Source organism: Panicum hallii, chromosome 3, assembly GCF_002211085.1.
Source record: "Panicum hallii strain FIL2 chromosome 3, PHallii_v3.1, whole genome shotgun sequence".
Classification (NCBI taxonomy): Eukaryota; Viridiplantae; Streptophyta; class Magnoliopsida; order Poales; family Poaceae; genus Panicum; species Panicum hallii.
The window spans coordinates 14,878,487-15,136,268 of NC_038044.1; the positions used below are offsets into that span (position 1 = coordinate 14,878,487).

The following is a 257,782-nucleotide window of genomic DNA, read 5'->3' on the forward strand; positions in this document are numbered from 1 at the left end:
AGTGTGTCGGCCGGGGGGTTTGATTAGCGTCTAATCCAGATCCCGGCGCCGTGCGTGGTCCGTGGGGCGCAGCAGGGCGGCCGGCACGCGGCACAGGCAGGCGCCAACGGCCGGCCAGACACGCCCCACCTCCTCACGAAAGTTCCACGCTGTGGCAGCGGCCAGCGGGTGCCGGCTTTTGTTCCGTGCCGCCGTGTGACTGTCTGTCTCGCGGCTGTAGTCTGTACTAAATTGCGTACGGAGGGCTGTTAAGACAAACGATCATTGCATGTTAAAGCAAAGCAGAGTGCTCGTGTATGGTACTAGGAGCAGTACTGAATAAACGCATGTGTCTTGCTTGCAACGGCTCTACGGTAAATTAAGTAGCAGTACTAGTCCATTTCGAACGTTTATCCAGCCCAATTAAGTAATGGGCAAAAGAGAACGGACGAGTATGCAGACGAAAGAGATACACGAATCGGTAAATTAAGTCGTTTTGATAAATCTAGATGAATAGATTTTGTTATGCATCTAGATATACGTGGTTATGCATCTAGATTAAGTCGTTCTGATTTTGTTATGCATCTAGATCTATGTTGTATCTGTATACATAGTAAAATTTATATATCTTAATTTGCGAAAACGATCTATAATTTGAAATAGAGAGAGTAGTATTTTGAAAAGATACGGAGAACTCTGCTGTAATAATCCAACATACGTAGAAGATCCCCCTAAACAAAAGGCACTTACGCATCGAAGCACCGTATGATAATTTTGGAGTCTCTATTTTTTTAAAAAAAAAATCCCGTGTCTTTGTTTTGGTTCGGACCGTGTTGAAATTCTTCCACAGATCCGATTCAGGATGCATTCGCTGGACCATCCCTAGCTGTCAACTAGTAGCGCAGTATGGTTGCAGGTCTGAGCTTCCGGTTCATGCACCACCGTGCCACGCCACTGAAGCGCCGCCAACGGAGTTCAACGGTTGAATCAGTCAGATCGGATCGCCTTCTGTAGCTACACCTGTGCAGGTACAGGAGCAACGACGACTACACCAGGCTTCGAGCGGCAACCCCACCAACGCGAACCCCGATGACGACGACAACCCGGACAGCGCTCGCGCCGCGCGCCGAACGAACGAAGCCGCCCGAATTCCACACGCACCTGAGAACACGAGCTCCGCTCTGCTCCCACCTCGCAAACGGACAGGGACAAGGGGCGCGGTGCGGCGCCCGTGCCTGCCCGGTACTCCGCGGGATCAGGGATGGGAACCCGTGGTCCTCCTGACCTCCTCGGCGCGGCAGCAGCGTCGCGTCGCGAGCGTGCGGTGGCGCGGGGCGGCGAGGAGAGGGGGGGGGGGGGGGGGGCGTCGTCGTCACGCGCGCTGGCCCCGCCCGCGGCGCCCACGGGACGCACGTCGCGGCCGGCCGGCGCGTGGCGGTGCGCGAGGCTGTCGGTCCACGCCGCGCGCCTCCCACCGCTTTCAATGCGCTGCTGCTGAGGGCGAGGGCGGGGGGAACGGTTGGTGGTGGTGGTGGCGACGCGATCCAGGCACGGCGGGCGCGGAGCCGGCCCGGCCGATGCCGACACTTGGCCGGCGCGGGCCCCGCACCGCACGCGCCTCGGACGGCCCGTTACCGCTGGCCGCCTGCCGCCGTGCCGTCGTCAGCTGTCCCACTCGGCGGCGCTCTTACTTTTATCGCCCAGCCCCCGGCGGCCGGCGCCACTTTACGTGGTGACTACGGGCTAAGCGGCGGGCGGCTTTATCGGCTTGCGCAGCTGTGCCCAGCCACAGCCACCGGACGTCACGCGCGCCCGCCCCGCCCGCGCGGCGCCGACGATGCGGTTGGAGATACGATCCGGTTGACGACGACGCGAGGGCGAGGCGCGGTGCGGGGGACAGCCAGGAGGTGCCGTGCCGTGACGTGCCGCGCCGAGCGGAAAGGGAGGTGGCGTCCAGTCAGTCCGGCCGGCCAGCGCCCCCCCTCCCCTCCCTCGGCGGGTGGTCCACGTGCCTGTGCGCGCACGCGGGCGGCGAGGGCGAGGGAGAAAGAGAGCGCGCGCGGGGGGTTGGTTGGCTGGTTGCCCCCACGGCTGCGAGAGCCGCGCAGACCGCGGCTCGGGACGCACGGATCGTGATGCGTCCTCGCGCGCGGGCCCACGCCGCCCGTGACGTGCTCCCACATCGTGCCACCCTACGCACCCGCGGTGGGCCACCGAGCGGCGGCTTTGATGCCTTTTGTTTATGGGGATGGGATCACGCCCGTTTTGCGCTGCGGTACCTCGGTCAAGCGATTTTTTGACTGAGCTCCAGGATCTATTTTCACGAGCGCAACAAGCTTGGAGCGTTGGATCTTTGGGGTTCCGAACTCTGAATTTCGTGAGCTGCTGTTTTAACATGTACTCGTGCGTGGCAAGCGGATTTCTACTTTAAAAAAAGTACATCTGAAGTTTAGACTTCAACAATAGGGCTGCATCCAGAATTAGAAGTAAAAGGCTCCATTAGATCGCATAAATGTTCACCATCTACAGGATCAAGTTCCCCCTCACACCTCAATTCAAGCTCCATGACCTTGACCCGCAACAAGACAGAAGCAAGGGGTTTAGAATAGATCAATTGATCGAGGGAAGTGTCTGAGTAATTCTACCTAGCCATATTTGATGGATCAACAACATCACGATCGGAGGACTGTCTTGGATCACTTCGATCATTTGGCTTCAAACTTACATCAGACTATGAGCCATGATGCTACGAGTTGCTTGAGACTAACACGTTAGCCTTCCAGGGCACAAACTTGTATTTACCAATCTATTAAAGCAGCCCCATGTTTACAACTAAGCGATAAAGCATTCTCTTCGGTGTAGTGCAGACTCTATGGGATGACACATAATTGTATATGTACCTAAATACATCTCTACATAAATAGTTCAAAGAGAAACACTTGACAAACATACAAATTAACTTCAGCGTTCTAATGCAAAAGTATTGTGTCTTTGGGGTTGGAGTGACAACTGACAATATCGTTGTTACGAGCAACCGCATTCCTATTTGCTGAAGGAAAGAAGAAAAACACTCAAATTTAGTTAGCCTAGTACGATATCTTTATAAGTTTGTCTAATTGAGCTGGTCGATGTGGGACAAATGGAAACGACAGCATCCATGAACAACCACAAGCAAGTTATTTGACTCATTTCGAAAACAGAGTATACATGGAATTGCTTACCATGATCATTTTTTACCATTGGGTTGGCCAACACGACAAGTTTTCTTATACGACCTTATGGAAATGGTAAAAAGATAACCTTTATGCATACTTTAACAAACCATACTCACTGCATGATCTCAGACGGAAAAACTTGCATTACATGTTTGGAAGAGGAAATTGCTCTCTACCTTTATTGAGATGAGGTTCTTCCGCGCCTAGCCGCCTACTACGAGCGGGCCGCCGCTCATGCACCCACGCCATGGCCGTGAAGCATTTCGTTCTTTTTAAATTGAGGCCGCTCCTCGTCGCTGTGCGCAATTCGCTACTCCTCCGGGGGTGCGGATCGTAAAATCGCCCTGCCGAATTGTAATGCCGCCACGCTAAAGACGAGGCGCGGCGGCGCGGACAGTCAAAGCGCTCCCTGACTGCGCCGAGTTTTATTCCTTCTTGCCGCTCCACCACCCGCTCTCGGCATCGCCTCCCTTTTTAACCCCCTCCTCCCCCCAGCTATAAGTCCCTCCCCTCCCGTCGCCCACCTCAATCCTAGACGCCACCCATCCCTACACACACGCCGCAGGCGCGCGCCTCCCGCACAAAGAAAAGGAACGAGGGCCATGGCGCCGAGAACGTCGGAGAAAACGATGGCACCGGCGGCGGCCCCGGGGCTCGCGCTCGGCGTCGCCGGCGGCGGCCCGCACTTCCGGGGCGTCAGGAAGCGCCCGTGGGGCCGGTACGCGGCGGAGATCCGCGACCCGGCCAAGAAGAGCCGCGTGTGGCTCGGCACGTTCGACACGGCCGAGGAGGCCGCGCGGGCCTACGACGCCGCCGCGCGCGAGTACCGCGGCGCCAAGGCCAAGACCAACTTCCCCTACCCTTCGTCTTCCATGCCCCCGGCCGCCACCGGTGGCAGCCGGAGCGGCGACAGCAGCACCGTCGAGTCCTTCGGCGGCGACGTGCAGGCGCCCATGCAGGCCATGCCGCTGCCGCCGTCGCTTGAGCTGGACCTGTTCCACCGCGCGGCGGCAGCGGGCGCCGGCGCCGGCGCCGGCGTGCGATTCCCGTTCAGCAGCTACCCCGTTACGCACCCCTACTACTACTTCGGCCAGGCCGCGGCCGCCGCGGCGGGGTGCCACATGCAGTTCAAGCTGCCGGCGACGGTGACCGTGGCGGCCGTGGCTCAGAGCGACTCCGACTCGTCGTCGGTCGTGGACCTGTCGCCGCCGCCGGCCGCCGCCGTGTCGGCGAAGAAGGCCTCCGCGTTCGATCTCGACCTGAACTGCCCGCCGCCGGCGGAGGCGGAGGCCTAGCCGCCGGAGTTTAGCTGATGACTGGCACTAGTTTCTTTCTTCCTTCCTTCCTTTCTTTCTTCACCCCGCCCCCCCGTAGAAGAAACTTCGCTGTACGTTTACGCTTAGGCCCTCTCGCTTACCAGAGAGGGAGGACATTTTTGTAAATAGTTTTTCCGCCGGGAACCTAAGCTCTAGCTGATGATAAAAAAGCTGTATTGTCATCCAAGACAGGTCCTCCCGGCGTTGTCATGGACCGGATTTATATTAATTAATTAAGTGTTTTGATAGTCATGAGAAACGGCTCGGAAAATCCCAAACACTTCGGTCCATCTTTTTCTTGTTCTCTCAGAAACTGAGCTCCGTCGAGCTGCAAGCTTCAGCAAGGCCTCCCTTCCATTCATGGGTTGCAAGCCTCGCCTAGTAGGGAGGGCGCTTGCTTGCGATCCATGCAACGTCGCCTTTATTGGTCGGTTAAAGATTATCAAAGCGAGCGGCGAGCCGGCGAGCCGTCTCGCCCGGCGTGGACATCCACCGTCCGGTCTAGGTCACACGTACGTGTCCGTCTCAGAACGACGAGCACGGAGGAGCGCTGCTACCGCTCTACGATCCAAAAAATTAATCCGATCATTGTGCTCCCAACTTTTTACCCCTGGGTGGTTGGCACGGCCAGTGGCCGGAGGCGGCATCGCTGTCGATTTCGCGCGTGTGACACGAGAGGAGGACCCCGCTACAGTCGCCGTGCCGACGGAGAATATCATCTCGCGAAAGCCGTGCCCTTTTCCTTTCAAGTCGTTTTCCTTTCCCCCGGCGCGGGCGGCAGGCGCTGCGAGCGTTATCGATCTGCACAGTGTCCAGCCGCAGACCCAAAAAAAATTATGGAGATCCGCACAGGCTGTTGGCGCTGCGGAGAAGAGATCCAGAGAGGCGTGCTGGTGCTGCGCCGCTGGTACAAGGTGACGCATGTGGATAACGAACGGGTAAACATAGGAGGAGGGTGGGATTATTTTAGTAATCGGATTAATTTAAGCCGGAGCGGCGGCGGCGGCGGCAGCGGCAGCGGCAGCGTGGGTGGGGCGGCTGGATCTTTCGGCCCCGTCGGTGTGCGCGTACGGCGCGATCGTCCTGTGCCTGTGCGGACGTGCGCCGGGCTGCCCCCTTTCCGCTCGTGATCTCGGGAGTAACGTGAGCGTGTGGGCGACCGCCCCAGCGGGCCACGTGTGCGCGGCGCTGCCGGCCACTCACCCCGCTCCCGCGCGCCTCGCCCCTTTGCCGCGGCCGCCTGCCGGCCCGGGGCGGGATCCGCAGCTGCGCAGCGCCGAGTGGGGTCGCGCGGGAGGCGGCCGCCCATTGGCTGGCGCCCGTGGTGCGTGGGCGCGGCCGCGCGCGGAGGGAAGCGGAGGACCTGGCTGGCGTGCGTGGTCCGCGGCGGACAGGCGCGGGGGCGGGGCCGACACGCGCGGTGGGGTGGGGGGCGCGGCGGCATCGGGGCGCAGCGATTCGCGCGCGGGCGGCGGCTGTTTCGCCCTCGCTCTCGGGGGCGGGGCCCGCGCGCTCGGGCCCACCATCGGGAGGAGGGAGGTCGCCGCTTTTCCGTCCCGCCGCCTGGCTGTGCGTGCGTTTTCTATTGCTTTCGCGGCGGCGACCGCTTTCTCGTCGTCGCTGTACGTGTTCGCCGCAGAGGGATCCGTGGAAATCCGCTGGCTGCTGCCGCCACCAACTCGCTGCTCCTCCTGACACCGTCGTCCCGGACGTATACTGCTTGTACACATCCGTTCGAGAGCGGCAGCACAACGAATTCAACTGGTACCGTCTGGTTCCTTTTTTCTTTGTTGCAAATACCACCAAAGCTTGTCTGTCGACTGGGAAAATACCAACACATTCAATATCGTTGTAGAAGGTGCTCGACTTATCTGCTGCAGGCTTGTAGCGACACTTCTCATCTGAAGGTGAGTAATTTTATTTTCCTGAGGGAATCTGAAGTACTAGAAAGAAAGTGAGCAGTGGCCTTGGAATACTAGAGCGCTGGAGCTGGCATGCTGAGGCGTGGGGCCCATCAAACAACTCGAGCGGCCTTGTTTGTATACGGTTACGCTAGAGCCAGCAACACGTGACACGGCACGCCATGCGCACCAAAAAGTTGGAGGTGCCCTACATGGTTATACTGGTCCCATAGCAGGGAGTAGGCCTTAGCCCAATAACTTAGCTGGGCCGTGGATCCCAAGGAGACCAAAGAAAAGCCGGCCAGACATGCGGTCAAAAGTTTTTGCCGCCGCTGCAGGGCAAATTGCCTCTCGCTCTTTACGAACAGTGCCCTGTTGGACCATCCCACGCTGATTACGGTGCCATCCAGCGGTGGTTGCCTTTTTTTCCCGATAAATATCCAGTGGCTGTTTTTAACTTTCCTAGAGAATAGCACGAAGCTCGTTTGTTTACAGTGATGCCAAGGTCCTCATTAGTCAAATAGAAAAGGGTCTTGATCAGGCAAGAAAAAAATAGTACAGTACGTCTGCCCTACGAGTTGACCATCCTTTTTTTTACCGGAGGAGGACATTATATAATGCATTCGGCATAAAAAAAAGGGTGCACTTACATGCAGGAATGATACAAAACGGAAATTATTTTAATCGACCTCGTGGATTTTGCACTAAAATGTAAAATGAAACTCCAGGGCTCCGCCTTGATCGCGCCTTTCGCGGTCGCCGTGTGTTATAGTAAGATGCCCAGGGCATCTACCCCTGGAGGCCACTGGTAAGCCTATCAGCCTACGCCTTGCAAAATGGGTTACTACGCCTACGCTACTGAGTACTGACAGTGGATAGTGCTCTTAGCGTCATCTTTAACTAAACAGGTCCACTCCACGTCCGCGAGACAGCGCGCCGCAGCCGCCCCCTCGCACGAGCACGGGAGCCACCCACCCATGCGCACGCTCTGGTCTTCGCGGTCCCCGCCCTCCGCCTGCCTCGTTCCCACGGCAGCAGGGCGCTGAGCTAAGCAAACTACTACTGCTCCCATTTCCACTTGGTCAGGCGGCTAGGGAAGTAGTAGGCGCCATGACCGTCTGACCGATGCCTTTTCTACGGCCGATGCGGTAGCGTGCACACAACCGCACCGGCACGGCGCCGTCCACTGCGTGAGCGGCGGAGCCTGCGCTACGCAGGACAAGCGGCTACTCCCTTTCCCCTTACCGGTGCCGCTGATTCCTCCGCCCTTGACCCGTCGCATCCGCTTTCGTCACGTCGTCGGTCGTCTGGGCTCTGGCGCGCGGCGCGCCGGTTCATGGCGGCGACGGCGCCGCGCCCCCTGCGCAGGGGATGCGTACTTCAGGAGTAGCTGCCCACGGCAAGGCAAGAAGGCTCCAGGGAGGGGGAAGGGGAGAGAGAGGGGTAGCAGGCTAGCGGCGGCTAGGCTCGCGCAAGCTGATGTCAAGCTATAGCCATCCTCACCCCCCGTGTGGTCGTGTCACGCGGCGCCAGGGGGGCTAGCAGGCTACCAGCTTTCGGCGGACGAATCACCCGGAGAAACTATGCCGCGGTCATGAGCGAGCGCAGACTGCTACCGGTAGGGAAAAAGAAACAACCAGCGTGATACTACCACTACATTTACACGGTACTTGTCCAAATACGAGATACTAATCCACTCTTACGCGGCAAGAAGCATCGTAGGGCGAGGCAACGGCCTGCGGGGTGACCGGCGGATGCGGACCCCATGAGACGAGATGCCCGGATGCCCCGCGCCAGCAGTAGTAGTGGCCGTGGCGCCACCGCCCACCGGCCTAGCGGCGCTGCGCGGTCAAAAAGGCACGCCGACGCGACGCCGTCTTTTCCGCAGCGGCACTGCGGCAGCCACCCCACCCGGCCGCTCCGGACCACGTGTGCGCCGGCCCGACCTGCCCCCATCGCAGCGACACCGCGCCCCGCTGCGGCCTCCCACGTGCGGGTGCGGCCGCGCGCGGCGCGCCCACTGGCGCATCGGTCAGACGGCTTGGCCCGGCTCCGCTCTGCTCCGACGGCCGGCCTTGGCGCCCAGCCGGCTCGACACGTCACACGTGCCGACGCGACGGCCATTTGCCGCGCTGTAGCATTCATCGCGAACGGCTCCGGCCACGGAGCCCGTCGTCTTCCCCATGCGTTTCACCGCTCGCTGCCGAGAGGCGAGAGCGCTCTCCTCTCGGCCCGTGTCCGTGTCCTCCTCTCGCCATAAAGCTTTTGCATGAGTAGGACTGCGGGAGTAGTTTGTTTGCTGTTCCTGTGCCTCCCACTGTGCCTGTGCGCTCCCCGTCCTCGTTCTCGTCCTGGCTTGGCGTCCTGGCCCGGCCAAAGCTCGCGCGGCGCGTGCGGCAGGCGCGCCGCCCCGGCGCGGAATACGGCAAAGCGGCTTTGATCCCTTGGTGAAGGCGACGCTGCCCGGATTCGGGCTACCCCAGCTCTAGCGTCCAGCTGCTGCTAGCCGTACGGTAACATGACATCAGGGACCCCGGCTGCCAGGATCACGTGAGGCAGCGGCGGCGACCTGGCGCCCCACGGCCGGGGCCACGCCGCGGCCGCGCGCACGGCGCCTGCGCTGCGCTGCTGCCTTCGTTTCCTCTCGCCAGCGGCGGGGGCGCGTCAGAGAGAGGGACTGGCGGCCGCAGCGGCCGGCCGGGCGCCCGCGCCTGCGCCTGAGCCCGATACGGCATGGGGAAGTTATGCCCCGCGACCGGACGGCGGCCGGCCGGGCCGATCCGTCCCGCCGCGCGCGCCGCTGCCGCTGCCGAGCGGCCAGTGGTGGTGAGAGCGGCGGGTGGCGCGTACGACGCGTGGGGGCGGGCCGGCCGGCCGTCGTCATCGGACGGGACGGGTCGGGGGGGGAGTTGCCGCCCCGTACGCGGCTGATGGCACCGGCAGGCGCGCCAGGACGGTACCTCCCGCGGCGAGGGTTTCCGCCCCGTCCGCTGTAAAGTAAAGGCCGGCCGTGGTTGCGTGCGGGGCAGGTGGTTGGGGCGGTTTATTCGAGCTGTGTGCGGCTGCGGCGGGGGCGTACGCGCGGATACGGCTCGAAAGCTGTTGAGAGTAACGTGTGTCAAGGATTTATGCGTTACAACGTACAGGTACTGTTGCGGTCGTACTGGCGTACGAAAGGAAAAAAGTAGCGTGAGCGTGGCATGGGATAGAGCTTGAAAACTGTTTCAAAATTGTTGGTACCAAGTCCAGCGCCGTGAAAAAAGTAGCGTGAAATGTTGCTTGGCAAGTTCACGTTTCTACCCCAGTTCAAACTTACATTAGTGGTATGTTCATATTTCAGCCCTAGTTCAAACTTATATTATTGTAGGAGTATAGGACTGACCGGGTCCGTAAAGTTTTGCGATGTCATCCGAAAATATGATTTGGTTAGACCACTCGGAATTTGAACTGATAATTTTTTTTTTGCTTTGCATCGTTTTAAACAGTTTTTCCAATTGGACCTCTAGATAACAGATTTGTAGGTCGTGGCACATTTTGCGTTCTCTCTGTTGGAATATATTTTAGACTTATGGTGCGACAAACCTTGGCGCCATATACATGTAGGGGTTGGGAGGAAAGCAATTAATGTTAGTAGATTATATCTACAATTCTAACATTTACGTACAATTATGTTGAACCAATAATTTTGATACAACAGCGGTTGTACTTTTTTTTTCCTTTTGGTGATGGGTGCAATGTCGTATTCCCTTCATCCTAAAAGAAAGCACAAGATATTAATTTGTATGGAGTGAGATGAGACAATGCACTACGATTAGCCTAATGGATCAAGGGTAAATTAAGACTCCGTTTCATTAGTCATATCCCCAACATTCTTGTACGGTTTCTCAAGTCTTATCCTGTCATTGTTAAATTGATATTTCCACTGAAAATATGCATTAATGGCTTAGTCAATGACCAATAATCTCCTGATTTGCGCTAATCAGACCTTATGCAAATGTGCTTACTGTAAATTTTTCCCATCTCTATTAAGCTGTCCTAAAATATTTGAATCCTTGTTTCTGGGAGTGGAAGAAATGGAGTTTAGCATGCAAATATGAAATGATTATTGATGTGTCTGCGATATTAATGAATAGATCAATGATGCCGAAAGTGAAACTACGGAAAGCTTGAAAGGAAATGAGAATGGAAGTGCTGAGTTTGAGGGATCGCAAGATGTGACGATTCTATTTATTCAATGATCATTTTTTTTGCTACCACTGTTGATCATTCGAAAATGAGAGTCGTGTATGGAAGAAGGTATGTATAGTGTATGTGAATCTGGAAAGCGTATTTCACATGATTCACTGTCGATGTCACATGTACCACAAGACCAGACCAAACCAGTCGCCGCTCCTACCGTACTGCACGCTACCCAGGGTCCGGGGCTGCGTCGCAGGCATGGCATGGCATGGCGTAGCGCTGCACAGCATAGCCACAGCGTAGGCGCCACCGCTCTGCCAAAGCCTCAACCCGCTGAACGGCGCGGCGCCTCTTCCCAACGCGGCGCGGCAGGCCCCGCCCGTCGCTGCCTTGCCTGCTCTCACCCCCCCACCCCAGCAGGAAGGCAGGATGGCAGTCAAGGCCTCGCGCCTTCCCAAGGCCAGGCCACCCCCTCCTCCCTCCTCGGCTCCTCCTGCCGCGGCGCAGGTCTCACCATGCCCGTTCCCGAAAATATTTCTCCCCGCTATCAATGCCCTCTGCCCCCCGAGATTTGGACGCTTCGGCCGCCCGCACCCCCCCGCCGGGCAGCGAGAGAGCTCGGGCTCCGGCGCGCTCGCGGGCCGGGGCCCACCCAGCGGATAGGGCCGTAGTGGCGCCGTCTTCATGGCGCCTCCGGGGGCCCACCACCGCCCCGTCGAGCGGCGCGCGCGTCCTCTCCTCCTACTCCCACCGCAACCGAGCTGCCCCCCGCCACACGACACGCCTCCCCCCACGTGAACCGCGCCCCGCCGAATCGTGCCCCGGCACGTCGCCACCCCTACCCGAGGAGCGCGGCGCGTTCCGCCCCGACCCGCCGCCGCTGGCACGCCGGGACGGGACCGGCCCCACCTGTCACCCGGCGCACGCGCGGGTGCCGGCCGCCGAGGAGGAGCGCGCGTGCGCGGCGCGGACCCCGTTCACGTACACCGCATGAGCAGACGAGCACCCACCGCCCAGCACCGTACGTTCCTAACCGACAGGCCGGTGGGCCCCGCCGCCCAGCGTGCGGGTGCGGCCGCGCGTGCCGCAGGCGGGCTCGCGGTGCGGCGCGGGGTGACAGGACGACCGGACGAGGCTCCTGGTGGCTGGCAGGTGGGCAGCGGCTGCTCGGTGCGGTAGGGCTGGCGTCACACGGCGCCTGCAGGCAGGGGGTGTAGGCTAGATAGAGTAGACGAGACCAGTCGCGGCGCCGGGTGTGGTGGCCCCGCAAGGCGTCAAATCGCGCGGCGGCTGGGGCTGGGCTGATTCAATGACGCCGTGCACCCGGGCGGGGTGCGGTCAGCGACAGCCTCAAAGCCAGCAAGCCCCAGGCCCAGAGACCTACCACCTCCCCGTTTCACGAGGCGCGGCCATTAGTAGGCGCGGCCGCGGCCGGCCAGCAGCCAGCCACCGCGCCCACGGCCACCGCCCGGCAGTATAAGAGTTGCTCCTGCCTTGCCGGTTGCCGCTGCCGAGACGACCAGGCAAAGCGAAGCGAGGGAGCTGCTGCGCGGCCAACCTCGGAGTGGGTAAGAGAGACAGAGAGTGTGTGGGTGCAAGGGACGGTGGCGGTGGGGATGCAGATGGAGTGGGACATGAGAGGAGGAGTGGGAGTCGGGGACGGTGGTGGGGCGAGGGCCGGTGGCCTTGCTGTCGGAGGCGTTGTCGTCGGGGGAGGGGACCAGCACCAGCAGCGCGTGGAGGCGCACTACCGCGGGGTGCGGAAGCGGCCGTGGGGTCGGTACGCGGCGGAGATCCGCGACCCGTGGCGGAAGACGCGCGTGTGGCTCGGCACCTACGACTCGCCCGTGGAGGCCGCCATGGCCTACGACCGCGCCGCCGTCGCGCTGCGGGGCTCCAAGGCGAGGCTCAACTTCGGCGGCGGCTGCGGGCGCGCCCGGGAGAACGCGCCGGTGAACCTCCCGCGCGTGCCGCTGCAGGCGCGCTGCCAGCTGCTCGGCGGCGGGCTCGACATGGGCCGCCCATCCCCCTGGCACGTCGCCTGCTTCCCGCCGTCCATGCTGCACCAGGCCGCGGCGCCTCAGGCGGGGGGCCTCCTCGCAGCGGACTACGCCGCGTCGCAGCCGTCGACGGCGCTGGAGCTCCGAACGGGGCCCAGGGCCCTCCCATTCGACCTCAACGAGCCGCCGTCGAACGGGAGCTAGCAGCAGAGGTCGTGATCTCCACGAACGCGCGTGGAGCTAGCGGTAGAGGTAGATCAGAACTGTATCAAGCGCGGGATCATGGTCATCATGGATCATGGGACGCGGTCGTTAGGAGGGATCGGAGAGGCTAATCAACGAGGAGGGGGAGTGGAGACCAGTGAGTTCGGTCCGGTTGTACATATACCTACTTAAGGAAATCTTGCCTTTCTCGTCCTGTTCTTGTTCGTGTTTTTCTCATCTTTATTTTCCTTGCTCGACGTCTCGTCGGCGGCGGCGCGCTTTCCGCTGGGTCTTTCGCGAAAGAAGGGAGATGCTTTTACTGGTGCCTCGTAGCCTACTTCGTTGCGTTCGGATGCTTTTCTTTTGCATATTTTTTCAAAACTGCAGCTTCATCACATGATGGGAGGTCCAGCCGAACCGCCGGATCACGTCGTAGGGACGGTAGGGTACCTGCTGCTGCTGTGGTTGAACCGTGTCGTGACGTCTTGAATCGTTTAGTTAGTTTCGAGTTTGTTTAGTTTTACGGACTAAACTTTAATTTCTATTTTATCGAATATTTAGTTACTAATGAGAAGTATTAAATATATAATTTAAAGTATGAAATATATATTAATTATAAACTAATTGTACAGATGGAGATTAATTTGCGAGATGAATCTATTAAATATGATGATTTGATAATATGGTGCTACAGTAAACATGTGCTAATAATAGTTTAATTAGGTTTAATAGATTAGTTTTGCGAATTAGCCACCATCTATATAATTAGTTTTATAATTATTTTATATTTAATTTTTATAATTAGCATCCAAAGATTTGATATGACAAGAAGTAACTTTAGCCTTAAAACCAAGCGACCGATAATTAGTTGACAGCTTCTGGTAACATCAGTTGTCTGAATCGGGCGTCTAGGAGTTAACAGTTATGTATGGTCTACTATAGTACTACGGTCAAGCGAAAATGTTGATGTAACGATTGCTCCGGACCAAAATCCAAAAACATGCGCGGAAGGCATGAGCCGGATAGGTCTTACGGAGTCAACAAGTACCATGATCCTCACGAGTTATAACAAACTTGGTGATATTACTGAGATTTTCGTCCACGCCACCAATGGATTCTACATCCGTCCTAAAATATATATTTTAACTTTTAGATTTGATCAAAGTTAAATATTTTCATTTTTAACAAATAATATTCCTAAAAAAAATACTTTTAAATAGAAAAGATTACATGGTATGATAGTTAATATTATTACAAATAAACTAATATTATTTTATGTTGTCAATCGTTATATTTCTTTTTACCATCTAGTCAAAGTTAAAAGAGGTACCTTTTGTTTATAATACCACAAAGTAGCAAATAATACATGTGGTCTGACACATGTAAATGACATGTGGTAGTACAAATGAACAATTTCCATTTGTTTGGGACATGATGAGTTTCAACAGGCACCTTCTAATACATTTTCCAGATATTTTTATTGACAAATACACTGTATTAGATAAACAAAACATTTAAAGACTGTTAATACGAGAAGGCTTTAGTTAAAGTTCCAAAGTTGCTCCACTAGGCCAGAGCACATAAACAATATTAGAAGCAAAACAGGAGAGAGGCTTCATGTTACAATGCTCGAACTCAGGTGTCGAAATTTCAGAAATGTAAGGAGCAAAACTAGCGTGGGAGAAAATGAGCTGTGTGAAAAACACAAATGCTTGACTAGGTTAGCATAGTTATTCCACTCCCAAATCCCCATTCGAACATACGAATACATATATATACATACAGTCACATCTCAGGTGACCAAAATGTCTGGATCATAACTTTACATAGCATTATTATCTCTTAAACTTCGCAAACCGCACGCCAGATCACAATGCCGAAGGAACCTCGGTTCCACGAGGGGCCACTGAAAGGTGCAGCTGGCATAGCACAACACTACACACTACACTACCTCCATGTCGGCAAAGCTCCCAGGGTTGATTGTTATACTCTTGGTGCAATTGTCTGTCTTGTAAATACCAACCAACCTGTCGGCTAGCTCAAACATGTTGTTTCTCAGACTGCAAAATAGAGTTTCAGATATTACATGTGAGTTAGCACTACCGGTAGCGAATCGTGCAAATGTAAGTTCCACTTTGCATCCGTGCCACCTGCCTGTATCAGATACAGCTGAACGTACATGTACCTTTCTAGAAATGGTGTGAAATATTTACAAAAGGAAAAATTGAGAACTGAGCTCGTGGGTAACTACCTTATAATGATGAACTGGGCATCTTTGGTCCTATCTTTCACATAGTGTCCCACAATTGATACATTCTTAAAATCTGTAGGAGACAAATGCATCCATCACTTTGAATGACAGACAGTATTAGTAAAGAGAAGGGTTGCAACACTTACCCAACGCAGCATCAATCTCATCCATAACATATAAGGGAGTAGGTTTATAGTGGTGAAGGGCAAACACCAGAGCCAGCGAACTAAGTGTCTGCAAGACGATAGGCACTTCAAAAACGGTACTACTCCAGACAGACATTGTGTTACAATTTCAAGTAATAGACATGACAAAAATTGGAAGTAAAGAAGTTCGGGATGCTTAGGTACGTAGGTACAAGTGAATGGCGTAATCATCGACACATCCAGTGCTCCATTACATGTCAATTAGTTCTTAAAAGTTGCCAATGGAATGGAAAAAGTGGACACAAAGGATTTACTTTTATACTTGACATTAAATTAAGTACGCATACGGATTAAAATCACATGCAACTAACATGAATAACTGTTGACAAGGCAATTATCAGTGATGGCGAACCAGTCAGCGGATATGGGATGTTTATATCTGGGCATAGCCTTACCTAATGCGTTACATGATAAATAGCTCATTAGATAGTATTGATTTTTCTATAACTAAGTATAAACACTCTGATTTTTTGGTCATGATGTTATTTCAAATATAAAGAATGGTACTGCCATTTTAAGTATTAACAAATCCCAATACAGATGTTAGTAGGCAATATTTGCCTAGAACAATTATGGTTTGCATTATCCTAGAATGGGACTAACTTAAGCAACAAGATCAACATCAATATCACTTTCTAGGCTCTAAAGCAAGAACTACAGTTATTGGCTTGTATCTGGAATTTATACGACAGCGATTCACCATAAGAAAATAGACAGAGATCTGTAAGTAATGTTGGCAATGTTTCTGATATCTTGCAATATACTAACAAATTTCAATTAGAACAACATTCACAGAACTCATTTTTATAAATAATTGGGAAACAAAGTTATGTATCAAGTTGACTCAGTCTGAAATCGCAAAATCATGTGAAAACGGCAACTTGGGACAATAATTTCAGGGTGCAATCCGTGCCCATTCAAAGTTTCAAACTAACAGAACATTCTGACAGAGCTACAAGAATGGAAAATACCTTCTCACCACCAGATAGATTGGCAATATTTTTCCAGCTTTTCTTTGGAGGCCTCACACTGAAAACAACACCTTCTGAGAATGGGTCCAAGGAATCAACAAGTTCCAATTCAGCATCACCTCCAAGAGTAATCATCTGAAACAGAAAGGAGTTGGGAGTTATTTTGACACCATATTGTTGAAAAAAAATTCATTTCAACAAGTGCAGCACCTCCATAAGATAAAACCAATACAGCTAGCACAGCCTTGTCGAAATTGTCTGCTTAAGTCACGAGGCTGTCTTATCCTCTCCCCTTTGCTCACCTCAGTGTAGATTTCTTTTGTTCAGAATTTTTGTTTCAGACATATGGCAAATGAGATTACGAATTCAAGATTCGATTCTTTTCCCACCCCATCCCTTAATATTAAAAACAACGAAAAAGTTATTAGATTTAATTGAAAAGGGCTGAGCAAAGCTTAATCTCATTGCATTACTTTTGTCTGTACCTTCTTGTATGTGCGCGCATAAAGTAAAACAGAGGTGCAGGTGCTACACTATAGGATGCTATAAGTATTCAGTACCTGGTACATCTCCTTCAGTTTCAAAGATATTATGTTGAATCCAGCCATGAACTCATCTAACCTGAAATAATATAGAATGCAGGTAAGCGACACAAATTGGCAAACATAACTAATGAAATTCAAGGGCCCTCAAAGTAAAATTAGGGGGGAAATGCATGCCTTCTCTTCCTCAACCCATCGTACAGCTTTTTAAGATCATCCCGTTCCTGAGTGGTAGCATTTAGCTCATCAACACGTTCACTGTACAAGCGAGCCTTTGTGCGGTACCTGGTTCAGCAAGAAGAAATAATGAAATCATTGGTACAAAAATGTTTTGTCAACAGTATCTCATGCATTCATACTCGGCTATGGAATCCAGGTTTGGGCTCAAGTCTTTAAGCTGAGCTTCCAACAACGCCACCATCTCCATTGCCCTTTTCATGTCACATGTATCACTGAGTTGTTCATCACCTAGAGTCACTTTAAGTTTCTCAGGATCAATAGCATCCTTTTGGATCCTGAAAAGGCAAAAATTAGTACAGAGAACATACAAGTCACAAAGTTACAGAAAACAATAGCATTTGCACATACTGATCCATGTGTTTAGCAAGATTTGTCTGAATGTCATCAAGCCTTTTCCTGAATGCTTTCACCTTCATTTCCCATTCCTTGGCAAGTTTTTTTGTATCTTGCAATTTGTACTCAGCATCAACCTGTTTTATGGCGAAACGGGTAAGGTTGTGGAAAGTAACAATACAGCAGAATTAATTAAGACCTAACACTTGACTGGGTGTAAATTACATACCTCTGAGGCTCTCAGTTCATCCAGTGCTTTCTTTAGTTTGGTGTATTCTTCCTTAGTTTTGTCAAGCTCATCCTTATGGTTGTCTATCATCTAAAAGATGAAAGAAATAAAAAAAATTGTGATCAGAAAGTGCAAACATTCTCAGGGTCCAGCCTAGAGTGCAATACAACTGAACAAATACCTCCTGTGTTTTCTTATACTCTTCCTGAACAACAAAAGCTTTCTTCTCAATTTCTTTGAAAATAGACATCATCTTCTCCTTTTCAGCAAGAAGTTTTTCTGTGTCTATCTTGGAGTCCTCAATGGTCTTGGCTAACTTTTTCACCAATTTCTCACCTGAAGTTATTTTAACTTTGTGTCGGTTGATTTCTGAGCTTGTTTTGTCAAGTTCCTGACATTTGGAAAATGAAACCATAAAAATAGACTACCAAAACAAGGAAACAGATACAAGAAGAAATCCATATGCTTACAGATTGGATGTTGGCTACTTTTGTCTTTTGGTCCTTCAGCACCTGCCCCCCAGCATTTTCAATTTTCTGTTGAAGTTCTGAAGCCTGATATAATTGTGGCAACAAAGTTAAGGTGGGAAAGCAAGATTCCATCAGCAACTTCAGGTAAGTACAAAAATATCAGTAGATAAATTATCGAAGATTTCAAACAGAAAAGTTCTGAACTTGGACAGTTGGTTTCTTTTAGCGTATGATCACACTAAAGAAAGTTAAGGCAAATGACAGGGAAATATGGTCAGGAAGTAGAAATGCTACTTATAAGCTATGTATAGGCACTTGCCTGATCTTTAAGTTTGCTCGAACCCTTTGTGAGTCTATTTAGTTCAACCTGCTCACTAGATATGATGCCATCCAGCTCCTTCATTCTGCGAACCTCATCAGCTATGGGTTGTGAAGCAGCTTTCAGGGAATCTAGTCGCTTTTCGTTGTAAATGTACTGTGCATTCATACTCTCAACCTATTTCAAAAGAGAATATATGCATATAAAATAATCAGACCAAGGCTCCAGATACAACCAACTTTAAGGCAGGCAGAACACTGCTCGTTTGCATACCTCCTTTTTAGCTTTTGCCAGCTCCATTTCAAGACGGGATTTAGCCTCTTCCATGGACCGATAGTGTTTTTTGGCATCATTCATTTTTTCACGCAACAGGTTGAGTTTGTCAACTAGGTTGTTAAGTTCATTTTCAGCTTTTTTAATAGCATCTTCCGAAATGCTTTCTTGGATAGCTGTTCCCATCATGCCACGTTGTGCCTTTTTACCCCCACCACTCATGGTACCAGACTTCTCAAAAACTTCACCAACCAGGGTAACTACCCGACGGAACTCCTTTGGTGCACCATAAGCAATTCGTGAAGCCTGACAAACACAGGTATTTATTATCACTGTTTTAAAAACATTAGCAGCAGAAGCTGCAATCACTGCTTGAAAATAGAATAAGATGCATTTAATAACAATTCCCTTGAATTTATAAGGGAGCCAGATGAATACTTTTGTGAAAGATAGCAGCGCAAATAACAATTACAAGCAGCTATTTGAGGTGAAATAGCAGAATTATAAAAATTCAAGGACCAACCTGATCAATATCGTTTGCAACAACAGTATTCCCCAAGACATGGAAGAAAGCTAACTTCAGCTTCTCATCTTTAACCTTTACCAGATCAAAGAGGCGTGGAACTCCTTCAGGTGTTTTTACTTTCTCTTTAACTTTATGGAGAAGGTGTGTTTGTTTTTCCTGTAAAATATAGGGTTTCAATTACAACAATGAATCAAAATGTTAAAATTTGAATCAAAATAACACATAAACGAAGAAGAAATTGAGTCTTACCAGGATCAAACAAGTTACAGTTTCCTGGCGGTTCCTTCTGCGTAGCAACTCAATACAAGCTTGGGCTGAATTTATTGTTTCGACAACAATATAGTTAAGCCCAGCTGGAGCTGCTGTTGATATGGCCACATCATATTTTGCTGCAGAGCACAGTTGCTAATAAATTAAGACACTGTATAATTGCATAATGACACTATCGGATTATAGGAAATACAATTATCTCCTAGATCTTGGTGGCCGTGATTTTATGAACTCATGATAAAACTAAGCTTGGGACTTAAGTAAGTCCGGATGACATAAGTGTGGGATTACTGCACTAATATCAAGAAACAAGCAAGCACTGGCCTTGGCACTGTAAAAACAAAACACAGATACGTGTGCTTAATTATTTTACCAAAACCGGTGTCATCTAGCATACTGTAGAAGTGTGGATCAAAAAACATACATAACACATTCATCTTGGAGTAAAAGCATTCCACCACTGGGGTCTGTTTGGGTCTGTTTGGATGCAAGGCATTGGGTCAAAAGCCCATATTCCGTCTCATTTTAAACAGGATAAGCAAATTTTACTCACAGATTCGTAAAATGAAGCACAGAGATTGGTCAAAATTGAAAAGCAAGAGATTACATTTTAACATACTATGTATGGAAAGAATTTATAAAAGTTTAATGTCAGAAATTATTATTTATTACAAATTTGCTGATAATAGTTGTCAAACCTATAGATGTCACGCAAAGCACATTATAGGACATCATTTAATTTGTGGGTGGAGACGAGAGAGAGAGTGAGAGTACATCTTACCATCAATTGCACCAAGATCACCTAGCCGGCCATAAATGCCCTGTATTTGATTTGATTCCTTGGCTTGCAAAATTGCTTTAAGAGCAGTGCTTTGATTCTTCTCAGAATCCCTTGTGGTTTTCATCTCTGCAACTTTCTGCCTTGCTGCTTGTTCCATAGGGATCAGTGAATCCTCCTGTTTTTGGCATTCCTGCAGTAAATTTCGCAAGCAATACATACAGGAGACTCAGCATACACCATAAATAAGTGATGACCAAACTTACTGGTTCCAGGGGGAATGAATGGCCCAAATTAAGCTGGAAGTGACTTACCTGTTCAATTTTGCGAGCTTCAGATGCTTCAATGTGGTGTTTCTCTATTTTCTCTTGAAGCTCCACGATGTATGCATCCTTTGTTTTAACTTTCTCTTTAATACTTTCCATCTGGTTTTGAGCATCAGTTAATTCTGCTTGAGCTCCATCATGCTGAAAACAGGCAATAAAATTTAAATGTAGTGGAGCCAAAACTGGAAAATCTTATCTAATTAATGACTCAAGGAAACAAGCTAAAAGGCTAAGTAGACTTGTTTCTGGAACTCTTGGGTGTCAATGTCATGCATAACTCTAAATTTATTTCTTATTGGACTCGACAAGATAAGTCCAGGTTGGAATGTCAAAAATAATTGGGAACCCAATATCTGTGAACTGGCAGCCAAGTGGCTTAACAATAGGTGAATCACATTGAAGGACCTGATAACAGTCATCTTGTTTCCAATTAGAAAAAAGATGGTGCGGGGTGTATAGAAGGCTAACCTTTTGTTTCATCAACTCTTTCTCAGCAGATGCAACATCTAACCTTCCTTTATGCTCAATAATTTGATTTTCCCATGGTTCAAGTTCAGTTCTAACTTGAGTAAGTTCAGCACGGAGTTTCTCAGTTTCCTCTGTAATTACAAAAGGGACAGGATTGGTTATCACACATAATAATTCAATGAGCAGGGAGCCAGGGACAACATAGGCTAACTTCACCTCGAGAGGATTCTTTTATCTGCTCTAACAACTTCTCTTCTTCATTAAGTTGATCCTGCAATTTGGGTATCTTTCCCTCCAGCTGTGGAATGAGATTGGATGATTCCTCCATCTCTTTTGTCGATTCATCACGTTTTGACATATCCTGTATTAAAATGTAGGTGAAACAATAGTCTTTCTTGCTTCAATTACATTAATTACAACTCAAACCATTTGAGTATTACCTTTTGAACTTTGTCCTCCAGCTTCTTGATCTTCTGCTTAAGATGCTTTAAATCTTCCCTGTATTTTACATCTTTCCTCTCAAACTCTTTAAACTGATCCTTGCAGGACTTCATGTTATTCTCAAGGTCCTAAAGACATAAAAGGAACAAATAAAAATAAAGGCACCTTCATGTAGAAAAATAACATGTTTTCTCTAACCTTCGAATACAGGAAATAAATGAACTTCATTCAATCATAGTTCAGGTTACAGAAACTGTAAGTTGAGACAATACCTCTTGCCTTTTGACATGTTTATTATAAATAGACTCCATTTCCTTCACAGTCTGAGAATTCTGCTGAATCTTCTCCCTGGATTATAATATATGATTAGTTTCTTACTCAGAAAAAATGTAATGTAAAAGGAAAAATCACTGTCCATCTGTAACAAATAACCTTTCAGAGGCAAGATTCTTTTCCAGATCTGCCACATTCTCTTGACACTGAGCAACACGTGAGACAGCATCATCACAAGCCAGCTTAGTTGCCTTTTCTCGCCATTTCAAAAGTGAAAGTTCCTTCAGCATGTATGTTTCAGCTTCATTTTTTGCACTCTACAGGAAACTAACTCCATTAGTACTGTTCAACTGTTAAATGACAAAGATAGTGAAACAATAACACTCCGATCAGCACCTCTAAACTGTCTCTTTCCTTCTCAGCCAATTTCAGCATCTGCACTGATGCAGTTCGTTTTTCATTGACCACCTCAACTCTAATAGATTCATAACAAAGTAAGCAATTAAAACATTGAAAAATAGATAGAAATCACTAGTTATGACAAGAAGCATTAATAATCTGTTACAGAACTCACTGCTTGTAAGTTTCTTCAATTTTCTCAACATACTGGTTCGTCCCTATTATGTCTTCAAGATATTCTAGAAAACCTTCATCATGTGGACCTTGAGCTTTTGGTTTCATTAGGGATATTTGCTCAACCTCACCCTGTATAGTGCCCACATCAGAAGTTATGCGATTATAAAAGCAGAAAATGTAATTGGAATTGTGCACAATAAATTCATGCAGGCTTAACAAAGAAGCTATGTGACACAGGTGGAAATGTAAGTGATGAAACCAAATCTCACAGTAATCTCTAAACTACACTTGAAGTGTTTGTGTTATTCATGTGTATACATGTGAAGAACGCACAAAACCTGGAGGATGAGGAAGCGATTATTATCAAGGTCAACTCCCTTGCCCTTCAACAATTTAGTTACTTCAGTAAAATTGCTTGCACGGTCATTTATGTAGTATTTAGAAGTGTTGTCGCGGAAAGCAACTCTTGAGATGATAAAGTCGCTACCATCTACAGCTCTGTAGTTTCCATCATCCTGCTTGTTACAGAGAAACAAAAAAGATTATGTCACTACAAATAAGAAATGCTGAATACTCAACTCAAGCCTCAAACAATACCAGGTCCATGATTTCTTGAAAATGGACAGAAACACCAGCACTATCCAGGTTCTGATGATTGGAAGAATTGTGTATGAGCTCCGAGACCTTGTTTAAGCGCATCTGCAGTTAATGGAATAACTAGTCAGGAATGAAATATGTAACTGGAAGTAGTCTGGAACTAAGGAAATGGATAGGACGATAGGTTAATCCAAGTTATAATAATAGCTACTGATGAATTAGATCACTGCTGAGCAAATATGTGAATTTGCACTATTTATGTAACAGCCAATGAGAAAGCATTGAACATACTTTCTGTAGACAAGGACCCTAAAGTGTCAACTACAAAAACACAGACTACTTTCCAACCAGAGGATTAATACAATTGAAGTATCAATGTGCTGGGTTCTAGAATAATACTTAAGAAGATAATTTTTATCTCATAGAAAATGCCAGGATATCACTGTCAACATTTTGAATTGCTGTGGTAACTTAGATTGGCATGCTCAAATCCACAATTGGATAGGCAACCAACGATATAATTTGTGGACATCGAACAAATAACATAAAATCTGCTAGTGAGATCAACTTCATAAATAATAAATGTAGTGGTAACCATCAAATAAAATAAAAAGTCAACATCAAGCAACAACGCCAACCTGCTTTGCACGCTTCCCAAACACAAAGAGCATCGCATCAATGACATTACTCTTTCCACTGCCATTTGGCCCAACAACAGCTGAGAAGCTCTGCAACCAAGAAAAGAGATTATCTTCAATTGTTTTTGTCTCTAATCACTGTTTAATAAGCAAATTTCAAGGAAAAAAAATGGAATGATGTTGATCCTATTGAACGTGAGCACTAATCCATGATGCTAGCAAACAATTTTTGTATCTGCAAGAGCTACTGCTAGTTTGTGGTTTGACTATACAACTGATTCAATATTGTGTTTTTTTTTCTCGAACACACAGGAGAGCTGTTTATTCATTGCATTAATTGAATAAAGGAGCCTTACAAACACCCACAAACACACCCTAGAAACATTTTACTTACATGTTTGTCTAAAAGAATCAACGACCCGACCCAAAGTCTAGAACTTCTCACCGGGGACCATGATCAGGGACCCAATCATATTATGATTGAAAACCAAAATATTATGTATCCTCAGAAAATTTGGTATTGTTTTAGAGAACCTACATTTAGATCCTGTTTGCTTTTTTTATATGCACTGTTACAGTTTTGTGCAGGGACAGGATACATTGCTTAGTTGAGCGTCGTAGCTTTCAAAAGGTAAAGGCACTACGCAAGTGAAAGCAAAACCATGAGTTGGTCATAACAACTTAAAATAGGTACTTTCTCAGATACAGGATTAATAGTAACAAGATTAAAACTCTCCTCCATCATGTACAGATGCTATTTTAGTTACACGTATTATAAACAATAAAATGTGATTAGTGGTAAAAAATAATACAAGTAAAACAGAGTTTGATAGAATGGCAACACTGTCAACAGTACACTAGGGTTTAGAATTGAAGACACACAGGTAAACCAATCCTAGCTACAGAAATTTCACTGAGATTTCTTGGATTCGCTGGTTGATCACCATTCAGCAACCATAAGCAACTACCATGTTATAATTTATTTGGCAAACAATGACATAAATTGGCACCAGAGCAGGACAGCAAACTGAAGCTATAACAGATAGGGCACAAGTAACGTAGGTCTCCATAGGCACAGATTGGTGTAAATTTATTACGAATTTATTACAGCGATATAAAGTTTGCTCCTATGTTTTCTAAATCTAAAACAAAATATGACGTGGCAGTGAGAGAGAGATACCTTGTGGAAAGGGCCGATGCGCTGTTCTCCGGCGTAGGACTTGAAGTTGCGGAGGACCATCTCCTTGATGAACAGCCGCGGCCTCGCCGCCTTACCCGGCGTCCGCGCCGGCGACTGCGGCGGGGAGGTCTCCATGTCCATGGCCACCTCGCTATTCGAAAATGCAGCAGCGAGCGAGGGACCTCGAGGTTCCCGAGCGCCGCCCGCCGCCGCCGGCCAGAGGCGAGGTCCGAGGTCACCCGCCCAGCTGTCGGCGCCCGCCCCACACTCCGCCGCTCTCCCTCGGCGAGCGTGGAGGCGGAATCGAGGCGGCGAAGAAGAGCGACCGTTGCTCGGGGGATTTTGCGGCGAAAGTTGAAGTGGCTGCGAGGGAGCGCGGATTTGGAGATTTGGGGGAAGTTTGGGAGGGAAATTGAAACGGTGCCAGGATTCCGTCCTCGCGCTGCGGAATTCGTAGGTGTCAGACCCAAAAAAAACGGGAAGATATCAAGTTGGGCTGGGCTTTATGGTTGAAGTTGGGCTGGGCTTTATGATTGAAGTTGGGCTGGTTTTAGCTATGGGCTCATGCGTTTGCTACCGCCCTGTGTGGCCCATGGTGGTTGGTGCTGCATGTGATGGGCTTACGGACCAAAACTTCGTACGGCCTATGGGGTCCTTGCATTCTTGCAAGATGTTTTACAGGATTCCTCCAAAAAAACAGAAGATGTTTTACAAGAGACGGGGGAGGGAAAAAAAAAGGAGTGGATAGCGACTGTGCAGTATACAAGTATTCCGAGCTAGCTGCCATTAGCTACTCACTAAACAAGCCGCACGCGCGTAAGCCACGTGCCACCAAAACAAATGACTGGATGAGCCGGTAGAGAAGTCAGAAGTGCATCCAGCTCGTGAGGAGGAGTGTTTCGCCAATAACACACAGTTAGTTTTATAGATTAAGCAAGCTCCTCCGTCCTATCCAAAGGCCATCCCACAGCTCGTCATTTGTCGCAAAATAATCACTTGTTGATGATACACTCATCTGCTAAGAGCGACTTGTTAGAACCAGAATGTACACTGCATCAATGATAATCAAAAACCAAAGTAGAATTATGCAAGTTTGTCGATAAGAATTCGTTCTAGAACACCCACCGAACCTTTTCCCTTTCTACATGTTGCAACGGTAGAACGATGTAGAAAGGGACTGCGGGATACGAATTAGTTCGTAGCTAGTGTACTAGAAAATAATTTGCAAGGAAACAACAATTCAGTAAGATCGATTACTTTGCAGGATTTAGAACAGAGGTCTTCGCGACATCGATTGGACAAGTAAGTAATAGCATTTGGCATTTGCGTATTTCAACAGTGCCAACTCGGGGAATCTCCACGTGCATCATAGGCGAAAATGTCACAAATGCTGAAAACGGAAACTCTGCACATATCTAGCCAGGGGCATGCTCTGCACGCAAGGATTTTTTTTGAAATACAAATTCGATCAAGTCTAAAAGCTGTGAAAAGGATGAATTCATGTGCAGCTAATTGTTGCGCATGGGAAAAAAAACTGTCTTTGTGCTATTTGCCCCTGATTTTTTTCCTTTTTATATTTTTTAAAATTGGTCCATTTATAACTTGAATTTGTATGAATATACTCTCTCCATTCCAAATTATTAATCGTTTTGGAACAGAGGGAGCGGAACGTAACCTGATTTAATCTTGTAAAAAGTTTAATCATTTTTCCGATGAACCTTTCATTTCTAACATTTCCGCTTCTTCCATGGTTTCCACCTTCCGGGAGTGCTGCTATGCATGCCAGCCACTTCCTATGTACAGTAGCTAGCTAGACGACAATCGAGCATACAATAAACCGTTCAGGTGCTGGATATTTTGCCTAAAAAAGCAAGACACGGTCACACGAAGAAGAGCTCCGGTGCTCTCGTAAAAGAAAGGAAAAAACTGGAAAACCATCTATAATTCTCTCTATATAAGCCTCGCCAAGCTTGTGAGAACAACCCTTCGTGCTCCTTCGGTTAAGCCCACCGTGTGCAGCACCACCAATATAATGGCCTCTGCCAAAGAAAATGTTCCTCTGGCGCCGCAGCCACAGCCTCGGCAAACCAGCAACGCGCGTCCCCCGCCGCCGCAGCGGCCTAAGGTGGCGAACGGCGCCACCGAGCCGGCGGCGGGCGGCGGCGTCCTCAAGTGCACGTGCTTCCGCCTGCCCAGCCGCTCCAAGAAGCAGCCGTCTCCGCCTCCGCCCGCCGTGAAGCCCAGCAGCGGCAGCCGCGGGAGCGCCGTGGCGCCCGATGACGTGCCGGCTGCTGCGTCCCGGTCCCGGTCCCGCGTCACCTTCCGGGCCTCGGCGTCCCTTGCGACGTGGTGGCCGGCGTCGCCGTCCGCCGCGGCCTCTGCCGGCGCCGGCGGGAGCGCCGCTCCGAGGAGGGCGTCGGCGTCGTCGGCACCGCCGCGGAACGCCGCCGGCGTCCCGAGGACGGCGTCGCCGTCCTTCTCGCATTGGCGCCGGTCGCTGTCGCCCCGGGTCATGCCGCACGGCGGGCGCGCGTCCTTCTCCTTCCCCGCGTCGCCGGCGTCCGCGTCGTCCAGCTGCATGAGCACGCCCAAGATACCGCAGGGCTTCCAGCAGCAGGGCTAGGGTGGCTCGTGGCGCTCGGCCGATCTGCAAAAAAAAAACAAAAACAAAAAAACTTATCATCTATTTACCTTTGAAATCAGACAGGATTTGTCTTGCTATCAGTGCATGAAACAAGTAGGAATTTGCTGTCTTAGTTGGTGTCAGGATCGATCGTGAGTTTACTTTTTCTTCTTTTCATATGAAACTCGACCAGTCCATCGTGGGTTCGTGAGTTTTTTGTTTAAGATACCATCATGGGTAGTATTACCTTATTTCCACATATTTTTTTGTTTGACCCGGATCCAGTAGATGCGCGCACGCAGAATGGCCCAATCTATCGACGTGATCTAACATGGCCGCCTGCTCTTCAGTTCCAGTATAAATCTACGAAGATAAGCTGCGCGCACGCACGAACTGCTGTCCCCTCTGCTTCTCACTCGATACCCAGTCAAGAGTCAATGGCGTTGAACATCGCGGAACCGAAAGAATCCGTCTTGTCATGTTTGGTCTATCTGGGCCGATCGTGTATTCGTGTGTCTTCGTGTGTCGCGCGGCTGCGGCGCTTTGCTCTGCTGGTGCGCGAGTGGCCGCTGAGGCAATGCAACCCAGCCCACTAGGGCAGCGATGATGATTTCAACAGAAGCCCAGACCAAAAGGCCTAAGCCCATTAACCTTACTGTAGCATCGCGAGGCCCAAATACGCAAGTGAACGAAATTCTCGAATAGTTGAGAAATCCGTTCCTCTCAAAAAAAAAGTTGAGAAATCCGTTAGCCCAGGCAGGATTATTTACATATATTTATACATCTTTATTTTCATGGTTTGTTGTAGAAAAATTGTTTGGATAAAAAATTACAAATCCATCTATGCTTATATAGCCGTTTCATTTGGTGGAATGTCCCCTACCACCAATTAAATTGGATAATTGATGGCATGCCCTTGTTCTACGCCAATAATCTTAAATAAATTATAACCTTTTAATACAACTCGAATGGAGATTAAATTTATATAAAAGTTGTAGAGATTCATAAGATCAAGAACTTTATAACTAATAACCGTTCGAATATGGAAATATATTCATATGAACTTTGTATCAATTATTTTGATACCAATATGACATCAAACAAAAACCCTGTAAAGCTACGACGTTTTTTTTTTATCTTCCCCCAACTTCTATATAAAAACTTTTCTTCGCACGAGGTACTTATGACCTTTTGAACCCTGCCGCTTGACACTGCCTAACACAAACAAGCAGACAAAACACGTTTACTAGCCCGCCAAGTGGCTGAAACCCGCGGACAGGGACGATAACCCACCCAACCACCTATCAAGTTATCAGGCCATCACGGCCCCACAACCGCAGCTCCTCTCCACCAACCCAGCACGACCTGCCAGGCTGCCAGATGGAAACGCCAATAGACAGCTCGGCGCCCCACCCAAAAGTCCAAAGCACCACAAGCCACGCAGTCACCTCCATCTTCCTCGAACGCGCCGGCGCGCCTCGTCTCACCGCGCCGCCTTGCCCAGCCGCCGGCGACGGCGACGCGCCCCGCCTCCGGATCCGGAAAGGGAGCGATGGGGGAGAAGCGCGCGGTGCTGGTGGGGATCAACTACCCCGGCACCAAGGCGGAGCTCAAGGGCTGCCACAACGACGTCGCCCGCATGCACCGCTGCCTCGTCGAGCGCTTCGGCTTCGACGAGTCCGGCATCCGCGTCCTCGTCGACGACGGCTCCGGGCCGCAGCCCACGGGGGCCAACATCCGGCGGGAGCTCCAGCGCCTCGTCGGGGACGCGGGGCCCGGGGACCTGCTCTTCTTCCACTACAGCGGGCACGGCACGCGGCTGCCCGCCGAGACCGGGGAGGACGACGACACCGGGTACGACGAGTGCATCGTGCCCTGCGACATGAACCTTATCACAGGTGAACTTTACTTGCGTGTCTTGTGCCTTCTGCTGCCATCAATTATGGGTAGGAACAATCGAGAAGTGGGGATCAAAGGGTAGGTGGGATCTGACTATTATCAGATTCTTACGTTTGAGTATGACTTAGCAAGCTAGCATTTTGGTAATGCCAGTACATGGTTGGATTGGTTCCGTGTGACTACTTCGTCAGAAGTGGATACTTCCTCTGGTCATATTTATATGACGTTTCAGACATCAAGTTTAGCTTGAATTTGTTGTCTGAAAATCAGTGGAGGTAGTATAGTATAGGTAGCAGTAGCACAAAACATTTCAGATGTCTACTCATATTCCCGTACCCAGGATTTGGATGTTTGAAACACGAGGTTCTTGGATTCTGTAGTCAACCCATGTGGTTATGGTTAATTTATCAGAGCAATCCTGCATTGTAAATTACCAGGCCGATAATGCATTCCTCAATGGCTGAAACCATCTCTTCAAGCGGCAATTCGACCACCGTGAGAACGACGAAGTCAAATGTTAGCTAGTGACCATTTGATGGCTGTGGAATATTTCAGGGTAGAACAAAAATCCTTTTAAGACCTGTCAGAAATACCGTGCCTGATTATAACGTTCTGGGTGCCCCATTCATGGAGGTATAGTAGTAACTAATCCACTTTTATGCACTGCAGACCAAGATTTCACGGAGCTTGTGCGAAAAGTCCCCGAGGGATGTCTATTCACCATAGTATCTGATTCGTGCCACAGCGGTGGACTGCTTGACAAGACCAAGGAGCAGATTGGGCACAGCACCAAGCAGAACCAGACCGAGCGGTCTGATTCCGGCAGCGGCGGCTTCCGTTCATTCCTCAAAGGGGCTGTCCGGGACGTGTTCGAGTCCCAGGGAATCCACCTGCCCCGCCGTAGCCACCGGCAGAGCGATGACGGAGACGATGGTGACGAGGAGCCCCGCTACCTCGACACAGCAGATGCCCATGTCAAGAACCGGTCTCTGCCTCTCTCGACATTGATCGAGATACTCAAGGAGAAGACCGGGAAGGACGACATCGACGTGGGCTCGCTCCGGCTGACGCTCTTTGACCTCTTCGGGGACGACGCCAGCCCCAAGATCAAGAAGTTCATGAAGGTCATGCTGAACAAGCTCCAGCACGGCGGCGTTGTGGGCTTCGTGGGCGCCCTGGCGCAGGAGCTCCTGAAAGCGAAGCTGGACGGGAAGCAGGAGCAGCTGGAGCCGGCCATGGAACAGGAGGTGCACAGCGAGGAGGAGGTGTACGCGGGGACGACGGCCAGGGTGCCGAGCAACGGCGTCCTGATCAGCGGGTGCCAGACCGACCAGACCTCCGCCGACGCGACCACGTCCAAGGGCTCCTACGGCGCGCTCAGCAACGCCATCCAGACCATCCTCGCGGAGCACGGGGCGGTGACCAACATGGAGCTCGTGACGAAAGCTCGCAAGATGCTGTCGAGGCAAGGGTACACCCAGCAGCCTGGCCTTTACTGCAGCGACGAGCACGCCAGTGTGGCTTTCATATGCTGAAAGCATTTGGTTATGTCGTGATCAATCTTTGTACACTGTCACTGTCTGTGGACTATGGAGTGTTGTGGGTCGGTGGCTACGCTATTGAGATCTGGAAATAAAGTGTTTCTGCACGAGATAACATGGTTATAGGACGCATTTTGTTGCCGGCCGCAACCTGCCACGCCGCAGGTGCGGCGGCGCCACAATCTGTGGCGTGAAAATTTGCCGCCACAATTGTGGTGAAAAAAAGGCCGGAACAATGTGGCGCCAAAATCAAAGTAGCAACCAAGCAACCTTTTCTGCAGGGCCGCCTAACTTGCGGCTTGGCGGAGTCTGGCGGGGAACCAATCACGCCTATAGTTAACCATTATCGGCACACTTGGTTTAAGTCTTCTCAGAAACACTAGCTCTACTCTCCTTTTAGAGACTATGGCTATGATTGGTTAGGTGGATAGAATGTATCCTGGCCCTGGTAGTGCAAGGCCCCCGTTAGCCTGGATAGCGGAGTACATCAGGCTGTGTTTGGTTGGACGCACAACCACTTTTGGCCTGCTGAAGATTGTGTTTGGTTGGTTGCATTGGATTTGGGACTGCATAGTGTAATGCAGGCTTGGCTTGTTTGGTTGGACTTGGCTGGCGGTCGGCCCACCGGTTGCAGATAATTGTAGATCTGGGAACCTGTCATCTCTTGATCAATAAACTCAATAAACTCAAACAGATCCCTTACTACCTTGTTCAAGTGAACATCCGTAAAACCCTTGTCCGTTTTCACTCCCTCACCAACCAAGTCAGTGAAGCAGCGCATCACAAAACCAGATATAGCACTGGTCCAGTTCACCCTGCCTTGGGGACCAGCATTGCCTTGTGCAACCGCAACCACCTCTTCGGCATCACCAGCCACTTGAGCAGCCCCAAGATCTGCCATTTCCTACTTTCTCCAATTCCCATCACCACATACAGATTAGCAACCAAATAAGACATACAAACCACATACAAAGCTCTAGACATTTGGAACAAAACATTCAATCGTGTCACAACATACAGAAAATTAACCAAATGAGATATCACCAACCATTTAGCCACGGTGAATTAAGATCCATACATTACATCATGACCAGCAAAGCTACTAATGTTCACAAATAGAAAGGAAAGGTACTGAATGAGTTCAAACATAAACAACAAAGGTCCCTAATTCTAGCACATCCCTATTCTGCCACATCTGCTCAACCCGTGTCCCTTTTGGCTGCCCAGGCACCATTGTCCATTACTATATCATTAGGAATAGCCTCATTAGAAGGGTTTGTGGGCCAATCTTCTTCTGGTGGGATGTGTTCATTATGGCCATGCCTTATTATCCAGTTGTGCAGGATACAACAGCCAAGGACCAACTTCATCCGAGTCTTGTATGGATGGAAGGGCTGTATGGTTGGAAGGCCTTGTTGTACAAAATCTTGAACCTATTTTTCAGTGTACCAAAGGCCCTCTGAAAGGATCGATGGATCAAGAGGGGGGGTGAATTGGGCCTTTTTCAATTTTTCAATTTCTAAAATAAGGTAAAGCAACCTTAACCTACGCAAAGCTAGAAAGGCACCAATTCACCAACCGGGTAACTAAAACTATCTACGCGAGCTAGGAAGATAAAAAGAGGTAACGCCTAATAAGGTAGAGCAAAGTAATGATCCCTAAATTAAGCACATGAATAAATTGCATGAAAGATAATGCTTGAATAAGTAAAGGGGACAAGAGACAACCGGATTTTTCCCGTGGTATCGATGTGTTGGCACACACCCCTAATCCACGTTGTGACACTCACAAAGAGTATTGTCACCTCCCAAGTCACCAAGACGAGGGCGCTCACTAAGAGTCTCCGTTCACCATCCCGGTGTGGTGGAGATCAAGCCACGTACAATCTTCTTCTCCGGGCTCCCACAATCCTTGGCAAGCTCCGCGAGAATCACCTCGATCACCAAAATCGCCTAGGTGATGCTAATCACCAAGAGTAACAAGCTAAGGCCCTCACTTGAGCAAGAACCGATCACCAAGAACGGATGCACACAAGCTTTTCTCTACTCAAGTGCTTAATCTTGCTTCTTGAATGATTGAATGAACAAGTATGTGAAATGATGAAGCTCAAGGTGGCTCTTGACTATAGTATGAGTGTTTGGATGTTGCCTGGTGTCAAGAGTAGTAAAATGACCCATTGGAGGGGTATATATAGGCAGCTCACACGAATAGAGCCGTTGGAGAAAAAAGCTGCCAGAAAACTGCGTAGCGCCGGTTAATCCGACGTACCTCCAATAGTCATCGTCGGTTTAACCGGTGAATGTAAACTACCCCTTCTGAAAACTAGCCGTTACAGCTTGGGCAGATTAACCGACGCATCATCGGTTTAACCGGTGAGTGTAGTTGTCCACTGATCAACTGAAAAACTAAGTCTCTGGACAACTGCACCGACGTCCAATTTCAAATATCGTCGGTTTAACCGGTGTATTGATTTGTCCAGACTCTGCTGACCTCGTTTAACCGACGTATAGAAAAGTTGAGGCGTCGGTTAAACCGGTGTTAAGGATTTTTCCTGATTTTGCCTTTTCTGATTTGAGTCTTGAATAAAATCCAAATATTCTTGAGATATAGATTGAGAACCACTAATTTGAGCTTCTAGAAACCTGAGTGACCATTGTGTGCATCCATTTTCAAATGACCATGTCCATGCTCAAGTTACTTAGCCTAAACCCCTCTTAATAGTGCGATCACTACAAAACTATAAAACCTATACTAACCTAAGTGTCCTTCTCAATCTTATGACACTTAGGACTAGAAAGATCCTTAGTCTTGTCATATTATTGAGTTGAAAGCCGAGATCGCCTTTCTGAATAATGAAAATTAGGGGCATCTTTGACATATGACCAAATGAGCGATAATGATCTATAAAGCTGCACAAACTCATTAGTCACAATAATGGTTGTCATTAATTACCGAAACATACCTTGAGGGCCTAGATGCTTACACCCTCTCAACTGTTACCCTCAGTGAGGAATGCCTTAGATTGAACAGTTCCCTTGCATTCTGAGACCTCCTGACACCGTACTCCCTTACGACCCCTATATGACAGAAGAAATCCTAGCCTCACAGCATAGCCTACATCTACCAGGTAGAATTTCCCTACCATATAGGATAAATTGGAATCATAATTGATCATTAACCTAAACTATCTAAGGAATATTTTTGGTGCCTATTACCTTGAGGTACTTTCAGACCCATCCTTTGAAGTGCATCAGCTAAGATTAGAGCATCATGAGCGGTTCCATCCCAACCAGCTAGGATATAGGTGAACCTTAAATCAAAATCCACAGCTGCCAGAACATTCTGGGTTGTTGTGTGCTTTCTTCCTAGAAGGGCAGCATCTCTGGATTTAACTGGCACTCTTGCTAGCACATGGGTCCCATCAATTGCATCCACACAATCCTACATTAGAGCCATGGCATAAATTATTTGAAGCATATACTATTATGGACAGTTATGCTCATGTTCAAACCTTAGAAATAGGGGTTCCATCTACGACTGTTCTGGATTCTGGTGTACAAGTACAACGGTGGAGAGTGGCAGAATCATCTCAGATCTAAGTTCTCCTAGAACTTCTTGGAAATACCTACTTATTATTTCAACGGACCTTAAAAATGGAACTTGCATGCACCTAAACCTTTGATTGTGGCCTACAAATCGAAGGAATATTGCAACCTGTTCTTCTACAATGTAGTGGAAACTATCTTTGAACGGGCCATGATTGTAGAACAGATCACAAAGCTAGAAGAAGCGGGCCTTTTCATGCTAAGCTGAATAACATACTGGGTGTCATTGGAATTGTAAATGAAGCTTAGATTTTTCTGTCTCTGCTCATCTCTAGAAAGCAAGGACCATAAAAAATTAGAGGTCTAGCAGTCAACTGGCGCCTAAACCTAACCATCATCCATGCACTAATGATAGAAACTAGAGTTTGCCCCCCTGAGAATCAATTGGCGGTGCCTACTGGCAACATCATCCATAGCTATTACAAACATAAAATTTCTTGTATTAGATGGCAGTGCAAAAACCAGTACTACAATAGAAAAAAATGGCAACCATCAACAACATGAACAACTACTAAGGTGTGCAGAATACAAGCTGGGTGATGATGCAACAAGCAGTGGAACACAAGATCTACACCTAAGGCTAACAAATCTACAACATTAAAAGAGAGATCTACGATATTGGGTACCAGATCTAATCGAAAACACACACTAGCAATACAGCATAAAACGGGCGCAACAATCAAAGGGCTACAAGCAAGACAACACAAACGACACAAACCGCCAGCTACAACATTAGAACACAGAGAATGGGGGTGGGAGGGAGCATGAGATGCAACACAAACAACGAGGAAGGCAGAGCGGTTCCTCGAAGCCCTACCGTGGCCACTAATTTACAGTCTCCAAGAAATCATGCATTTGCTCCATTTCTAAGGGAGTGTTTGGATCCAGAGGGCTAAACTTTAGCTCGTCATATTAAAGAGAATTCTATCATTTAGAAGTATTAAATAAAGTCTAACTATAAAACTAGTTGCAGAACCTCTAGACTAATTCACGAGGCGAATCTAATAAGATATATTAATCCATAATTTGCGGATGGTTACTGTAGTATCATTGTTATAAACTATGGATTAATTAGATTCATTAAATTAGTCTCGTGAATTATACCTACATGTGCAAAATATTTTATAAATATATTTTATTTAAACTTCTAAATGATAATATTCTCTTTAATGTGATGGGGCCTCGCCTCCGGAGCTAAATGGAACCTAACATACAACATTTAATGGAGGGAGTACAAAATGTCGAAGACCTTATGTCTGAAAGCCGATGCATTGGAGTTGGAGGCTTCCTCCATAAATGACACATGTTTAGCTCGTTGTATCATAGGAGTATAATTTTGTCCTTCCGCTAGACCAACTATTTTTTTGCTCCTACTCGTGCTCTGCATGCAACCTTTGCTAGCCCACCGACATTCGAGATCATTCTGCAACAGCGTCATCAGCGAATTAAAAAATGCCGGGGGCAATGAATGCAACGCGCGCCTCGCACTCGGAGCTCCACCAACCCTCGCAACGAGCTGCCAGATCGGCACCGAGGAAACGGCAATGGACAAGACAACCCGTCGCGCCACCGACCCGATCGAGTGCCATTCCGGCTGCTCCACCAGCCCACCAGACGAGGCCACCACCATAACAGCCAGCGCCACCTGCGGGCAAGCAGCGCAGACGAGACGATGGGGCAGGCGGCCATGGGGCGGAAGCGCGCGGTGCTGGTGGGCATCAACTACGTCGGCAGGCCCGACGAGCTCAAGGGCTGCCTCAACGACGTGGCCCGCATGCGCCGCTGCCTCGTCGACCGCTTCGGCTTCGACGGCGCGGACATCCGCGTGCTCGCCGACGCCGACCCGTCCACGCCGCCGCCCACGGGGGCCAACATCCGGCTGGAGCTCGAGCGGCTGGTGGCGGGCGCGCGCGCCGGGGACACGCTTTTCTTCCACTACAGCGGCCACGGCCTGCAGCTGCCCGCCGAGACCGGGGAGGACGACGACACCGGGTACGACGAGTGCATCGTGCCATGCGACGGCAACCTCATCAAAGGTCCGGCTCTCACTCTGATGATGTGCCTTTATTTGTTGTTAGCGTTGTCCGAACTCATTAGCTGGGAATCAAACGGTGGTTGATACACCTTTTGCATCTGATAGCACTGTGGTCAATGTAGGATTAGATTCAACAGGTTTCAGACCAATACGTCGGCCATGGGCTCTTGAAAATGGAGACTCAAAGCCCAAAATTTTATCATAAAAAGCCTTTGGATTGTTGACATTTCATATACAGCATTTGGGATTTAGTATGATTTTGAACCAAACTCTAAATATTTCTACGGAATAACATTCATTCATACACACCAAATGGGGATTTCAGATTTGAACGGGATATTTTAAGAGCATCTCTAACAGCGGAGTGAAATTTCTAGCTCTAAGCTCAGCCTACTTATATATTACACAGATAGGTTCTCCAATGGTAATTAGCTCTAAGCCTATCCAATACATGTTTTTTGTTGCATCAGAAGGGATTAATATTTGCTCATGGCTTTACAAAATCACTGTGTTTATTAATGAAGTACACATATTGCAAATTTCTGGTTATAGTATGTAATAGTGCCCGCATCCCTGAAACCAAGCTAGATTTAGTGAAGCGAAGCCCTGATCAGGGTTAAACGTGCTACAACATGCCATTTCACCACCTGACATGTGGCAATGGCAACCTGCCCAAGTCCCAGTTACCATTTTATCTTGCCACCGTCTGCTGATGGTAATTGACTTGTCAATTGACACTTTTCAAGATGGCACTAAAACGTCTTGTACGCACTGCAGACCAAGATTTCAAGGAACTCGTGGCAAAGGTCCCTGATGGCTGCCTCTTCACCATAGTCTCGGACTCATGCCACAGTGGAGGCCTGATCGACAAGGCCAAGGAGCAAATCGGGAACAGCAATAAGCATAACAGATCCCAGCAGACGGGGGATCAGCAAGAAACGCGGCCACCTTCCCGCACTTCCGTCGTAGGCATCATCCACGGCGTGATCGAGTCACTAAGCATCCACCTCCTTCGCCGTGGCTCCCCGCAGAGCGGCCACGGCCAGAGCAACGGATCAGCCGAGCTGGACATGAAGACAGAGGTAACCTCGCACGCCAGCGTAAAAAGCCGGTCGCTGCCTCTCTCGGCGTTCATCGAGATGCTCAGGGAGAACACCGGGGAGGACGACGTCGGCGTGGGCACGATCCGGGCGACGCTGTTCCGCCACTTCGGCGACGACGCGAGCCCCAAGGTCAGGAAGTTCGTGGAGGCCATGGCGGCAGGCAAGCTCCGGCAGGACGGCAAGCTGCTGGAGGGAGACGACGGGGGGCAGGTGGACACGCGCAGCCGGGCCTTGGCCTCGGGACAGGAGGCGCGCAGCCGCAGCGTCAAGGAGGTCTACGCCGGCACGGCGGCGAGCGTGCCCCTGCCTCGCAACGGCGTCCTGATCAGCGGCTGCCAGACGGAACAGACCTCGGGGGACGCGACCACGGCGGAGGGCGTGTCCTACGGCCTGCTCAGCAACGCCATCCAGACCATCCTCGCCAGCAACAAGCACGGGGCGGTGACGAACAGGGAGCTGGTGCTCAAGGCGCGGGAGCTGCTGTCCGAGCAGGGGGTCACTACTCAGCAGCCCGGGCTTTACTGCAGCGATGAGCATGCCAGTGCACCTTTCATATGCTGAAGGCTGAAGCATTGGTTGCCTCTTGTAGACTGCAATCTCTGTACAATGTGGCGACTACGCTTTTGAACTTGAGAATGGTAATCTCCATGCAAAAATTTCATTCTTTGATGATGTACTTAATCATGTAATTGGTACATTTGTTTCAGGCTTTCTAATGTAGTAAAGAAAAATGGCAAAAGTTGCTTCCTCTTTAGATAACTAACTTATAAAAATGCATTTTCATTGCTAGTGCGCACTATGACTATGGAACTGTCACATCAAGATGCCATCAAGTAGATGGCTACTGCCATGATTGATCAGCAAAGAGTATTGTTTGTGTCAATGTTAATCTAATTGGTGATACAAAACACCAGTCCACTTGAACCTCCCAAACATAAACAACCTTCGATGTTGGGGTGCGCCTTAGACCACCACCTAAAGCTAGGGATTTCCTTATGTATAAAAGAGGCTAAGTTGGGATCTAAGGAGTTGTTTGTGAGGTATATTGTGAGGTATAGGGACGTAGTTGCTTCGTCTAGGGATCTATTTGTAAGTTTCAGAAATTTTTTATAAATTCTAGGGATTTATTTGTAATATTTGATATCACCAATGGAATAAATATAAACAAAGTCCTAGGATTTGGAGAAGAGGACTTTTGACCATTTATTCTGTTTCTTGTTCGGTTTGCTCTTCTTCTCACTCTATTACTCTAAGATTACTAAGTAAGGTTACTAAGGTTACTATGTTGAGCTTGAGTCCTATTTACATCGTTCTGTCTAATTTCGGCTCGTCCGAACCCAACATTCGGTTAGTTCATTGACTTAGAAAAACATTCCACTCAATTGGTGATTCAATTCAAATTTAATCGCAAATTCATTTTATAGATATACTCCAATTTTAGAAAGAAAAAAAACGAGTAATGGATTTTCGATCGTCCTAACCGGATCCAATGATCCGATTGCTTCCCCAGTGCCTGTCCCTTTAGCCGACGTTGACCCGTGTCACCAGCCAATACAAAAATGGCGGGTGGTGGTGGAGGCAATGAGCACCTCGCGCGACAGCACTCAGGAGCTCCACCAGCCCAGCGTAAGGTGCCAGGCAAGAACGCCAAATGGGCAGCTCGTCACCGTACCAACCAAACCTCCATTCCAGCCGCCGCCGCCACCTTCCGTCGAACGCGCCGACGGAAGCGCGTGGCCGGGCCGAGCCGGCGGCGTCGCGGGCAGACGCGACGACGATGGGGCAGAAGCGCGCGGTGCTGGTGGGCATCAACTACCCGGGCACGGACGGGGAGCTCAAGGGCTGCCTCAACGACGTGGCCCGCATGCGCCGGTGCCTGGTGGACCGCTTCGGCTTCGACGGGGCCGGCATCCGCGTGCTCGCCGACGCCGACCCGTCCACGCCGCCGCCCACGGGGGCCAACATCCGGCTGGAGCTCGAGCGGCTCGTCCGGGACGCCCGGCCCGGCGACACGCTCTTCTTCCACTACAGCGGCCACGGCCTGCAGCTGCCCGCCGAGACCGGGGAGGACGACGACACCGGGTACGACGAGTGCATCGTGCCCTGCGACCTCAACCTCATCAAAGGTGCGCTCTCCCTTCCATTCTTGGCACTGAGTGTATCTTGTTGCTCGTTTCTGTTTGAAATGGATAGTAGCTGTCGTTCAGACTTCAGGGGCACGCTGCTTGCATCTGATTGTTACGTTTTTGGGGTGTGGAATTTCGGTTGAGGGTATGATAAGGTCATCAAAGGATATGATTTGACTGTTCAAATTTGAACATGTGAGAGATGCGTTCAGCAAATCGAATAATAAGGACTTGAAAATTCTTGAAATGGAGAGGCTGAACTGCTGACCGAAGCCATAAGCAAATAACCTCAAAGATTTCAGATACGAGCTTACTATTATTTCTTACCAGTGTTGCTATGTTTAATTATTGAGAGGAGTGATGTTAATTACTCTATCCAGCCACAGATAACTTGTGTTTTGAGGTTGTCAACCATTTCTATGAGTAAATTTGTAACATCACTTATGTGTGACTGGAGGAAGGAGTAACAAAGCACATAGTTAAAACAAAAAACAACCTGGCCACTTGGATCAAGCCGGGGGCATAAAAATGTGACTTTTGAGCCAAAAGTCTCCTTGTTCCAACTTTTCAGCTTCTGATTCGAACAAGAAGTCGAGCAAAGGGCGTTGAACAACATGGCCACGTTAGAATCTGCCAATTTCACAACCTGCCTGATACAAGTTTTTTGTTCCCTTGCAATAATCTGCTTCTGCCATTTGCACCTCTGCTGATAATTGAGCTCACCCGCTCTAATTTCCGTGTACACGCTGCAGACCAAGACTTCACGGAACTCGTGGCGAAGGTCCCCGACGGCTGCCTCTTCACCATGGTCTCCGACTCGTGCCACAGCGGCGGCCTGATCGACAAGACCAAGGAGCAGATCGGGAACAGCACCAAGCAGAGCAAGAACAACCAGCACCGGGGCGGAGACACGAAGCCTCCATCCGCTTCCGGGACCTGCACCGGCACCTCCCTCCTGCGGATCATCCGTGGGGGGTTCGAGTCTCTGGGCGCCCACCTCCCCTGCCATGGCCACCACAAGCAGAGCACCCAAAACGGCGGCAAGGAGCCGGACGCGAAGACGGAGGCAGAGCCGTCCACGATCGCCAGCGTCGCGATCGCCAACCGGTCGCTGCCGCTGCCGACGTTCATCGGGATGCTCAGGGACAAGACCGGGAGGCACGACGTCGGCGTGGGGTCGATCCGGACGACGCTGTTCCACCACTTCGGCCACGACGCCAGCCCCAAGGTCAAGAGGTTCGTGAAGGTCATGGTGGGCAGGCTCCGGCACGACGGCAAGCTGGGCGACGAGGAAGTGGAACAGCCGCACGCCTTCAGGGCGGCCCTGGAGCAGGACGCGCACAGCGTCGAGGAGGTGTACGCCGGACCGGCAGCGGCGGCTGCGGCGGCCAGGGCCGGGCTGCCCCGGAACGGCGTCCTGGTCAGCGGGTGCCAGACGGACGAGACCTCGGCGGACGCGACCACGCCCGACGGCGTGTCGTACGGCGCGCTGAGCAACGCAATCCAGGCCGTGCTCGCCGGGAGGAAGCGCGGGGCGGCGGTGACGAACCGGGAGCTTGTGGTCAGGGCGCGGGAGCTACTGTCCAAGCAGGGGTACACGCAGCAGCCCGGGCTCTACTGCAGCGACGAGCACGCCAAGCTGCCCTTCATCTGCTGAACTGAAACATCTGCGCGGTGTGCGAGTGATTGCCCACGAGGAATTCTCAGGCCAATCTATCGTTGTGTTACAGAAGAATTGACAGTTTGATTGCATCGTGGTGTGATATCGTGATGTTACCAGAAGACGTTGACATCAGCAGTTTCACTTGCCAAGATTGCAGTTGGCAGCGTCCACGCCCGCGGTGAATTCCCTACCACTACAAGAAGTCCAGACAGGCAGTCGACGGTGAAAAAAAAGAAAAGAAAAAAATTACGATGAACTGAGATCCACCAGTTCTTTGGCAGAATATGCTTGCTGCTTGGGATAAATCCAGTGAGCGGTCGCCTCTGCCATTGGAGGGATCTGCGTTTTGCCCCAGCTCACGGGCACCACTAGTGATCTGAACTTTCCAAAGCCTGGGACTGGGAGGGGACGGCGATCCCAGATCACACAGAGGACAGGGGAAATCGAAGCCACCGAGCCCCCCACACGTCGCCATCGCCGTGATCGATCACCGCCGTCTCGGCGTCTCCTCCCCCACATACCCACCGGAACCACCGTCCCGACCTCTCGCCAGCGATAAGCAAATCCCCTCCCCGTCCTCTCGTCCACAAAGCCCTCTTTCTTTACGACCCCCAAGCTCCCTGCCCCCCATACTCCCGCCCACCCGCGTCACTCTCTCAGCCCCGCTCCACCCGCCGCCGCCGCCTTCCGGAATCCCGATGGCGTCCGCGGCTGCGCCCCCGACCTCGCTCTCCCTCGTGGCCCGCGCGGCCACCAGGGCTGCCGCCGCCGCCGCCACCCCGCTGCGCAGGGGAGGCCTCGCGGCGGCGTGCCAGCCGGCGCGGTCGCTGGCGTTCGCGGCGGGCGACGCGCGGCTCGCGGTCCACGTCGCGTCGCGGTGCCGCCAGGCGTCGTCCGCGCGCGGGACCCGCGCCATGGCCACCATGGCCAAGAAGAGCGTCGGGGACCTCACGGAGGCCGACCTCGAGGGGAAGCGCGTCTTCGTGCGCGCCGACCTCAACGTGCCGCTCGACGAGAACCAGAACATCACTGACGACACCCGCGTCCGCGCCGCCGTCCCCACCATCCAGTACCTCATCGGCAAGGGCGCCAAGGTCATCCTCTCCAGCCACTTGGTGAGTCTCCGGCCTTCCCGTCTCACATCTGACTTGGTGAAGCAATGCTCTTGGCACGCACAGACAATGTAGGAACTCAGGTCCCGTGGGATCCGGGGGTTTGTGATCATCTGATTTGCTTTGGTCAAGTAATATATGGACACAGGCTATTAGTTGTGATTTTGCTTCCTGTGTTATACCGTTTCTGGGCACAAATTTGGCACTGCTGCAAAGGTGAAACACAAGTTTTTTTGGGAAAAAAAAGTTGGTTACAACAGGAAAAAGTCTGATATTCTAATTCAGCACCTGTTTGTAACTTTTATTTTAGAAATTTGGTATCTGACTGTTGCACTTCGGGTACACACAAAATGTAGGAGCCCAGGACTTGTAGAATGATACTCCCTCCGTCCCAAATTACAATTCGTTTTGGCTTTTCTAGATATATATATTTTGCTATGCATCTAGATGTATACTATATTTAGATACACAGCAAAATATATGTATATAGAAAAGTCAAAACGAATTGTAATTTGGGACGGAGGGGAGTAGTTTTCAATTATATTATTATGCGAGTTGTTTATGCACACTGGCTATAGTAGCAAATTTGCCTTCTATGTTGACTGAATTTACATGAAAGATTGCTAGACTAAGATATTAGTTCAGAGACAGCTTCTATTTCATCCAATTTTGATTATATCCACCTTTTCCTCTGGATGTGCAGGGTCGCCCTAAGGGTGTTACTCCCAAGTTTAGCTTAGCTCCCATTGTACCACGGCTGTCTGAGCTTCTTGGTATTCAGGTATTCATATATTCTACATCATTGGTACTTCAAACTGGATCAGATGTGGTATGTGCCATTGATTGTACTGACTAAACCATGTCTGTACCCACCAATAGGTGCAAAAAGCTGACGATGTTATTGGCCCTGAAGTTGAGAAATTGGTGTCTGCCTTGCCCAATGGTGGTGTTTTGCTTCTCGAGAACGTAAGATTTTACAAGGAAGAGGAGAAGAATGACCCAGAGTTTGCACAGAAGCTTGCCTCCCTTGCAGATCTTTATGTTAATGATGCATTTGGAACAGCCCACAGGGCACACGCATCAACTGAGGGAGTCACCAAGTTCTTGAAGCCTTCTGTTGCAGGGTTCCTTTTGCAGAAGGTTATCTTTCTTTTTTATGTTTATTTTCCATTCTTGAACTTAACACACACTACGAAAAAGTGGTATGAAAATGAAATGCTATCTAAAGTATAAAATTTAGATTCTCTTTTCTCCTCCTCCTCAACCTCAATCTGAACCTTTTGTTATTCTACAAAATGAATTCACAGGAGCTTGACTACCTTGTTGGAGCTGTTTCAAGCCCTAAACGTCCATTTGCTGCCATCGTGGGTGGCTCAAAGGTGTCATCCAAGATTGGGGTTATTGAATCCCTGTTGGAAAAGTGTGATATCCTTCTTTTGGGTGGTGGTATGATCTTCACATTTTACAAGGCACAAGGACTTTCTGTTGGTTCTTCGTTAGTCGAGGAAGACAAACTTGAGCTCGCAACATCTCTGCTTGCAAAGGCAAAGGAAAAGGGTGTCTCCCTTATGTTGCCAACTGATGTTGTCATTGCTGATAAGTTTGCCCCTGATGCTAACAGCCAGGTTTGTTGAACCTTGTTCTTCCCTTATCAGCAGAGCTTTTGTAGTGAAGTGGAAGCATCTCTCAATTCTGCACAGGGAGAAACTTGACCATAGAATTTTTCTACAGATTGTTCCAGCATCTTCAATTCCTGATGGTTGGATGGGGCTGGACATCGGCCCAGATTCTGTTGCTTCATTCAATGCAGCCCTGGACACAACCCAGACAGTCATCTGGAACGGGCCCATGGGTGTTTTTGAATTCGACAAGTTCGCTGTAGGAACTGAGGTAAAGCCCAGCTCAAATATGCTGATGCAGCTTCACTATGTAACATTGTAACTGAGGAAAGTTTGCAACGAAAGAAACTTAACCCTGATATCTCTTTTGTAGGCTGTTGCGAAGAAGTTGGCAGAGCTTAGCGGCAAGGGTGTCACAACCATCATTGGAGGTGGAGACTCTGTTGCAGCCGTTGAGAAGGTGGGAGTTGCTGATGTTATGAGCCACATTTCAACGGGAGGTGGAGCTAGCTTGGAATTGTTGGAAGGAAAGGAGCTTCCTGGAGTTATTGCATTGGATGAAGCCGCCACGGTGACTGTATGAAGCTAAGTTTTCAATTTGTTTCACCTTCATCTTCGTGTACCGTGTAAACTTGTTACATTCTTGCTCGCTCCTTATCAGCCGCTCGAAATGTAAGAGATCAATGCTTTATAGAGCCACTGGAAATTGTTTGAATAACTACACAATAATATGTGTTTACCTGAGTCATAACAAACCCCTAAAGGGCACTATAGCCTATTTGGCTTTTGGTTACTTGGGAGTTTCGTGTACCAGGATCTGATTTTCTGAGCAAGGGTGTGAATTTTTTTTCTCTCTTTGCGAGAGAAGCAAACTTTAGGTTGTTGGCCGTTGGAAGGTAGATGTACGTTGTGGAGGTCTGGTACTCAAAATTTCTTGGATCTTGGCGCCGTATAATTTCAGTCTGGAATCAGGACAATTATGCACTCTCTAGAAATATTTTAGTTTATTATCTCTATTGAGCAATATCAATAAGCTTTTCTCTAAGATGTCACAAGTGTATTTGCAAGACGAAAAAACAGAAGGAATTCAACAAACAAACTAAAGGCCGCAGACTGATCATACCGATCACTGAAAACAAACTTAGCCGCATAGTCATGCAGACGATTTGCTGGGGAAGTCAACATATCTTTAATCTCAGAAATGCCAGATTGATAAAATGAAATGAATGCCGCTTCTCACTGATACAGAAACATATTGTCTGTGGCAAAGCAGTGCCGGTAAATAGAATTAACAGAATGATAACAGTAAAAATGGTGTTGGTCCGCCAGCTAGTAATCGCTAGTGATGACCCTATCTGAAACTAGCATCATGAAGTTGCAGCAGCTGACAAGAAAGCAGGAACCAACAAATGGAGCCTATTCCCAATCTATACTGACTGAAACCTTTTTTTAAAAAAAATAAAACTGACTGAAACCTAAAGCTTGAACAGATCCAGCAGTGGCTTGGTACGTTTCTCCCCTTGATTGCTGCCACCCTGCAATTCCTGTGCCTGTTAGTTTTCAGCAAATGCAAGAATTCAGTTAGCATAACATATGTATTTGGAGTGCAAATTTTGCAAATTATTATCGGGATAAATGGAAAAGATTCGGTAAGAATAGAAAGCTATAAATTCGTCGGATCAAAGCCCATCCTTGAACGTGGACCAATGCAGTTTGTAAAACAAACCTGTCTCGAGGAGCTTGACGGGCCGTCGTCCGGCTCGAAACCACGAGGACACCACGGGTTGAACGCAGATGCTCTGCCGCCGTCTCTGGTGTCCACCGCGGCCGGCGCCGGAACAGAAGAAGTAGCTTGAGCGCCTGCTGCGGCGGCCTGAACGCCAAGAGCTAGAGTAGTAGCAGTATCATGATAAGCCCCAGCATACTCCATCCTGATTGGCAGACCACGGTGAGCAACCATAGCACCGGCTGGGACTGGATATGAGGGTGCCAGGCCGCCAATGGTGTTCGCAATGGCGGTCTGCGTTGCAGGGAGAGGCAGAGCAGTGCCGGTCACTGAGCTTGCCGATGTTGACCAGCGTCTGAATCCAGGAGCTGCTGGCATATAGAGTGCAGCTAGGTGAGGAGCTGGAGCTCTCATGACGCCATTCGGCCCCATGCCGCTGCTGTTCGGCTGGGAGAAGGGCGGCGCGAGGTAAGCCGGCCTAGGGGCAATGGAAGCTGACGTTCTGTTGATGATGCCGTATCCGTTGGTGCTTGCCACGGCTGGCATGGTTGGCCAGCGTCCGGCTCCGGCCATTGATGCCATGGCAGATGTAGGAAGATGAGGCGCAGGAGCTCTCTGGATGCCGTGAGAGAACGAACCACCGTTGCTCCACCCGAATGGCAGCGTCGAAGCAGGACGATGAGCAGGAACGACATTGGAGGTACTGCCTTGGTCCCGAGGGTCTGCCGTGGCCATCACTCTCTTCTGTCCTTCTCCTGTTGGTGTGACGGGGAATAACGGAAGACATGGGTCAGGAGTTCTTGGAACCATATATGAGGGTGCAGGAACGCCATAGCTTGACTCTAAAATTGGCGCCGCAAGATGATCCGGTGCAGATGGAGTCATCTGGGAGTGCATCCCGGCGGTGTTGCTCCAAATCAAACTTGCTTCATCGTGAGAACCGGGAGGCGCCAAACTTAGCAGCGCCGCAGCATCTTTAAGCTCCTTTCCTTTCAGGCGTTTCCTGGCAACAAGTGAAAACATTCCAGTTGTGATCTCATGATGATGGATGCTATGCTACCATTCAGAATGAAGTGCTAAATAAGCAGCTACCAGAATTCCGCTCCCATTTCCATCAAGATCTTTTGCAGCTCTGCAAGCTCTGACGACCACTGAAAATCCTGCTTGTTCCTCGCTGGCGTCAGGTGATTGGGCTGCAGAACTCCCACGATGCTCCGGCTTCTGTCCGAGAATCCATAGGCAGGCACGAAGGGCTGGAATGTTTTGGAATTGAATCGGCATCAACATTAGGATCTATATACCAGAGAGCAACTTGCATAGACTTTCTGATTGTTCTGGTTCATAAAAATAGAAGATCTGAAGCTTACCAAGATAAGGCGCTGTTTGTAGTAGAAACAGAATCGATCCGTGTCAAAATCTGGTGCATCATCTAAGAATCCCAGCACCTGAATTGAGTGAAATGGACAGGGGTGAACATGGAGTTGCTACAAATCCAAGCATTGATGTTAAATGGAGAAGGACAAAATGTGTATGGTTCACTCAATAACTTCTCTTTCGTTAGCATAGAAGACAGACAGACACATGCACATACATGAGACAGACTCTTACACAACACTAGCACACACATGTGCGTCTCCAACTGACTGCCACCACACAGTGCGGCGCTTCCCACACTTGAAACATTGAAGCTGAAGTCATAGTTAACGATCATTTGAAAATTTTCCATTTTATCTAGAGTGACTTTGTAGGCCACTTTGGTTGACATGAATAATGTGTCTACTTTTCGTGCTGTGAACATGGTTAGCTATTGAGAAATTCAATTACAAGAAAATTTGGCATACCACTTCGTCTTCCCTTTCTGTCGCGCTGCACCTGTATCTGATGTGTTGACTATGCTTGAGCTCAGTCACAAGGTTACGGCGCTTAACCTCTTCTCCCCGAAGGATGATTCTAAAGTGCACAGGTAGTCCCATATACAAGATGGAAACATAGGCCTGCAGGAAACGGCAATTTAGTAACATATAAACAGATGATTTGCAGAAATGAATTTCTTCAGAAAAAGTAACTGCAGAAATGATTGTGTGTGTAGCACTTGCCCTGAGAGATCTCCTGTATTGATACACCACATGATTTTGATCCCATACAGCTTTGTTTTCTGCATGCGTCGTCGCAGCACTAATTCTGATATCCTGAAATAAGCGAGCAGAAGGAACTGATGAACTGTTCAATGGCGAGGAATGTGTACAAGTAAGAGTTTATGAACAAAATGGGCCTCCATGTGATAAAAAAGAAGAAAGATTATAATTCATGATATGACCTCCATGATAATAGTAGTCATGGCACAGTAGTAGAGTCCTTTCTAGATGTCATAGCTTAACATTGAAATACAAACGATTTACTGTAAAACTAGTATTAATACAATAATGACAATACAAAAATACCTCTCCCTACACTCTTTAATCGGTATGTGGTTGTTACCTTTGTGTCAGTGTTGAAGTCGAGGTCCAAGTCGCCTTTAGCGTCTCGCGACAGGTTGAACACGATGATTTTTGTTCCATGTGGACCGATGTCGTTGAACTGTGTAGCGGCAGACACATCAACAAACATTTCAGTGCACAGCCATTTCAAGTTCATGTTTGCAGCAAGTCAGTAGCACAATACGGTTTCAAATACAAATTCAGTAACGTAATTAATGTTGCATCAAGAGACTGAACGAGCGTCCCAAACACACATTTTGTAGCATCTCTTCTTCTGAATTATAGGGCGACAATTTCTGCAACATCGACATGTTGATACAGAACTGCCCTGGGTTGCGCTCACATCTTCTGATTTCAGCCGTCACCGGATCATATTTGTAATTCACCTAAAGCAAGAAAAAGTATTTTGGAATATGTTAGCATTTCTGTTCATTTCCAATGGCCCCAAAAGAATGTTTAGTCATCAGACAGCATGGTCAGTGCCAAATGAGCATTATCTCACAGACACACCATGGGTATTACGATGCGTTTTTGATCTGTTTCCTCTCCGGAAAGAGAGCGGAGCCCGATGGATTGAGTTGGCGTGCTGGAACCAAACAAGAAAATAATGTGTTAATTTGACGAAGTAAAGAGACACAAAATACAAATGGTACTTGTTGGTACGCCTGAAATAAAGATGACTTCTTATGTGTCCCTAACACAGTTGCACAGCAAACAGCCAAACAGTATAAAACTAATGTCCCTACCTCAGGAAGTTCTCCAGATTCCTGTACAAACTGAGATATTTCATACGATTTTTGAAATCTTAGTAGGACCTAGGGGAAAAAAAATCTGACCTGGTATGCACGTGACGGGTGAAAATGATGGCACCCGCGCCAAGGCAGTTTATGGCAGCCTTGAATCCTGCCCCATCTGATCAGAAATTTTCAAAAGACGTTAGCTGTAGCACTAAACATGGCAAGGATGAGAAGGTGAGGGCTGACAAAGACATGGAATACATACTCTGCCCAATTGAATCAGGTGGCTTCCTATTTGGACATGCAGAGGTCATACACTTCCATAGGGAAATAGGGTTCATGCCTCCACCATCGTCTTCATGCACAACAAATGTATTCGGATGAATTCAGAGAACTTTCAATTAAAGACACTGTCATAACAAGCATGTATGGAATTTCTATGAAAAATGGATTGGAATTGCAGCGAGGATCAGAACCTTGCACGAGCAACGACGGAGATCCGTTGCGTGGACTGACGACGCTGTCGATCAACACTCTGGTAGCACCATTCGGTACCTGTGTTTCAACAAGAGGGAATTCAGCAAGAAACCGAAACATGCATGGCACGTGAGGATGGACTTGTCAAGAATGTAGCAGCTCTGTGCTCCCTCGTCAAGGCTAGGCAATGGACAAGGGATTTTCACCTCGTCTACCGCATTGTCCAGCAGCTCCGCAACAGCTGCAAGAGTGAAGAAGCACATGAGAACACAATATATATACACAAGAACAGCCATGTAGTATGACCGTATATGAACCAAAAAACTTATCAAAATGCATACCGCCAAACAACCACCGGTGTGAAGTTTCATTCCCGTCCTGCGACATGGGGCGAACACGCTCCCGGTGGATAAGATCTGTCACAAGTTAGTTTGACAAGAACTGCAGTAAGACATCGATCGGTAATTCGGTATGCAGATCTCTCCATGGATTCAGAGTACCCATGAAACGAGTAATGTACAGTGTTGCAGCAGACAGATCAATGTAAGTGTACTACCTTTAGCTTGTCTGGAAGGACACTGCTGGGTCTCATTTGCACCACCGCTTCCTCCTAACACTTGGCTGCTGAGCCTTGCAGCTGATCTTGCGGCCTGAGAAGTTGACACGGCTGCTACTATGGCATTCAGTTTGCCGAGTATGGAATCACCAGGCTTGGGGTCACGGCTGGTTCCGGCATCCCGTTCGCGCTTTCCGAGATGGATGCTGGCTTGGCAGGTTTCTGTTTGTGATCTCTGCCGACGGGAGTGGACTTCCACCTCTTCCGAGTCCGCTCCTGTCCGTGCACATCCATATCGGAAGAGATCAGCCAGAGCCCAGATGGCAGATAGAAGATGTAAGCAAAAATGTATGGGATATTTGAGCGATATAAAAACGCCTGCCTTTCGTTAAAAAAGGAAGTGAATCGGACAATAAGCCAAAGTGTACCGGGCATTAATGAGAAGAACACGTACCACGTTGATTTGCTTGTTGCACAGGAGAGACAGTTTTCTCGTTATCATCCGCTCCTAAGGATCCATTGCCGATCCCTGGTTCTGAACTGCTGGCACTGGGGCTACTCCCAAGCTCTTCACTCCGGAATTCTAGGGCACTCATTTTGGCTTGCACTAGAGGGTATGGCGGTGCGAGAAGGTTGCCTTTCACTTGCCACTTGTGCAGTTGTGTGTTATACACAGGTCGACAGACTTCCCACGGTGACTGTTAGCTTGGTGTATAACAGCTCCTGTCCATTTCCATATGTGAAGGTGTTACACAAATGGTAATAATGGAGGATAAAAAACGTGAACTGGATGCTAGAAATCAAGACATACAGTAACTAGAAAATAAAACTAGAAAGAGATAGAAAGGAATGTAGATTCTATAGCCTAAACAAAACTTCTTTCCGTGTTGTTTTATGGAATATTTGCAAAGCCCCTACCTTTTAGTTAAAAATGTTTGGACAAAAAGAAAACTCGCCTATGACATGAGCCATCACACATTTGACGAGCTAGTGTGTATCCAATTATCCACTTTTTTACTGTTGTCCCACTCTTTCCCCCCGCAGCAATTTCCTCACTTTTGCTGCCTCCATCTACTCCAACTATCCTCTCCCTCGCTCCTATCTTATTACATTGCAAGTCATCACAGTTGTCATCAGCGCGACCTTTGAGGCTATAGCTAGTAGTCACTCTAATACCTCCCCTCACACTTTCACTTCAGGTGGTGAGTAACACCCTATCGATTGCTAGCAATTTTCCGTAATCCGACTTCACGCCCAAACCCTAATTCCTATCCCCTAACTCATAAACCCCACCTACTCCGACCCAAATCATGTGACTCTCAAACATGTTTATTCAGAAAAAAGAAGAGGTGGAGAATAAAGTTGATAACCAATTTTCATACCTCGGTTCACCTGTGTCGGAACAAGAGTCGCTCCTTGGAGCCACTAGTGAGGTTGAATCAACAAATACATATTGAACTATTCACCAAATGCCTCCCTTTATCGCCGAGCCACCTTAGTGCAAGATGCGGCAACACGAGAGTTACAAGGGGAGCGGCAACAAACTTGCAAACCTGATGACGAGGTAACGAGGTGTTGAATTGAGGCCTGCGATGGAATGGTGCGCGGCGGCAAAAGGGAACTCGAATAGTGTGGCAGCGCGATTAGAATGGGACGACGGCGCGGTTAGGTTTAGAAGAGGTATGTACGCTGGGTAGGTTGATTTATAGGGAGGAAGAGGAGGGTGTAAACACGAGTGCTATGTCCCAGGGTTTAAAAGTAATCCACCATGGTTCTAAAATTGGAAATTTGGCTAGCTACATTCCTCTTTTTTTTTAAAAAAAACAGCCACATTCCTCATTTGGTTGGTCAAAGTGTGAAAGGTACACAACAACTATTCATATTAGACTTGTGCATGGGCCGAGCCGGGCCGGGCTTGTACTAGGCCACGAAAGAGCTGGCAATGGCTGGTTTTGAACCTGTAAAGCTGCGCTGTCACGCAGCCAATCCAGGTGATCGACTTTGTTGGCCTGGAGTCGGATTGCTGCCTGGATACAGCTGTAGGTCCCATAAAACAGCCCCTATATGTTTCGGTCCCAGGCGAGAGAAGCCCAACTCCCTAGGCATCAGATTTGAGAAATGGCCAATGGGTGGGCTGAGCTGAGGTTCGGGCCGGGCTGCATGTTACTACTTTCAAATAAATCAAGTTAATGTGGAGAGTAGCATGATTTTTTCGGGTCATAACAGGGCTGCCAGGTCACGTTCGTAGGAGTTTTTTTTAAAAAAGGGGATAAAAAAATTAAAATTCGAAAAAGGGGAGCCGGATGGGAGAAATTAGGAAAATGGGTACCTCCCGCCCTTTAAACGGGCGGAAAGGGACCTCCCGCCCACCCATCGGGCGGGAGGTTCCAAAAAAATTTCTAGGGGCTTCTTCGCGAATAAGAAAAGTTTCTTATTCGCGAAGAGGTCCCTGAAGCAGGCCTCCCGCCCGGTCAGCGGGCGGGAGGTCCCCTGGTTGTGATTTTTGTTATATTTTCTTAGAATTTATGTTTCACAAGCTATTTGAAATTCAGACTTTTTTCAAAAAGAAGATTTATTCGCCATACTCTTATGTATGCATATAAAATTTTAATTTAATTTTACGAAAAAGATTACGGTATCAAAAACTCGTACGAAGATAGTTAAACGATAACGTTTTGCAACGTAGAATCCAAATATTCTGTCTTCAGTCAATGCGGCAAATATTACAAATACACATCCAGGTGTGATACAATCTCAACGCGGCAAATATTACACATGAGCAAACAACGTTCAAATAAAATTGCAACTAAATGATGCCTGATGACGTACTAGCACTGGATCGGCGACGTCTCCCACTCCTTGATGCAACCGGAGGTCTTCCATCTGTAGCATCACCTGTAGGGCCAGCTTCAGCAGAACTGGGGCCAGCATCATTGTTTGGACAACGTTTATACGTGTGTCCAATCTGATTACATGCACTGCAGCGCTGTATCCTCGGACGGAGCTCTGACTCATCCATATCATTACGAATACGCCGTGTCCGACGGCGCCCTCTCCTGAACCCGTGATGATCTTGGGTCTGGAATATATATAACAGGATTCGCCGTCTCAGTGAACGATCCAACCAAACGGAACCCATAGATCTCATACTGTCAGATGCAGGCAATTGTCTCCTTTCTGAAGTAATGGGAAACATATATATCGACAGGATGTCGAATATCCGCACAAGCAGCCATTACATGAGAACAAGGTAAGTGCAGCAACTTGAGCCTCATGCATGAGCAATAATAAGTTCCATCAAACTTGAGAATGCACTCCTTTACAGGAGTTTGATGTCTCATGCCACGTCGCGCCCTGTCTTTAGGAGATACCTCAAACTTGAGCTCCTGTGTACCACATTGCCGTACGTGGTGTGGCCGGATGCTTTCTGCCTTCTTAGTCATATATTCTGTTACCATGAATCCAAAATTTCTGTCAGAATCTCGCATGAATACCTAATTTTTAGTGAACCGCTCCCTAAAATAATCGGTACACCCGCGGACGATGAATTCCATAATTGCAACCAGTGAAAGCCCATGAACACCTCGCAGCACCCAATTGTAAACCTCGGCGAAGTTGGTGGTCATTATGCCGTACCTTGCACCATCGGTGTCATAAAGTAACACCCACTTCTCCTTTGATTCATTCTCAATCCATTCAGAAAAGGTTTTCACCGCTGACCCAGACCTTCTGCGAGTACGTGCAATATCTGTTGGCAAAGGGCACAAAGCCTCTGCTTCATCCTGTGCAGTTATGTTTTTTGATGCGTCCTCGGCTCTTTTCTTCCTGGTCAGTTCATCAAGTTTCTGCCACTGCTTGTTAAATTTTTGCTGATTCGTTTCCTTGCATAGCCTCTTGAACATATCCATAAGGTGCTTGTTCTTGAATTGCCTGAAAAAGTTTGCACCGATATGTCTCATGCACTACCTACTGCGAACATCACGCCACTTGAGCGGCTCTCCGGTCTCTACACACCCCTGCTGCAAATCTAGTATTGCCCTCAGTATGCCAGCGTGACGATCATGAATCAGGCAGACATCTTCCCTATCCCAAATCACTGCAAGCTTAACCCGCTCCAGGAACCAGTACCAACTGTCCGTGTTCTCACTCTCAACAAAAGCAAAAGCAACAGGCAGCAATTGATTATTTCCATCCACTCCAATAGCTGTCAGCATTTGCAATCTATACTTTCTTGTGAGAAAGTTCCCGTCGATGCACAGGAGAGGCCGGCAGTGATGGAATGCGTTAATGCATGGACCCAAGCTGAAAAAGACCCGCTGCAATGTGTAGGGCGGACCTTCTCCTCTGTCTAGAGTTTTCAGGTCATAATAGCTTTGAGGATTTCTCTGACATAGGATGGCCAGCAATCGAGGAACATTATCATATGCAGCCTCGAACGTACCAAACCTCATCTCCAACACCTTTTGTTTTGCACTCCACGCCTTGCTGTACGAGATGGTATACTTGTACTTTTCCTGAATGTACCTGATAATAGACTTTGGTTCATATGACAAGTTGTCTATTATCGTCCCGTACATCTCATTTGCGATGTATTGCGACGTGAGGTTGCGATGGGTCTTCTGCACCCCAGGCAAATGACAAGTGTGCTGAGTGACAATGGAGCATTCCCAATAATCTTTCCATTTACCCTTATAGGCATGCACCCGCCATGGACAGCCCTCGTTCACACATACCATATCGTACTTACGAGATTTGCACTCGACTGTTTTAAACTCTCGCATAAGAGAGAGAGACCAGCACTTAACAACTTTCTTCACCTCTTCAATTGAGTGGTACCTCGCACCCTGGATAATTTTATTCTCCCTGCAATCCAAAGGCCAGCTAGATCCGTCATCTACGACAAGATGACTGAAGTCGCTGCTTACCCAATCTTGAGGCACATCATCGTCATCATCAGACGAATCGGCATTCATTGCTTCGTCCAATTCACGTTCTTCGTCTTGCAGCTGTTCAACAATGAAGGATATGTTCTCCCCCTCATCAGCCACCCATTGAGGTGCTGCGGTCCCACCTACCTCAATATTTGCCTCCTCAACTTCTTCATCAATATTTTCATCCCCCGGAGCAGCTTCAATGTTTATCAAAGGGTTCTGGTGCACACTGACAAGGAGTACCAGTGGCCATTGCCAATGACTTGCATTTTGCAGATAATTTAACCAGTCCTCGTTGCTTGCAAGTGGCATCAGCTCCCAGATCAAAGCGTGAGTGGTACGATTTATGACGCATTGAACACTCACAGTGTGTGTCTCCTGATTAATCCTTAATCCCCTCATTAACCAGTTGCATAGGGATTCAAATGTCCTCTCATGCGGTCTGGTAATTCCTCTAACCGCACAGTTGAATTCACTTAAATCTACCCCATTCGGCCCATAAATCACATTTCCTTCTCCGTAATATATACTGAAAATACCCTTCTCGGAAGACATATCTATCAATCATTAATAAACTAGTTATACTACATATTAATACACAACGACGACCCTAAATTTCAGCGATTCTCAGATTATATTTTACAGATTCTAAACTATTCAGAATATAAATTATACTAAAAATAAATGAAAATACTAAAAACTATTCAAAACATAACTACTCTAAGAAATATTTCCTAAATTATAATTATTTTCAAGTACTTGTACGGCTAGAATGAGAATATACCTCCAAATCGACGTGTGAACAGGGCTTCGCCGCTTCCTCTTCTCTCTTCCTCTCCTCTCTTTCTCTTTTTTCTGATTTTTGCTGGACAAAATGAAATTTTCGGAGCAGGTTGGGGCTTATATAGCCGGGGGGACCTCCCGCCCGACCAATGGGCGGGATGCCCCTCAGCACAACATCCTGCCCTTTGGTTGGGCGGGATGCCCTCGCAGGGACCTCTTCGCGAATTTCTTATTTGCGAAGAGGCCCTCAGGGAACCTCCCGCCCACCCGGGAGGTCCCCGGCCCCACGCGTACCGCCCGTTCAGCGGGCGGGAGGCACCCATTTCTTAAAATATTCCCAACTGGCACCTTTTTCGAATTTTAATTTTTTTTAATCCTTTTTTTTAAAAAAACTCACGTTCGTAGCATCCAACAAACTTGAGTGAGTGGGTCAAAGCTCAGCTAGACTTGGGCTTTCCGGATTTTTTTTTTTGAAAACTACTTGGGCTTTTCTTAGGCTAGGCTCTTTAATGCCTATGTTGGGTTGATATTGAACTTTTCTAAGAACTACCAACATACAATGCATGGGTGCATACCGATAGCTTTAGCTTGCTAGTTTAGCACCTAAGCTCACGAACAAAAATCCAAAGCCAACATATAACAATCATGTGACATGCATTCTCCTCACTCCGAATTCTCTAAACCTGAACAATATAATTGCAAGGAAACGTAATGGAAGACTGCATTACTGTCATACTGTGGTACCCTAACAACCCGAGTGCTCTTGTGCTCTTCTATTATAGGGCTCACTGTCAACTGCACGTTCGGTTCAAACCGTGGCAGCTGCCAGCCGCATACTGCAACTCTGTAGCGACCCATCAGCAGGCCATTAACCTGGATAAAAAACTAGGCTGAACTATACATTAGCAGGCATCCAACAGAGTGGACAATAGACGAGAGCCGTGACCTGAGTGTTCATACAGCACTGAAAGTCTGAAACAACAGAAATTTGAACACACAAACCATTGTGGCAAAAAGTTCAAACGTACTGCAGCTCTTGGGAACACAGCAAGTGTTTTCTGAAGCTGGGCTAGCCTACAAAGTTAGATATCACGGTAACTGCTGCGGGACATCGGATGGTTTGCTCCCAACATCATCTCTCTCCGCCTTCCAGCCCAGTCCAGGATGTGATGGTGCCTCTTTCTCGCCTTCAAAGTCGCGGGCATCCCGCAGCGAGGCCTCAAAATCAGTGGAATCAATAGCTGTTGGGAGGAGGCTGCCAATGTCGTCTTTTGCTCCAAACCCGCCGGCTCGCATGACATCCTCCGTGGAGATGGCAGCTTCCATGTTCACATCAGCTTCATGGCCATTTGCCGGACTGATGTTTCCAGCATCTGAATCTGAGAACTGTTTCAAGGCCTCTTGATCAAGGCTTGGAACATTGTCTGTCACTGCATCAGGCTTCTTTTGAGCTTGTTGTTCATTGCCGAGGTTCTTTCCATCCATGCCTGGGATGAACTGGCAGATGTGAGATTTCTAGCAATAATATCACATAATACACAGCTATAAAAAATCGATTACAACTCTTCAATATATATTTTGAGGATGAGGTTAATCGCACCAGGGTATCTCAGAAATGTGAAAAGAGGATCATCCTATGGCTAGGCAATGCTATGTATATCACAGGTACCAAGTTTCACACAGATAAAACTAGTTAACCGCTAGAACAATAAAACTAATCCTCCCTACACAAGGATAAAGTACTACTAATACCATTTTAACTTCCAGCCAATTCTCCTAAATATCCACTGGAGTAAGGTTATCAACAAGCGGACTTTTTATTTTGACACAAACTGAACAAATTGTTGACCAGTTTTAAGCGCAGCAAGGAATTCATAGCTTGTGATGAATCAAAGCGCAACCATCTCCCACCACCCGTTGAGGCCAATCATTAAAAAAAAAATGTTGCCTGCAGACCTCAATCAGGAAAACTGTACCGCTAAATCACCGATAGCTGTACCAGCTTTATTTGGTAACTTCTTGAAATAACATGAGAACTTCATCTTGTACATCCTACCTCATTATCTTCTGCCATTTGAACTTAAAAAGCGAGAAATTTCCAACCAGATTGTTTAGCTGGACATTATGTATCTAGTTTAGACATCTAGTGAATCAGTATCCAAACTACTAATTCAGTACAAGGGCATTGCAACCACAAAGTTCAGTCAATTTGTGTGTCAGTTCTAACTCGGTGTAAATCTGTTACAACAACCACAAGAAAAAGAAATGCTAGGCATCCAATGCCCTCGACACACTCCACCAATCACCAAAGCTTTGTACCTCAATTAGAACAGACTCGTTTTCAGTCCAAACAATCCGAATCACCCCCCCCCCCCCTCAGCGAAGGGCCTCGACAAATCCCCATCGCCGAACCCCCACACCGCCCGCCTCCCCATCTCAATTCCCCACCACAGCTACAAATCCACGCACGCCGACCGCGTCCAGTACTCCTAACTCGCGAGAAGAATAGTCTCGTGCGATCAATCAGCATGCCACCGCCACCCCCAAGCCCACACGGATCGCTAGGGTAAGCAACCAGAAACTCACCGATAACAAAGCATCATCGCAACTCACCGGGCTGATCAGCAGGCTCAGCTGCGGAGGAGAGAAGATCAAGAACCCGCCGACACCCGAGCCTTCTCGCGTCCTCTTGTGCGCTCTGCGCTTCGACCGGAGCGTGGAATCGTTTTGCAGTTCTCTCTTTTCGCTTCCTCAGTCACCAGGATGTTCTACTACACCTCTCTACGACTGCTATCACGGACTGGATTGCCACGTGTGCTGCGGGAAGTTGGTACGTGGCGCGATGCCACCTCTGAGCCCAATGGGCCAGTGGGCTCGACCACGGCTCCGTTTCGCTCAGACGTTATTGGGCCAGAGTACCTGTTTTTATTAGAAGAGACGACAGGGCAGCGTCGTAAAACTTTCCTACCTTCAGAAACATTCGATTTTTTTTCGAGATGTTTTTGCCTTATTATCGTTAGGTGCAAAGTACAAAATTGATCTCGTGTATTTGTGAGCCATATTTTTAGGAGATGCATTATTGAACTCGATCCATATGCTGCTCAAGAATGCTAAGGCGGAAAAAAAACAGAGAAGGCGGCAGAGCACGAGAAGCACGGGAAGAGAAGGGATGAACAGGCACGCTGAAGTAGTACTGCTGAATAAATGCATCACTAATGACGACAGCAATGTGCTCAAGAACGAAGACAAATCCATGGGGAGATAACGCCGTGTACCGACATGCACTGTACTGTACACACACGGACGAAGTGCTCGCTACGCCTAGCCACGGTGCTCGATCCAGCATCGAGCAGCTCCAAGTCGATCCGATCCGTCTCTGAACTCCGAACAATCCGCGTCGGAGCCTAGTAGGAGGATCCCGCCGTGAAGTCGACGTGGTAGACCTCGCTCATGTCCGGCTGGAAGAGCCCGAAGTGTTGCTCCACGCCCTCGGCCTTCCCGTTCTCGTTGAACATGGCGAACAGGTACGTCTCCACGGCCTTCCCGGGCCGCCGCGGGGTGCCGCCGCCGACGTGCCGGACCACGTTGTTGTTGTACGCCGCCGCGTTCTCCACGCTGGCGCCCACGCCGCCGCCCGACGGCCACCCGGTCTCCGACACCACCAGCTCCAGGCCCTGCACCCCGGCCTTCTCCACCGCCGCGTGCGCCGCGTCCACGATCGCGTCGAACATGTTGGTGTACACCACCCCGCCGTCCGCCACCGACGACGCCGCGCTGGAGTCGGCCGACAGCAGCGCGTACCCCAGCGCCACCTCCCCGCCGCTGCTCGAGTAGGCGAAGTACGGGTACACGTTCACCAGCAGCGGCGCGTTCTTTGACGACAGGTACGAGACGATCGGGGCCATCACCGGCGCCGCCGCCTCGGAGAACGCGCCCTGGGACGGCGGGTACGACGCGCCGAGCACGGCCGTCGCCACGGCCGTCGTGACGGCGACGCCGCTCACCCCCGCGGACCGGAGCGCGGACTCGAGGTTCTGCATGGCCGGGAGCACGTGCGCGGCGGCTTCCCCAGGGATGACCTCGTTGCCGGCGTTGATGTACCGGAACTGGACGGCGCCGGCGAAGGGCTGCACGTTGGTGGCGACCCACGACGCGGCGTAGGACGGGTCGGACGCCAGGCGCTGGAGGTCCTCGTTCAGCGTGCCCAGGACGACGCCGATGCCGGAGCCCCGGAGCGCGGTGAGCACGGACGTGTCCGGGTGGAAGAGCCGCACGTAGCTGATGTTCTTGGCCTTGTACATGGAGATCACCTGCTCCGGCGCCGGCAGGTTGTTGGCGATCATGCCGTAGTTCACACCAATGGCACCCTCGGCTCCTACATTTGCACATCCAAGACTAAAAATTAGATTGGATCATCAAAAGTCAAAACATAATGATTGAATTCGATCTTATAATAAATGTCCCTTTCCACCAATTCATTCATCAGTTGGAGCAATACTGGCAGCCTCCAAACTGTTACCATCACGAAATGAAGAAAAACGTAGCAGGTTCTGACTGAAACCAACTAGCTTATCCATGAACAGTGAAGGGAGTAGTTGGGGGCAGCCAACAAATCTACAGGGGAAGAACTGGATCCACAAAATTTCAAAGCTAATTCCGTGCACAACTCCACAGCTCATTACGTTTCTCTGCCTAGGACTTGCAACGGCCAACTCCATCATTCGTACAACTTGACAAAAGTACGCAATGGATAATACCTTTTCAACTTGGTGTCAAGGTCCAAACATTAGTCAAAAAGATGCTTTTGAAAAGAAGAACATACAACTTGGTGTCAAGGTCTGAACACATCACTTTCAATCAAGAGATTAGAATAAAAAAAAACTCAAACTAATTTACTATATGTGTAGCTTAGAGGATGGATTCTATGGCCAAAGTCTTTCATAGTTAGGCTCATATCCAACTACTAGTAAGATGCCCTAATTAGTCTATAGATTCATCGGAACACAATGGTGCACGGGAGAAGCAGTTTTTCAAAGTAATTAAAATAAGCCTCTCGCCTCTAATGTTTTTTCATGCGGCCACGACGGTATTTCGTAATCAGTACGATAGTCTCTTCATTTCAAGTGATCTCTTTAGGTTATCCGATGCACTGGGCAGCCCTATTCAAGGGAAATTCCGGAATAAAAAGGATTTGTACATATACACGACGTGTTCATCTCTGCTACAGTGTTTCCCTGTCATATTCAGATGATATCAACATCTGACAAACAGACACAAACACCAGCTGAAAAGGGCCCTGCCTTTCTATTTCCTCACGCAAAAGTGTGCTCGGCGGATTAGTAAATCAGGTGAGATGTAGCATCTAACAACTAACAAATGAAAAAAAAAAGAAGTTTATCTTGGGATCTTAGGTACGCATGGGCAAACTTTTCGCTCTATGTATCTGCCGACATGCCGTATTAGTGAAAAGAAACAGGATTGACCTAGTAGCAACATGCAGCAAACTACAAGTTGGTCAGTATTTTCATAAAAACATAAGTTCACTTTCAAAAGTTTTTTCCTGGTTGATAAAGAGGTAAATATCTTTCACACAAGAAAATATGAAGAGGTAAAAGGATATACGAGATTCCAAACAAGTATTTCCTCTGTTCCAAATTGCAGTTCGTTTTGGCAAATCTAGATATAATATTTACCTAGGTGCATTTCAAAAACTATGTACCTAGTTTGCCAAAACGACCTACAATTTGGAACGGAGAGAGTTGAGTATCAACGTAGAAGAGGAGCAGGCAACAGAACTATGAAACCAATCATGGAATCAGTCTTTTCTCTGTCCTGCCCTGATTGATTAAAATTTCCCAAGAGACCCAACCAAGAACACAAAGGATAAACCTGTCAACCACCTCTACGGCTCTACCAGGAGCAATAAACAATCCGAGCAACCATTTGGCGCCGTCTTTATCCTAAGGTATCCCGTAACCAAAAATGTTGTCCTAATGTGGGTGCAAGTGCAAGCTCGAACCAAGAAACATGAAAAGCGAAGGGCGAGGGATAAAAAAAATCAATTTGATCAGCAAAATTGCAGTGCAGAGAAAGGGAGGTATCAAGAGCTGCTCTTGAAATTTAGCTAGGCGGCTAGGCAGGTTACTGGAAAAGCTTGCTGTGAACTGAAGAAACCAGATGGAAGAGCGTGAACGAGACATGCGTCGTAAATTGGAGCGAACAAAGTAGGATCAGAAACCCATCTACCTCTGAACTAACTAAGCAGACGAAAAAAAAGTGCAGGTGAACTGTTCATTGACGAACACGCAGCAGGACAGTACAAGCAACAGAAGCACCATTACTAAACCGGGGAAAGTGCAGGCCTACCGATCGCATAATGAACAGGAGAAACGAAACGGAGGGAAGTGCAGGTGAACTGAACCGTCTGCTGAACTCACCGGGAAAGCCTGCTAAGCAGAGCAGGAAGCCGCAAGCTAGAACCCATGGCGCAGCCGTCTTCATCGCACCGGCAGCAGCCGCCACCATCCTCGCCGCACCGCCGCAAGCCGGAGTACTCAGAAAACCCTCCCTCTCTAGCTCCCTTCTGTTCTGAAACTCTCCGTTCCTGGCCTGAACTCTGATGTCTGAACTGAGCCTGGACTATGAAGCTCTCTCTCCTCCATTGCTGCGGCGCCCGTGCTCCGTTTATATAAGGCAACGGGCAAGCGCAGCAACTGCTCGGTTACGTGCGCGCCAGGAGCGGGCCCCACCACCAAACGGGGGAGGGGAGGAGCCAGCAGCAAGCCACCAAACCGCACGACTCGGCCGAGCAACTGCAGGCAGAGGCAGGGATGGATGCACGCGCGCGTGCGTGGTGGACGGGGTTGATGCGGGGCGTGCGTGCGCCGAGCCGCGGTTGGATGCGTTCAGATGACCGAAGAAGAAGAATCGACGGCGCGGGGCGTCCGCGGCCCGCCGCGTGTACGCGATCGAACGGCCCGGGAGGAAGGGGCAGTTGGGTGGCTCTGACCGCGTCCCGGTGGCAATTTAACGGCGGATTCAATTTCGTTTCAAAAAAAAAAATTTGATGATCAGCGTCTCGGCGATCGATTTAGACTGCGATTGCCGATAAATTTAGACCTGCATTGCGTCAAGAGAAGTTGCCGAGATTCTTTTGCCGGATTATTCAGAAGATGCTTCCTCTAATCATGCACGGATAAGTGACGCGTTCAGTTTCAATGATTTAGCGGGATTTAAACTCTATCTAGCAAGAGAATGAAGCCGCATCGTCGTAGAAAATGCGATGATTTATTAATGCTGCAGAGGAAATAAAAGAGAAGCAAGCGTGATGAAATTTCTCGACGGTATTCCAGCATCTATTTTAAGGGATGTTTTTCTTCAAAAAAAAAATTTAAGGGATGTTGCCAAGGACGACGAAGCCCCTATGCCTAGACCTCCTTAATTAGGGGTCCATCAGCCCGCGTAGTCCTCCTAATCTCCATCCGGGGGCAAACGAGTAAGTATGGGATGCCTACGACGTGGATGAATCGAAGACGATTTTCTAAGGGGATGAAAACAACACAACCGTTCTCTAAAGAAGCAGGAGCTGAACTGATTCTGAAAATAGAATCCATATCGAAGTCTCACTCGTCTGCTCCATGCCATGGCGCCAAGTCTTGCTGCTTGCACACCTAGTCGTCGCGTAGTAGCCCGGGCGGTGGATGTCATTTTTCTTTCGTTCTCTAGCTCATGGACCGGTAGTCTTTAATCTGTCACGCCGTACCTCTTCAAAGCACCACCCCTCGTGTGTCCCCACGCGTGAATTTACCGAGTCAAGTTCAATGGAGGTGAAGGTGACTCCCTGATGCAAATCGATCATTTTCTTTTGGCCACTAATAATCTACATAGTGAACTAGTAATCTGCACGCCTGAAAAACTCTCTTTTTCCTCCTTCCGAGGACTCTGGATACTCAACTGCAAAACTACTACAGAGGCAAAGAGCCAGATTTATGAACTTCCTCTAGGAAAAAGGAAATCTTTGAAGAAAAAAAAACTGAGCCATATAAGGGTGAGAAATAGAAGAAAGGAAAATAAACTCTGCAAGATTTCTATACAAAACCAAAGTCGCCGAACACCAAAAGATTAGGTCACCAAATCAAAGATGGCCTGTACTGTACTTGACAAATGATTCCTGACACCAAATGCCCCAAGCAAAAAAAGAACGATGGCTTCTATTCATCACAAGATGGCGATGCGCGTTGATGAGCACGAAACAAAAATGTCAACACGCGGATGCAGGCCTACCGGTGCCCCATCTGCATAGCACCACGCATCCCCCTGATCTGGAGATTAGGTGTCCAACGCAGTCTACCAACCTGGTGAGCGGTAGCCGGCGAGCATTTCCTTCACGGTAAATTAACCTCCGGTGAAGGCTTGCTACTCTCCTCACGCCTGCAAGAGCTGTAACCGAATTGGACAAGTATGCCAATCCACGCGACGCAAGCAATAATTCAGCTCCCAGGGTAAAGCTAAAAACAAGGGACACGAAGCTTCGTTTCCGAGGTGAAAACAAGAACGGCAACTCAGCATGCGATGCGACCTCCAAATTAAAGGATCACGATGACGTAACTTGAAACTGACCCACAGACTCGTTCAAAAATCCCAAGCTCATTCTAGTTCGACTTCGATTGCGAGCCCATGGCAAAGCTTGTGTCCTTTTTCGCATCCACTTTTGCTGGTTTCACAGCGGAAAGAATAATGGCAGCTTGGTGAAAAAAGGCCAGCAGTAGAAGGCGCATGGGAAAGCGGCGGCGCTTGCAGACTATGGCGAGCTAGCAAGCAGCTGGGACACGCTCTTGTGCCTGTTCCTGCTTTCTTGGCTGGTGAATTTTGGTGCCACTGCCTAATCAACCCGGCCTGTCCAGCGCATGCAGGAGCTGCACGTCGGCTCCGAGACAGTTTTTTGTCAGCTTAGCTTGCAAGCGCACGTACGTGCAATTCTTAGGATACGTTTGTCTGCTGATGACAATATCTGCACGCAATAATGCACGTGCACGGCCTGGTGTGAGCGCGCGCGTACAAAGCCAAGCTAGTCGGCAGATGCGTCGTGAACGCATCTAGTTTTTCCTTGATCCATTATGTATAATAGCTAGGACCAGGAGAGCGATGTGCTGCGGATTACGATGGGTTTGGCCGTTTTGGGGGTAGGAATCATCTCATCTGTTTTGGGCCTTTTGGCTGCTACAGAAGTGGATGCGCGCGCTGCAGGGCTAGCTTTGTGCTCCTCATGCTTGACGTTCCGCCTCAACGGAGATCCCCCCACCCGAGCTGCCAAGATGTGAGCTCGGTGCTCGCCTGTGCCCTGTAGTGAAGGGCCAGGGAATGAGAGTCCCGTTATTTGCGCGTCAAGTGCATGGTGTGCGCGTACGATACTCAGATCTTGGTACCTTGTTCCTTGTAGGGTTGCAAGCAAATGTCCGGCGTTTTTTCTTTTTGCCCAAACACGCAGGAACGCCCGGTGCATTGATGAGGAAAACGAATGGACGACGCCCGAAGATAGCATGCGACCACTGAACGGCAACACAAGGGCGGCTAGCTGCGCCCAGACGCTAAGCCGATGCAAGGAATCAATGGCCAACTAACGGGTTCCGCTAGATCGATAGCGACGCGCAAGACCTCTTTCCGGATCAATCGTAATAATGGGCCAACGCGTTCGGCCGGCGTCGCACCTCATCATCAGGCAGGCATCACACATCCCCCGCTTGTCTCGCGAAACGAAAGGCGAGGCAGTGAAAACGATGCGCGCGACGCGGTTCTTGGCAATGGCATGTCGCCTTCCTTTGCTCGCTCGTGTTCAGAGAGACGGACAGAGAGACCCGGTGATTGGCAGCGCCAGTACCACTGGTCACTGGATCATCATGCAAGAAGCCAAGAACTCGTCCATGGCGTTGGCATGTCATCCTGCTGCCAAAACAGGTCATCTTACTGCTTCAACTTTCTTTTCTTTTTTTCATCTCTAAGAATCTCACGGTTTTTGTAGCAGTAGAACTGATGTATGCTACATTAGATTTTTCAAATTTTTCTTTTGGAGCGCGTTTGCACATACGAGAACATCCGACAAAACAGTGGTGCTTCTTTCATTCTTTGCGCTTGATTATTCGACGACGATGTAAACCATTTTGGGCTGTAAAGTGGGCCTAGACATACCAAAATTTTACAGCAAAAGCATGACGAGCCACATGAGGAGACTGTATGGGTCTTCATTTTTTAGATTTTAACAGGCTGTAGTTGGACCACACATGACAAGTCTGTATGGGCCTTGAACGGCCCACACTTGGTTCAGATGGGCCTACTTAGCCCGTAAGTGAAAAATGCCTAATAAATTACTTAGAACGTTCCTCTAAAAAAAAATTACTTAGAAGTTAGAACGTTTTCTTCTTCATTCATATGTTCATGTCAGCGGAGAACATTGCTTGGTGCTTATGATTATAGCCAATATGAGACTCCAAAGCGATTGTAAAAGAAAAGGAAAACATATCTTTATTCCAGTCTAAATAACAAATAAATTTGAATCACAACAGGACGTATGTACAGACATGGGCAATAAAGTTTATCCTGGCATCCTAATATACCACCATCGAACTCTCTAGTGTACACGCAACGCACATTTTCGGGGGCACGCAAAGAAGGATCTTGAGACCAGCAAACACCTCCTGCAAGCTCACAACAAATGCGTACTGCAGAAAAGGACATCACTAAGCCTTGGCATCTCCTTTAGGTAGGCCAAGAAGAGATGGCCGGTAAAGGGACTGACGCTGTGCCATCTCAATTCTTTCCCGTGGATCATACATTGATTCGTCTCGTATTGCTTGAAGAATGGAATCAGTTGCAAGCTCCCTGCAGACAAAAAATGAAATAGTTAGGCGCTTGACATGACAGTAGAAATGTACCCCCAAAGAATGCAGTGGATAGTCCACGAAGTTTCCAAGATTCTAACCTCTTGATTAAAATTTTGTAAAGTGTTTTGAGTATTGGGCACAGCTCAACAGGAGCAACAGGCTTCTTGGTTTCTGGATGCATCACACATAGGCTTCCCTGGCTCAGGAGTTCATAAAATGCATTGACTGCAGAAACACCCTGAATCGCAGAAGTGAAATAATGGTCAGCACATAGCTACCCCATACCAAAAGGGAACCCAGAAATCAAGCAAACTTTATATTATCAAAGATGGCAGGTTGGCAGCACAAACCTGGATAGTCCCTTTGCCTTTGATGCTGTCCCCCATTTCTAGGGTCAATTCTCCCTTAGCTAACTTCTGCCCATACCATGCATTACGACCTTTCAGCAGTGTGACGTATGTATCAGCTAACAAGGGTCCTGCAAGTTTCTCAGGCTCTCGCGCTAGAAGATGGGTGATGTATATCATTTCAGATGTGCAAAGTGAAAAGTACACTGATTTGCTGGTTGCACTCTCATTGGTAAGTGCTGCCACCATACCTGCATGATAAGATGATGTTCAGCAACATGACTGGATACATTAGGCTCCAGAATAATTAAGTAGAAGTGGACAAAGAATATGGAGACACTTTCCCAGGTCTATTCTGCTAATTACTGGATTTAATTTTTCCTGATCCATGATATGAGAGCTGTGCGTACTGTATTAACATCAGTATGATTCTGTACCGTCTGAAAAATCTAAGCAACATTGCATTTGGCAGAGACCGCAGCATTGCAGCAGCATTCAGTGAATGCAAAGAGCATACTTAATTAAACAGGACGAAAAATACAAAGATGCCAAAATAGCAATTTTATTGGTTCAACGCTAAAACATAGAACGATTACATCAAGTATCTCAAGTGAACTGGATAAAAGGAGGACCCAGATGAAAGTTCCATTTTTCTAGATCAAAACTTTTCAAGTCAATTTAAAGATAGGACAGCAAATGAAAACTTACCAGCACCAATGGCATATACGTTTTTTAAGCCACCCATGACTTCATGAGTAATGAGATCACTATTGTCCCATACAATGAAATGGGGCTGCCTCAAAAATTTTGCAAGAGGTTTCCTCCACTTGTCAGCTCCACATATGCGAGCATTTGCATATTCTTTGTTATAAATCTCAGAAGCAATGTTTGGGCCTCCAAGATACAGAATGTTCTCCAAAGGCACTCCAGCTGCAATAAGAATCCATGATCAACAACCACAAGCAAAAGCCAACAGTACAACGAGGGGAAACCTTAAATGCATGTAACAACATATGGAATCGAGTCAATGTTCATGATGTCAATTTCAGTTCAGTGAAATAAATCCAGGAGAAACATCACATGTGGTGGGTAGAAACCAGAACATGCAATGTTCAGTAATAATTCAGATAAACCCTGCTAAACTGTATTACATGTTCAGAAGGGAAAGGCCTGTAGAGCAAACATAGCACATGGGCACTCACTTACTGCAAGATGCACCATTCAGCAAGGGGCTTAACTAGCTCTTGAACTTCCAATACTCGACAACAGGCAAAGAATATAGTACCATATAATCATCAAACATGCAATAAATATGAGGGACCGTAGGTACAGATCATGATTATCCAGAAAATTTCATCAGGAACATTCCAGAACTGCTGTATCTGATCCAGCTGAGCAGCATTTAAATCTTCAATTAAATTTGTTAGCACTACTACTTCCACAAATATGATAGTTACCAGATTAACGAAAATAGTAACTCAACCATGAGAACATAGTAGTACTTGCAGATCACAACGAGAATTGAGCAAAGAACTCACTTGCATTGCTGATCATCTGCGTGGGTGTTATGATCCGGGGCACAGGGTCGAGCGACGCCTCGATCCCCTTCGCCAGTGAGATGATCAGCGGCTGGGTGATCCGCTCCTTCCAGTACCTCCCGATCTCCCCGAAGACCTCCCTGGTCTCCGTGGACGGCAGGCCGTTGACGACGATATCGGCGTCCCAGACGGCCTCCTGCAGGTTGGTGACGACCTTGAGCGGGCAGAGCGGCGTGTCGAGCATGTTGAGGCAGAATCCGTCGCGGAGGATCTCGTCGGCGTGGAGCGTGCGGTCCCCGAGGCGCGCCTCGACGTACTTGAGGTAGGCGCAGCGGCGGATGAGGCGGCGCAGCACGTCCTCGCGGGCGTTGATGACCTCGAAGAGGCGCTCGGCGTCGGCGCGGTCCACTGCGCGCCCCGCGCGGCGCCACACCCGCACCTGCACCCGGTCCCGGTGCCGGCCGTACGCGTCCTGCAGCAGCGCGCAGAAGACGCTCCCCCACGCCCCGGCGCCCACCCCGACGACCCGCAGCGGGTCGCCGTCGGACTTCCCCAGCAGGCGCCGCAGCTCGTCCAGCTTCTCCTCCGCCGCCAGCGCCGCCGCCGCCGACCCGCCGTTCGCGTAGCTCCCCACCATCGCCGCCTCGCTTCGCGGTTCACACACCCTCGCCGAGCTCAACCGGGGACAGGCAAGGCAGGCAGGCTGGCTCCGGCCGGCCGAGGAAGATGGGGGTGTTCTTCTGGCGAGCACGGATGGAGGAAATGCGGGTGGGTTTCGCGGGGGGTTTTGTGGGGTTGGGCGAACAGAAATTACCAAATCCCAGCGCGAAACTCGCTGTCGATCGGCAAGCCCGAGGGCCGCGGCCGCGCCGGCCCTCCCTTTTGAACTCTGCTTCTCCCCGGGGGGGTTGGTGGTGGCGGCGCCCGCCCGGGTCTCGGCTCAGCAACCAGCACCAACTCGCAATCCGTGTAAGCAAGCAGGCGAGCGGGCCTGAGAAAATCGAAGGGAAAATCGTGCCTTTTCCCCTTTGGTGATTTCTTCCTGTTAAATAAGGCTTCCACGGAGGCAACGCGCGCGGTCAGGGAGGGAATCGGAGGCGGCGAGTCCGTGCACGAGGAGAACGAGGGCGGTGGTGGAGACGCCACACACGCCAGGCCAGGCGCGTCCGAAACCGAAAGGGAAGGGCGCGGGCGCACGGCGTGACCGAATTGATGACCGGCGGCGGCAGGTGGTCGTGTTTGGCGAACGAGGGTCGCCGTCGCGCCATCCGGTTCCGACGCGTCCTCCCGCCCGGGGCCGGCCGACCACCGGCCAACGCCGTCATCCGCGACACCAGCCAGCCGAGCCCATCGCAAGCTTTGATTGCTCTGGGCGGCCGCTCTAGTTGGCGAGCTGGTCCGAGTTCCGAGCCGACCAGAGGAGAGAGTCACTCGAGCACAGCGCACGCACTGACGCACATCAGCCCATCATCATCAATTCGGCGGCGTGAGGGTTAGCTTGAGCGGAGGATGCTTACTCGAAGAAGTGGTCAGCTCGTGCCTCCGTCGCTGCGGTCGAAAGCGATCCAGCGTTCGGTCCGAGTCCAACGTTCCGTTCCCTTTCTCCCTTTCCTCCTCTTTCGGAATCTTCACTCACTGTCAGCCGCAACTCACACCGGAGCCGGTCACAAACAAATCCTGCTGCTTTGGAAAAGATGCGAGCCGCGTCCACACCAACCGGCCACCGTGAATTGTCGATTCAGTCAGTTCATGGCGTTCGATTCAGGCACTGGCCCCGCTGCTTTGATTCTCGTTTTTCAGGCTCCGACCACGCCACTCGGCTGCCAGATTCATGGGATCACCATAGCTGTGGAATTCAAATATGAGCTTGAATAGTTAAGGGTGTTGCGAGTGCACCATCTGAATTTAATCAGACGCGACACAGTGAAAATGCAGAAAAGGCCACTAGATGGACAGAACAATTGTGTTTGTACAAGCATAGCCTCTCTTATTCAAAATTTATTTCATCATGAAAATAAGTTACAATTCGATTTACATCTGAACAAAAAAATCAAACGGAGAGAACATCAGAAACTCGCACGAATCTTCGAAAACTCTTAGAACGCCTAAGAATCAAGATTTTTTTCCCTGTTCCCAACATGCTCTCTGTCATTTCAGTCGTCTATCTTACTTGATCCTCTTCCTCCGTCGACGCTGAATCCCATTGCAAATCTACTGCCTGCCATCAGCAAAACCACGGCGAAATAATCCCGACAAGGCATCCGTTTCCACTGCGAAAGATTTGGTTGGTGAACATGGGAACAACAGGGTCAAAACCCAAAGCTATACAGTTTCTGGTTCTTCAGGAATCAACTCGTAGCCATGGGGCCTATCATCTGTTTTCCTAGATTCCACAGGAATGCACTTGAGGATCACAGCGACGATCATGCTAACTGAGCCGAGAATAACACTGAGCAACCAGAGCTCCCAATTCAGCGGCACGGTGTTTGCAAAAGTGCAAAGAAACTGCACTATGATCACTTGGAATAAGACAGTAGCTGCTAATATACTGATAAAGATCAAGTTTTTGAATATCCCTCTGAACACGTTGATCTTCTCCATTTCCCTGCTATTTATTTCGTTGAAAACCTGAAAGAGTAGCAAATTAAATGCAGTTACAGTCTTAAAAACAATGAAGTAACTACTGTATTTTCATGTATTGCGTATGCATGTAGGAACAATGAACTTATATATCATATATTGTTGGTTTCAATTGTTGTGAATCTTTCAAGTTTATCTGAATAAACTGTCTGATGGAAAGGGAAAAGACAAATGTGGTTTGCTTCCAAGCTGAACCCCCATCGGTTGGAAATATACACAGCGTCGAACATATGGAAGGAACACTGTCATCGTGTTTTCGACAACAAGGCTGTCACAACATGCAGCAGCTTTCGTTCCTGATCAAGCAGGACGTGAGATTTACATATCTAATAGCTGCCCTGCTCTTTGTGTTTTCTTTATCTGTGAAATTTGCTTTAGTTTTTCTTTCGCTTCGTGTCACCTTCAGCCAGGGAAATTATGTAAATTAGACTTTGTTTCTTACTGAATGAATCGGCAGAGCACCTGCCATTACTTGCTCAAAAGAAAAAAAACATTGCATGTCTCATTGAGTACATTGATTCTCACAATCAATGGCAGAGTTACTCAAGTTTCAAGTCATTGGTGTTTGCTACTTACTACTGCATAAGTAAATTTCAAAGCTTCACAAATTGAAACACAAGGTATCAGAAGCTGGCTTGCACTGCTCATACCTGGCAAAACACGAAAGAGTTGAATATGAGGGTATTGATGGTTCTATCAGCATACGGGCCTTGAATTTTAAGAATCCTCTTTCCAGCAAACATGAGAGTACCAAGTACAAGGAGCTGATATAAACCTTGCCCAAGAATATTTCTCCACATGACCCGAGTGATGAAACTATGTTCCCGTCTCACAGGAGGTCTCTTCATCATTTCATCATTAGGTGGATCTGTGGCTAAGGCCAATGCGCCTAATGTATCCATGATCATGTTCACCCATAGCAATTGGACGGCAGTAAGTGGTGCAGTACCTACAAGTTAGTTCGAAGTATATAGTATATGAAGTCATTCTAAAAGAGTGCAGCAAGGAGAAAGATAATAAGCAGGGAAACTTTGAATCAATAATGATTATATAAATAATATTATACTGGTGGTATGTATGCACACCTATGATACACGCTGAGACGAAATTCACTATCAGAGCCACTATATTAACTGTAAGCTGGAACTGCACAAACTTCTGAATGTTCAAGTAAACTGCCCGACCCCATCTAGCAACATTTACAATGGTACTGAAATTGTCATCCATAATAATAACATCAGCGTTCTCTTTTGCAACCTGCATCCAATCATACACTTGCATTATAACTCCACACTTCAGCATTTCTCATAGAATTCAGATGAAACTGAACAATAAATACAATTTCAGCTAAGGGAAGCAAAATTAAGTTAATGTATTGTACTACCTATAATAGGGAGGTCATAATTCACAAAATGCAATGCAATACGAAATTTATTTAGGGAATATGTCTGTAAAAATAGCATGGGCATTACTAATTCAGGAAATGCAAAACTGAATAAAACTTTTGTTCTTGAGAAATGCCCGGGTCTGGCCAAAGAGTTCTTAGAATTTCTTTCTGCAACAGACATTACAACTGAATATATGAAGGGTCATCAGCTGATGGCGTAGAAGAACAACAAAATGCAGTGAAAACCCTAAGACGTACCTCAGTGCTGGCAATGCCCATGGCCAGACCAATGTCTGACTCACGCAATGCAGGGGCGTCATTTGTTCCATCACCAGTAACAGCTACCACCTCTTGATACATACTTTTTAAGCTTGTTACCAATTTATATTTGTCCATTGGCAAGGACCGGGCCATTACCTAAACTCATGAAATATATGTGGGTATTGTTTCATAATTGAATTAGCAAAGAAATGAATAAAAGGCTGAAGAATTGAAGGAAACTAAACCTCAATTTTAGGCAGGAGCTCCTTCAGCTCATCTGTGCTCTTATCGTGAAGCTCTCGTCCTTCTATTGCAATTCCACCCTCAGTAAGTATTCCACATTCCTTAGCAATAGCTTTAGCAGTGTTGATGTTGTCTCCAGTCACCATTCTTACTTTAATACCAGCAGCCATGCAGGTCATTACTGCATCCCTGACACCAGGACGGACTGGATCCTTTATACCAAAAAGTGCTATTAGAGTGTAGCCATCCTCAGGTATAGTTTGGTCGTCAGAAATTTCATTTAGATCCTTAAACGCGATGCAAAGTGTTCTCAATGCCTCAGAAGCAAATGACTTGATTATATTTAAAACATTTTGCTTCTGTATTTCTGACAGCAGTGTTATACTTCCTTCACTATTGAGGACAGTATCACACTGCTCTAAAATAATTTCCGATGCGCCTTTACAGAAGGACCGGAGGCCACCGTTAGGTAACTGTATTAGAACAGACATCTTTTTCTTAACTGAATTGAAAGGTTCTACTCTTACTCTTGGCAACTTGTTGTACTCATCATATAGATCTCCTTGCAAGCTCAAGCCAAACTCCAACAATGCTGCTTCAGTTGGTGTGCCCAAGATATTTCTTTCACCATCATCTTCCTTCACAACCTCAGAACCAGTGTTCACAAATATTCCTTGTATAAGTATCTCCATAACACTTTTTGGAGTTTCAGCCTTTAGCTTATTGATATTTGTATCACCATTGACAGACTTAGATACATCACTGATCCAAACTTTATCAACAATCATGTGGTTGGTCGTCAGAGTTCCTGTCTTATCGGTGCAAATACAACTTGCTGAACCCATGGTTTCACATGCTGCAAGATGCCTCACTAGTGCTTTGTCACTCATCAGCTTTTTCATGGCAAATGCTAGACTAAGAGTCACAGCCAGTGGTAGACCCTCAGGAACTGCGACAACAACGATTGTCACTGCAATAGCAAAGTAGTTAACTATTGTCAGTGCATCATTTGCCGACCAATTCAATAATCCAACAAGCATTACCTTGTCAACCAGGAACCTAACTAGAAGTACTAGAAATGTGAGAATGGCGAACACCAACCCGATCTGTCCTATGATTGTGGCCACACCATTAAGCTTAACTTGCAAAGGAGTTTCATCCACTCCATCATCATTAAGAGCATCCATGATTTTGCCCCATTCAGTACGCATACCAACGGCAGTGACAAGCATCTTGGCTGTTCCATCTAGCACTTTACTACCAGCATGAAGAAACGGCTTTTCTTCAGAAACATGAACTGGTTCACTCTCACCTGACAAGCTAGATTCATCTATCATTAAGCTGTATCCAGAGACGAACAAGCCATCTGCAGGGACAACATCACCTATTGAAAGATGCAAGATGTCACCGACAACCAAATCATGAACCAACACCTTCTTGGTTTTCCTATCTCTGGTGATACGGACATATATCTTTTGTTTCTCATGGTCCAGCTCCATGAACTTCCGTGACTGCTTGTAGTCACTGGATGCTGTAACCAATACCACCAACAAAATGCTGAATATTATGCCAAGGCCGTCATAGATACCCGTCGGCCACCCCTTGGTGGCAAGGCCAACCACTAGAGAAACGACAGAACAAACCATCAGAATAATCAGCGTCAAGTCATGCAATGCATCCCAGACAAACATCCAGAAGCTTCTAGGAGGCTTCTCAGCATGCTTGTTACTGCCATACAGTTTCTGCCTGGTTTCTATTTCAGTTTCGCTGATACCATCTTCCAACGAGGCTTTGATTTTCCTAGATATTCCATTAATCCCACCATGCGTCTTGAAGATTGTAGGATCCTCACGCATGCCGGTAATTGCTGACAGTTCATCTGGACTGATACAAAAACCCTCTTTGATAAGATCGTTGGATAGGGGGTATCGTCTTACACCTGCACAGTTCAGTGATCAAGGTGAGATGCTACTGGGTAGTAATGCCAAGAAAGAAAACCACAGAGTTAGATGATTAGGCCACACCATTGATAAACTGAAGCGCTGCCTTGTGCACATTAATTACAACCTGAACTTTTCCCTGGGTAAAAAAAAAAAGCAAACATCTCTGAGACAAAGAAATAATTAATTTGTGTTCTGCTACCAAACAGAGAATTTCAGCACAGATTTTTGCGACCCAAGTTCAGTTATTCAGTGTCTCCTGCAATTCTATTTCTATCATAATATACTCCTCCAATGAGTGCCCCAGTGGCATAAGAAAGATCCAAGTGGTGCGCTGGTGACTCCTGACCCTCACCCCCATGTGATGCAATACCACTTGAGCTCTAATTTTTATGATACAGATCGAGGCAACGCGTTGTAATAATTTCAGTGCATGAACACATCATGCGGTCGGTCATTTCGATTAACCGTTGTTTCCCTCTAGAATTGGTCGTGTCAAGCCGGCTGGTCGCATGTGAAAGCTTTCTACCAGAACATGCCGAAAAGAAGATTTCTTATTCCTATTTTTGCCGTGCAAGGGACGCCTCCTGAATCTAAGCTCCCGTCTCACGACTTTGCTTGCCACAGTTCAGACGAGAGGAGACATGGACATCGGATGTTTGACATGGTGGCCTTATGGGAACCTTGCTCGGATTGAGACTTGAGGTATGTCAACGTCATGGCCGTCGATAGGAGAGGCACAAAGCAGTGGCCAGCGAAGCCGGACGTGGGCATCCACAGAGCAAGGCTGATCCGGAGAGAGGAAGTTTCCTGGCAATTTCCGAAGCCCGAAATGTACCCCCCACACAGTTTTGAACGGCGCAATTCAACGAAAGCGAGCAAGAAGGGTTCTACGGCATGTACGGCTTGCGCCGGCGCCGGCCATTGTCTGTGCGTACCAGGATCTTCCGGCGCTGGGAGTCGTCGAGGGCGTGGAGGCCGGAGAACATGCGGAAGCGGCGGCGGCGGTTGCGGACGACGAGACCGACGGCGCGGCGCCAGCGGAGGCGGGCCTCGCCGGGCGGGTTCTTGGCGGGGATGTCGAAGTGCTCGTTGAGGTAGCTGTCGATGCTCCAGCTCCTGCCCGACTCCATGCTGATCTCTGACTCTTGTTCCCTCGCCCTCCCGCGCGCTTCGCCTCCCGCTCGCTCCGTGTGTTCAGCGTTTCGTTTTCGTCAAGCAGGGGCGGAGGGAATAAATATGGAGACGGCAAGAGTTATGGAAAGGATCCACTGTGATGGCAAATTGCAAGAACACCCCTAAGAAGTTTTAAAATATGACTGCAAATGCTAAATGTCAAATCTCTGAATTTTCTTCCAAGCATTAGAATCTTTCGCCAGAAAAGTCTAAAACGTGGTCAAAGAGTTTCCAAATATGGCTTAATGTCCACCCTCCCTTTTCTTGAAAATTTGACTTTTACTTACAAGCATTAGATATCATAACAAAATGGAATAGTGCAAGTAGAACATTTTGTCGTAAAAAGAAGTACCATAGAAATAAGTAACTGCTAGTTCGCTACGTCGATGTAAGTTGATACAGCAGGGCTCTTTGTTGTTACTTACAGTTGTCCAAGTAAAATGTTGTACAAGTTACTATTGAATAAGTTCTACAGCGAACATGCTGGAAGTTTGCACTTGGCACAGCAAGAATCGATGAGACAAATGAAAATTTACCAGTTATATGTTTTGTGTCAATAATACCTACAGATCTTCACAGATGATCAGCACAAGAAATCGGCAACAAAAGGTTCACAAGGCTCCTTTACCTCGAAACAGACAGACTGTAGTATATATGTCACCCTTCAAATGGATTATTTGACAAAGAACAGACTGTCTATCAGATGGCGTAGGAGTAGCTGCTGTTGACAGAGTTAAAATGTAAGACCATGTTGGCGTAATACAAGGGACGACGCTGATGCCAATTAACTTTCCAGACTTTTTCCCGGTGAGAATAGTTCATAGTACATGGCTTCCTCAGTGCAGCTGGTATTTCCTTTAGCTTCAGCACGTCGAATGGTGCCAATAAAGTCAATAACGGTACCGAAAGGAGAATCCATTCGGCTCCCTGTAGATCTGACTGAGATAGATCTAGCTAGCTGGGTCACTCCAGCACGAACCAGGCTGCTATCTGCACCTAGTCAACCGATATTAGTCTTTGATTTTAACTTAACCAAACGGGGGAGGGTCCCAGCACCTTCTTGGACATTGGACGATTCTGCCCCCAGGCAAGTAGCAACATGGAGTTCTTCCTAGTTCCTACCACACAAATCATAAACAACAAAACCATAGAAAATAAAATCATGGTGCTGTTCGTAAGATACTTATTATCGGAAGTCCGAGATTAGATTTCTAACCCCAATAGTAACAAAGTTATCGCAGCCAAGTAGCCAACACCCTAGAGAGAACCTTCATATGTAGTGAGACCTCCCTGGCTCCCTACTTCCAGTGTGCATCATGCCCATGTAGTGGGAGCTCCACCATGTGTTGCTTGCCACTAACAAAACTGTGCGTCATCGTAAAGCAGGAATGGGATGGATATTATTTGGTTGATCAAGAGCCTACAAGGCTACAACCAATGAGTAGGAATGTAGGATAAAAATATTGTTAAATGTGAAAGGGATTCATCAAACACACACCGCAAACACTACAAAAGAGACAAGAACCAGATCTGCTTTAAATTTTTGCTTGCCTGTAAGATTGTCTGAAGATCAAAGTTCACAATTGTGCGTAAGAAGAAGTTGGAGGTAAAAAACACATATATGTCATCAGGTAACCATCTGCTGTACATGGGCTGCATAACCTCTCCTGCACCTGGACTCAAATATAGACGTGTCTCAATTCAATGGTGATATAAGGATGCGGAGATCAATCCTTATTTCATGATTTGTGAGTAAATTAGTGCATCACAGAGCTCTACTTTTAGTTCATTCAATTCGTAACAGCATATGCTCAGCGCGAAGCGTACAACCACAAACATATGCAATTTAAGAGACTACAATAGACCGAACCATAGTAAGGAGTTATAATGCAACAGCCAAATCTAGTCACTTAAATAATCAGTTCCGATTTGATAACCAATGGTAGCACAATGTTCAACAAAAAAAATAAAGTCGAAGAAGGATTCACTCATAAAGGGGCACATGTTTTGGCAGATGACTTTCGTGGCTCTTCCAACTTTCTATAGCCAAACAACAGGTAATGTGGGTCTGATACTATCCTGCATTTCTTATAAACGCAATAAGAACTTTGACGTTCAGAAACTTCAAATGCTTTTAATATAATCATTTTGTGCCAGAAATAACCTGACAATAGCCTGGCAATGATATTGATCCATCAAATTTGCTCATATAATACCTGCCCTATTCATTTAGCTTTTAGGTAAAAAAATTGTATCGTTGCGCTGGCGCTTAAGCCACCCATTATCCTGAAGCTACTGTTGCAATTAGACATTTGCGAGGAAATGTGCCAATGTATATGATTTTAACCCAAACGTCCAATAGGAAGGAACACAGTGGTACCAAAATGCGATTTCAGTGGTCAAGCAAGCACCTGGCAGGTGATGTTACCTATCTCCGCTTGTCTTCTAGTGGAGCATGGGGACACAGGCGGCGCGGAACAGAGGTCGACGGCGGGGACGGTACGGTCGAGGCGGTCGTCGGTGAGGCCAAGACGATCCCCATGCGTCTCCGCCCCCAGCCACGCCGGTCGGGGAGGAACCTCGTACAGGGGTGGAGTAGAGGAGAGCTGGGAGGCAGCGCGAGGCCGCGGCGGAGTGCTCGTCGCCGACGGAGGGCGAGCGTTATGCGAGGTTTTGGGGGAGCTTTTCTCGTTTGGCGAGCGCGGCAGGGCCAGCCGCCAGTGTTGCAGAGTGACGAGAAATCGGATAGTCTAAAACAAAGCTGAAAATATATCACAAAGTTTTTTATTTAAAATTTTAAAAAGATCACAAAGTTATACGGCAAAAGATTGACCTTATCTATTCCTAGGCTTATTTTTCTCCAAATAGGACATTCCTGCAAACATACAACATTCCCGAAGCTTGACTGAATGGTCCGTGTGATCCTTCTGTTCATGTCATTCATCGGCGATCCGGCTGTAGCTCATCTCCAGCCAAGCTATGGCCGCAAGGAGCTCCGGAAACCATATCTTGAAGCCTGGGAATCATACTGAGGTAATATGGTTTTTCAAATTACAAGTGATTTTCCCAGGCACCGTTCTTGTTGGGAACTTGGGATCCAGGGAGCCTGTATCTTGAAAACGCTTTTCGGAAAACTCAGGCCTACAGAGTGTAGATTGCCGCTGAAAAAGGCTTACTGAGTTACTGCCATGGCAGATGGGCGATTGATCGAGGTAATCTGCAGTGTGTTATCGAGCACAGCACCTCTGTGGTTCAGTGCCTGAAAAGCAATCGCCATCTAAACCATTTGAACTGCAGTCACCCCATCAACATTCCAGAACAAGGGTACGGTTCGCTCCAGGGTCCGTAGCCACTAGACACTGGAGCGGCTAAGGTAGACGACCACGGGGAGAGATGGTTCACGTGATACAAGATACTGCATACATTTGGTATGCAGATTGAATCTTCCACAGAATTACGAGATGAATAAATTCTGTAATTCTGTTATTACAGAAAAAGCATGAATACTTCATATCAAAAAGTATCCAAACGAGACAATAAACCTGATGAAGCGAAGGAGAAAAAATCCCCAAAACAAAGGCGAAGACGGCGACCATATAGAGTTAAGATCAGTAAACAATCTAATCCAAATCCCACAACATTTGATCACACCCAAAAAAATAAATTGAGCAAGTATCTGCCCTGCTGAAGACTAAGCTCTAGCATCTGAACTCCCGTGCACTCAATCAATTCTGCTCATTATCTCGTACATGGTCAGTTTAATATATTGCACTTGTAAAGCAACAATTACAGCACCCTAAGCAATCATTAATAAATTAACCAGGCATCGCAAGCAGGACCAACAGAAACTAAAAAATATACATACCCAGCTAATGTACTAATTAGCCAACAAAAAAAGTTTGCTTGTTAAAAAAACACTTGCATGTGGAAACCAGCAGTATTTCCATACACAAGAACAACATTGTTTTAATTTGAACTAAAGGTACGGCTCAAGCAATACTATTTTTGTAAATAACAATAATAATGTTCAATTTGAACAGGGTTCAAAATTCCCATAAGGTCAATTTAGTGCTGATGATCTTTCACAATACCGCACTGTTGACATTCAGGACAGATCACCAAACCCCAACAGTGTGTACTAAGGTTCTCAAGACCAGACAACACAAACATTATAGAACCATTTCATTCCAAGAATGTCAAAGATGTCTTAAACAAGGCAATGCCAACTCTACAAATAGTAGATCCTCTAGGGCACCTATAGAAAATTAAAAGACTGCATAATGCTTCAAAACAGACGGTAAATACTATGTCAGCCAGCATTAGAACAAGCAACCTGATCTTGTCCCCAGAAGTCTTAACAAAATCAGCAATGATATTAGACTAAGAGGCTATTAACACAGCTGACACCTTAAACAGGCATAACCATTTAAATTGATCATTCAACAATTTAATTTGACTGCAACGCTACTAACACAATTGCCTAATAGTAAAAGTTGAAACAATAGTAAACCATATCAGCTAGAACTCGAATGTAAAACAAGGACAAGGTAGTCATACTATTGAAGACATAGGTGATGCATCACAAATATCTAACACTCGCAAGATTGAAACATTTGAGAACAGCACATTCCATGCAATGATTCTGAACAAAATTTGGGCAAGATCTATGATTGACATCATTTAACACATCATCGACATGTCATCCTCTCCAAGATCCATAACAGTAAGCACGAAGTCTTCATGGCAATACCAAAACCGAGATAAGGGTGTCCGATACATGAAATTGACAACTAAAGCAGGTACTATGCTGGACGCCCGGCATCTAGAAGCGGAGCTTGGTAAAGAACCACCTGTTCTTGCCTGTCTTGAACCTCTCCTCCAGGCGGGCCTTCGCGGCCTTGCAGGCGGCGACCTTCTTGTCCCGGGTGGAGAGCGCGTCGGGCCCTCCCGAGGCGACGTCCTTGAAGTCGATGTCGAGGGTGTAGCGGGTCGGCATGAGGTGGGTGAAGTTGACGAGCTTGATGAAGCACTTGACCCGGGACTTCTTCGCCGTCTTCTTGGCGGAGTCCTTGCGGATCACCTTCTTGGGGTACTTGGCGAGGCCTGCGACGAGGCAGTGCCCGTAGGGGCGGTCGCGGGTGCCCTCCTCGAACACGCGCACGATCACCGCCTTCCGGCCAGCGAACCGGCCCTGGAGGAGGATCACGGCCTTACCGGGCTTCAGGAACTTCACCATCTTCAGCTGCTGCTGCTGCTGCTGCTGCTGCGCCGCCGCCGCCGCGTGGGAGGGTGGGGAGGGCTCGGGAGGTGGAGGAAAATGGTGGGCGTGGGAGGGGCAAGAATTAAATAGGGTGGCGGCGTTAGGGTTTCGAGGAGGGTGAGCGGGTATCGGCTGTTGGATACGAGATCGGACGGTGCTGCCGCGCTGGGCCTTCACGGGTTGGCATGGGTCAGGCAGGCTTGGGTCTGGTGATGCTAGGCGCCGGTGGAGCTCGCCCAGCACCAAAGCTTCACGGGCCACGAATCACAAAGCTTCACACCACACTGGGCCTGCAATTTTCTCAGAAATTACTGGACCTTTATTTTTGTGAGAAAGTGGCCCAATATAATGTTCTTTCTTAAAATTTCTTTTTGCTAGTTGCTAGAAAAATACCAACCACCGTTTCCAAATACTCGTCACTTTTGAGCACTTTATTTGTTTCAAAATATTTGGCACTTCACGCTTCCGAAACATGATTTCCTATTTTGCCCTCATAAGAATATTATAGGAATGTTCTAGAAATACTAAAAGGTACCTTTACAAGAGTATTTTGGTCATTTCATGCTTAAAAGGTGAATTGCCTTGGTACTCGTGTCTCGGTCAAAGTTGCCAAGTATTTGGGAACGGAGGTTGGTATAGCATCAGATTGAACTCTCTCCTTATCCATCCCAATCTGACCACCGGTCCTGTGGCTACTTCTATTGGAGGTCGACAGTGTTACGGGAGTGGAGGGAAAACGTGGGAAATGGCAAGACATCAACCAGTTTGTGTGGATAATAGAGAGAAAATCGCAAGACCCAAAAAAATCAAGCCACGGCATCCCACAAAATTTGCAATTCTACAACTCAAAAAAAAAATCAAAGAAACAATTCAAACTCACAAAAACCGCGAACCACTTGTCCACTTCTCACGCCAATTTTTTTCTTTTTTGAACTTCGCTATAGAACTATTTGAAGCAAAGAAGAATCCAAGCTCACAAATACTCGACGTGAGATTGAACTGACAATAACCATTTCCATGACCACCTGGTAAGCATCTCCTCGGCATCCGTTTCTCGCCGTCATTGTTGGATTCGAAGACCAGTGAACCCGTCCTACTCGTTGCCCTTCATGTCATCGGCTCATCACCCTCCTAGCTCGCAGCGATCAACTCCAGGTTCTCTTATCGCGTACATGCGCGTTTGGGTTCTTCCTCATTTGTCATGGAGGACGTCGTGCCATGCGTCAATGAGACACCACTTAGAATCTAGAGTGCGCAGTGGGTCTGATCTAGATCCGAAGTCTGAGCTAGCCATCGAGCCTCAAGGTCGAGAACTGGTGCGCCAACGACACCTATGCTTAGGTGGGCAAGTGACACAGCCAACCTACCGTAGTAATGTTGGAGTTGGACCCATGATGATAAAGAGTGGAGAAAAGTGAACACTCAGGGTAATTTTAAACTTTGCCTTAAAAAAAAGGTAATTGTAAACCTCACATGCAAGCTTGGATCCATCGCATCAGGAAAATCTTTTTCTATCCTTACTATTCAGATCTTTTTTTTTTGCATTCATATGTCCAAGTTAAAAACCCATGCATCCACCTACCAAAAACATGGACACATGGTAGGTTGCTTGTAGCCCGCCAGCCTCTGATGAAGTGTTGCTTGGTTCGTAAAGATATGGTAGGGTGCAGGTTTGGAGCCCGCTAGCCTCGATGAGGTGTTGTGCGGTTGTCATATGTATCAAAAGAGTGAAATACCTATTGAGACGATAATAGTAGATGTTAGTTCCAATGTTCCAGTTAGAATATACCCATAATATAATTTCAACATCACCAATAACTAAAAGTGATACGAACCTATATTAAATAGAAGAGAGAAAGAAAACAGACCATATGTAAGATATAATTTCTACAGAAAAAACAATACGGTAGATATTCTGTGTATTGGAAAAGAGTGATGTTTATATGCTAGATGGGGAAGGAAGATCTTTGGTGGAAATTAAGTGATCCAGTGATTATTTAAACTATTATAGATGGATACGAAGCATAGTTCTGCTCCTAGTATACGAGTGATATGGTAGAGGCCTAGGTGGCTAGCTGCTACAGTTTTGGAGTAAGTAGCCCGGGTTCCAATTCTATCGGACACACTTTCGTCGGAACGGAGGACGGGTCCGACCGGAGATGGAGGACTCTGGTGCTTAGAATCCAGATGTGATGCAGGTGCTACTCTAACCTCTACCCCTACAATCTGACACACGATAGGAATGTCGGATGGGCACACCGTGCGCATCCGATCCATCCATCAAAGCTAGACGTGCTCGGATCACCTTGCCGGCTACCACAGTTGCAGATGACGATGAGACGAGGCTAGCGATCACTTCAGAACGACGGAACGAGAACGTGGAGACCGTCAGACCGAGCAAAACAGATAAGAACGAACAAAAGCTCATACCGTGGGCCGGTCTAAGCTGAATGATCTCACAGGCCCATGCTTAGCCCATTTTGAGCGTGGCAAAGAGAAAGCAGCCGACAACATGGGCCCCCGCACGTGCTTTCACGCACAGGATCAGGACAGCGAGCGCGCGGTCGGCAATCCGCGGCGGGCCTACGTGTAGTCCACCACCATCCACGGAACTTCCGAGGCGCCTAGAAATTTCCCGGGTCCGCGCCCGCGCTCCCACCACGTGAAACGCGCGAATATCTCCGCGTTGCCGAGGCGCCAGCCACGAACCTCCCCGAACCGACCGCCCGGCCAATTCAAAAACCAACCCAACCCGGATAGGATACGACCGGTTCAACCGCCTTTGCCGCCGTCCGCTCGTCCGGCCCCGAACCGACCCCAGCCTTGCGTCGCCGAGCGGCCAACGTTCCCGCGCACGCCAGCGCAGCAGAGCCGTGTCCGGGAAGGATTCCCGACCCGGCTGGCGACAGGCCAGCGGCCCTCCACCGCCTCTCCTCCTCAATAAATAGCGCCCACGGGACGGCTTCTTCCCCTCGCGCTCTGGCTTTTCTTCTCTCCGGTGTTCGGCGCCTTGACCTGTCGTCGCGTTTGCGTTTTCCGCTTCTTCCTTCGCTCCTCTCTCTCCGTTTCTTCTTCTTCTACGGTTGATTTGTTTCGCCGCTTTTGCCCTTCGGTGCTCGCAGATTGCTCGGGGCGGTCGCGCGTGCGCCTCCGTGTGGGTGTGGCGCGGGGAACAAGTCGAGTTGTTCGGTTTATGGTTTATTTTTTCCTGTGATTCGATCCTCCAGTATTTTCGTTTCGATCCTCGTTTTCGCCGTCTTCGCCTTCTCAGCGTGTGGGTTGCAGGATTACCTGTCCCGATTGGGGAGTTGGAGGCGGGGTTCCTCATGGCGTCGTGTGGCAAGGAGGTCGAGGCAGGTCAGTCTCTCGTCAGATCCGGCGGTTCATTGGTTTTATCACTCGGAGGATCGGTGGTTTCAGGCTTAATCGTCCCGGTGACCGTTGTGATCTCATCCTATGGGCTCGTGTTACCGAGCGATCTTCTCCGCTAGTCAAATCATGGGTTAAGGTGGATTCAAGACCTCGGTCGATTCTTATTTTAACAGCTGATCTCGTTTGTGGTGGGTGTTTGTCCTGCTTTTAGATGCAGAAAGGAAGGGTCCTTGATGGTTCAGGAGAGATTATTAGTTCAGAAGAGTTGAAGGGTGGAGGTTTGCTTATGGTTCCTTCGTCGATTTTAATTTGTTATGGTCGGTTTGGTATCATGGTGGCGTGAAGGTCGCCACCGGACTAACTAGAAACTTGACAGCCCGTATGGGAGTTGCTGTTAGCTGGATCTGCAGAGGAAACAAATAGAGGTGCGAGTTTTAGAGGCAGATTGAGGCGTTGGCTGGTCTGAAGTTCATACCGCCTGGAGAGCACCATCGTTTGGATATCTCTACCCCAGTTCTTTCTTATTGGTCCCTACTCTTAAATTTCTGCATGCTGCAATTCTGATATCCGGGCTTGCGGTTCTTCTCCAGCAATTGGATTATATGGACGGATGGATGGGTTGGAGGCGGGATTGATTCTGCTTGAGCAAATGGAACCGTGGAGGGTTCCGTGTGTTTGTTTACTAATAATCCTCTCCTGTCAACGTTTTTCGACAATTAACTTCCATCATAGGCTACCATTGATTCGTTAGTAATTCTGCAGTTTGGGGGAGGCATCAGCAAACAGATAGAACTGTCGCACAGATAGAACTGTCAGCTGGAATAGTCAACGATTGATCAGGCTTTATCCCTATCCCTACATTTTGATGATTGCAATTGCTGTTTAAGGGTCAAATTGATGGTTACCGTAGAGTGGCCTCTCACTGATTGCAGATCGCTAGGTGATACTTGCACAGGAGCAATAGGAAGCCGACTGAATCTCTCTTCAGCTTTTCAAAACTACCACCTTCTCCGATTTTCTCATCTTGTTTGTTGAGTGGATTCTACCTCAAAAGTAGATAATGATCATAGTATGGTCATTATTGCAGGTCACCAGCTGATATTTTTGCAAGAGTTGTTGGTGACGATTGGAATGTGTTGGGAGTGCTTTCTAACCTATTCTAATTTGAGACAACATGCTAATTTTTTGGAATTATGATAATTTCTCAGTTTAAAATTCGGATACTATGATCAACATGCAGTGGTAGAAGGTTCTGAGCATATTTGGGGGATTCAAGCTGGCACGGGGGAATTTTTGGCTACAGCATACTGACCCTACACTCGTTCTAAACTTGTTTCTGTTTCTTCATTTATGCTTTGAACATAGCTTTAATTCTGGTGTTGCTTCTCTATGTTCGCAGATCATTTAGCCCAACTAGTTGGTAGTCCGTCCGTCTGATTTGGTCATAAAATGTTCGGTTTGGGATTTCTCTCTGTGGTTTCATTTGCTCTATCTATATTTTTGTGCTCATGTGGTGGTTGCAGGATTAGTTGGGCATTGGAACTTACTGTATCTAAGAATTGGCACTTGAAATTGAGGGCAGGTCAGAGTCTAGTGCACGGTCATTTTGGTTATATTGGTTTCATTACTTGTATTCAGTGGTTTCAGATCTGAATGGTTGGCTAATATTCTGCCCCTCCAGTGGGATAATGATGAGGTTTGAGGCCCTGGATTTATTCAGTATTGTATAAGCTGATCTTTGTTGTGGTGTGTTTTGTGTCATTCAGAGATGCAGGTGGGGCATTGGTTGTGGAGGTTGATTGGTGTAGAGGTTTGGTTATGGCTGACAGTAGTTTTGCTATTTCCGCATTATATTATGATGAACCATCATGACATTACGACTAAAATGCTAAAGCTTCGATTGGGATCAAGGTTCAAATCTATAGGATGCTTGGAAGCAACACTCTGATTGGAAAAATTATGACTTCTGATTGCCATCAATGTTCAAATCTGTAGGATGCTTGTAATTATTTGGATGACTTCTTTTGTGCCGCAACAATTGAAATTACAAGGTGGTTCTGCTGATCAGTTCCTTCTGTTTTCTAGTCTTAAATTGTATGGATGCTTGGGAATTCTTATGTGCTTCCTATCCAGTTAGTTTCTTCAACCAGCTTTCTCAAGTTGTTGCAGATGTGACACGTGCACATGCTGAGCTATAATTTCCGATCATTTGTTGCACATGCTTCGTGCCCGTTCTCTACTAAGCCAGGCCTATCCCTATCCTAAACCATGACTTACCGTGATTTTAAGGAACCCAAAAGAGACAATCCTTCGGTAATTTCAGGCTTAGAAAGTTCAATTTTGCAAGTTAAATCTGATATATATCTTCCAAATTCTGCTGCCTTCTTTACTTCTGTTGACCAGAGAACTTATGGATAGTGTACATTGATTGCTTGGGGACCTGCGTAAGACATTCTGAAGCTGTTTGAATGAACCATGATAGCTTGATGATCAACATCTGCAAGAAAGATCCCTCTGCCCAGAGTTTGCCCCCCAACTATTTTCCTCAGTTGTTGACTACATATTACTTTCCAGCTTGCTCGTTCAAGGTTGTTTGGTTGGTTTCCAGTTACTGGAGAGTATGGATGCTTAGAAGTTTGGAGTAATGGGGCACTTTATAAGATTCTTCCTTCTAACCAGAGTTCACTCTTGCTAATATCCTGAGTAATACTTCTATTTCGGATCCACTTTCTGATTTAAGTTGACAGCTGTTTGGTTGGTTTACAGCAGTTGGACCTTAGTATGGATGAATGCTAAGGCATCCCGAGATCTGGCTGTTTTTGTCTATGGATTCTTCCAGTCATTTACAATCCTTTAACAAGCTTATTGATGATTCTTAAACAGTCCTTACCCTAGATGCCTCATCCAATGGTGCAGGTTCACTGTTTGAGTTGATTTCCAGTAAGAACTCTCGCTATATGTTGGTCCCCAGTTAATTTTGCAAGAAGCAGCGTAGACCATGTTTCTACCTTCTAATATCTATGCTTTAACCTGACTAATAAATTTATCTGCAAAATCATTTAGCTTTTTGAAAAATAATCATGAATGTCTCTTCTAGATAGTTTACAGAATGTAGGGTCATAGTATTACCTTGTTCTAATTTCAAATTAGGGGATGCCTACTAACATGCAATCTGGTTCCTGATTTGATTCTATTCTCACTTCCTTTGGTATAACCCTTAGTCAGCTTATTAATTTCATTCGTGACTATCAAATTTACTTGTCTTGATAGGGGTTGTTAATTCATTCACTAATTAATCATAATTTTGTTAAATTCATCATATCGCGGTAAATCATAACCATTAGTATTTTTAGTAATCTAGTTATTATATGAAATCAGCATTATAAAGTTTTGATAACTGAGGAGATAGTTGTCCCTAGCTTCTTTGGTGAGTCAAGCTACATTTTCTTGTCCTCCTTTTGGTTATCATGGTATCGATCTCCTGGAGTGATGCACTTCCTTCGCTGCACCCTTTATGCCCTCATCTTCACTTTATATGCAGACTCCAGTCTTTTGAACTTTGTTCTGTTATTCCCACATTTAGGGGTCGCATCAGTTCATTCTATCGTTGTGGATCAAAACCAATTATTGCTCTCCCCAAAAGAGAATCTGTCTGAGCTAACATGTTGTTTGGCTGAACAATTGTCGCATTTGAGCCTATACACCATTTGGTGATGCAATTTCTGCTTTGCGGCAAGCTTCTGAGATGGAACTGGAGTCTTCTGTTTGCTTGTTGCTTGGTGGTCATTTTTGTGGCAGAGGTCTGATTTACTGGACAGTGTTAGTGTTTATATACCTGGATTTCAGTTTCAAGAATTTGGGTTGAAGTCATCCTGGTTCAGATAAATGTGTGGATTTGCTGTGCTTGAAGTCAAAAGACCGTTAGGATTGGGATGTATAGTGAAAGCTTAGAGCAGAAGCTTAGGTGCTTGCTTTAAGTAATCTACTAGATTTTCTCACCCTGACTTGTATTAGTGAACTTGAATCGTGTGCTTGGTTCCATTTGTATGTTAGTTGTTCAGATTTGTTGGTAAAGATAAAGATCCCTCAGTTTGGTGAAGCTCTGTTATCTTGACAGATCAATATGTTATATGGTTGGTTGAATAGTGGTCTTAGGTTAGCTACAGACTAGGATGGTCAAACTTGCATTTTTGGTTAGGTTGTAACAAACTGCTTGCACAAGTGGTTCAAGAAACGTAGCAAAAGTATGCTGACTTTTTAAGTACTATGATGGCATTGTTTGCACTTATTGGATCTGAGGTATGAGGATGCTAAAATGAAGAAGTTTTGACTTAACTATTGTTATTAGCCAACAACAATCACAAACTTCTGAATTGGATTGCTGGACCTGAAATAATATCTGGACCAGTTGGTAGGACACTTGGTACTCGATAGTCTTGAGCTGCTGCCTGTGTGTTTTCTATCAGTGGTCATGGAGTTTACCGACAATGTCAGTTTTTTGTGATAAGTTGGATAAACTGTACAAGATGAGGATTGCCCAGTGTATGCGTGCTTGTGGACTTATTTAGCTCTGTGTAGTGCTGTTGGTTTGGAGACTGCACTTCTTCGAAGTGTTCTCTCCTGTGAGCCAAGTTCTGATTTGGGTTCTTGATCATGAGTGATTTTTTCCGAAGCTGGTCGTGGTGGCCATTGAGTTTCTTCGTATGGAGTTGCAGAATCTGCATTGGCTAGCTGGATAACTCTTTAATTTTCTTGAATAAGGTTAACTAAAACCGTGTTGTGGTTTGCTTGTGACAGTGCACACCATCATCCTCCAGATCCCAGGTCTCTCTGTTCTTGTACCATGGAGCCAACTGACCTGAAGTCTTATCCTTGTCCTGATTGTTCCATCACATAAACTGCAAATGAACACTTCTTGCCAGGGGAAACTGACTAACCTGCGATTTCTCTGGATGTCTTACTGATGTTCACAGCATGTTTTCTTTCTTGCAAGTTTAACTTTTATCTTCATGAGATATGCCTTGTTTAGGCTCGAAGAATCTTTTTCATATCGTTCTTTCCGCAAGTAGTAATGTTTTTGTAAGCTATGCCCTTGTTTATATGCTTATGTGAGCAAGTCTTGCATGTTTGTTGCTTGTGTTTGAGCTTAGGATGGTTTTTTGTTTGTTTGTTTGTTTTTGGTTTTGGTTTGTGGTTGTTTGGTTTTGTTTGCGGTTTAACACTGCCTTTGCCGGTCCCAAGCCCGGATGAGAAAATGTGGAGGGAACTGCGAGCGGCTCAGCTGCATGATTGGCATTTAGGAATGCCATGGTTATGAATTTTATTGGGAGACAAATTGTGGTTTAATTGAACAGCTAGAGGCTGAAGGCTCAAAGAGAGGAACTACCATCATGGCAACTATAATCCGGTGCCACTGTTATGAGTGTCTTTTCAGTTCCATTTGATGCTTATTGCAATCTGCTGGCAACTGCTCTCTAGCTGCCTGTTCTGTTTATTTCAGATTTAGCGTTCTAGACTTCCAGATGAGGGAGCAGGAGGAGAATAGGCAACTGTCGAAACTGAAACGGTATTTGTTGCAGCCATATGTCTCCTGCCTATGCTGGTAATCCCAGTTGTTTTATTGCCAGCTGAATGCATCACTCCATCCCCTTGTGTCCAGTGAGGCATTTGTTTCAGTAATGCATATGTTGAATAGAGCTGTCCAGGACATTCGAGGTGCATCCAAACTGTCCTCGCTATTCAAATAGAGGAATGCAAAATTCAGCTAGCCAAAACCGGTGGTGAAAACAGAAGGGTTTCTCTTGCAGATCACCGGAAAAGGCTGAAACTCGTGGGTGCAAAACGCATTCCAAACTGCCTCTGTACGTTGGCACATGACCGTCTTTCAACTGGTGTACTTGTACATGGTTAGCAATCAGTCCGTGAACTAGGGATTCGAAAAGGAACTTGTCAAGCTGATGTATCCACGCCAACTGAGATGTTTTTTAGAGAAGTTTTTGTCAGACCTGCGCATATATCACAAAACCGTCGAACGGTGACACGAGTACTTTTAAACCACACCTCGATCTTTTTTACATCGCTCATGGATCCAGCAGTAGCAGAGCCGCAGAGGGCAGATACTAAAAATCTTTTACAAGTCGAGCGTCTGACCGTTGGTTGCCCACGCGTGACAGGTCGCCGCCGGCGAGGCTGCCCGCAGCGCACGGCAGGCTGCAGATTTGCAGACCGCGCGCGGTTGGAGGCCCAACTAGATTCAGGGACAAGAGCATTTTTCTTTTCTTTTTTGTGCAATACTGCTGAGATTTAAGGGGCGTGTACGAGGAAGTAAGAAACTTGTCATTCCATCCACGATGCGCTTTCCTGTACACGAAAATGATTTTTTTCCTTAAAAGCAAAATCGAGAAGAGAGGAAGAACGACGTCAAGCGTGGGACACGTGGTAGAGAGGGGGAACAAAAGAGAGAACAGGGAGCACCCATGATGATTTTGGGCGCATGGGTCGGGACCCTGGATCGTATGTGCTCGATCGGTGATCTTAGCCTGTTTTAACATAATCCGTTCTCTGAAATTTTATTGCAAGAGCGACGGGCAAAGGGTCAAAATTTTCCTACTATCTTGTCCATGCTGCTTTGTGCTAATGCGGCGATCTTACCAGCCCTTGATGCTCGCACATGACCATGATGTCCATAGTCAACTAGGCAACAATATCTTAAACTCAAGGGGGCAAAAAAGTCCGGCTGAAAGACAAGACCGGGCCAAGTGGCAGGCCACCACAACAAGCAAGAAGATGAAGATCCAATCATGGTGCGCGAACAAAAGCCTCCCAACAGTGGCAAGAACTGGATCGTTCCACTCCTTCCCTCCGTCCATCTCCACCCCACACCCCTACCCCCACCGCCCGTCCGATCACGTCGACGTCCATCTCCTCCTCCGCAGCACGCCCCCCCTCCAGGATTCTCCTCCTCCGCTTCCCCTCGATCGCCGATAAAACGGAAAGCAGTGGATCGGACGTCACCAAAAAGATCGGTGGGGAGACGAGAGGGGACGTGAAAGGCGAAAAGGTGGAGGAACTGGGAAAGGGGGTAGTCGGGTAGAACTAGAAAGTTTCTCCCCGGGAGAGGCAGCCCGGCGGCAACCGAAAGTGGGGCCTTCCGGCTGCGGCGTGCCCTACCGTCGATTCCATGTCCTCCTCCGGGTCTAGATGAGGTTCTGATGCCGGAATCCTACTGCTTTTCCGGCTATTTTACCGCCTGGGGGTTTCACTTTGATGCGGCGTGGTTCCCAGCCCCCACTCCCTGAATTCTGTCTCGGCTGCTTGGATTCAGACGCTCAAAGCTTCGCTCTGCCATCTCGCTGAATTGCTTCTCGTCCAATTTGGGCAGCTCGCTGTTGCTTGCAGGAGATCGCTGCCCTTTCTGGAATGCTGCAGAGGTCTACTACTCTGTTCAGTGGTGAGGTCTGCTGCTGCCCTGCAAGTTAGTTCCATCTCAATCTCTGATCAGTAATCCAGTTGTTACAGCCTCTAACAGAAAGTTCTTTGATTCTTCCATCCTGCTTCTCTTTCTTTGTGGGCATCTCTCCCGTGCAACTTGTCCATTGACCATAGGAGGAGGAAATTGTTCTTTGGTTCATTCTCTGTCACAATGGACGACGGAGCTGACCTCCCCTGCCAATTGCTCTTCTCCCACCCGGAGGTGCCTGGCAGCTTCGACGAGCTCTTCAACAGCGCCACAACGACCTGCACCCACACGCACAGCTGCAACCCTCCCGGCCCGTCGGGCCCCATGCACACCCACACGTGCCTGCACACGCACACCCAGGTCTTCGCCGGCGGCGCCGAGGACGACGACGCCAGAGAGGACCCGGCCAAGCCACGGAGACCGTTGGGGAACCGGGAGGCCGTGCGCAAGTACCGGGAGAAGAAGAAGGCGCACGCGGCCTTCTTGGAGGAGGAGGTCAAGAAGCTCCGAGCCGCCAACCAGCAGCTCCTGAGGAGGCTGCAGGACCATGCTGCACTGGAGGCAGAGGTGGTGAGGCTCAGGAGCCTCCTGCTCGATGTCCGGGGCAAGATTGACGCTGAGGTCAGCGCGTCCCCTTTCCAGAAGCCGTGCAGTGTTGGCTCTGTGGTGTCTGCTGATCCTGCTCCGTGCTTCAATGGCAACTCTGAGGTAGCAGGAGCCTGGGAGGAGAGCTTCGTACCTTCAGCTGCAGATTGCAGGATAGATGAAGGGGGCGGCGTGTCACGAGAAATTGATGTTCCAGAAGGTTTGCATCATTCCATGGATGTTGTTGCAAACTTTGTGAGTTCTGATTCTCTGGCTGAATGATCGTTTGCCTGATTGGCAGCTTTTTTTTTTAACCTCTGCCAGCTTCTTTGATCTTACTTCAGAGATCAATTCTCATGGAATAAAAGAATGATGAACTGACGATAGACTAGAAGTTTAGAACTATCTTTGATGTACTATATGGTTTGTGAACAATGTACGGAATACTTGTACTTGTATAGTAGCACTGGAAATATAAAAACTGCAGATACCTAAGACATTCTGCAAAATTCTTGTCAAATTGTCAATGAAGTGTAATTGATTTCTGATTTGAAATTTGTTTGTATTCAGCTGAAATTCTCTGAGACTACTTTACTGATAAAATGCACTGCACACAGAGTGCACTGAATTTACTGGGCACACTGAATTTGCTAACGATGTGGGGAAAATAGGGCAAGGTTGTGGTGTTCAACTGTTTGGAGCAATTCAGTAATTTCTTGGTCAAATTTGAATTGAACAGGTGTCAGGATTCTGCAGCAAAGAGCAAGGTATGATCTCAGGCTCATTCAACGGAGTTCGGTATTATTCTGCTGTCTGCTCTCATCTGCTTTGAAAGACCCCTTTTTTTTTGGAATCGTGCTTTGGTAGAACTACTATCGCTAATCATTGAACCAATGAATATATTGGTCCTGCATAAATGCACTATAACAATTCGCTGGCATTACTACTACTTGGGTTTTTTTTCAGATAGCTATCTGATCTCACTAGTCTGAGATTCATACTTGTCTTCAGCCTTGTTCCTCTGGATTCAGCATGCTCAGAATGTATCATGTGTGCGGTACTGGTTTGAAAAGAAAAACGTACGAAGCCATGGAGGGTATCGTACGAACCGATATCAGATACTGAAGATCATGTCAACTGATATCCGTTCGTACAATAATCATGCCAACTCGGTTCGTACACCAAAATGGCTGTATGAACTTGGAAGGTCATATCAACTGTTGCTGCACAATAATCACGGAACCATTTCATCATCTTGATACAATTTCTGCTCAGGCATTTATGTATCACGCCTTGAAGTGCTTTTGTGAAACAGAAATTTAAACATCGGATGCATTTTTCGGCAGTATAAATTTTGTGGTCGAAGTGTTTAGAGAACTATAGAAACACAATTTGTCTATATGGTTAAATGTAAACATCTGACATAATCTGGAATTACGAAAATGGAAATGAGCTCACCACAAATTATATCATATTTATAAAAGTAAACAAACCCTGCTTATTCAGTATGAAACCCGAATGTAGTTTTTTAAAAAGAAACTCGGGCCGCCATTTTGGCTGCCTGAACTTTTATTACCGAGAGAACAATTTACAAGGGGGGCAAGGAGGACTTTGCAGAGTGTTACATCTTACATGGGGAAATAGGAAGAAGGAAGGCACAAGAAACTGCCGACTAATCAAACATATCCACGATCCACTAGAGGATTTACAGGCTATAATACAGATAGATTTTGAAAAAAATCTAACTCTATCTCTAATCATAAATCCGTGCTTTTCTCGAACACTAATCATAAATCCATGTGCCTTAGCACCTTGCTGGGTGACTCGCTAGATGTAAGCGTTCAATGAAGAAAATCTTGTTCTTGAAGTAAGAGTCTGAATTGACGTCGTTTTTGTAGTTCTGCCATTCTGTGTATCTTTGATTCGTGTGTGCCACAAACACTATGGATTGTCATCTCCATCATTGACAGTTCCAGAAAATATAGTCCGATTATTGATGGCTAACCACTCCTCTTTGACTGCATAATCACACTCCAAAAACAACAAAACATGTCACGATCTGTTAATTTACTTATCTTTGAGACCATTCATCTTCACTTGCAACTACATGATTTTAAAATAAGCAGATACCTTTTCCAGCACCATCGGTGGATTATTTACTTGGCTTTCTAGAAAAACCCTACGGGTTGTTTAGGGAGGTGGCGCCTCATGACGTGATTTTACACGGGTGCACGTATCCAATCAGTTGACCAGATTATTAGCGTGTTTCTTTACTCCATGTATGTGTCCACCAAACGTTGCATACGTTACTGCACAACCAACAGCTGTTGAGATTGAATAAGCAGATGGCAAATTCGACATGAAACATGAACAGTTTCAACTGAGTTTACCTACGTCATGCGAGTTCAAAGTTCCAAGGAGTGCAATCCGCTCTCTTTTGGCACTTTTCAAATGCCTAGAGGTGAGCACGAGACGTCGAAGAACGTCTTCCCATGAACAAAGCAAAGACCCATTAACCAAAGGCATAGTGCTCTACTGTTTTACTGAGTGGCTTACCTCTGGTCTGTGTTACCGTGAGCAGTAAAAGGCAACTACACGACGAAAAAAGTTGAATGAAACACCATGTTGAATTGTCGATGCACATCAATTATCAAATGATGCAGATGCAGGTTCAAGCACATATTTTAAATGTATGGCATGGTAGAGCTGCCAAAGTTGGCTTCTTAACACTAGGCACGGCCCGTATGGCCGTATGGAAATGGAACCAGCCTCACGAAATTTTTGCAAAGAGAAGCAGACAGGCGTCAGCAAACTGTTGCAAAAGAATACGCACCCGACATGAAGAAACACTGATTGGCACCGCCCATCACCTTCACCGATAGGAGGATTGGACGGACACAAACCGTGTCCTTTTGGCTCCGTGAGAGGGAGTGTAGGTGAAAGAGAAAACTGGCTCCAGTAAACAGTATTTTGTATTTGTCCGAAGGAGTCGGAGCGGGCCGAAGCTCTTCCTGAAGCATGAACAAGCCATGAAGCCAGTCAATCTGCACTGGTACAGGCGTCCCTTTCAAGTTTCAACTTCTAGAGGAGCTCCGACCAACCATCAAGCAGCAGTGATGTCCTCGTGTCGAGGACCAAAGATATCTACATGCACAGACAACCCCTCTGCCAAGATAGTGATGCTGAGGCAATTTGCTTAAAATGTATAGAATTAAGAGCAGCGTGTAAAATATTCAATGTCTGGTCCATTTTGGAACAAGTTAATCATCGCTCAAAATTTGCTGCAGACAAAGAAGTTCAATCAGTCATCACATGCGATTTGCAGTCAATTCACGGTGGTCAGAACTCCGGTCTACACAGGGTTGCCAATGGTGCTACTGAGGGAGAGAAGGAAAGATGTAAAACTACAGAAAGTATTCTTCATGTAAAAAAAAAACTGAAGTACTACAATTCTCGATGATGGTGGGTTCTAAAAGTTCTCTATTTCCACGGTAGGTTGGTGCTAGTTACAAAATCTTTCCATCATTTCAAATGCTGCGCTCTCCAGTCAACCGCAAAATCTGTGTTGTCATCCTCTTCATCACTTGATGCATCGCTACTGGACTCCGTGTCCATACCTACAGGTTTGCTATTTACTTTAGCAGTACGGGCAGCTTTTGACTCTACAAGCTGTTTCTTCAACATATCTACTCGCTGCCTGTACTCCCTGTGTACAAATGAAAAGATGGTCACAATAAAAACCACGTGTAACAGGATCAATCTGCAGCAGCCATCAGGGATGTGAATAAGTATCTTACTGTTGCTCTAGAGTCAAGTACTCCTCCCTCTCAGCAGCAGCATCGATCTGCAGCATAAATGCAAAGTTTGCTCATATCGGCAGTGTGGAGTTAATATCTATAATTATAGGCACGTATTCTTTTTCACCGTAAGCATAGAATGTAGAATTCAAGTTAGCCTAACCTCCTCTTCTTCAAGGCGATCATCAACTTCCTGCAAGTCCTCTTGAATTTCCTTCTCGAATTCTTTGTATGCATCACTGTACAAGAATTTTTATGAATTAGCAAGATAATGTTAGTGTACATAACAAGAACCACGTATAATAATAATTTACTAAGTCTATACTGCTGCAGATTTTGATCTTGACTTATGCAAAAATGCAAAACAGGTGTGGAAATAACAATACATGACTTGGTTTACAAATCATCCTCATGCTGTTAAATTATGCTGATCAGCACACTGCAAAGCGACAAGATCGTAAAATGCTATTCAAAGTATAACCAGTCAATCCTGGTTATTTATCGAATTTAAAATTGCCAAAGGAACAGGGCAATACATGATTAATTAGGGGTTGTTCTGATGAAAAAGGCCATGGATTCTAGATGCAATGCAAATGCAAGAGGTGACCATGAAAACTTACTTCATGTCAACTTTTTGAGGTTGGATACCACGTGCCCGGAGATCAGCATCTTTGTTATCAAAGAAACCTTCAGGCAATGATGCTTTCACTTGAGCAGTTCCTGAACTCTTTGCATCTTTAGACAATGAACTGGGTTCACTGGATTGCGTGCTGTTGCCAGTTTTGCTGTTATCAAAGAAGCCATCAGGGACACCTTTCACCTGCATGTGATTGGAATTAGCGATCTCTCCAGATGTACTAAGTTCGTTAGGAGCAGGAGCTGGAGCTTCATCTTCATCTGCATAGTCGAAAAAATTCCCTGGAAGGATTCCTTTGGCATTGGTATTGGTATGACTCCCTTTCTTTGCCATTTGATCTGGCCTAACAGATGGTTTATCTGTGCTTGCATCATTGGCCTTCGGTTGAGTAACAGCAACTTCACGGCGCACAGACCTTCCTTCAGGACCAGTATCTAGTTATCGAAGTTGTTGAATTAGTGGAGATAAGCATCATATTACACTGTAGCATACTGGTACAAGTAGGAAGCTATACCAATAATACATCTGTTTTATATGTTCCATAAAACAAAATGTGCAAAACCCCTTCAGTATAACTTTAAGATTAATGTGCTTTATTCAGATATTGTAAAATATCTAAAACAACTTCATGATGTATTAAATCCTACACCATGTTTCACTTAACATAGTGGCACACTTACAGATTTAATGATTTATCAGATACAGTTAGGAATGTAATTGCAATTTATTGGTAGAGTTAAATAAGATTAACAATTGGCATACAGAGATTAAAATGATACGTCAACATATATGTTTTATGAGAAAATACAGTCCAAATAGATTACATTGCACAACTCTCTAGTCTATAGAAACATGGCATCTGTGCAAAGAGTACATAGATGTCTTAAGAAAAACGTAAGGCGGACATTGGACCAGTGGCAGACCAAAAGGAAAATTCAGTCAACCAGATGTAGCTTAGGCAAAAGAAGAAAATTAATTTCCATGATAATGATAATGCATCTGACTTACAACCACAGAAACATGACATTGAAAACAATAGAAGAAAAATGCTCACATAGTATACTATAGAGCTAGTTAATTTTACGCTATTTGGAGAAGGGAGGTCGTTTGGTATTCTCACCATCATTTTGCCTTTTTGTTCCCTGATTATCAAAAAAATTGGTAGGTAGTGAGGTAGATTTTTGCTTGTGAGACTCCACTGGTTGTTCCTGCTTGGTATTATTGCCTCGAGATCCTGCACCTGCTGCAACCTTAGCAGTTGCTGCAGCTTTTGCCTGTTATCAAAATACAAGCTCAGTTCAGAAGCAGTAAGGAAAGGCACCTTCAATAGCAAATACACTTCGAATGCACAGTGTATGAATGCAATTTCATAAACTATCAGCTCATTCTTGGAGCGATTAAATTATACTTAGTATCTATCTCAACACAGAAATCATGTTCAGGCAACTCTTGTGGAAAGACAAGTATTCTATTTGATAGTAAGCAATAACTACAGACAACATAGATAAGGGAAAATAATGGTTTTCACCGTAGATAATATGCTATTGACTACGGTTAATACAGATAAAACATTTACCACCGAAACTCTGAAAGAGTAACCAGAATTTTTTTATAGAAAAGAAACCCACATCAAAGCAATCCTTAGAATAAGACAGTAGACAGAGGGTAGACCATTGGACTGCCATAAACACATGAATAAATAGGCATGAAACTTCTTCCGTAGTCTATGGAAGTTCAGAGGTGTGCTCAGAGGGGTTCAAATTAAATGGCTACCAAAAGAAACAAAACAATATAGGCGTCAAATATGTATTTGTACTGGCACTGTTTAGTTTCATATGGAACTAGCTATACAAGCAGAGAAAACCACGACTTCTGCTTACGACACTTCCTTCTTTTCCCTAAATGAAGTGATGGATAATACTAAGTTTCACATAGGATATCACAGCATAGTATAATGTGTATTGTGTGTCACTGCCTTTAAACATCCACTCGAATTATCCTCTCAACATGGCCAGCACCCACACTACAAGTCAACCAATGTTCTCAATTTGTCCAAGTAGCCAGCTTAGCCGCGATTAGTCGATGATCAATGGCATACTAGTGTATTACTCCCTCCGTTCCAAAATGTAGGTCGTTTTGGCTTTTCTAGATTCATAGTGTTTGCTATGCACCTAGATATAACATATGTCTAGGTGCATAGCAAAAGTTATGAACCTAGAAAAGCTAAAACAACCAACATTTTGGAACGGAGGGAGTACCTATTATATACACTATATATGACATACAGGGCCTGGTCAGTATATGGACCTCAAGAGTAGCATTGACTAATCGACAATTAGTTGTCCAGATTGATTGCCCGGTGGCCAACAATTTTACCTCATGATGTTTCCGTGACACTTGGTGCGCGGGCCAAAGTGCTTCAGACTTCAAAGTAATATTGCAGACTCTGCATATGGGCTGATCAAATTCATTATACCTGCACAAGGTTATACAACTTATAGATGTCAATCCGTTAGTTCATACTAGCATTATTTAATTAAGATCCGGGGTACAATGTGAGGAACATTTTCAGTTTGTAGCTATAACTTAAAACTAGTTCTGATCTTACACGTGTGCTGTGAAGGTCTATGACAACCTCTGTAGAATAAATGAATGATGAAAGATGCTGGAATTCACTGTCCACTCTAAACTAATTTTTCTGATGACATTTCGGCTATCGAATGCATTAGCATACATACCATGAGAGTGTAAAATATTGATTCAGGGAGCTATACAGTACTTCGGAGCTATTGTCTACTGGCTAGAGTGAATCAACAAGTCTACTTGTTAGAGGTTTACGCACCACTACCTAGACCCTCACAATTCGCGGCTGTTCATCAGAATGCCCTAGGGTTTATACCTCGTACCAATACGGCAGCCAACCCAATCATCCCGAGTCCCAACCACGGAACCTAGCGGCAGGATTCCGAAGCCCAACCCAGAACCAAACCAAAGACACGGATCGAGAGAGAGAGAGAGAGAGCCGGAGCGGAACCTGACGAGCGAGGGGTCGATGCGCCGCTGCTGCTTCTCCTTGGTCTCGCGGAGCTTCGCGCGGAAGATGGCCTTCCTCTGATCCATGCGGGCAAGGCCGTCCCCCGGAACAGGAAGGGTCTCGCCCTCGCCCTCGCCCGCGGCGGGATACGGCAGCTGGTGGCGCGGTTCCGTCCTCGTCTAGAAGGTTCTGAAGAAACGGGAGCTGTCGTGGCAGGAAGGCACTGGCAGCGGGGGGAAGGAACAGGACGGGGGCGGTTGTTGGGCCAAGCAGATCAGGCGGGCTGAAACCGCCAACAGGGTCTTGTTTCGCGCGCGTTGGTTTGGGAGGCCTGCGATTTCTGCGGATTCTTCGGCCCAGTACACACACGCACTCGAAGTCGAAGACCTCTGTTCTCTTCTTCTCTGCGTGCTGCGTGCGTGAGGGTGGGGGGGGGGGCTCGCCCGCGCGCTCGCCGGCGGGGGGAGGGGCGCCCGGGGGGGGGGGGGGGGAGGTGTTCGCGCGCGCGCTCGCCGGCGGGGGGAGGGGGGGCTGGCGCGCTCGCCGGCCAGCGCGGGGGGGGGGGGGGGGGGGGGGGCGCAAATGCGCGCCGCCGCCGGGGGGGCGGGGGGCAGATCCGCGCCGCCGCCGGGGGGTGGGGCGGGGCGGCGCGCGCTCACCGGCCGGGGGTGGGGCAGATCCGCCGCAACCCCGGGGGGGGGGGGGGGGTTGGGGGCGCGGCAGAGGGCAGAGGTGAGCCGCCGCCGGCGGTGCCCGGGGGGGGGGGGGGGGGCGGCGGCAGAGGGGAGAGGGGCGGTGGCTCACCTGCAGGCGGGCGTTGGGGGGGGGTGACGGGGGTGACGGGCAGCAGTGCTAGCGCGCGCGCGTCCCGCGTCCGCTCGGTTTCACCGAGCCGCATGGTTCCGCGTCCGAAGGTATATTCCCGTTTTGGACCCGCTCCGTTCTACCCTTCCTCAACCAAAAAATGGTAAAAATGGAACCGGTCGGACGAGGTTGGACGAGGTGGTAGGAGAGCAGTCATCAGTCGACAGATTAACCTTCCCTTTCGCATACTAAGTGTAGTCTGTTTTGATTGACGATTTGCAAGGTCAACACTAGCAAGTTGAAGATGCCACCTCCCCGCCTTTCGCTCTACGGCTGGAATCGGAATACTCCATGTTAGTGTGCCGGGCATATCGGACAGGACTCGAAAGAACGGACACGGTAATTTGGCCCGTCTCAGCTCCTGGCAAATCGGCAACAGGCCTAACAGTAGTCGCTCAGAATTTTCTGAACAGGAAATGAACACGCCCAGCTAAACATGCTTCGCATCTTTTAAGCAACATACATCCGAGTAAAATTGCGTTAAAACCTAGAGACTGGCGCTAGGGCTGTACATGCATTGAAGTATAAGACCGTCCAAAATGCAGTTGCATTTGCAGGAGCTAGACGAACCGCTAGCAAGTTGACAGTTCGCTCCATAAACGGCAGTTGAGCGTAATTCGGACAAAAGTTCAAAACAAAAGGGAGGCGAACGTTTTCATCTTGTAGTTGTTGTCCGATGCACTAGTACGCAGGTGTGCAGGACAAACTCATCACCAGCCACCGCCGCTGCCGGAGCCCCAGCCGCTCCCACCATCCTGTGCTGATACGGCTTTTTTAGCGCTGCCCCATCCTGAGTCGTTAGAGCCACCAGCAGCTGCTCCCCAGCCCCCTCCACTTCCACCACCAGCACCGTCAGTACCACCGGCCGCTGTTCCCCAGCCACCTCCACCACTGTTGTTATCACCACCAGCTCCACCCCATCCAGCAGCATCCCCACCCCCAGATCCTCCGCCACTACCACCAGCACCCCAGGAGGAGCCACCACTGCCACCTGTGCCCCATCCACCTCCGCCACTGCCAATGTTATCTGTCCAGCCTCCACCATTGTCATCATTGCCAAAGTTGCCACGACCACGCCCACGTCCTCGTCCACGACCACCAGAGTTGTTCCTTGAATCGAACCTCCCTCCTATTTTAAAGGGGGAAAAACAAGAGTTATAGTGTTCATGAATTTCTGAGGATCTACTAACATATTAAAAAATGTTGGTCAAATCACATGCAACTGTCAGAAAATATATTCAGATAAAGATGGTTAATTTCCCAGGCAACCAGATGAGTAGCACGTTCTTCAGAAAAGGTTTCTAAAGCATCAGACTCGCACAACAGAAGTGGCATGGGAACTAACAATAAAAATGCCACTGCTAGCTTTAATGGACTCCAGCAAACCATAAGAACAATAGTACCAAGTACTTGATGAGTATAAAATCTTAATCTATGTGAGGCAACTTGAAGAGTGAGATGGCTAAGAAATTGATGCATATGAACTTGGTGAACACTAGTGAGCAAATAATCACTGACCTGATCTTCCAGAGAATGATCTATCCCTGTCGTTATTGCTATCTCCCCTCCATCCATCGTTTGCACCACCTGCACCACCACCGGAACCCCAAGCTGAATTTTTCATAGGTACCATAGCAGCAACATTTCGCATGGATGGTCCGGCATCTGGTGGTGGTTTATCAATATTCTTCTGGAAATATGACACAAGGCGATCGATGTTGTCAAAGTCTCTCTTCCGGAATCTGAAGCCCTTTGGGTATAACCCAACATATTCATGATGTGGATTTGTACTCCTAATATATGACAATATAAAGGTGCCAGGATGTTCGTGAGATATGCCAAAGCTATATACTATTCTCATAGGGTTCTCTGCCTTCTCTGCTCTTAACAACTCATCAACCTCATTTTTTAACCCTTTCCTGAATTTACGGTAGGAGAGCATGCTTTTCAGGTGCCCTACCAACGGGTCCACATATCTGTCTATAACCTGTAGATTCATATAAAAAAGGGTTATTCAGATAAACAATGAATGAACACCAATGTAACTGCAGTAGAATTTTGTCAGAAAAGATGAATGTGAACAACTGGATCTGACATAAGTTAAATGAGAAGAGGCAGGCGAGTGAGAGGATTGTCAGGTACACCAACCTCATCAAGGTCTTCAAAAGTTTCATTGTCAATTGTTAGTGTTTTTCCTAGGCGAAGCAAACTTGTTATATCTTTGTGATCCTTCCCACCTTCAGTTATCTCCTTGTGCGCAAAAACACCATCAAAAATTTTCAAGGTAAGAGTCAAAAATGATGGTCCCCGAGAACTTGGCCGGATGACCTTCTCACCAGGCTCTTTATCTGATAAGAACTGTTTCAGTAGAAGAGAGTTCTGATTAGATACGCATAGCATACCAGCAGAGAAGAAAGAAGTACAGCGTGCATAACAGATTCGGTTTAACAAGGCAGCAAACCTGCATGGCTTCCTCAGCTGTCAGGTTCTGAAAGTGAGGGTGAACAATCATCCGGGGCTTGAAATGTTTCTTTGCAAGTTCCTTTTGTTTCCGAGCCTTATCCTCTACAGTCTGTGAGGTCAAGTCTTGTTCATGATAGTAAGGGTCTTGATCACCTCTGGAGAATGGTCTTCTCCTCATTTCACTAGCCTTGCATGTTAGGTAAACCATGAACCTATTTTTATTCACATTCCTAATTTTGCCGGTTAACACATCACCTTCGTGTAACTGCGATGATTCTGGATCAAATCCCTCATCAGAATAGTTGTCTGCCATAACTATGGCCTTCAAACCAGAATCAAAGGTGCAGATAATTTTGTTCTCTTGTATATTACGAACAGTTACTTGAACAATCCTTCCCTCAGATATGGTATCTTCAGTTTCACCAGAAAGCATCCAGAATTCCTCATCTGGGCTAGGCTCGGTATACAGGGTCCTCCAGTCAGAGAAACCACACACCAGTTCATCCATTATGTCGCACAGTGTTTCTTTTTTACGGAATTCCTCTGGAAGAGACTTTATATATTCGTCAATGTTAAGACGCTTAAGATTACGTGGGTCTTCTCTAACATGCTCAATCGCCATCTCTTGTTCATCGTCGTCCATCTCATTCACTTCATGTGGAGCATCCTCGGCATAGACATCCTTAGCCAAATTTTTTGCCAATACATATGATTCAGGATGGATCCTTGTATCCTCAAGCAGATCAATGATCTGAGCACTGGCTGCAGCTGCACCACTCCGCCGTACACGTAAGAACCCAGAAGCATTCATGAATACTTTCCTGCCTAGAGGCTTTACAAGCTCCTTGCGACTAAAAATTGATCCCTCTCTTACCAGATCTTTCTGCAAAGCTGAAGCTTTGCGCGGACCCAGACCAGCAATAAACTGTAAAGTCGAGAAATGCCACTCATGGCTAGCAGCAAGATTAACATCAAACCCTATCTGATTTGTTGCATCAACCATTACTTGCTCAACAACATCATATTTCTCATCAGGAGTAAGGAAGTGTTCAAGCGCGTGCAGTTTCCAAGAGAGTATCTCTTTTCCAGGTCCACATAGTGTTGCAATCATTGCCAATGGATTCTGAAGATAACGTCCAAGTGCCACAGCACGCTTCACAATACCTGTACCATGGTTGAGACATAAAGACAGAACGGCTGTTAATAAGGTACATATCAGAAGAGAACAGTAAATCACCATGTTGCTACTATACCTGATTGGCCAGGAAGTTGATCCGAAGATATTCGTGAGTTCTCATACAAGCGAGGCACAGACTCGTCACCATAGACGATGCTAAAATTTTCCATTTGTGGGTTAACATCCCTTGGATGATCTTCTACAATTCTAAAAATAACCTAACACAAGGATAAATGAAATTTAAAATAGACTTCCACAACAGCTATTAAGAGAGCATAAATGAAAATTTCACCAACCAGCTCTATACCCACAAGCAATGGGATATGGAAATATGTTCACATTTATAGCAACTGTAGTCGGCGCTACAAATGCAAAGCCTCATAACCATGGAGACAACCACATAGAGCCATACTAGGCTACCATAATATCTAGCAACGTTTGGTATGCAACATAGTAGAAGAACTAGGGATATAAGCAAACTAAACAGCAACAATCATGCCAGGAAATATGCAGTTAGAATTTTTCTTATGAAGGAACAATATATTGGGACAAGCCTACAAGGAACCCAGGACTCCAGGAGACAATGACTAGAAAACCAGGGGAAGAAAAATGCTGCATGGAGGAAAGACAATAACTGAACATATATGGAGTTCTGGAAGGCAAGGTGAACACAGGAGATTGTAACTACAAAACCAGCTGCAACAAAATGTCTGCAAATGCTGCTAGTAACACCATCTCCATATAATGGTAAATTCATTATATGCCACTGGGATAAACTCTAATCCCAGATCTGCCACAGCTAAAACAAATATCCCATACGGCGCCACTGTATCCAAAAATAAACATTGTACTTGTTCTAACATGACTAGAAATTTATTTACAAACATGCAAAATAAAGACCAACTGATACCTCATAAATATCATCCTTGAGTTGTCTGCAATTGTAGTTTGACGCTCCTACACATACAACATGTGGTTGATGATCAGTCATAAACTTTAGAACTCGCTGCTGGTCATTCTTCTTCCGCTGCGTCTCAGCAACTCCTTGAGACCTGTTACTGATAGAACCTGCATATAGAACATCAACCAATTCTCCTGATGAGTCTAGCATTACAAAGGTGGTTGCTGGTTTCCCAGGACCCCAGCAGCAGGCCATAACTCTCAACTCCGATTCGTCATCCAAATCAATGTCAGCATCCTTCTTGTCTGCATCCTTCTTCTTCCAAGGAGCAACAGTAACCTTGTTCCACAATTGTTTCCCATATTCCATATGGAGCCAATGTTTGGCTTTTGCTGTCAAAAGAGATCGAGCCTCCTTTTCCATTGATGGAAGGAGGAAATTAAAGAAGGCATCATCCAGTATCATCTTCCGTTGCTCATCCCACAATTGTGCAGACTTACTGACACAATCACTTAGGTAATTCTCGCGTGCATCAGACATGAGTTCTTTCTTTGCATTTTCGGGCAGTTTTACGGTAACCTTGAGGAGCTTTTCTTCCTCCGCTTTCTGAATAAGTAGCCACTGTGCATCTACAAACTTGCACAGTGGTTTCTCTCTCAGCCACTTAACACCTGATAGTTGATGATATGGATCTATGATCGTATTGCCTTCATGTGTGGGACTCGTTGATACAACTGCTTTATTCATGAAGATGCCTCGAATATGCTTTCTTATAATTGGCTCACAACCTATCTCAACTGCTGCCTGATAACAAAGACAACCCAAGGGAAATGGAATATTGTTGTCAGCTGAAATGAACCTAAATTAAGTTTCGCAGGCTATAAAGAATGGTCAAGATTGTGGGATCTATTGGATACCATGTGTCTCGCACCACGAAGAACATCTTGTGCTGTTTCAAACATTGCACATGTGAAATTTGCAGCAACCTCTTCAGGCGAACCTTTCCCACTATCAAGCTCGCCTGCTTCCTGAAAGAAACACATACGCATATGGTACACGAAATCATTTTTACAGAACATAAAATATGCAAGCAACGGATAGGTTGCGCACACAGTATTGTCCCAAAATAAAATGCCAGTTACGTCACATACAGGTATTTTTGTTAATGTCAGATGGTGACCTAATTGCTCAGCACTACGTCCAAATTGGCTGGCAACCTCCCATAACCCTGCCTTGTGACAGATACTGTACAAGGATTTCCTTTTTGGCCGTTTAAATTGTCCTTCTTCTTCAACTTCACCTGGAGGAAAGTGTAAATTGAATTTTGCATCAACATCCTCCACCTCTTTCTCAGATTTAGCATCCTTCAGTGCTTCAATGATGGAATTATATAGTTGCCGGTTTAGTTCCTGCCTTGTGACATCATCTATCCTCCGTTTCTCATCATCAAATCTCTTTTCATAATACAACTCTAAAGCGACCTTGCGCTTCTGAAGAAGTAGCCACTTTCTGTCTAAGGTCTGAACTGCCCAGAGTAGCTACATAGAACATAAGAATTGTGTTAACAGTTGCAGATAGTAAATTCATGGTGAGGAGCCAATATTTGGTGAATAATACTTACTTTATGCCACCTCATTTTGGGTGCATCCTTTTTATTATCCTGGTCATTTGAATCAAGATCTCTTAACAGGCTTGGGCACATCTCTTTTCGATACATAGCAATGAATGGAATCTGACAGGTAACGAAAACTATGTCAGGAAAGCAACATAACGGATTGTGAAGCGAACTAGCGTAATTTTCCATACTTCAAATTTGTTGACATGCAACATGTTCAAGACGTTAACAATATCCTTCTGGTCAATATCCTTGTTCACGTGCTCATTGCCAAAAAAGGACAGAAACCCATCCCCAGTTAGTTGGCTGTGTATCCATACACTTTCTTCCTCTATCATCGTGGTATCCGTTGGAGGATAGCCAGTCAATTCTTCAGACAGCTGCCAAAAGAGCAACAAATTAGATGTATGTTGCAAACTTCAAGATTTGAGTCCAAAATTAAGTTAAATGGTACATACCTGTATCCTCTCAGGAACATCATTTTCTTTTATTTGCTCATCTTTTGTTGTCATATACTTCTCTGCAAGAATAAATGGCTCAAACTCATCTTCAAGCCTCTTCCCCCTCAACTCACCGGAGTTAATAGCCTCCCTCTCCATTTCTTGCTTTCTTCGTGCTAGCAAGTCATCAACATCACCAAATATGTCTTGGGCCTCTTGCAGGGCAGATGATGATACACCAGCAGCTTGCCGTGGTACCTTCTTTTTAAATTTCTTCCTTCTAGAAAATATGGCATTGTAGATTACTTGGAGTTGCCAGAGTCATATATAGACATCAACTGGTTGGTAAAAGATAGGAACACAAAGACCCGCACCTTACAACTTGGCCATTCCCATCAATTTCATCTTCCTCCACAATGAAATCTGCCATTTCATCCTCATCATCATCTGGCTCCTCAGTTTCATCTACCTGCTGATCGTCCTCAATGATGTCCTCCTCATAGGGCACAGAATCTGAGGAAATAGAATTGCAGTTGATATGAAAATAGCTTAAGCTATTTTGTGGAACAATAGGGGAAAAAAGACAGAAGGCCGTCGGTTGTGGTGCAGCTACCTTGAGCGTCACCAAATAAACTGTACTCAACTCTCTCCTTGCCAGTACGTTTTTTCCCAGTTCCATCCTCATCTGACAAACCGCGCTCATCCATTTCAGATTCCCTTCCAGCTTTCTTCAAGCGTTTAAACTTGTTTCCCTACAAGAAGACTCCAGGCTTTGGTCAGAATGAGCATTCTTCAGAAACAACCTAAAAAAAACTCGACAGGCAAGCTCAAACTTTGACTATGTAAACATACAGGCTTTGGCCGACTGATGCCAGTGATGTTATTATCCTGCAGCAACATGTAGTCATCCTCATCAAGCATGAAGTCTTCTGATTCCCTGGGCACAACTCTTGCATCTCAGCACAATGCAACATAATAGACCACATCTATTTCGAGTAAGATGGAAAGCAAGTACCTTTTCTTCTTCCTTTTCTTCTTTCGCCTCTCATCATCGCTCTTCTGTTCCTCTTCCTCTCCCTCCTCATCCTCCTCATCTTCATCATCAACTATGAAGCCATCCTTCTCAAATTCATCCTGCCCTTCTGCACATGGACATATTTATCAAGTTGTTACATTGCTGCCTCAGAAAAAATCATAATTGATTCAAATAGGAAAAAAGAAGACAGCTGCAATCTCCAGCCAGTAGCAAAGCAACAAAGCAAAGGAACTGAATAATTGGAATCACAAATAAACAAAATTACTCCCGATTGAGGAGAGAGTTCCACCGCCCAAACACCCGCAGACGCAATCGAAGAAATCGCGAGAAGAATCTGACCTTCGTCATCCTCTTCATCGTCATCCTCGTCGCCATCGTCCCTATCTCTCCGCGAGGTCCGCGGATCCTCCTCGTCGACCTCCTCGATGTCGTCTTCTAGGGTTCCAACAAAGCACCGATTTTTTCCATCAGCAAACGCGCACAAACCACATCGAAACTGCTGAAATCAGCGGGAAAAAATCGCGTACCTTCGTCATCGGAAAGCACCGTGCGTCCCATTGTCCCCGAGGGATTCCAACCTAAGCGAAGCGCCGACAGATGAATTAGGTTAAGTTCGCGGGGTACCAAGCAGCATACAAAGTCCGCGGCAGAATGGAGAAAACGCCGGACTCGATTCCTCAATCACGGCGAGGAAAAGACTCCACGATAACAAAGCGAAAACCTAAAAAAAATCCGTCCAATCAAGTTAGGGTTACTCACCGACGAACGAAGAAATCGATCCAAGCGCGGGCGGATCTCCACACCACCCCGGTCAGATACCGGCGGAGGGCGGAGGGAGAGGGGGAGGGCGACGCTTCTCGGCGAGAGAAGAGCTCTCGGCGGAAGGAGGCCTCGCTTGCTGCGTCCCGGGCCACGGCGATGAGGGGCAACAATGGGCTGCGGCTGAGCAGCGGTAGAATACAAAGGTGAAGAAGGGGAGAGGGAGAGAGAAGAAACCCTTGAGTCGGCTCAACTTTACAGGTTTCCGTTTTTGCCCCTGGTCCACGGAATTCGCAACCGCCTTCTCCCGGTTTTTTTTCATAGGCCGGTTCAGCTAAACCGCGCGCCCTTTTCACGAACAGTGCTGAACCAAGGTCTGGTCCACTCTTTAGAAAACTTCCCCTCGATCGGCACAAAATGGTAGAACAGCGAAAACTATCTAACAATCGCTCAGGTACACATCTCGTGAAAAAAAATCCAATCTGGATCAAGAAAGTCACAGAAGGAAGTTTAGATAACTATACTAACAACGATCAAAGGCTAACCCCTGCATCAAATGCACCAATTGATCTCAAAGCTCACCCTCCAACTCTAACGCAAGCGCATATGGGCGGGATTCAAACTCAAAAGTCTTCAAAAGGTGGAGTAGCTGAGTACCCAAATCTTCTGCCTGATCTCACTAAACTTTTACATGATGGGATCAAACCCAGTGCATTCGCTCTAGAAACGAAATGTGTCGCGGCAGTCTATTGAAATCTGTAACATGATAAACATATTTATAAAGATAAGTAATTAGTAGAAGGTAGATGTAGATTGTTCGGTTTGCAGGGATGTACACTTATATCGTATGGATGGATGACAGGTTGAGCAAAATATTATTTGGCTTGCGCTACCTTTACGCTCGTATCTCCTTTTTATTATTTGGATGCTTGGTTTTGAGGCTATCTATTCAGCGTTCTTAGCTAATTCCTCCGTGGCCTCGCGTTGGCTTGCTCGCTAGCGCGCAGCCATACTTTACATGGCACTTGCAGAATGAGCACCTCCTGAACTGGAATGAGCAGCACGCACACTCATACAGTCGTAGTTATCCATAATAGACACCTGAGCACTTGCGAAATGAGCGTGATTGGCTTCAAGTGGAGTCTCGCAAAGCCTGGAAGTGAAGTTCCTGCAGTTGCAGCGAGGCAGCTCGACAGTCTGAGCATGTTATGCTGGTGAGCTTGCCATGGACCAACCTTGATACTAACATGAGTATGAAAAAGGGATCTATTTCTTTCCATTACAAATAACTAAGTGTACAACAAAAACACCGACCCCCAGTACACTAAAATCACAACACATTACACAGATGCACACAAGAGAGAGAGCAAAAGGAAGAAGAAAATGAACTGTCCAACAGAATGAACATGGCGCCCAAGTCAAAACCGAGTCGCACACTCGTCCACTTGACTGCCTACCCCCGCTAGCGTGAATTCCCATCGCTGCCCTCGGCCGCCGCCGCCGCCGCCGCCGCCTCCTCCTCCTCGTCGCCGCCGGCAGCCGTCCTGCCATCCCCGGCCTCCTCAGGATCCACGCGGCGCCGAGAGGCCTTCATCAGGTGGAAGGCCACGAGCTCCGCGGCGGCGCCGGGGTGGTTGAAGGACCCGAACTTGGGCGTGGTCTGCGCGCTGGAGAAGCCCCGCGCGTGGAACGAGAAGGACTCTCCCCCGTCGCAGCCGCCCGCGGGCTCGTCCTCCCTGCTCGCGGCCTCCGCCGCCGCAGCCGCAGCAGCAGCGGCCGCGGCCGCGACTTCCGCCGCGCGGGGCACGCTCTCGAGCGCCGTGATGCGCGCCCGCGCCCGCCGCCGCTTAGGCTCCGGCCGCCCCTCCCCGCCCTGATCCTCCTCGTCGCGGCCCGCCGGCGCGCGCTTCTCGGGCGCCGCGGGGGGCTCCGCCTCCCCGGTCCGCGGCGGCGGGGGCGAGGGCCCGTCCGCTGCCTCCGCCGCCATTCCCGAGCTCACCCCGACCAGCTCCGGATCGGGGATTTCCGGGGCCCGGTGGAAGGGACGGGGGGACTCCGATCTGCGCGCCTCGGCGTCGCTGGCTCGCTCGCGTGGGTGGCGAGTGGGGGCCGGTCAGATGGGTGACACACTCACATGGCCTCTCGATCGGGGCGGGGGGCGGGCTCTGGCTGGCGTCACGCGCGCACAAGCGAGCAAAGCAACCGAGCCCGCCCTGACGGCTGGCGCGCCGCGCCCTCGCCCACCGCGCGTGCGCCCTTCAGGTCGCACGGCCTCGCCGGGAAGGACGCGAGCTCGCACGGGAGGGGGCGGCCTGCTGCTGCAGGTCAAAGTCTGCCTCACCGGTGAAGTGACCATTCGGTCCGTTTGACACAGTTTCCGTTTAGAGGTGGCCTGCTGCTGCTGAAGGTTTGCAACGGAGCAGTCTGGTGGAGGTGGTGTTCCACAAGTTTTGCTGGCAGTGTTCCGGTTGACTATGGTAGTGAATCGTGATGAGCAGAGACACACCCGGAGGTAGGTAGGCACAGGTTTGGTCGCCGAACGTGTTGATTTGATGCTTGGAACAGTAGGCAGCAGTTGCAAGTTTTCGAGCTCCTTTGGCAGGCCTCTCAAAGCTGGCTCTGGCTGAAGTCCTGCTAAAGGTTTGTTTTTGGAGCAGCTCCATGCATAAAATCGTTGGTGAAATTTAAAATAACTTCTATTACGGTCGTGGAGTTATATACTGTGGCTCTGATCGGCTGTTCCTCTTTAATCTATTTATAAAAAACGGAGTGAATGTATTTTGATAAATATTTTTCAAAACGGCTTCACCTTAAAAAAAACCGCTCCATCTCCATCAGAAAAGATACTTTTTCTGGAAAGCGGAAGCCTTCGCAGACATACCCTTCCGATTCGGGGCCGCAATAATGCTGATTGCTTAAGCCTGCAGAAGTCTGTTGTCTGTATCACTCTGGACGAACTGGACCGTGGGGATGGAATTTCGCATCGGCCCAACAAGAAACGTAGGTCGCATTTTTGGTAGTGGACTGCTGGGCCAGATTTCCATAGCACTACGTAGCAGCAGGTTTGGGCCCGATTTAGTGATAAACTATGATTGGTTTGGGCCAGTTCCTCAGTTTCCTGCACATTCTGCTACTGCAGTCCTCCGCAACTCTACTAGATCATCGTATTCGTTCCAAACTTGTAGCTAATCATTCCGGCAGCTCAAATTGTTTTTGAAGTCGAGCCCAGAATCATATCATTGCTGAGGCGGAACCAACCATTGGTATCTCATGCGAGCTTTGCTGCTTGCGCTTGTACTAACTAGTTCCTTCCTCTCAAGAGTTTCAATTCCCGTGCCCCTGATGTGAACGTCCTGGCATCAGTTGAGAGCCCACCGATCCGTCGCCGGATGCTTGCTGCCGGGCTTCGGGCACTTTCCGATCCATCACCACCTTTTTACGGAACCAACGTACTAGTACCCTGTCACGACAAAGAGCCACCATCAGCAAACGCTAAAGCCTTTTTCACAAGATCTCCGGACAATCTGAAAACGTACGAGAAAATAAAATAAAAAGGGGAAACGTCAGCTGAGGATAGAAAACGAGAGCTAGCCAGTGCGCTGGGCGGACTGGCCGTCTACGTGTGCGGCGGAGATCGCCTCACGTTTCGGCTCCTGGCGCATCGCGCCCCACAAAATCCTTCTCAGCTTGCGCCGTCGCGCCACGCGTGCCCTCGCCAATCGCGGCGCGGCACGTACCCCGCAGATATTTCCGTCGCCACGGCCCCCCGTCCGCGCTACACGTGTCACCCCGGCGCGCCCGGACACCCCGCGGGAAGCAACCCGAAGCCGATCCGGAAAGATGCCGCCGGCAATAATTGGGTGCGGCCCGGCGGCCCCCGACGGCGAGCGCCGGCGCGCGGGACACGCGTCCTCCACCGTGCGGCCGAGCGTCACGTGGCGGGCGGGCAACGAGGTACGCCCGCGGGTGCCGGGACACGTGTCCGGGCGCTCCCTGTCGCCTCCGAGACTCATACGACGGCAGATCAGGGTTGACGGGTCCGTCCTGTTGCGTGTTGGCGTGTTGCTGCTCGGCGTTGAACACGCCGAGCGAGCGGGGCTCATGCAGTTGTGAGACCCAGCCATGGTTGGTGGATCGGGCGAGAGGCGCCGCCGGGATACTTGCCGTGCAGCGTCAGTTCGCGGACGCAACAGTGGCCGGTGCTCCGTAGGACACTGGGACTGTGGTCGTCTGGTCGGTTCAGGATCGGGACGCACGGCCGAGCCTGTTCCAGAAGCTCTCGCCCCGTCTCGACCAGGGCGGACGGCACGAGCGGCGGGCCGTCGCCGTCAGCGCGGCGCGCCCACAGGGACTAGCGCGTTGTGCCGCAGATATTTAGCCGAGGAAAGCGCGCCGAGACAACTCTAATCCCGCACCGAGACGCGCACCCAATTTGCTAGCAGCGTCCTGGCGCCGGGGAGCGCTCCACTTGTCGCGCGGGCGCCGCGACACGACGGCGAGCGGACGGGAATCGGGCCCGTGCCCGCGCGCCTGACCGCCGCGCCGGGAGCGCGGCGGCCGTATATAACCGCCTCCGACCTCGGAAACTTGCGGCACGATATAATTGGCTACCGGCCGGCACCGACCGCCGACCGCCAGTTAGGCAAGGGGAACACTCGCTAGTCGGCGGTCGCTCGCGAGCTCGCGCGCTCGCGCGCCGCGGCGCACGCCGGTGTGTGCGCGAGGTTGATGGGCGCGGCGGGATGAGCGAGAGGGGGCCGAGCAAGAGGCGGCTGAGCGGCGCGTCCAACGGCGGCAGCGGCGGCAATGCGGCGGGAGGGGGCTCTGGCGCCGCCGCGGGGCAGTGGGAGGGGAGCGGCAATGCGGCGCGGATCCGTGGCGTGAACGCCGGGATCATGGACGAGAAGGTGCTGGAGCTCGTGTTCCGGACGCTCAACTGGGACCCGCAGTCGCTGTGCGTGGTGGCGCGGGTGAGCCGGCGGCTGCGCGCCGTGGCGGAGCGCGTGCTGTGGCGGGAGCTCTGCGTCTCGCGGGCGCCGCGGATGGTGGCGGCGCTGACGGGTGGCGCCCCCGCGTCGGCGCCGGCGGCCGGGCGCATCGGCGGCGGGTGGCCGGCGCTGGCGAAGCTGCTCCTCTTCTGCTGCGGCGCGGCGGGGGCGGCGGTCCCGGGCCACTTCGCCCCGGTGTCCCGCTTCTCCAAGACCTCCGGCCGGAGCTTCCTGTCGCGGCGGTGCGCGGGGGACCTGCTGTACGTGTCGGACCCCTGCGAGCACGCGGTGGCCGGCGCCGCCGACGACGTGGGCGCCTACCGCGGCGTGTTCCGCGGGTTCATGCGCTCCCGGACGCGTGCGTGGCTCGTGGGCCACCGCGCCCCACTGGAGCCCCGCGTGCGCTGCCCCTACTGCGGCGCGCGCGTCTGGAGCATGACCGCCGCCGGGCTCGCCCCGCGCAGCGCGTCGCGGCGGCTCGGCGCCAACGACGGCTGCCTCGAGTACTTCGTCTGCGTCAGCGGGCACCTGCACGGCAGCTGCTGGCTCGCGCGCCTCTCCGACAGCGAGGGCGCCGGGCCCGACGGATCCGACGCCGACGACGCGTCCGCCGACGAGGACGACGTCGGGCTGTGACTCGCCTCGCCGACGCCGGCGACGGATTCGACCTGTACAGAGAGTCTAGTTTAGCCTCAGCTTAGCATTTTTCCCCCTCTTTTCCTTCCAATTCATCTTTGTAAATGCTGTGGCTGGCGGCGTGCCGCAGTTGCATTGCTCCGGTGTCCGCCCGACGCCACCGGATCAGCACCAGGCACAGGCACGAGCCAGCCTTGCAGGTGCGGCGCGCACCGACGCGCCGTGCTTTTGACACCGTGGCCTGCTCGGCGCTTCACATGGGCCATGGCAGAATCTTTAAACCGGCAGGGGACTTGGTATGCAATTCCTCTCCCTTTTGAAGAGACCATGCCTCCATTTGTTTTCGAGACGGCCGATCCGACTTCGCCGCCGTGCCGCATTGATGCGTTTCTGGGCTGCCGCCGGCGGTGCCCATCCCGGCGTCGGCGTGGCCATTAGCCCCATGCCTCCGAATGGTCCCGTCCGGCCATGGCGCAGTAGCGCACACGAGGCTTTTCCCGTGGCTGTGACGGATCGACGGGTCACGGATGGGAGGCTCCCGGCCCGGCCTCCGGGACCCCGCGGCCGGAATTCTGTACTCAGGAGTTGTCCGTCCGTAGCGGGACAGGGTTCCTTGTACGTATTCGGGCGAAACACAACGCATCAGGCCACCGTTCGAAGAAGATGGCGATCGCCGCTGCAGAGCAGAGGTCCTGGCTTTCACGAGGGATTTTGTGATGGCTTGCGGGGACACGAGTACAGTAAACATCCCCGACAGTTGAACAGCTCGCAAAGCTTTGTTTGTCATCCAATGGATGTGTAGTGTGTTCCTCTGAAAAACTAGGTCAGCAGTGTAGACAGCTGTTGTAAACATGCAGTGTGAAAATCTTATAACATCAATCAATGGTGCGCATGAACATGGAGCGGTAGAGGTGCTGCAAAAGTAAAAAGTTATATAAGAGCGTTTTTCCTGTGTACTGACATTGCACAACTCGGTCAATATTTTTTACTGAAACAGTATGGTATGGTATTCCTGGGTGTTGTGTCTTCAAGCCTTCTAGGAGAAAGGTCACTGACAACGGCCAGAGTCTGGTTAACTTGGCACTTCAACAAACACACATGGTTCGGTCGCAAAGAGCTCGCATGTTGGTCGCTGCCTTGTGATCGAAGCGATAATGCTTCGGATAAACCACTAGATCGCACATGGCCCTGCTCCATTTGCATCAACGAGGAACGACAAAAATGACTTGCGAAGCGCCGCAACAACAGAACAAAGCAAATCTGAATCTGATGGACGTTAAGAAACATATGAGCTCTGTAAGCAACAAACAAGGGCCCAAATCACGGGCCAGACCGTTATCAAATTCCAGTAACAAAAAAAAAATATGATACTGGCAGTTCGTAGATTTCACGTAAATGTTGTGACGCAAAATCGCGGGCTTCAAATTTATCATGAAGTCTTGGCTCTCACACGTTACCCCAAATTCTGAAATCAACATAGAACAATCACCAAGAGCACGGTTCCTGACCCCCACAAAAAAAAACAAAGGCAATCTTGCTTCAGGTAAATGTCGTGACACAAACTTTGAATTGTTACGTGGTTTCAGGTTCAAGAAACTAATGTACTACACTAATTTACGAGCTACTAATGCAAATTCCAACAAACAAATTGAACAGCTATAAGTCAGTGTCCAGGACAGTCAACTCAACAAGCAACAGACTGTAACATTATCCTGCATCTTAAGCTGGCACTCGAGCAACTAAATACAGCTGACAAAAAAAAAAGATCCGAACACAAACAGATAAAAGATGCAATTACTACGAGATCGCGTGTCTACCAACCTTACTGTGACACTAGATTTGAAGCAACTGTGGTGCTAGGCAACACTAGTGAAGACTACCCTACCCCTCCGCACCTAATTTACACTTGGATTGAAAGCTTAACATGTTGAAACTACGCAAGAGGGGTTACCACAAAGCAATTGGGACATGCAGGGACCGAAGGTGATTAATAAGTCAGCTGAGCTACAGTATGTCTGTATCATGTTCACCAACCAAGCTAGTTCTATCATCAGTGGACCAAACTGCAAATTGAAATGCTTTACAAATTACAATGCTTGATCACAACAAGCAGGTGAATTTAATGACATATGATCCCCTACCTAGACCTAATTCTATCCAAATGCAAGCGAAATTAATGAGCTATGATCCCCAACCCCATGAGATGAGTCTGAATGGCTCGCTGCAGCAAGTTGGTGAGGCTACCAGTTGCCTGTTTGTATGTCTAAAGGGCACATTCCTAAAGGCCGTACTCTAGTAAGATGTAGAGTAACATGCATATGGAAACAGATACAGTAGCCCTATCAACACAACCATCTGCATTGCAAAGAGATGTGTTGACTGTATAATGCACCTTAAATCTGAAAAGGACACCCTAATAATAGTCCGGGTCAGTAAAAAAGATCCATGCAACACGCAAAATCATAAAATTTCACCAGACAAAGATGCAGCGTGTAGATTACAGTAACATCATTATATATAGAAAATAACCACCAAATTACCAATCTGCAGCAGTACATCTTTAGTCCCTAAGCTACTAGAACAAATAAATTTAGGCAATGGGCAAGAGAGGGGTAGCAAGGCGTGCCTTTCTGTGGAACAAAAACAGCTAAATAGAAACAGGGTAAAGCTCTCCAGGAAGCAGGTGCATAATCCCTAATCCCAATAAATACTTGTGATTTGCTCTTCAGATCCATCTAAAGTTAAAAGGAGTGCAAGAAACTGCCATACACCTCCTTGAAAGCAACCGTAGACCAAACTACAGTCTTAGCACCTTGCACCAGATCCCCTGTACAATACACCAACATAATCAGAACACAAGATAACCAAGCAGAACAACAAATTTAGGGAGTTTTTCTTTAAATTTTAACTGGTTGTAACATATTCAGGCAATAATTTCTGTGGAACTCAATTTCATTAGTTGCAACAAAAAAGATGTATTTAATTTCCCATGGTCCACAATGCAAGATGAAGTTTGGTTGCAACAAAAGGATATCACACACAATCTGCTCAATGCAACATCTTTCTCAAAAGGAACTCTTCTACCACAATTCAAGCTAAGAACAGATACTTCTTTCGCATGTAATTAACAATCATAACACGAATAGATCAAGAACCAACCAATATGGGGAAGCCAGTATCAGATCTGGCACTCTAAGCCTGGTTGTCACTCTTGCGATCAACATGCCCATCGCGCTCCTGCAACAACGAACCAGCCTCCTCGTCAGCCTGCGTGGCCTTCTTCTGCGCCTCCTTGGCCTTAAGCGCTTGCAGCTTGACGTGGTTGTAGTATGCCACCCCCAGGAATGCAATCCCGTAGCCAAACAGGTTGATCGGGGTGACCGTGTCCCGGATCACGGACCACGAGAAGGCAATCAGCAGCCAGTCCTTGACTACTCCAGCGACGTTCATGGTCAGCGCTGAGGTCTTGCCGACAAGCAGGAAGACAGCGAGGTTGAGAGCAAAGGCGCAGAGCGAGTTGGTTCCAAAGACGAAGAAATCAGGCTGGAATGTGCCCACGGCGCGCAGCCTGGGCAGCTCGACGAAAGCCCAGGGCACGACAAGGAAGCAGAGGCAGCACGGCGCGACGTAGTAGAGCGAGGTGATGGGGTTGAGCGAGATGCCCTTGGAGGTGAGCAGGATCTGGATGAGCACGAGCCGCGTGGCCTCGAAGGCGACGGCGGCGAGCTGCAGCGCGACGCCGCGCAAGTCGAAGCGCGCCTCGCCGTAGGCGGCGATGGCGACTCCAAAGGAGATGGAGAGCATGTTGAGCATGGAGGAGGACCGGAAGGTCTCCTTCTTGAAGAGCACCCCGATGGAGTATACGGCGACGGGCATGAGCGCCTTAAGCATCTGGATGAAGGACACGGAGAGGTAGATGTAGGCGGAGTTGGAGAACCAGAGGGACATAGCGTAGAGCGCGCCGATGGGGACGACGGAGGAGGTGTAGAGCTGCGGCGTCATGGCGGGGGAGGTGGGGAGGTCGACGACGCGGAGGACGCGGACGAGCGCGACGGCGAGGGAGGAGCAGAAGGCCATGTGCACCATGGTGAGCGAGATGGGGAAGGGCCAGTTGTACATCTTGGGGTCGAGGATGTACTTGTTGTAGACGATGACGGAGAAGGAGAGGAAGATCCACACCGCAACGTAGCAGTAGGAGAGGAGCACCTTCCGGAGCACCGACTCCGACATGCCGCCGCCGTCCCGCCCCATGCCGCCGACGCCGCCCTGCTGGCCCTCGCACGCGGTGGTGGTGGAGGAGGGGCGGCAGCTGGAGCAGGAGGTGGCGGCGGCGGATCTGGATCCAGGGGAGGGGAGGGCTTGGTTGTGAAGGCGCAGCGCGAGGGGGGGAAGGAAGGCCCGGGAGGAGGTGCTGGAGGAGGAGGCGGATCTGAGGATTTGGGGAAGAGGTGGGGATGGGCCGGGGGGGTTTAGGTGGGGTGGGGGAGCGTGGACTGGGCGCGGTGGCCACGTGGAAAATCGCTTCATGCGTGTTCGCATGTTCGGTGGGGGATGTTTACTTGATTTGCCCTTTTTTTAATGTGGACCTGGTTTACGGCCAAATTCTAATGAAGGGCTTTGACTTGTCTTTGGTTTGCTTTTGGCTCTCTTTTTTTCTAGCAGAATACAAATTCCTGGTGGATCGATTGGCATCGTGAAACGTGAGCTACTTGCAGGTAGTGGCCAAGTGCTTCGTATAAGTGCTGACCAATTCGAAGAGAAAGGGAAAAAAATGTAGGTAGGTAGGTAGTAAAAAAGTTTAAGAGGACGGCCAAACTTTGTAGATCCATTGCCCAGAAAGATCATGGTTCGTCGCTGAAACGACCTAGCGTGACTTCATTCTACCCGTATGTGCTCGCTCGCAAAAAGAAGGCATTTGCATACGTCTCAGAATCTCCAAGGGGGACAAAAAGGACCTGCTCATACGGGTGCCCAAAAAAACCCTCCTTTTGCCATCAGTCAAGGGCTCAAGGTGTGGTGTAAACTGCGATGGAAATAGCAGTAACAGGTGCCATCTTTTCCTTGCTGCAGGGCTGTCCAGGTCCAGCTTGTGCGCCTCTACCGCCCAGCGACCGTGACGGGCCGGGCATCGAAAGGCCTACACATGCGCGCACCTTCTTGGATCATCCCACGTCGCGTGCGCGCAGGTTAGAACTGGTCGCGCGCAAGGAAAACGACGGTGAAGAAAATTTCCCGCGCCGTGTTCGTAGTGCAGCGACGAGCTCCGGCCGACAGCAACGTCGGTCCGGCAGGCCGTGGAGCGTTGCTTGTTCTAGGGCGATTTTTAAACTGTCTTTTTTTCGCGCTGATTGCAGCGTCGGGGTATGAATGCCCGGACTGCGAGCTGCGCTGGCTTGGATGCATTAGGCGACTCGTCCGCGATGACGACAGCAACCAGTCGAGTAGTATCTCAATAATTGGGGGAAAAAGAAACCTTACAAGTCGTATCGACTGACCTAACCATAGGAGATGATCAGATGAAAGCCCCGTCCCTGTGCGTACTGGACTGTCAAGCCCCGGTCAGACCTTTTCCTTCCTTGCCCGTAGAAACGAACCTTCCCGTCACCGCGTGGCGAGTACAAAAGGGAAAGGCACTCCGTCACTCTGGTCGAGCAGCTAGGCACCATGGACCCTGCTATGCTATGCTACTTCCGGTACGACGTCCAGCTCCGGCGGCCAGGATTCCTTCCGTGGAGCCGTCACGTTCCGCGGGACCATCAATCCGTCCCCGGGGCATCGGGGGGCAAGAAAAGAAAAGGAAAACGCCGCGCTTTGACGCGTTCCGTCGTGGAAAAAGCACGGGGATGCCGCTCGCGCCGTGCGGCATACCCGCCGCCGGATATTCTGGCCGGGTGGAGGCCGACCCGCCAACGACCCCCCCGACCCCCGGCCGCTACCTCACCAAGAAGGCTACGAACCACGGCGAGTGCCACCAGCCCCCGCACAAAGCAGGCGTCACGTCACCGGCGGCCACGGCCACGGCCCCGCGCGCCGCTGTTACTGCTGGACCTTGACCGGCACCGACGCAGTTTCGACCCGCGCCACTGTCCGATGGCCTCCGGGGAACGGACGCCGGCGGCGGCGGCGGCAACGGCCAGAGAGGCTAAAGGGTGCGTTTGGTTCACTCTACGATCCTTCTACTTTCAGAAAGCAGAAGCTGAACCAAAGAGGTTTAGCTTTTCTGCAGCTGCTTTAAAAAGCTGTTTTTCTATAGTACAAATTTGAAAGCAGTTTGTACCCTACTTTTGCAGCTTTTTCGAATTTGTGAAAACTACACATCTAATATTGGTCATATATATACCTTTTCAATTCTTTTTTATATATAAGAAAATAAAGATTTTCATATATAGGAAAATAAAAATAAAAAAGAATAAAAAATTTAACTCCAAATATTTTTATATATAAAAATAAATATTTAAACAAAAAAGAATTTGGTCTTTATAAAAAAATATTGTATATTGTATACTGTCAATTTGTATATAGATAATATATAACTTTTTCACAGTCGATAATTCACAGCAGTTTGAACCAAATAATTTTTAACTTTTCACATATAGCTTTTTCACCGCAGACATGTGACAACAGGCTTTTCGCAGCTCAACCCGAACCAAACGCGACCGAAGACGACGACCCTGTCGCGTCGGGCGCGCGCGCGTACGCCCAATAACGAGTCAAACGGCCTGCTCCGAATCCTACAGATCGTCGCGGGGAGACGTGCCGGGCCGGAACTTAGTGGCGGATTAGTTGGGTGCGGTTCGGTGGCGTGGCCCGGTCATGGGAGGGAGCGTGACTTGCTGTCGCCGTCGTCGTTCGCTGCTGCTCCCCCCTGGTGGCGACGGCGTCCGCCGCACGCGCAGAAATGGCTGGGTGTGCTTGGGAGGGTAGGCAGCCGTGGACCGCGGATGGAGACGTCGCGACCGCGGTCTGCCCCGGCTTGATTTCTAGTGCTCGCGCGTTCGTTCGTGGTGGCACTCGGCGCAGGGTAGCGTCGAGCGTCGCGACGCGGGGTATGGCCGTATGGGGGCGGTCTGCTCCAGGTCAAACAGACCGACGGTCTTTGGGCACGAGCCTAGGCACGCAGTTCGACGTAAGAATTTTCTGGGCTGGGCTGCGCAACACCTCTAGCGAGGATGGAGATTGGGCCTTGAGTCTCTGAACCCTGAGACCTGGGCCTGAATATGAGGAATTGGGCACTGTGGCAAAGTTAAGCTACATGGCCGGGTGCTGTGCTTTCTGTGGAACCGTGAGCCCGTGACGTTCCGCGTCAGCAGCGGTTGGACCGCGACCGGCACCGCCTCAGCAGCGGTGAAGACGACGGCCGCATCGCATTGCGCGGGCGCACGCTTTAAGTGGTGGGGGCGCGTGTTCATGTCGCCGTCGATGGCTACGGCGTCCGCTGCACGCCGGAAATATTTGGCGATGGCTAGATGCTTGAGAGGGTAGGCAGCGGTAGTCCGGCCCCCGGTGCGGTGCCGACGCAGACGTCGCGCGCGACCGTGGTCTCGCTCTCGCCGCCGGCTTAGGCGTGCTGGACTCGGTGCGACCGCTGGCACGCAGTTCGGGCTCGAGGTAGACAGCACGGAGAGAATGTCTGTCGTCTGAGCAGCAGATTGGAAGGAGAGGTCCCGATGCAGCCGCCTGGGGTTTTCTGGGCTGGGCTGCACACACCACCCAAGTACCCAACAACTGAACAAAGTGCAAGGCAAAATTGTGGGCCGTGGGCTCTGGGCCGACCTTACATTGCATCTTCTACTCGGTGTAGAAAAGTTCTTTTAGCCCTTATTCTTTCTCTAGAGCAATCTTTGGAGTTTCTTGCTCGTTCCTCCCGGTGACAGCAACTAGGCAAGGCAACGGTACTCCCAACCAGCCATGCCTTCAGGGCGTCAAACAGCGAAGAATTTAAATCCTGTAATCCAGTTTATCTGTGAGGTCCCGGCGCCAAATAGCCCAGTACACATAACACAGATGTGTGCACTAAATTGCCAAGCATAGGATCTGGTTTCTGGCGCCTGGTCACACAATTCCTTCCCTAGGAGGCTGCTAGCTCTAGGAGAATCATTTCACTGCGCGTGGAAACTCCAAACAGGGCCCCGCTTCCTTGGCCACGCCACTTTGCTTCCTCGCAAAGCATCGCCGATGCAGTGCCGGTGCCGCAGAATCCTTCGCGTCGTCCCGACGCCCAACTTGTCCGTCGCTTCGTGCGGGTCCCCGTCACCGTATTCGCATCGTCCGGCACACGGCGGCCTTCGCCTCTTTCGCTTTGCTCTGTCCCCGTGGCCGGCTTATATAAGACGCGCCTCGCCGCCGCCTCCACCTCAGACCTTCGTGCAGTGGAGCGGCATCCAGTGGTGGTACTAGCGACTAGCGGTAGAAGCCGGCGCCATCCGTCTCCGTCTCGTCGCGCGGCTGGTCAGGCCTCCTCCCGCCCGGACCGCGGCAGCGATGGCCGATCGCCCGGCGCGGAAGGTGGGCGACGTCCGGGACGCGCCGGCGGGACGCGAGAACGACCTCGAGGCCGTCGAGCTCGCGCGCTTCGCCATCGCCGAGCACAACAGCAAGACCGTAAGGACACACGCGCCCCCCTTTGCCCAGATCACCTTTGAGATCGTCGGAGTTTGTCACTGATGCTCTGTGCTCGTGCCCGTACCGTGTGACCGCAGAACGCGATGCTGGAGTTCGAGAGGCTGGTGAAGGTGAGGCAGCAGGTGGTGGCCGGGACCATGCACCACTTCACCGTCGAGGTCAAGGAGGCCGGCGGCGCCAAGAAGCTGTACGAGGCCAAGGTGTGGGAGAAGGTCTGGGAGAATTTCAAGCAGCTCCAGAGCTTCGAGCCCGTCGGAGACGCCGCGGCCGCCTGAGGACTGAGGTACAGTTTTTTTTGACAAGAAACAGAGGGGAACACCACTGAAATCACTTGAGATAGCTCCACAAAACCTGTAGTACCAACACATGGCGATCGCTGCTCATGTTTTCCTTGCTGATAAGTGATAACCATGTTTCAGGCAAACGTACCATCTTCCCAGTGTGATGTGTTTTTCCCTGAAGGCTCAAGCTTGTCGCTGGAGGCTGGAGCAGAACAATGAAAGGATTTAGCTATCGGACATGGATACACCACCTCACTGGAGGAGTTTATATGATGAATAAACCAGCTTCTTACCAGATGTATCATATGATTTTTAAGTCCTGTTATGGAGTGCGCTGTGCTGCAAGCAATCTGGAAGTCCTATCGCATTTTCTTGCAATCGTTGCTTCAACTTTCACCACACTGTGTCTTCCTCCAAAGCAGCAGCAGCAGCAGCAGCAGATCAGTTAGTCAGGTCGATTTTACATCAAAGCCGTAGATATAAGAAATTTTGACCGACAACATTTTCAACAGCTATCCAATTAAGCATAAGCATAATCAACGTTAAACTGGGGAGCAACAGGAATGTACAACTGGCGAACCTGTCTGCCAAAACATTAGCTGTCCGGCGAATCTAACTTTGGAACAGTATAGCCAAGAGACTTTAACCTCTGGCGTATTCTAAAACTACATCTGCAGCTTCAGCGGCTATTATACACATGATACAAGACAATTACTACAGTGTAACCTACGATTATCCTGTTGTCCTACTTATCCACGTGGAGCTAAAACCTAGTTTTCATTGTCATAATCCTCATCATCGTCCAATTTATGGTTCGACGATAAAGCAAACTGAGCTGGGTCCATGTCCATCTTGTTCATGTCAGGCAGTTCCCAACCACCCAGAAATTCCTTGAGTTTTGCTCCTTCCTTCAACCGCGGAACAGATGGTCCTGCAGTGGCTGCAGCCGAACTAGTTGCTGGGGCAGTCAGTCCTAAATTGGCAGCAGCTGAACTAGTTGCTGGAGCAGTCAATCCTAAATTGGCAGCAGCTGAACTAGTTGCTGGGGCAGTCAGTCCTAAATTGGCTGCAGCTGAATTAGTTGCAGGAGCAGATGACTGGGCTTGGGGTGGCACTGTAACCCCATCATCATCTTCATCTACTGGATCTAAATTCAAGTCAATGTTCCTTAAGCAAGCCCTGGCACTGCTCACTGGTGTAGCCTCCTTTGCTTCAGTCACATCTGAGATCTCATCTGCTATCTCCACCTTTAGGCCAGCTGGCTTGCTAGATTGGTTCTCCACGAATTGTTCATGAGTTGTGACAGCCTCCCTCCAAGCACCACGTCCACCGCGGCGACCTCTTCCACGACCCCTCCGACAGCCTCTGCCATTGCTTGTATGCCTTTCTGCGTCCTGCACACAAGCAACTTAGATCAGCAAAAAGAGCTCAAAAAATCAAATCTAGTAGAAGATAGGAATTATATTTGATAATATAAGACAAACATCAAGGATGCATATCATAGGGAAATTACATTCTGACATAAATACTTAAAATATTAGGCGAAATAGTCCACTTTGTCCCTAAGTTCTGCATATGAGGCTCAGCTTTGTCACTGAACTTGCAAACTAAACAATCCAGTCCTTCAACTTTATTTTTTAGCTTAAACCTATCATTGCACCGACATGGCATGTCAAGCTGCATGCCTAGTCAGTGCTGCTCATCCTTTATTGAGTCATCTACCCTTGTTTTGTTCCATTACTGAACATCTACCCTTTGGTGGGAGATCGTTGCCACAATTTCTTTAGTACTTGAGCAAAAGAAGGGTAAAAGAGAGATTTCACATGAGATAAAACATCCAAGGATGTTCAGGGCAGACTAGGCACGCAATGTGGCATGCCACATTGGAGCAAGGACAGTTTGAGCCCCCAAAAGAGTTTAAGGGATTGGAATGGCTGATTTCAAAGTTCAGAGACAAAACTGAGCATCCAACAAAACTTGAGGGATGAAATTGGCTATTTTGCCAAATTATCATGAAAACACGTGGTTAACTGTGAAATATGCAACATCAACAAGAAGTTGTGGATAATACAACAACAACAACAACTTAGCCTTTTGTCCCAAGCAAGTTGGGGTAGGCTAGAGATGAAACCCACAGAAAACAAGAATAAGAAACACAAAAAGGGTACAAGCCAAAGGAAGAGTTAGGGGTTAAACAAAAAGTTGTGGATAATAGTGACTAACATTTCTTGTCCTCTTTAGTTCCTCCTCACTTCCATCTTCTTCAGATTTCCTGATGACAATTTGACATTTGTTAACATTCTGCAGAAGATGATTTGTAAACATAAGAACCATATTAACTACACGACAGATTAAATTACCTTCTTTTGCCAAGCTTATCATCAACAATAGCATCAGATGTACTAGTGTCCGGAACTTTGCTTACTACTTCCCTCAAGAAATCATAGACATTGTACGCTTGTATGCATTGTTTCCTGAACACATTATGCAAAAACACTTACTGAGGAAATGATGGATCAAAAACATGTAAAATGATACTACATTCCAGGAAATAAGTTCATTATTTCTCTGTATATTGACATAATGTAACCTATACCCAACCCCCCATGTCCTTGCCAGCATACTTTTTTTTTACATCAACCATCATTCCATCGGAACAAAGGCCACATGCTTATCTTTAACACCCTCCCTCTCTCCCTTTCTCGAGACTAGGAGCATTACATATCTCTGCAATACGAAAGAATTTACAGGATTCAAACAACACCCCGTGATGTCCTTGAACAACAGTTGGTACACAGATCACCAGATGTACTCCCAACAGTTTATCTTGGGATGGGATGTCTCTCCAGACTAGATACTCCCACCAAAGCAAAACTTTGTTGTCTAACATGGTTTGCCAATACCAATATATACCATTCCTAAAGTTTATTGACTAAGTTTATTATAGCCTACATGGATAACATAAGTATGAGGTGATCTTCTGGAAAAAAAGCATAAGACTGTGATAATCAACATGCAACTTGCAAAATAAATGCACAACAAGAAAAAGGAAAGCATGTAAATGCTACTAAGATTTCTTCAATAACAGTCAAGTAGGGTTACAGTTATACATCTCATAGAGTTTGCCATTCCCTCCCTCCTTCATAGCTCAAAAAGAAAAATCATGCACATACTCTGAATGATAAGAATATAAAGATCAAGTGCACTTACAAATGGGAAGAACCAACAGTCTTGACCCCCTTTCGAATTGTAATATCATATGTCCTATCGCATAAATCTTGCAGAAATAACTCCAATGCTTTGGCTGCAAATCAAGGACGTTGGAGACATGGACATTAGATGAACTTGAACAAAAAGTGGAATCTCACAAGAAATTGTATTGATATAGAAGAACAGACTGCAAGAGAGATAAGCTAGCTGAAATGGCAAGACAAATTTGGAGTTACTTTACTACAGTAACTTGCATGCAAATTTAAATTTGCAAAAGTACATGAGGAGGAAGAGCAAACTTTAAAATAAAGTACAGATACGGATGTGTACTATTTCTAACAGTAGGCCTGTTTAATTTTCTACATCCACTACCAAATGGAAATATGGACCAGAGTTAAGCCTGTTGCTGCTATTTTACTTCCTCAAAATAATATGCAGTAATGAAGACTGTAATAACTGTAGAGTATAGTATCGCACTTCATCAAAACAATTCCGGTTACAACAGAGAGCTGTGGTGTTTTACCGACATTAATAATTAAGTAATTAAAGTTTCCAAAGAGGATGCCTAACATATAAATATTTTGGCACAAATATCACAATCAGAAAATCAATTAAATCATTCCACTTCTGAAGGAGTAAGACATCAATGCATAGCATGGAATGTACCCTCTTTATATGAAAATGTAGTTTAGTTGCGCGTGTTTTTGTCCTTTTGGTCTCTTAAATTAAAGCCTAATCAATACATGTATAACAGAAACACAATATGGCGGGAAAAAGATACATTCCATAGTGATTACTGATTAGTGAATAACTACATGACTAACACTTATGACGTTATAGTACGGTAACTTACAATGTATGTATTTCTAGGAAATTACAGGAGAACTTACACACTAGAACAGGCACAGCTAGAGCAATCTTGCCGACATCTTCATCTGCTTGCATGATCTTCTTAATCCGAGGCTATGTGTCATAAAATAATAACCCGAGATTAGATCAACTCAAGGATATCATCAACTAGTTACATGAAGCAATGTTTGTAATTGTCATCGCCCCATACTACTCAAGTGGCCCAACCACAGAACCTCTAAGGAAAAAATGAAACCTGTGCAAGGACTTTCATGATTGACTGCATACTATTAACAGAGAATAATAATGTTATTTGTTCAGAACCCATGAAGATTAAATCAAATACAGTATTAACTCAACAAGAATCCCAAAAGAATGTTTGGTGAACTCTCAATGCATCTGGGCACCAACAGTTTTTTTATCCATCAAAAATAAATCATGAATCATCCGAGAGTTCAAATTGTGTACAAGTCCCCACCACCACCACCAAACCCACCCACCCACAAGGCAACCTGATCCATGCCCTAAAACGTGGAGTATCATCAAAATGATGGCAGCAGGTAAAACGACCTACACATTCCAGGGATTTCTACAAATCATCTGCTTACACCTACAGCATATTCACCAATCAAACCCTGACATACCCAGATGTCTGTGCCGAACCATTACAAAGTTTATTAAAAACATATCTATGCTTACCTTCTCAGAACACAGAAATCCAGTAAAATCACAGGCAAGCCTTTTTTCGAACGAAAAAGAAATCATAAGCAAATCTCACCAACAGAATTCAAACAACCATATGCATAATAGAGGCACACGTATCATGCATCCACATGCAGATACATACAGGAATTTAAACCAATCGCACAATCTAGGATGAATCTTACAGCGGAAAAGTGGGGATCCAGCTTCTTCCTCATGGTGCCGGAAACAGTGCCGGAAATCTCTTCCCCAGCGCATAATTTTTTTACTAGCTACATGAGGTTATAAACATCAATCCTAGCAGATGGACAAAGGTATAAAATTCATATTTCAGAGCAAATGCTAGCGAAGAATGCATCACAATTGCAGTGACTTATGCATCACATGTGGAATTCCATGTGAAGCAGATTTATGCCGCCTTAGACTATAAATGCATAGATATCATTATACCATGGTTGGAACTTGGAATCAGATAGTGTAAAAAACTGGCATTCTCACAAATCTAAGCTGCTAATCCATGCTATCAACCACTATAGGTCTAGAACAAATAATGTCATTTGTTCACAACCGATGATGATTAAATCAACAAGATGTCTTAATGAACATCCTAAAAGAATATTTGGTAAACTCTCAATGCATCTGGGGACCACAATTTTTCTCTCTCCACTCGTTAAATCACAACCAACAAATAATGTTCCGGTAGTTAAGTATGTAAAATCCCCCCCCCCCCAGGCAACCTGATCCTGCCAAAAAACGTACCATGGAAATGCTGAGAGCAGGAAAAAAATACCTAGACATTCCAGGATTTTCTAAAAAATCGATTTCTTAGATCTACAGCATATTCACCAAGCAAACCCAGAAATATCCTGATGTATGTAACGAGCAAACCGTAAAAAAGTTTATCAAAACACATCCACGCATACCGCGATCTTAGAGCACGCCGACCCAGTAAAATCATAGGCAAACCTTTTTTGGAAGGAAAAAAATGAAATCATAAGAAACCTCGCCATCAGAAATTCAAACAACCACATGAATAACACAAGGCACACATATCAATATACCATGCATCCGCGCGCGCGCACATACGTACATGAATCAGCACACATGAATTTAAACCGATGGCATGGTCTCAGATTGAATCTTACAGCGGGGAAGCGGGTGTCCAGCTTCTTCCTCATGGCGTCGCCGCCGGCCTAGCAGCGAGGACCAGCTCCTGAAATCTCCTCCCCGGCGGTGGGCGCCGGGACTAGGGTTTCGATCGCTCGCCGCGGGGAGCGCAGCTGCGGACATCGGATCGCGGGGGGAAGAACAGGAAACATTAAATAGCGAATCCTGGTGGGATTGGGGATTTGGGGGCATTAGGGTTTCCGTTACTGGCTCTTGTTTTTGCCTCTCTTGTGAAACAGCACGCCTTTCCCACCCCAAGTCGCTCGATCCGTGGCCGGGCCGCGCGAATCGGGCCAAGCCTCTCCCACTCTCACCCCACGTGGAGAGGGTCTCGTGGACCCGGCGCATCGGCCCAAGACCGCGCCCAGTAGCATCCGAGCGGGGGTCTCCGGAGTCTATCCCACACGGACCGGGTCCACGGAGGCGCATTGCCCTCGCCCCAAGCGCGCGCGCGTCGAAAGGCGGGAGGGCGGCGTGGGGCCCGCGTCCATGGACCTCCCCGCGCGTCGCGCGGGGGGAACACGCATCAGCGCAGCCGCTCGTTTCGTTCCCTTCCGGACGGGGTTGCGGGGCCCGCATGCCAGGGAGCGGGGGGTTGGGTGGTGGGCGGAGCGGTGACGCTGCTGGGCTCCAGTGCCCGCCGTCCGGTTCGGCTGCGGAGGGAATCCGACGGCTGGCCGAGCGGCTCGGACGAGCCTGGAGACTCCTCCCGTTTTTGGATTTTTTGTGGTTTAGCCGGGTTTAGGTGCAACCACCGGCGCTTCCGTCCTGGAGTTTGCCTCGTGAGATAGGCTTGGCGCGATCCCACGTCACGTCAAACTCCGTCGGTTCTCTCCATCTTTCCACGAAAACACCCTTATCGTTTTGGAGTAGTATTGCAGGCCAATTAGAGAAAAATTATTTTTTTTAAAGGAATTAGAGAAAATTTAGCAATGCCAAAAGAATCTAGGAGCCTCTACGAGCTATCTAGTGCGATGCATCGTCGTACGTGGATTGTTCTCGGATCACCGCCTTACTTTGTTGATAATGACCATTCTAACATCAAGTTTCTACCACACGTTTGACGTTCTCTTCATCCTTTATTACTGTTCCTCTCGGATAAAATCAACTGAGATGTAATTGGCTAGACTTGCAGCTTTCATCGCAGGGTTGTTATTAACTTCGGTTTCAGTTAAGAGATGATTTACTGTTGTTGTTACTTCCTTTCTTTGCCTCGTGGGTGATGAATAATGAGATCTCGTAATCCACCTTTTCTCCACCCTATATCCCTATGTGCCGCGCGCGCACTCCTTTTATAGTATGAAATATTTTTAGATAATTAGATGAGATGTACTTTTATTGTACAGTCACAGACTATATGTCATTAAAGATGCTGAGACGTACTTCTAATGCATGGTCACGGAGTATCATCTAAGAGGATTTTTATCCTGTTATCTATGTAGACAACCCAATGGCAATACCTAGGTATGTAATTAATTGACTGCTTATTTTTTAGCAACAAAATCTAGGATGAAATGGTCTACCATGGACCAGGATTTTGGTAAGGTCACATAAAAAAGCACAAATTTGATGTAGCAGTAGCTGCTCGTAACATCACCTAATGGATGTTTATGTCCAGGTGTCCACGATTAAAAAGCACCAACCATACTCGTCCACTAGGGTTTCCGATTAAGGCCCAAAAGGCAGAACCTTTTTTTGAGCCTTAAGCTTCAGCAAAAAAAAAAAAAAACCCAGAACATGATAGGCAGTGCTCCTGCTGATTTTTCGGGAAAAAAAAGCCCAGAACATTCAGTGCCAAATTTCAGTTCAAAGTGGAAACGTGCTAACTTGTAACACAAATATACATGGTGTAAAACGATACGTTCACTTATAATTACCAGACATGGAAATCTATAGGGAAAGAAGGTGAGTGTATAATCATCATTTGAAGGATCGCGTGTGGCACTTTTATGAGATTAGAAATGCAGCTAAACACCTCACATTCTACAAAACTCTATGAAGCACCTAGCTGAAAGCAGCAGCAGTATATAACCAGCAGCAGGAAGAAGAAAAGCCCAAGCCGAGCAGTGCATTCAAAGGCGGCGGCAGGCAGCTCACATCTCGACGGGGACCCTCTTGTACAGCTCCTCGTTCTCCAGGCGTGGCTTGGCGACGGCCTGCAGCGGCGTGCCCATGAACGTGACGAGCCCGGCGGACTCCATCATGTTGACGTCCTCCGGCCTGGTGCCGCTCGGCAGGGACCACTCGAAGTGGTGCAGGAGGTGCCCGATCATGGAGGCCACGAGGTTGATGCCGAGCTGCGCGCCGGGGCACACCCGCCGGCCCGCGCCGAACGGCAGCACCCTGAAGTCGCTGCCCTTGATGTCGATGTTCTCCTCCAGGAAGCGCTCCGGCCTGTACTCCAGCGGGTTGCTCCACACCTTGGGGTCGCGCGCCACCGCCCAGACGTTCACCATCACGTTGGCGCCCTTGGGGATGCTGTAGCCGCCGATCTTGACGTTTGTGCTGGCCTTGTGCGGGAGCATGAGCGGCGTCGGCGGGTGCAGCCGGAGCGACTCCTTGACGACGGCTTGCAGGTAGGGGAGGTTCTGGAAGTCGGTCTCGGACATGACGCGGTCACGGCCGACGACACGGTCGAGCTCCTCTTGCAGCTTCTTCTGCACCCTGGGGTTCCTGACCAGCTCTGCCATCGCCCACTCGACTGAGATGACTGTTGTGTCCATTCCTGCAGTGATCATATCCTGAACATAAGAGGAAGAAAATAAGGACGATTAGTACTCACAACAAAAGCACCAGTTACCAGGATCTGTATCAGTAATAAAAATGTAGGTGGGGGATCCCCCCGGCACATTGTTGGGAAAAAAAAATCATCATATGGTTTCCACCAAGTGGCATAGTAGCTAACCTTTGCACATTTCTCGTGCTGATAGTAGGTGTGCAACCATTTCCAACTACAAAGTGAACATAGACATTTTCCAAATCCCACCATCTTACACCTACCTTGCGACAGTGACGTTTCATTCTGACCCAAACTACATACTGAACCTTACTGGACAACTGGAGTAGGCAAAAGAATTCTCCAGTGACCTTTATAAATAAATCGATTTAATCAAGGGTATGCCACGTGTGCATTATAGAAAAATTAGCAGTGCATCGGCATCACATCTAGTATAAAAATTAAAGAATTCAACAGTGCGTCACATCTGAAGAATAAAAAACTTCAAAGAAACTCCCGAAAGCATACACAAATGAGTAATGTGTGAGAAAAGGGGTCCAACATACCCATAGAAGTCCAATAACCGTGTCTTCGCTAAGATCATACTGCTCTTTGAGGGTGAAAAGAGCATCCACAAAGTGCTGTTTGGCACCACTCTCCTTGAGAGCTTTAGCATGCTCTTCAATGATCTTCATTGTCAGGCGGTCCCTTCTCTCATTGTGAGTTTTGTAGAGCTCCTCATTAAGTGGACACAACCATCTCAAATACCAAATAAACTCAGCAACAGAGAGAGATGCACCGATCTTGATCCCATTGTTCACGATAGTCTTAAATTCACGCCCTTGTTCATCAATCTCACCGTTTGCATTCATGAACCGCTTCCCGAATGCCAGCCTTGTTATGTTGTTGAAGGCCACCATGGAAAGGTGGTTCCTCACTACCAATGGCTTTCCTTCATTAGCTGAAAACAATATAAGATTAAGTAATAATTCAAAATTAGATACTAGTGAAATGCCTAACTGATTTAGGCAACTGATCTGGTAACTAAATGTTTAAAAATGCAAATCATAGAAATATGTCATATTTCCTTTTTTGAGGGTTGTTTCACAAATTACACTATTGGAACAATAATTTTTTGATAAACAATACAAAAACACTATCAATGGGCAGTTTTCTTTGCAACTAAAATTACAAAACAGCCTAAAAAATTTACAAAAGAGGACGAAGCATAAGACAACCAGTGGAACAATCAATTCTGTGCTAAATCAAGTCAAAAGGTTATTGGTGAGCCTTTACTTTGCAACTAACATCGCAAGGAAGGTGAATAGGACTATCCATACTCCTCATAAAACTAGAAAAGAAAACCTAACACTAGTGCAGAGCATACATTTCGGTATTAATACAATGTCACCAGATAGGGTTCACATGCATTTTGCAATCTGAACTCCCCCTTTTTGGACTGATAACTCTGAAACTACAATATATATCGGTTACGCATAATCAAATACCAATACTGCATCACAGTCTGCTTAAGGACTAAAAGATATGTTGATTGAGCTCAAAGTTACATTTGTATCATATTATCAATCTGGTTTAGAACTCCATTGGTATTAACCTATTTCGGACTTTGGAGTCTCAGACAAATCAAGGTAACATTTTTGCAAATGTCACAAGGCAATCTGCTCAGAAATCCAGATTAAACAAAATGTTCTCAGACTGCACAAGTGAACTACATAATCCTGCATTAAAACAAATCTAAATTTGTACATTTGCAAGCTGTCATCACATTTATAATCTCCCATACATTGATCAAATTAACTGTTAAGAAATCAAAACAGGATCCCTAAAATGATTTGCATGAGCTATAGTTGATGACAATGAGGCCAGGTGGCTGGGTTAGTCAAACTGGTACAATGCCAACAGTGAATGCTTGGTGCATCAGTAATCCAGTGAATTGTTTGTCATAAAACCGAGTGGCTAAATTTGCATGTTGTTCTCTCAGTTAGACTGTTTACCAGCATTATGGTTCTAGGCTAAGGCTCGAGTAGAAAAACATCATTAACAGAATATAATGTGGAATCCACCAAACTAGCTGAAGCCCAACCAAACAATTAAGTCGCATCTAGATCAAGAAGAACAACTCCATGTTGGCATGTCCCCATGAGTACTAAAACCCATGGGAAGACCAAACTAATGTTATAACTTAACCACCATGATCTGTTTAATAATCAGGTATGCCTAATAAAATAAACCCAACATTTCTCAGCTCAATGCAGCTGACCAGTAGCACTGGTGCTATTGTGCACACTAAATTTAGCAAATTATTGGCGATATAGTACCTCTCTAACAAGTAACAACGTGTTCACCATGTGCCCACCTTCACAGCACTAGGCATTTCTATTCGTTACTACTCAACCTGACTGTGATTGGCTGAGATTTGGCATTTTCCCTGCAAGCTGCGATCTTATGACACTATCGACCCCAAAGGCCAAAACCATCAATAAGCCTACGAAATTGCAGATCGAAGCTTGGCATTTTCCTCAACGATTGGAGCTTGCCACCAAGGGCACAGAGCGAGTAGACATTGCAAAATCCCAGCGCTGCTTAGCCGAGTCAACAAGACGCAGCAGCTGGTCACCAAATCCACCAACACAGCGACACCCCAGCAAGGATCCCACGTCCCCACCCACCCACAAGTCTTCGCACCAAAGAATCGTCCGCCTTTCCACCAAACACCCCCCAATTTTGTACAAAATTGCATACACCTAACATCGTGCGGGATCGAGAGAGAGGAGCGGCGAGATCTCTGCTTACTCACCCGGGGCGGTGGCGGCGCGGTGGACGGACTCGACCATGGCGGTGACCTCGTCCTCGCGGATGGGGCGCAGCGCCTCGAGGCGCTTGGGCGTGAAGAGCTCGAGGTTGCAGAGCTTGCGCACCTTGATGTAGTGCGGGCCGTAGTCGGCCCAGATCAGGTCCTGCCCGTTGCGGCTGAACCGCTGCGTGGAGCGGTTCCGCGGCCGGTCCGCGAGCTGCTGGTCGTGCTCCTTGAGCACCTCCTTGGCGAGCTCCGAGGTGGAGACGACGACGGTGAGGCCGGACCCGAACCAGACGGAGATGATGGGCCCGTACCGCTCCGCCCACTCCTGGAAGCAGCGGCACCGGATCGGCTTGATCTGCCGCAGGTTACCCAGGACGGGCCACGGGCGCGGGCCGGGCGGGAGGCGGCCGAGGCGGAGCCGGTTGAGGAACGCGAGGGAGAGCGGGATCAGGACCGCCGCTAGGCCGACGGAGAGGAGGAGGGAGGCGTCCATGGTGGCTGCTCGCCGGCGTTGGGGGCTTGGTGTGTGCGGAACAATGGTGGCGCGGTGTTCGGTGAATTTATACGGCGGGAAGAGTGGAGAAGGAAGACGGGGGAGGTTGGCGGTAGGTGAGTGGCCCCCACCGGGCTGCCCTCTTTCCTCGTCTCATTTTCCCCGCTCCTTCTTTCAGCTCAATGTTTTTTCTTTTCTTTCTAAAAAACAAAATTGTTTTTTCTTGAGGGGAAATGAAATTGTAACTGTTGGGGTTGATGTTTATTTTTAAGGGTGTGAGGTCTACCAGTATTCTAGTGTCGTTAGTTTCTTTTACAGAGAGTTGATTGGCTAGAGCTTAGTTGTGTGCTGTGCTGTGCCGGGATCCAAGCACTTTGCCGTTGATTTTGCTCCTCTTCTTTTCTTGGCTGGTCTGAGTTGAGCTCACCAACCACCGGGGGATACCAGGTGCTGCTGCTGATTTCGAGGCTTGTTGACAACTTTGAAGTCGTCGATGGTTGACTGATCCCTATCCAGACCCCGCCGCGAGTACAGGAATTATACAGCGCATGACTTGCTGTGTATGTTTCGTATTGCAGCCCAATTCATGCGAACCGACGGAATTCAATGCGGTCAGATACGAGAGCAAATCATGCTTAACTACTGTTTCTGAATGATCAGGTCATATGGAAACGAGGTGCGGAGAGCCAAACATGGTCACTGGGTTCCTGTGTTATATCGGCAATCTTGGACCAGTTGGGTTTCTCTTCCAGGTCATCGTTTCTGCTTCAATGTTTGGTGAGAGAGCGAAACATGGTCGTTGGGTTCCTGTGGGCCTAGTTTCCGTGGGGCGATCGGAGGTACGGCCTGTGGGCGGTTTCGGTTGCAGCTTGGTGAGCAGCGAGTTGGTCGAACGCCAGCTTGAGGCTGCCGGCGCCGGGTCCTCGAGTACCAATATAAAAAGAGCTGTACTGGAGAGCTCTATTCTATACTCTACCGAAGCAGAGCGATCCCTGTCAACTATTTCCAGCGGATGGAGAGAATCCACCATCACGGCGGACGTGGCGCAGACCTGCGCACTCGTCGTCTCCCTCCCTTCCCTTCCGGCCGCCCCTACTCCTTCCCCTTATCCTTCCATGCCATTCTCCACCTCACACGCTCCTGCTCCTGCTCCTCCTCCTCCTTCCATACCACTCTCCACCTCGCCGCTCCTAGCTGCGCCACCCTCCTCCTCCCTCCCTCCGCCGTGAGGAGCTGTCGCCGTTGCCGTCGCCAGGAGCCGTCAGCCACCGCGAAATCTGGAGGCAGCTGCTGGAGGCCGGCGTGGCGGGGTCCCGCCGCGCAAGCTGGAAGCGAGCCGGCGCGGCATGGTCGGAGGAGGGCGGCGGGGCTGCACCCGCGCGTGGGAGGGTGAGGGCGGCCGCACGAGGCTGAAGCTGGTGCTGCCACCGCCGTCCGGACCTACCACTACCCCTGTAGTGCCTGGGCAAGCCACCGCCCGGAGGGAGAGGGAAAGGGGGGCGGACGGGCGCTGGATGGGGAGGGCCTCACCACAACTCGGTTTTGGTAGCCGGTTGGAGACGAGGTGACCTGAGAGGGGGACTTCACCGGTGGCGGTCGAACTTGGGCCGACGGTAACGGTGACCATGGAACACTAATACCTGGCGATTGGGGTCATGCTGCCGAGCAACAAGTGGTAGAGGAGGTAGCTAGGAAGGTGTGCTAGCTGTGAGCGGCGATGATTTGATTTTGGTAGCCGGAGGTGGGAGTAATCAGCCAGCAGGTGGAACTCTGCTCGCTCAGTTTGTCTTTAGCAGAGGAAGAAAGAGAGCAGACGAATGGGAGGGAGAAGGAGCTAGGGGAAATAAGAGAGGAAAGAAAAAGAAAAATAAAAAATAGTAGTTGAAGATGATTGAATAAAATATATGGTAGGTGGTACAAAGTATGAAGTATATAAGTGAGGAAAAAAGAATCTCGATGATAAGGATAGAATATTTTTTTAAGATGAAAATAAAGTACGACGATTGCAGCCTGAGGTCTCCCTCTTTCCTGGTGCCCTGGAAAGAAATGGTCCCCACGTGTCCACCACGTGTACGTTCACTCCATTCAACGACCACTCGCTCCAGCTCTCCAATTTGCAAACGGTGTAGAAGGCCCAAGTCCACGAGTTTAACGTACACGTCTGTTTCTCTACGGCCCTCCAATGGGCCTAGTAGTAGCTCTTAGGCCTTAAACTGTTGGGCCCAATTCGTTATGCTGATCGGGTTCACGGCCTACTGGCCCATCTGTGGCAAGCCGCCGGAGCCACAGGGCCCGAGTTCTTTCTCGTCCCTTCCAGAGCGCTACAGCTGAGAGCGGCGACCAGGGGCGACCTCGCGTTCCCCCGTCGATTCGCCGTCAACCTCGCCTCTGGCGCCCTCTTCGGCGTCGGAAGAGGAGGGGGGCTGGATGAATCGACGGAGGATTTGTATATACCCGTGCTTATTAGGCTTAGGTTAAATAAGTTAGGGTTAGGTTTCCTCATTCCGACGATGCGCATGGGTTCTTCTTCCTGGGCGGCGTCTCCAGCGCACGACGGCGTGGGCGTGCGGAGGACGGCTCCGACATCTACGGCGGCTTCCCCGACTTCGCTGGCGGCGACTGCATCAGTGAAGAGTACGAGCTCGCCGGATTTGGAGTACTGGTATCTTCTCTGGATCTGGTCGGGTTCGCCTTTTGTCCCTTCCTTACCTTCTCCGGCGTTGGCGCTGGCGAGGCTGGCTCCTCCAGTGAAGATCTTGAGATCTTGGGAGGTATGTCTACCGACTCGCTGTGAAACCGGATTGGTTCTTGCCTACCACCAGTTCTGGTGGTTTCATTCCCCTTCTGGGTGTGCACTCGTTCGGTGAGTGGGGACTGCTGGTAGCTCTTGAGGCGCTAGATTCCTTGCACTCCGGCGATGTGATGGTCAGCAGCCATCTTCTTTGGCCTGGGCGTTCAGCGGGCAAAAAGTATGCCGATTTCGACATACTGCTCTTGGTGCCAATTAAAACTTGTGTTCAATCGTCGGAAGGAGGTCGGCTTCGAGCTCCAAGCTGCTTCGATCGCCAGCGACGAGGACGACCGGTAGGATGACTTCGCAAGGATTGTGTTGTAATTTTCACTTTCTTCAAGGGTGTCTTTGCAAGTCTTGGAATGTAAACTTTATGAAAAATTTATGAACACAAACCCGGTTTCTAAAAAAAACCGCAGGAGCACGCAAGCAAACACGGGTTCCTGCCACAAATATTTGGGAAATATATATAGTGCACCATCGTGTTCACACTTGTTGCCTGATCTATTTCGAATTCCCAGGCACCTGAGATATAGGACATTTGGAAATTTATATTCCATGGAACATGGATAGTTGAGATGTTCTCAAACAATTCCCTCTTACCTTTTGCCATACAACTTAGCTGAAGACTTGAAGGTGTTTTTATGTGAGTCATAATAACGCGATTTACTCAGCGGCTACTGATTAACCACTAGCCCGACGGCCAGACCAAATCATCTAGGCCATAGATTGAAGTGTTAATCGAGTGACTAGCAGTATGTAGCCTAGCTTTATCCGAGTGGTAAAAGTTAATATTTTGTTAATATGTCGTGATAAAAAGCTATAGCAGAGATTACCCAACTCCCTGTCCAACTCTAACCTTGGCCACTGGCTGAGCCAAACCTTTCTCTTCGAGTTTTGGTGGTGTGCAAGAACAGAACTCTCAAGTTCCCTGAACGACACAGACTTGTACTCTCTCTCTCTCTCTGAGTCCAATCATTGATCAGCAGATGGAGCTGGAGCTAGAGCTGGGCCGCACACATGGACCAAACAATAAGGTCCTGGGAGTTAGACGTCTGAAGATGCAACCATGCACGAGGGCAACAGCTAGCAACAGCAAAGCCCCCCAGCTTTACTTTCCAAACCTACACTTCACCTTCATCTTCTTTGCCCAACCCAAGCCCCGAAATGACATCACGCGCCCACCCTTTTGAAGATTCCATGCACGACACTACTGGAATCATCGAGCTGGATCCATCTCGGTCATCCCCACGATCGCTCACCACCATTGGTCATGGCTGGCCTTCCTAGCTACTTACTGCACGCCCTTACCGATGACCTGCCGAAGCCGCCACGCAGGGACAGATCGATCCGGCGCCTTGTTGCGCCGGCATCTCATTCCCATCCCACCACGCCCCGCTTATTTTAGGCAAAAAGGCGTGCAGGCTCAGCTGGCTGTGACCTCGCTCGATGCCAATATGTCAGTGCTGTCCGAGTAGGGAGGCCTGAATAAGCAGCAACTTGCCGCCGCCGTCGGCGTCGGCGTCGAGCAATGGTAAGCGTGTGTGCTTCTTTTCCAGGACACGATCGGGCGGCCGGTAATGGTGCTCGATCGATCAGTAGTTCAGTACTCGCGCGCTGCGAGGGCGACGTTGGGCTTGCTTGGGGCAGCTTCTGAACCAGCTTCTGAGCAATTTTAAGCCGCGGGCTGACCAAACACTCCGCTCCTTGAGCGCTTCCCCCACCAGCACTTGCGGATCTCCTTCAGAAAACGCGCGTTCCACCAGCAGCGGGGGCGGACCAGCTTCTGCAGCTTATGCGGTCTAACTCCCCTCAAAATTCATCAAAATTACCCGCGTTTGCCATCATACAAAATAGGGCTGCCTCCCTCTCCACCCGTCTCTCTTCCCCAATCCATTTTTTCTCCCGTGCCCGTAACCGAAGATGGCGACGACCTAGGGTTGGGAGAACCCAGGCGGCCTAACCCCGCGCCGACCTTCGGCGAGTTCCCGGCTGACCACCGGCGAGCTGCCGGCCTTCCTGCTCCGGTTTGCGCCGAGCCAGCGCCGCCCCCTGCTCTGGTCTGCGCCTAGGCAGCGCCGCTCCCTACTCCAGCTTGCGCCGAGCCAGCCCCGCCCCCTGCTCCAGTCTGCGCCGAGCCAGCGCCGCCCTTGCGACGGTATGCGCCGAGCCACGCGCCGCCCCTGCGACGGTCTTCACCGAGCCACGCGCCGCCTCCTGTGACGATCTTCGACGCTGCAGCCTCCTGTGCTCCTCCCTCAACCGATCTGTGTGAAGGTATTGGCCCTGTTGAATGCATACATGTCTATCTCCGATCTTTTTTTTGGAAATACCGAGTATTTTTTTTTAGGTGAAAAATTAGTAGAAGACAATCTGTGTCTCAAATAGCTAGGCCTACACCTTGCTCTGCCTGTTCTAACCAATAATCAATTCTGTTGCAACGTATTTGGTTGGAGGTACTAAAATATAGGAATAGGAGTTTAGATATTTGAACTTTAAACTGTGTTGTTTGGTTTACGAGTATGGGAATCTTTTAGAACATTCATGGAATTTGAAGGCTATTCTAACCTCAAAGAGCTGTATATAATTTGTATACAGTGAGCTTGAATGTTGGTAACTCCATATCTGGTTATCATGCAATGTGGAGTGACTGTTTGCATTTGCATTGTCGAGTAAATCTATTGAGTGGTAAGATTTTATTTGCATTTCTTTGTTTTGGACTTTTGGCTGGCTGTCATATTGTAGTTTATATGCTTCTAATTGGTTTCAATAGAAGGGCAACCTCTGCAGGAATAAGGTTCAACGCTTACTTTCCCCAATTTGTAACTGTTTTGTGCGAGAAGTACGCATACAGATTTCAGGAGAACAGTGTATAAAAGCATCACAAAGTTTAGAGATGAAAAATAAAAATGATAAATACAAACCATATAATTGTTTTTTGGGTGCCATTGACATAGTAAATCTGTTTATCTCTTGGTCATTAGCAGTGGTGGAGCTTCTGAATTTGCACGATTAGGGCCAACTTCTAAATACTTAAACCACTCAACCAAGCTATATAACGATAGGTAACTTGCAGTAAAGCAAAAAAAAATGCACGATTTAGAATATCTCAATTTCAAGCCCTAATTGTACAACAAACTTGATAAAAAATTAAAGCGGTACAATAGAAATGCCTAACTATGGTTGTGTTCTGGATCCAGAAAATGATAACCAATGATAGTTCAGTTAAGCTAGATTTTGTAAGTTCTGATGATAAATTTATAGCTGCTGGTGATAAACAAAATGTTGTTTCTTTTAACATCCTGCAAATTCTTCAGATGAACTTTTTAAACACAAAGAAATTAAATGTTTGAGTACTTGAGTCTGCAATTCAAAAACCTTGAGCAGCTGTTTTCAGCCAAAACATTTCATTTGTAAGTTCAAGATTTGGAGGGTCCTGCAAGAACTTTCGTCAGCCTTGTAACATGTTAAGACAATATTTGAGCCATTTTCGTAATGGTGATGAGCTTAACATTAGTTGTATGTACACCTGAATTGACCATACTATTGGGTACCGCCTTCGTAGATATGGAATTTTAGGAATCATAGTTTGCTCGATTGCTTGATCATTAGTCAAAAATGTTGTTTCCTTATTTTAGAATCAACTGGTGATATTTATGTTTCTAGTGATTGACGCTTTCTGTTATTACCTCCTAGCGAACATAATTAAATGACAACCCATGGATATGCACCATGTAATCCTAATCTCAGTCAATTATTCGTGCAATGAAAATGTTTACTGTCTACCACCACTATGTAGCACGCCCGACTTTAATTTGAGTGATGCCGATATGCCTTGTCCTATCAAGAAACAAGATGGATTACATCATATCCATCACGGATGCATGACTGTTTTTTGGTTAGAATATTGAAATTTAGAGTTTGTCAAACTTGAGAGTGAATTGCTTTGTTGAATTTATTGAATGCATAGATGGAGAACATGCTAATGCCAAAGACTAGGAAACCCAATACACAATGGGATGCAAATGCCACAAAATTTTTTAATGAGATATGTGTGGAACAAGTCTTGGCAAATAACAGACCACAAGGTTGTTTGAACAACAAAGGTTACGCCAACCTTATTAGCCAATTCAATGAACGGACGGGTAGGAATTACACCCGTGTTCAAACGAAAAACCGATGGGATGCATTGAAAACTGATTTGACCACATGGAAGACACTACTTCTTAGTGCGTCTGGATTGGAAAGAGACCCAAAGACCGGTACAATTGCGGCTAGTGATGATTGGTGGGAAGAAAAAATTGATGTAAGCAACCTTGTATTCAATTTTGTTGTATATCTTATTATATTATTGTATGATAATATAAACTCATAGAGTTTTTGTGTTTTAGGCCATGCCGTTGTGCAAAAAATTTAGATTTGCCCCTTTGGATAACGAAGAAGATGTTGAAATCATGTTTAGTGGTGCGTCCTGCACCAATGCAAATGCTGTGGCTCCAGGTGCAAGAGAGGGGTCAGCTGGTAATGGTAATGGTAATGGAAATAGAAATTGTAATGATAAGGATAATGGTAGTGATGATGTCCAAGAGTTACATCCAAGTCGTGCTGAAAAATAACCTGCGAAAAAGAGGTGCTGCTTATAAATCTCCAAAGAAGGGGAAGAAAAATTTTAGAGATATGCAGTTCAAGCGTTTTGTGGACTCATTTGTGGAGAAAGCTAGTTCAAGCTCTGCAACTTCTTCACCCACTGATCATGTTAGGCAAGAGATAGCAGAAATATTGCAATCAGTCATTGAAGCTGGGGCATGTGAAGGAAGTGATGAACATTTTTATGCCACATAACTCCTCATCAAAAAGAAATTTAGAGATATGTTCGTCACTCTTAAAACCCCTGAAGGGAAGCTTGCATGGCTTAAGAGGACTTGGGAGGAGAGGAAGAAACGCTAGAGATTACTAGTGTATTGTATCTTCAAATTATCATTTGTATTGTACCTTTAATTTAGTGTGTTGTATATTGAACTAGTTTTGAATTTTGAACTTTGACATATGGCTTTCAGTTATCTGTACAGATGGCTTTCACTTCAAGTGAGTCTAATGATTCTGAAATGGCAAGTAATTCAAGTGAACCAAGTGGTTGGATGTACGAAGCAGCAGCAATAGCAGCTTATGCAATGCTTGATTGTGCGATATCTTCATCTGAAAAGAAGCCAAGAAAAGTGCCAGAAGAATTAGGTTATCAATTTGTTTAGAGGCAACTCAGTAATGAAGAGAGTTGCTATAACATGTTCAGAATGGGAAGGTTAGTGTTCTATATCTTGCATGAGGAATTAGTTAACAATTATGGTTTGACATCCTCAGATGAGATGTGCTCGATAGAATCACTTGGTATGTTTTTATGGATGTGTGGTGCACCTCAATCAGTTCGGCAAGCAAAGCATATTTTTTCACATTCTTTAGAAACTGTGAGTAGGAGGTTCAATGATGTCTTAGAAGCTGTGAATCTTTTGGCTGCCAAAAATATCAAACCCATAGATGAGACCTTTGCTGTGGTGCATCCGAAAATCCGAGAGCATAGATCCTGGCCTCGTTTCAGAAATTGCATAGGTGCAATAGATGGAACACATATTGAAGTTATTGTTTCACCATCTGAGCAGGCAGTGCATATGAATCGACATGGATATTGCAGTCAGAATGTTATGGCTGTTTGTGATTTTGATACGAGGTTCACATTTGTGGTAGTGGGATGGCCTGGATCTGCTCATGATACTCGCATATGGAGGGACACTGTGTTCAATAAATACAAAATTAATTTTCCACATCCTCCCGACGGGAAGTACTATCTTGTTGACTCAGGTTACCCAAATAGAAAGGGCTATCTAGCACCTTATAAAGGTTAAAGGTTCCACATTACAGAATTTCAAAATGCTGACCAACCAATTGGGTTGAAGGAGTTGTTCAACCATGCTCACTCATCGCTTAGAAATGTTATTGAGCGTTCATTTGGGGTGCTGAAAATGAAATGGCGCATTCTTTTAAAAATGCCGAGCTACTCAATGGAGAAGCAAGCAAAGATTATAATTACTTGCATGGCGTTGCACAACTTTATTAGAGATAGCAATTTGAGTGATAATGACTTTGATACACTTGCATCTGATGAGACATATGTTGATGGAGATGCGGGAACTACTATTGGTTATGTTGGTGATGAGGAAGATATGGGAGATGTACGAGATGCTATTGCACAAGCATTGGCTGGAGGATATTGATAATGTAATTTGCGCAAAAAATGATGTAATAACACTCTATTATCTAATTTATAATTATGTTATCTAATTTATAATTAAGTTATCATTATCTTATTTAAAAGTAATTTATGATTAATTGTATGATATATTTGTGTTGTTAATAATTCTATTGTTATTCTATTGTAAAAATAAATAAATATATATCTGTACATAAGAAATACATATATTCAGTAAACAGTAAGGGTATTTCAGTCATTTCCCACTTCTAATAGGATTTCAGCCCATTCAATAAGCAGTTTGCCAAACATTTAACTTCTGTGACCAGCTGCTTTTTTAACCAGCTGCTTCTCTGGTCAGCTAGCCACCAGCTGGCTTCTAAACAAGTTTCAGCTGTGCCAAACAGCGCCGTTGTTCGTTCGCATGTCCTCGTCCATCAGACTTGAGCTCGATCGATTCAGTGACCTGTGTGTCTACTTGCTGCAGCTGGTAACTGGAGACTTGTTTGGCCACCGGTGCAAAGCGCCGTTGCGAGTTGCTGCAAGTGTCAGGTAAGCGCAAGCGGATTCGACGTCTAAAGGAGAAAAATGGGAAGGAGGCTGCAACTTTTCTCGGTCGATCGGCAGGCGGATGTGGGGTGTGCACCTGGACGGCTTACGCGGAGAAATGCTCCCGCGCGGCGCACGAGTCCAGCATCACTGCACCACCAGCAGGTTCCCTCAGCATCAGCAGCAACGGCGACGAGTGGACAAGTGGCTGTGTTTCTTCCGCTAAAAGTTCTTTCCTGATTGGTTTTGTTTATCAGCTGGCCGTGATAGTTTATCAGCCCGGGATAGTGCTTATATGATCTCTCCTCCACAAGGCGATCAACTTGCCGGCGATCTCCTCCACATCATGGAGTCTGGTGCGCATTCTGGTATTCCACCCGAAACGAACATGAGTAGTAACTTCTGTTCTGACGATCCCTAAAGTTTTCAGTGTGCACCGTGTTGTCAGTCTAAAATTTTAATGCGGATCTGGATTCAGGATATCCACCAATAAAGTGGATCACCAGAGAAAGAGAACTTTGCATCCGTAACCAAAAGAAGACTGGATGCGTGTTCTTAGAGATGTAGTAACCCAGGGATGATGGGATAACGGTATGGAAAGTTTTTATCCTGAGAAGCAGGTAGTACTAAAAATTGGCATTGCATTTGTCTATATATTGGTTTATTCTTACCTTATTTTAGTTGCCAATTAAAAGCTAAGCTTCTATATGCTCTCTTACAGATTGAATGGCACAAAGTCGACCGTCTTTTAGGAATAGTGAAAAACTTTAGGCCCTGTTTAGATTAGCCAAAGCTAAAAAGAGCTCTAGCTCATCCAAGTAGCCCAATTTAGATTTTAGAGCCAGGTTATAGTCCATTCCCCTTTCAACTATCCAACCACCCAGCTTATAAATAGCTATAAGTTGGTCTCCCTAGCTATTGCAACTTATAATAAGCTCGGAGTATCCAGACGGGAACTTAAGCTGTTTAATTATTGGAAAGTATTTTTGAGAAGAAGCATTATTATTTAGCTTTACCAGCCTAGTCCCTACAAAGTTTGATTGACTGAACATCCCAAACATAAAACAGTGGCTGTATGCATGTTCTGTTTTTTCATGTCAATAAGCATCATCTTATTAGATTCTTCATAGTCAATCTTTTCAAATTTCATCTGATGATATCTTCACGTACATCGATTGACCATAAATTTGAAAATTGTATGAAATGTTCCTTTCTGAATTATGTACGTTTACAGAAATACAAATTTATTATTGTCTACGGTTAGCATTATAATACATAATTGAGATCCGTGACAAAGTTATGAATGACAGTTATTTATGATAAAATTTCTCGTGATTTCCTAGTCGTCGCTCTAAGCTTTGTAATGTAAAATGATAGGTCTAGTTACCAGAAACTCCAGAAGGCAACAAAGTGGTACACTATATTATTCTTAGTGGAGTCTGTACCTATGTCCACCAGGAGTGTTTTTTTTTTTTGGAAAAAAAAAACAGGGTGACGGCATATCTGCATCTGAGTACAGCACAGTAACTACAGATTTCTAGTACCAGTGATATGGTTCTCATGACTCATGAGAGGAACTTTCTATGATGAATGGATCTTTTGCCGGTGTACTTGCAAAAGCACAGCACCCAAGTTCGCCATATATCATGCGATGTATCCAGTTGGTCGCAACAAGGATTCCACCAACTGATGCATGCACGCATTTCAGACGCAAGGTTCATCTCAAAAGCTGGGAGTGGGACCAGGCCAGTGAAACACCTGGAACCAAATTATTAAATATTTTCATACTTCATAGTCATGTAGTCATGTACTACCATACAAGTTATTACAGCCTAGCAAGTTAAGATAGGTAGAAACACTAGTACAGTTCAGTAGTCCAGTCGCTCAAACAAAGATAATAAATTCAAACGCAAAAATGCCACGCTTTTGGTGCTTGTTTTAGGTTCGCGCGTGCTCCTGTTGCGAAACCGGCGTGTTTGGAATGCAGGGATTTTGTAGCGAACCGTAGAGTTCGTCCCAAAATTCCTGCCAAAATCTCCATTCCAATTTCCAAACAGCTACTATCTACCTCTAGTGCCGCTTTCCTAGTGTGCGCTTCGTAGACGAACATTTCAGAGTTCAGAATCTTCAGCACTTGGATGGCACCGCCATCTGCCGGAGGCAAATTATTGGGAATCTGAGTCCATCAAACTGCGCTAGCAGCAGCTCCACGTCCACCGGAGGATGACCTCACACCATTCCCCGTGTTGCTCTCCGCGTCATATCCGACACCGGTGATCCCACCACCGGCTCCGTCTTGCTTGGATGATGCCATCGGCAGGGCCATCTTGGCGTCGGCCTCCTTCCCCTGCGTCTCCTTGTGCTTGCCCCAGAGGACGGAGTAGAGCCCGGCCACGATGAGCACGGCGCCGAGGATGCCCCCGAGGTAGATCTTCTCGGAGAGGATGAAGGACCCCATGACGGCGACGATGATCATCATGAGCGGGCTGAACGCCGACGCGAACACCGGCCCGGTCTTCTGGATCACCAGGCCCTGCACGTAGTACGCGATGCTCGACGTCACGATGCCCTGGGAACAGACATGCCAATGCAAGAACCCATCGTCAGAGATCGAGGTGAGATCGTGAAGAGGACGGACGTGCTAGCTGCTTCCGATCGAGCACAGGATGGATGCTTACGGCGTAGGCGGCGGCGAGGAGGTTCATGTCGAAGCCGATTTTCCAGACGGAGATGCGGCGCTCCATGACGAAGGTGACCACGATGGCCTGCAGCGTGCCGATGAAGCAGACGAGCGTGGTGAGCGACAGGTGCGCCGGGTACTGCTTGATGGTGTGCGTCTGCAGGATGAAGAGCGCGGCCCAGGCGAGGGTGGCGATGATGACAAACAGCGAGCCGAGGAACCAGTCCCTGCCGCTGATGGCCGCGGCGGCCGCGGCAGCAGGGGCCTCCGCGCCGCCGCCGTGGGCGGGAGACGCGTGCCTGGTCCACGCCAGCTCCATGAGCGGGCCCTTGTAGAGCGTCATCAGCATCGCGCCGGCCACCGTCACCACCGTCCCGGCGACCTTGGCCTGGCACCTCACCTTCTTCATGTCCAGCTTCTCCATCCTGCACCGTCACGACCAAACAGCATGCAACCGTTTTCAGTTAGTTGGCTGTTCCAATGTTCCCATTTAGTTGCAACGAACAAACACTTGTTTCTTCTCGAAAGCGCACCTGAAGATCACTGCCATGACGAAGGTCATGGCCGGCAGGATGTTGCTCATCGCGCAGGCGAAGGTCGGGCCGGTGAACTTCAGCCCGGCGTAGTAGAAGTTCTGGTCGATCACCGGTCTGCGCCGAAAACAGGCGAAACCGACGTGTCAGTGTCAGTGTCACGAACAGCTACACGAGATGCATCCAGGAGCAGAGCAGAGCGCGACTAACCCGAGCATCGCAAGGACGAAGATCTGCCAGAAGATGGACCACGTCATCTTGGGCCTCACCTTCCTGCCATTTTTCAGAGTTGCATCGTGATCGATCAGTGCTAATTCGTCAGACCAAATGCAGAGACCAGCTACGCAGCGCTAACAGCTGAACCGAACTGAAAGGTACCTCTCGAGGACGAGGGCGAACGGGGCGATGGAGAGCGTGGCGAAGGCGTGGCGGTAGACTACGAGCACGTAGTGGCTCATGCCCTGGTTGAGGGACACCTTGGTGAGCACGTTCATGCCGGCGTAGCCGAACTGCAGAGAGATCATGGCGATGTAGGGCTTCGCCTTCTCCACGAACCCGCCCCGCCCCGCCATGGCGATCGTAACGGTCTTATCTCAACTCTCAACTAACAGAGCTCCAGCTCACAGGTGGACGGCAATGGCAATGGCTGCCGCTGGCAGGTGCTCGAGAGCTCAGAGATCAGGTGGGTTTGAGCTGGAATGGGGCGCAGGTGGTCGCCGAATTTATAGGGCGTTGGAGGCCGGGGGGAAGAAGAGGCCAAGGCAGGGTGTGCCTGCCTGAGTGACAGTGTGGGTAAGGTGGGCTCGCCGGGCCTTGCTGGATTCGTATATTCCAAAAATGTAAGCCTGTTGGATTAGTGGCCTCCGAGTAGAATTCCGGCAGGGCCCAGTTTTCGGGAAAGCCACGGCTCTGTTTTTTTTTTGTCGTGCATGCGAAGCTGCTAATGGGTTTCTACGTGAGGAATCAGAATGTGACGTAACGGCAACCCGCCATCTGCCAACTCGTAGCAGGAGGCTTTGGGAGCCAACTGATGAAACTTATTCACCTGGTCATTGATTTTTACTGAACACCAACTCTGTAGTCGTGCAGGTCCTCTGTCATAGGTTATCTAATGTTATTTGGTGTGGATAAGTATGATCTTAGAAAGAAATAATGTTCTACCGCGCCTTAGGGTTTACTACAAATTAACCATGTTCAGGGGCTCTTCTATTTCATGGACTGGAGTGCTGCTAATACTGCACTAACATGCTCATGCTAGGTATCATGTATGCCTTGAGGTGAGAACAAATGGAGGGTCTTTTTCCTTGCACCAAACAAACGGACTCATGAGTCTCTCTATCTGTGCATCTGTCTCCCTTTCGAAAAGAACGATGTTCAGAGAGCCCAGTAAGTTCATCGTGAACACAGCTGTGGAAAGCCGCGTCTCGTGGATAGCAACGGATAAGAAAAGCTTTCGAGCGCTATCCATGGCGCGTGACCCAGCAACCTCATCGCGGCTATTCACCGCAGTTCTGCCACCCTCTTTTCAGAGCGTGCAGAGAGAATTGTGACTTGTGAGAGGCTGGGGCGTCCACTAACTTGCAACGTCTCAGTTTAGCATCGCACCTCGACAGTCATGATCTTGGTAGGCGGAAACACACTTCCATTACAAGCTGACACAATCTGCTGCTAATATGAACTAGTACTGTCATAACATGTTTAACCAAAAAGAGTGCTGTATTCTCTGCAAAAGCGATGTTCTCCCTCTGCTACAACAACTCTCAGAGTAAACGCAACAAACAACAGTTAGAAGAACCTAAGCATAGCGAGCAAACAATGCATGAGCTCTGCATATGTTAAGTAGACTACTGCAAAGGGGCGTCTAGCTGAAGTCTAGTACATCAATGCTTTCGGCTCGTCAGCATCCCAAGCATTTGCCCAGTGCCCTTCTGCGTCAGTCACGCACACGGCACAGCATCTTCTGTTGGTGAGACACGGCCCCCAACCAAGTGAAACTACACTTGGCTTGATCTTCCACGAACATAATAGGCCATTTCCAACCCATCCAGCTTTCTTTTGCCACTGATCTTCTCCAACATGGAGCATCAACAAACCTCCCAAAGTCAAGTCATGCTATGCCTCCTGAAAGAAATAGCACTTGCGAGAAAAGAGGAGAAAAGCTGATTGAAGCTTAAAGAAACAGGAGGGCATTTCGCATGCGTCACGCAAGTCGAGTCCAGCAAGTCAGGCCTGATCTAACTTGGTGATTCGCCGCTGACGACGCCGCTGGCCGGCCGGCCTGCACTGCGTCCGGCCGCTTGCTGCTGCCGCTGCCGCCGCGGATAGATAGGCATGCAGCGCACAACGGGAGTGGTGGAAGTGCCCGGTGACTGGCCCTCTGATTCGGATTTTAGGTGGGGGAGAATGATGCGCATCAGGGAAGGTTCAGTTGGCAGCCTGCTTTCTTTCTTGGGGGGCCATGTGTTACTGCTGCTTTCTTTTTGCATCGGTGCAGGGCGTATATGACGGATCGTGCTGGAGTTGCGTCATCAGTGCAACCAACGATGCTTTTTGTTATTGCACAAAAGGCTAATTATACTCTTACCTTCCGTCACTGAATTCAGGTGAGGTTTTTTTTTTTCCTTTGATTTTTACAGTCGACAATGGAAGAGTGACTCCGGCTATGATCTTTGCATGCATTCTTTTTAAGTTGAAGACTTTCAGGAGTAGCAGAAGGCTTCCATTAATCCATCAGTATTTCGAATATCTTGTTTCATCTATTGTTACTACTATCTTTTTTCTCTTTTCATTTGCTTGCTCCACTTATTGTTCGCAAGCTTCATTCTCCATTGCTGTGTCATCTCCAAACATGTAAGGATGAAGTGGAGCAGCAATTACAGAAGTCCAGAGGTTGGTCGTTTTGTCACTGTTAAGCGAATGGAACGTAAATACTGGCGTACATGGACCACATGTGTTTCTTTTTTATGGCTGGACCACATATGTTGATCATATAGCAAGTAGACCTAGTGAGGAGGTACCTCTGATCCAGTTGTCACCTTCTTGCTGAATCACAGTGGTCAGTACCTCTGAGTTATCTGAATTTCAGAGCTGTCTTGTACAGTAGAAGAACAACGGGCGAATCGAATCGATCTTGCGCGTTCTGGGGAAACTCTACAACTTGCTGTCCCCGCTCCGCTGGCCGCCTAGCCCTCGCGGTCACCGTCGCCGCCCGCCACGACCATGGAGATGATCATGCTACTGCAAAGCCCGGCCGGGCGCCGAGCCGCCGACGGTTGCCGTCGCAACACCGGTTCTTTTCGGGCCAGAAATCATCGATAGGCTCAGCCCACTAGGAAATAGCCCTCCCAACTTCTTTTGGGCCCTATCTGTTTTCGGTCATCGAGCCCCTAACGAGCCAAGCTTGAGCTTACCTAGAAACGGCCCATCTCTTCCCTGCATGTTCCTGAATCGTGCGTGTGATTATTGGTCTGATTCAAATCTTGGGTTGAACAGAAGAGAAGACAAACCCAAACCCCCAAATGTTCTGTACTTTTCTTTTCCGGAGGGCTCGATTTTCCAAATCCTCAGAAAAGAAATGGAAGGTGTCAGAAATGCCGTGCGGTCCGGCGTCGGCGGAGGTTATCGAGGCAGCGACGCCACCACCAGCCCCCTCTATAATCTGCATCCCTAATGCGGACCTCGTCACGATTCCCTGGGCCGCCAACGTGCCTCCGGCCTCCGGCGCCATGGATAGCTAGCTAGCCACGGCAACAAGGAGGCGAGGAGCGATGGGCTCCATGGCCGCGCCGCCGTGCCACCTCGTGGCCGTGCCGTACCCGGGCCGCGGCCACGTCAACGCCATGCTGAACCTGTGCCGCCTCCTCGCGGCCCGCGACGGCGTCGCCATCACCGTCGTCGTCACCGAGGAGTGGCTCGGCCTGCTCGGCGCCCCGGCGGCGCTGCCGGACCTGGGGCCCCGCGTCCGCTTCGAGGCCATCCCCAACGTGATCCCCTCGGAGTACGGCCGCGCCAGCGACATGCTCGGCTTCCTGGAGGCCGTGTACGCCAGGATGGCGGCGCCGTTCGAGCGCCTGCTCGACCGGCTCGCCGCCCCGCAGGCCATCGTGGCCGACGTGTTCGTGCCGTGGACCGTGGCCGTCGGCGCGCGGAGGGGCGTGCCGGTCTGCGTTATGTGCCCGCTAAGCGCCACCATGTTCGCCGTGCAGTACAGCTTGCACCGGTTGCCACCCGCGGCGGACGGCGGCGGAGCGTTTCCGGGTACGAAGTAGCTCTGCAACTCGTACTTGCACTGTTCTTCTCGGCTCGTTAACTTTTCTGCACATTGATTGATCTTGTGCTCTTGTGCAGACGGCACGGATCCTTGCTTGATAGAAGACTACATCCCTGGCACAAAATCAATCAGGTTCACTGATCTTGCGCCCACACACACGAACGCGGCGATGCTAGACAAAATCCTCGAAGCCTACTCCTCTGTAAGGAAAGCACAATGCATCATTTTAACCTCGTTCCAAGAGCTCGAGAGCGACGCCATTGGCGCCCTAAGGCAAGAGCTTCCTTGCCCGGTGTATGCGGCTGGCCCTTTCATCCCCTTCATGGCACTGCAAGAGCGCAAGGCCAATCCGGACGGTGACGGCTACATGGCGTGGCTGGACGCGCAGCCCGCGGGCTCAGTGCTGTACGTCTCGCTCGGCAGCTTCCTCTCGGTGTCAGCCGCCCAGTCCGACGAGATCGCCGGTGGCCTGGCCGAGAGCAAGGTCAGGTTCCTGTGGGTGCTCCGCGACGCCGACGCGCGCTCCCGCGTGCGAGGCTTGACCGGCGGGGGCGACTCCGCCGGCCTCGTCGTCCCCTGGACCGACCAGCTGAGGGTGCTGTGCCATCCTTCGGTCGGGGGGTTCTTCACCCACTGCGGTATGAACTCGACGCTCGAGGCGGTGTACGCCGGCGTGCCCATGCTCACCCTGCCTATCGCGTTCGACCAGCCGACCAACAGCCGGCTGGTCGCCGAGGTGTGGAAGACGGGGCTCGGCCTCAAGGAGATGGCACGGGGCGACGGCGTCATCGGGAGAGAGGAGATCGCGGCGGCGGTGGAGAGGCTGATGCGCCCTGACTCGGCGGATGGCACGGACATGAGGAGGAGAGCTGCGGTGCTTAAGCACGCGGCTCGTGCTGCGTCTGAAGAGGGTGGATCCTCTTGGAAAGATGTCACATCTTTCATCCATTTCATTTCACATTGAGACCTCCAGATACCAGTCACGCTTCTGCAGTAGAAAGACTCAATTTATTGGTTCAATTCAAGTGATGTGATCGATTTTTAAGTGAGTCAGTGAGATCTCTGAGTGCGCAGGATGTTCAGTTAGGCAAGAATAAACACGCTGCTTCATCCAGTTGATAGCAGCTATTTGTAAAAGCATCAGGGTTCAGCAGATCTGAAACTCGACGTAGCGTTTTTAAAATTCACGCTGCCCTTGTTCAATTAAGGTATTAGAGCTGAGCACAAGATCTCTGAATGTTAGCAGAATAACAAAAATGTGAATATTGTAGTGAGTGTCAGTGCGATCTCTGAATATTAGCAGAATATTCAGTGCGGCAGGAATAAACACGCTGCTTCATCCAGTTGATAGCAACTCTTTTAAAGAAGTGTGAAACTTTCAGTCAATAACAAAAATGTGCAATTTCAGGACATATAAACTTCATAATGCTTTTGTGCTTTCCATCAATAACAGAAAGTGTGATATTTTAGAGGAGCAACACAGACAACATAAGAGTGCGAAAATTCATATCTTCCTGCTGCAGAAAAGCATCACATTGAAACTTGAGAACCATTCTGCAACACTGGTAAGTATAATACAAGAGTGTGATGCTTGACACTGACAATTCAGAACCATTGCAGGAGAGCATGACACTGAAAATTCAGAACAATTTTGGGTACTGAAAATTCAGAACAATTTTGGGTACTGAAAATTCAGGAAAGGCACTAACATTCACATTCACGTCTTGCTGTTTCAGGAAAGGCACTGAAAATTCAGAACTATTCTTCTGAACATTTTTGGATAACAATGAAAAGACAAGAGTTCCAAAATTCCTGTTGCAGGAAAGCATAATACCACTCAGCCATTCTGCTGAACATTTTCAGGCTACACCTATTGCAGGAGAGCATGACACAGAAAATTCAGAACCATTTTGGGCAACGCTGAAAATTATGAGTACTCTCACATTCACGTCTTGCTGTTTCAGGAAAGGCACTGAAACAGAACCATTCCGCTGAACATTTTTGGTCAACAATGAAAACTACAAGAGGGTGAAAATTATATTGCTGTTGCCGGAAAGCATGATACTGAAAACTGAACATTTTCAGGTAACACTGAGAAGTTCAAAACAAGAGTGCGAAAAATTCACATCCTTCTGTTGCAGGAAAGCATTCTGTTAAATTTTCGACTTATCTTACTGTTGCAGGCGAAATGGCAGAAAATGGGATGAACATGTAAGAGAATACTATCAATTTAATTCATGCAATTATGAATAACCGTGTACATCAAAGTAGTAGCAATAATGACCAACACCGTATAATACTCCTGAGAATAGAGTACAAGAAACGAGTTAAAGAATAACATTCTCAAACTTTCTTGATTCAAAGCCAACTCAAACGAATTCTAGATGTCAGAACAGCCTTCCATTGTCTACTCATAGAACGAAGATAGTAAAGGCCCTAGACAAAACCCGGATCAGCTGCAGGTGGGTGCAGAGCTACACACTCAAACTGCTCCGATGAGTACTTCTGGTAGACGGTCTTCAGCTTCCCTTCAGGAGCAGCTGCATGGGAGCTGACCAGGATCTTTGCACCTTCCCTGAAGATCACCCCAAAGAAGAATATTAGCTCAGTATCTCACGCATCCCATATACCAATCAAACTCTCCATAGACAACAAACAATCAAGCTCAGAACTTCAGAGTTTCTAGTACCGGAGACACACTTACATAAGCTGTTGCTCATGGAGGCCAGTGTGGTGCTTCAGGGTGCCTGTCCAGAGAGGACTCTTCCTCAGTGTGCAACGAGCAGCGTACACCGCAGAAGCGGCAACCACTGAAGGACGGATTGTCACCATGCGGTAATCCATCAGTGCGAGCTCTCCGAAGAAGAGGATCATATGCCCGAGCTGCATTCATACGAACAGACGAGAAGTTTCAGCAACAAATACACCTGATCTTAGAAAAACATTCACACGAACAGACGAGAAGTTCAATCCTTACCTGCTTATCACCGCGTCCTGCAGCTTTCGCGAACCGCACCAGGAAGTGGTATAGTGTGGGAAGAGTGAGGTTCCACTCCATGTTGTTCAGAATAGCCTTCTCCATGATGAGAATCTGTTGCCGACTGAATGCATCATCTGATAAGCTGATGAAATCATTCACCTGCAACACAAGAGTTCAGCTTCCAAGCATCCAGAAATAGAATAAAGAGTAGACACTAACAGAGCTTTGGCCTCACCTCTGGTGCCCAAATCTCTTCATATTTGGAGGCGATCAGCATCGCTGCGATGCCGACTAGCTGGAGCTCCCTCCTCAGCACGGGCTGCAGCGACAGGTAACGGTCCACGATGTATATGGTGAGGTACAACGTTTCTGGCATCAGCTCAAATCTGCGGTGAACCTCAACCATCCAGTCCGCGAGGATGGCGCGCATTTTGGGGTTGACCTCGGGTTGACTGCCCATGTAGTCACTGGGGCGGCTCTCGTGCTGCAATAACAAACATGGCGCATGGTGATCACACGTTCAATGATTCAGAAAAAAGGCTCAGTCGAGCAAACTTGTTAAAGATGAAGTAGTAGGTACCTCGGAGGCCTTGTAGAACTTGTAGATGTCCTCCACATAGTCCACCATAGCAAGCTGGTTGTTGCCATCCAGCTTGTCAATATCTTCAATGAGCTCTTTCTGCTTAATGCCACACGCGGTCTGACATTGACCAGAAGAACAGCAAGGTTAACCGATCAGAAATGACGGAGCAGCACAAGTGTTAGATGTATCACTCACTCACCTTAGAACGGGCGGTGAGGACGGTTGTAAGCGTGCACACGACCTTCTTCCTGGAATTCTTTTGCGCAGAGTTGCTGCTGCCGGCGGCAGCCTGTGACGGCTTCCTGTTCTCGTCGGAGCTGGTGGCGATCTTGGGGGGCTGCTCAGGGCGCGGGACGGGCTTTGCAGGAGCCTTCCTGACCGGCTTCGGGACCGCACGGGCCGCTACAGGCTTGGCCGGAGGCATGACATTCTGCAAAACCACTAACCTGAATCAAATCAAATGCTTCAGAGGCAAGAATCTGCAGAATCAAATACAATGCCAGTACCTTGTTCGCCAGAGCCGCGTTCTTTAAGAGCTGGGCGCCGAAGCTCCTCGTGATGGGGCGATTGATCCCCTCCGGCAGCTGGATCTTTCTGTAACAAGAAGTTTCAGGGGACAGTATGAAAGAAAGAAAACGAGCGCAGAAGGCCGTGCCGATTTCTGGTTTCTTACCCGTCGAGGACATCGGTCACGACATTGCCGATGTCACCGAGGGCCCGGCGGCGGCCGGCGGCGGCGATCTTCTGCTTCCCCGCCTGGACTGCGGCACCTGATCATTGCGGAAGCGGAGTGAGAACTCGATTATCATTGGCACGGGATGAAATTCGTGTGAACTCGAAGCAAAGCTTCCCCGAAGCATAAAGAAAGAACAACAAATCTATCTTTTCAAACTGTAATTTCATTCGTCATGCAAATCAGGAGCAGGCAGATCAAGAAATCAAATCAAACAGGCTGGACTGCATCAGAATGAAGCGTTGATGCATTAATGAATAACGGGAGTAGAAAAAAGAAATAATTCGTATCGAACAAGCTGGAGTACATCGCAATCAAATCTTGATGAATGAATTGAAACCGATTGATGAATGAATCGAAACTGACTTTCCCCTGAAGGAGAAGAATACGTTCTTGGTGGAGCCGTGGTGGATCCAAAGGAAGCAGACGGGTAACAGATCAAGAACTCGAACTAAGCTCTGCAAGCTACCTTAAACCCAATCTTTCCCCCAAGAACCTTGTGTTGAACAGATCGATATGAGCTCGAACCCAAGCAATTCGATCGCACCAGACCCAAAATCTCGCTCCAAGAATGCACGCGTGAACCCCACCAAATGAAAGACGAAACAACCAGGAAGAACAACCAACAAAACGATCCAAGAAACGGTGAAAAGCCCAAGATTCCGGTCGCCCACCTCTGTTCGCCGGCTGCTGAGCGGCAGCCGCGTGGTGGTTCCTCGTCGCCATCGCCGCGCCTCCCCGAGAACGCCGGCGACCGGAACTTCTGCAGCTGCGCCCCGGCGACACTCCTGAGCGACGCGCGGCAAAGAGAAGCTCCGCTAATGGTTTCTCGGCCCTTGGATCGGAAGGATAGAGAGAGGGAGATGGAGGGGGGCTTGGCTGCCTTTGGGTGTTTTGGGGGGCGACGAGGAGAACGGCGGTGGGGCTGCAGCTTTATTCGGATCGGGGCGGCTCCAACGGTCGGGAGGCGGTGGGCGGCAAGGGAGGCCGCAGCGGTCCGGGCAGGCCGGTTCGGACGGCTGGGATCGACGCTGCGGGAGGGTTTCGGGGGAATCTAGCCGCTGAGGGTTTCGTTCAAGGGAAGTTTTGGGTCACCCGATGCCGGCTACGTTTGGGAAGGATTCGCCCATGCGGCTGTCTTCGGCTTGGGTTTGTGACCTGTTTCAATCGCGATGCGGCTAGATAATTAATTTCTTACCCTGTTTGCGATTGCAGAGAGAGACAGAGAGCGCAAATCCATTGATCGCTCGCCGGAGAGAGACAACTGGCGCGCGCCACATAGGCTGACACGCACCACTCCGAAGATATCCTTCCACGCAAGTAGATAACGTTTATTTTCCTTTCCTTTCTCTTAGTTTCTATTTTGTTTGTACTTCTCAGCACGTGCGTAGCTATAATTATTAGCATTGGTAAATTATTAGTACACGGAATGTTTTCTTCTATTTTCTTGTATCTTCCTTATTTAATATGTGGGTAGCTACAATCATTAGCTATATAGCTAATAAATTTATGTGTTTGAAAAGCTTTTCTAGAAAGAGTTATGCGTAAACCTGTGCAAAATAAGTTGTTTGTATAGATTTACGATGACGTTGATTACTTGTATTTAAGTTATTTATAAAAGTTGGGTTAGAAAAATTATGCGGAGAAGTTTTTATTATAATTTTACTCGTAAACTTTATTGGCACTAGTCTCATGTGAACTTGTGATGAAAGGTTATCACTAAAATGTTATTTTGGAAAAAAAAATATGAAGATAAATTATACCTAAAAGTTTGTTCAAAACTTCTCTGACAACGGTTTCAAAAAAGATATTCTAAAAAAATTGATATAAAAGTTATACATAAAATTTATATACACAAATTTATTAACTTTCTAAAAATAGAAAATTGTGGAAAATAAAACTTTCAAAAAAGAAAAGTTCTATGTTAGTGGAGATCGATCGCTCGCAAGCCTCGTGGCGAGCGTTCGCGAATTAGAAGGACTCGACAGAGAGAGGAACGTGGAGCTTGTGCGGCGCGGTGAAAAATGGAAAATTACAGCACCGGTATGCCAATTGCCAGCGCAGTGGATTTTTCAAAAAGAAAAAGAGGAAAGAGGCAAGTAAATTCGTAGAAAAACGGCTCTTTGTGGTACGCGACGACGATTAGGTAATGCTGATTTTGGTTGAACTTTTTTCATTCTATCTTTATCTTCCCTTATGATTTTAAACTTGGTTTCTGCTATATTGTTTCTTCCCTTTGTTTCTTTTTTTTTTTTTGCTAAGAGCGTGTCTCTCAACTGGTCGTGCCTTATAGCGTTATTTGTGAAAAAAATAGTACTACATGCGACATGAGTTGCAGAGGTCGTCATGTATTGTGGCATTGTGCCATGTTGACTCTTCCATGTCTCGTGCCATATAATATCGTGTTTAGTTCGTTGTCACGGTAATTTTGCTGTGCTCTGCCTTGCCGATTCGGTAAGTTTGCAGTTAGACCCAAACATGGTTCATATTACATCATGCTGTTCTTGTGTTGTGCACCTGTGCCACCTGAGACTTAACCCCTAATAAAATACACTTTTATCTTTGTCATCAATCATGAATTTCTACGCAATTCGCATGTGCCAAGAGATGAGGAATGAACACATGTCCAAACGGACGGAAAACAAGACGTGCCGCGTCATGGCGCGCACAGCAACCGAGCACGGCCCAACCCATGTGCGTTGTGGCGTGCGCGAGTGAGAGCTGGCGGGCCGAGGGCCAAAATCTCCTGGTATCTTTGCGATTTTTTTTGAAAAAGGGTTTAAAAAATTAAATTCGAAAAAGGGGTGTTGTTTTGGAAATTTTTAAAAAATAGGTATCTCCCGCCCGATCAACGGGCAGGAAGCGTGAGGCCGGAGACCTCCCACCCATCCAACGGGCGGGAGGTGCGAAATCTTTTCCCAGACCCCTCCCGAGGGACTCTTCGCGAATAAGAAACATTTTTTATTCACGAAAAGACCCCTAACTCATCCCGCCTGCCCAACAGGCGGGAGGTTCCCTTCTTTCTTATTTTCTTATTTTTTGTTCGAATTTATATTTTACAAACTATTTAAAATTCATACTTTTTTCAAATACAAGATTTATTCGCCATACTCTTAGTTCAATTTTACGAAGAAGATTACGGTATCTAAGACTCGTATGAAGATGGTTAAACGATAATATTTTGCAACGTAGAATCCAAATATTACGATAGTACGATACATCAAGCCATTAAAAATAAAATAGTATGATACAAAAACAGTTTAAATATACAGAGTCCGCCGAATCAGAAGTATCTACTCCGCCTGTCCCGGTCCTCTCGCTTTCTTGGTCCTCTCGCCTAGTCCTAGGCTGTCGTCGTATGTGCCCCTCCGAGTACGTGAGTGCATCTGGAGCACGGTGAGGACGAGGCGGAGGAGGCGCCGGCGTGAACGGGTCATCTTGGGACTGTGGATGTGCTCAGCTTATCTGCAAAATTACACAACTGCGTCGGTACTTTGCATATACAGAAATGTACAACAGTAAATTAAAGAGCTTACCCGTCCATCGGTCCAAAGCGAACCCATCGTGGGGCTGTCCTCGTGCCACAGCCCAAAAATCTCGGGCGGATAAGGCTCCTCGCTGATTAGAGGGCGTGCTATGGCGAATCGCTCGTACGACCATAGCTGCAGCAGCAGTGGACAGCCTGTGACGACGGCGGTCCTCTTCATCTTGAAACAGGCCTGGCAAAGGCCTCGGTACATGACCGATCCCCAGCTCCACGCAGGTACCTGGCCCGGCTCCGCATCCGCAATCGCGCGCGCGTACTGGATGAGAACCTTGTCCACATAGTTGCCGCTAGAGTTGCAGAAAAGAGCCCAACCGAACAACCACAACAGATATGTCTTCAGGCAGCGCGACACCTAAGAAATATTTCTAAAAACTATTAAAAATACTAAAAACTATTCAAAATATAACTACCCTAAGAAATATTTCTAAAAACAATTGAAAATACTAAAAACTATTCAAAATATAACTAACCTAAGAAATATTTCCTATATTATAGTTATTTTCAAGTAATTATACGACTAGAACGAGAATATACCTCCAAATTGACGTATGAACAGGGCTTCGCCGCTTTCTCTCTCTTCCTCTCCTCCCTTTCTTTTTTTCCTGATTTTTGCTGAATAAAATAGGAATTTGAGGGCAGGTGGGGGCTTATATAGGGGTAGGGGAACCTCCCGCCCGTTGGGCGGGCGGGATGCCCCTCCGCACTGTACAGGGGAACCTCCCGCCCGTTGGGCGGGCGGGATGCCCCCGCGGCCGCGTCAGGGCCTCTTCGCGAATAAAAAAGTTTCTTATTCGCGAAGAGGCTCTCGAGAGGGGTCTAGACAAATATTTGGCACCTCCCGCCCGTTGGATGGGCGGGAGGTGTCCGGACCCATTTTTCGAAATTTTTCAAATCGGCACCTCTTTTTCGAATTTAATTTTTTTAACTTTTTTTAAAAACAACTCGTATCTTTGCCTAGTGAGTTGGCTCCGGCGCTCCCTTATAACTGGGCTCAGACAGAGAGCTTGCACTCAAGGCCTTGCAAAAAACAGTGGCCTAGAATATGTGTGTCAGAACTGGTATCTCTACAACTTGATTTGTGCGGAAATATTAGGAGTCTCGCACCTCGTTGCAGAAGCCACACCGTTGGTCGCTACAGGTGGGTCCCGGATAACTGTTCTTCCCTCGCGATATCCACGACTTTGGAGAGTAGAACTATCGGGTTGGGGAACCGGTCACCGCCGGACGTAGAAGGAGGTCGGGGAGAGAGGAAGGGGGGCAGCGAGGTCCGGCGGGCGGTGGCTACTGCCGGGTAGAGACGGCAATAGGTACCCAAAATTTGAAATATATTGGATTTTTATTCCATTAGGATATGGGTTTGGGTCAATTTTTACACCCGTGGATTTATTAATGAGCACAAAATCCCACCTGTTAGGTTTAGTTTATGAGTACGGGTTTGTTCCTATATTATCCGAATCCGTAAACCCGTGGATTTTATAACTCGATCCAACCTAGTGCAATTGTCATTATATTATGTGAATTTATAATAACTTAACATCCCTTTTACTTCACTTTTTATTTTAGTAAACCCTCGATATTTTGGTGGTGGGTAGGGGTATTGTTACTTTACAGTTGTAGTATTTGTATATGCATATGCATATGGTGGATTTGTGACTTTGTATGATGTTATGATCATTTGAACGTAGAACTTGTTATTTATATTTTTATTTTTTCTAATAATTTTTAGTGAATAATGAACTAAAATTTGATGCTTATTATATTAAATTTGTTGATTAAACTAGTATAGTAAAGTGTATATCATGGGTGATCCGTAGGTACCCGTTAACCCGATGGGTATGGATTTGTGCAAAATTCTAAACCCGTCATAGGTACAAATTTCTTAATAAATTTAAATATTTTCTATAGGTTTGGGTTTAAGGTGGCAAAACTTAATGGGTTTGTACCTATTGCCATCCCTAGTGGCGGGTTGAGGAGGTGGTGAGGCGAGCCGGCTCCGCGGCCGACCGCCGATGGTCAGAAGACAACTAATGGGCCTGGCATCGAACGGGAGAGCGTGAGAAGTCATCGGATTAGCGCACAGACGGTTGCTAGAGGGTGGATCCGACGAAGGAGGCGGTGGCGGTGGGGGACGAGGTGCAAGTGCGCCGCAGTTGGGCCTTCTGCGATACTGCTGCCCGTGCGACCCCGAGCAGCCCCCTAGCTTAGCTTGTGCGTATCAGAACCGGCGCTAGTGCTGTGCTCGTGCTTGCTCCAGAGGCCCTCGCCAAATTTGTCAACGGCGTCTTTTCCAGCATTGGGCTGGACGCGACACTTGCGAGTCGTCACTCAAAACCCACAAGGACACGGTAGCGGTGAGCTCCGATCCCCTGATGAGGCTGGCGGTCCGAGCTCGTCAGAATTCAGAAACGGACGCGCCTCCCCGAGGAAACCGGCGACATCTCCGGGCAGGGGAGGGCCCGGGACGCGGCCGCGAGCCGGCGCCGCGCCCCGTACGGCACGCTACAGCGACCGCGCCCTCGCTTGTCGCGTCAGAGATCAGACTCACCAGTTCGATCGCCTGGCATCAACGATTGCACGATCAAGATCTACGAAAGCGAGGCTTCAGTTCAGGCGTCAGAGTCGCAGATGAAGATCGCCGGTGTCACGCCAGAAAAAGGGAGGTCGAGATTGTTTACAGGTGCAAGGAGCAGAGTCTCAGGTTAGCTGCGAGATTAGCTGAGAGAAAAAAAGAAATTCCATGAAGCTCCAGTTGGTGGTGCTGGACTGCTGGTAGTCTGACATGCGTCTCGTCTGATGATCGTCTCCCAGCTTCAGCCGCAGGCGTTGGCCGACGACGGCCGGCGACGGTCGCGGCCCCACAGCGCCGGCCAGCACCCGATGCCCAGAGGCCCTCGCGCCCTGAAAGATTTGATGCCACGTTCGTTAGCTTTGGAGTAAACCATGCACCGAAGGCATCTCAAAGAAAGCAGTAGAGCGGCGGCGATCTGGAAGTTTGAGCACCGTTTAGCGAACAACCATTTTTTTTTGTGAAAACCCCTGTGTGTTTCAGAGAAGAAGCTTCTGACGGAAAAGGCTGACATTCTAGTTCTGTGTACTCCGGTCAGACTATGATCCCTGTTCGCTTCTATGCTTTTCATCGTCACGATCTGTTCCATTTTTGACTCTCAAAAGCTAAGGTAGGTCAAAAGGATGGAAGAATCATTTGGTCCAAAAGGCACCGGTCCTTGGAAAAAATGCATGAACCGATTACACCTTTCAGCCCCCGTGTAGTTGAAAAGGAGTGTGTTTCAGACACTGACCAAGCGCCGACGACCAAAGAAATTAAAGTTGATGTGTACTCATCTTATAGTAAATCAGTAATCATAACATAATGATATTGGTACCACGCAGTTGCAATAGTCTAATTCAGAATTGGGCCCTCCTGATTGGTATGAGTGTTAGACTGCTCTACGTGCAGATCCTGAATAAGAAAATCAATGTGTTTCGAACAGTCCCAAACAGTGTCAACATGTGCCCATCTTCCTTCACACCTCGTCTTCTAAGTCTGCAGCCAGTCAACTACTAGTACTAACTAACTAACAGCCTCTTTACTGCAGATGTTGATATGATTTTTTTATAATGAACAGAGATGTTGATATGATTAACATAGTCTGTACGGGTGCACGATTAGTTCTGATAATCCAGGGAGTCACGAAATGCAACTGTGACTAGCTGATTTACCATGGAAGTTGAAGGCTTTCATGGCGAGCAAAATTAACCGTAACCGCGTGGTCGTCGGTTTGACAGTGACTGACCTGCTGGCCTTTCCCGCGGCGGTAGCTTTCGGCGGCGCGCCCTGCCCTGCGCCTGGAGACGGAGGCCCGCGGCCGGGCCGTGGCGCGGTCATGCTCCGGGTGAGCAGCCCCGGCACGTAGAAGTTGAGCAGCACGCCGTCCCCGCTCCCCCGCAGCTGCCCCTGCTGCCCCGCCGCGCCCTCTGCCTCGCCGCCTGCTGCCGCTGCTGCTTGGACGCCGCCGCGGCCGCCGGCTCGTGCCGCCCGGGCGACGACAGCACCGCCGCGGCCGGGGCCGCGCCCCCGCAGTCCTGCCGCGGTGCCGGTGCGCGGTCCGCGTCCATGGCGGGCCTGGCGCCGGCCTCGACGAGGTCGGAGAAGGAGAGCTCACGATCGGAGCCGCACTCGCCGGCGCCGTCGGGAAAGGCGGCCAGGAGGCCCAGCAGCTCCTCCTCCCGCGCGGACAGCCGCCGCCTGGCGCCGCCCGCGAGCGCGAGCGCCTCCATCGGCCGCCCCCGATATCCTCTCCCTTCCTCCTTTCGCCGATCCACCGCGCGCGGCCGGCACCGGGAGCGGCGAGGCGCGTGTGATGGTCGAGCGCGCGCGCGTGCTCGCTCCTGCAAAAAGCTTTGAGAGCGATCTCTGGGCGGACGAGGACGGTGTGCCGCCGTTGCTTTTGTAGACGGAACAGGGGAGGCGCGCGTAACCTGGGTTGGGCTGTCTTGATCCGTTGGGTTAATTAGCAAAGGAGACGGCCGTTCTAGAAGGAGACTTGGCAGCCGGGTTGTGATTTGTGAAGAACGGAAGATACGCCCTTCCCGTTCTCCCCTTTCGGAAGCTGATGGCCTGTCTGATCGATCGACGTGCTGTACATTCAGCGTGTGCGTACCTACACTTTTTGATGTAATTTTTTTATCCATATTGCACTATTTCCAGTCACCTTTAATTACCGACGCCAGTTGGAACAACGCCGGCGAGATCATCGTCGACGGGTCGACAGCCGGTCCAGCAGCGGAAAAAGGAGTGGTCGGATCCAGGTCCAATGGCTGTGAACCGTCGACCGTGACGAGCGTGTTTCTCAGGCAGCTGATCACTGTCATCTCCCTTCTTTGTTCAAATATTTTGCCGGGCCATTTTGTTTGGTTCCAAAGGTGAGGATGCCTGCACTGCAGTCTGCGGGTACGTGTAGCGGCAAAGCGCAGGGCTAATTAAGGTGAACGGGGTCACGGGATCAAACCCCTGCAGCCCGCAGCCTACAACGACGTGGTGATGTTACGCTTCGCTGGGAGCTAATTACATTGTAGGAGGGGCACTTAAAGACGGTTGGCAGAGCGTAGCTGTTGATCGAGGCGTCAGGCTGTGTAACCCGGACGTCTACAGTTGCTGTACTAGGTTTAGCCTTGACGGCGACGTACAAAGACCAACCAACTACCCGCCCACACTGTGCGTGCACTGCAGACATGGTAGTAGCACTTGGCGCGTCCAGTGGCGTGTCAGAGAGGACAGGGGTACACGGTTTCTGCTTTCTAGACAGCGTGACCGAGCTCATTGGAATCAACAGAGCAGCAGCTAGCCGTTAGATGGCTCAGCCAGTGCTTGGCGTTGGATTTCGCCTGCCTCTGAACTCTGAAGACCCAAACGCCGATCGTCAGGTGGTCGCCGGCTTCTCGACGTGTTTACGTGTACCGGGATGGGCGGCTGCTTCTATGATAGGCTGGGGCGGCACGAGGTGAGAATAGAAAACTTGACATGGCTTTCTAGAAGGTCCTGCGTGCGCAAACGTCTGGATTTTTGAAGGTTGACGTTGGGGGGTTGTCTCCACAAACCACAATGGTCCATTTGTCATCACAGCTCCATCGAGATAAGTCGCACACGGAATTCGGGACGCCGAGAAACAGGGAACGGGCTACGGGCCTGCTAGACGAGGCTCCAGATTTTATGCCGGTCCATGGAAAAGTTGTCTAGCTGGTACGGCCCATAACAGCCCGTTGGGCCATGCTAACATCGAACTACCAAATAATTCTTTTTTCCTTTTGGTTTGGATCTCGTCTAAGGTTATGTTTAGATCATCTAGATATTATCATGAAGTTTTTGGCTTATAGTTTATGAATTGTTAAAATCGGGATCGTAAAAATTAGGGAGATGTTTTGGGTGATTTACTGTAAACTTCTAACTAGCAATTTGGTCCCTTTTGCAATAATGCACAAACTGATAAAAATGCTATGAGGTGACAACTTCTGGGATTGTAACAATTTGGGCTAAGATTTGAAAAGCTAGATCTTCATGTTTTTAAAAAAACCACGATCCAATATTCAAACGGAGCCTAAACTTCCTCTCCTCGGTGTCTCGATCGGTCAACGCTCAGTGCAAACACAAGGATATAGAGGACGTCGAAAGCAGAGCGCGTTACAAAAACATAGCGAGCTTCCTGCAGCGTGGCAATGCAGCCACCTACCACGGGACCGGCAGCCATGTCCAGCCTTCTCCCCATCCTCCTCTTCTGCTCCTCCCTCCTCGCCGCAACAACCAACGCCGCCGACCTATGGTTCACCGACTGCCCGACCAACACGAACTACACGCGCGGCGGCGCGTTCGAGGGCAACCTCGACGCGCTCCTCTCCTCCCTCCCGGCCGCCGCGGTCGCGTCCTACGGGTTCGCCAAGAACGTCACGGGCTCCGCGCCCGGGAGCCAAGCGTACGGTATCGCGCAGTGCCGCGCCGACCTCAACGCGTCGGACTGCCGCGCGTGCCTCGACGGCTCGGCGCGGGACATGGCCGCCAGGTGCCCCGGCCAGAAGAGCGCCATGCTCATCTACGACGGCTGCCTGCTGCGGCACTCCAACGCGAGCTTCTTCGGCGCCGCCGACGCGTCCGTCAGGGTCGCGATGTGGAACCCGCAGAACACGACGCAGCCGGAGGAGTTCAGGTCGCTTCTCGGCGAGTTGATGCGCAACCTCACGGCGAGGGCGGCGTACGCGTCCCCGCGTATGTTCGCGGCCGGCGAGACCGGCCTCACGCCCTTCGTGAACATCTACGGCATGGCGCAGTGCACGCGGGACGTCGCCGCCGACGACTGCAACCTCTGCCTCTCCAGCGCCGTCGCGTTCATCCCCAACTGCTGCGAGGGGAAGCAGGGCGGCCGGGTCATCACCCGGACCTGCTCCATCCGGTTCGAGGTGTACCCGTTCTACAACGCCCAGGCCGCCGAGGCAGCGATGTCGCCGGCGCCGGCGCCGGCCCCGGGAGGCGGGTCCGTCAACGGCAGCGATCACTCGGGCCCAGGAAGCAACGGTGAGTCCAAGGTCTTCCATCTCCTGTAGTCCAGTCACTTTCCTTACGCGCTTGATAGTTGACACTTGCTGGCTTCCAACTCCGCTGCTGTCGCTTCGTTGAACCCGTGCCAGAAAACACTCGCTGGCGTCTTGACTGGGCCAAAAAGGCTGTTACAAAACGTCTCGCTTTTTAGTAGCATAGTAGTTGATTTCAGAGTTGGGAAGATGACTGATCTCGTCAAAAAGTATGAAATGGCTTCTATTCTGAATTTTCGACGGCGACAAAAACGATGCCGTTTGACGTCTGTGCAGGGAGTAATCGCACGGTCAGGACAAGTCTTCTCGTGTCAATTCCTGTTGCTGTCGTGCTGCTCGTGCTAATCGCTGCATATCTCTGCAAGAGGAACAGAAAACCACGCGAGCATGTGCAGGTTGCAAGCACCAGTAAGTGCTTAAACAACTTCAGTCTACCGTAGTGAAATGTTCAGGCTTGAGGGTTTTTTCCCCGAGCAATAAGGCTTGATTTTTTTTTGTGTTCTGTTACAAGGAGGACATGGAGATGACGAAGAAATGGGAACCTCAGAGTCTCTGCTATATGATTTGGGCACGCTACGAGCTGCCACCGGTAACTTCTCAGAAGAAAACAAGCTCGGCGAAGGCGGGTTTGGGCCAGTCTACAAAGTAACGAACTTTAAGCCTGCAACCTGAAAGTTATTCTGACTAGCCTGATAATCTTTCGCATAACACACTGACGGTCTGACCTCAATGTTCTTCAGGGCACGCTGCAAAACGGGCAGTACATTGCAGTGAAGAGGTTGTCAGCAACTTCGCAGCAAGGGCAGGTGGAAATGAAGAACGAGGTGGTCCTGGTTGCGAAGCTGCAGCACAGGAACCTGGTGCGCCTGCTCGGCTGCTGCATCGAGGAGCACGAGAGGCTCCTCGTCTACGAGTTCCTCAGCAATAACAGCCTCGACAAGATCCTTTTCGGTAACACTTCACAGTTCACAAAATCCTATTGTTATTTCACTTCAAGATCACTGGCAATTTCGCTTATTGCTAATTGGGGTGAGCGCTGAGCTGAGCTGAGCTGAACTCGCAGATCCTGCACGGCAGCATGAGCTGAGCTGGGGGCAGAGGCACAAGATCATCCAGGGGATCGGCCGAGGGCTCCTGTACCTCCACGAGGACTCGAGGCTGACCATCATCCACCGCGATCTCAAGGCGAGCAACATCTTGCTGGACGCGGACATGAACCCCAAGATCTCCGACTTCGGCCTGGCGAAGCTGTTCAGCATCGACTCCAGCGTGGGAAACACCAGCCGCATCGCCGGAACTTAGTAAGCTCGCCGCCGGGCACCAAGTGAAATACTGTACCACCCATCTGTGCTTCCTGACACGCCGTGCCTTTGGAAAATGCAGCGGGTACATGGCGCCGGAGTACGCCCTGCACGGCATCTTCTCGGCGAAATCCGACGTTTTCAGCTACGGCGTCCTCGTCCTGGAGATCGTCACCGGCCGGCGCAACACCTTCACCCAGGATTCAGGGCCTTCTGAAGATCTGCTTACCTATGTGAGAGCTGAAACAAACCTCAGATCCATCCAAGCAGCACGAGTAACCTGACCATTTGCAAGTGTACGCCACGTGGTGTTAACTCGTGTCGTGCACCGGACGCGCGCAGGTCTGGAGGCACTGGAGCCGCGGGAGCGTGCGGGAGCTGCTCGACGGCTGCCTTGCCGAGGGGCGGCGGCCGCAGGAGGTCCTGAGGTGCGTCCACGTCGGCCTGCTCTGCGTGCAGGAGGACCCGCAGCTCCGGCCCGGGATGGCGTCCGTCGTCGTCATGCTCAACAGCCGCTCCATCACGCTGCCGGCGCCCACCGTGCCGGCGTACGCGCTCCCCGGCCGTGCGGTCACAGTCGCAGCAGCCAACCGGCGGGGGAGGAGCAGCTTGGATCGCGAGGGGCCCATGGTGGCAGTGGCAGCTCGGGAGCCGTCCATCAACGAAGTTACCGTGTCTGACTTGCAGCCCCGTTGATGCTATACACTTGTCGGTATCAATCAGCATATGGACGGCGACGATCAAGCAATGGACGGCAACGATGCTTTGTGATTGATTGTTTTTTTCATTTTGCGTCTCCTCCTTTTGAATACCGGCGTAGTATGCGTTCATATCTGTACTGTCGAAGGTGCTTTATTGGGTGCAGTCAGTCGGAAGTTTTATTTGGCATTTTCAGTGTCAAGATATACATATTTTCAAACGATCTCAACTTTTAATTAAATTTATAAACAATATTCACATGTATAACACCGAATAACTTATTTGAGACGAATAAACCATGAAAATATATTTCATGATTCATTGATTGATACTAATTTGGTGCCATAAATTTTGATATACTTTCGTATAAATTTAATCAACATGACAAAGTTTTGACTTAGGATGAGACAAAAACAGAGTACAAGAGAAACATATACAAAAGGAAAATTGCTGCAAGTTCTACTCATTTTTGAAGGATGGTTTCCTTTTCCTACCACATTAGTCAGCCCGCCATCCCGCCATTTAGACAGTCGCGCACAAGGGGCCAATCGGCAAATGATAACGGATAAGATGCCAAGCTCATTCACGAAAATGCCAATTCTTGGAATTTTCAAGCAATCTACGTGACGCAGGTAAACATTGGTTGAATCGGTCCATGTTTCCTGTTGGATTTGCCATCGTTTATTGTATTTCAACAAACTTTGGTTTTATAATGATATTACATGATGTTGAAAAGACACATACAAAAAACATGATCATCGTTTAGTCTGCACAATTGATAATGTTCTGACGTATATTGAGTAAAGAAACATCATATCATGCTCAATTTATTGAATATGCGCTCCGTAAAATTACTCCAAAACATGCAAATTTGTATTTATTTTTCTTTCTTTAAACAAAGTACAAGCGCAAATGTTTTCACACTCACCTCAAGAATACACACGCAATCCTACCTTATGAGCATCTTTAAAAGACTAAAGATCGCCAGTGAAATCCTGGAATAAATTTAAGCACCCACGTCTCATCAAGGACTCAAATCCGGATGGATCTCGTTTTATGGTGTTCCTTTTTCTTTGAAGTGAAGTACATCATGCTTAGGACCTCGTGAGCTTGAACAACCATTTTTGTGCTTGTGGCGATAGTGCAGATGGATGCCCGCCGATCAATACAAACAGAAGTGGTTTTGTTTTGTGAAGTCAAAAAGCAAAGCCCAGGTTTCCCAAAAAAAAAGAAGAAGAAAAGAAAACGCAAGCCCAGAAGAATGGGACGAACTTAAGTTGTTATGACTTATTTTTCAAAAAAAAAGTTGCTATCTGACTTCTTATCTGACCAAGCTACCACCAAGCATTTTACATTATTTTGTTCATGTTCGATCCATCTGATTCAAGATTTCCGACAAAACAACTAATCACCTTGTATAGTTCAAATGTGCATACTTTGCATGCCTTCCACTCCTGTAATTCCATCATTCGGAAAAGCAGCGGTCATTCAACGTCGTCCTCCATGCTGTCCCATCAACGAGGTTCCAAGTCCGAGACGGAGCCTTCGTTGATCGACGGCTCCTGGGAATGAGCAGGCGCCCTCGGCCACTTGCCGGGGGTCATGAACCCCGGCTCGGCGGGGACCGGCAGCGTGATGGAGCGGCTGTTGAGCATGACGACGACGGACGCCATGCTGGGCCGGAGGTGCGGGTCCTCCTGCACGCAGAGCAGCCCGACGTGGACGCACCGCAGGATCTCCTGCGGCCCTGGCCCGTCGGCCGGGAACCCCTCGGGCAGCTGCGGCAAGCTCCCGCGGCTCCAGTGCCCCCAAACCTGCCCGTGCCGGCCATCAGTGGACAGAATTCCAGAATCGGTTCTCCAATGCGTTCCAGATTTGCAAGCAGTAAGCTTCTAGTTCAGAGGTTGCAACTTACAAATTTTATGAGATTTTCGGAAGGTCGCCGGCCGGTGACAATCTCCAGGACGAGCACGCCGTAGCTGTAAACGTCTGACTTGGTAGAGAAGGAGCCGCGCACAGCGTACTCCGGCGCCATGTATCCACTGCATCTCCAAGACACGGGAAGTTAGCAAGTCTTCGTCAGCCGGCAAGTTAGCAAGACACGCACAACTTACTATGTGCCAGCGATGCGGCTTGTGTTTGCTACGCTTAGGTCGATGTCGAACAGCTTCGCCAAGCCGAAGTCGGAGATCTTAGGGTTCATGTCCGCGTCAAGCAAGATGTTGCCTGCCTTGAGATCGCGGTGGATGACGGTTAGCCTCGAGTCCTCGTGAAGGTAGAGAAGCCCTCGGCCAATTCCCTCGATGATCTTGAACCTCTGGGCCCAGCTTAGCTCATGTTGCCTTGTAGGATCTGGAAGCAGTCGAGTTTACTTCACTCAGTAAACAAGATGATCGACCGAGTGTCCTGACATGAAAGGATTTATGGCCACTTGATTCAATCACCGAAAAGGATTTTGTCGAGGCTCTTGTTGGCGAGGAACTCGTAGACAAGGAGCTTCTCATCTTCCTCGATGCAGCAGCCGAGCAGGCGCACCAAGTTCTTGTGCTGGAGCTTTGCAACCAGGACGACCTCGTTCTTCATCTCCACCTGCCCTTGCTGCGAAGTTGCTGACAACCTCTTCACTGCAATGTACTGCCCGTATTGCAGCGTGCCCTGAAGAACATTGAGATCAGATCATCAGACATTTTGTGTGCTTTTGAAAAACAGACCATTATTGTACATTAATTTTCGGGCCCAATGATTTAAAAATTACTCTGTAGACAGGTCCAAAGCCTCCTTCCCCGAGCTTATTTTCTTCTGAAAAGTTGTCAGTTGCAGCTCGCAGAGTACTCAAGTCGTACATGAGAGGCTCTGAACCTCTCATTTCTTCTTTATCCCCATGTCCTGGTGACGAGAAAACTAATAGAGTGTCAAGCTTGAAGGTTGCAGCACAACGTTCATGTGATACGCTAACAATGTTTCTGCAACTTACCGTCGCTAGCTAACTGCACAAGCATGTGTGGTTTTCTGCTCTTCTTGCAGACATAGGCAGCAACAATCAGCAGCAGCAGCAGCGTCGTGACAGCAGCAAGAATTGAGACAATAATAAGTGCTGTCCTGACTATGCCTCTACTTCCTGCAACGTCTGTCCTAGCTGAAAATTCAGAACAGAAACTGTTACAGCCATCACCAAGAGAACTCATCTTTTTGAACTGTACTTCTGAAAACACCATGCTTTTAACAAATAACAGCATGCATATGAAAATTCACTACTATATGAAAAGGCACATCCCATAAATTTGGATGAAGGTCCACCATTATTCATTCAAATTACGGTAAGACAATAAATCGAAACGAACTGTATTCTACTTAGCAACTCCAATTAGATGTCACTCATTACACATAATATAAATTAAATCAAACCAAGAAATTTTTAGTCCAGCTCCATATATGTATTTTAAGTGCTAATGCCTAAAACTGCTAATGGGGTGAGCTAAAATTTAGCCAAGGCTTAAAATTTTTAATAAAAGTATGGGTGCTAATATAGCACTTAACGTTAGCCAATTCAAGACCCTCAGCAGTGAATAATAGATCATGTGATGATGCCGAATTCTTGACCGTTGACGTGGAGTACGGACTCCTTTGGTCGAAGTCACAACACCAGCGTTGATCGACTGGTCTACTACTCCCACTAAATAAACGCGTTCGGTTTGAAAAAGCTAGCGCAAGCGTCGGAGAAGGGGCACGAGACGTTGGATTGCCTACCGGTGTTTCGTGGGCCGGAGAGTTCGCTGCCGTTGACTGGCACACCGCCTGGCGCCAGCGCCGGCGCCGGCGACATGGCCGCCTGGGCGCCCTGGGCGTTGTAGAACGGGTAAATCTCGAACCGGAGCTGGCAGACCTCGGAGAAGACCCGGCCGCCCTTCCTCCCGTAGCAGCACTTGGGGATCGCATCGACCAGTATGGCGAGGCACAGGCCGCAGTTGTCCGGGCTCGTGTCCTGCGTGCACTGGGCCAGGCCGTAGAGCGTCACGAAGCTCGTGTACTGGACGGCGCCGGCCGCGAACATGCGCGGGGACCCGTGGGCGGCCTTCCTGGTGAGGTTGCCCACCAGCGCGCTGAGCAGCCGCATGAACTGCTCCGGCTGCGTCACGTTCTCGGGGTTCGCCACCTCGCGGATAGGGTCCGACACGGAGGGGACGCCGAAGAAGCTCGTGTTGGAGTAGCGCAGCAGGCAGCCTTCGTAGATGAGCATGCCGCGCTTCTGGCCTGGGCACACGCTTGCCATCTCGCGCGCCGAGTCGTTGAGGCACGAGCGGCAGTCCGGCGCGCTGATGTCGCCGCGGCACTGCGCGAGGCCGTACACCCCGTCGGGCGCGGCGCCGGTGACGTTCTTGGCGAACCCGGTGGACGCGGCGGCGGCGGCGGGGAGGGAGGAGAGGGTCGCGTTGAGGTTGGCCTGGAACGCGCTGCCGCTCGTGTAGTTCATGCTGACCGAGCAGGTGGCGGTGATGTAGAACCTAAGGACGTCGGCATTGGCTGTCGCGGGGAGGAGCAGGAGAATTAGTGGGAGGAGACCTTGCATGGCTGCTCGGGAAGGCTGCTGCCTGCTGCTGCACATACGGTACTCTAGTGCTCATGCAGGGCTGCTTCCTTGCTCTTTAGAGGATGCAGGGCTGCTTCCTTGCTTCCTAGCAAGTGGCCAAGTCGGCACGCGCAGGTCTCACGGGACCACACGCAGCCCGCGAGGACTGCCTGGAGGACCACACATGAGGGCTGTATGAAATTTCCTATTAAAAATATAAAAAAGTACAATACGAAAATTTTATTTCAGGTAAAACAATCTGCAAGAATGTAAACAGACAAAATTTCCATTTTCCATTGGAGTCAGCATTTTTTCCATAAAACAAAATTCATACAAACTAATTTGTGTAACAAAATTATATAAATAAACATATAAATTAATACGAGATATTATATAAATTTTTTAAAAACAACTATATAATCAGAATGTAAGATAACAAAAAACAAGCAAAAATTCTGAAACAAAATTTTGAAAAATAAAAACACAAATTTTGAGACAAAAAATCAATGAAAATTACATAAAACAATTGCAGATGAAATTCGAGAAAATTCAAAACCAAAGTTGTTCCTGGACACACAAATCAAATAGAAAAGACAAAGAAAAAAAGCATCCGACGTGTGGACATTGCTGGCATAGCCTTCTATTGAGTTCCCAAGAGCCGACCTGGAAGGACGACTCAAAATCCAAAATATCCATGAGGATATAATCTAGTCTATTTAATTTTTTTGAGCATTGTCTGCATGCATTTGAATTTGATTTCAAGTTAAAAAATTAATTTAAACACATGCCTTATGAAGAAACTTGAATTGTCACTGTAGGATATGTGCTAGGAATTATGTTGGTAAAATACTATTATTCAATTCATGAAATTTTAGTGATTTTCTTGGATGTTAGAAAAACCATCTTGAGGCCAAACACCTTAACTGAAAGTCTAAAAATAACATTAGGAGAAGAATGAAAGGAGATTTTTCATTTCAAATCTATAATGGTTGTGATGCCGGTTCATAGGTAAATGGAGGTGCACTTAGTATAGCATCTATACAAAATCGATGTCATTTTTGGAGCCCGAGAAGACCACCTTTGAGTGAGGAGAAGAGAGAGGACGCCGGGAGGGAGGAGAGGGTCGCGTTGAGGTTGGCTTGGAACGCACCGCCACGCGTGTAGTTCATGTTGTCTGAGCAGGCGGCGGTGATGATACGGAAGTACGGAACGTAAGGTCATCTGTGTTGGTCGTTGGGGTGAGGCGGAGAGACCTGTTTCTGAAAGTGACATCAGTGGCCTTCATTCATCGTCTTTCTTTTTGAATCTACGTGCAAGAGCGTACTTTACTTTGAATTAAACTAGTGGTTGGCGCGCGCCTTTGTGCGCGATGTGTTGCATGATTTGACGCTTTGCGGTAAATGAAGTATTAGAAATGAGCAGGATCACACTCAAATCTCCTCTACCTCTGCTTCATTTTTGAACATCGTAGACAAATGATGAGCAAAGCCATTAAGGTCTTCAAATGTACCTATTCTGTTTCCCTTTTTGCTAAACTACATACACAATAGCTTTTGATAAAGCAGAATCTTACAAATGAAAATGGTAGAGTATAGATGTATAAATCAAAAGCAGTGCCTCTACAGGGATCTAATTTGTTGAAATAACTCGTCACAAATAAAATAAAAGTAAAAAAAAGGTATTCTTAGGCCAACTCAACAAAAGCAAAGGAGGCTGATTATATACTCTTGCACTATATTTTCAGCCAACAAAGAAGAGTATTTACTTCTATATATAAAAATTTAAGGTAGAATATTTCCTTCTATAAATAACATCAACTATATACATATTTACTTTCAGTTTTCAAATGAAAGAGACAGATCATGAGAATACGTTAATAGTGTGGCGTGGGGAGAAAATTGTAAAAGTATATGATATAGTGTGATTGAAATAGCTATAGATAAACAGTTTAAAATAATCTATATGAGTACTTTTAACCGACATATATAGGAGCATCATGTGCAAGGTACTTTTATATTGCTAAAGTTACTGCTTCATCGTCACCTTAGCCAAGGCAAGTACCTTGTAAGCTGCATTTGTAGTCAATTTCATTCTCATTTGTGCAGAAACCTGAGCATCCTTATTTGCCCAGTTTTGCAGAGGCAAACCATCAAACACATTGTGTGGCTCCATGGCACAAGGTCACAGCTCATAAGCAAATCATCAAACACATGGTGTGCATCCCCCATAGATGACAGGACGAGGCACTTGTAAGCAACGGGGGTGGTAGAATTGGAGCGGATGCAGCTGCTGGCCTGCCGCATAGTGCTCTCCAGCGATTGGTGCTGGCAGCTGCTGCATCGCATGCCTCGCCAATGAGCCGTGTTGTCCCCGTTGGTGAGCTGCACTGCCGTAGCGTACCCCCGCCTTCTCCGTGAGCTGTCTCTGCTAGTGAGCTTTTGCCTCTGTAACGCAGCATAACCTCGGCGGCGAGCTGCGATGCTACATCCGCTATTGGCTGGCGCAAAGCTCCCGTACCAAGCAGAGGATGTGCGAGGCGAGAACGTGAATCTGCGACAGCAAAGGCAAGTACAGAGGGGATGGGGTGGTGAATGGAGTCAATCGATTAACCAAGGAGGACCGAACATTCACTTAATTTCGTCGGCCATAAACCATAAAAAATAGCTAGAAAACCACCAAAAATATATATATTTGTCGGTCGGCCGACAAAAATAGACCGACGGAATAAAATCGATGAAAATAAAATATTTCTTTTCATCGGCCGAGGCAGCCGACGAAAATACACACCATATTTTATTCGGTCAGCACAGCCGACGAAAAAGATACAATTTGTTTTATCGGTCTCGAAGACCGACAAAAATAATAGTAGTTAGTTTCGTCGGCTTCCCAGCCGACAAAAATACTGGACGCTTGCTTAAAAAACATCTGCTGCATAATAGTTTTCTAGAATTACAAATAACAGTTAATTAACATAAAATCGTCATCCATAAGCAAACATTCATACATCATCACGCAATCATGAAATACATACCATAAGTGCAATCATGAAATCCATAGTCTAAATAACATATATATGTCAACCAAACCCAAAAGCACGAATCAATAAGGGGTAATATTATATCCGCTGCCACCGTCACCTCCAGAAATGTTATGCGTTGTCGATGGTGGCGTGGACGGGCTGCCAGAAACTCCTTGAGGATGACTACTCGTCGAACCCTGATTATAGACAAAGTTAAATATATATAGTACATATATAAGAAAATTTGAGCATTGCTACTTATACGAAAGAATTACCATTTGTGGAGATGGTAAATGCATGTATGGTACAAAAGTCGGTGGTGGTGGAGGAGGCGAAGGAAGAGATGGCAAATTAAATTGTGATCCAAGGGTAGCCGCTAATATTTCCTAAAAACCGATAATAGATCAAGTATCTTATAGCAATAAAAAGTGCACATCGATTTGAAAAATATCAAACTTGAATAGTACCTGAAGCTGTCGTTGCTGAGGAAAAAACCTTACAAGTACTCATGTTGTTGCCTTGCCCACTCTTCTTGTCTCTGCATCGCCTCCCTATGCTGCCTTATCTCCTCCTGCAGTCGACTTTTCCTTTCGTAGCCCCAAGAACTCCGAGAGGATTGAGAAGACTTCGCCTCACTCAAAGCACCACTTGTATCAATAACGCCATTCAACATGCTGAACCTATCATGTTTCTTCCCTCCCGCGCTTAAGTATAAGGCAGGGGGTGGCGGCGCGCGGGGATGGCTGGGCGGAGGGGAGGGGGGGGCGTGGGGGCGGCGGCGGGGCGCGGGGGCAGCGGCGTCGCTCAAATAGGGCTGACGAAATTAGACTTATTTTCGTCGGCCTAGATTAAACTGACGAAAATATGATCTTAGTTTCGTCGGCCCGGGTAAGCCGACGAACTAATTTAGTTGTTTTCGTCGGCTTGCCATGGATCAACGAAAATAAATATGGCCAATGAAATTGAACTGTTTTTGGTACAGTGATTGTCATAGTGAGACGATGCAGTGAGAAGAAGCACACCATGGAAGCTCTACCCTCAAGAGAGAGGTGGCTTGGGCCCACCATCGGAACGGAGGCACCGAAGCGGCAAGGTTGGACGGCGCCGGCGCATACGAGGCCGGAAGGAGCGGCGCGCTGCGAGGAAGGCGGCTAGGCGGGTCCGGGCATGTTGGCCCAGCTCATTCTCGATCAGGCACAGGAACTCACACTGCTAGCACTCGCACGTTGTTTGGCTCTGGACGACAAACACAATCACACACACATAGATTGGCGTGCCTTTTTTTTTCCTGCACTGCTCTCTGAACTGATTACATGGCCAGCTATTTACACACGCACACAAGCTAGTGGCCACGGCTCACACGGTCTACACGTCTTGCCGTAAGAATCGGGCAACCCACAAGCTAATCACCACTAATACATCTACATGCAAGATAAGCACACGTTATGGCCGCACGACTCAACCAGCACCCATCTTTACACGCAAGCCACTTCCACCTGCATGTCGCTAACTAGTCAAAGTGCTCCTGCATGCAAGCACCTACATGCAGATCACAGCCTGCACTAGTCTAACTAATTCACGCACACATCTGACACGACTGACAACTCACACAAATAGTAAACAACAAGATTAAGGGCCTGTTTGGCAGGGCTTCGGCTTCATCTAAAACGGCTTCGGCTTCGGCTTTTCCAGTGAAGCTGCTTTTTTGGTGAAGCCAAAATGTGTATCACTGTTTGGCAAAACAAAACAGCTTCTCCTCTTTTATGCAAATAAACCCCTTTACTATTAGCAATTAAACGACTCAAACAAGCTATCATGCATGTATTCTTCTTCTCAAGACTGTATTAATATACTTTGGCACAATGACTATTTCAGATCACAATATGAGTAAAAATAAATATAACTAAACAAATAAATTTATAATAGTGTAAACAAGATCATGATAATAAATCAAATATTATCATACAAAATTACGATGATCTAGCCAAAAAAATTGCTCTCGCAAGGTCATCACGAAATTTGTCCATGCTTCTAGTGCTAGAATGTGGAGTTGATGCATCCGATGCATTCGGAGCTGGTTGATATCTAGCATATCTTTCCGGTATAGTAGGCACATAATCAACATTCCTGTCACACTTTGTGAAATCTTTATCTGTTGCACTGTTCTCACGAATATAATTATGCAAACACATGGTAGCCGCAGTGATCATCATTTGCTTCTCTAGTGGATAAGAGGGCATCTTGAGAAGGATTCTCCACTTCATTTTCCACACGCCAAAGGTCCTTTCTACCGCGTTGCGGATGCTGGAATGTAAATGGTTAAAAAGCTCCTGCTCACCACTAGGCGCCGGCCCTCTTCTCCAATCTGGAACATGGTACCTTTGTCCTTTATAAGGAGCCAAATACCCCGGACGGTTTGGATATCTTGCATCAACAGTGTAATATTTTCCTACAAAATATGAAAAAATAATATTTATTAAACAATATTATTTTTATTACATAATAATTAATATTTTGTAGTTCATACCTGTAGGGGGAGGCGGCGGGGGCAGGGGGCGGCGGTGGCGGCGTCGGTAGGGGGCGGCGAGGGCGGCGTCAGTAGGGGGCGGGGGCAGGGGGCCGGCGGCGGCAGTAGTTGGCGGTGGGGGCAGCGTCAGTAGGGGCGGGGGCAGGGGGGCCGGCGTCGTCAGTAGGGGGCGGGGGCAGGGGGGCCGGCGGCGGCGGCAGTAGGCGGCGGGGGCAAGGGGGCCGGCGGCGTCAATAGGGGCGGCGGGGGCGGCGTCGGGAGGGGCGGCGTTGGCGGCGTCGGTAGGGGGCGGCGGGGCGGGCTTTGGTAGGGGAGCGGCGGCGGCGGCACGAGGAGGCGGCGGGCCGTGCGTCGGTAGGTGGGCGGCGGGGCGGGCGGGAGCTGCAGGAGGGGCGGCGGGGCGGCACGAGGAGGCGGCGGGGCGGGCGGTGGTAGGAGGGCGGCGGGGGCAGCGGGAGCGGCGCCGCTCAGTCCGTAGCGGAGGCGGCGGGACCGGCGCCGCCCGTCGGTACCGCAGGCGGCGGGAGTTGCGCGGCAGGTCCCGGCGGCGGATCCCGGCGCAGGGAGGCGGCGGCGGCAGGGGAGCGGCGGGGGCGGCGTGGGTAGGAAGGAGTGCGGCGCCCGATCTCACGCGTGGACCTAAACGAAAAGAAGGCAGACGTGGGGGGAGGTTTTCGTAAAAAATACATGAGCTGAAGCCAGAGAAGCCACGTTTTTTGGCTTCTTCTTTCTAGTACAAAAATGGCTTTGGCTTTTTTGGTGAAGCCGTTTTATAAAATGCTGTTTGGCAGGGCTTTGGCTTTTTTAGGGGAGAAGCCAGAGCTGAAGCCCTGCCAAACAGGCCCTAAGTCTAACAGGGCACGCGAGGGCTGGAGGAGCGACGCGTTGTGGCAGTGATGCCGGAGGCGGCACTGTCGCCGGTGAGCCGTGTCGTCTGAAAGCCAGCTGCTACCAGGCCACGGTGCGCATCGCTGCCCACACCTGTGAGCTGCACCTTCTAAAACCTGGTTGGTACAAGGCCACGGAGCCCATGGCTGCCACCCGCAGCTCCTCCTACGGCTCGCTGCTCACCGCTGCAGCCTGCAGCATAGGCAGGGTGGAAAGAGATGCCCCGGGGGGGGGGGCGGGTTGTGGAGCGCGACTGCCAGGTGGTGCAGCACTTCGCATTGCATCACGAAGGGGCTCACCGCTGCAGCTTGCAGCATAGGCAGGGCGGAAAGAGATGCCCCGGGGGGGGGGGGGGGGGGTTGTGGAGCGCGACTGCCAGGTGGTGCGGCACTTCGCATTGCATCGCGAAGGGGAGGCCAGCGGATGAGGCTATCCCCAGCAGCTACCGGCTCCCGATAGGATAACACCGCACGAACCGAGGTGGGGTCTAGCTGTTCCGCATCCTTCTCTGCATCGTGCTCCCAGCAGCTTCCCCGTCGGACGCCGCAACCGCCTCCCGACGCGAGGCGGCCGTTGCTTCCCGCGCCGGCACTGATCCCCCACAGGCTGCACGGCTCCCAATTTCTCCTCCGCCACGCCTGGCGGCTGCCGAGGTACACACGGACCGCACCTGCGCCTCTCTCCATTCCCTCCCACCGGCGGCGCTCATTTTCTGCTGCCTCCCTCCCTCTGCGCTGTGCGGGCGGAGCGAGCGCGCGCGCTGGCGCGGGCGCAGGCGCGCGGCGCAGGCGACGGCTAGAGTGGAGCGGCTCGCAGCGCAGGGCGCTGCGCGGGCGAGCGGGCGCGGCGAGTCGGGGACGTAGCAAAGGCGCTGAACAGGCGACCAGCGCGCCGGAGATCTGGCACCTTCGGCTCTTGCAGCAGGGGAGAGTTCGAATGGGAGCAGGGGAGAGCGAGGTGGGGAGGAACGAAGAGATAGAGAGAGCAGGGGCGACAGTTGAGATGGGAGCAAGAGAGAGAAGGTGTGGAAAAGGGAGTCGGAGGAGGGGGTTCGGTTTTTAGGGTTGGCGATGCGAACGCTGCTGGGTGAGTGTACAGTGCAATATCGTACGCAAATTCTGGATGCGGTGCCGGATGGGAGTCTTGCTGGGGATAGCCTGAGGCGGCGAGGCTGAATCCCGGAGGAGGCGTCCGAGGTGCAGCGGGAGGAAGAGAGCATAGGGGTGAAATTGGCGTCGGACAGAAGACGAGAAGATTCGAGTCAGATATTTTCATCGGGGACCAAGCAGACAATAGGAACACCGTAGAGTTAGATTCGGACGGTGAAAAATATTTCACCGACGTGGACATCATGGTTGCCCGCGCCGGCGGCGCACTCTACTGACATCTAACTGCTGCTCCCCCATTGGTTGATGGCCACGGGATGCCACCCCTCCCGGCTATCGCGTCCCCACGCGAGCACGGCAGGCGGCCGCACGGACAGCGCGCCTGCGAAGCTGCAGACGACAGTGGCGCGGGCGGGGGCGGTGCTGCCGCTTCCCCATCGGCGCAGGGGCTAGGGCGGGGGCCGCTGCTCCTCCACTGACGGGGATGCCGCAGCAGCTCCGGCGGAGCACGCAGGCATGGCCGGCCGGCGGCTGGGGTGGAGCTTGCCGGTGCAGAGGGGGCAGGGGGACGCGGTGGCGGCTCGGGCGGAGCACGATAGCTTGACCGGGCAGCAGCTGGGGCCGAGCGTCGCGAGCGCTCTGGTTCACGGGTTACGGGCGCGAGGCCTGCGCCGACCACGATCAAACGGTTGATGTCGCTGGAACGCTAGATCAAACGGCTTGCAGGCTAACGGGCGACGTGGAGCAATGAGGGTCAGAGAACCGCCCGATTCCAGGGTCAGATTTCGTCTATTAGAGATGCCATGAAAAATTATTAGCGGATGCACACCCTATCTAATTTAATACACTATATGTTTCAAATCATAGGTGACTCTAATTTTGTTACAATAGTTAAATTTGTCCAACATTCACCAAGTATATAAAAAAATATAATGACATTTATGGTATCAAGTAAATATACTATTAAAACACACTTCATGGTCTGTAATTCAAAATCAAAACTAGATGAAAATTCGAGCCCAAAACATGGTCCGTTGATCTATATACGTCATCCATGGCTCCAAGCTGCTGAGTGCGGATCTATCAACGCGGCTCCAGGTCAGAAACGGAAACGTCGTTGATGGAGCGCTTCCGAGACGCCACGTCGCCACCCATGGAGACTAGCGATCCGAGCTCCTCACGGTGTCCTGCTCGTCCCCGGCGACCGTGCATGTACCTACCGGCACCGTGGCGAGACGAAGGCCGGCGCGTCGGGCGCGGGCAGCGTGATGGAGCGGCTGTTGAGCATGATGACGACGGACGCCATGCTGGGACGGAACTGCGGGTCCTCCTGGACGCAGAGCAGCCCGACGTGGACGCACCTCAGGACCTCCTGCGGTCGCCGCCCCTCGGCCGGGCAGCCGTCGAGCAGATCCCGGACGTTCCCGCGGCTCCAGTGCCTCCAGACCTGCGCACGTCCGGTGGTGCATGACACACGAGTTAACACCACATGGCGTGCATTTGCAAATGGTCAGTTACTCGTGCTGCTTTGATGGGTCTGAGGTTTGTTTCAGCTCTCACATGGGTAAGCAGATCTTCAGAAGGTCCAGAATCTTGGGTGAAGGTGTTGCGCCGGCCGGTGACGATCTCCAGGACGAGGACGCCGTAGCTGAAAACGTCCGATTTCGCCGAGAAGATGCCGTGCAGGGCGTACTCCGGCGCCATGTACCCGCTGTATTTGTCGAAGGCACGGCACGTCAGTGTGTTATGCGAAAGATTATCAGGTTAGTCAGAATAACTTTCAGGTTGCAGGCTTAAAGTTCGTTACTTTGTAGACTGGCCCAAACCTGCCTTCGCCGAGCTTTTCTCCTTCTGAGAAGTTGTCGGTGGCAGCTCGTAGCGTGCTCAAATCATACAGCAGAGACTCTGAGGTTCCCATTTCGTCATCATCTCCATGTCCTGCTCATGACAGAACAGAAAAAACTCAAGCCTATTGCTCGGGGAAAAAACCCTCAAGCCTGAACATTTCACTACAGTAGACTGAAGTTGTTTAAGCACTTACTGGTGCTTGGAACCTCCACATGCGTTCGTGGTTTTCTGTTCCTCTTGCAGAGATAGGCAGCAACCAGCACCAGCAGCACGACAGCAACAGGAATTGACACGAGAAGACCTGTCCTGACCGTGCGATTACTCCCTGCACTGACGCCAAACGGCGAGGTTTTTGTCGTCGTCGAAAATTCAGAATAGAAGCTATTTCATTCTTTTTGTCGAGATCAGTCATCGTCCCAACTCTGAAATCAACCTTGCTACTCAAAAGCAAGACGTTTCGTAACAGCCTCTCTTCTAAAGACGCCACGATTCTTTCTGAATTCATTTTTGCCCAGTCAAGGCGCCAGCAACTGATTTATGGTACGGATTCAACGAGGATATCGGAGAAACAGCAGGATATCGCAAAGTGACTGGACTACAGGACATCGGACTACCAAGCGCGTAAGGAAAGTGACTGGACTACAGCCTACAGGATATCGGAGACCTTGGACTCACCGTTGCTTCCTGGGCCCGAGTGATCGCTGCCGTTGACGGACCCGCATCCCGGGGCCGGTGCCGGCGACATGGCTGCCTCGGCGGCCTGGGCGTTGTAGAATTGGTACACCTCGAACCGGATGGAGCAGGTCCGGTAGATGACCCGGCCGCCCTGCCTCCCGTCGCAGCAGTTCGGGATGGACGCGACGGCGCTGGTGAGGCAGCGGTTGCAGTCGTCGGCGCCGGCGGCGAGGTCCCGCGTGCACTGCGCCACGCCGAAGATGTTCCTGAAGGACGGGAGGCCGATCTCGCCGGCCGCGAACATCCGTGGGGACGCGTACGCCGCCCTCACCGTGAGATTGCTCATCAGCACGCCGAGCCGCGAGTTGAACTGCGTTTGCTCGGTGGCGGTGGCGTTCTCCACGCTCACCCAGATGACCACCGGTGACCTGTCAACGGCGCTGAAAAAGCTCTCTGTTGAGTAACGCAGCAGGCACAGGTAGTCGTCGTCGATGAGCGTGGCCTTTTTCTGTCCCGCGCACTTGCTGGGGGCCATGTCCTTGGCCAAGCCATCGAGGCACACGCGGCAGACCGTCGCGTTGATGACGTGGGCACGGCACTTAGCGAGGCCGTACGCCTGGTCGGGCGAGGTTCCAGTGGTGTTCGTGGCGAACCCGACGGACGAGGCGGCGGCGGCGGCGGGAAGGGACGAGAGGAGGACGTCGAGGTTGGCCTGGAACGCGCTGCCGCGCGTGTAGTTGTCGTCGCTCGGGCACTAGTCAGGCTAATCAAAATGGAAGGCTTCGTATCCCTATTTTTAAAATACCACGTCAGTTTAGGGATGAATGAAACACTATACTTTCAATGAAGAGTTTTATTTCACTGTTTTCAAAACTAGCCAGTATAATTAAATACTAGTTGATCTTGTGTGGCACAAGATCTCCCGTGAAACAACGGCGGTCACAGTACGTCATTTCCAACGTCTTGAAAATGAGTTAGCAGCGTATCGTGGGAATAAAACTGGTTTCTTTCCCTCATTAAATCAGTGCCACTTCATCAAAAATACTGATATGTCATGATAATTAATGCCATAAAACTCGCTATGAAATTCCTATTATGATTAGCCTCAGATAACGTCGGCGTTGGCTGCCGTTACGAGGAGAGACGAGCAGAGGAGGATGGGGAGAAGGCGGTGGTGCATGGCTCGCGGGGAAGGCGGCCGCTACGCTGCGAGAGTGCGAGTGCTGATATGCTGCTTCTGACTTGCTGAGGTTTCTGGGCTATTTTGAGAAGCCCTACGGAAAATACAGTGGCCGCTACCCACCCAAGCCGAGGACCCAAATATCTTTCTTTGCTTTTCTTGTTTTTTAACGGCCGGTATTATTGCCAAGGGTATATATTGATAGAGAAGAGTTAGAGCATCTTCAATAGGAGTTCTAAATTGGGTCCTATCTTGAAATATAGGGCTTAAGAGAAAAAAAAATAGCCTCCAACAGGAGTCCTATTTTACAAAAAAAACTGGCAAATCAATTTAGAACTCAGTCTCCCGGGTCCTAGATATAGGACTCAATTGGTTGGGTCCTATCTCCGTTTTACCACGAAATCTAAATGACAGAGACTTCTTTCCCCAATGCCTCCGCTCCAATCTTTCCCAATTAGTTGTAAATGACATAATTTGAGACCCCGCTGTTGGAGTATAAGCTTTTTTTTATCCCTAAACACATCAAATATATCCCTAATACAAATTATAGGACCCAAATATAGGACTCATGGTTGGAGATGCTCTTGGACCTCGTTTGTTTTGGTCTGGAATGGCCTGGAACACGGCTGTTCCACCTGAAATAATTCGGTCTGGGTCCACCTTTAAATCTTCATTCATTTAGGCTCGGTCTGGAACGAAAACGGGCCATTCCAGACCTTTCCACCCCATCCTCAGGGGCCGTTCGGTTAGCCCGTTCCGGGCGTGGAACGGCCAGGAATCGTTCCGACGCTATGTAAATTAACGAAGCAACAGTGCGTCTAGGAATTATTCCTATATAACCGAACGAAGCCTCAGCCTAGAATGGATCCAGACCTCACGGAGCCACGGAATTGAAGCACTCCAGGATTAAGTGAGAAGCCCAGGATCCATTTGATCCTAGCCAGGGTGGAAAACAGACCTGGATTGTAAACTGGGCTACCGAACAAGGCCTTAGGGCATTAGGAGTGTACGAGGATGATCCGGCCCAAGTGTGGCTCCCACGATCAAATAAGACCGGCCCTGCTACATATGAGGCTAAGATCGACCTTAAGATGTGGGTCCCCGCTCTAAAATAAAAAACAGCTGATGCTTCTTGTTCTAGTCATTCTCTATCATCTGCTGCGCACGATTCACCCACCGCGGCAACAACACTAGCGAAATCAGTTCTTTAATTTAAGATCGGATCCTAAGCTTGAGGACCGACCTCATATTTTTTTCACGCTAGGACCTCCTTAAAGTTGATGCCGTAGTGTATGAGGTCAGCCTAGAGGACCTTTTAAGACCCCCTCTTTTGCAACACTCCGGAAGCCCTTAAGGGCTGTTTAAACGTACCCAGATATCTTTAGGATTGTTGCGTCTGCGCCAGCTTTACGATGGTCATAGTGACAAATATCCAAACCCTCAAACATAGGCTTGCCCCTATTGGGCCCCCTAGAAGTATGGGAATAAAGGAGCTTGTCGCAGTGTTTATCAGCGTGCCGAGGACTTATATCATGGACATAGATAGAGGGAAAAAGGAAAAAGAAGATGTAGTTGGAATTCTCCCCGCTCTTACCCGACCCTCTATCCAATGGTCAAACCTCCGAAGGTCCGACTGCCAGCGTACAAGGAACGGGGGTTCTCTACGCAGATGATTTATGGAGACGCTCGACCGCCATGACGTATGAAGGGAGTGGCCTACAAGATGGGCCCACCTGACCCCCATGTCTCGGGGTGCAGCTCGGCACCCCTAGAGGATCCCGGGGTGTAGCTCGGCATCCCGGAAGGCGATAGTTTCCTTTGCTCTGAAGGAAGAGCTATGATAGTTGTAGGAGCAGATATTATTAAATAACCCCAGAATGATGGCTGATGGGGTAGTGTGTCGCAACATCCGGCAGAACCATCCAACTCTCACAATAAAGATGGAAGGGCATGCAAGTCTACTACCTGCTACCTTATCCTGACATGCATGCACGCATATCCCAATACAAGGACCACCGGCCAACATCAATGGAGCAAGCATACATACACCCCAGGGTGCATGCGCATTAAAAAGCTATCTCCCTCTCTCTCTTGCCCACTTGATGCACGTACTCCAAGGTGAGTGAGGCCTCCTGCCACACACAAGCATGCGTGAAGGGTGGTGTATGCATGCATGTACTGCATGCAAGCATGTGGCAGATACATGCACCTGCACGCATTAAGGAAAGAAGCCCATGCATGAATGGCACGTCACCTTAGGGAGGACACCTTACCTATTTTCTGTATACAACCCGATGTGGGGATCCCTCTTGGATTATAAAAGCGGAGACTCAGGGCAGGAAGGGGGGAGGGCAGAGCTCAAGCACGAGCTCCCTCCCCATGTATTCTCTGGTTCACACACAACCACAAAATATACGGACAAGCAGGAAGTAGGGCTATTATCCTCCAGGTGCCCTGAACCTAGGTAAAATCTCTCAGCGCTCACCATCCATGTTGTCCAAGGAGATCAACGTGTTTAGCCTCTGGCCGAATCTCTAAACGGAGGTTCCACGAATCCTTACTTACGGTACTCACCCACCCGACACTCAACTGTCGGACGACCAAAGACCTCTTCACTAGGTCTCGACCGGTGAAAGCGAACTACTCACCCCTAGCACTCGATCCCCGACTGATCGGAGGGGCAGGGCTCGTTGGGCAAATGGCAGGGCTGCTCGACCTCTTCGTCCGTTAAAGAGGAAGGGCAGGTCCACCTTTGAATAAGGCTCCGTCAGGTTAAGTCTCTTGTGTGAACGCTGCCCGCCTCCGAAGACTATCATCACCTCTGTACTAAGCCCACATGATCCTCTATGGCCACCATGTCGAACAATTGATGGGACGGGATTTATCCCTAGCTAATCTAAGCCCCTAGGCTGCACCGGAGTTAAGGGCGAGTTTGACACTTGCCCACCTGCAGGCAAACCTACCCCCGAGGAGGAAAACGCAGCTCGTTCACACTACTGTAACCACGATCGACCGAGGGACATAGAAGAAGGGCCACCGGAGTATGACGGATAGAGCCCACCTTAGCTTTCACCCATCCAATATCCCTTGCTTTCCCTTAAACGTATAATAGGGAGGCGTAGGTCTCTCTCTGGCAACCCTAGATATTTTCCCTTACTCTCATCAGTTGGAGGTCATCTTCAACCTCTAGCCGACTCGTTTGTCACCTCTACTACAAACTTTTGAGCTCTCAAGCTCGGGAACACGGTCCAACCAAAATATGACGTAGAGTGTTAGTGCCTGGACCAGTGTAAACCTTGAGTCTCTCAGAGCAAGGTCATACAAGCGGACCCATAGCATAAATTTACTAGTCGACGCTACGAAATGTCAACACAATGTGAGGCTGGTCCCATCAATATCCCACCACATCAGCCATTAGGTCTTTCTAATCAGAACATCTAACCACTGAGCTGGTTCCTCTTATCAGAAACCTACTGCCTCACTGGAGATACAACTCAAGTGATGGTTCAATTTATATTGCTACTGTGTGTAGTGCACTGTCACACCTTAAAATATTTCATTTTAGGATATGAGTATCTTTTAGAATATGTTCATCCATCTTTAGGGTTTTTCTAGAATTTTCTAGATTTTTCTAGTATTTAGTCTCATTTTTCCCTAGAGCTAAAACCATTTTTTTGGAAAGTTTTAAAATCCTTTTCATGAGTCCTAAATATTTTATTTAAATTCCTCGTGTCCCAATTTATCTCCAGGATTTTCCCCGGAATTTTTAGAATTCTTTGGGATCTATTTTTTTGGTTTAAAAAATTTATCTAGACTTTTCTAGATTTATTTTAAGCCTGAAAATATATTCTGAAAGAATGAATTTTTTTCCTTTCTTCTTGTACCGGATTCAACCCGTGTTTGACCCAATCCACCGAAAACTCTAGAACCATGCCACGTGCAAGCTTGAGCTTGGCCCTTGCCATGATCTTTTGTCTGTTGCACTTCCATCGATAAAAAGTAAACCCAAATCTTCTCATTGAGATACCGAAGAAAACACTCTTGTTTTCGCCTTTTGCCTTTCCTTTCCAAAGCTTAATAGCTTCTCGTCAAAGTTAGCTGACCGACACTTACCGTCGATCGGCTTCCTTCACTGAGTTGGTGTTATGTAGAAGTTCCCCGTGAGATGATGAAACTCCCAAGGCCATTTCCCCTTTTGTTCTTTTTCTCATTCTGTAATTCCCAATTTCTCATCATACTCGGATTAATCATTTATATCACCATCTGCCCTTTTTCCTCTTTCTCATCCAACACCCTTAGATGCCCTATTCGATTTCCACATTCTCTAATCTTCCTCCCCGATCAATTCATGCTCGAAACAGTGCCCCGTGGTTCATTTTCAGTGTTTTTCCAATGATGTTCCATCATGTCACATCTGGTGGCACTGTTGCTCTAAAACCCTAGACTCAACCCAATCTCCCTCGGTAGTCCAGCCTTTTTCCTATCTCTTTACCCTTCTCTCCGCGATCCAAATTCTTTCCATCGGACTAAATCAATCTCAGCCCAACCGAGCGTCCTTCGTTTCCCTCTCTCTTCCTTGCCACGGTGGCTAGCCATTCGCCCCCCTCTCTCTCTCTCTGTCTGTACTCTCGAACAGCCCATTCACCTTCTACCAGCCTGACCTCATCGTACGACCATACTCTGTCTGCAAACCGAGCTAGATGTTCGCCTCATGCCATTTTGGTTTGATCCGAGATTGGATGGCTCACGTTGTTGTCCTTGGCAATCTGCGGCGTATAAGAAATTTCAGCATGCACGATCCATCTTTCTCTTTTCTATTCCATGCGCTCAAACAACCCGTTCGGCTTTGGCTAACCCGTTTTTCTTTTCAGCTCTCATCCGAACCATTTTGGCCCAGCCCATCTCCACCGGTTGAATCTGCTCTAGCCTCGTCTTTTGCAGCTTGCCAGCCCACAAGGCCCGATGGGCCTAGCCACTCGACCGGCGTATAGCAACAGCCAGATCGAGTCCGGGTGCTGCCAACCGCAACAGTTTGGTGCCACGCATGTCCAGACCTCGTGCACCCCAATAAATCGCAGAGCCATACCTCTCCTCGCCCCTGCTGCAGCTGTGCCCCCTCCACCTCGTGAAACCCTAAGCCCCGAGCGCCCTTCCGTGCAGTTGCGCCTTTCTGCTCGCCTCGTCTCGTGCAGGCCGCCACCGCAGGAGCGCCACACAGCAACAGAGCGCACCCAGCCTTGCATCGCCCCTCCCGCACAACCTCCTACCGTGCCTTGGCTCCCGCACAGCTTGTCGCCGCCGCCGCCGTGGCCATATGCACCCCTTGTCGCGTGTGGGAAAGAAAGGGTCGACCCCTTCGCTGTCGCCCTCGCCCTCCCCCATCGCCCCTGCTGCCTGCAGCCGTGCCGCCCCTCGACTTCTCGTGCGTCGCCACATCCCCTGCATCTACCCGGCGCCGCCTGCCCCCTACAACGCCCCCTCTCTCGAGCACACGCCACCCAGGAAACTGCATGTTCTGTGCAGTGCGCCGCCACCCTTCCCGTCGCCATGGTGAGTCCCCGCCGCCGGTAAGGCACAAAACGGACCCTCCTTGTCGTCCTCTCTCTTTTCCCCTACTTCCCCCGCTCTCCCATGGTCTAAATCACTGCAAATTTGGCTAGCAGCAAGCTCCTTACGGCAGCCATGGAGGAGCCCGAGGTTTTGCAGCTCACTCTCTGGAGAAAGATGTAGTTTTCCTCTTATTTCTTGTGTCTTGCCAAATCTGATGAAAACTCCCTGGTAGATTAGATCTTTTCAACCCAGCCCCATCCTGATCTTTTACGGATCTAACCCTAATCTTTCACCTCTTTCTGAGCATAATTTTCTATGTGTTGCAAATCTTTTCTGCTAGCCCTTCAAGTGTATGGTTAATCATGACTAGGTCCCTGAATCAACGTTTGGCCCACATAATCGCCATTTTAGATCCGTTTTGACCCATTCTTTTTATGTTAATCTTGTTTTAGCGCAAGCTATCGTTGAGCAACGTTGTTGTATTATAGTTTATATTTTAAAATTAAATATAGATTTAATTTGATAAATATTCTCTCATCTAGTATTTTCAAATTAAAATCTATTTAAGTATATACTCTGGTTTTTTAATTAATGTTAATATGATTAATACCAACTTCAATATGTCTATAATTATAATTTATTTAGTTCAACACGAAATATAAATTGTGCATTTAGATGTTCTCACAACTTCTTTGCTAATTAATTGTTGAATTAGTGTAATTTCTACATAGATAATTAAATAAAATTTGATTAAGTTCTACTTTATTTTTATAAATACAAATATAATATAAATTAATTATAACCAATGATATTTTTTAAAATATCTTTTGGATTTGTTTTATAAATAAAATAAATGAAGCTTATAGTTGTATATTTTCTTTTATAATAGAAATCTTCCGATAGCTGTTTCTTTTTAATCGTAGCTCCGTTTTCCTTATTTCTTTCGCTCACATGATCGTAGAAACTAGCTCTCTCCTTTAGTACACTTTTTTTAAGCTTTCCTTTTGTATGGTTTGTTGTTCTTAGTTCTTCTTGTTTGTTTGTTTGTTGTGGTGCTTTTGGTCCGATGCTCGTTTGACGTTAGAATGAGCACGATCTAAGAGTTTTGAAGATTAAGAGTTTGAAGAACAGGAGTTGAAGACTCTGATCAGCTATTGTTTGGAAGAAAGGCAAGTATTTCTTGATCATTCTTTTTTTCCTAATAATCATCATAATAAATATAACCTTTTCTTTTATGCATGCATGTGTCTTGATTTTGATGGATCCTAATTAATGATATGCATAGTCTTTATGATCATTCCTTGTTAACCTAACCTGGGTTTTACCTTTCTGTCGGGTAGCTACAACTTTGTTGCTATAATTGGTTCTTGTATGGGAATAATTTATAACCATGATGATATCAATAATGATGCTACACCTTTTTTACTTCATGTTCTTGGTTACTTTGTGTTGTTAATCACAAGATCATATCTGTTTAATCAGAACATGGAGAACCATCCAGAAAAATAGTACAACCACAATACTACATGGCTTTGGTCTTGACTAACTAATTAGAAACACTAGCTTATGACAATCTTATCAAAAGGGCAAGAGGGGTTGCATCATAGAGGTATAGCTCGGTCCACTTGAGGCTTTGATATGTGGTCCTTGATAAGACACTTCCTCATTAGGGAGAGTTATGATCACTTTGATTTGAAATCTTAGCGGATTGTCATAAGTTAGAGAATCTTTGTAAAGGCCTCGTAGTGAATCCCTTGCCACTCACCAGTGTTTAAGAGACTAGCTATCTCGGACAAATCGGGTGACACGAATTGTGGGTAAAGTGTACCTCTGCAGAGTGAAAACTGATACATCAGCCGCGGTCACGGTTAAGAGCGGCTTGAACCCTCACATGATTAATGAATTTGAAGATGAATTAAATCGTGAATCGTAAATAGTTTTGGATATTCTTATGCTATACCAGTTCTCTTTCTTGCTATAAACTTATACCTTAGTAATCATGTGCAAATAAAATATGACCAACTAAAACTGCTTACCGTAGTTAGCCGGTCAACCTTTTCTTACTTTTGATCTTTATGTCATATAATTCCCAACCTTTTATGAGTACCGACCATAAGTGCACTCATACTTGTTATAATTGCTGCTCTAAAGAGAAAGTTGATGTGAAGTCTCTTAAAGATGATGCTGAGTTCTAGGCCCACGCTACCTCTAGTCGATTGGCTATAAAGTTTGAAGTTTTCATTTCCAGGATAACCTGTATATCTCTGATAATCTTTAGTCTTTTAGTTTTTTTATACTGTTATCGATTATTCATTAATAATATATGAAACTTGATCTTGATATTTATATAGTTATGCATTCAGTTTTATCCTTAAAACCCTTAAAACCGGGTGTAGCATGCGGCCATGCACATTGATGTTGGAAATTGGCAACTATTGAACTGGTTATATTTAGTTAATGACTTAGGATATGGGAAGATTGTATCAAAAGAATTGTTCCTATATTAGATAAAAGCTGAAGCTGCCATGGCACGGACACGCTTTCCTAACAAAGGTTTATCCAAAAGAATCCGCTATGGCCATAGCCCACAAGCTATTAAGCATAGTCCCAGTACGAAGGTAAGAAGAGGTTGAATGTACCAATATTTGAGATTCGTGCGAACAACTTACACCGTTGATCCCTGAAGCCCTAACACACATCACCTTCCCCTGCCTCCTCCACCCCGCCGCCGACGCCGGCCTCCTCCACCTCTGCCGCCACCGTCGGCCTACTCCTCCACTCCAATGCCCTTGCCTCCGGCGCGCCGCCGCCCTCGACCCTGCGCGCGCCCCATCCCCGACGCCGGCGTGTCCAACCGCGGCCCCTGCCACTCCCGCCCGCTCTCGACGCCGGACGCGCCGCGCCGCCCCTAGCTCCGGCGCCCCGCTGCGCTGCTGCCCCCGCCGCACGCCGGTAGTGGCCGCTGGAGCCGGAGAAGGAGCTCCAACAAAAATGTTGAAACATTTTTTTATAAAAATGTTAAACAAAATTTCCAGAAAAATGTTGGATCAACTTTTTCAGCATTTTTCAAGATTTCTTGAAAAATGTTGAACCTTGGAAAAAATATTGCGAGGTTCAACATTTCTAAGTTCAACTTTTTAAAAAATGTTGGCCCAACTTTTTTTGAAAAATGTTGGTCCAACTGTTTTTAAAATGCTACAATATTTTTGCAGTGAGCTATCATCAAGTGGGAGGGTTGGAGAAGAAGGTGAGAAAGAAGAAAATGAGGTTAAGATGGGCCTTGGTGGGCTGGAAGTTTCAACTCCTATCTATCTTTCATAGATACTCGCATTCTTTCTGGATTTATTCCAGAATTTAACCAGCGCTATTCTTCTGGTGGTACGCGGTACGCTTGTTGCCGGTTCGGTTTCTTGGATGTGCTTACAGGGGATAGGGTTACATGTATTCATAGAGCTGACTGGTGAGTGTGCGTGCGTGTATAAGCGTCTTCATCTGTATTTTGTAAAAAAAAGACGGAGACGATTCAGCGGCATTTTTGTCTAGCCATGACGCGAGGCTGAATCGGAAAGTCCAAAGTTTAGAAACCGCGCTGTACACGTTCACGCAGTGACACCGACACACAAATAGCAAACGCATGAGGAAAGGGGTCGGCACAATCGTCAAGAAGGCACAATCGTCAAGAAAGGGCAGAGACTGGAGATTTGACTGACTGGAGCGTTGCGGGCGGGATAGGTCGTCACTGCCGTTGACAGGCGCTGGCGACATGGCCGCCTCGGCGGCCTGCTCGTTGTAGAACGGGTAGATCTCGAACCGGAGCGAGCAGCGCTTGACGAAGATCCGGCCGCCCTCCTTCCCGTCGCAGCAGATCGGGATGGTCTTGATGGCCAAGGCGAGGCAGAGGCTGCAGTCGTCGGCGGCCGTGTCCCGGGTGCACTGGGCCATGCCGTAGATGGTCACGAAGCGCGTGTGGCTGACCGCGCCGGCCGCGAACATACGCGGTGACCCATTAGGCCGCCTTCCTGGTGAGGTCGCTCATCAGCGTCACGTTGGTGTCGTTCTGCTCGTAGACCGGGTCCGACGTCCCGGGGACGCCGAAGAAGCTCGCGTTGTAGTAGCGCAGCAGGCAGCCCTCGTACACGAGCATGGCGCTCTTCTGGCCCGGGCACTCGCCGGCCATCTCGCGGGGCCGAGTCGTCGAGGCACGAGCGGCACTCCGGCGCGTTGATATCGCCGCGGCACTGCGCGAGGCCGTACGCGCGGTCGGGCGCGGCGCTGGTGGCGTTCTGGGCGAACCCGGAGGACGCGGCCGCGGCGGCGGGGAGGGAGGAGAGGACCGCGTCGAGGTTGGCCTGGAACGCGCCGCGGCGCGAGTAGTTCATGTTGCTCGGGCAGTCGGAGAAGACGCGGAACCTGAGGTCATCGGCATTAGTCCTCGTCGTGGTGAGGCGGAGAGAGAGGCAGAGCACAAGGAGAGGGATGAAGCTGTGCATGGCTCGTGGACAAGGTTGCTGGTGCACTGGCCACTGCGTGCTCGTGCTGGTTGCTTCTGAAGGCGGATGTGTTAATATTTATTAATATGGATGACCAGGTAACTAGAGAGACACAGCAACCATACATACATGCATTACCTGAGACACACAAAGATCAGACATCATAGCTCAGGTGAATTACTGTGATTTCTTCTCAAAAAGTAGCGCACAGAAATTAAAGCAAGCAATAAATGAATTAGTGTTCAAAGATCATGCATCCAAGACATCAGAAAACGCCAAATGAAAAGGCTAAACAAACTCGATCCACGGTCTGATCGCAACACGCCCTTGTCAGACCGCTATCAACAGACGATTTGACTTGACCGCACACAAAAAACAGCCTGACCACTGGCAATTCACTGGACAGTCACTAGTCAGAAGTGCGACCGCCTCGTGGTCTGATCGCTGAACCTTATATTGAGTCCCTCGTCCTTTCGATCTCAACCAATGCAAGCTTTCCGACAAAACCTTGAAATCACCATGGATAGCTCTAGTGTTCTGCAAACGATCGAAATACTACTGCAAAATCGATGAGAAAAAGCTGCGCACATTAGTCGACGTCGTCATCCAAGAATCAACGCGGCTCCAAGTCGGAGACTGAAGCTTCATTGTCGACGGCTCCGAAGCGGCCGCCCTCGGCCTCTCTCCGGGTCCAGGGATCACGAAGGCCGGCTTTGTAGGCGCCGACATTGTAACGATGCGGTTGTCGAGCATGAGGAGGACGGACGCCATGCGGGGCCGGAGTTGCGGATCCTCCTGGACGCAGAGCAGCCTGATGTGGATGCACCTCAGCATGTCCTGCCTACCCGGCTCGTCGGCCGGGTAGCCGTCGAGCAGCTGGGCCACGCTCCCAAGGCTCCAGTGCTTCCAAACCTGCACTTGCCCGGCCAGGCGGCGCCAATGCACAACCAGAATTAAAAATCGAACTCAATATTGCAGTAAGCTACTATTACGCTCAAACTGTAACTTCAAATGTCACAACTTACAGATTCTACGAGATCTTCGTGAACACGCTTGCCGGCGATGATCTCCAGGACAAGGACGCCGTAGCTGAAAACGTCTGACTTGGCAGAGACGATGTGATTCTCAACGTACTCTGGTGCCATGTATCCACTGCATCTCGAAGAGGACACGACATGTTAGGCGATACGACTAGATGGTAAGAAAAATCCTTGCTATTGCTGATGGAAATTAGAGACTGGCACTTCTTCTGGAGTAGAAACCAAACGGAACTCGGAGGCACCAAATTTACCAAGTTCCAGCAACGTGTTCTGTGTTTGCTAGGCTCGCATCGATGCTAAACGACTTTGCCAAGCCAAAGTCCGAGATCTTGGGGTTCATGTCCGCATCAAGCAAGATGTTGCCAGCCTTGAGATCGCGGTGGATGACCTTCAGCCTTGAATCTTCGTGAAGGTACATAAGCCCTCTGCCGATCCCTTCGATGATCTTCTTCCTCTGCCCCCAGCTCAGTTCCTGCTGACTTGCAGGACCTGAAAAGTATGGTCTACTTCACTTACCAAACAAAATGACCAATCTAGTGACCTGACGCGTGATGGTAGTAGGATTGTGTCCATCTGATCCATTCACCGAAAATGAATTTGTCGAGGCTCTTGCTGCTGAGAAACTCGTAGACGAGGAGCTTCTCTTCTTCCTCGATGCAGAAGCCGAGCAGGCGCACCAAGTTCCTGTGCTGGAGCTTTGCAATCAGGACGACCTCATTCTTCATCTCGGCGTGCCCTTGCTGCGAGATTTTCGCCAATCTCTTCACTGCAATTTCCTGCCCATCTTCTAGCGTACCCTTAAGAACGTTGAGGTCAGACCATCATATGTCTCGCGAGAGAGACTGTTAGGCACGTAGGCAATATACTCAGTAATTTTCAGGCTAGAGGATTAAAATTACTTTGTAGACTGGCCCCAACCCGCCTTGCCCGATCTTATTTTCTTCTGAGAAGTTGTCAGTGGCAGCTCGCAGAGTACTCAAATCGTACTGGAGCGGGCCTGAACTTTTCATTTCTTCATCATCTCCATATCCTGTTTACTGGAGGAAATGAAAGATTCAAGCCTGAAGGCTGCGTCGTATTGTTCGTCAGATACGCTGATGACGTTACCGTCTCTTGCAATCAGCACATCCTTGTGTGTTTTTCTGTTCTTGCAGATATAGACAGCAACAAGCAGCAGCAGCAGTAGCAGCACTATAGCAACAGGAATGGAGACAAGGAGAGCTGCGTTCCTGACCGTGCGGCTGCTCCCTGCACCTGCATGCCGTAGTGGAAAATTCAGAACCGAAGCTGTTTCAGCGTTCTTCGAATATCACTCATCATCATTTGAACTGTAATATGAAAATGTTGCGCGCACGATTGGATCACCGCGTGAGCATCCAACGTCGAGTTCATAGTGGTAGAACGTACAAGACTTAAGTAGTCAACGCTAGCGACGGATGGGGAGAGGAGACCTTAGAGGACCGAGACGTTGACTACTGATCTGTGCTTCGTGGGACGGGGTCGTGGTCGCTGCCGTTGATGAGTGGCCCGCCTCCTGGCGCCGGCGCCGAGGACATGGCCGCCTCGGCGAGCTAGATGTTGTAGAAAGGGCCCACCTCGAACCGGATGGAGCAGCTCAAGTAGAAGATCCGGCCGCCCGATTTCCCAGGGCAATAGTTTAGGATCATCCTGACCATTGAATAATTCTTGTGCGTGTCGTCTTACTCGATTGGTTCAGAGTCTATTAGAGTGATGGCTAAGATAGTTGGCCCGTGCAGGTTGTGGGGCTCTGACGTGTGCATCTGTTCACACGGGAGCGTGTCAAACGCAGCACGATTCTGAGACTTGGGATGGCAGGCTTCGTCAAGGAGTCGTGGCGCGTATCTCGGTCGATCGAGGCCGGAATTTTCGCATTGTAATCGTTGTTTTATATGAAGAATAGAGACACAAAAAAGCTATAAGTTACCACACAAACAAGGAGACTACGTCTCTGTCTGTTCTACTCTCTCGCATGAGTTTACTTGTGTGTGACATCTAGGGAACCGCCGGCGACGTGCTCAGCATTGCTACTCCGGCGAACTCCGACAAGTGGTATCAGAGCCGGTTGCAAGCGCAGGATCAATCGCGGTGAGGTATCGTCTTTGGAATCATCACCGCGCGATCGAGTGGACGATGTCGACCACTCTGCCATTGTCGCCAAAAGGAGACAGGAAGAAGGGCGGCAAGGAGGACAACCCGGGTGGGAGCGGAGCCAAGGACGACGGCGTCATGATTCAGCGGGTGGTTCATGAGGTGGGCGGCGGGACTAGCTACCTCGTCCTCACCAAGACCAACTACTCTGATTGGGCGTGCCTCATGAAGGTGAAGCTCAAAGCACGGGCGCTCTGGCGAGCGATCGACGTAGGCGGCGTCGACCAGCAGGAGGAGATGAGATGGCGCTCGACGTGTTGTGCAGCACCGTTCCTCCAGGGATGGTGACCGTGATCGCCAATAAGGACACGACAAAAGAGGCGTGGGACGCCATCTCCACCATGTGCGTCGGCAATGATCTCGTGAAGAAGAACACCGCCCAGCAGCTGCGGCGGGAGTTTGAGCTCGCGACCTTCAAGGACGGCGACATGGTGGAGGACTATGCACTCCGTCTGACCAGTACGGTGGCCACCCTTGCGACGCTAGGAGAGGTTGTTGAGGAGAGCAAGGTGGTGGAGAAGATGCTATGCAGCGTGCCGTCGCGGTTCAAGCAAATCATGATAGCACCCATGACACGGCGTGTCCATGTCATCAGGGATGTGGTGTTTGATGAAGGTGCTCACTGGGATTGGAGCAGCGAAGAGGGAGGTGGAGTTCGACGGATCCTTCACTATGGAGTACATGGTCGTGCATGGGCACGACGAGCTGGAATGGGAGTTTGCAGCAACGCCAACATCTCCACCAGGCACGCCCGTGGGAACGGGCATCACAGCGTCGACTCCAACAGCTGTCACTGCAACGCAGATGTCAACACCAGTAACATCCTCCACACCAGCAATTCAGTTTGCCTCGCCACCTATGGAGCTGGGTGATGAGCTGGATGCTGATCATGATGATGACATGCCGCTGCGGTTTCGGACTGTGGATAGCATCATCGGCCCTGCGTCTCCACCTGGGTATGCTGTGCGTGAATTTGGTGATGGACATATGTTCACAGTGAGCTCTGAGGAACCTACGTCGCTTGCTGAAGCAAAAAAGGCCCTGTGCTAGAGCAAAGCGATGGAGGAGGAGCTACAGGCCATCAAGGAGAACAGAACGTGGACACTCACTGAGCTACCTCCCGACAAGCGTGCCATAGGCCTAAAGTGGGTGTACAAGATGAAGCGAGATAAGAACAACGCGGTGACAAGGTACAAGGCGCGTCTCGTTGTGATGGAGTATGCTCAGCGTCATAGGATTGATTATGGTAAGGTGTTTGCACCTGTGGCGTGTATGGAAGCTATGCGGCTGTTGATTGCATTAGCTGCTCATGAAGGCTGGGAAGTTCATCTTATGGATGTCAAGTCGGCATTCTTGAATGGTGATCTGAAGGAGGTGTTCGTGGAGCAGCCACCTGGCTTCATTAGTTCTGGTCGAGAGCACAAGGTACTAAAACTCCAAAAAGCATTGTATGGTTTACATCAAGCACCTAGAGCATGGAATCACAAGCTAGATGAGAGTCTGGAGTCACTGGGATTTCAGAAAAAGTCTCTCGGAGCATGCCATTTACTGAAGGGGAAGTGGCCCTGAAAGATTAGTTGTGGGTGTGCATGTTGATGATTTGATAATCACTGGCACCAACAGCTGCAGCATCCAGAAGTTCAAGAAGCAGATGGCAGAGATGTTCAAGATGAGTGACCTAGGATTACTCAGCTATTATCTTGGCATCGAAGTGAAGCAGAACTCAGATGGTATTTTTTTGGGTCAGCGGAGCTATGCAACCAAGATTCTAGAGAAGGGAGGAATGGTTGATTGTAATCCGTGTCAGGTGCCAATGGAGGCTAAACTAAAGTTGAGCAAGGATAGCAAAGAAGCTCTAGTGGATGCTACAAACTACAGAAGCTAGGTTGGGAGTTTAAGATATCCGGTCAATACCCAACCTGATCTGGCATTTTCAGTTGGGTATGTGAGCAGGTTTATGGAGGAGCCATATGGGGATCACCTTGCAGTAGTCAAGCACATTCTGAGGTTCATTGCAGGCACAAGAAATTGGGGCCTTCATTATCCAAGAGGAAGCAATGCTCAACCTGAGTTGCTTGGGTTCAGTGACAGTGATCTTGCTAGGGATGTTGATAGTAGGAAAAGTACTACTGGGGTGATTTCCTTCCTGGGTGGCAGTCCTATCTCTTGGCAGTCTGCAAAGCAAAAGGTGGTGGCATTGTCTAGTTGTGAAGCTGAATACATAGCTGCTGCTACTGCTGCTTGTCAGGCTGTATGGTTGGCATGGTTGTTGGCTGATATTCTGTGGATAGAGCCAAGCAAGCCAGTGCTGAGAGTGAATAACAAATCCACCGTTTCTTTGATCAAGAATCTAGTGCATCAGGATCGGAGTAAACACATTGACATCAGGTTTCACCTTATTCGGGAATATGTAATTGAGGTGACATTATCCGGAAATATGTACAAAATGAGCAGATTGAGGTGATATTCATCAGAACATATTAGCAGCTTGGTGATGTTCTTACAAAACCACTCTACAAGATCAAGTTCCATGAGCTCTGCACCAAGATCGGCCTTCATAGTTGCAAGCAGTTTCACGTGCACAAGATTTAGGAGAAGATTTGTTGAATAATTCTTATGCATGCCGTCTTACTTGATTGGTTCAGAGTTCCTTAGAGTGCATGGCCGAGATAGTTGGCCTGTGCAGGTTGTGGGGCTCTGATGTGTGCATCTGTTCACACGGGAACGCGTCAAATGCAGCATGATTCTTAAGGTTTGGGATGGCAGGCTTCGTCAAGGAGTCGTGACGCGTATCTCGGTTGATCGAGACCGGGGTTTTCGCATTGTAATCGTTGTTTTATATGAAGCATAGAGATACAGAAAAGATGTGAGTTACAGCACAAACAAGGAAACTATGTCTCTATATGTTGTACTTTCTCGCGGAAGTTTACTTGTGTGCGTGACATTTAGAGAATCGCCGGCGACGTGCTTGGCGTTGCTGCTCCGGCGAACTCCGACACTGACGGCCTTGGCGAGGCAGCTGTGGCAGTCGTCACGGCTGAGGTCCTGCGTGCACCGGGCCATGCCGTGGATCTTCTCGTAGGGCGTGTGGTTGACGGCGCCGACTGCGAACATGCGCGGGGAATCGTACGCCTTCTCAGCGAGGCCGCTCATCAGCGCGCCGAGCGACGAATTGAAGTACGGCTGCGCCGCCTCGTGCGGGCTGCACACGTACTTCGCGCTCGACGTGACGGCCCTGCCGAAGAAGCTCGCGTTGGAGAGCCGGAGCAGGCAGCCTTCGTAGACGAGCACGGCTTTCTTCTGGCCAGGGCACTCGCTGGCCATGTCCCGCACCGCGCCGTCGAGGCACGAGCGGCATTCCGACGCGCTGGCGTCGCCGCGGCACTGCGCGAGGCCGTACACCAGGTTGGGCGCGGCGCCGGTGACGTTCTCGGCGAACCCGGAGGACGTGGCAGCGGCGGCGGGGAGGGAGGAGAGGATCGCGTCGAGGTTGGCCTGGAACGCGCCGCCGCGCGTGCAGTTCATATCGTCCGGGCAGGCGATGGCGATGTCGAACCCAAGGTTGTCCGCATTGGTTGTCGCGGGGAGGAGCAGGAGAATTAGGCTGTCTCCAGCGATATCCTTTAAATCTCATCCCCTTTCCTTTTTCTCCACATCAACTTCATACTCTATACTAAACTTAACTCCAACAACATCCTCTATTTCCATCTTCTATACCCCACAATCTCAATTTTCTATGTTTCTTCCAACTGCCCCTTTCCCCAGCCGCCCCTCTGCCCGGGCCCTTCCTCCCGCGCCCCTCTGCCGCCTCCGCCCGCGCCCTCCGCCCCGCCGCCCTCCGCCCGCGCCCCTCTGCCGCCTCCGCCCGCGCCCTCCGCCCCGCCGCCCTCCGCCCGCGCCCCTCTGCCGCCTCCGCCCGCGCCCTCCGCCCCGCCGCCCTCCGCCCGCGCCCCTCTGCCGCCTCCGCCCGCGCCCTCCGCCCCTCCGCCCGCGCCCTCCGCCCCGCCGCCCGCCGCCCCTTCGCCCCTGCCCCGCCGCCCCGCCGCCCTCCGCCCCGCCGCCCTCCGCCCCGCCGCCCTCCGCCCCTTCGCCCCTGCCCCGCCGCCTTCCGCCCCGCCGCCCTCCGCCCCGCCGCCCGCCGCCCCTGCCCCGCCGCCCCGCCGCCCTCCGCCCCACCTCCCGCGGCCCGTCGCCCCTCCCGCGCGGAAGCTGGTGAAGATGCGGGCGTCAACGACCGGGATGGAGGACGCTTCCTCTGTGCGGGACGGAGAGGTCGTGCTCCATTTTACCGCACGGGATAGCGGGTAGCGCTGGAGCGCTACCGGGTGCTACAATACCCTCCAAAATAGGGAACAGGCGCTTTTAGAGGATGCCGGTGGAGATAGCCTTAGTGGGAGAAGGGCTGTTCAGGGCTGCTGCACAAAGTGGTGTCTGAGCACACGAGTACTCATGCAGGGCTGCTTCCTCCTTTAGAGGATGGATGTGGTGTGTGAGTACACGAGTACGATGAGGGGCCATCCTAGCAAGTGGCCAAGTCGGTACGAGCTCGCGGGTCTCACGGGACCACACGCAGCGTGCCAGGACTGCCCGGAGGACCACTAATGCGGGCTGTACGAAATTTCCCATTAAAATATATAAAAATAATTCAAAAACTTTATTTCACGCAAAAATATCTTCAAAAAAGAATGCAGAAAAATTCCCATTTTCCACTAGAGTGAGCATTTTTTTCTAAAACAAAATTTATACAAACTAATTGTATAACAAAATTATATAAACAATCATATGAATTAATAAAAAAATTTAGTTTAAACAAGTACAACTATATAATCAGAATTTAAGAAAAAAAGACAAGTGAAAAATCTGAAACAAAAATTTTGAAAAACAAAACAGACAAATTTTGAGACAAAAAAGTCAATTAAAACTACAGAAAACAATTGGAGATCGAATTCAGAAAAAAAATCGAAAGCAAAGTTGATAGTGAACACACAAAATTAAAAAGAAAAAAAGAAAAAGAAAACAGGGATGCAATCTGTTGGATATAGGCATATAGCCTTGTGTTGAGCTCCCGGGAGCCGATCTGTAATGACTCAAAACCCTAAATGGGTCATCCATGAGGATATAATATAGCCTATTTTAAATTTTTGAGTATTATCTGCGTGCATTTGATTTTGATTTGAAGTCAAAAACTTAATTTAAACACGTGTCTTGTGAAGAAACTTGCATTGTCACTATAGGGCATGTGTTAGGAAATTATATTGGTAAAACACTATTCTTCAATTCATTGAATTTAGGTGATTTTTTGGATTATAGGAAAACCATGTTGAAGCCAAGTAACTTAATTAAAAGTCTAAAAATGTCATTATGGGAATTAAAATGGCATTATGAGAAGAATTTTTATTTCAAATCTATAATGGCTATGATGCCAATTCGAAGGTGCACTCAGATTATAGCATCTATACAAAATCGATGTCATTTTTGGAGCACAATTTTGGAGCCTAAAAAGACCACCTTTTAACGTTTGATATATTCAGATTGCAATATACACCTATATTATATTACTAGCAAATACGCACGTGCGTTGCAACGGACTAAGATCCCATATGATATGAATACTATGTTATTGCACCTAAGGTAGATCTTTGTTGTCGTTGTCAGGCTGGTTGTTGTATTATCGATGCGTGAGCTCATATGCTAACCGAAGATCTACCGCACTATCGTTAACCATGCACGTGATGCAACCAGCGCGATCCGGAAAAGTATCCTATCGGATCTAGACACAACTACGCTACTGAAGGGTAGACGCGCAGATCGTGGCTGAATTTTTCTTTATGCCATAGATTTTATTGTATTTTTATATATATAAAAATTCGAATCCATTTAGATTACAGTTTATTCAGTTACCATCGTATATGCTTGATCGAATCAAAATTTGAAACGAAAACGTTACATTTTTCTAGAAATTGGTAAAGATTAATAAAGATAAAAAGAAAATGTGGGAGTACGTGTTGCGGCGGCGCCCCAGCAACCAACAACCGTCCTGCGGAGAGCAACACATCTCGCGTAACTACGCCGCCCCGCAGGCCGCAGCAGTTTCGGCGCGCGTCACCGGGCTCCGCCCGGTCGCCGCCGCTTGGCCGCCGCCACAGACTGGAGCCCCGGGAGGATGAGAGAGGAAGAAGTGCGACCAATGCAACAGGCGCCTTTCGCTTTGGAGACGGTGAGTTCGTCGGGGTACCCCACCCACCCCACCCTATCCTCCGGGATTTGCAACTTGCTTGCTGAGTCGTAGGGAGACCCCTGATCTCCATTGGCTTCCTCCGAGAGATGAGGGTTTTTTTTTTCTTTTGGCGCTACTGGCTGCCACACACATGCCCCAGTTGCTTTGGGGACTGGGGAGGGTCACGATTCGATCACCTTTGTTTTCTCTTCCCAGATTATAGGTGAAGATTCACCACCCCCCTCGAGAGTTAAATTAGAGTAGTGGTAAAAAAATCTCTGTATTGCAAATTTACACTTAGACGCGTTCATTCTCATCAAGGGGATTGGGGAAATGAATTTGGTGAACACGGGGAGTAAAATGGATTTTTACAACAAAATTTTGGGTAATGGGCTCTTCAAAGTTGCAATCACATTTGACTAGCTGAGTACCAGGCGATATCTTTTTTGAAATTCTGGTGTTCTGCAATCTGAAGGAAGAAGAAGAGAAAATTGGTGGAAATTTCAGGATAAGTGTAGTCAGAAATATACTGGCTGATAACTTGTCGTTCGATGTCCCGCTCCACCCTTCAATTTCTGCTTTCCTGCAAACTTGCTCTCGTTTCTGCAATACAAATTTCAGGCTGGCCTAACAATCCATCAGGATTGTCTTAAAGACATTCAAAGTCCAAATGGTGATATGTAAATAAAGAAAAGAAGGTATACAAATGAGAATTCTAAATCCTTTTTAGACAGATCTTACATAGTCAACAAGAGAGCTGCATTAGCCAATAGCTTCAATACTCAAGTACCGGACAAATATGTTACTACCCTGGATAGTAATATAGTATACTCTGTAAACTTGTTGCTAGGCATGCATGCATGCATGAATAATTTGCTCGCAACACAGTTAAAAATCTTCTTCTTTTTTTTTTTGCTTCCTGAGAAGATATGATTTGGCCATGGTGGGTGATCTGAACTAAACAGTTGCTGACCAGGGAACTTTTCAAAAACATGAAACATTATGCTTTGATGATAGTAGTGGTAAACAGTGTTGTCTTTGTTGGTTCATTTTCGTTTCTTTGTTATACTGTAAATGGCTAGTTCTCCAGTTGTGTCGTTCTAAGGTATTGTGCTGTGTTCAAGCCCAAAGTTTGCATGTACTACAATGCTGCTGATACTGGTTTATAGAATTGTTCTTACTGCTTGTGGCGTGATAGATAAAATACATTCAAACCTAAGTGTGTGCTAACATGATGAAAAATAGACGAAATAGGGAGCTTTTTTAGTAAGACCTGGACATAATCTTGCCAGCATATATTAATAAGGAGAAGTTAGAATTACATGCACAAGGAGCGCAATGAAGTCCCTGCCTTGCAGACCACAAAGCTGGGCAAATAAAAGTAACTGATTACTCGCTAATGAGCTTTACAACTAGGGGCTTAAGCAATTTGTCGCCCGCCGAGCACCAATTCCTCGCTTCATCCTGGATCCCTCCCACTTGGGCTTGTATGGAGATTTCTTGCCATCTGAAAATTCTCTTGTTTCGCTCCTTCCAAACACTCCAAATGGTGAGAATTGCCAGCGAATGCACTCCGGTTTCGGTTCTTCCTATGAAAGCGCGGAACCAGTCAATAATACATGAGTACCTCTCCCAGAAACTTGGCTTGAAACAATTGCAATCTGCCTAGTTCCCGATTGCCTCCCAGATTGTTCTTGTGACTGGGCATGCCACACAAAGGTGGAAAGCTGTTTCCAAGTTCCTTTCGCGCAATGCACATAAGTAATTGTTGACCCATTCACGCTGTTGCAGCATGTGCATGGAACACAAGAAGGGAGTATATAAGTGCCTGCCAAGGATAGGTTTTAGTTCGCTGTTATATGTACAGAACAGAAGCAGAAGATGCATCTAGTTCGTACCTCAGCCGTATTGTCATGATGCATTCAGGATAATCTTCTTCTTATGCTCCATTCAGTCATCATACTATCATCTTCAATCTCTATGGTTGGTACATGAGAAATTTTATGCCAATCTTCTCCCTGGCAACTCTTTGTTAGCAGCGGGCATTCTTTGATGTACAACTCTTTCAGTGATTGTGGGAGGGCCTGTTCTGGCAAGCATGGTATAAGAGGACATTTCAATATGGTAATAGCTGTTAAACATGATGCTTCTTCTAGGCCAGGAGGCAAGTATCTCAGGTTGCTGCAATGGAATATCTCCAACTTTTGCAGAGAGGCAGGGAGCTTTACTGGAAAATAGTGAAGGTTGGCACAATCAGTGATGGCGAGATTTTTCAATGAGGAGATCTCATGAAACTCTTGAAGAAGAGGATTAATTAGATTGGAGCATGAACTGATGCGCAGATCTTCAAGGATGGAGGGCAGCAAGCTATGCTGTCGGGGTGGTTCCAGCTTTGGACAATCATAAATATGAATACTCTTAAGAGCAGTCAGGCCTCTGAATCCTTCAGCTGGCAGGTCAGTTAATTCTGGACAACCTGTGATGATTAATTGCTCGAGCGCCAACAATTTCTGGCAAAGCAGTCCATGCTCTAAGGATGTAAGGTTTGGGCACTGGTGAATCTGTAGGCATACCAATGACAGTGGAAATTGAGAGCTTGGAGTGTGTATTTCTGGAAGAATAGTGAATCCTGATTCAGAAATTTTGAGCTTCACTACTGATGATGGGAAAGATGGGAATTCTGCTAGTAGTGGACAGTCAATCACCGCAAGTTCTGTGAGCGTTGGAAGCAACTGACCGTCTTGAACAGAAGTCCACGTTTCTAGATTAGACATATCTTCAAATACAAGTTCCTTCATTGATGGAAACCCCTTAATTCCACTGGTTCCTGAAAACTCTTGGTTGATCTGAATAATTCCATGGAAGCCCCCAATATCTAAAAATTTGAGTAGGGGCAGCACTCCAAGCGCTGGTAGAACTGAACAGTTTGTACAGTCAGACAGGTGGATGGTTTGCAAGTGAGTGAGTCTACTTAACCAACTTGGAAAGTAGAACCCTGCAAAGGCCTTGACTGTAAGCTCACTAAGTTCATGATGTGGTTGGAGGTATTCAAGTATCTGCATGTCCTTATCTGCTTTTTTTGAAGTCAAGCGCCTCCTATCAGACCATACAAGATGCAGAGTGTTGATGTATGTCTTCTTGCTTAGCGAAGCTTCATTTGCCTCTTCCGCACTAGCCACATTCTCGAGATTCTTGATACAAATATGTCCAGTGATCCCCTGCAGCTCTTTCAATTCACTGATCTTGTATCCTTTGTCCTTACGGACAACAAATTCTTCCAAATGTTGAAGGCAAGTCAAGTTCCCTATTCCAGCTATGCCAGCTACCAATTCTGTTCTTGCTTCTAGGCATCGCAGATTTACAAGATTGGTTATGCTCTCTGGCAGGTAATCTAATACATGACAGTGTTGCAACTTTAGTGTTTGCAAGCTGAAGAGTCTACCAATGGATGAGGGCAGCCTTGTTATGCCAGTGCCCGAAAGATTCAAATATCGAAGCATTTTTAAGTTTCCAACAGACTCTGGCAGCTCAGTTATGTCTCGTCGGTGCAAATCAAGCACGTGGAGGTATTTTAGCTTGCAGAACATATCTTTGGGGATAGAACTTGTCATCGATTTATATCCATTTAGCAGTAGAAGTGTGCGAGCTTTCTTAAATTCAATAAAAGCTTCAAATGAAGTCCAACTTCTATTATGACAAGAGAATGACAGATGCCTAGCACTTCTTACAGGGCTTCTTGGAGGGTCCTCCAGCCTTATGCATTCATCGATGGAGACAGACTGGGCTAGGTCATGCATGGCATCATGCATCACATATCCATCTTTGTGGTGTTGGAAGAAGGACCTGCTTAGTAATTCATCAAAATAGCTACCTCCAATGTCTTCCAACCTTCTCCTTCCTTGAGCCTGAATGAACCCAAGGGCCATCCAGATTTGAACTAATCTCCCTCTCTCAAACACATAATCTTTGGGGAAGACTGAACAAAATGCAAAACATTGCTTCAGTATGGCAGGCAAATGACTGTAACTCAATCTGAGAGCTGGCAGTATATTGTTCTTATCTGATGGCAGTTCCCATATTTCACTCTGTAATATGTTTTTCCAATCATCCTCTGTGTGTCTGGTACATAATAAACTGCCTATTGCTTTTGCAGCTAGTGGCAAGCCTTTCAGCTTCTTCACGATGTCCTTGCCTATTATTTCCAATTGTGGGTGTGCACTGGAGTCACCATCAACAAATGCATGGTTCTTGAACAACTGCCAGCAATCATTGTCTGATAACTGCTTTAGATGATAAGGAGTCATCCCGCCCATTAGTTTCCCCACATCGTTGTTTCGTGTTGTAACTACAATCCTGCTTCCTTTTTCTCCAGTAAGTAAAGCACAGCGATACCTGTCCCATTTTTCAGGATCCTCATTCCATACATCATCAAGGACTAGAAGGAATCTTTTACCTTGAAGCTTTTCTGAGAGGTCTTCTTGAAGCAAGTTCATGTTTGTTGTGGCCGACGAGAACCCACTCGCAACCGATTCAATTGTTTCCTTCGTAAGCTTCATCTCATCAAAATTTTCAGAAACACACAACCACAACCTTAAATGGAAGTGTTCCTTTACTCTTGCATCATTGTAGACAAGCTGTGTTAGAGTGGTCTTTCCTAGTCCCCCCATACCCACTATGGGAAGAATGGAAAGGCTGGCATGATTTGAGTTATTAGGAGTCAGCAACATCTTCACGATGGTCTCTTTATCTTTTTCCCTTCCAAACACACTGGAGTCATCAATCAGTGAACTTGTCTTGGGTCTATCTTTAATCTCCTGCCTTTCAGTCCCACTAATTATGTTCGAACCAAAAATCTGCCTTTCTTTGACAAGCCTATCAAGCTTCTCCTCGATCTTCCTTATTTGCTGCACTATCTTGCGGTTAAATAAACAATTGTCCAACCAAAAGCAGGAGAAACAGCTCCTAACCTTCTTCAGATGGTCCTGGTTGGACGGACCTCCTAGTTTGGACTGGAGGGCCTCAGCTGCATATTCATCAAGCAAGTCATCCATCTCATACGCGACTTCCTTGAGCTTGGCAAGCCAGCTGCGTGCGGCCTTATCCTTCAGTTGCCGCTCCTCAGCATCTTCGACATGAGCTTGAATTGTCGACAGGCTGCTCGATAGGTTCTGCAGCTCCTCCTTGACATCTGGAGGGAATTTCAGCTCACCAATAGCAGCTGTAATCACTTTCTCAAAAAGTACCTGCATGAAGGCAGACAACACAGCTTCTCCGATCGGCATAGTTATTTTCCCTCTTTGGTTGTCTACCGTCTCTCTCCTAGCGATGCAAATGGGGAAACTGGTGAGGGAGGGGGCTTGAGGGCACACTTGTTATTTCTCTACCATTGACTCAGAAGTCGTTGCTCTTGGTACCAGTACTTAACCAATATAAATCTGATATTGTTTTTTTGTCATGCTAATGCAACAGCTGGCAAACATGTTCTAGAAAGTATTTTCTGATTGGTGACGGATGTTAATATTGCGCTCGGTTCAACCACGACATCAGGGCCCGGTATTATATTTCATAACAGTGATCCATACATGTGTTTCTTTGACTTGTGTAGTTCATTTGAGTTGTTTGATATACATTTGTTTCAAGCACTGCATCATTGACGACTTATGCAGCCAAGCACTCAGGTGGACAAGCGGTCAATTCCTCGCTGTCGTGCATAATTGTGCTTCCTCATATGAACTCAAGCGAAGGAATCATCCTGGAAAGACCAACGAAAGGAACATGTTGGACTATATATCCTTCTACTGTCACTAGTCAACCATGGAGGGCCAGTATTGGACGGAAAATCTTGAAAAGCAGACCCGGCTACACCTGCTCAACACTTGGTATCATTGACTGAATCGTCAGGTGCACACAAGTCTCAGCTCAGTGGATTGGAACCGGTTTCTCAGCACGCTTCATGTTCACACCTGCTAGCCTTTTAAGGCTTTTTTTTTGGTTAAATGTCAAAAAATTCAGAAGTCAGGTCTTCTCTTCCGTTGTTGTTTTAAGTCAGGTTGTTGTTTCGTCGTTTGTTCTCTGAGGCCTTCAGTTGTCAGATAACGAGGGAAAGAGTGCAGACACTTCTGCTTTGCTCGATTAATCGCAGTTAATTGTCGTAAATCTCTCTGTTCTGCTATGGATTTGGATTCACTATCCTCATTTTGAGAAAATGCCTTACGAATTCTTCGACATCTCAGTTTACTAGTTACTACTGAAGGGAGAAAAAAACATCTGCGGGACACAAGTATTCTCCAGTTTTTTTTTCTGCTTTGCAAGAAATCAAGAGCTTTTTTATACTGAAATCAAGAGCTATTAGGCTTAACTGCACATGTCAACAGAGCAGTACAAATTGAAACAAAAATGATTTTTAACTGAAGATACACAGCTCCCTTACAATGCATGTGGAATACAAGTGCAACAGTATCTTGACGCTGTAAATGGGCTGTACATCAACCAAAATTCAGCGGGCTTCCAGCCCGCACCTCCGCCTAGGCGAAGCGACAGCCCACGGGCCCGCCTTTAAACAACTCGCCGCCCCCGTGCTCGCAAAGCGATGTAGGATAAAATGTCGGCCCAGGCAAGACTAAACACGCAAGCAGCACCTGCTCTTTCCGAGTTTTTTTTAGAAAGGGATAAAAAATAAATTTGAAAAAGGGGTACCGTTTTGAAAATTTTTGAAAAATGGGGGCCTCCCGCCCGATCAACCGGCGGGAGGCGTGGGGCCGGCGACCTCCCGCCCATCCAACGGGCGGGAGGTCCAAAAATATTTCCCAGGCCCTTTCCGAGAGCCTCTTCGAAAAAATTTGAAAAAGGGGTACCGTTTTGAAAATTTTTGAAAAATGGGGGGCCTCCCGCCGATCAACCGGAGGGAGGCGTGGGACCGGAAGTTCCCATTTTCTCATTTTTCTTATTTTCTGTTCGAATTCTTGTTTTACATACTATTTTAAATTCATACTTTTTTCAAATACAAGATTTATTCACCATACTCTTTTGTATACATATTAAATTTTAATTCAATTTTACGAAGAAGATTACTGTATCTAAAACTCGTATGAAGATAGTTAAATGATAACATTTTGCAACGTAGAATCCAAATATTACGATAATACGATACATCAACCCATTAAAAATAAAATAGTATCGTACAAAAATAATTTAAATATATAGAGTCCACCGAATCAGGAGTATCTACCCCGCCTGTCCCGGACCTCGCGCTCTCTTCGTCGTCCCCCCCTAGTTCTAGGCCGTCAGCGTATGTGGTCCTCCGAGTACGTGAATGCATCTGGAGCACGGTGAGGACGAGGCGGAGGAGGTGCTGGCGTGAACAGGTCATCCTGGGACTGTGCATCTGGAGCGTCATACATCTGGGAGGGACCAATGATGTCAGGCCCAGCGCCGCCGCCCACCAACTCCGACCAAGTAACGGAGCCATCCTCCGAGTCATCCCAGTCGGGCACACCGAATAGACCACCGTGTGCAGAAGCTCCCATCGACCATGCATGCTGAGTATAGCCCTGAGAGTACGGAGCAGCTGGCGTCGAACCCGACGGGAGAGACGTTCCTGGAGCATAGGCGCCAAACGTCTGAGGCTCCATTCTTGTAGGAGGAGATCCCATTATCATTGAGTGTATGACTATAAAAACAAACAAAATTAGTCGTGTAAATCAAAGTTGATCGAAATGGCAATTATAAAGGACTTACAGCTGGAACTGGCGGCAGTACAGCTGGACGCTGCATGCGGTGCAGCAGAGGTCGATGGGTCAGCTGTGTACACGTGGGCGGACGCATGAGATGAACTGGAGGCCCCACGTCGTCTCTGCCACGACACGTCAGTGCACGTAATGCTCGCGTCAAGTTGTCTTGAATCTTACGAAAGCTATCTTTGTACTGTGCGTCCGGTACACGTACTCCACGTTCAAGCAACGTGATATGAGATGTAGCTTCGACCTCCGCGTAGTTGATCAGATCGATCTGCATACGTAACGAGAGGCAAAGTAATATTGTTATCGATCTTTTATGAAAAAAGATTTAATAATTCAAGTTGCGAAAGACGTATCGCGCCACGCTGCGCCTGATCACGGTACAAGGGATACGTGTCCGAGATGGTCGGCTGGTGCTGATGCTCCGCGTCATCAATACGTGAAAGAGTGACGTACGGACGCGTGCGAGTGAAGTACCAGCGGAGGTATGCGCCGTAAGACGCCTCCGTGTGTGGTTGCGGCTCGTCCCACACATCGTCAGGTGCGTCTAACCACCCTCCTACGTACTCCTACAGCTTGACAACCCAGTTGACCCCGTTGGCATGATATCCCCTGCGCGAATATCTGTTGCAAATATTTAAAAGACAACATTATTTCATGATAACGATTATATAATTAATACAAAACGAGTTATCACAAACTTACTCGTGTACGTTGCGCGGCACGGCCTGGAACACTCGAGGTAGGAGAGGAAAGTGCTGTCGTCGTCCGAACTGGCTCATCACTCACTCGACGTAGTACGGCTCCACGACAATATCGAACACTAGGTTCGCCTTTGTGAGCCAGTACGCCTCATCACGCATGCAGAGGGAGGACAACCCGTGCGGCGCACGTGTCTGGACAGCCGCAGCGGTGTACGGGGTCTAGATGACATTCTGTGGCCGCATCCGATCAAATTCGGACACGAACTGCGGGTATGCTTTTCAGACCTGCCGATGTGCCCAGCTCATCTGCAAAATTACACAACTGCGTCGGTACTTTACATATACAGAAATGTACAATAGTAAATTAAAGAGCTTACCCGTCGATCGGTCCAAAGCGAACGCATCGTGGGGCTATCCTCATGCCACATCCCATACATCTCGGGCGGATAAGGCTCCTCGCTGATTAGGGGGCGTGCTATGGCGAATCGCTCGTACGACCATAGCTGCAGCAGAAGTGGACAGCCTGTGATGACGGCAGTCCTCTCCGTCTTGAAACAGGCCTGGCAAAGGCCTCGGTACGTGGCAGCAAGCACTGCCGATCCCCAGCTCCACCCAGGTATCTGGCCCGACTCCGCATCGGCAATCGCGCGTGCATACTGGATGAGAACCTTGTCCACATAATTGCCACTAGAGTTGCAGAAAAGAGTCCAGCCGAACAATCACAACGAATATGCCTCCAGGCAGCGCGACACCTCGTATTGCCCAGCCAGAGGGTGGAGATCCTGAGCCTGAAATATATTTCTTCAATGCTTAGAGGTAGTCACATATGATTCAATTAAATTAATTAAAAATAATTGTGCATACCCTATATTGTATTACCCAACCCTTGGCGGGGCCGGGCGCGTCAGGTACGTCCACAAAATGTGGCGGGTTCACTGGAGCAAACCGCTTCTGAAGCTTCGCCCTCCAGGTAGGTGGCATAGCAACCGGGCCAACAGCTTCACCTGCAATGGGAAGCCCGAGCAAGTACGACACGTCCTGCAACGTAGGGGCCATCTCCCCGCACGGCAAGTGGAACGTGTGCGTCTCCGGACGCCACCTGTCCGCCAATGCCGCAAGTAGAGAGCGGTCCAGCTGCATCCGCTTCTTGGCGCCACCGTCTTGGCCGTCGCCGGCCTGAAGCATACGTGCGAGTGGCAGCAAACCAGCCTCACGTAACCTGTATATTTTGCATTCTGGTTACAATTGTCGTACAAGCTATACATTCATTCTGTAAAAAAATATAAACTATCACTTGTCAAGCCAGCGGTCGTCCAAGTGCAACAACTCCTTTGCTACACGAGGGCGCAACTCGTGAAGCTGCTGCCCCTCCACCACTGCCAAGTACGACCTGTGCTGTTCGTCGGTGTTCACGTCAAGGAGCTCCGGTGTCTGCGCCATATCTGCATGAAAAATATAACTGCCCTAAGACATATTCCTACAAACAATTGAAAATACTAAAAACTATTCAAAATATAACTACCCTAACAAATATTTCTAAAAACTATTGAAAATACTAAAAACTATTCAAAATATAACTACCCTAAGAAATATTTTAAAAACTATTAAAATACTAAAAACTATTCAAAATATAACTACCTAAGAAATATTCCTAAAAACTATTGAAATACTACAAACTATTCAAAATATAACTACCCTAAGAAATATTCCTAAAAACTATTGAAAATACTAAAAACTCCTTAAAATATAACTACCCTAAGAAATATTCCTAAAAAATATTAAAAATACTAAAAACTCCTCAAAATATAACTATTGCTAAAAACTATTAAAAATACTAAAAACTATTCATAATATAACTACCCTAAGAAATATTCCTAAAAACTATTGAAATACTACAAACTATTCAAAATATAACTACACTAAGAAATATATCTAAAAACCATTGAAAATACTAAAAACTCCTCAAAATATAATTACCCTAAGAAATATTCTTAAAAATTATTGAAAATACTAAAATCTTCTCAAAATATAACTACCCTAAGAAATATTCCTAAAAACTATTAAAAATACTAAAAACTATTCAAAATATAACTACCCTAAGAAATATATCTAAAAACTATTGAAATTACTAAAAACTATTTAAAATAGAGCTACCCTAATAAATATTTCTAAAAGCTATTGAAAATACTGAAAACTATTCAAAATATAACTACCCTAACAAATATTCCTAAAAACAATTGATAATTATACGACTAGAACGAGAATATACCTCCAAACCGACGTGTGAACATGGCGTCGCCACTTCCTCTCCTCTCTTCCTCTCCTCCCTTTCTTTTTTTATTAATTTTTGCTGAATAATATGAAAATTTAGGGGTGGGTGGGGGCTTAAATAGTGGGGGGAGGGACGTCCCGTCCGTTGGGAGTGGGAGGGCGGGATGCCCCTCGGGGGACCTCCCGCCCGTTGGACGGGCGGGATGCTGCGTCAGGGGCCTCTTCGCGAATAAGAAACTTTTCTTATTCGCGAAGAGGCCCTCAAGAGGGCCCTGGGAAATATTTTTGGACCTCCCGCCCGTTGGATGGGCGGGAGGTCTCCGGCCCCACGCCTTCCGCCCGTTGATCGGGCGGGAGGCACCCATTTTTCGAATATTTCCAAAATGGCACCCTTTTTCGAATTTAATTTTTTTAAACTTTTTTTTTAAGTCGCTCTTTCCTGGCTGGTTTCGTCAAAAGGAAAAAAAACGGAGACGAGGTCGTGGTTTTGGTGGGCCCGCATGAGCTTTTAAGACCCAATCGCACCAAACCCCTCCAGAATTTCTTATCCCCCTCCTCATCTTCTGCTCCCCCTCCGGCCGACCTCGCGCGCGAGGAGAGAGCCCCAGCACGAGCATGGCCGGAGCAGCAGCAGCCGCCGCCGTGGCGTCCGGGATCTCGGCCCGGCCGGCCGCGCCGAGGAGGGCCCCGGCCGGGCGCCGCGCCCGGCTGCCGGTGGTGCGGGCCGCGATATCCGTCGAGAAGGGCGAGAAGGCGTACACGGTGCAGAAGTCCGAGGAGATCTTCAACGCCGCCAAGGTACCGTCCTCTCCGATTCCTTCGCTTTGCGGCATCCTTAGCGCTGTCCGCCGAGTTCCCTTTCGTTTGGGAGAGCCTTGTGGCCTATTGAGGTCTGAATTCTGGAGAAAGAGACGTGCGCTTGCGGCCAGCTTGGGGAATGGTTCGCCTGTGGAAATTGTGGCCGGTTGGTTTTGGTTTTCTTTATTTCCACCCATGGATTGCTGGTAACGCAATTAGAGGTGGATTGTCAAAGATTGGTTGGAACATGGAAACCGTGGGCTGGGAGAAGCCTGTAGAGAGCCGACATTGTGAGCTGTTAGCAAGGTCAACTACGCTCCTGGACCAAATTGACACATGACACACTCATGCAGATGGAATGATCGCTGTAAGCAATTGCGCTGGGATAGAATTGCTTAGGTGCAGCACCCATTACTTTAATGTGTCAAAGCTGTCTAAATAATAGCATAGTTTTGTGCAGTTAGCAGCCATTCCTCTTCGAGTCATCCTTTAGATCTTGGATCTTAAGCTGTTAAACCGCACTGATAGATGTGAGTACAACCCTGACTGGATATAAATTATTATGAATTGTCACTTGTCAGAGTCTACAAGCACCTGGACCAATTTCAGAATCTTTCACCATTTGAGATATCAGTCAGTTTGTCACCATTTCTTCCCATGGTTCTGGATGTTTTACTAATTGATGTTTCACTGTATCTCAGGAGTTGATGCCCGGAGGTGTTAATTCGCCAGTCCGTGCCTTCAAATCTGTTGGTGGGCAACCTATAGTTTTTGACTCTGTAAAGGGTTCTCGTATGTGGGATGTGGATGGGAATGAATATATTGATTATGTTGGTTCCTGGGGTCCTGCAATCATCGGTCATGCAGATGATAAGGTATGGCATTGATAATCTGTGTAAATGTGTTATGTGAGATATATAAAATATTTTATCATAATTCTTTTGTTAGTTAATCTGTGGGTTTGCTTGTGCTACCTATGCAAGAATGTGTGTTTTTATGATAGATAAGCTTGCTTCTATTTTCTATAATACTTAATTGGATTAGTTTGACTACCCTCAATCCCACTTATGAATGTACCAATGGAGCTTTACATGTATCTAATTCTTTATAGTCAGATTTTGTCTATCAAACTGGTGAAACGTTACGACTTTACTTCACGTTCAAATATTTGTCAACTTATAGCATGATTTTTGAACCACTGAATATTGGGGAAAAAACTATACTTGACGCAGTAACATTTGATATAAGCTGGCTTGAGAATTGACAGAGCTAAATCAAAATCATCATAATTATACCTTGCTGATTCAGGTGAATGCTGCATTGATTGAAACTCTGAAGAAAGGAACTAGCTTTGGTGCTCCATGTGTGCTGGAGAATGTATTGGCTGAGATGGTCATATCTGCTGTACCAAGTATCGAAATGGTCCGCTTTGTCAATTCAGGGACAGAAGCTTGCATGGGAGCACTCCGCCTTGTACGTGCGTACACTGGGCGGGAGAAGATTATCAAGTTTGAGGGCTGCTACCATGGCCATGCTGACTCCTTCCTTGTCAAAGCTGGCAGTGGTGTTGCTACCCTTGGTCTCCCAGACTCCCCTGGAGTCCCCAAGGGAGCCACCTACGAGACTCTAACCGCGCCATACAATGATGCTGAGGCGGTGAAGAAATTGTTCGAGGACAACAAAGGGGAGATTGCTGCCGTCTTCCTTGAGCCAGTTGTTGGCAATGCTGGCTTCATTCCGCCACAGCCTGGTTTCCTCAATGCCCTCCGCGACTTGACCAAACAGAATGGTTCACTCCTGGTCTTTGATGAAGTGATGACTGGTTTCCGTTTGGCTTATGGTGGGGCTCAAGAGTACTTTGGGATCACCCCTGACGTGACAACCATGGGTAAGATTATCGGTGGAGGCCTCCCTGTTGGTGCTTATGGTGGGAGGAGGGACATCATGGAGATGGTTGCCCCAGCAGGGCCAATGTACCAGGCAGGAACTCTCAGTGGAAACCCACTTGCCATGACTGCTGGAATTCACACGCTCAAGCGTCTGACAGAGCCCGGCACTTACGAATACTTGGACAAGATCACTGGTGACCTCGTCCGTGGGATTCTGGATGCTGGTGCCAAAACAGGGCATGAAATGTGTGGAGGACACATTAGAGGAATGTTTGGCGTCTTCTTCACCGGCGGGCCAGTTCACAACTTTGGGGACGCCAAGAAGAGCGACACAGAGAAGTTCGGGAGGTTCTACCGGGGCATGCTGGAAGAGGGTGTGTACCTGGCGCCCTCCCAGTTCGAGGCGGGTTTCACCAGCTTGGCGCACACCTCCCAAGATATCGAGAAAACCATCGAGGCTGCTGAGAAGGTTCTGAAACGGATATAGGGTTCAGCTCCAGCTGATTTGCTACTTCATTGTGATGTACTCTGAGTTTATTCACTCCACTGAAGTTTTGTATTGTGCAGCAGTAGCAGCAGTGCAGCGTCTTATGTAGTTCCTCTTCTTTCTGAACTTATATTATCGTGTTTTTGCAGTGGTAATAAAACCGTGGTTGACGATTACTGGTTTTTATTGATGTTCAGTATCCAACTGTTTCGTCCTTTTGCTCGTCCTCTATATTTGCTGGGTCTATGCAATAATGAAACGGTAAACTGAAATGATGATCAAAATCACACGCACCATGCGTGCTGTTTAAATTTCTGCTGGATTTGGAATTTTCCGGCCAGACCTCCAGTCCCTAGCTCTGCCCCAGTGGCCCAGTTCCACCACATTATACCATTAGCCCGTTCCCAGTCCGACTGCCCGAGGCTCAGGGCTCACACACGCTTTGCTAGAGAGAACAAGATCCACAGCATGCACATCAAGGCATCACCAGGGTGGTAACGGATTATGGACCTAGTGGTCTCTTCACGATCCAACTTTTTTAATCCGACCTTTAGATTATCTAAGTCTAATCTAAGTCAAATGTTAAAGTGCTTTACCACTCTTAGGCATCACCAAGTACCAACGAGCGGAGCTCCTTCATTCAGTAGACCCGTATCGACGTATCTACTGTTGTCTGTTGATATACGTTCCCGTTTCACATAGTTGGTACACGGGGAAATGAATGACTGAATTCCTTGTTCACAAGCAAGATTTATTGAAGATGTCGGATACCGTAGCGCCTCCGCCTTTGCCGCACTGACGTGCCCACTCCATGACCAACTGATGAGCCAACTGAATTCACTCCCGTGGACGAGCAATCCAGAGAGAACTCAGAGCGCGTAGCCGGGAGAAGTAGTCACTGATCGCAAGCAGCGCTCGTGCAGATTGCCGGGTGGTCAACACACTCTGAATTTGCTGCAGAGTCTGGAGCCGCAGATTATCAGCCTGCAAAACGCGAGGTCGTTAATCTTCTTCCCACCCCAAAAAAATGAGATGGTTCTGCAAATTTACCAATTAAAACAAATTGATCAGCGAGAAACAAGATGTAGTGAAGGGACAAGTTCCAAGGTTTGCAGAAGCTGCACCTCCTGTAGGAAGTTTTCCAGGGTGCCAAGCTTCCCAATTGCCACTGCCATCTGCCCCGAGCAATCTGCGGCATTACCAGAAGAACCTGCGGGACACGGCGATCCTAGAGCGAGGGCCTCCGCGACCGACTGTTGCAGTGCTTTCACCCCCTGGGAAAGATCTTCTTCAGCTTGCTGCGAGGACTGCTGCAGGCTGCATATGCTTGCAAGCTGCTGTTCAGTAAGGGGTTCCAAACGACTTGCAAGCAGCTGTGGTGGAAAGAAGAGGCATCAGTGTAAGAAAGAGATCTGAGAGTCTTTCAGCTTTGGCACAAGTACGTCGATACGACAGGAACAGGTGAGGGAGACTGAAAACCTTAAGAAGCTCTGACGGTCGAAATTCACCTAACCACAGGAAACACCTCTCGACAGGGGTCTTCCACATTCCTGACAGCACGTGGAAAGCATCTGCCTTGGCTGCTACACCCTTAAGCCTGAAAGCTTCGCCGTAGTGTGCCATGATGCTATCAACAATACGCCGAAGATCATCATCGCCGGCATGTGAGTTGAGAGCACCCCTCAGTTCATTTATCTGCTTGCTGTGATCCTCTTGCCATCGTGCATAGTCCGTGTCAAAAGCCAAAGCTCCTAGAAATATGAATAGCAGCTTAATTCAAGATACTGTACGGTGTGACCTAAACATTTGACACAAAAGAAATAGTAGGTTACCATTTTCACCAGTTGAATGAGGCTTGTCTCCCGGATTAGGAATAAAAATGCCCTGAACAAGCAGGGAAATGTTGAAAAATCAGTTTGGTCAACAGGTGCAGCAGATTTTCGTTGATTCCAAAAATCAAAAGATGACAGGCATACCTGTTGGCGAGCACGCTGGAGTTCCTGCTCCAGTTGAGCAAGTTTCAGCCTGCTATTCTCAAGTTGCTCGACATATGCCTGAGGATGAAGAAATGGGTAAATAATTTAGTTTCAGAGCATTCCTTATACAACAGGAAAATACTAAAATGAGATCCACCATCAGGTACATGAAACTACCTTCTTTCTTAGACGGCTTTTCCTAGCAGCTTCACGGTTTTGGGCCAGACGGCGGAGTGCCTACCATTAACTCAGTAAAAAGAGAAGTCTGTAATATAACAATAGAATCAACAGATGATCCCTTCAGTGAGTGTGTAGAGTTTAAATACCTTCTGACCTAGCTTGTCCTTTGATTTGTCACCAGAACCAGAAGCTGTAAGGGAAGCAAGCTGTCCTAGTTCTAGCTGATAAGAAAACAATCTCAGTATATACCAAGAATACGAGTGACATTACTCCAATGTAAACTAATTAGTTACTACTGTTGACATGAAAATATAATCAGAATAGAAAAATAACAATCAGGTCTTTTTGTTTCGGAATAATACATTAAAATTTCCCACAAAATTTTCAGGTTCTACTCATGCCAATCTAATGTATGTCTCATAAAGAAAAGTTTAACATCCACATTATTAAGGCACTGACCATCTACAAAATTATACAAAAAAATATTTTCAGAACAGTGAGTACCATTTGATTCTTCTCGTCAGTATCTAGATCTGTATCAGTGCCAGGGCTTGCATAAGCCATCTCAGATTCTTCGCAATTCTCAGTGTTTCCTGTTGTTTAGAACTCAAGCCGCCAGATTCGGTTGTGCTCGTCTTAGCTGTACTTCTGACTAATGTCCAACTTCAGGTGCTGCAGGATGCAGCATTTCGAACAATCCAAAGTATAGATTGAAAGGGAGCCAAATCTCTAAATTTGAACCACACAAAAGCTTAAGACAGCCATTGTATCTTATTCTCGAAACTGGGAGGGAGCAGTCAACAACTCCCCAGGTCTGGTATAAAAGGCACACCTTACTCAAACTAGCGAAATTTAAAGGGATTAATTGGCTGGATTGGACATGTGACTCTGAAGAGAGCATACCAAACTGTACATTCCAGCTTCAGCAAAAGAACAGCTAAATAATAATTCAAAATGCTGTAGCATGGGAAAATATGATACCCCTAGGCGATGAGAAAGATCAAGCATCCAAAAACTTCCTTAAAACAACGAATGGGCACAGCCAAATTTGAAGCTACTTATTCAACAAAAAAGTTTAAATCCTGGTTGCATGGGCAAATTGAGCAGCATACCTGTGGTTGGGTTGGTAATGTCTTCGGAACGGATCTTGCAGACAGCTCAATGTCAGAAACCCGAGCGAGTTGGATGCTTTGGCATATAGGCAGCTGAACTGAGTTGCAACTTCTGAAGCCTCTGTACATATGGTATATATGTAGCACATTGTGTAGAACATATATTCCCTAGTAATATCTCTAGGCCTGCCATACGTGTCCTACGTCCAACACGCCTTCAGTGACCACCATGAATGCAAATCTATCACAAAAATGTGTAGGCAGTGGCAAAAGTTCTTTTCCCTCCACAACGAGCGCGTTGCAGTCTTCGATGAACAGTTGCGTCCATGCCGTAGCATAGTGGGATAGCAGCATGTGCCTCTGAACTTTTTATCCTAATAATCATCTAATAGGGCTGGAACTGGACTCTGCGGATTAGGCAGCAGCCTAACCCCCTAACGAGAGTTTGCTGGACCTGATGCAAACCGAGAATCTAGAGAAATCTGTCCACAAAAAGTTTGCAGAAGCTGCAGCCTGATTAAGGGAGTGTTCACACTTGCAGAGTCCACGGCTACTCAAAGCTATCGAGCACCGGGGGCAATGGCAAAGGGGTCGGGTCGAGTACGCACCGGTGGACGGGTAGATGCAATGGAGATGCAACGAAGCGTACCAAGAATGCCGCGCACTTGCGCGGTGCGCCAACGAGCTCTGCCTCGGCCCGTGCATCGTCGTGGCCTCGTCCCCGCCACGACGGCTTCGAGCTTCCCCCCTTCTGGCTACTGCTCCGCCGACCAGCCTCACGGTCGCATCACTTCGTCACGTCGCGCGACCGCCACGTGACGGTGCGCGGTTGGCCTGGCGTGGGGGCGCCCCGTCCGGGACATTCCGTCAAGCACCATGCGCGCGGCCTCCACCCTCCCTGGCGCGCGACTATCAGTGCACCCAGCGGCGCCGACGGCGGCGAAGTTGGCTCCCTCCAATCAATGTGTGATCCGGGTACGGAGGAGCAGCGGGCTGAGGAGGATACGGGGCGCGCCGATCATCCAGGCCGGCGGCGGCACGACGGCGGCGAAGTTGGCTCCCTCCAATCAATGTGTGATCCGGGTACGGAGGAGCAGCGGGCTGAGGAGGATACGGGGCGCGCCGATCATCCAGGCCGGCGGCGGCACTGATAGCGCCGCCCAAGCTGTGACATCAGGGCCAGCAAGATATCCCGTGGGCCCACTGCCCACGGAAGCTTCTGTTGTTTTTCTGTGTTGAGCAAAGAGAAGGCAACCGAAGCCAAACCAAGCAGCCGTTACCTTCCCGCCATTCCCTCCCGGCCTTCCCTTTCATGGCCAGCCACCCTTCGCGCCCCTCCCGGAAAAGGTTCCCCCGCGCACCCCGTCGCCCACCCGGACAATCTCCCCGGTTCGCTGCGCGTCCGCGTCCCTGGCGCGCGAGCGAGCAAGGCCCCCGCGTCGCCCGCCGTCCCCCCTCGCCGCCGGCGCCGGCCGACATGGGCAACTGCTGCTGCGGGGGGTCGTCATCAGCGGAGCCCGCGCCGCCGGACGCCTCCGCCGGCTCCAGCCGCCCCGGGGGCAGCTCCAGCGGGGGGGCGGCCGCCGCGCTCTCGGCGACCTCGGCGCCCACGCCCGCCAAGCCACCGGCGCCCGTCGGCCCCGTGCTGGGCCGGCCCATGGAGGACGTCAAGAGCACCTACACCATCGGCAAGGAGCTCGGGCGCGGGCAGTTCGGCGTCACGTCGCTGTGCACGCACAAGGCCACGGGGGAGAAGTTCGCGTGCAAGACCATCAGCAAGCGCAAGCTCTCCACCAAGGAGGACATCGAGGACGTGCGCCGCGAGGTGCAGATCATGTACCACCTCTCCGGCCAGCCCGGCGTCGTGGAGCTCAAGGGCGCCTACGAGGACAAGAACTCGGTGCACCTCATCATGGAGCTCTGCGCCGGCGGGATGCTCTTCGACCGGATCATCGCCAAGGGCCACTACACCGAGCGCGCCGCAGCGTCGCTTCTCCGCACCATCGTCGAGATCATCCACACCTGCCACACCATGGGCGTCATCCACCGGGACCTCAAGCCCGAGAACTTCCTCCTCCTCAGCAAGGACGAGAACGCGCCGCTCATGGCCACTGACTTCGGCCTCTCCGTCTTCTTCAAAGAAGGTTCGGTTTCAATTCTTGCTCTCCCATTTCTCAAGCTCTAACTAATAAAGAGCCAACAATGTCGTCAGAATTGCATTTTGCTTCAAATTTAAACTCTGCACGGCTGCTGCTGCAGGGGAGGTGTTCAGGGACATCGTCGGCAGCGCGTACTACATCGCGCCGGAGGTGCTGAAGCGGAGCTATGGGCCGGAAGCTGACATCTGGAGTGTCGGCGTCATCGTCTACATCCTGCTCTGCGGTGTTCCGCCATTCTGGGCAGGCAAGCTATCTTGCTTCATCGATCTTAGGCACTTAGCAAACGGTTCATGAACTTGCTCGCTCGCATTGCCTGAATCATCATGATGCCGACACAGAATCGGAGCACGGTATCTTCAACGCCATCCTGAGAGGGCAGGTTGACTTCACCAGCGACCCGTGGCCGCGCATTTCGCATGGCGCAAAGGACCTCGTCAGGAAGATGCTCAACCCTGACCCCAAGCAGCGGATTTCTGCACACGACGTCCTCAGTAAGTGTTTCACTTTAAGCTGAACATTGCAGATACTACAGGCGGCCGGTGCCTTTAGCGATACTGAAACTGTATCTGTTTGATGTTCAGATCATCCGTGGATCAAGGAGGATGGCGAGGCGCCTGACACGCCGCTGGACAACGCTGTCCTCGGCCGGCTCAAGCAGTTCAGAGCCATGAACCAGTTCAAGAAGGCGGCGCTAAGGGTGTGTGTTCTTTTCTGCCAGTCTGAAAATCTGGGAGGATGCCCACTGATCATGGTGGGAACCTCTGCCACGCAGGTTATCGCCGGATGCCTGTCGGAGGAGGAGATCAGGGGTCTCAAGGAGATGTTCAAGAGCATGGACTCCGACAACAGCGGCACAATAACCGTGGACGAGCTCCGCCGAGGGCTGGCCAAGAAGGGCACCAAGCTCAGCGAGGCCGAAGTCCATCAGCTGATGGATGCTGTAAGCTACTAGAAGAGCAAATAAAGCGACCTGCTGCATGCGCCATGAATCTATCCCAGCATCTCCCGCAACCTGAATCGCGTTAACTTGTGCCGGTGTGCGCAGGCCGACGCCGACGGGAACGGGACGATAGACTACGAGGAGTTCATCACGGCGACGATGCACATGAACCGGATGGACCGGGACGAGCACCTCTACACCGCGTTCCAGTACTTCGACAAGGACAACAGCGGGTACATCACGATGGAGGAGCTGGAGCAGGCCCTGCGGGAGAAGGGGCTCCTCGACGGCCGGGACATCAAGGAGATCGTGGCGGAGGTCGACGCCGACAACGTAAGCCGCCGCCGCAGCACCTCTGCTGCCCATCATCTTCAGCATGTTCATGCTCATTACTGATGAACGAGAGCGAGCATGCTGCCTGATGGGCTCGAGCTGAAATGTGTGGTGCGTGCAGGACGGGCGGATCAACTACACGGAGTTCGCGGCGATGATGAGGAAAGGGGACCCGGAGCCGTCCAACCCCAAGAAGCGGCGCGACGTCGTCCTGTGACCGTGAGCCGTGAGGCGAGGCGCGCGCGCAGCGTGGGCGGGCCGGGCGGCGGCGTCGAGCTCGTGAACAGATCGGCGCGGCTGATTCGGCATGGTGGACGGCGGCGAGGGGACCGATCGAGCTAGAAGCAACAAACGCATGTATTCTCGGTACGCACGCACGCTGCTCTGATACGTGTTGGACGTAGCGATGGGAGAGAGGGGGCGGGAGTGAATGAAATGAACCTCGTGAAATGCCAAAATTGGGTGTCGAATTTGTTCTCGTGTGTATGTTACTCGGGTGTATAATAGAACTGTTCATATCGTGTACATATTATCACGATCCTTATCGTCTCGATCCTACCATTGCGATGCGCACACGAATTGCGGGTTTCGGGCAGACTACTATTCTAAACAACCAATTTATAAACTAAAATTATAAGCTAAGCGTAACTTAGGCGGTACTCTCTCTGTTCCAAATTGTATTTCGTTTTAGCAAATTTAGAAATTTTATTGTGGAATGTGTCCGCTTGTCCAAATGCTCTAACAATGGCAGATGGTCGATAACGAGACATAACTTCATACAGCATACGGTTATGCGTCTATGTATACAGACGTATTGTGAAGAAATTATTTGCTAGGCCGCCTCAGAAACTACGAGATAGTCTACAGTTTAGAGATGAACACCACTGTCCGTTCCCTACTAAGGCATACGCACCTGGTACCAAAACAGTGGCGTGTGTTCGGTTAGTATCACACATGTATGCATGTACAGCTGAACAGAGCATAGTTGCTGAACTGGAGGCTGGTGCGTGTTTTGCTCGAACTGTATCGGACAAATGAGGCAGATCGAACCGACGCAATGCCGGAAGCATGCCCAGACCGATCCCGATTCAGATCTCTGCTGGTACCGATTCTTTTGAGCCACCGGACAAATCAGCAACCGCATGCATGGCCCCGGCCAGCCTTCTGTGCAAGACAGTTTGTTTGGGTACCAAACTGAATAGCGGGGCAACGTGATTGCGCTGGGCCACGGCTATATCCACGCACTGTACCGGTCAAATTCGGGCCTGAAATGTCTGGCTGGTTAAGCTCTTGAGCCCTGTGGCTGCCAATATCTGCTACCTGCGTAGAAAATCAGCAAGGAGCCAAAAGGCCTAGACGCCTAGTTGTGTCTGAAAGCTCGGAATTTTTTTCTCTGAAAGGACAACGAAAGCTTCTATTTTTATCGTAACATCTATATATCATTAGAAGAAAATAATTGCCCCGCCAGTTTATATGGGAAGCCTGACAAAAGCCAAACAAATAGGAATGGTCGCCCCACCTACAAACTATCGCAACTCGATCTACTCAAGAAAGCATCATGGGGCACAAGTAAACGAACAGCTAGCAACAGGCATGATACGCCCCACCAACAACAACAACTATGGAACTCAAACCTCAGAAGTGTTAATTAGATACTAGGTTGTTTCATGTCGTAAACTTCTTTTCTACTCCATCCGTTCCAAAATGTAGATGTTTTGATTTTTCTAAATTTATAGATTTTGCTATGTATGTGGACATATATTATATCTATATACATATCAAATACAATGAATCTCAAAATTCCAAAACGATCTATATTTTGGAACAGAGAGCTGCAGGGGCTCCAGTCATATTTTCATAAAAAAAAAGTTTGGATCTATTATGCCGTGCGTGATGAAGCATGCATGATGGCTCAAGCGGAACGGCGGCGGTCCATTACACATTCATGCTCACGGAGTGCGTTGTATGTGTAGCATCTTCAAACGAAGCTTGTAGGAATTATATATTTTGATTCTAAACCAATCGCAATGACCATTCTTCCAAGTAAAGGTTTGGATTCGACCATCTCCAACTGAATATTCCACCAAAATTTAAGTTGTCCGTTGGCATCAGCCTAGCTAGCACTGGCCTTTGATTTCTTGAAAAAAAAATTGCGCTTAGTCTACAGCATTCTAAGAATGAATGAATCAGAAGATACAACTTCGATTGAAGTTTTAATTTGAGCGGTATAAAGAGTTCGAAAGTAACACCTAATGTGCATTAGGACGGTGTGCCTTTGTTGCTCCAAGTTGGCCTTCCATGAAGATATGAAAGAGCTAGTTTTCAAAGTTGGCTCGACCAGAAGGGTAAGTAATTGCAAGCAAAACTTTTCTAACAGTTCAACACAAGGGAGTTTTCTTGTTTCCAACTATTGAAAATGGTCATTTCGTTTTCAATTCATAAGCCTGGACTCATCGCTCGGACTAGGGCACTGTTACATCTTAATTACATGTATTATAAACTTGATTTCCTCTTTTTTAATGCATGGAAGCACCCCTGTCATGTTTGTTAAAGAAGTGCAATTTTTGAGCTTATTAAGACAGAGAGAGAGAGAGATGGGTTGGATTGCAGGTTAAGCCTTAGTTGTAAATCTTTGCATTTGCATTAGCTTTCTCATGGTTGCATTGCTACATTAGGATGGTGACGGCTGAGTGCTGACAGCTCATCAATTATTGTCGCCCTCTATGGCTATGGCTGCATCGTGGTCCAAACTTCACAGTTCTGTTCATCTCTACTTTGCTTCTTCTTTCAGTTTTTCCACCATTATAGAAAGTCGAATGAATGCCTGATGGAAACTTTTGCCAACGATGTAATGATACCGGTTCGGGCAGTTCCCTTAAACGCCACACATCCTGACATTGTTCTATCAAAATGATAAAGAGACGTCAATAGGTTGTGACTAATTTTATGGCATCTAGTTCCTTAATTGCAAACATGAGAAACAGGGTTTTATATCTCTATAATTTGGATAAAAGATCGTGTTTCGTTATAGCTGAACCTCTCATTGCAAAATATATCCACCCACTGTTTGGAGAATCACAAATAAGATTGGGTGCATGGTTTCGCTGCTACCTCTGTGATGGCTGTGCATGCAGGAGTTTGACAAATGTTTCCATTCAAAACAAAGAATACAAATCCTTGTCATATTTTAGCCCATCTTTATTTAGAAAGACGAGACATAAGTTTGTGCGAAAGAGCTCCTCGCCTTCAGTGCGGTACGTATCAATACGGGAAAAACGTACTATTTGAAAAATAACGTCCGGCGTGTCTCTTCGCTTGAATAAGACCAATCGCAAGAGCTCCCATCCGTCCTTTTGGAGAGGCACCGCAACAAAAAAAAAAGGAATAAAACACTGTTACGAAGAACATCTAGGAGGAGGAAGGGCCACAGTTTCAATCTTCGGTCCTCGCTTTATCATGTGCTAACCTTAAGCATTCACAGATTTTTTTTTCTTTTCGCTAGTTTAAGCATTCGCGGAATTCGCTGCGTTTTCCGGACTCCAAAAGCTTCGTTTTTCATTTTATTTAAAGAGTATTTTCAAAATCAAAATTATTTTTAGTCAAGATATTTGGTACGTGATAATTATCCACGAACTGGCGTAGATTTGCTAATTTGTGCCGCGCACTTTTTTCTGTGCCACAGGTTGTCGCGTATCGGCAGTGCAGCGCCCCACTAGGCGCGGGCCCGGGCAAATCCGGTCTGCTCTTTTCGCCGCTCCGTCCCGATCGCCCTCCGCCGGGGCCCTCCCCGCGGAGGCCACGTCGGAGCCTGGCCCCGCCTGTCAGGAGCGGAGGAGGGCGAGTACAGATGCGCGGGTAAGCGGTGGCGGGCGGTGAGAAAAAGAGCCGGTGCCGATTGGTTGCACTCCAGCGTCAGCGCGGGCCCCGAGGCTGACGGGCGGACTGAGCCCCTATGGGGGCGGTCCACGTGGCCGAGGGGCGCATAGTGTATTCACTGCCATGGGTCGCTCCCGCATGCCTTTGTTCCCGTTTCTTCTATCCTGCCGTGTTAACTCGCATCAGATTCCCCTTGCTCTCACCGCTAAATTGCTAGGCTCACCCCAAAGCACTCCACGAGCTCAGCAACAAAGATTGACTAATAGTCGCTCAATTCCAGGATGTTAGATCATTAGTTTTGGTCCAAGTTAAACTTTTTGCATTTGGTTAAGTTTATAAAAAATGCATTAGCATTTATACTCTATGATAACAAATATATATGTTCTCCAGACATACTTCATGGTGGATTTGAAGAACTCATTTGATGTCGGAGATCCTAGTGTATTATTCAATAAATTTGGTCAAAGTTTAAGAAAAGATTGACTTAGGATGAAATGGACAAGTCTAACATTTTGGAACAAAAGGACGGACAAGTCTAACATTTTGGAACAAAAAGAGTAATCAACTTGCATTTTCCATTTAAAAAAAAAGAAAAGGGAATAAATTCTATATGCTCCAATTCGCAATTGTCTTCTGAGTATGTTGTTATTTTTGCTGCTGCTGCTACATGGATCTTAAATTGTGTTTCAAGTTGATCTATGGACAAAATATGTGTTTTCTTAGGCAAGTTAATCTTTTGTTATCTATTTTCTTTTTCCATCCCCTCAACTAGCAACGTAGGCGGACAAAGGACTTTTAGGAGTTCATCAAGATCGTATCTATATTGGAAAAGTATGGAGACTGATAATCAAGAGATCAAGAGTTTAGATGTTGAAGGGTGTGTGGTGGTTAGGTGGGCAATGCAATTTTTTCATCTTCATTTTATTGTTTTGTTTCTTCTAAGCCACTTGTTTTAGTTTCCCTTGACGATAGTAGTATATCTATAAAAATGTATCATTGATGCCATAGCGTCTTATTGATGGAGAATGGATGTTATATTTCCTTCAATAGAAAACTAGAGTTGCACAGGGTAGACTTAGCCAATTCCCTCCATCTCCTCCCCAGTCCCCCACCCACATGGATACCAGTTCTATTCCCAGTGCGTAGGGAGTTTCACCTAGCTCTCAAACCAGAGCCACCGTCTCTAAAACCCCTTTTGCACCACGACACTTACTAATTCTTCCGTTCCTGTTGTCCTTTCATGGCTACTAAATCGGGAAACTCATCCACCATCTTATACTCCCGTTCCTCGCTCGCCACACCACCATCACCACTCCATCACCATCCTTTGTGCACCTGCACCACAGGACAGAGCTCGCTGCCTCCACGCCATTAGCCCCCTTGATCAGCTCGGTTCTCTGATCCGTAGGTCGGCCGGCCATGGATGGGATTCCCAGGAAGCGGTACGGATCCAAGAGCAATGCCCACCAGGGGGGCGCGGCCTGCAGCAGCTCGCCGGGCAAGCGCAAGGGGAAGGCTGCTGGCGGATGCGGCGGGAAGAAGCCGCCGATCAAGGTGGTGTACATCGGCAACCCCATGCGGGTGACGACCAGCGAGGCGGGCTTCCGCGCGCTGGTGCAGGAGCTCACCGGCCGCCACGCCGACCCGTACAAGTACAGCGGCAGCGGCAGCGCCGCAGTCGACGCCGCCGACGACAGCAGCGGGGGCAGCCCGGTGGGGCCGCATCAGGCGGGCGCGCTGCCCATCAGCCCCGTCAGCACCCCGTCGTCGGATGCCGCCTCGGCCGCCGGCGCGGCGCACGCCTCGATGCCGGCGGCCTACGAAGACGACGACGAGGACAGCTTCGCGCCGCAGCTGATCGACAACAGCTACTCCGTGTTCTCGCCGCCGACGTTCCTCTACGGCCCGCACGGCGACGGCGAACTGTGACCCCAATCGCGTGGTAGGGGGTACACGATGTACGCTTATCGCATCTCGCATGACAATGAATCGATGATCTGTATCGTATGTGCGTGTGCAGGCTCGATCGTAGGCAAGTAGTAGAACTGATGAATTCTGTACGCTGCTATATCTAGCTCCAAAAGCAATCTCTTGTGACGCACTGCCACCGGCAAAGTGTACTGCACTAACCTACTGTATGGTGTGGGAGCCACATGATCCAATCTGCATCGCTTTGGGGGTTAATTGGTGGTTTGCAATGATGAAATGGTAATGGGGTTGGTCAGGTATTTGAGTCAACAACAATCCGATTGCTTTCGTGTGCTAGTTGGTTCTTCTTGGAGACCAACAAATCAAAGATGAACTGCTCGGGGGGATTATTAGCTAAGTGTTTGAATGAACCGGGAGGAGAATCAGATTCCGCTCCTTTTTTCCACTGAAAACACTGGCTTCTCATTGATCCGTACTTGACTCCGGTCCATTTGGTAATTATATTAAATATACAGAGGAATGATTTGAAAGATCACTGGCTTTTGAGGCAATAAAGCTTAGTTCAAAATTGTTGTGTTCTGTATGTGGCTATGGTTGTATACTTGTATGGCTACATCTAGCTCTACTTTGGAGGTAGGTCCTCAAAAGAAATTTACTAAGTATTATTCATGAGCATACATATGCCTGATTTACATATAGGTGCTTAGTTGATTTAATTGCTACGCTTATATAGTTCCAAGGTGTTAATGCTGTCAATTCCAGTAGCATTCTAGCTGGTAATTCGTAATAACTGAAAACTAAAGCAAATGGGTCTTATATTGCCGTTTTCTTGGAACAACTATGTGCAAACTGGAAAATAGTTTGCAATGTGTTTGTATTTTATTCAGGTAGTAATAGTCTAATAGATGACTGCAAAATTTTAGGTTGATGGCTGGACTCAACTACAGTTCATGCAAACTATACCAAGAAACTTTAGAAGCTTTCCACAGCAAATTATATTATTTAAGGCTTATTCGAAACCTAAAGTAAACTCTGATTGTTTGGATGAAAGACATATATGAAAATGAGCCCTTACATTTGGGGCGCTAGCTACTCGTTTAAATTCATTTTGACGCTGCTCAGCTCCATTTACTAGTTTTCGTAAACTCCACAATCCCATCTGCTGCGTCCTAAAAAAATAACGTGACATAAAATTACGCATAGCGTAGTATAAATGATTTTGGAATAAAGCAACGGTACTGGTTTGCACACGCTTCATTTCTTTTGACAAGCCATTGTTTTCCAAAGTGTTAATCGAACGGTCCCTATTGTAAAGTCTCATCCTAGCATCTCTTATTTCTCCTTCCTAAATTCTTTTTATGTGTGAGTTATGTAAATAACTTCGTTGGCTCACGCGAGCTCTCTTTTTTATTTGTATAGCATGCAGTTCTCCTGCCGGTTATTCGTAAAGAACAAGATCAGACGCACCGCCATCGATCTCATCCCTATTGTGAAGTCTCAGCTCTCGTCTGCGCCTCACGCCGGCCGGTCTCTCTTTCGCTGGCCACGCCCTGATCCGCTTCCCCTGCCCTCGCCTGCGTTCGTCGGCGTTATGCCCGCGCTTGGTTTTCTGCTCACTGGGATGTCGACGCAGCACGCAAGGAAAACGGTTGGTTACCGTCAAGGCGCCGAGGACTGCCGCCGCTGCGGGGCGCCTGGTTGCGGTTCTGTGATGGCGGCCCGGCCTGTTCGTAAACGAGCCCATGTGGCATGCAGGTGCGGGGGGTTGATAGAGATAGACGGATTCGTGGCCCAACCCACGAGCCTCAGCCCGCCTACTAACTGAGAGCGAGCGAGGCCGACGGCCGTGGTGGGTGGCGCCTGCGCGCGCGCCGCAGCCCGTGTCGTTGGTGGGCTGCCGCGGCGGCGGACCGGCGGTGCGGCACAGCGGCCGCGCGGTCTTGCTTGGGGACTCCTCCAGCGTGGTTGCACCGCAGGTCACGGCCTGGCTGTGGCGGCCGGCGGGACGCGAGCGCGCGGTACAGGTCAAGTACCGCTGCGACGTGAACGGAGGAGATGCCTGCCCCGTCGGAACTCCCTCGGCAGTAGTGATACCAGAGTTCACGGGAGGACGGGATAGGCAGGCTCCGTCCAGCTCCCAAGAGGCCAAAAGGAAAAAGGAATCTGAGGTCTGCGGAGAGCTTGTAGGGTGGGATGGCTCACTGGCTCTGCCGTTCAATTCAAGCCTTCCCCCATGGTTCCTCTTCCTCCATGGAAGAAGTCAAGAAGAGAAAGAGAGTGGAGCTGTGGAAGGTCTCCTAGCAAATTGGTAACGTGACTGATGAGCTTTTAGTTTTGTGGGTACTTTTTTCAGCAAAATGTTTCTACGGTTCGTTTGACACGGTGGCTATTCTAACTGCTCTGGCTCTGACTTCTGACCTCGGCCTCGTTCCGATCGCTCTATCGAGTTGAGCGCATGCGGGCCACCGGCCAGCCATTCTCGCCATCCGTGTGGGCGTCGTCCGTGGAAACCGGGGTCAGGACGACTCGAGGAGAGAAGATGGACGCAGCAGGTGCAGCACAGCAGCAGCTCTTCTGACGCCATCGCGTGAGGCTCGATCAGGCTGGCATGGGCGACGGCCTTTTTCTTGGGTCGTCGCAGGGCTACTGCTGACTTGGACAGCTGACAGGCGACAACTCACGCACGCCCAGGCGCGTCAGCATCACGGCTGCCCAGCGCACCGGCCGCGTCCACGTCGCTCGTGCCGCGCTGGGCCGTGCTGTGCACCAGGTGCTTCCTGCAGCTAGCCCGCTTTGTCGTTCATGGGATGGGGAGGCTAGTAGATCTCTAGATAGCCCTCCTCTCTCGGCTCGCGCGGTCGCAGTCGCCATCCCCTCCAAGACAAAGGACGAGGCCACCACCCACCGTTGCTGTCCGTGCTCCGCCCCCATCGCGTACAACGATTCTCCCCCGCTCCCGCCACGCCGATCCAGGACCCCTTCGAAAAGACAAAAAAAGGGAGAGTGATCGCCAGCCAGCCTGCCAGCCTCCCTCGCCGATGCTTATGCCCAGCCCTCAGCTTTGCAACGACGTAAACAACAAAAGCCGCCAGCCGCCGCCACCGCGGCTCCCGTTGTTTCGCTCGCGCTCTCGTCTAGGAGTAGTTTACTACCCATCTCCGGTTCGAACAAACAACAAGAGGTAATGGAGCTCGGTTTGTCATCCGCCCGCTCGCCTGTTGTTCTCGGTGGATCCGAAGTTCCAAGGACCTGGAGCTGGAGCGGCCTGCGCCCGTGTCCCTTCCCCGGATTGTCGCATGCTCCGGCCTAGAGAAACAATCCAACAGGAGACTTGGAGATGGCCAGGCCACAGGAGGCCGGGGCGCACGCGGATGCGTCCAACGGCGGGGTCGGCTTTCCACGACGCTTTTCCAACCGATAACGTCGCCGTCCCGACCGGTCGAATCCACGCCGGGGTCCCCCTGCCGCACACGCCCCGCCTCCCGCCCCCGGCTCTCGCATCCCAGGCTCTCCGTTCCCCGCCGGGCGCCGGCCCCTACACAGAATCCACAGCTGCTCTGCACTTGCATCTCCCCTCTTTCCCCAGGCCCCTGTGGCCCTGGCATTGTTAACGATAGATGAGTGCTAAACGTGGCTCTCTGCCCTCCCGGGGTCCTTGGCCCCTGGGGCGGGCCGTGTACTCGCAATAATTCCACAAGACGTCACGGGCGTACGGGCATGTTTCGTTGTTAGCCAGATTTTGCCACGTTTAAGGTTAGACAAATCTAATAAAAAATTTGGAAGCCACACTTTTTCTTACCTAAAGAATCATACCACACTTTTAATTTCTATGACATGTGAAGCATAAAAGAGTCTTGCCTAAGCTTGATTACCAACCAATATGTACCAACTTAATCAAATTTACCTAAAGTTAGATTTAAAAAATATGGCTAGGAACCAAACGCCCACACCCCTCTCCCTCTCCTTTGCCGGAAGATCAGGCGATGATGGCCTCCGCCTCCGGCCTCCCTCTCTCCCTCCCGTGCTTTTCCTTTCCTCCGAGGCCATGATTGTCCCGGGATGGCTTGCGTCGCCCCTACTTCTTGTTAGATCTCGGGCGCCACCGCCTTTTGGCTTGTTGCCGGTTTTGCAGTTTTAAAACTTTCGTCGGTCGTTTCCAGCGCTCATGACGACGAGGGCATCTCCTGTTCTCGGCAGCGTGATCTAGCCTAGCCTACCCGGAGGATCTCACCGTACGTCACGCCGCGTCAGCTGCAACTTGGAGCCGAGATGACGCCCGGATTCTCGATTCTCCTCTCTCCAATACATCGTAGTACTAGTAGTAAAGAAAATGGAGCACGGGATTGACTTTGACAGGGGTCAATCGGTGAGGAGCAGTGGAGCACGCGCGGCGCGGCACACAGTGTCTGCAGCTCTGCGCTGCGCCGCGTGTTCAGAGAAAAGCCACGCTCCCTTGCTCTGCCCCGCCTCTGTCCTCTGCCCGGCGTCCACCTGCCGCCTCTCCAGTCAGTTCTTCTTCACAGCTCCGCTCCCCACGGCCCCTCCCGCTCCCTGGGCTCGGTTCGTTTCGCGCGGAACCCTAACCACCGCCACGACCGGGGCGGACGGGAAGAAGAAGAAGAAGAAGAAAAAAATCCCCCAAATTCCCAGGCCTCCCTCCCTCCCCCTTCTTCCCCCTCCCCCCGCGTCGCTTTCGCCGGACACCACCACCTGCCGCTTTCCCCTCGCGCGCCTCCACCTCCCCCGCCCCGCCCATCTCCTCCGTCCCTTTTTGACCCCGATTGGGAATCCGCATCCGGCCCTGCGGCGGCATTCAATTCCCCTGCGCTGCCCTGCCCTGCCCCCCGCGAGCACGCTGCCTCCCCTCCCCACCCCCGCGCGCGCCCGGCCCTGATCCCGCGGCCCCGGCGAGGGGAGACCGGCGCCCTCCCGAGACCGCCGGTGCGTCCGTCCCCCCGTCCCATCGCTCAGTCAGGTTCGCCGCTTGGTTTTCCGTTCGGGTGGAATGGTTCGCCGCTGAATTCGGTGTGGTTCCCGGCCGTCGCGAGCTGCTCGCGGCGCGGAGGGTGCTGCTTTGCTGAGCTCGGTGGGTTGATTTTTTAGCTATAGCTTTGCTGAATTGTTGGTTGGGGGGGGGGGGGTAATTTTTGGTCCGAAGTAGTATCGGGCTCGGCGTGTATTAGTCTTTGGATTGGGTAAAAAGTAGTGAGGATCGTCTGGGTGGTGGTTGGCATGAACCTGCTCCGGTGACCTTGATCCTATGGGAACGGTTCCAATTACGACTCTTCTTACATTTCTCTGCTTGCTATAGTTTTGTATTGCGGGTTGTTTGCGGAGTCGAGGCTTTTTCGTGAATTTCGGTGTTGGGAAAAGGTTGGATTGGCGGTATGTGTTTGCTTAGGATCTGTGATCACGCTCCGATCCACTTCAATTTCTACTGTGACTGTGCTCTGGTGCCCCCTGTTGTGCTTGTTGTACAAACATTTAGCGATTATAATTTGTTTGAGAACCACAGCTTGGATGGGCTCCAGGCCTCCAGCCCTGTGTGGGTGTTCAAGACTTCTATGGTCATTTGGGGCCACTAAAATTAATTCTGGCCTTGTAGCCATTTGGCAGTTCTCAAGTATTCTGTTACTAGTTTTATTTCTGTCCAAGTCATAATTTCAGTTGCCACGTCTTTACTGGTCCATTGACACCAAGCTGTGAAATCTGTCTCCTGCTAAAATCTAGTCTGTCTGCCATTTGGAGCTCAGTCGTTAGGCTGTCTTGGACTCTTTGTAGTCTTGTTTTTTGGGTGGTTTGGAATGTTTGTTTCATATATGATTGCAGTTATTTTATATATAGCAGTAACTCTTAGGTTTGAAACATGGTGATTTAAAATAAATAGCAGTAACTCTTAGGTTTGAAATGTGGTGATTTGATTTCGAATTATAGTGTTCATATGTGTTGATGTTGCTCTTCCCATTCACTTGTACAAAAAAAGAATAGCTGTGCTAAGGGCAATATATACGGTGAACTGATGTAAGACTTAAAGTTGGTTTTCTGACATTTTAGCATCAACTTGATATGTTCGACGACATATAAACGCTGGGAATTTTTATATAGCTTAGTATCCTAGTTTCTCTCTCTATACTTGGCCTTATGTGAATGACATCTCATTTTAATCGTTGCAGTGTTCACATGATGTATCATGCTAAGAATTTTTCTGTGCCCTTTGCTCCGCAGAGGGCTCAGAATAATGAGCATGCAAGTAATATTGGAGCTATCAGTGGAGCCAACATAAGCAACCCTGCTAATCCCGTAGGAAGTGGGAAACAACGTCTAAGATGGACCTCAGATCTCCATAATCGCTTTGTGGATGCCATCGCCCAGCTTGGTGGACCAGATAGTGGGTATTCTATTCTCTGTTGAGTATTAGTCATTGTAGTTGGTGTTAATGCATTGCATAAACTGCCATCTGCACAAATGTTCTGTACTGATGGTTTAAAAAACAAGGAGTTATATCTTGCAGAGTATGGACTGCATATTAGTAGTATATTACTTGAATGCATTACACATGTCATATATGCGTAGCAAACTGGAAATTTAACTGAATCAACCGTGCAAATGTTTAGGATCAGATTGCTGCACGCTTTCTGAAATTCATGTGTACTTGTTATTTAGACCCTCTGTAATTGTGTCTGCCATGTTATTAAATCCAATCACATTGGAAAATGTGTGTGTCTGGAGAACTGTGGTCCTTGTCAAATGGAGAAACAGCTTTGAGTATTGCATGTGCAGCATATCTGACTCTAGTAGTCTGGATTTGACTGTTGATAAGCTAGAAGGTTATCATGAGAGTACTTGATTTTTTGGGGATTGCAACTACAAGTACTCTGTATCTGAGACTCTTTATCATATTTCTTCAGGAGCTACACCTAAAGGGGTGCTCACTGTGATGGGTGTTCCAGGGATCACAATTTATCATGTAAAGAGCCATTTGCAGGTGAAGAATTTCCCTTGAAGGAAACAGATTTCAAAATAATTCATTGCAACTAATGCTTGCTCTTTCCTCGGTGCTTGTAGAAGTATCGCCTTGCAAAGTATATACCAGAATCTCCTGCTGAAGGTGAATATCCTTCTCTGCTTCAATTTTTCTTCTGCAGCCCGTTCCTCTTCCCTAATATCAAACGCTGGAACTAAACAGCTATTCATTTTATGTTATGATGGAATATCATGTAGGTTCAAAGGACGAAAAAAAGGATTCGGGTGATTCCCTCTCTAACACGGATTCTGCACCGTAAGTTATCTTTTTACCCAGTCGTGTGTGCCAAGTTTTTATGAATTATGTAGTTGACTAAATATTCTTACATGTTTTAGAGGATTACAAATCAATGAAGCATTAAAGATGCAAATGGAGGTTCAGAAGCGGCTACATGAGCAGCTCGAGGTCTGTTATTGAAAGATGTTAGCGAATTTATATCATACTGTTTGTTTTAATACTTAATATTGCTCAGTTTACCCACCAATCCTACTTAGCTAGGGATGACTTCTACAAGCTAATGTTTTGGTCCATTCTTTCTATTCACTTATTATTTGTCAAGTTATACCTTACCGTGTTTCCTTCTCATGGCTGTGCTGTTTAGTCGTCAATTACTTCTTATTGATAATTATTTCATTTGCCTTATTTTTTTGTAGTTTGTGAGTTCTTTTAACGTCAAGATCAATCTAAATTTTCCTTGAGAAGTCTGTTTTCGGTTAGATGAAATTCATTGTACTTTATCTTTTCAGGTTCAAAGGCAATTGCAGCTGAGAATTGAAGCTCAAGGCAGATACTTGCAAATGATCATAGAGGAGCAACAAAAGCTTGGTGGATCAATCAAAGCTTCTGACGATCAGAAGCTTTCACATTCACCTCCAAGCTTAGATGAGTACCCCGAAAGCACGCAGCCTTCTCCCAAGAAACCAAGGGTAGATGCGTTGTCACCGGATTCAAAGCGCGATACGACTCAAGCAGAATTCGAGCCCCATCTGATTGGTCCATGGGATCAAGAAATCTGCAGGAAAAACCTATGCGGTGTTGCATTCCCAGTGGAGGAGTTCAAAGCAGACCCTGGTATGAGCAAGTCATAAAGCAAAGCCTTCCTTGACGGGCATTCTTCATAGTTGACCTCTCCACTAGATGATCTCATTCGCATGTGAATATATATCATCTTAACAACAGAATGTTGTCCGGATCTTCCGGATCTGCACCTGATCCTTGCAGCCACGGCCAGTTGTTGTTGTCACGGTAGTATTCATCATACAACTCTTGTAATTATGAGGATGGTGTTACAAAGTTTCTAGCCAGCATTTCCTTAGCCCTTAGTTGAACCATGTAGCAAGAAAGAGGACTTGTTTACACGCAATACATTTGCTGTGAAGAGGGCGCGCCCCTTGAGCTACCTGAAGCTATGTGATGGTGATCTGTGTTCGAATCATTTCCAATTTCACCGATACTTACATTGACTTCGTTCCATGTATCCAAGATGCAGCCAGCAACACCTCCAAGAGGTCGGTCAGCTGGAAGCCTGAGCAACTCTGCATTCCGCTGGACTGGATAGTTGGCTTGTTGCTTACTGTTACCGGTGAAGGTTTCGGTGACACGGAGTGCTGGAAATGTTAGGTCGTACACAAGATTTCAGCTGCAGTGCTACCCAGAATCAAAAGAACTTGTTTGAGAGAGAATCTCAAGGAGTTGCAGAACAAAAGCAAAGCACATATTCTACCTTGACATTTTGCAAAGGAGCACTCAAATATTTTGCGCGTCGCTACATGTCGCAAGTGGCAGTTGGCAAACAATAGTACTCGTTTATTTTGCTCAAACGTTTCGCTTTCTCATGCCAGTAAAATGCTTTCAGACAAGCATTGATGCTGCACACTAGGACTACTTGATTGGGGGCATTTGGATCCAGATTTATAGCTTAGTTCGGATTTAAGCTAAATCTCACAAAAATCCCCTTGTCCAGACTCCCTAAGCAATACATTTAGCATGTGTGAGGAAAAAGAACTGCACGTAAGGTTTAGCTAGGCAAGAGTCAAGAAAACGTCGCAGTGGTGTCTTCGATAGGTCAGCAGTGCGTACTTGTAGCTAAAGGATATTTAGTTATTTATGTTAGTTCTTTCAAACGATCAAAGCTGTACAGTTTTTGACGAGAATATGTGGGTCTTTTGAATGTTAAGAGAATGGAAACCGCCACAAAGATAAGCAAAGTGTAAATACAATTTTGCCAAATAGTCCCTAGCAGCCTATAGGTATAATAAATTTAGCGAAGGCCCTTAGAAACCTACATCACTTGTGCTATGTATGTTTTTATGTAAGTAAATCATTTTCGTTAGACCAGTAACTGAAGCTGTCTACCTTGGCTCCAGGCCTCCCTCCCACCTAAAAAAGATCCTAAGACCGCAGTTCAACACACACAGCACCAGGCGTACTATAAATCCACATCCATGAGTTTAGTTTAATTGTGCACTTATTTAATTGAGAAATAGAGATGTGTCTTGTATAAATGTGATGTAGAGTTACATCACATGTAAAGAAGTGGCATCCATGATAAGTCTTGAAAATCATTTATTAACGGTTCGTCATCATTTTTTTCCGACTATGTACTAATAGGTTACAACCAAAATTAATAGCAAAAGCATTGCACTTTCGTCTATTAAACTCTCTTACACGGCAATATCATCAGGATAATGGAAAATGCACACCCATTGCACCAATCTTGTAACGCAAAATCTAAAGATTTCGAATGTAGTTGTAGAAGAAAATGAGAGTTACTGCGCACATACACGAATCATACTCATAACCTCCACAATTCATTAGAAGCTGAGCATTTTTCCACTAATTATAGAACTAGTTGCCTAATGGCATGCTGTGGCCATGAACAGATTTCTATAAATACATATATTTGTAGCTAAAAATGTATAATTATTTACAGTGTTTTTTTCCAACGCAATTGATTGGCAAACGTCATTCCTACATGAAAGATCTAAGGATCTGCTATCGCGTTAATTAGACTAGGAAATACTCTGTAAATTGCTTGATCTAGAAACAGAGAGAGGGATTGAGAGATGCAAGAGAGAGCACGGGGTTATACCTTCGTGCCCTAGGGCGGCGGCGGATGCAGAGGTGCCTGCCATGGCGGTGTAGCGCAGGGATGGGAGTAGTTCGGCCGTAGGCGTACGGGTCGCTGTGGCCGACGGCGTAGACGCGTCCGCGAGCTCGGGGCAGAAGCAGGGACGTCGAGGGCGATGCCGGAGGAGCTTCCCGCCGCTTACCGCGCTCTAGATAGATCGGCTACGCTGACTGTGGGTGGGGTGGCGGCGGCCGGTCAACCTCGTGATGCGAGCCGCTGGCCCCCACCCCCTTTTATATTGCGCGGCGCGACGGGGGCCCACCAGCTAGGGTGAGCTGGGGCGCCCCCGATCAGGGCGCTTGGGTGAGGTAGCCCATCGGCCCGTTAGGGTCCGATGGGCTAGGAGATCAATCTAACAGTCTCCCCCTTGATCTCACCCTGTCCTTTTCTTTTACTTTTACTTTTTCGCGTTTCGTCATGGATTTGTGTATAGAGCATGCCTCATCGTTCACGATCAACTGTCGATAGATTTAGCAACTACAATCCACGCTTCCATTCAGAGACGGATTCTTTAACCTTTTGGGCCCTAGTAGTCCGAAGATCACAGGCTATCCCTTAGCCCCATGCTAGCTACGTGTTCCTTGAACACATTGGATGGTAAGCCTTTCGTTAGCGGATCCGCAAGATCACTGTGCTTATATGTTCAAGATTTATGATCTGATCTCGGACTTTATCTTTCACAACATAATACTTTATATCTATGTGTTTGGCAGCACCACTTGTCTTGTTGTTGTGAGCGTACATTACTGCGGGCTCGTTATCGCAGTACAACTGTAATGGTTTAGATATATTATCAACCATTCTCAGACCGGGTACGAACTTCTTTAGCCAGTTCACCTGCCCTGTAGCCTCATAACATGCAACAAACTCGGCATACATTGTGGACGATGTAGTGACGGTTTGTTTGCAACTTTTTCACGATATTGCTCCCCCGGCTAGGGTGAACACATATCCTGACGTGGATTTTCTGTCATCTCCTGCGTAATCGGAATCTGAGTATCCTACGATACGCAGAGATTCTGTTCTCCTGTACGTTAACATGAGGCCTTTTGTTCCTTGCAAATAGCGCAGAACTTTCTTTACCAATTTCCAGTGTTCTGGTCCTGGATTACTCTGGAATCTGCCAAGCAACCCGGTAACATAAGCTATGTCAGGGCGTGTGCACACTTGTGCATACTGTAAGCTTCCCACAGCGGAAGCATATGGTACCATTTTCATTTGATCAATCTCATATTGAGTCTTGGGGCATTGAAATTCCCCATATCTGTCGCCCTTAACTATAGGTGCAGGTGAGGCACTGCATTTGTGCATATTAAATTTCTTCAGGACCTTTTCTATGTATGTCTTTTGAGACAGTCCTAATACCCCTTTTAATCTGTCTCGGTAAATCTCGATTCCTAGGACGAATCTTGCTTCACCGAGATCTTTCATCTCGAAATGCGAGGATAAAAACTTTTTCGTTTCTAGCAGTAGATTAACATCACTACTTGCCAGTAGAATGTCGTCCACATACAAAATTAGGAAGACGTACTTCCCATTCTTGAACTTTGCGTAAACGCAATTGTCCTCGACATTTTCTTTAAACCCGAATTCTTTTATTGTCTTATCAAACTTCAAGTACCACTGTTTTGAAGCTTGCTTTAGCCCATAAATCGATTTCCTCAGACGGCATCCCAATTTTTCTTTGCCTTCCACGACAAAACCTTTCGGCTGTGCCATGTAGACAGTTTCATCTAAGTCCCCGTTAAGGAATGCTGTCTTCACATCCATCTGATGTAATTCTAGATCGTAATGAGCTACAAGAGCTATTATGATTCTGAAAGAATCCTTACAAGAGACTGGGGAAAACGTCTCGTTGTAATCGATTCCTTCTCTTTGTGTGTATCCTTTAGCCACAAGTCGTGCTTTAAACTTATCTATATTCCCTTGGGAGTCATATTTGGTTTTGTAGACCCATTTGCAGCCTACTGTTTTGGCTCCTTTAGGAATCTCCTCTAGGTCCCACACTTTGTTGGTACTCATCGATTTTATTTCGTCTTCCATAGCGTCAAGCCATTTCGACGAATGTTCACTTCTCATGGCTTCTTCAAATGAAGTGGGATCATCCTCCATTTGAATTTCTTCGCTATTATAGACTTCATAGTCATTAGAAATAGCGCGTTTTCTTATTCTTTGAGGTCTCCCGTGAGCCTGAGCCTGCGGTGCCTCATCTATTTGGGGCTGCTGGTGCTCCTCTTCTTGTGCGGCAACTTGCTCGTCAGGAGCCTGATGAATGGGTTCCTCTTCCTCATTCATCGTCACCACAGAAGGAGTCATTACAGGTATCGGCATCGCAGTGACTTGCACTGGCGGTGCAGACACAACGGGCAGCGAGAAAAAAGATTCCTGAATCACGGGATTGGGTGTATACACCCTCTTCTCCTCAAGATCAATTTTCCTTGCTGTCCCGCTCCCCCGGATCATTTGATCCTCGAGAAAAACTGCATGCTTCGTTTCTACGAATTTCGTCGATCTGTCTGGGCAGTAGAAACGAAAACCCTTTGACCTTTCTGGATAGCCAATAAAATGGCAAGATACCGTTCTTGAATCTAGTTTTGCAATAGTCGGGTTAAACACTTTTGCCTCAGCAGGACTCCCCCACACCCGCAGGTGATTTAGTGAGGGTACTCTTCCTGTCCACATTTCATACGGCGTTTTCGGCACCGATTTACTTGGAACTCTGTTGAGAATGTGAATGGCGGTTTTTAGTGCCTCCATCCATAAACTCACTGGCAATGTAGAGTAACTGATCATGCTTCGCACCATATCCATTAGGGTGCGATTGCGTCTTTCAGCCACTCCGTTCTGCTGAGGCTCGCCCGGCATCGAGTACTGGGCTACTATGCCTTGTTCCATCAGGAACTTCGCAAAAGGTCCTGGAACTTGGCCATATTGGGTATGTCGACCGTAGTATTCCCCTCCACGATCGGATCTTACGACTTTAATCTTTAAATCGTGTTGATTTTCTACTTCGGTTTTGAATATTTTAAACTTATCCAAAGCCTCCGATCTTTCTTTAATTGGATAAATGTATCCATAACGGGAATAATCGTCTGTGAATGTTACGAACGAGTCATAACCATCCACACTCTTTACATTGAACGGACCACAGATATCTGTGTGAATTATTTCTAATACACCTGTGCTCCTCTTAGCATTTTTCTTTATTTTCTTTACGAACTTGCCTTTTATGCATTCAATGCATTTCTCTAAGTCAGAGAACTCTAATGGAGGAAGAATTTCGTTTTTAATTAATCTTTCTATTCTCCCCCTCGAAATATGGCCTAAACGACAGTGCCATAATTTCGACGACGTATCGTGAGTTCTCTTACGTTTTCTATTTGCGAGTGTAGACGAGGATACATTCGCACTGTTATCGCATACGGAATTAACACTTTCGCGTAACGATATCAAATAGAGATCATTCTTTCTGAATGCAGTGGAAATTACTGTATCATTACATTCGATCAAGCATTTCCCATCTCCAAATAGACAAGAATAACCATCTGTATCCAGGCGAGACACACTAATTAAGTTTCTGTGTAGAGAAGGAACAAATAAAACATCTCTAAGTACAATAATGAAGCCAGTGTCGAGTTCCAAATGAACGTCTCCTACTGCTTCAACGTCTGCCTGATCTCCATTCGCCACTCTAACTAGCTTTTCGCTTCTTTGAGTGGTTCTCGTCGAACGGAATCCCTGTAAAGAATTTGCAACATGAACAGTTGCTCCTGAATCAATCCACCAAGTAGATTTTGAATATTCTATATACAAGGATTCATTTACAAATGAAATAACGTTCTCACCTCTTTTCTCCATGATCATCTTTAAATATTTGGAACAGTCTTTCTTGTAGTGACCCCTCTCTTTGCAGTAGAGACATTGATCTTTATCTACGAGAGCCTGTCCCTGCTGCGGTCTGTGTTGTTGAGAGCTTTTACCTTTTGAGGAGGACGAAAAATTACCCTTGAAGTTGGTATTTTTCTTCTTATTTACATAGTTTAAAGATCCACCAGTGGTGGATCTTATCCTTTCCTCCTCCTGAACACACATTGCAATGGTCTTTTTAATGTCCCAAGTTTGTGGTTGGGTGTTGTAATTGACAACAAAAGTGTCAAATTCTTTTGGTAACGAAGCAAAGACCAGATGGACAATGTGATCCTCCTTGAAGGCAAGGTCCAATGACTTTAGCTTGTTATTCAGGTTGACCATGCGATGAATGTGTTCTCTAATGCCACCGCCAGTGTATCTCTCTGAAAGCAGTTGTTTGATCAACTGGGTTGCATAAGTCTTTGAAGAACCAGTGTATTGGTTCTTTAATTTTTCGAGATATTCTATGACGGTGGCACAGTCTGGGATTGAGCCCATAATTGCAGGCTCAATCGTATTCTTTACCACTGCCAAACATTTCTTGTTGGCAGGGAGCCATTTTGCATACAGCCTCTCATATTCTGCTTTTGATTTCTTGTAAGCAAGCTCTTTTTGCTTCCAAGAAGCATCTGTGTCTGTGTCCTCCCTTTCAGGAAGCACAGGCTCTGTAGGAGTCGGTGTAGCTAGGACCCAATCTAATTCACCCATGATGAAATAGAGTTCCAGCTTTCTGTACCATTCATTGTAATTATCTCCCTTTAATATTGGAATATCGTTGATGGAAAACATCATTGATACTCCTCCTGAAAAATATCCATGAGTGGTGAAAACATTAAATTAAGGCCAAATAAAATTTATTGCACATGTATAAATACGACGTTGGTCATAAATTAAAATATGCAATAACCTTGTGTATTAAAACTAAAACACCGTTGGGCAGAATTAGAATTAATACATAAAAATTATCTATTAAAATTGAGGCATAATCTCTTTTTGTATTAAATCTAGAATACCGTTGGGCATAAATAGAGATAATACATGAAAAATATCTATGAAAAGTAATTCAGTAAAAAATTGCAATATTATCACTTGTTAACGTTGGTCAAAAGATAATAATATTACAATTCAGAAAAATATCTATTTGCCTCGAAGAATTTAAATTATTCCGTTGGTTCAAATTTAAATTTCAAGGCAAGTAAACAAAAGTATATAAAATATTTAATCTTTGCAACGGAAAACTGTAATTCTATCAAAAAGTATCTGAATTTATCTTTTATAAACAGTGCATCAAAGTTCATTCAAGTTCGAATTTGAAACGTATCAAATTCAATCAAATTCTATTGGAAAAGAGATTCTGGAAATTGAAAAGATGCACTGTTGTTCTCCTTTGCAAAACGGCTCAGCCGGCCCACTTACTCGCGCGCGGCCCAGCTGTAAAACCGGGCTCATCGCGCGCGCGCGCATACGCGCGCGGCCTGCTAAGGTCCGGCCCAGCCCCCTCGCGCACGGCTCCGCGTGCGCGCGCGGCTCGGGGCCGAGCCAACCTGGGCCCGGGCCGCCATTTCTCTCGCCCGCGTGGGCCAAATGCAGCCCAATCAAGCGCGGGACGACGGCAGCCGCCCGATCAAGATCGACGGCTACGCGTCGATCTCGGGCGATCAAAACCCCCGTCGCCGGCTCTCCCCAAAACCCTAGCTCCATTTCTTCCCTTTCCCCGACGCCTGCTTCTCCTCCACGCGAGCGCGCGAGTGAGCGGCGACCGGCGGCGACCGGCGGGCGGCGGCAGCCGCGGTGGCGGCGCCACCGTGAGGCACCTCGCCGGTGCGCGCGTCCACCGAAAGGTGAACGGGCCGCCGTCGAGGTGTCTCTCTGTGGTGCCCTAGCCCGGCGGCGAGGCTCGGGTCGGGCTCGGTTCCGGCGTGACGGCGCCGGATCTGGCCGAGAGCCGCTCGCAGCGGGCTCACCGGCGGTGGGCAAAACCGGCAAGATCCGAGGTAAAGTACCTCCTTCCCCGGTCGGCCTCTGTTTTCTGTTTTCTTTTGCATCTAGGGTTAGGGGTTCACGGGTTGCACTGGGATGTTTCCGGGGATCTTTTCTAGGGTTCTTTTCTACTTCACTTTCCAATTCTAATCAACGCAAAATAGCTAGAGGCGACTGATACCATTGAAAGATCTAAGGATCTGCTATCGCGTTAATTAGACTAGGAAATACTCTGTAAATTGCTTGATCTAGAAACAGAGAGAGGGATTGAGAGATGCAAGAGAGAGCACGGGGTTATACCTTCGTGCCCTAGGGCGGCGGCGGATGCAGAGGTGCCTGCCATGGCGGTGTAGCGCAGGGATGGGAGTAGTTCGGCCGTAGGCGTACGGGTCGCTGTGGCCGACGGCGTAGACGCGTCCGCGAGCTCGGGGCAGAAGCAGGGACGTCGAGGGCGATGCCGGAGGAGCTTCCCGCCGCTTACCGCGCTCTAGGTAGATCGGCTACGCTGACTGTGGGTGGGGTGGCGGCGGCCGGTCAACCTCGTGATGCGAGCCGCTGGCCCCCACCCCTTTTTATATTGCGCGGCGCGACGGGGGCCCACCAGCTAGGGTTGAGCTGGGGCGCCCCCGATCAGGGCGCTTGGGTGAGGTAGCCCATCGGCCCGTTAGGGTCCGATGGGCTAGGAGATCAATCTAACACGAACTACTAGTATTTTGGCATGTATCGACTGTCACGCGCTATGACCTTGAGTGCAGCTGTCGCCCATAGTTTTTTGACGAAACCATATAAGTTTTGGACGGTAAGGAGCGGAAACTACCGTAAAAATGGAGAAAATGTACGTATAATTTGCCACATGGACCTCAATAAACCAATCGGCGTGGTGTAACTATAGCCGAAGGTCCATCGTCAGTGACGCAACTTAAGTTATGTACGTTTTTCCGTAAACATAGCATTTCCACTAAAGTGGTAACTGAAGCCACCCACCCTGGCTCTGATGCTTCCTTCCAACTTTAGAAATCACCTAAGACCGCAGTTCAAAGCACGCAGTTCCGTAACCGTGACCATAAAAACTGCCTAAGACCACACCTCAAAGCACACAGCACCGCAACACTCTCTGCCTGGCAACACACATTGATCTCCTCACTCCTCACCCCACACCGTCGACCACCATGGCGGCGCCCATAGCCACAAGAACCCTGTCCCTGGCGGTGTGCGCCGCCGTCCTCGTGGCGGTTGTCGTGGTGTCCTTGGCACCAGTGGCGGCGGCGAACGAGGAAGGGGACGCGCTGATGGCCCTGCGCCGTGGCCTCGAGGACCCCGACGGCGTGCTCGCGAGCTGGGACCCGAACCTGGTGAACCCGTGCACCTGGTTCCACGTCGCGTGCAACGACGACAACCGCATCGACCGCATGTGAGTGTGATCTACCTGCCTTGCTGCCGGCTAAATTGGTTTTTCAAGGGGATGAATGGCCTGAGTTTACTTATCGGGCCTCTGGCAAGGATAGGAGGTCAGTAACAGCCCACTATCCGAAGAATTCTGGCCATGCCAGATTGGCTAGATGGAGCTTAGATTTACTTTTTTTAAGAAGTGACGGAGCTTAGATTTGTTTTGGATTTGCCGGCTAAATTGGTTTTTCGAGGGGATGGATGGGCTGGGTTTACTTCTTGTATGATCGGACCTCTGGCAAAGATTGGAGGTTAGTAACGGCCCACTACCCGGAGAACTCTGGCAATGCCAGATTGGCTAGACGGAGCTTAGATTTACTTTTTTTTTTTAGAAGTGACGGAGCTTAGATTTGTTTTGGATTTAGATTTCAAAACGCGGTGCGTTCGTCTAATTTTCTCTCGAAACTGTACTGTTTCTTGGGCAGAGAGCTTGCTAACATGAGGTTGTCCGGTCCTCTGCCGGCGGAGCTGGGGAAACTGGAGCAGCTGCAATACATGTACGTGGTCTTTCTGAATTCTGATCCATCTACTGTTCATCGACTCTGAAAAATTCCTGAGAGTTATCCATGTCAGCGAACGCCGTGTACTGACATTTTTTTGGCATCTGATCGAGCAGGGAGATGAGCGGGAACAACCTCCAGGGCCCGATCCCGCCGGAGCTCGGCGACCTGAAGAACCTGATCAGCATGGACCTGTACAACAATGACATCTCGGGGCACCTGCCCAGCACGCTCGGGAACCTGAAGTCCCTGCGGTTCCTGTAAGTCTCAGAACCCCGCTGTTTCTGAACCCTTCCAGGTTCTGCCACACGCATCGCGTTGTGAATCGCTGAATGCCTCTGGCCGTGCTTGCGCAGGCGCATCGACCACAACCGCCTGACGGGACCGATCCCCAGGGAGCTGTCCAGACTGCCCAACCTCGAAGCTGTGTAGGTTTCCCGTCGCTTCGATCTCTGCGAGCTTGAACTGTTCGTCGCCGTAACATTGTTCTTCCTTTTCTGATGCAGGGATTTCTCCAGCAACGACCTCTGCGGCACCATCCCGACATCCGGGCCGTTCGAGAACGTGCCCCTGAGCAGGTAGACGCGTCTTCCCCCCTCCTCTTCTTCCGTGAGTCGTTCACGATGTTCAGTTCAGGCGCTGCCGTGTCGTGTGCCAGATGCGAGTGCTCGGCTGTGCTAACGACGGTGCTCGTCTCGTGTCTCCCTTTGCAGCTTCTCCAACAACCCGCGGCTGAAGCAGGGTCCCGGCGCGTACGACGCCCACTGCTAGACTGGCTTGGCTTGGCTGCCAGCATGAATAACAGCAGACCCAGGCACCGAGGCCCGAGCGGTAGGTAGACGAGATCGTTCGAATCGATGACGACGCATGCGGCTGTGTGCCAGCATGCCAGGGCAGAAGGGCCTCACTCCTCTCGTTGTAAGGCGCCCCCCTCTGACGGGGCCTCGCTTGTACTCTGCACCTGGCGCCGATCGCGTGAGAAAAAAAAACAATTAATCTGGTCGTGATGAACTGATGACGACGCTGTCCGTAAGAGCTGTCTGGTTTCTGTTGCGCTACGATACAAGACGGGGGGCAGCCGCCAGCGGCCGGCGCGAGCACCACGCGCGCCGGGCCGCCAGCGGTCGGTAGCCGTAGGGTAGTAGGCCGCCGCGCGAGATCGTTGGCTGCCTCGAGATGACGAATGACGCGGGCGCGATCGAGGCGGCGGAACACCGAGCGCAGCGCTGACAGCCTGTAGCCCGCGCCGGCTGGGTGGCCTGCCCGTCCGGCACTGGGCACCGCACTATTTGTATTTTGGCGTTGAATTTTTGAAGAATGTATTTTCGAATTTGGACTTTGAGAGTCGGCGCCATGACTCATGGTGTCGAGATAATACATCTTGGCATCGTGAGCTATGGCGCCGAAATTCATAATCTAGCCGCTGACTTGGCGCTGATGTCGCTGAGGTCCCGATGCCACGAACTATGGCGCCGAGCTCGGCGCCGTAGATCTCGACGCTGAGCTCGGCGCTACAGATCATGGCGCCGAGGCCTTATCTATACGCCACGTCCTCTTCCTCTGTCTCCTCGCGCCCTCTTCCTCTCTTACTCTCCCTTGCCGGCCGTGCGGCCGCCTGCGCCCTCCTCCGGCCGCCCCTCCTCCAGCCGCTCCTCCGCGGCCAGACGCGCGGCCTCCTCCGGCCGCCCCTCCGCGGCACCGGCCGCCCCCGCGCGAGCACTGGCGGCGAGGGCACCCCGGGTGGAGCACCGACGCGGCCGCGAGCCGGCACGCAGCCTCCTCCGCCCAGCCCTCCCGTAAAGTTTTTTAATTAGTTTTTTTAATTTATTAGGTATTGTAGTAGCTAGCAATTTAGGTAATTTTAGTAGTCTATTTAATTTTCAATAATTTATTTAACTAGTTTTAGCAGTTTAGTTAGGTAATATAGTTAGTAATTTCTCGTAGATAGTTAGAGATCATATTCAGAAAGTAGATGTAGGTATTTAGTTAGGTAGAGACTTCAGCTAGGTGAAGTAAGGTATTTTTAAGTAATTCTAGGTATTTAGTTAGGTAATTTAGGTATTTAGGTAATTTAGATAGTTAGAAAATATTATTAGTTAATTTTGTAGATTATAACCGTCATAATCTTCTTGTTATGCATGCAAACTAGATGGACAATTTAGTGACCTTGTATCATGGAGGCAGTGTCGAGAAAGATGTGTTTGGGAATATCACTTTTGATGACATGCACGGGGTCCCCCTGATATTCAATGATTGGCTGTTGTTTAGTGAGGTGTTTGGTAGGGCTCGTGATGAGCTTCAATGCATTTCAAGTGAGGATGCTATCTCAATTCAAGGGGTCGTCCACTTTGGTAAATCGGGCCAGATTTTCAGACGGTTGGTCGCTATTGCATGTGAGGTTGAATGGGAGAACTATGTGAAGACTGTCATGAAGAATGAGTATTAATATTTGGATTTGGTTATGCGGAAGTTGTCAAATGCTCCCAGCCCTCATGTGCATTCAGCCCCTAATGTGCCACCTGCTTACCCTCCGTTACCCAATCTTGAGATGGATCAGGAAGATGCGGTTGCGGTCTCTGATGCTCAATCGGGGACGAATGAGTTTGGCATTTGTCCTGATGATCATGTACATTGTCGCATTGATGATATTGGTATGACACCCCAGAAGATTCCTTCGACCCAGAACTAACCAAGTAAGTATCGTAGTAACACCACCTTTTCTTTTGTTATTCGCCCTTGATTCTATTTCTTTATTCCAATACCATCTTTAATTGTTGTTTAAATACAGAAGATATTTCAGATAATATTGGTGTTCCCTTTGTGCCTCCATCTTTCAATACAGGATGGGCTTCTAATAGTGTGGATATTTAGATAGATGATGATGAGGAGCCTTATGGGAATGCAAGAGCCGTTGATTCAGATGATGACTGCCCAGTTGCAACATTGAGCGAAGAAGATATGGAGCGCGTTAGACTGATCGTGATCCACTGGTTCGTGAATTCAACGATCTCAGGTGTTCTCGTAATGCTTATGCAGAAGGAAGAGATGACGAGCTGCTAGAGGCTCTTGAGGTTGGGAATAGCATGTAAATTAAGAAGGGCCTTCTATTTAAGAACTTGCCTATATTGAGAAGGTGGTTACATGAGTATTCTGTGAAACATAAAAGATAATTAAAGGTTAGACATTCATACGTGAAGCGGCGCTACACAGTGGTGTGCGAAAAGGCTAATTGCAATTGGAGGGTGTGTGCTCGGAAACAGAAGGCCAAGGGAAAGTTTAAAATCATAAAAATTGTAGGTCCACATACTTGTGCCAACATAGACCTACAACAACGGCATCGACAGTTGATCTCTACCTCCATTGCCAGAAAGTTGTACTAAAGTGTCAGCTAAATTTGAAGGTGAAGATAATTATGGATATGGCTGAGAAAATATTTAGTTACAAGATCAATTATGGGAAAGTATCGCGGGCAAAGCAACGGGCCTGAAAGATGATATATGGGGACAGAAAGAAGGGGTATGAAAAGTTACTTGCACTGTTCAATGCAATAAAAGCAGCTAATCCAGGCATGCATTATAAGTACATTCCAAAACCGAATGAATGGAAGGACGGGAGGCAGATTTTCTTCCGTGCTTTCTGATACTTCCCACAATATATGGAGGCCTTCAGGCATTATCGTCCGGTGTTATCCATTAATGGTATTTTTCAGATTGGCAAGTACGAGGCCACACTATTGTCATCTATGGATCAAATCAAAAATTTCAAGATCAAATACGTCGATTGATGAGGTTGGACGGGTGAGTGAGAGATAGAAAAATCGAGACCGGGTAAGAAATATAGGATGAAGGGGTTCGGACAGGGAAAGGTGGGCGTGTTGTATGGCCTGCCAGCTCGGCGTCGGAGATCATGGCACCAAGCTCGACGCAACCCAAGGCGTCGAGCTCGGCGCCATGATCTCTGGCGTCAAGCTGGCTGCCACGTCGGTACCAGGTAGGCAGAGCATGTATCATCTCAGTGCTATGAATCATAGTGCCGAGACGTGTGATCTCGGCGCCGTAAATTGTGGCGCCGACCCTTGAGGGTCCAAAAGTGGAAATAAGTTTATGAGGGATCCAAATATAATTTTTTCGCGAAAAGGGCCAAAATATAAAAAAAGACGGCACTCGGCGCTGGCGCGCGGAGGGGAACGGGTGCCCCCGGACGGCCGGACGGACGGACGGGCGATGGCCGAGAGAAAATGTGGGCCGTAAAAGGCCGGGTTGAGGCCCGAATTCTATCTATCTCCCGGAAGAAAATTCTTATACATCTTTCAGTATTTAATTTCCATCGTTGGATCCAAACGCTTGTTCCGCATGGGTAGTAGGGGGAGCAGCCGGTTGGATAGTGAGCTGGACACGTATCCGTCCTTGCTTGGTGTAGGTGGCTTTTGGGTTTCAAACTTCACATATATTTTTCTCTCAAACGGTGAACTTATTTTTAATCCGTTTAAACCGTTGTGTTTCTGAGAACTAATGCAACATAATGAGACCATATATGAATATATTTTGCTATATTTTAAAAGTCAACATTTTGGATGAGCTATCTCAATATTTTAAATATGCTTTTTCAACATTTTCATACCAAATGTTGAACTAGATTATTTAAAATGTTGAACTTAATTTAAAGAAATGTTGAGTTAAGTATTTACAATGTTGACTATATTAAAAACTTTAGCAAATATAACGAATTGATACACATATTTGAGGGGGATGAAAACGCACTTGCACGTTGCTTAATGTGTGGAAAAAGTCTATATAGCTCTCAATGGTGGATCACATCACCCCCTAATCTATAAAATTGGCTTTTTTACCCCCTAAATTAGAGAAAACCATTCATCTACCCCCTGAGCGGTTTTACAGCCCACTTTTGCTGATATGGACAGTAGTTTTGCCAGGATGGCGCAATGAGGTGGATTGAATTGCTAACATGGACACACTAACTTGTGGCTTGTGGGTCCCGTTTGTAAGTGGGTAGGTGAGTCTTCTTCTTGCTCCCCTCGGCCGCCTGCCATTCGTGAGCAGCAGGTCCGCCCATCCACCTAGCCGCACAAAATCGTGCCTCCACAGCCAGGCAGCATGTTGCGCATCCTCAGGTGGACTCTGCCGCTGCTGACCAGTCGGGCCACCTGGACTACATTGGCGCCGCCACTAGCCTCGAGGAGCTCTGGTTGTGGGGCCTCACCATGGTGGGCGTGCGCATGTGGGGCTGGATGGAGCGGCTCCGCGTGCTGGAGGTCGGCGGCGCCGTGATCGGGGGGCCGCGGTCAATGGCGCCATTGCCGTGTGCCCCAACTCACCGACCTCAAGGTCCAGGGCTTCGTCTGGATCTCACGGCAAGGCGACGATTAGCAGGACGAACGCGCTTGAGAAGAACGGCTAGGAGGAGGTGGCTGGAGGTGAGGAAGGAGAGGGCTGGTGGCGAGGAAGAATAAGGTGGCTAGAGGTGAGGAATGAGATGGCTTGTGGCGAGGAAGAAGGAGGTGGCTGAAGGTGAGGAAGGATGAGGTGGAGTTGCTATATCCATACCTCTCACTTACGAGCAGGATCCACATGTCAGTTTGTCCATATCAGCAATCCGATCCACCTCAATGCGCTAGCGTGGCAAAAATGATGTCCATGTTAGCAAAAGTAGGCTGTAAAACCGCTTAGGAGGTAGATGATCGGTTTTCTCTAGTTTAGGGGGTAAAAAAGTCTATTTTAAAGGTTAGGAGGTGAATCCATGATCTATGTGTTTGGGGTTATATAGACTCTACTGCTGTCCCGTCTTGCCTGCATGCAGAGCGCAGGCCACGGGCAGTGGACGATGCTGCGGTTGCCGGGCCGTGGCAGGCCCTGCGATATCAAATGTTTGCATCGCACCGAAGATGTACAGGAACACCCGGGTTGAGGTCAGCAGTCTCCGCGATTTCGAACGTACTCCCTCCGTCCTAATCAAATGCTTCTAGACAGAATCATATTTGTCGTTCAGGTACGTAGTCCGGGACGAAAGCAGTTGGGAAGGAATCACGCACAACGGCACAAGCCGCGGTTTCGAGGTGGTCACCCCCTGTTGATGCCCAGGAGGGTTCTTGCGATTTTGGTGTGGAAGGGGAACGACCCAGGAAAAGAAGTGCTTGCTACTCCTATAGTCCTATCCTACATTGGGCCAAGGGAAAGAGTGAGCTGGGCTACAGGGTGGGTGGGCTTGGAAGACACCTCCATAGCCCATCAAGCCCAAATTCCCGAGGGCATGCATGGGCTAAGCGCGGCCAACTGTGTGTGTGTGTGCATTCCTCTCTCAAAAAAAAAAAAAAATGGTGTGCATTGCGGCTGAGAATTGCGTCCATGTGCTTCCATTTCCTTCTCGCTAATGTCTGTTCGGTTAGTGCAGTCCAGCTCCGCTAATCATCGTGATGCTCGTCTCCACGGCCGGTACAGGTTCGGCCCGCCCACAAGTTTACCTGTAAAATAGTCGACCCGCCGCGAGGATAAGCACGCCGTGCGCGCATAGACGCGGCCGCGGCGGCGGCGCGTGCGTGCAGACTGCTGCGGACGGATCGATCGGACGGACGCGTGACGAGCGGGGAACGAAGCCTTTCGGGTCCAGATGCATGCATGTATGTACGGCGGCAAGGACCCATCGTCCCTGCCACACGGTTCAATGCACTCGACCGGTCACTCACTCCGTCGATGCCGATCAGCTCTCTGGCGTCGCCGCCCGTGGCGCGAGCATGCGATTCAGAGCAATGGCGGCCACAGGCCATGTCGCGTGTTGTTTATGCCGGAGGAGGAGGAGGGAGAAAAGCTTGTCAGCCTCGTTCTGCGCGACCGCGCCGCCACCAATCTAGCTAGCTCTCCGACGAAGACCAGTGGCCGAACGCACGCAGACGGATCGTCGACGCATGCAGATCGAGGCACACTGCTGCCGTCGAGCACTAAAGGCCGTATTACAATTAAAGAACGTTGCTTGGATTGCAAGTGAAACAACGACGACTAGTTGCCCGGCCCCGGCTGGCCTCCACCCATGACCATCGCGCACACCTTTGCAACCCTCGGTCTCGCTCGACACGGACGTACGGGGGCCGCCCGGAGTGCCGGACCGGATTGCGTCAAGGGAGGCTCAAAGAGCCAAAGAGGGCATCGTTCTTGTTTCCTCGCTCTTCAAACAGCAAGGCCTCACCTTGCTACGCTGCTCCCTGCCTGCACCGTCCTGTTCTTCAGCCGAGCGCACGTTTACGTCGGCGTTGTTTCCATCAAAATTCCGCGTGCGAGACTACTCCCAGAGCAGGAGCATGGAGACAGGCGGGACCACACGGCCACGCGTCGCAGAGGATCGCGTCGCGGCAGCTTGTTCGCAGAGGATAGTGGATAAGCACGGGCCTACCAGCCTATCCATTCCCTCGCCGGCCCGCCTGCCTGTCCCCCTCCGCCTGATTACCGTCTCGTCGTCATCATCATGGTCCTTCTCCAACCTTAATTTATCGTCGCCGCGCCGCGGCTGATCTACTTTGCTCGATCCGAGCTCGAAGCACGAGGGGGTTCTCCCGGCTCCATTTTGCTCCATTTTTCGGCTGGGTAGGGGCCCTCTGTTCTATGTCCGAGTTACCGTTTTACCCTTGCTGTTCCTAGACGACCCCAACGTGGACTTCCGTCCTTCCCGTGCGGTCGAAGTTACCATCATCGGTATCATATGGCCTTTTCCCCTCGCTCTCGATTGGTTTTGATTAGCTTGCGTGCTCCGACGGGTACCCTATACATCATCTCTTGAATAGACCTTGTCAAAAAACATTGGTTAAACTTTTAAGGGTGGAAATATCCGATTCTTTTTGACAAGTTAAAGGCCATGTTTCTCGGGCTAGGTCGAGCATAACCGGGAGAATTTCACAGGTTTCTAGTATCTTGGGTTGTAAATCCAGGTCTTCGATCCCTGACAATCACAACGAGTTCAAGATTCGAACCTAAGTTAGATTTGTCGAGTCGATTTACCGCACTCGGGCATCCATGATCATCCACTTTCTTTGAATTTTAGCTTGTATAGATGGGTCGCGATCTTGATTTTTTCTACAAATCATGTGTAACTCATTTAACTTAATGACAAGAAGATTTATCTAAAATT

The 257,782-nt window shown here is 48.5% G+C and overlaps 33 protein-coding genes, 3 long non-coding RNA genes and 4 pseudogenes across 58 annotated transcripts; 19 read left to right on the forward strand and 21 right to left on the reverse strand.

The window, feature by feature from the left end:
- Window positions 1-3,649: 3,649 nt before the first annotated feature.
- LOC112886069 (ethylene-responsive transcription factor 8-like) lies at window positions 3,650-4,762 on the forward strand. The gene has a single exon (XM_025951832.1). It carries the CDS (start codon window positions 3,797-3,799, stop codon window positions 4,487-4,489), a length of 693 nt encoding a protein of 230 aa, XP_025807617.1. The 5' UTR covers window positions 3,650-3,796; the 3' UTR covers window positions 4,490-4,762.
- Window positions 4,763-11,668: 6,906 nt separating this feature from the next.
- On the forward strand, window positions 11,669-13,008 carry LOC112887188 (ethylene-responsive transcription factor RAP2-1-like). Its single transcript, XM_025953303.1, has one exon. It carries the CDS (start codon window positions 12,207-12,209, stop codon window positions 12,792-12,794), a length of 588 nt encoding a protein of 195 aa, XP_025809088.1. The 5' UTR covers window positions 11,669-12,206; the 3' UTR covers window positions 12,795-13,008.
- A 1,434-nt stretch (window positions 13,009-14,442) lies between these two features.
- LOC112886249 (structural maintenance of chromosomes protein 4) lies at window positions 14,443-25,019 on the reverse strand. Its single transcript, XM_025952079.1, has 28 exons — window positions 24,702-25,019; window positions 23,522-23,611; window positions 22,884-22,985; window positions 22,625-22,801; window positions 22,285-22,415; window positions 22,107-22,185; window positions 21,870-22,027; window positions 21,710-21,785; window positions 21,437-21,565; window positions 21,213-21,357; window positions 20,997-21,127; window positions 20,517-20,669; window positions 20,206-20,395; window positions 19,404-19,543; window positions 19,152-19,310; window positions 18,629-18,934; window positions 18,356-18,532; window positions 18,037-18,120; window positions 17,748-17,957; window positions 17,567-17,656; window positions 17,353-17,474; window positions 17,124-17,279; window positions 16,942-17,049; window positions 16,783-16,843; window positions 16,223-16,357; window positions 15,192-15,279; window positions 15,046-15,118; window positions 14,443-14,854 (listed from the first exon to the last, which is right to left on the reverse strand). The coding sequence occupies exons 1-28, from the start codon at window positions 24,840-24,842 to the stop codon at window positions 14,737-14,739; spliced, it is 3,729 nt and encodes a 1,242-aa protein (XP_025807864.1). The 5' UTR covers window positions 24,843-25,019; the 3' UTR covers window positions 14,443-14,736.
- A 1,714-nt stretch (window positions 25,020-26,733) lies between these two features.
- Window positions 26,734-27,324, forward strand: LOC112885265 (wiskott-Aldrich syndrome protein homolog 1-like). The gene has a single exon (XM_025950923.1). The coding sequence runs from the start codon at window positions 26,734-26,736 to the stop codon at window positions 27,322-27,324; it is 591 nt and encodes a 196-aa protein (XP_025806708.1).
- A 1,243-nt stretch (window positions 27,325-28,567) lies between these two features.
- On the forward strand, window positions 28,568-38,233 carry LOC112885266. The gene is made up of 4 exons (XM_025950924.1): window positions 28,568-29,222; window positions 29,893-30,743; window positions 35,976-36,405; window positions 37,182-38,233. The coding sequence occupies exons 1-4, from the start codon at window positions 28,877-28,879 to the stop codon at window positions 38,066-38,068; spliced, it is 2,514 nt and encodes an 837-aa protein (XP_025806709.1). The 5' UTR covers window positions 28,568-28,876; the 3' UTR covers window positions 38,069-38,233.
- Window positions 38,234-39,111: 878 nt separating this feature from the next.
- Window positions 39,112-41,368, forward strand: LOC112884973 (metacaspase-6-like). Its single transcript, XM_025950629.1, has 2 exons — window positions 39,112-39,633; window positions 40,386-41,368. The coding sequence occupies exons 1-2, from the start codon at window positions 39,159-39,161 to the stop codon at window positions 41,288-41,290; spliced, it is 1,380 nt and encodes a 459-aa protein (XP_025806414.1). The 5' UTR covers window positions 39,112-39,158; the 3' UTR covers window positions 41,291-41,368.
- A 552-nt stretch (window positions 41,369-41,920) lies between these two features.
- On the forward strand, window positions 41,921-44,782 carry LOC112884972 (phosphoglycerate kinase, chloroplastic). The gene is made up of 6 exons (XM_025950628.1): window positions 41,921-42,411; window positions 43,112-43,189; window positions 43,288-43,548; window positions 43,716-44,033; window positions 44,140-44,298; window positions 44,401-44,782. Exons 1-6 carry the CDS (start codon window positions 41,995-41,997, stop codon window positions 44,608-44,610), a joined length of 1,443 nt encoding a protein of 480 aa, XP_025806413.1. The 5' UTR covers window positions 41,921-41,994; the 3' UTR covers window positions 44,611-44,782.
- Window positions 44,783-56,588: 11,806 nt separating this feature from the next.
- LOC112886209 lies at window positions 56,589-58,503 on the reverse strand. Of its 2 annotated transcripts, none has more exons than XM_025952023.1 (2): window positions 58,301-58,503; window positions 56,589-57,201 (listed from the first exon to the last, which is right to left on the reverse strand). In XM_025952023.1, the coding sequence occupies exon 2, from the start codon at window positions 57,197-57,199 to the stop codon at window positions 56,804-56,806; it is 396 nt and encodes a 131-aa protein (XP_025807808.1). In that variant the 5' UTR covers window positions 57,200-57,201; window positions 58,301-58,503; the 3' UTR covers window positions 56,589-56,803. The 2 variants fall into 2 exon arrangements, with proteins under 2 accessions (XP_025807808.1, XP_025807807.1); XM_025952022.1 differs by having other exon boundaries at window positions 58,328-58,499.
- Window positions 58,504-58,890: 387 nt separating this feature from the next.
- Window positions 58,891-62,402, reverse strand: LOC112884128 (putative glucan endo-1,3-beta-glucosidase GVI). Its single transcript, XM_025949468.1, has 2 exons — window positions 62,152-62,402; window positions 58,891-60,089 (listed from the first exon to the last, which is right to left on the reverse strand). The coding sequence occupies exons 1-2, from the start codon at window positions 62,237-62,239 to the stop codon at window positions 59,119-59,121; spliced, it is 1,059 nt and encodes a 352-aa protein (XP_025805253.1). The 5' UTR covers window positions 62,240-62,402; the 3' UTR covers window positions 58,891-59,118.
- Window positions 62,403-66,206: 3,804 nt separating this feature from the next.
- On the reverse strand, window positions 66,207-69,410 carry LOC112887515 (probable glycerol-3-phosphate dehydrogenase [NAD(+)] 3, cytosolic). Its single transcript, XM_025953704.1, has 5 exons — window positions 68,477-69,410; window positions 67,647-67,868; window positions 66,942-67,189; window positions 66,690-66,829; window positions 66,207-66,589 (listed from the first exon to the last, which is right to left on the reverse strand). The coding sequence occupies exons 1-5, from the start codon at window positions 69,111-69,113 to the stop codon at window positions 66,448-66,450; spliced, it is 1,389 nt and encodes a 462-aa protein (XP_025809489.1). The 5' UTR covers window positions 69,114-69,410; the 3' UTR covers window positions 66,207-66,447.
- Window positions 69,411-70,425: 1,015 nt separating this feature from the next.
- Window positions 70,426-76,080, reverse strand: LOC112886417 (probable calcium-transporting ATPase 6, plasma membrane-type). The gene is made up of 7 exons (XM_025952317.1): window positions 75,886-76,080; window positions 75,032-75,086; window positions 73,010-74,946; window positions 72,762-72,920; window positions 72,202-72,373; window positions 71,767-72,065; window positions 70,426-71,104 (listed from the first exon to the last, which is right to left on the reverse strand). The coding sequence occupies exons 1-7, from the start codon at window positions 76,078-76,080 to the stop codon at window positions 70,799-70,801; spliced, it is 3,123 nt and encodes a 1,040-aa protein (XP_025808102.1). The 3' UTR covers window positions 70,426-70,798.
- Window positions 76,081-76,756: 676 nt separating this feature from the next.
- LOC112886418 lies at window positions 76,757-78,855 on the reverse strand. The gene is made up of 3 exons (XR_003227384.1): window positions 78,552-78,855; window positions 77,340-77,796; window positions 76,757-77,241 (listed from the first exon to the last, which is right to left on the reverse strand). It is a non-coding gene; the product is annotated as an uncharacterized LOC112886418 (long non-coding RNA).
- A 1,854-nt stretch (window positions 78,856-80,709) lies between these two features.
- On the reverse strand, window positions 80,710-81,437 carry LOC112885952 (60S ribosomal protein L27-3-like). Its single transcript, XM_025951673.1, has one exon. The coding sequence runs from the start codon at window positions 81,357-81,359 to the stop codon at window positions 80,946-80,948; it is 414 nt and encodes a 137-aa protein (XP_025807458.1). The 5' UTR covers window positions 81,360-81,437; the 3' UTR covers window positions 80,710-80,945.
- A 2,902-nt stretch (window positions 81,438-84,339) lies between these two features.
- Window positions 84,340-89,676, forward strand: LOC112884621. Its single transcript, XR_003227140.1, has 2 exons — window positions 84,340-86,806; window positions 86,925-89,676. It is a non-coding gene; the product is annotated as an uncharacterized LOC112884621 (long non-coding RNA).
- A 1,857-nt stretch (window positions 89,677-91,533) lies between these two features.
- On the forward strand, window positions 91,534-94,111 carry LOC112884619 (basic leucine zipper 23-like). 10 transcript variants are annotated; one of them, XM_025950063.1, is made up of 4 exons: window positions 91,534-92,229; window positions 92,361-93,054; window positions 93,539-93,566; window positions 93,811-94,111. In XM_025950063.1, exons 2-4 carry the CDS (start codon window positions 92,398-92,400, stop codon window positions 94,056-94,058), a joined length of 933 nt encoding a protein of 310 aa, XP_025805848.1. In that variant the 5' UTR covers window positions 91,534-92,229; window positions 92,361-92,397; the 3' UTR covers window positions 94,059-94,111. The 10 variants fall into 10 exon arrangements, with proteins under 10 accessions (XP_025805848.1, XP_025805846.1, XP_025805847.1 ...); XM_025950061.1 differs by having other exon boundaries at window positions 91,535-92,210; XM_025950062.1 differs by having other exon boundaries at window positions 91,536-92,205; window positions 92,305-93,054.
- Window positions 94,112-96,024: 1,913 nt separating this feature from the next.
- Window positions 96,025-100,679, reverse strand: LOC112887235 (zinc finger protein 830). Its single transcript, XM_025953362.1, has 7 exons — window positions 100,268-100,679; window positions 99,610-99,709; window positions 98,354-98,507; window positions 97,217-97,667; window positions 96,760-96,835; window positions 96,597-96,643; window positions 96,025-96,505 (listed from the first exon to the last, which is right to left on the reverse strand). The coding sequence occupies exons 1-7, from the start codon at window positions 100,351-100,353 to the stop codon at window positions 96,322-96,324; spliced, it is 1,098 nt and encodes a 365-aa protein (XP_025809147.1). The 5' UTR covers window positions 100,354-100,679; the 3' UTR covers window positions 96,025-96,321.
- Window positions 100,680-101,548: 869 nt separating this feature from the next.
- On the reverse strand, window positions 101,549-109,729 carry LOC112884749 (transcription elongation factor SPT6-like). Of its 2 annotated transcripts, none has more exons than XM_025950291.1 (18): window positions 109,523-109,729; window positions 109,291-109,341; window positions 109,103-109,195; window positions 108,743-108,869; window positions 108,580-108,664; window positions 108,341-108,479; window positions 108,102-108,240; window positions 107,746-108,007; window positions 107,479-107,667; window positions 107,294-107,404; window positions 106,824-107,210; window positions 106,590-106,700; window positions 105,682-106,476; window positions 104,848-104,989; window positions 103,593-104,758; window positions 103,280-103,489; window positions 102,650-103,118; window positions 101,549-102,260 (listed from the first exon to the last, which is right to left on the reverse strand). In XM_025950291.1, exons 2-18 carry the CDS (start codon window positions 109,319-109,321, stop codon window positions 101,842-101,844), a joined length of 4,875 nt encoding a protein of 1,624 aa, XP_025806076.1. In that variant the 5' UTR covers window positions 109,322-109,341; window positions 109,523-109,729; the 3' UTR covers window positions 101,549-101,841. The 2 variants fall into 2 exon arrangements, with proteins under 2 accessions (XP_025806076.1, XP_025806074.1); XM_025950289.1 differs by having other exon boundaries at window positions 109,103-109,198.
- A 1,041-nt stretch (window positions 109,730-110,770) lies between these two features.
- LOC112884752 (tol-Pal system protein TolA-like) lies at window positions 110,771-112,193 on the reverse strand. Its single transcript, XM_025950294.1, has one exon. The coding sequence runs from the start codon at window positions 111,507-111,509 to the stop codon at window positions 110,985-110,987; it is 525 nt and encodes a 174-aa protein (XP_025806079.1). The 5' UTR covers window positions 111,510-112,193; the 3' UTR covers window positions 110,771-110,984.
- A 1,722-nt stretch (window positions 112,194-113,915) lies between these two features.
- On the forward strand, window positions 113,916-116,108 carry LOC112884750 (EID1-like F-box protein 3). Its single transcript, XM_025950292.1, has one exon. It carries the CDS (start codon window positions 114,265-114,267, stop codon window positions 115,144-115,146), a length of 882 nt encoding a protein of 293 aa, XP_025806077.1. The 5' UTR covers window positions 113,916-114,264; the 3' UTR covers window positions 115,147-116,108.
- Window positions 116,109-117,639: 1,531 nt separating this feature from the next.
- Window positions 117,640-119,591, reverse strand: LOC112884751 (probable sugar phosphate/phosphate translocator At2g25520). Its single transcript, XM_025950293.1, has 2 exons — window positions 118,306-119,591; window positions 117,640-117,973 (listed from the first exon to the last, which is right to left on the reverse strand). Exon 1 carries the CDS (start codon window positions 119,395-119,397, stop codon window positions 118,339-118,341), a length of 1,059 nt encoding a protein of 352 aa, XP_025806078.1. The 5' UTR covers window positions 119,398-119,591; the 3' UTR covers window positions 117,640-117,973; window positions 118,306-118,338.
- Window positions 119,592-123,393: 3,802 nt separating this feature from the next.
- Window positions 123,394-124,398, forward strand: LOC112885779 (cysteine proteinase inhibitor 2-like). The gene is made up of 3 exons (XM_025951424.1): window positions 123,394-123,747; window positions 123,846-124,051; window positions 124,188-124,398. Exons 1-2 carry the CDS (start codon window positions 123,628-123,630, stop codon window positions 124,041-124,043), a joined length of 318 nt encoding a protein of 105 aa, XP_025807209.1. The 5' UTR covers window positions 123,394-123,627; the 3' UTR covers window positions 124,044-124,051; window positions 124,188-124,398.
- A 138-nt stretch (window positions 124,399-124,536) lies between these two features.
- Window positions 124,537-130,253, reverse strand: LOC112885778 (dr1-associated corepressor homolog). Of its 4 annotated transcripts, none has more exons than XM_025951421.1 (7): window positions 129,956-130,253; window positions 128,996-129,082; window positions 128,150-128,222; window positions 127,260-127,353; window positions 126,410-126,523; window positions 126,273-126,321; window positions 124,537-125,443 (listed from the first exon to the last, which is right to left on the reverse strand). In XM_025951421.1, exons 1-7 carry the CDS (start codon window positions 129,986-129,988, stop codon window positions 124,820-124,822), a joined length of 1,074 nt encoding a protein of 357 aa, XP_025807206.1. In that variant the 5' UTR covers window positions 129,989-130,253; the 3' UTR covers window positions 124,537-124,819. The 4 variants fall into 4 exon arrangements, with proteins under 4 accessions (XP_025807206.1, XP_025807205.1, XP_025807208.1 ...); XM_025951420.1 differs by having other exon boundaries at window positions 124,552-125,443; window positions 128,996-129,078; window positions 129,956-130,251; XM_025951423.1 differs by having other exon boundaries at window positions 124,552-125,443; window positions 128,996-129,107; window positions 129,956-130,251.
- A 1,500-nt stretch (window positions 130,254-131,753) lies between these two features.
- Window positions 131,754-136,139, reverse strand: LOC112887100 (cytochrome P450 98A1). The gene is made up of 3 exons (XM_025953191.1): window positions 135,512-136,139; window positions 133,260-133,654; window positions 131,754-132,718 (listed from the first exon to the last, which is right to left on the reverse strand). The coding sequence occupies exons 1-3, from the start codon at window positions 136,005-136,007 to the stop codon at window positions 132,071-132,073; spliced, it is 1,539 nt and encodes a 512-aa protein (XP_025808976.1). The 5' UTR covers window positions 136,008-136,139; the 3' UTR covers window positions 131,754-132,070.
- Window positions 136,140-142,782: 6,643 nt separating this feature from the next.
- LOC112885267 lies at window positions 142,783-145,064 on the forward strand (annotated as a pseudogene).
- A 2,260-nt stretch (window positions 145,065-147,324) lies between these two features.
- Window positions 147,325-149,503, reverse strand: LOC112886310 (WAT1-related protein At5g07050-like). The gene is made up of 5 exons (XM_025952175.1): window positions 149,180-149,503; window positions 149,012-149,074; window positions 148,802-148,918; window positions 148,267-148,693; window positions 147,325-148,157 (listed from the first exon to the last, which is right to left on the reverse strand). The coding sequence occupies exons 1-5, from the start codon at window positions 149,371-149,373 to the stop codon at window positions 147,774-147,776; spliced, it is 1,185 nt and encodes a 394-aa protein (XP_025807960.1). The 5' UTR covers window positions 149,374-149,503; the 3' UTR covers window positions 147,325-147,773.
- A 3,004-nt stretch (window positions 149,504-152,507) lies between these two features.
- Window positions 152,508-154,322, forward strand: LOC112886435 (UDP-glycosyltransferase 87A2-like). The gene is made up of 2 exons (XM_025952337.1): window positions 152,508-153,058; window positions 153,149-154,322. Exons 1-2 carry the CDS (start codon window positions 152,569-152,571, stop codon window positions 154,033-154,035), a joined length of 1,377 nt encoding a protein of 458 aa, XP_025808122.1. The 5' UTR covers window positions 152,508-152,568; the 3' UTR covers window positions 154,036-154,322.
- A 961-nt stretch (window positions 154,323-155,283) lies between these two features.
- LOC112886651 (cyclin-B1-5-like) lies at window positions 155,284-158,473 on the reverse strand. Of its 2 annotated transcripts, none has more exons than XM_025952611.1 (9): window positions 158,042-158,470; window positions 157,308-157,404; window positions 157,141-157,228; window positions 156,834-157,064; window positions 156,632-156,751; window positions 156,287-156,535; window positions 156,049-156,210; window positions 155,776-155,954; window positions 155,284-155,646 (listed from the first exon to the last, which is right to left on the reverse strand). In XM_025952611.1, the coding sequence occupies exons 1-9, from the start codon at window positions 158,091-158,093 to the stop codon at window positions 155,508-155,510; spliced, it is 1,317 nt and encodes a 438-aa protein (XP_025808396.1). In that variant the 5' UTR covers window positions 158,094-158,470; the 3' UTR covers window positions 155,284-155,507. The 2 variants fall into 2 exon arrangements, with proteins under 2 accessions (XP_025808396.1, XP_025808397.1); XM_025952612.1 differs by having other exon boundaries at window positions 155,507-155,646; window positions 155,772-155,954; window positions 158,042-158,473.
- A 5,050-nt stretch (window positions 158,474-163,523) lies between these two features.
- LOC112887312 lies at window positions 163,524-165,321 on the reverse strand (annotated as a pseudogene).
- Window positions 165,322-167,112: 1,791 nt separating this feature from the next.
- On the forward strand, window positions 167,113-170,277 carry LOC112884093 (putative receptor-like protein kinase At4g00960). Of its 2 annotated transcripts, none has more exons than XM_025949417.1 (7): window positions 167,113-167,977; window positions 168,271-168,402; window positions 168,506-168,639; window positions 168,735-168,945; window positions 169,058-169,295; window positions 169,378-169,528; window positions 169,638-170,277. In XM_025949417.1, the coding sequence occupies exons 1-7, from the start codon at window positions 167,128-167,130 to the stop codon at window positions 169,989-169,991; spliced, it is 2,070 nt and encodes a 689-aa protein (XP_025805202.1). In that variant the 5' UTR covers window positions 167,113-167,127; the 3' UTR covers window positions 169,992-170,277. The 2 variants fall into 2 exon arrangements, with proteins under 2 accessions (XP_025805202.1, XP_025805201.1); XM_025949416.1 differs by having other exon boundaries at window positions 168,509-168,639.
- An 895-nt stretch (window positions 170,278-171,172) lies between these two features.
- Window positions 171,173-174,593, reverse strand: LOC112884723 (putative receptor-like protein kinase At4g00960). The gene is made up of 7 exons (XM_025950252.1): window positions 173,742-174,593; window positions 172,969-173,130; window positions 172,750-172,880; window positions 172,439-172,649; window positions 172,109-172,346; window positions 171,910-172,036; window positions 171,173-171,808 (listed from the first exon to the last, which is right to left on the reverse strand). The coding sequence occupies exons 1-7, from the start codon at window positions 174,559-174,561 to the stop codon at window positions 171,509-171,511; spliced, it is 1,989 nt and encodes a 662-aa protein (XP_025806037.1). The 5' UTR covers window positions 174,562-174,593; the 3' UTR covers window positions 171,173-171,508.
- Window positions 174,594-183,261: 8,668 nt separating this feature from the next.
- Window positions 183,262-195,844, reverse strand: LOC112885268 (annotated as a pseudogene).
- Window positions 195,845-196,457: 613 nt separating this feature from the next.
- On the reverse strand, window positions 196,458-202,748 carry LOC112885269 (annotated as a pseudogene).
- Window positions 202,749-205,075: 2,327 nt separating this feature from the next.
- On the forward strand, window positions 205,076-211,426 carry LOC112884724. The gene is made up of 3 exons (XR_003227166.1): window positions 205,076-205,270; window positions 210,740-210,823; window positions 210,937-211,426. It is a non-coding gene; the product is annotated as an uncharacterized LOC112884724 (long non-coding RNA).
- LOC112884722 (disease resistance protein RGA2-like) lies at window positions 205,391-210,723 on the reverse strand. 2 transcript variants are annotated; one of them, XM_025950251.1, is made up of 3 exons: window positions 210,238-210,723; window positions 207,169-210,174; window positions 205,391-207,098 (listed from the first exon to the last, which is right to left on the reverse strand). In XM_025950251.1, exons 1-2 carry the CDS (start codon window positions 210,550-210,552, stop codon window positions 207,193-207,195), a joined length of 3,297 nt encoding a protein of 1,098 aa, XP_025806036.1. In that variant the 5' UTR covers window positions 210,553-210,723; the 3' UTR covers window positions 205,391-207,098; window positions 207,169-207,192. The 2 variants fall into 2 exon arrangements, with proteins under 2 accessions (XP_025806036.1, XP_025806035.1); XM_025950250.1 differs by having other exon boundaries at window positions 207,169-210,723.
- Window positions 211,427-216,526: 5,100 nt separating the features above from the next.
- Window positions 216,527-219,341, forward strand: LOC112885687 (glutamate-1-semialdehyde 2,1-aminomutase, chloroplastic). The gene is made up of 3 exons (XM_025951267.1): window positions 216,527-216,779; window positions 217,481-217,654; window positions 218,088-219,341. The coding sequence occupies exons 1-3, from the start codon at window positions 216,597-216,599 to the stop codon at window positions 219,153-219,155; spliced, it is 1,425 nt and encodes a 474-aa protein (XP_025807052.1). The 5' UTR covers window positions 216,527-216,596; the 3' UTR covers window positions 219,156-219,341.
- A 348-nt stretch (window positions 219,342-219,689) lies between these two features.
- LOC112885688 (transcription factor HBP-1b(c1)-like) lies at window positions 219,690-222,609 on the reverse strand. The gene is made up of 9 exons (XM_025951268.1): window positions 222,424-222,609; window positions 221,816-221,983; window positions 221,458-221,532; window positions 221,309-221,368; window positions 221,132-221,209; window positions 220,988-221,039; window positions 220,635-220,906; window positions 220,280-220,528; window positions 219,690-220,139 (listed from the first exon to the last, which is right to left on the reverse strand). The coding sequence occupies exons 2-9, from the start codon at window positions 221,873-221,875 to the stop codon at window positions 219,993-219,995; spliced, it is 993 nt and encodes a 330-aa protein (XP_025807053.1). The 5' UTR covers window positions 221,876-221,983; window positions 222,424-222,609; the 3' UTR covers window positions 219,690-219,992.
- A 1,161-nt stretch (window positions 222,610-223,770) lies between these two features.
- On the forward strand, window positions 223,771-226,275 carry LOC112887872 (calcium-dependent protein kinase 14). 4 transcript variants are annotated; one of them, XM_025954156.1, is made up of 7 exons: window positions 223,771-224,572; window positions 224,688-224,826; window positions 224,921-225,073; window positions 225,164-225,279; window positions 225,355-225,522; window positions 225,628-225,855; window positions 225,977-226,275. In XM_025954156.1, the coding sequence occupies exons 1-7, from the start codon at window positions 223,901-223,903 to the stop codon at window positions 226,070-226,072; spliced, it is 1,572 nt and encodes a 523-aa protein (XP_025809941.1). In that variant the 5' UTR covers window positions 223,771-223,900; the 3' UTR covers window positions 226,073-226,275. The 4 variants fall into 4 exon arrangements, with proteins under 4 accessions (XP_025809941.1, XP_025809942.1, XP_025809939.1 ...); XM_025954157.1 differs by having other exon boundaries at window positions 223,771-224,567; window positions 224,683-224,868; window positions 224,957-225,073; window positions 225,355-225,528; XM_025954154.1 differs by having other exon boundaries at window positions 223,771-224,567; window positions 224,683-224,868; window positions 224,957-225,073.
- A 4,662-nt stretch (window positions 226,276-230,937) lies between these two features.
- On the forward strand, window positions 230,938-231,846 carry LOC112887876. Its single transcript, XM_025954165.1, has one exon. The coding sequence runs from the start codon at window positions 231,151-231,153 to the stop codon at window positions 231,658-231,660; it is 510 nt and encodes a 169-aa protein (XP_025809950.1). The 5' UTR covers window positions 230,938-231,150; the 3' UTR covers window positions 231,661-231,846.
- Window positions 231,847-236,156: 4,310 nt separating this feature from the next.
- LOC112887874 (myb family transcription factor PHL7-like) lies at window positions 236,157-240,093 on the forward strand. Of its 3 annotated transcripts, none has more exons than XM_025954161.1 (7): window positions 236,157-236,746; window positions 237,834-238,048; window positions 238,569-238,645; window positions 238,726-238,768; window positions 238,882-238,939; window positions 239,020-239,089; window positions 239,431-240,093. In XM_025954161.1, exons 2-7 carry the CDS (start codon window positions 237,841-237,843, stop codon window positions 239,770-239,772), a joined length of 798 nt encoding a protein of 265 aa, XP_025809946.1. In that variant the 5' UTR covers window positions 236,157-236,746; window positions 237,834-237,840; the 3' UTR covers window positions 239,773-240,093. The 3 variants fall into 3 exon arrangements, with proteins under 3 accessions (XP_025809946.1, XP_025809948.1, XP_025809947.1); XM_025954163.1 differs by having other exon boundaries at window positions 236,157-236,601; XM_025954162.1 differs by having other exon boundaries at window positions 236,158-236,635.
- An 8,720-nt stretch (window positions 240,094-248,813) lies between these two features.
- LOC112887875 (leucine-rich repeat protein 1-like) lies at window positions 248,814-250,674 on the forward strand. The gene is made up of 6 exons (XM_025954164.1): window positions 248,814-249,114; window positions 249,575-249,646; window positions 249,766-249,909; window positions 250,006-250,077; window positions 250,156-250,227; window positions 250,363-250,674. Exons 1-6 carry the CDS (start codon window positions 248,873-248,875, stop codon window positions 250,418-250,420), a joined length of 660 nt encoding a protein of 219 aa, XP_025809949.1. The 5' UTR covers window positions 248,814-248,872; the 3' UTR covers window positions 250,421-250,674.
- The last annotated feature ends 7,108 nt before the right edge of the window (window positions 250,675-257,782 follow it).

What these genes read in the sequence shown, in the direction of transcription:
- LOC112886310 (XM_025952175.1), bottom strand. Translation starts at nt 149,373, where the DNA reads ATGGCGGGGCGGGGCGGGTTCGTGGAGAAGGCGAAGCCCTACATCGCC. An exon ending in TTCGTCCTTGCGATGCTCGG is followed by an intron (nt 148,919 to 149,011) that starts GTTAGTCGCGCT and finishes TTTTCGGCGCAG; the next exon opens with ACCGGTGATCGACCAGAACT. An exon ending in TCCTCGCCGCCGCCTACGCC is followed by an intron (nt 148,158 to 148,266) that starts GTAAGCATCCAT and finishes GTCTGTTCCCAG; the next exon opens with GGCATCGTGACGTCGAGCAT.
- LOC112884093 (XM_025949417.1), top strand. Translation starts at nt 167,128, where the DNA reads ATGCAGCCACCTACCACGGGACCGGCAGCCATGTCCAGCCTTCTCCCC. An exon ending in TGTGCAGGTTGCAAGCACCA is followed by an intron (nt 168,403 to 168,505) that starts GTAAGTGCTTAA and finishes TTCTGTTACAAG; the next exon opens with GAGGACATGGAGATGACGAA. An exon ending in AGCCGCATCGCCGGAACTTA is followed by an intron (nt 169,296 to 169,377) that starts GTAAGCTCGCCG and finishes TGGAAAATGCAG; the next exon opens with CGGGTACATGGCGCCGGAGT.
- LOC112886651 (XM_025952611.1), bottom strand. Translation starts at nt 158,093, where the DNA reads ATGGCGACGAGGAACCACCACGCGGCTGCCGCTCAGCAGCCGGCGAAC. An exon ending in AAGAGATTTGGGCACCAGAG is followed by an intron (nt 156,211 to 156,286) that starts GTGAGGCCAAAG and finishes CTTGTGTTGCAG; the next exon opens with GTGAATGATTTCATCAGCTT. An exon ending in CAGGACGCGGTGATAAGCAG is followed by an intron (nt 155,955 to 156,048) that starts GTAAGGATTGAA and finishes GTATGAATGCAG; the next exon opens with CTCGGGCATATGATCCTCTT.
- LOC112884619 (XM_025950063.1), top strand. Translation starts at nt 92,398, where the DNA reads ATGGACGACGGAGCTGACCTCCCCTGCCAATTGCTCTTCTCCCACCCG. An exon ending in TGGATGTTGTTGCAAACTTT is followed by an intron (nt 93,055 to 93,538) that starts GTGAGTTCTGAT and finishes TGAATTGAACAG; the next exon opens with GTGTCAGGATTCTGCAGCAA. An exon ending in ATTCTGCAGCAAAGAGCAAG is followed by an intron (nt 93,567 to 93,810) that starts GTATGATCTCAG and finishes ACTTGTCTTCAG; the next exon opens with CCTTGTTCCTCTGGATTCAG.
- LOC112885952 (XM_025951673.1), bottom strand. Translation starts at nt 81,359, where the DNA reads ATGGTGAAGTTCCTGAAGCCCGGTAAGGCCGTGATCCTCCTCCAGGGC.
- LOC112884973 (XM_025950629.1), top strand. Translation starts at nt 39,159, where the DNA reads ATGGGCAGCTCGTCACCGTACCAACCAAACCTCCATTCCAGCCGCCGC. An exon ending in CGACCTCAACCTCATCAAAG is followed by an intron (nt 39,634 to 40,385) that starts GTGCGCTCTCCC and finishes TACACGCTGCAG; the next exon opens with ACCAAGACTTCACGGAACTC.
- LOC112885687 (XM_025951267.1), top strand. Translation starts at nt 216,597, where the DNA reads ATGGCCGGAGCAGCAGCAGCCGCCGCCGTGGCGTCCGGGATCTCGGCC. An exon ending in AGATCTTCAACGCCGCCAAG is followed by an intron (nt 216,780 to 217,480) that starts GTACCGTCCTCT and finishes ACTGTATCTCAG; the next exon opens with GAGTTGATGCCCGGAGGTGT. An exon ending in TCGGTCATGCAGATGATAAG is followed by an intron (nt 217,655 to 218,087) that starts GTATGGCATTGA and finishes TTGCTGATTCAG; the next exon opens with GTGAATGCTGCATTGATTGA.
- LOC112885778 (XM_025951420.1), bottom strand. Translation starts at nt 130,169, where the DNA reads ATGCCCCCAAATCCCCAATCCCACCAGGATTCGCTATTTAATGTTTCC. An exon ending in TGGATCCCCACTTTTCCGCT is followed by an intron (nt 128,223 to 128,995) that starts GTAAGATTCATC and finishes TATGACACATAG; the next exon opens with CCTCGGATTAAGAAGATCAT. An exon ending in GATAAGCTTGGCAAAAGAAG is followed by an intron (nt 126,322 to 126,409) that starts GTAATTTAATCT and finishes AATTGTCATCAG; the next exon opens with GAAATCTGAAGAAGATGGAA.
- LOC112887515 (XM_025953704.1), bottom strand. Translation starts at nt 69,113, where the DNA reads ATGGTGGGGAGCTACGCGAACGGCGGGTCGGCGGCGGCGGCGCTGGCG. An exon ending in GCAGATGATCAGCAATGCAA is followed by an intron (nt 67,869 to 68,476) that starts GTGAGTTCTTTG and finishes TTCTTATTGCAG; the next exon opens with CTGGAGTGCCTTTGGAGAAC. An exon ending in CGTATATGCCATTGGTGCTG is followed by an intron (nt 67,190 to 67,646) that starts GTAAGTTTTCAT and finishes CTTATCATGCAG; the next exon opens with GTATGGTGGCAGCACTTACC.
- LOC112884722 (XM_025950250.1), bottom strand. Translation starts at nt 210,552, where the DNA reads ATGCCGATCGGAGAAGCTGTGTTGTCTGCCTTCATGCAGGTACTTTTT.
- LOC112887235 (XM_025953362.1), bottom strand. Translation starts at nt 100,353, where the DNA reads ATGGATCAGAGGAAGGCCATCTTCCGCGCGAAGCTCCGCGAGACCAAG. An exon ending in ATCGCCTTGAAGAAGAGGAG is followed by an intron (nt 96,644 to 96,759) that starts GTTAGGCTAACT and finishes TTTATGCTGCAG; the next exon opens with ATCGATGCTGCTGCTGAGAG. An exon ending in TACTTGACTCTAGAGCAACA is followed by an intron (nt 96,506 to 96,596) that starts GTAAGATACTTA and finishes ATTTGTACACAG; the next exon opens with GGAGTACAGGCAGCGAGTAG.
- LOC112885265 (XM_025950923.1), top strand. Translation starts at nt 26,734, where the DNA reads ATGGCCTCTGCCAAAGAAAATGTTCCTCTGGCGCCGCAGCCACAGCCT.
- LOC112886417 (XM_025952317.1), bottom strand. Translation starts at nt 76,080, where the DNA reads ATGGAGTCGGGCAGGAGCTGGAGCATCGACAGCTACCTCAACGAGCAC. An exon ending in AGCGCTTCAGTTTATCAATG is followed by an intron (nt 74,947 to 75,031) that starts GTGTGGCCTAAT and finishes TGAACTGTGCAG; the next exon opens with GTGTAAGACGATACCCCCTA. An exon ending in TGGGCATTGCCAGCACTGAG is followed by an intron (nt 72,374 to 72,761) that starts GTACGTCTTAGG and finishes GATTGGATGCAG; the next exon opens with GTTGCAAAAGAGAACGCTGA.
- LOC112886209 (XM_025952023.1), bottom strand. Translation starts at nt 57,199, where the DNA reads ATGGATGGAAAGAACCTCGGCAATGAACAACAAGCTCAAAAGAAGCCT.
- LOC112887876 (XM_025954165.1), top strand. Translation starts at nt 231,151, where the DNA reads ATGGATGGGATTCCCAGGAAGCGGTACGGATCCAAGAGCAATGCCCAC.
- LOC112887874 (XM_025954161.1), top strand. Translation starts at nt 237,841, where the DNA reads ATGATGTATCATGCTAAGAATTTTTCTGTGCCCTTTGCTCCGCAGAGG. An exon ending in CCAGCTTGGTGGACCAGATA is followed by an intron (nt 238,049 to 238,568) that starts GTGGGTATTCTA and finishes ATATTTCTTCAG; the next exon opens with GAGCTACACCTAAAGGGGTG. An exon ending in ATGTAAAGAGCCATTTGCAG is followed by an intron (nt 238,646 to 238,725) that starts GTGAAGAATTTC and finishes CGGTGCTTGTAG; the next exon opens with AAGTATCGCCTTGCAAAGTA.
- LOC112887872 (XM_025954157.1), top strand. Translation starts at nt 223,901, where the DNA reads ATGGGCAACTGCTGCTGCGGGGGGTCGTCATCAGCGGAGCCCGCGCCG. An exon ending in TTCTGCACACGACGTCCTCA is followed by an intron (nt 225,074 to 225,163) that starts GTAAGTGTTTCA and finishes TTTGATGTTCAG; the next exon opens with ATCATCCGTGGATCAAGGAG. An exon ending in TCAAGAAGGCGGCGCTAAGG is followed by an intron (nt 225,280 to 225,354) that starts GTGTGTGTTCTT and finishes TCTGCCACGCAG; the next exon opens with GTTATCGCCGGATGCCTGTC.
- LOC112887188 (XM_025953303.1), top strand. Translation starts at nt 12,207, where the DNA reads ATGCAGATGGAGTGGGACATGAGAGGAGGAGTGGGAGTCGGGGACGGT.
- LOC112886249 (XM_025952079.1), bottom strand. Translation starts at nt 24,842, where the DNA reads ATGGACATGGAGACCTCCCCGCCGCAGTCGCCGGCGCGGACGCCGGGT. An exon ending in ATTGAAGAAACTTACAAGCA is followed by an intron (nt 22,186 to 22,284) that starts GTGAGTTCTGTA and finishes TGAATCTATTAG; the next exon opens with AGTTGAGGTGGTCAATGAAA. An exon ending in AGTATAAGAAAACACAGGAG is followed by an intron (nt 17,657 to 17,747) that starts GTATTTGTTCAG and finishes TTCATCTTTTAG; the next exon opens with ATGATAGACAACCATAAGGA.
- LOC112884751 (XM_025950293.1), bottom strand. Translation starts at nt 119,397, where the DNA reads ATGGGGCGGGACGGCGGCGGCATGTCGGAGTCGGTGCTCCGGAAGGTG.
- LOC112884749 (XM_025950289.1), bottom strand. Translation starts at nt 109,321, where the DNA reads ATGGGACGCACGGTGCTTTCCGATGACGAAG. An exon ending in TTTATTTGGTGACGCTCAAG is followed by an intron (nt 108,241 to 108,340) that starts GTAGCTGCACCA and finishes CTATTTCCTCAG; the next exon opens with ATTCTGTGCCCTATGAGGAG. An exon ending in GGGAATGGCCAAGTTGTAAG is followed by an intron (nt 108,008 to 108,101) that starts GTGCGGGTCTTT and finishes CATATTTTCTAG; the next exon opens with AAGGAAGAAATTTAAAAAGA.
- LOC112884750 (XM_025950292.1), top strand. Translation starts at nt 114,265, where the DNA reads ATGAGCGAGAGGGGGCCGAGCAAGAGGCGGCTGAGCGGCGCGTCCAAC.
- LOC112884972 (XM_025950628.1), top strand. Translation starts at nt 41,995, where the DNA reads ATGGCGTCCGCGGCTGCGCCCCCGACCTCGCTCTCCCTCGTGGCCCGC. An exon ending in CCCCTGATGCTAACAGCCAG is followed by an intron (nt 44,034 to 44,139) that starts GTTTGTTGAACC and finishes ATTTTTCTACAG; the next exon opens with ATTGTTCCAGCATCTTCAAT. An exon ending in AGTTCGCTGTAGGAACTGAG is followed by an intron (nt 44,299 to 44,400) that starts GTAAAGCCCAGC and finishes TCTCTTTTGTAG; the next exon opens with GCTGTTGCGAAGAAGTTGGC.
- LOC112885266 (XM_025950924.1), top strand. Translation starts at nt 28,877, where the DNA reads ATGGGGGAGAAGCGCGCGGTGCTGGTGGGGATCAACTACCCCGGCACC. An exon ending in GCGACGAGCACGCCAGTGTG is followed by an intron (nt 30,744 to 35,975) that starts GCTTTCATATGC and finishes CTGCTCCACCAG; the next exon opens with CCCACCAGACGAGGCCACCA. An exon ending in CGACGGCAACCTCATCAAAG is followed by an intron (nt 36,406 to 37,181) that starts GTCCGGCTCTCA and finishes TACGCACTGCAG; the next exon opens with ACCAAGATTTCAAGGAACTC.
- LOC112887100 (XM_025953191.1), bottom strand. Translation starts at nt 136,007, where the DNA reads ATGGACGCCTCCCTCCTCCTCTCCGTCGGCCTAGCGGCGGTCCTGATC. An exon ending in CCGCGCCGCCACCGCCCCGG is followed by an intron (nt 133,655 to 135,511) that starts GTGAGTAAGCAG and finishes TATTGTTTTCAG; the next exon opens with CTAATGAAGGAAAGCCATTG. An exon ending in CGGTTATTGGACTTCTATGG is followed by an intron (nt 132,719 to 133,259) that starts GTATGTTGGACC and finishes TCTTATGTTCAG; the next exon opens with GATATGATCACTGCAGGAAT.
- LOC112884128 (XM_025949468.1), bottom strand. Translation starts at nt 62,239, where the DNA reads ATGGTGGCGGCTGCTGCCGGTGCGATGAAGACGGCTGCGCCATGGGTT. An exon ending in CTGCTTAGCAGGCTTTCCCG is followed by an intron (nt 60,090 to 62,151) that starts GTGAGTTCAGCA and finishes GTGCAAATGTAG; the next exon opens with GAGCCGAGGGTGCCATTGGT.
- LOC112886435 (XM_025952337.1), top strand. Translation starts at nt 152,569, where the DNA reads ATGGGCTCCATGGCCGCGCCGCCGTGCCACCTCGTGGCCGTGCCGTAC. An exon ending in CGGCGGCGGAGCGTTTCCGG is followed by an intron (nt 153,059 to 153,148) that starts GTACGAAGTAGC and finishes GCTCTTGTGCAG; the next exon opens with ACGGCACGGATCCTTGCTTG.
- LOC112885779 (XM_025951424.1), top strand. Translation starts at nt 123,628, where the DNA reads ATGGCCGATCGCCCGGCGCGGAAGGTGGGCGACGTCCGGGACGCGCCG. An exon ending in CCGAGCACAACAGCAAGACC is followed by an intron (nt 123,748 to 123,845) that starts GTAAGGACACAC and finishes GTGTGACCGCAG; the next exon opens with AACGCGATGCTGGAGTTCGA.
- LOC112887875 (XM_025954164.1), top strand. Translation starts at nt 248,873, where the DNA reads ATGGCGGCGCCCATAGCCACAAGAACCCTGTCCCTGGCGGTGTGCGCC. An exon ending in CTGAAGTCCCTGCGGTTCCT is followed by an intron (nt 249,910 to 250,005) that starts GTAAGTCTCAGA and finishes GTGCTTGCGCAG; the next exon opens with GCGCATCGACCACAACCGCC. An exon ending in CTGCCCAACCTCGAAGCTGT is followed by an intron (nt 250,078 to 250,155) that starts GTAGGTTTCCCG and finishes TTTCTGATGCAG; the next exon opens with GGATTTCTCCAGCAACGACC.
- LOC112886069 (XM_025951832.1), top strand. Translation starts at nt 3,797, where the DNA reads ATGGCGCCGAGAACGTCGGAGAAAACGATGGCACCGGCGGCGGCCCCG.
- LOC112884723 (XM_025950252.1), bottom strand. Translation starts at nt 174,561, where the DNA reads ATGCAAGGTCTCCTCCCACTAATTCTCCTGCTCCTCCCCGCGACAGCC. An exon ending in TGTGCAGTTAGCTAGCGACG is followed by an intron (nt 172,881 to 172,968) that starts GTAAGTTGCAGA and finishes TCTCGTCACCAG; the next exon opens with GACATGGGGATAAAGAAGAA. An exon ending in GCTTTGGACCTGTCTACAGA is followed by an intron (nt 172,650 to 172,749) that starts GTAATTTTTAAA and finishes AATGTTCTTCAG; the next exon opens with GGCACGCTGCAATACGGGCA.
- LOC112885688 (XM_025951268.1), bottom strand. Translation starts at nt 221,875, where the DNA reads ATGGCTTATGCAAGCCCTGGCACTGATACAGATCTAGATACTGACGAG. An exon ending in AGGACAAGCTAGGTCAGAAG is followed by an intron (nt 221,369 to 221,457) that starts GTATTTAAACTC and finishes AGTTAATGGTAG; the next exon opens with GCACTCCGCCGTCTGGCCCA. An exon ending in TGGAAAACTTCCTACAGGAG is followed by an intron (nt 220,140 to 220,279) that starts GTGCAGCTTCTG and finishes CGCGTTTTGCAG; the next exon opens with GCTGATAATCTGCGGCTCCA.
- LOC112884752 (XM_025950294.1), bottom strand. Translation starts at nt 111,509, where the DNA reads ATGGCGGCGGAGGCAGCGGACGGGCCCTCGCCCCCGCCGCCGCGGACC.